The 229,385-nt window shown below is 38.3% G+C and overlaps 3 protein-coding genes across 11 annotated transcripts in view; 1 reads left to right on the top strand and 2 right to left on the bottom strand.

Annotated features, from left to right (window-relative positions):
* Nucleotides 1-56,523, top strand: part of CA12 (carbonic anhydrase 12) — a 250,157-nt gene extending 193,634 nt beyond the window's left edge. For 3 of the 8 annotated variants that reach the window (XM_072613395.1, XM_072613347.1, XM_072613406.1), the window contains 9 exons: nt 28,623-28,799; nt 30,757-30,899; nt 36,212-36,307; nt 37,109-37,172; nt 38,234-38,391; nt 40,549-40,675; nt 51,897-51,929; nt 52,654-52,741; nt 53,390-56,523. In XM_072613395.1, coding sequence (XP_072469496.1) covers nt 28,670-28,799; nt 30,757-30,899; nt 36,212-36,307; nt 37,109-37,172; nt 38,234-38,391; nt 40,549-40,675; nt 51,897-51,929; nt 52,654-52,741; nt 53,390-53,462 — 912 coding nt within the window. In that variant the 5' untranslated portion in view covers nt 28,623-28,669 and the 3' untranslated portion in view covers nt 53,463-56,523. The other 5 variants (XM_072613388.1, XM_072613358.1, XM_072613379.1 and 2 more) reach the window with 5 other exon arrangements.
* Nucleotides 56,524-69,675: 13,152 nt separating this feature from the next.
* APH1B (aph-1 homolog B, gamma-secretase subunit) lies at nt 69,676-108,351 on the bottom strand. 2 transcript variants are annotated; one of them, XM_072613337.1, is made up of 6 exons: nt 108,158-108,348; nt 107,241-107,411; nt 99,623-99,696; nt 95,240-95,362; nt 74,962-75,089; nt 69,676-72,750 (listed from the first exon to the last, which is right to left on the bottom strand). In XM_072613337.1, exons 1-6 carry the CDS (start codon nt 108,268-108,270, stop codon nt 72,583-72,585), a joined length of 777 nt encoding a protein of 258 aa, XP_072469438.1. In that variant the 5' UTR covers nt 108,271-108,348; the 3' UTR covers nt 69,676-72,582. The 2 variants fall into 2 exon arrangements, with proteins under 2 accessions (XP_072469438.1, XP_072469446.1); XM_072613345.1 differs by lacking the exon at nt 95,240-95,362 and having other exon boundaries at nt 108,158-108,351.
* Nucleotides 108,352-122,926: 14,575 nt separating this feature from the next.
* RAB8B (RAB8B, member RAS oncogene family) lies at nt 122,927-205,583 on the bottom strand. The gene is made up of 8 exons (XM_072613274.1): nt 205,360-205,583; nt 142,402-142,462; nt 139,533-139,593; nt 137,175-137,252; nt 134,766-134,855; nt 133,310-133,375; nt 124,329-124,379; nt 122,927-123,521 (listed from the first exon to the last, which is right to left on the bottom strand). Exons 1-8 carry the CDS (start codon nt 205,481-205,483, stop codon nt 123,429-123,431), a joined length of 624 nt encoding a protein of 207 aa, XP_072469375.1. The 5' UTR covers nt 205,484-205,583; the 3' UTR covers nt 122,927-123,428.
* Between the last annotated feature and the right edge of the window lie 23,802 nt (nt 205,584-229,385).

Raw genomic sequence — 229,385 nt, 5'->3', positions numbered from 1 at the left:
ATTAAGCAGCTTGCCCAAGGCCATCCAGCTAGTAAGTCTCTTGAGACAGAATTGGAACCCAAGCTTTCTGACTCCAAGTATGTTTACCAGATATTCTCTTTCCACCATGCCACATCCATAATAGAACTGAAACGATACTCAGAAAGGGAAGATTATAGCTTGATGGAGACATTCATTCCTTACTCCTTCCCTTCCCTTCTCCCTCTCTAACCCCCACTTATAAACATGTCTATTACTGATGAATTCACTGTTTGAAAAATTTCCTATGGGAATCCTGATTCACTATGAAACCAAATCACATTTTTGGTCTCCCAGGTTTCCCATGCTCTCCAACTTGGCACCTCCCCTTCACATACATGCACACAGTGGACTTGCATCTGCTAGATAATAAGCTATAATATTCACACCTCTGCCATCATCCCCTACCCTCCCTCCCTGCCCCCCAAAAAAGACTCTTACCAAGTACCATAACTGAAACACATGAGAGAAAATATTAGAAAACTGAGAAGAAAAAACCCCACTTTCCTTACCCCCACTCTATTTGCTACCTTTTCTTCTCTGGCAATAAAGCACGTATGTCTTCAAACAGAAACCACAATATTAAAGGAAGGATTTTGTTAGGAATTAAAATGAGTTTAAAATGGCAGTTACCCTACACCCCAGTTCCACATCAGTTAGGGAACTAGAGCAATTATATAGGGCTGATTTAATTAAGGATAACTCTTGTCTTCACATAAGGTACAGAGTTATAAGAGCTGAAAAAGAACACAGCAGCCTTTATGCTTGGTTCTGCCTGTGTCCCAGAGGAGGAGGGCAGTCTCTGATATTCATTGAAAGAGGTCAGCAAAGATCTTTTAGGAAAGAGAGACCAAAATAGTCATGGCGTGCTTTCTCCCGTGTAAATATACCCCTATTCCTGTGCTCTGGGGATTTCCCTTAAGGACAGTAATCTGACCCATTATCATTAATTGAATTTGCCCTATAATTTCAGTTACTGTCTAATTGAAATTCTAGCCTATTATTCTGGGCTCTGTCACACCAGTCTTATGTGAGATGCCCAGTTGTAATTATTTCTTAACTTTTCTGAAAGCACTTAGATTGTAGCATCTACTGGAGAGATCTTCACTTATTATGGTGACGTTCCTGCTGAACTTGCCTCTACTGACCAAAGATCCGTATTTGAGCTACCAACCCTGGTTCTGGACCTGCAGGTGTTATCTCTGCAACCCCCAGAGCACTGTGGGTATTAGTCAATCTCCCTGTTTCTCTTAGTTGAGAATCTCAGGGCACTTAGTTATCATGCACTGGTAGGGCTCCCTATGTTAAACTGGACTAGGTTCGGACTTCAGTTTAGAGGTGTGTGTATGTGTGTGTGTATAATCTCTGGCCTTATACCCTCACCTACTTAGCAGTTTCCCTTCCTCCCCATCTCTTGAATGTGCTTTACCAGGTCACTTCTGTGAAGGTCACACAGTGTTTAATTACTGTGATAAGAGAAAACGAGCACATCAGAACCAGACATATCCCATCTTAGACAAGAACTTTCGTTTAGTCTCAGTAGCAGCCAGAGAAGGCAAGAGCCCAGAAATTACAATTTTGGTGCCTCCCGACTTCTGGCCTACAAGGCAGAAAGTACACTGTCTCTGAAATCTGAAGACCTTGGTTCAAAGTGCTTTTGTAGCTTCAGGCAAGTCACTTAATCCCTGCACACCTCAGCATTCTCATCTATGAAATGAAGGAATTGTACTGGAAGGCCTCTCCAGTTCCTTTCAGTTCTAAGCCTAGGAACCTATTACCTTCATCTATGATAATCCTCTCAGAGCTAATGGAAAGCAGTGAACTCATCAGTATGCTCTGGTGCACTGAGAATGGGAACTACAGTACACCTAATGTCACGTCATGCCTGCAGGTAGCCAGCCAGAACAACAGGCGTCGGTGTCCTCAGCATCCATTTCAACACAGTTCCATACAAATGCACGTATCTCTCTGTCCCTGCAGTGCAGGAACACAGATTGTTTGGGTAAGCTGAAAGGAAATAACACTGCCCAACTACTCAAGACCTGGCAAAGGCCGATGCCTGGAGGACAAGCCGCTCAGTCCTGATGAACATTCTGTCCCTCTCTCTTTCAGTTCACCCATCTCTGCTTCTATTGCTACTCCTCTAGGGCTTGCTCTCATCCTGGGCATGCTGGGGACCAGGCTGGGTAGCAGTCTCTCCACTACTATTTTTCTTTTGTTGTTGTTGTCTTTAAAACAGGGAATTTAGAATTAGCTATTGGAAAAAAGATACTATGGTATGGTATGGTGTGGGAGTGGAAGTAGGATAGGGATGTGGTAAAGACTGGGAATTTGAAAAAAGAATCTGGTGGAAATGAGAATGAGAGAGTCTTAAGCTCTTTCAGCCTTTCTCTTCAAACTGGAGTGAATATGGATTCCAGTTTCCTGATCAAGACAATCTTCCTTTTGATACTAACTTTCAGATAGCCAATTCCATGAGTCTTTCCTTTCTCCCATCGGTAGCACACGTGTTTGTGCCCCAGGCCTGCATCTGATGGTCACAAAGGAACTGTGATTTCCAGTTTTGTAGACAAAGCACCAGTGGCACAAGGAAGTTAAACACTTTCAGATGACCCAGTACTATAGCTACCACTGACTGGCTCATCTAGCAGAGCTCAGAACTCCATTTCCCTAACCCCTTGCTATGTTCTAAAATCAGCCAATTTTTTTTTTCAAAAAAGATAATCCTGAGTAAAAATAGTTCAGCACAAATAGGGAAGTAATAAGAACTATGTTGCCTTGTCAGTTATCTGCTTGTTTATTTGCCATTTTTTTCTGCTTTGAGGAAATTGTAAAGGGCCAGATTTGGGGGCAAAGGCAGTAGAACACAGTAATGTAATCCCAGGCCCCAGACACTAGCCTGTCACAAGCAGTCAGAGGGTTAAAAGGACCCCCAATATTTTCTAGTGAAGAATTTCAGAAGAGAAGAGGGGAAGCAAAACAAATTTGTGACAGAAGGTTCAGATTTGGGAGGCAAGATTAGTTTAAAATGAAGAAAGGAATGGATTTTGCTGATTTCAGAGAGATCCCTTTGAAATCACTCGGGTGATATCTATGGGGCTGAGTTCCCAATTTAATACCAGTTATTCAATATCTTTTCTCCTGACCGCAAACATTGTTCTTTTCCCATTTTAGGAAGGCTGACTTTTTGGGGGGCCTTTCCATCTGTAGTTTTTATCTGGTTTTTGCTTTGCTTTTTGCTTTGTTTCTGTACTGAGGCAGCTTGGTGATGCAGTGGATAACATATTTGACTTCGAGTCAGGAGGACCTAAGTTCAGATTTTGCCTCAGACACTGGCTATGGGACTCTGGACAAGTCACTCAATGTTTTCAGCCTCACTTTCCTTATTTGTAAAAATAGGATTGTTGTGCAGATCAAATGAGATGTGTGCGTAAAGTGCTTTACAAACGTCAGAGCGCTGCTTAAATGCTTCTCATCGGTGGTGGTGCTGTTACAGCAGTATGAAGATCAAAGAAAACAAGAATGATATTATTGTTCTGAAAGATAAATCTGGGGATTACTGAAAAACAGTTTTAAAAATTTAATATTTAATTCCTTGCTACAATTCCTTTATATTACATGCTCACATTTCATTTTAAATACTCAACTTACAAAAACTTGATATGTGCACAGGGACAGTTTTGTTATATAAAACAACATTCAGGTGTACTAATATTCATTACTTGTCACTTCACTTCTGGCATACTGGAAAGGTTAGCCCAGTACAAATCTAGAGCTAAATAAAACTGACTTAACATGTTTTAATTTTTTAAAGTTTTCCATCAAGCTGCTGTATGTACCTTGTACCTTTTTCAGGATACAGAACAGAAACAGATACCTACCCACCACACAACGCCAATAGAAATATGGCGAAGTGTCTTGTGATGCTCTCTCCAGTGACTCAGGAAGCTCCTTAGTTTTTGACAAATGTGGGGTTTGATTTTACCTGCTGTAAAAGGTCACAATGAAGTTGGCCAGGATGAGTTGCTGTCTAGGGAGGAGGATGCTTTCTTGAAGCTTCTGGCTGTTAGCTCCTAAGAGAACACCCTAAAGCCTAGGAGAAACTGGAGAGATGGGGTTGGTTTTGTGAGAGTTATTGACTATGGATGTTGTGTAAGTAACTCTTAGGCTGCTGAGTTGTTGTTTTTTCTGATCACTGGACTTTTAAGTAAACTTAGGTGTGCAGGAAAGGTAAAGATTTACACTTACTGTTGGGTGGAAGCAAGTGAAAAATCGAAGACTATCACGAGTGAAAGTGAAGGTTTTTTGAGTCATCTAAAGATTTAGGGCTGAAAGGACAAGTCAAGTCAACTGCTTACTCTCTGCCAGGCACTGTGCTAAGGGCTTAAAAGTCATTTTGAACAAAATCTTTACTTTACTCTGGAGAAACCTGAAGCCCAAAGAGATGGCATGAGTGACTCAGTAGAACATGGCTCTCACAAATGGCACACCATGAAATGTTGCTCTTTGCATATCCATTTAAAACTTCATAAATTATAAACCAACTCTTTTGGCCTCCACTATGAATCTGGGTCCTTTTGAATTTGCAACTCAAGTTATGAACCATCAGAGCCCAAACAAAACAAAGTGCCATTCACTGCATATTCTTCTCCACAAGGATGGCACGGAGATGGTCATTACAGAAGGGGCACCAATCTGCCTACCTGCTCACCTACAAGTCTCAAAAGTGGAGAGGGGGTAAGAGGAGAGGAATCCCAAGGCTTCACTGATGAATTTGATTTAAAAGAAAAACACAGAAGAAAACCGAAGTACCAGTATTAAAAATGAAAAGGGAGAATTTACCATCAATAAGAGGAAATTAAAACAATTATTAGGAACTCTTTTGCTCAATTGTAGGCCAACAAATCTGAGCAAAATGGATGAATATTTACAAAAATATAAATTGCCCAGGTTAAGCGGAAACAGAATATGTAAATAACCCAGCCCATCTTAGAAAAAGAAATTGAAAAAGTCATTCATGAATTCTCTAAGAAAAAATCCCCAGGGCCAGATGGGTTCTCAAGGGAACTCTATAAAACATTTAAAGAACAATTAATTCCAATACTATATAACCTATTCAGGAATCCCAAGTTCTGGGTAATGAATGAATCTGGAGTCCTAATTGTCACAAAGCCCTTCTCTGTTTCCAGCTTCATGATTCCCCATAAAGAGTATTGCATCATTAATAAACAAACAAAAAAAGTTTAAGAAACATTGCAGTAGAATGTAAGTTCCTCAAAGGCAGAAAGGTTCATTTTTGTCTTTGTAGCCCAGGACATAGCACATTATCTTTTTTACTTTAAATGTCTAAAAAATGTTTGTTGTGTTGAACTGCCTATAATTACACAACTAGCTAGTGGAAGATATCTCTGAAATCCTAGCCTCCTGCTATTTCCAACACACTACGTACATGACTAATTTTTAAATGTTTTTAGGGAAACATAAAATAGTAAAAAATTCAATAAATAATATCACTTGGTCAAAAATAAATCAGTTGAGGTAGTGTGTTATAACAGATGGAGAGCTGGCCAGTTACCCTGACAGTAAGACAGGGTTCAAGTTCAGGGCACAGCTGACTGTGTGACATGAGGTGAGTAATTTAATATTTCAGTGCCTGGTGTACTCTGGAAGTTACAGAGGAAGTGCCAGCCTGCCGGGGTAGAGGGAGTTCTTCACCAGACATCATATCTATGAATTCACAGGTCTAGTTTTGAAACAAATCCAGCAAACAAAAAAACCACATCATGACAAGTTAGCTTGATTTTTCAAAATCAAGATAAAAAGCTTAAAGGATCAAGGAAACACAATAAACGGTGTCTGTTGACATAAATAAAGCATTTGACATAGTTTAGTGTGACATAATCCTGGGAATATGTGGGTCAAAGAAGATATGTGGCTGCTGAAAAAGTCAATCAGATCACTCCATATTATGTTTCCTTCCCCAGCTCATTTTATAGATGAAGAATCTGACGCAAACAGGGTTAAGTGACTAGCCCAGGATCACATAGTTTGTTTCCAAGGCCAGATTTGAACTCCGCAAGACTCAACACCCTATCCATGATACCACCTATCTGCCTCCATATTATAAGTATCAGCCCACAATTGGGAAGACATATCAAGGAGGTTCCTATTTTGACAATGCTGGGTCAGTGCTGTACTTGAGACAGAACCACTGAGGGGCTGATCAGATCAATAATCTGATTCAATCCATCGTATTTATCAAGTGCCTGTGTGCCAAGCCATGTGTTTAGCTAATCAAGGCTGGGAACAATAGGTTTGGAGTGGAGGGCATGGAGAGACGGCTGTGCTGTGGTTTAAGGGCTGGAGTGATAAGATCTTGAGTGAGAAATGGAAGGATAGCGATCCCTTAAATAGCCAGAGTAGTGAGTGAAGGAACAAATGAGCTTTTATTAAACACTTGCTATGTTTCAGGCACCGTGCTGGCACTGGGGCCACAAATGCAAAAAACAAGACTGTCCTTTGCCTCCAAGGGCCTTACATACTAGTAGAACATAATACACATAGAGGAGTAGTGGCCAGGAAGGGGTATTTTGATCAGCAAAGTCAAAGGGAATAGCGATAGGAGTCCTAGGGCCATGATTGCCAATAAATAATAATTATATTTGGATTGGATAGAGATGTATCTTTCCTTTTTGAAAGAGGAGAGAGGCAGCCTTGTGTAGTGGATAGAGCCAGGAAGACCTGAGTTTGACTCCTGACTGACACCCTGATTGTGTGACTCTGGGTGAGTCACTTCCTGCTCCAGAGCACCCTTTGAGACTAAGTTTCAGAGAAGGCACTGATCAGTATCAACACAGGAAATTCCTCACTGGAGGTCCCAAGCACTGAAGAAACGGAAGCATTTCCCAAGAGATCACTGTCAGCCCTTAGAATCTTTGAATGAAAGAAAATCTGAAAAGAAAAAATACTGAATCAGTTCTCTTTCCACATGATGTGACTTCAAGGTTCTCCTCTGAGGGTCTTTGGGTATTACCCGGAGTTGTCTGTTGCCAACATGCCTCTGCCTGCATCAAAGAAGACACCGCTCTTTGAGCAAAGGGGGATTGCAGTAGCTCAAAAGCATAGGAAATGCACCGATTTAGAACCATCTCCACTCTAAATGTTCAAAAGGACTGTTTGGACCCACCTTGTGGCAGAGCCTTCTGAGCTTGTAGTACTCTATCAGCTGCAGTTGGACACATGGCAACAGTGTTGTCATTTTCGTCTTTTTGGAGTACTAAGGACAACAACCTTAGATACTGTATCAGCCTTTGCTCAGAAAGAATGCTATTTCTGATATACTACGAGAGTCAAACTGTCAGTTTTTTCCTCATGGCGTGAGGCTTTATTCTCTGAATTCTTAAGGTAGTTCTTTGCCCCTGGCTTGTTCTTACTCTTCTTCATCTGGTTCAGAACTACAGCTTTTCAGGACTCCTGCTATCCTCCAGTCTTAAAAAAAACAACCAAGCAGAAGTGGCTTGTGATGAATAGCGCCTGCTTTGGGATTTGTTTAGGTTTTATATATCCCTATAAGATGTGAGAGAGTATTATTGCTTTACAGACCTTTAGTTTGGTTTGAAGTTTCTACTACATAGAGGTGGTGAAGTGGAGGAAGGGCTGGACTTGGAGTCAAAAAGGCCCGAGTAGATACCATAAGCAAATTAGGAGAGCATGGCAATAAAGGCCTCATTTCTTAAACATATAGAGAACTGAGTCAAATTTATAAAAATATAAGTCATTCCCCAATTGATAAATGGTCAAAGGATATGAACAGGCAATTTTTAGACAGTCATGTTAAGAAAATGTTCTAAAGCACTATTGAATAGAGAAATGCAAATAAAGCAAGTCTTAGGTACCACTTCACACCTATAAGATTGGTTAATATGACAAAAAAAGGAAAATGTTGAATGTTGGAGGGGATGTGGGAAAACTGGGACACTAATGCACTGTTGGTGGAGTTGTGGACTGATCCAGTCATTCTGGAGAATTTGGAACTATGCCCAAAGGGCCATAAAACTGTGCATACCTTTGATCCAGCTGGTTCTGGATTCTGATTCTGCTGAATATCTATCCCAAGGACATTGAAAAAAGGGGAAAAGGACCTATTTGTACAAAAGTGTTTATAGCAGCTCTTTTTGTGGTGGCTAAGAATTGGAAATCAAAGGGATACCCATCAATTGGGGAATGGCTAAACAAGTTGTGGTATATGATTGTAATGGAATATTATTGTGCTGTAAGAAATGCCCTGCAGGATGATTTCAGAAAAACCTAGAAAGATTTATATGGACCTCTGCACAGTGATCTGAGTAGAACCAGGAGAACATTGTACACAGTAACAGCAACATTGTGTGATAAAGAACTGTGAATGGCTTAGCTATTCTCAGCAATAAAACGATTCAAGACAATCCTAAAAGACTCATGACGAAGCACGCTATTCGCCTCCAGAGAAAGAACTGATATGGTTTGATTACAGACTGAAGCATGCTATTTTTCACTTTCTTTCTTGCATCTTTTCTCTTATTCAAGTCTTCTAGCACAAAATGGCTAATATTGTTTTACATAATTGCAAAAAAAACCACCAAAAAACAAAACCCAAACAAACCTGGGTTGAAATCCTGCCTCTTACATGTATTAGCTGTGTGACCTGGGCAAGCCACTTAACCTCACTTTGCCTCATTTTCCTCAACTGTAAAAGGGGGATAAAAATAGCACCTACCTCCTCAGTTCATTGTGAGAATAAAGTCAGATAATATTTGTAAAGCACTTTGAAAACCTTGAAATTGTATGTTAATGCTAGCTAGTGTCAGTCTCTTAAAGGGAAAGGCAGCTTTCTTGTAACATCCACTAGCAAAGAAAGAAAATGGACGTTAGAATCATTGATACTAAGACTGTACAGAAGGAGTTCTTAACCTGGGGTCTGTAAACTTGTTAATGTTTTGATAACTGTATCTCAACTTCAGTGGCGTCCTTTGTAATCCTATTTTTTTATTCCACTAATTCAAAAACATGATTCTGAGGAGTCCCTAGGCTTGGCCAATCTAACATATGCACAAAAAAGGGCTAAGAATCTCTGCTGAATGGGCACTTTATGAGGATTATTCATTTGAAAAAATCTTGAACCTGGCACAGTTGTTTGCCTGTAGATGTGTGCTGAATTGAGAGAAAAAAAAAAGCCTTGGAGGTATTGTGGTATTGTAGAAAAAACATGGGCTCTTGTAATCAGAAAACCTGGATTAAAATCTCACCTTTGAAACTTACTACGTTTGTGACCTTGAACAAGTCACTTAATCTCAATGGGCCTCAGTTTCTTCATTTGTAAATTAGAGCAGTTGGATTTAGAGTTGCAGTTTCCAGGAACAGAAAGGGAATAGAGAGTGCACTATGTTCTGTCCTCATCAGACCTCATCTGAGTTTCTGGTTCTGTGCAGCATGCCATGATTTAAAACAGCATCGATGAGCTGGTTTGCATCTAGGATACTGAGGGGTCTTGAGTCTACGTCATGTGAGGATCAGTTGGAGGAACTGAGGATGTTTGATCTAGAGAAGACTTAGACAGATGTGATGGTTGTGGTTCAGGTATATGAAGAGCTGTCATATGGAAGAGCGATTGGGTTTGTTCTGTCTGGTCCCTGAGGACAGAACCAGGAGCAATGGGTGGAAGTGGCCAAGGGACAAATATAGATGCCACGTCAGGAAGAACTTCCAAAGTACACTGCCTCAAGAGGTCATGGGCTCCCCCTTCTTGAAGATCTTCCAGCAGAGGCCAGACAACTGCTTGTCAGCTATATTATGTGCAGAGTCTTGTCATGGGTGGGTTGAGCTAGAATGACTTTCAGATCCCATCCAGCTCAAGAACTATGGTGCAATGTGAAATTGTGAAATAATTTAGTGACCTTTTGTAAACTGCCTTGCAGTCTAAAGAATAATTCTAGGATGGAAACTGCTTGAGAAAAGACACTATTTTTTATTTTTGTCTTTTATCCAGTGGAAGGATGTTTAAAAAAGACAAAAAACTTTTTAGTTTCTCTGTCAATATTAAGAAATAAATATGTCTCTAGTTTAAAAGCACTTTTCAGTCTTTCCCTTTAGGAAAGTGGGTAGAACAAAAGGTCTTTCTTAGGGGGATGGATGAAGGGTGGAAACCAAATCAGGAACAAAGAGGAGCTCTGGCTATTTTCTCATCTCCAGAAGGAGTTGGGCTATGACCCAACTAAGGGAAATACTATCATTTTCACTCTGAGGGAAAGTGCCCTCTTCTGTTACTCAGAGAGCATTGCCATATAGATATTGATTTCAGGGAGGAGGCTTGTTCAGTCCTTGAGGGAAAGGGTCAAGACAGAAATTCCATACTTGAAGGTTAAGTAACCATTGTTCTGGAATGTTAACCCTAAACTGTATTTTATCAGATTACAACTTCTTCCGTCTTCAAGATTGTTATAAGTGCTAGGTCAAATTTTCTTAGAGTAGAGTTATATCTAGGATGGTGGGTGAGGTGGGATAGGACAGACCTATTCCTGTATAGATATTTCTTTCTCTAAGATAGAAATACTTGGATGTTAGGTCGAATTAATGAAAATTGTTTCTGGCAGACTTGTGCCTAAAACAGTACTGTATTAATATTTTTTCTTTGACAATCCCTAGTACCTAGCAAAGTAACTGGCACATACTGGGCACTTAATAAATCTTTATGAATGAATAAATAAATTACATCTCAGGGACTCCTTCTGTGCCCAGGATTATTTGTTAAATTAGAAAATATACATCTTTTGTCTTTAGAGAAAAACCTCCATTCATTCATTCAAAAAATATTTATCGATTGCCTACTGTATATTAGGCAATGAAAAGGAATACAAAGATGTTCTTATCTTCAAACTTATGATTTACTTGTGGGTTTAAAACACATGGATAAATAGCTACAAAACCAGGCAGAATGTGATAGGCGCTATAAAAATGTGTGCTGTGTACAGCTGAGGGCTGTGGTATTGTGAAGCAGAGATGTCTAACTTTTAGATGAGATGATAAGAGGGAGCACCAGAACGAGGTCTTAGGTAAGAATATGATTTTGATAAGCAAAATCAGTTTCAAGTTAAAAGGTAGTATCACTTACACCCCCATTAGAAGCAAAAAAGATACATATAAAGAATGCTAGAGTTCATTTTCTAGAGGAGTAAAAAGGAAAATTTGGCCAAAAGACTAGAAAATAGTGCTTTTGAGAGAAGGTGAAGGTATTGGGATTAATTAAAAAAAATTACTGAAAGTGAATTTAATAATAGGATTCAGGTATAAGGGTTATTAAGGATGAAATAAATATTGGCTCTTTTCCCATGGTAGGAAAGACTGAGCAGATGGGCTTAAATGAAGGAAAGAGGGGTATAGGGTAGATATCAGAAAACTTTCTATTAGGATTATTAATAATATAGTGGCTGACCTTATTTTGCACTTGCTGTAACTCATAGTAACTCAGTATTCACACTACTCTTATTATTATAAAAGCTTAAAAACAAAGATGTTCTGTTAAAGTGTTACTCCAGGGCCTCACCTGGGTGTGTAGGGGACCCTCAAAGACTATAAGAGCCAGGGGAACGCAAGTTCTGGCAGGTACTGCCAAGTTAGACAGGCTTCTTGTATAGCCCTGGAGGCAAACTGTTGGACAAGAACCTGCCTAAGTTTGGAGAGATTCGTGCTGTATCCTTTCACCTTAGTAACTACCACAGACTGTCTACTAAGTCATTAAGGGGTTGAACTCTCCTTTGGAGCGAGGGACCCACACTGACAAAATCATAAAGCTCTTTAAAAGCTGAAGAAAAATGAAGCACACAATTAAATGTCTAAATTGAATAGGGTATGGCATTAAAGAAATTAAAGTTTTCCCCTAGCAATTCAATTCTAGTGACTCAGCTAGAGCTTCTCATCCCCCAAGTTCATGCTCTGGGGGTGGACAGGTAGAGTGGAAGAAACAAGCAACTTCTTGTCAGAAGAGATGGACGTATTGTTCCAAGAATGTACTAATAATTAAAATCACTCTTTATGTTTGTATTTATATATATTTATATTCTCTTTATAATAAAAGAAGCAAGTCCTAAAGTCATCTTCTGGATGCCATGCTTGTTTTCAGGCAAATGTATTTTGAGTTGCATCTCATTCGGAAGATGCCTTTATTTTTGCTACTTGAAAGTTTCTATTTTCATTTAGGAACTAGGTGCAAATAATCATTTCTTTCACCCGTTTCCCCTATTCTCTTGTTTCCAGGAAGTAGGACTGTATTTTGTTATTCTTTTTTTCTACAAAAAAAAAAATTACAATATACTTCCTAAACTCCAAACAGGAGAAAAACTTATATTTAAATGAAATCAATTTTGACCTTTTGGTAAAAAATAAATTTAATTACAGTCTGACCATGTTTAGATATTTAAACTATAATTTTAAAAATTCAGCCACAAAATTGGTTAATGAGGACTACCCAAGGGTTTCAGTCTGGTGCTGAATTCTATTAAACTAAGAATTTTCACTAAATTAAATAAGTTGTGGACTTTGATATATTTTTATTGACCCATGTTTTATAGGAATTCAGAAATGTGAGCTGCATTCAGATTTATAGTGAGTTAGAGTCATTTGTAGACAGACTAACTGCTACTTCCTCTCATACAACATTCCATTTTCCCTTTCCTGCCTTGCCTTTAACCCGACTGGACCTATGCATGGAATGCTCTCCCTATACACCTCCACCTCCTTCAAATTTCAGCTCAAGCTCTACCTTCTATATCAGATCTTTCCTCACTCCCCCATCACCCCCAACCACTAGGACCTCTCCTTACCCTCTCCCCCAACCGTAGAATTCAAAACTAGAGGTCAGGGATGGTTGATTTTTGTCTTTGTGTACACTGTACCTGGAAGATATTAGGGTACCTAATAAATGTTGATTGTGTAAGAGAGTTAAATAGAAGGATCCTAGTCAGTAAATCAAAAAACATTTATTAAGGGCCTACTATGTGCCAGGTCCTGCATTCAACATTGAGGATACAAAGAGACAAAAGATAGTTCCTGGTGTCAAGGAGCTCACTATCTAATGGAGGAGACAATAAACCGATAATTATGTATAAACAAGCTACATAAAGGATAAATAGGAAATTATTAAAAGAAGGGAATGTGTAGAACTAAGAGGGCTTGGTAGATGCTCCCTGTAGAAGATGAGATTTTAATGGGGACTTAAAGGAAGATGGGAAACCAGTAGGCAGAGATGATGGGAGAGAACATTTCAGAGAAAATGCCTGGAGCTGGATTAAAGAGCAGTGCATGGAGAAGAGTAAATCAGGAGAAGCCTGGAAAGGTAGGACAGGATTAGTTTATGGAGGTCTTTGAACATCAGAAGATTTCTTATTTGATCCTGTAGGTGATGGGGGAGTCTGTGGAGTTGCTTGAGTAGAAGAGTGATATGGTCGAACCAGTGCTTTAGGAAAGTCCTTTAAGAACAGCTTTGGAAAATAAGGTTAGACAATGAGGCTTTGAAGAGCTCTCTCCTGAGAGAAGTGGATTCCCCATTTGGGACTTTGTTTGACATGACTTGACTTTGGGACATAAAGAGGCCCCATCTCTTTGGGCAGTCTTGCATTATCTAGCATTATCTAGTCATGGCGTTCGAGAATGCTTGAGTTAAATGCATCTGAGTAAAATGGCCTGAGACAGGGTTGATATGTGTTTGAGCCACATCTATAGATTTTGCTTCTAAAGAGGTGATAATAAGAAATCAGAGCTGAGAGAAAGGATGTAAACAAAGAATGAACTTGGGTTGATTCAGTATTATAGTGGAGATTCCTTTTGTTTGTGGGCTGGATGAGAAGGCTTTTGAGATCCTTTCTAATGCTCGTATTTTATGATTCCATAATCCAGCAGTTATTTAGTAAGTGTCTTTTTTTATGTGAAAGACAGTGTGTCAGACACTAGGGTTATAATTTAAACAAGGAAATATTCCTTGGCTCCAAGGAGCTTATCTTCTATCAAAGGAGGTAACGTACATAAATACAAAGGAGAGAGAAAGAGTAGGACAGAGGTCCAGGGAGGAGAGGGAAGACTAGGTGAATCAGCAAAGTGCCCATATAGGAGGCAATGACATTTACTTTGAAAAAAGCAGGTAGTACTGGTGCCAAGATGGCAGAGTGAGGAAGTAACCCTCTGAAGCCCTCCCCCTCCAAATTCCCTCCAAACAACTAGAAACTCACCTCAGAATTGATCTAGGAACATGGAAGCATTTTACCAGCCCCGCTGGAAAGGTCTGTCTCACTGCTGGGAGGGGAATGAGGTCCATGAGCAGCAGAGCAGCAGTCAACCTCATAGAAGGGGGCCTGCAGCAAGGCTCCAAACCTGGAACAATCCATCGCTGAAGTCCCACCCTCCTGCAATCCAGCAGCTCCCTAGGCAAGTGAACAATCTGTGCAGGGCAGCAAGGTCCTACCCCAGTGACCACACTCCTAGCACAAGCTATCAGCCAACAAATTAGACAAGTAGAAGACAATTTGGTTAAAGAAATGAGAGTAATGCAAGAGAATCATGAAAAAGAGGCAATAGCATAGGAAAAGATATACAAAAATTTACTGAGTAAAATAGCTCCCTAAAAAATAGGATTGGCCAAATGGAAAAGGAAGTCCAAACTCTCACTGAAGAAAATAATTCCTTAAAAACTAGAATTGAACAAATGGAAACTAATGACTTTATGAGACATCAAGATATGAAACAAAATCAAAAAAGAAAAAAGAAGAAAATGTGAAATTATTCATTGGAAAAACAACTGCTCTAGAAAACAGATCCAGGAGAGATAATATAAGAATCATTGGACTATGTGAAAGCCATGATTGAAAAAAAGACCTGGAAACATTTTTCAAGAAATTACTAAAGAAAACTGCCCTGATATATTAGAATCAGAAGGCAAAATAGAAATTGAAATAATCCACCAATAACTCTCTGAAAGAGATCCCAAAATGAAAACTCCCAGGAACATCATAGTCATATCCCAGAGATCACAGATCAAGGAGAAAGTATTGCAAACAACCAAAAAAAAAAAACAACCCAACAATTCAGATACTGTGGAACTAGAGTCAGGATTATATAGGATTTGGCACCTTCCCCATTAAAGAAGCAGAGGGCTTGGAATATTATATACTGGAAGGCAAAAGAATTAGGATTACAACCAAAAATCATCTACCCCACAAAATTGAATATTATCTTTCAAGGGGGAAAATGGATGTTTAATGAAATGGAGGACTTTGAAGCATTTCTAATTAAAAGACCAGAGCTGAATAAAAAATTTTGCCTTCCAAATACAAGACTGGAGCAAAACATAAAATGGTAAAAAAAGAAACAAGAGAAAACACAAAAAAATTCAATAAGGTTAAACTTCATATTTCTATATGCTAATATTTGTAACTCTTAACTTTATTACTATAAGAGCAATTAGAAGGAGTATGTGTAAACAGAGAGTATAGATATAAAGTGACATTGATGGGATCATACTCCAAAAAGCAAAATAAAGGGATGAGAAAGAAAATTGCACTGGAAGAAAGATGAAGGAGATTGAATGGGGTAAATTATCCTACATAAAAGAGCCACAAAAGAGCTTTTATAATACAGGGGAAGGGAGATAGTGGTGGTAGGTAAAGCTTAAACCTTACTCTCATCAAAATTGGCTCAAAGAGGGAATAACATACACACTCAGTTGGATATAGAAATGTATCTTACCCTATAAGGAAGTAAAAAGGGAAAGGGATAATAGAAGTGGGAGAGGGGACTGATAAAAGGGAGGGTATATTGGGGAAAGTCGTGACCCAAAGTAAAACACTTGTGAAGAGGAAAAAGATGGAATAAAAGAGAGAAGGGGATAAAAGTGAAAAATAGCATGGAGGGAAATATAAAATTAGTTATGATAACTATAAATGTGAATGGAATGAACTCAACAATAAAACAGAAAACAGCAGAATGGATTCCCAGAATCCTACAGTAAGCTATTTATAAGTAACACATTTGAAGCAGAAAGACACATACAGGGTAAAGGAAAAGGACATATTTGTACAAAAATATTTTCAGCAGTTTTTTTTGTGGTGACAAAGAGTTTGAAGTTGGAATCCTATCAGTTGAGGAATGGATGAACAACTCGTAGTATATGATTGTAATGGAATATTATTGTGCTATAAGAAATGACAAGCAGGATAATTCCAGAAAAACCTAGACTTACATGAATTGATGCTAAGTGGGGTGAACAGAACCAGGAGAACCAGTTGTATCCAACAACAGCAATATTATTTGATGAAGAATCATGAATGATTTAGCTCTTCTCAGCCATGCAATGATCCAAGATAATTCCAAAGAACTAATGATGAGCATACTATCCACCTCCAGAGAAAGAACTGATATTGAAGGAATACAGACTGAAGCATGCTATTTTTCACTTTCATTTTTTTCTTTTATTTGAGTCTTCTTGTGCAAAATAACTAATACGGAAATGTTTTACATAGTTACACATGTATAACTTATATCTGATTACTTATCATCTCAGGAAGGTGGAATGGGAAGGGAGGAAGGAGGGATTTTAAATAAAAAATTTTTTTTAAATTGGAGAAAAATAAAAGAAGGCTAGTGATTCTGTGAGGCAGAGGCAAATAGGAGTGCATTCCAGACATGGGGGACCTCTTGTTTAAAGTAGTAATAAGAAATGTCATATAAAGAGAGCAGCTAGCAGGCCAGCATGACTGGAATGGAGAGCAAATGAAAAGGAGTTCTGTGAGGAAAGAAGGGAAAGATAAGTGGGAAATCGATTGTGGAAGTCTTCATAAAAGTCAGACTAATGATCTTGTATTTTATCTGAGAAGCAGCAGGAAGCCATTGGAGATTGTTGATTGGAGGGTAAGAGGTCAGGGTGGTGTGAGTGTGTGTGTGTCATAGCTCTGTGTTGTAAAATTATCGGTTTAGAAGCTGATTAACTTTACAGGAATCATCTTTGGAGGTTGATGTGCCTTGGCTTTGGAACGGATAGATTTTTATCAAGAAATCAGCTCTGCTCTAGCTGAGACTTTGGTCTGCATTTCATTTCCCAAGAAAACCCCAGCTTGGTCCCTCCTGAAGAAGCTTGCTTCCCCATTCTGCTCTCCCAGTATACTTTGGAAAGGCAGGCCACTCCAGAGGGTACGGAAGTTTCAACAGTAGTACATGGAGTGGACAGAAGTTGAAACAGAATTAAGGGAGAATTGCTCTTGTGATTTTGGTAACAGTCACATACTCTAAACACAGCCTTTTCCAGAGCTGAAGTATATACAGGAAATGAGAAAGACATGTATTCATTTTTCAGGTGTTCGCGAGGGGGAAAGAAGGACAGCATGGCTTTATTTCTAATACCAGTTTTATTTCCTGCCTTTGATTTGTAAGCGATAAAATCTCATCCACAAATAATGAACCCACATTCCAGTGACTACTATTTTTTCCTGGGCAGGATCCTGGCCTTGATGGTTTATAGCTTTGAAGCTTAATGCCAGAAAAGGAACTACACAGTTTAGCTTAGCTTGCATGTCCTGGATAGGTCAAGACTTAGCTGAGATGTATACTACAAAAACTTGGGACTGCTAACTGGCTAAACTTTTTGGATTTTTGTGAGAAACAGCCTACTTTTTTATTTATCTTCCAAAACAGACTGCAAGAGCCATAATCTGTGCTTCTTCGAATGCTAGTGCCTCTAGGTTTCCTCTAGTAATAACTCAACAGGACTGCTGCGTAACATGATCACATCTGATACTCACAACCACCCTGTGAGATAGATGCTATTATATCCCCATTTTGTAGGTGAGTAAACTGAGACTCAACAAACTTGTTACTTCCTCAGGGTCACACATTTAGTAAGTGTCCAAGGTAAGATTCGAATCCATATCTTCTTAATTCTAAGCCTAACGTTATAGCGTATTTTGTGGGAAAAGAACTGTTTTGTCTTCCATGTGTCTATTACTGGTGCCTTTAAAGTAGCATGTGTTGAATAGTTGTTTGTTCAGTTCCATGTTAAACGTTCAGAGATGTTAACCAGATGGGAGCCTAGCCTAGATGGAATGGAGATTTGAGGAGTAGGGGTGGATAAAGTTTGAAATTTGGTTGCAAGAGGCTAATTTATGGAGGGCTTTCAGAACCACCACAAGTTTGGAATATACCTTAGAACACAGAGGAGTCCCACCCAGAGGTGGCTGACAGGATGAAGGTCGTGCCTTACAGAGATCGTTCTGATGGTGATCAAGAGAGACTTGAGGGAGTGGGTACTGATTAGAACAACACTGCTTTGATACTGTTCTGAACTGGGAAAGTGGCAGTGGCCATGAACAGGAATAGACGGGCAGAAAAGAGAATTTAAAGGTGGAATCTAGAGTGCTCAGTCCCAAAAGGAGAGGGAGGACATAAAAATAGATCCAAGGTTTGGAGAGAGGGAGAATGGCAGAATCAGTGGGTCTCTTTTTTGAGGAGGTGTTATACTGCCAAATTCAAGTTAAAAGCACAGATCACCCTTTTCACTGAACCTCACGAGGAAACTAAAAATGGAGGAAGGGGGGAAAGGAATAAGCATTTATGAAGTAACTATTTGTGCCAGATGCTGAACTACATGCATTTTACAAATATTACTTCTTTAGATCATCATAACAACCCTTCTAGGTAGATGTTGGGTTTTTTATCCTCATTTCACAGGTGAGGAAATAGATGCAAACAGATGTTAAATGACTTGCCCACGGTCACACAGCTACTACATATGTGTCTGTGTCTAGGTTTGAACTCATCTTCCTGACTTCAACCCCAGTGCTCTATCCATTGCTACCCCTAGCTGCCTTGCACTGAGGAATTACCTTGCTTATTTAATAATATGCTGCAGAATAATGAGCTCTTTCAACTTTTAATAAAGTCATAAAAACTCTGACTTTGGGTTTTATCTGGAAAAAAGAACTATGACTTCTTTAATACCATGGAAGAATTGATTTGTAGGGTGGGGCCTGAGCTTGGTGGGAAAAATTCTTTAAAATAATAGCTGGTCCATTCAACAGGTCCATTCCAACATAAGGTTTCTGGCATGAGTATGCTATACTTATAGGATAGAATTTAGAGGTCCTGTGGTAGAGTTTAGGAAACTCTTAACAAAGTATTAGTTTCTGTTCAATGGGTGATGTATTTCTTAGGCAAAGAAATGAGAGAAAGATGTTACCAACTTTCATTTAAAAGTCTCTCTGGGGAAGTACACCATACCTTTCCCATTACTCCTCCCCAATTCTTTCTACCATTATCTCATACTTTTCTCCAAAAAACTGAAAAGGAGGGTTATATGTACTGTGATTATTATGTAAAGATTGGGGTTTTTCCTTAATATATATTCATGGGATCAGACAGTTAGAGGATCTTAGAGATTGTCAAGGTCAACTCCCTCAGATACAAATGAAGAAACTGAGCCCAGTTCCATTTGACATGCTAGTTCCAATGCTGCATTAATTTCTGTGATCACTCACTGAAATTCCTTCGGCTCTCTGCTGCAGAGCATTTTACTGTTTCATTAAAGAGCTAGCCAATCTTATGATCAGTGCCATTAGGATGCTGCTTCCATGCTATATGGCACACTGATCATTTTACATGAACAAATCTGGAATCTCTGCTCTCTTCTTATACTTTCTGAAATGCCTTTCATGGTTTTTGGTACTTCTGTTCCCGTGGTTTGCTTAACACCATTCCAGAGGGTGGACTTCCTCTTCCTAAACACCCAAGTGCACTTCTGTAAGAATCTACCCTTTAAACAACTCCAAAAAGAGGCAGCCAGAAAATGTTCTTGCCAGGAATTTCCTGTCTCAGGAAAGCAAGACACTTTTTATCTTTATATCATTGAGATAGTTAAAAAAGAAAAAATGCAGTTATCAACTCCAGGGCCATAAACAGAAGCTCAGTTGTTGGCAACAACAGTCATACCCTCAACAACTCCACCTTCAAGCCAACATCAGGAGGTAGAGAGAATAAATTTGAACCTGAGCAAGTAGCTTCTCTCCTTTCCACAAAAGGAATTATCTTCATCATGACTTGGGACCTTAAAATTGACCATATGCTTTAGACATGACAGTCATTTGAGGTAGGTTCAATGGCTGTCGCCATCCTGAGGCTCAGAGATGTGACTTGCCTCTATGACTTCTGACTGTGTGACTGTGTGACTTGCCCATGATCACACAAGTGTTAAAATCAGTTTTGCTGACTCCAAATGCAGTGATCTTTCTCTTAGGCTGTAAAACCAGCTTTGGAGGAACTCCCCTGGGAGGAAACAGCACTACTCTAAGAGTTGGAATAAGACCTAATATGATAATAAAAACAAAACAAATTCTGTGGAGTTTTTTGTTGGGGAGGTAGTGGCAGTGGCCTGGTAAATCTTGAGGTCAATTGTCTTTGCTCTAGATACCCTCCTCCCTATAGCTCTGCCCTTTTTCTGAACTCTCTCTTCCCTGTACTAGAATCTTCCATGCCCCACAATGGGCTTCATGGACCAATCCACAATTAAATGCTTGTTGACTGACTGACAATCCCTAAGGCATCCCTGCGTGGGACATTAGAAGTAGAAAATCAAATCACAAGGGACCCTGCCTTCTACTGACCTATCTGGATGCATGAAATGACAACACGTATAGAATAACTAGGAATGGCGAGAACTCAACCTACCAAGTCTTCTTACAGGACTTCTTTCTTTCTGCTACCATGATCTTATACCAGACTTTATTGCAACATCCCTAGTTTTGTCCCTTCCCCTGCCCTGCTTTGGAGATGCCAGAAGATGCCCTGGCTTGGGGGTGGGGGTGGGGGCGCTGATGAATCCCTAGCTGTATCTCTCTTGCTATCTCTGCATCCCCCTCTTTGCTCCCACCTTTGGGTGTCTCCCAATTCACATACAAGTTGACATCACCCCATGATGTCATTAGTCCTCTTTAAAATGAAGGACAAACACTGGGTGCCCTGCCACAACCCTCAGATTTTCCCTTCTGTGAGTTACAACAGACCCAATAAAGCCTAATTGCTTTTAACATCACAACTGGTCTAACTCTCCTGCCAAAGCCTTCTGAATTCCAAGAGCTGCTGTAACAGATGAGGACCCCTGTGCCACATAGTTCTCAATATCCCTTTCTCACTGTGTTATTTTCAGCAAGTTTTTTTTTTAACCTTTTAGTGCCTTGATTTTGTCATCTGTAAAATGGGAATCATAACATCTGCTCTTTCTACTTTCCAGGGTTATTTCATAGCTTTGAGCTGGACAGGACCTCAAAGGTCACATAATCTAAACCCTCTTTTACACACGTGGAAAGAAAAGTCAGAAACGCTAAGTGACTTCTCTAAAACCTCGCCGTTAGTAAGTGGCTGCTCAGCGCGCCTCTGACTGCAGCACAGGATCGATGAAGTTGTCCTTATTCCCTCAACTCTGGACAAAGAGCAGAGACAGTTTTAGAGCTGATTTGGAGGTAATCTTGGAGGAAAGGTGTCTGCCAAAAAGTAGAGTTTGAGCTGAATCTTGAAGGAAGCCAGGACACAGGCATGAGAAGGGAGAACATTCCAGGTACGGCAGACAGTATTTGAAGAAAGTAAGACTAAACCAGACTTTTTTTTTTTAATTTAACTTTTAACATTTATTTTCACAAAATTTTGGGTTACAAATTTTCTCCCCTTTTATCCCCTCCCCCCCCCAAACCCAAGCATTCTAGTTGCCCCGTGACCAATCTGCTCTCTCCTCTATCCTCTCTCCCTGTCCATGTCTCCGTCTTCTCTTTTGTCCTGTAGGGCCAGATAGCTTTCTTGACCCCTTAACCTGTATTTCTTGTTACCCAGTGGTAAGAACATTACATTTGGTCCTAACACTTTGAGTTCCAACTTCTTTACCTCCCTCCCTCTCCACCCCTTCTCCTTGGAAGACAAGCAATTCAATATAGGCCAAATCTGTTTAGTTTTGCAAATGATTTCCATACTAGTTGTGTTGTATAGGACTAACTATATTTCCCTCCCATCCTATCTTGTCCCCCATTACTTCTATTTTCTTATGGTCCTTTCCCTCCCTATGAGTGTCGACCTCGTATTGCATTCTCCTCCCCATGCCCTCCCCTCCATCCTCCCCCCCCACCCTGCTTGTGCCCCTGTCCCCCACTCTCCTGTATTATGAGATAGGTTTTCCTATCAAAATGAGTGTGCATTATATTCTTTCCTTTAGTGGAATGTGATGAGAGTAGACCTCATGTTTTTCTCTTGCCTCCCCTCTTTATCCCACCACTAATAAGTCTTTTGCTTGCCTCTTTTATGAGAGATAATTTGCCCCATATAACTTCTCCCTTTCTCCTCCCAATATTTCTCTCTCACTGTTTGATTTCATTTTTTTTTTAAGATATGATCCCATCCTCTTCAATTCACTCTGTGCACTCTGTCTCTATGTATGTGTGCGTGTGTGCATGTGTGTGTGTGTGTACTCCCACCCAGTACCCAGATACTGAAATGTTTCAAGAGTTACAAATATTGTCTTTCCATGTAGGAATGTAAACAGTTCAACTTTAGTAAGTCCCTTATGACTTCTCTTTGCTGTTCACCTTTTCATGGTTCTCTTCATTCTTGTGTTAGAAAGTCAAATTTTCTTTCTAGCTCTGGTCTTTTCATCAGGAAAATTTGAAAATCCTCTATTTCATTGAAAGACCATTTTTTCTCCTGAAGTATTATACTCAGTTTTGCTGGGTAGGTGATTCTTGGTTTTAGTCCTAGTTCCTTTGACTTCTGGAATATCCTATTCCATTCCCTTCGATCCCTTAATGTAGAGGGAGCTAGATCTTGTGTTATCCTGATTGTATTTCCACAATACTTGAATTGTTTCTTTCTAGCTGCTTGCAATATTTTCTCTTTCACCTGGGAATTCTGTAATTTGGCCACAATGCTCCTAGGAGTTTCTATTTTTGGATCTCTTTCATGCGGTGTTCTGCGGATTCCTTGAATATTTATTTTGCCCTCTGGTTCTAGAATCTCAGGGCAGTTTTCCTTGATAATTTCATGGAAGATGATGTCTAGGCTCTTCTTTTGATCATGGTTTTCAGGTAGTCCCAGAATTTTTACATTGTCTCTCCTGATTCTATTTTCCAGGTCAGTTGTTTTTCCAATAAGATATTTCACATTATCTTCCATTTTTCGAATCTGCACGCTATGTTCTGTAATATCTGTCTTTCTCATAAAGTCCTTAGCATCCATCTGTACCATTCCAGTTTTGAAAGATCTATTTTCTTCAGTGAGCTTTTGCATCTCCTTTTCCATTTGGCTAATTCTGCTTTTGAAAGCATTCTTCTCCTCTTTGGCCCCTTGCACCTCCCTTGCCAACTGAGTTAGGCTAGTTCTCAAGGTGCCAATTTCTTCAAGATTTTTTTGGTTCTCCTTTAGCAGGGAGCTGATCTGCTTTTCATGCTTCTCCTTCATCCCTCTCATTTCTCTTCCCAGTCTTTCCTCCACCTCTCTAACTTGATTTTCAAAATTCCTCTTGAGCTCTTCCATGGCCCGAGCCCATTGGGTGGGCTGGGACACAGAATCCTCGATTTCTGTGTCTTTGCCTGATGGCAAGCATTGTTCCTCCCCATCAGAAAGGAAGGGAGGAAGTGTCTTTTCTCCTAGAAAGTACCCTTCAATAGTTTTATCTCTTTTCCCTTTTCTTGGCATTCTCCCCAGCCAGTGGCTTGACCTTTGAATATTCTCCTCACACCCACCTCGCCTCCTGGTCCTTCCAGCCAGCGTTTGGGAACTGAGATTCAAATGCTGCTTCCCGCCTTAGGATTTTTGGCGGGGGCAGGGCTGCTATTCAGTGTGAGAATTAAGTTCAGGTGGTCAGGGGCAGGGCCACCTCTCTGGCTCAGTTCCCTCTGGGGGTTTATGCACAGACCTTCCACAAATGATCCAGGCTCCCGCCCGTTTGGGGAGCCCCTGTCTGCAGCCGCCTCTCAGCTTCTATCTCCTGGGGGGGCCTGAGCCATGGGGGCACCCCACTCCCCTCTCGACCCGCCAAAGACACTCTCTCACCAACCCTCGTCAGTCACCTGTTGGTGGGGGGGCTTGTGCCGCCGCTGGAGATCCCGTCTCTGGAGCCTTCTCGGATCTGTACCTCTTGGAGCCGCGGCCACCGTCGCCGCCGCAGGTCCGGGCTGGGCTCCGAATCTGCAGCGTGACAGACCTTTTGCGAGAGGTTGCAGGTCCCTCTGTGGGTGGAGGGACCCGCGTGGCCGCTGGAGATCCCGTCCCTGTAGCCCGCTCAGATCTTTTCCTCACAGTGTCGCTGCCGCGGCAGGGCTGCCCTCTGCTCCCCGTCCCGGTGCCCAGTCCACGGCTTGAAGGAACCCCCGCGAGTGGTTTGGAGGTCTCTCTGGAACAGAAATCTCCCTCGCTCCAATATTCCGTGGTCTCTGGGTGCAGAATTCGCCCTGGGTTGGTCCCCTCTAGCCATTCTGTGGTTTGTGGGTTCGGAGCTGTGTGTATGTGTGTCTTTCCACTTCGCCATCTTGGCTCTGCCCCTAAACCAGACTTTTTTAGAGAATGGATCAAGATAAAAAGTAGGGAGGAGTTTCAGAGGATATCTAGTTCAATCCCTTCATAACGTGTGTGAGGAAAGTGTCTCCTAGGAAGACTGAATGATGTATTGGAGGTCACACAAGTAGTCAATGTCAGAGACAGGATTCGAACCCAGTTCCTCTAGATCCATTCCTCTTTTTTTTTAAAATTTGTCACTTTAAAAAATTATTGTATTTTAAATTTGTGGAATAAAGCAAGCATTTCTATAACAGTATAATTTGTAAAGGATAATAGCACATGAAATTGCAAATCTATTATTATGTGCAACTTTCTATTCCTTTTAAATTTAATAAAGTTATCATGTAAATTTCTCTCTCCCTCCCCCCTCTTTCTACTATATCATACTATCTCCCTTCTTGTAATAATATTTTTGTCCCCTTCAAATCGTTTCTCCATTTGAGCCACGAGGATACCTAAGATTGGTGTGGTCTTTTAAAAAATTGGGGGAAAGGATAAGAATTAGACATAATGAAGCAAATGAAATATTTTTAAAACTCTTCTGTATCCTTTACTACATGCTAGCAATGAATGATTTGCTACAGTTTATTAAGTGAGCCTTTCATTCATGCTTGAGTTACAGCCTCTGTCACCTTAGCTGTGTGCCCAATTTATCCTTTATGAATAGTTTTCTTCTCTGCTTTTATAAAATAAAGACCTCATAGCCTACAAGACCTATCAGTTTTGCTTAAGTCTCCGGGCTTCCTGGTCTACCTGATGTTTGTTTGAGGTTTTCTTTTTTTTTCATTCCATTGATTCCCAGTTGTAAATCTGTCCCTCAAACTCTGTTTCCTTTTATCTCTGAAATCCTGTTCCTCTGCACACACACACACACACACACACACACACACACACACACACACACACACACACACACACACACACCCCACTCTCTCCCCCATAATTACCTTGCTTCAGGCCACAAGAGTATGACAATTTTAATGTCTGAGGGCCACCCACCCTCAGGATGTGTTGGGTCTGATACAATGGAGCTGCTATGAGCTTAGGGCTTTGAACACTTCGGAAAAGAGACAGTGTGGGTATAATGAAAAGGAATCTTGAACTAACTCAGATTCTAGCCCCGACAAACTAGATGTTTAATCTCGGACATATCACTTTATATTTCCTGACTTGTTTCCTTACCTATAGAATGAGAGGACTGACCTAGTGAACATTAAGGTCTCTTCCAGTTCTAAAATCCTGTGAATAGGTGATCACCTCTCTAGAAATTGTGAATTTGGATGAACAACACTGACATTCTGTCTATTGAATATGCTATGTTCTATTTCACATCATCCCCTTTTCTGCAATCCTAAGGAGACCCCAGATCATAAAGGCCTACTCCCAGCTCTAATAAAGCCTACCATGCATCCGTGTCTACAACCCAACAAGCTATAACATGCCAATTACTTGATACTCTGGAAATGCCACAAACCAAAAATCAGCTGCAATTTAATTACCATGGAAGATAATCTTTTAAATATATGCTTTAAATTCCATAAAGACTTTTCCCTGCAGGAATGAGAAAGTTTATATGAACTTGGGGGCAGTTTGTTTTCAGTTCCAGAGGATAGAATGTTATCTAATAAACAGCCTAAGAGCCCAGGCCCCAAAGAGCTTTTTAAAGTTTCTTCCTGCCCAGGTGTTACTTGTAATCGATTAACTGCAGATATATTGCTTCAATGAGTTTTTCGTATTTTTCTTTCTCTTCTTGGCTCAAACAGAGCACTTAATCTTGTAATGCTAACATTATAATTATTTTGTATTCTTCAAGCATCCACACAGTAAGGGATTCTGTATGTAATCCAAATGGCATATCTAAGGATTTCTATTCAATGAAAAACAGCATAAAACTATATCAACCCGCAAAGACTTTGAGGTCAGAGTCAAAATTATCCAGGCTTTATAATGCACAAGTCAGGCAGCCTAACCGGACCTAGCAAATCAATCCATTCACAAGTATGTGCCAGGCTCTGTGCTAGATGCTGAAGATTCAAAAATGAAAGAGACAGAGACTGCCCTTAATAAACTTATATTCAGTCAAAGGAGACATATTAAGTATACAAAATACAGGTGTCACCAAAGTCTAAGACCGCATTAAGACACCCTGTCCATACAAAATTAATTCAAGGTAATTTGGGAAAGGAAGCAACTGGGGAGAGGGATCAGGAAGGGCTTTAAGCAGAAGGTATCTGAGCTAAGTTTTGATAGAAACTAGGGAATCTAAGGAAGCAGAGGTGAAGAGAATGAATTCTAGGGAGCAGGGGAGGAGGCTGTACAAGGAAACAGAGATGGGAGATGGAGTGAGAAACAGCAAGTTTGGTTAGAATACAGAGGGCATGAAGGGAAGAACTGTATGATAAGGTTGGAGCCAAGTTGTGAAAGGCTTAACGATGCCAAGCCCAGGAGTTTGCACTGTATCCCAGGGGCGATAGGGGACCACTGATATTGCTTGAAGAGCAGGCTTATGCTTTAAAAAATCACTTTGGCAGCTATGTGGAGGGTGGATGGGAGAGGGGAGAGACTCGAGGCAAGAAGATCTTAACAGCAGTCCAGAAGACAGTTGACCAGTGTCTGAAGTAGAATGCATGTATGGTGAGCAGAGAGAAGGAGTATGGATGTGGACTGTGACAAGACTTGACAATTGATTAGATATGGATGGTGAGTGAGAGTGAAGAGCCAAGGATGACTCTGAGGCTGTGAACGTTCATGAGCAGAAGGACAATGGAGATGAAAGTTCATCATTAACTGGAGCTCCTATGAGACCATTTCACTTTTGTCTCAGTATCTCCAGCAAGGAGCACAGGACTTGGCACACAGTACAGGGAAGGAATGGGAATAAGTTTCTTCTCTTCCTTCCTTCTCTACCTTTCTCCCTTCTTTTCCTTTCTTTCTCCTCTGCCTTTTTTTCTCTTCCATCCTTCCTTCTCTTTTTTTTCCTTCTTTCCTTTCTTTCCCCCCCCCCTCTTTTCTCATGGTACACACCTCAAATGGTAGTTGTGAGAATTAAATGAGATAATAATTGTAAAACATTTAGCATAATGCCTCGCACATAGTTAATGATACATGGGTGTCAGTTATCGTTATCCTCATCACTGTTATTATCATACAGCATCTGCTACGTGACAGGCATTGTGCTAAGTACTTTACAATCAAATACTTCATTTGATCCTTACAACAACCCTTCAAGGTAGGTGCTATTATTATCCCCACTTTATATGTGGGGAAATTGAGATAGAGAAATTAAGTGACTTATCCAGGATCACATAATTATTAAGTATCTGAGGCTGGATTTGAACTCAAGTCTTTCTGACTCCAAATTCAGCACTCTATGCCTTGTGCTACCTAGCTGCCTCTAGGAGATCGATTATTATAGTAGATATTTTATTATGGAGGTAGCACACAGTTATCTCAGAAAGAATATTAGACTTAGCATCAGATGACCTGGACTCATTTCTTTTCTCTGCCTTTTATCGCCTGTGTGACCTTGGGAAATTCAATTAAATTTTATGAGCTTTAGTTCCTCATCTGTAAAATGGGGACAGTACACAGGGTTATAGAGAGGACGGAATGAAATAATGTGTGTAAAGTGCACTGTAATCGTAAAGTACATGTCAATGTCAGTTGTCAGTAGTGACTGGGGAGATTTCTGCATATTCTGCCCTTGAATAAACAACATTAAAAAACAATATAAAAAGTCAGCAGCTCTGGTTTTCGAATGAGCAGGTATCAGAGTCTATGTGACCAAGGTTCCCTAGGTGTTTCTGGCTTCCTCCTGTGCCCATCCTGCTAAACGCGAACAGTAAGTGGATATCGCCTAATAGAAAGGTAAGAGGTTGAGAGCCGTTGTTTTTTGAAGAATTTTCTCACTGCTTTCTTGTTGCAGATGAGAAAAGAGCAGTCCTCTTGAAAGAAAAACTGGAAGATAGTGATCAAAGTATGTCTGCTTTAATTCTTCTTCCTAGGCGAAGGAGAGAAAGCCTGGTCAAAGTCCTTCCCCTCCTGCGGAGGAATGCTGCAGTCTCCCATAGATTTTGACAGTGACAACCTTCAATATGATTCTTCCCTCTCACCATTAGTATTAGAGGGTTACAACATGTCTTCTAACGAGCAGTTTATTCTGACTAATAATGGACATTCAGGTAAGTTGGAAACCTGAGGAAAAGTTCATTCTCCTCATTTGGTAATATGGTAGGCTCTGCTATAGGAACTGATTTAGCAAAGACCTATGTGGACTCTCTGCCCAAGAAAGAATGATTTATCATCATGGGCATTTCCTCAAGGACATGCTGGCCTCTTCCTTGCCCTTCCAACACACACACACACACACACATACACACACACACACACACACACACACACACACACACACACACACACACACACAAACAAAGTGGAACTTTCCAGAACCAGTTCTACCATGGAGTCACACAGTCTAGGACTGGTTGAACTTCTAGCAATGAGGGGAAGAACACAGAGTAAGACAAACTGAAATACTTTAAGAGTAAAAATTATCTAACAGTATATGCTCCTTCAGTGGTAGAGTGCCCAGCCTGAAGTTAGGAAGACTCATGTTTCTGAGTTCAAATCTGACCTCAGACACTACTGGCTGTGTGACCCTAGGCAAGTCACTAAAGCCTGCTTGCTTTAGTTTCCTCCTCTGTAAAATGAGCTAGAAAAGGAAATGGCAAACCTCTCTCTGCCAAGAAAACCCAAATGGGGTCATGAAGAGTTAGACACGCCCGAAAGGGCCAAGCCACAACAACCATACATACTAGGATCTTAAAGGCTGAAAACCAAGTCCTATGGCAAAGTTGTCCCCTCAACAGACCACAGCTTCAGAATCTAATCTCCTAGTACTGTCAGCAAAGTAACATGGTTTCTCCTTGGCCATAAGGTTTTTTTAAAAAAAAATTAACTATCAGTGTATCATTGGGTAGTGGGTAGGGTTAGGGTTTTGTATGGAAGCAGTGGTTGGCATGTATAGGTTAAAGGTTGGCAGTTCTGCACTTATTTTGCCTTTTATCCTCATCTTATACACAGAGTTGGAGGTGTAACATAAAGAGTTGGACCCTGGGGCAGATGGCTACCAATCACTGAGCGCTCAGCCCTTACTTTGGGTTGGATCATGTGATCTCTCAATGTCTCTTCTGATTCTAGATCTATGATCCTTTGAAATCCCAGGGGTCCATAAAACTTATCCAGTACAGTTAGGACCTAGCAATTCAAATCTGGGAGCTATGCTGTCATTCTAAGCCCAGAACCACAACCCTATTTCTTTTTATTTTTTAGCACATAGGGCTCAAATGATGTGCTCAGGGTTCCATCTTCCCCAGAACCTCAGTCGTTAGTCTAATCAGTCAAAGTATGTTGGGATTTGTTGTAACTGACTTCCATGTAGTTGCCACCACCCCTCCCCATTCTTCCCTCCTTCCCTCCTCCTTCAAGTGCTCCTCCCGGATGTCCATGTTGTTGTATTTGTGGTGACTTTGTTTTGTTCAACAGAGGTGTGACTGTCCCACATCTCTACCAGCTTTGTTGCTTTTAACAAATGGTGTTTAAAAGATGAGCATGGGTCTCCTACTGCTTTCAGTTAGAATCTCACCAAGAACTACGCTTTTATTGCAGAATGTCTTTGGGAAAATGCCTAGTGTAGAGCATTCTTACGCCCTGGTTATACCGGTAACAGCAGCAGTAACAAGAGAGAGGCTTCTACATCTCAGCCACCCAGCTTAGATGGCTTACTGACACCAGGTCTTGGCTCCTACTGACAACCTGAGATGCTTAATGATACTAATGGTTAATTAACCAGATACCTAATTGAGTGTATATTATTTTACCGAGGTGCTAAACACATAGAATAATAAACCTTTTCGAATTCTCCTGTGAAGTAGGTTCATCACCATTACATGCATTTTACAAATGAGAAAATTCAGATCCTGAGGGTTCAACAGAGTTTGGCAATCCTACAGAGTAAGAAGCAGCCAAGGACTCTGATTCCCAATCACTTCTATCTCTGCTTATCTGGATCTCTGAGTTTTCTCATCTCGTTAGTTCCCTGCATTGATACTAATGAATTTGCTGCTTTTTTTCTCACAGTGAAATTAGGTCTGCCTCCAAATATGTACATTAAAGGCCTGGGTCCCAGATATACAGCTACACAGCTTCACCTGCACTGGGGCAATCAGAACAATCCCCATGGCTCTGAGCACACGGTTGATGGGAAACATTTTGCGGCTGAGGTAAGTGGAGTGGGGGGCAAGGCTGAGGCCATCGCTCAGGTTGTCGCTGATGCTGGTCTGGAGCTTCATCTGGCCTCTGATGGGCACATGCTTAAGTGGCTAAGTCACTTCCAATGTTAGTCATTGAGCCCTGTACTGCCTATTTATGTGAATGATAAGTGGAAGGTCCTGAGCCCCAGCAATCTCGCTACAGCTGACGGGCTGGAAGTAGATGGAAATTCATGCCATTTCTCCCTTCCCCATCCCCAGTGAAGCTAAAATACCCTAGTGAATATGCTGGAAGCCTGTCCTGATTCCTTCATATGACTAATTAAAAATCAGGTTAGGATGAAAGGAGAATACACTATCATACAGATAAAGCATTAGTTTCTCTTCATTTTAATTACTTTGAGCTACATTTACTAGTTAAATAAATTATTCAGGGTGAATGCTTCGTGGAGGTTTGTGATTTGCCCATTTCCAGCAGGACAATAGAGACATGCTACAGCCTTTCAAGATGCCCAGATAGGGTGGGACTACTTCAGAGAATGTGGAGGCAGGTCATCCACATTTTATTATCTCCATCTCAAAGATGAGGATATAGCGGGCAGAGAGATAGAGCAACTTGATCACGGGCACCACATCTAGTAATTATTAGATCCCACTATCCAGGGTCAACTAGCATTTACTAAGCACCTACTATGTGCAGGGCACTGTGCAAAGAAAGGCAAAAAAACCAAACCAAAACAGTCCCTGCCCTCGAGGAACTTATAATCTAATGAGGTGCTCTTTCTACCACTTCCTACTGTCCCTCCAAACTCAGAAGCCCTGAATTCAAATCTCACCTTTGCCACTTACTACTTGTGTTGTCTTGAGCAGTCTCCTTGAGTCTCAGTATCCTTATGTAAAATAAGGGACTTGGAACCAGATGACTTCTACGGGACCTTCCAGTTCAAATCTATAATGATCCATTGAAAATGGCAATGAACTCCTTCTGATATCATCACATTAGACACTAATAAGTCCCCATAACCTCTACATTCCACAATTCGATAGCATCCTGAAAATTAGCCTCCCTTCCCAGCAAGAGCCCGTTATAATTATACCAGCCCTGCTCAGGAGTGTGCTGTCACCCGTTATTTTTTGGAGCCTTTAAGTGAGGTACAATGGGAAAATGGGATGAGGTGAGCCCCACCTCTGTTTTTCTCTCTAATTCCTACTTTATCACCACAGACTCTTAGAAGATAATAATGAACAGTATTAGAATATCGAAGGGAAAAACACAAAACTCCCTTAAATTTTGGTAGAGGGTGTCATGTTTTCTGCTTACAGATCTGCTGAGAGCTGGCTTCGAGTTCTAACATCCCACCCTGTGTTATGTCATGCTGTGTAACCCTGGTGTGCAAATCCACAATGTCAACTGAGAATGGAAGGAGGGGCAGAGTATTATTCTTTTAGCGACAACTGTGTAATTTTTGGCTTTTGACTCCACTTTTTAGTTCCTTCCAGGCAGAACACAGAGCAACGGTTGTGAATGTTTATAGTGCAATACAAGGGATAAATACCACAGATCAGGCAATGGATTCTACAGTGAATAATTACATGTCGATTCTCCACTATGCATAACCGCGAAATGGTTTCATGTCTCAGGCTAATTATAGGTCTACTTACAAGGAAGGTGGGGTATAATTCTGGACCTGATATATGACGGTACTATTAGAAGCTCCCACATTTTCATGCCCCTTTCTGAATCTCATACACTGCAATTATTGCCGGCTAATTGTTGAGTGGAGACTTCCCTTCCTCAGGGGAGTATAAGGAAGCTAGGGTATAGGGAGGAATTAGGATTTAGGCATTTGCAGATCATTTTAGTTGCTTTTCTTTCTGCTATGAAGGCTCAAGTTATATCTATCTTATATCTATGTGTGTATATATGTGCTTGCATGTGTGTGCGCGCACTTGTGTGTGTGTGTGCGTGTGTGTGTGTACACACGATAGGAACATTACTGGCTTTGGAGTCAGGAGAACTAGGCTCAAATCCTGGATGGGACACTCACTAGCCAAGTGCCAAGTGACCCCGAGCAGTTATTTTCTCCATGGTGAAGTTTTCCTTATATGTAAAATGAAGGTAATGATTCATATGCTACCTTCCCTTATAAGTTTGTTGTAAGACACTACTTAAAAAAATTTTTTTTAAGTAAAAAATTTAATTGGGTTTAGAGCTGAGACCTTGTGACAGCTTAGCATAACAAACACAGGGATTCTTAGTCAGCTTTCCAAGTGGAAAACAAGTCTCAAAAATACTTAATTTTAACTAAATTAAATGCCAAGTTGTCTTTCATGACAAGGATTATCTTTTTAAAAATTTCTTTAAAAAGGCTCAAAAATCAAACTTGATAAAATGTGGCTAGAGAACCTCAAGTGTCCTTGTAATTCCGACATCTTAAGGCACAGAAGGGGTTAAGTTATGCTCTATTTCATCCCTTTGTCCCTCAATTGTTGTTTCAGGAAAGGTCATTTTGATGATATGGAATTAAAGAGTATATTTTATCCCTGAGATGATTTAGAAAACTACCTCGGTCCAGAAATTAGGTAGCTTTTTGTGTGACCAAAAAATGACAAGTAAACCACTAAGTAAGGATTGCAAGATTTTATTCTGTGTTAACCAGAAAGACAGATTTATATCGAAACAGGAACTTAACAGAATAAAAGCCTGCTCTGTTTAACTTGCCCAGTTATAAGCTTTATTTTTTTTGGAAGCTTATGATTAGATTAATAAAACTGAGTATTGGGAAAGACACCATAGGAACACCACCACTAGGACACTGGGAGATGGGCAAATGGTGTAAATGATATATATCACCTAGAACATTTTCTGGAAGAAGCTCTTGGGTCATGACCCACAGCTTAAGAAGTACTGAAGGGGTCAAGAATGGAAAAATTGTAAGAAGACCTGCTCTAAAGTATTAGATATAATCTGCATTGTACAGTACCAAATATGCTTCCTGTTTTATATGTATGTGTGTATGTATACTTTTATATGGTATATGCTTTATCCATATGTACACACGTGTATATGTTTTGTATATCTATATGCATACATACACACATATGTATGTATACACATACATATATATTATTATGTGGACAGTTATTTGCGTTTTGCGTCCCCCATCAGACAGTGTGCTCCTTAAGAACAGGAACTCTTTCTGACTTTCTTTGTGTTTCTAGCACCTAGCACAGGACCTGGCACAGAGTAGAGGCTTAATAGTATTTGCTGAATTGGCTGACTAACCTTAAAGGACTCTACAAATGTGAGTTTTTCTTTATGGCAATTCCTTAAGAGAAAACCTAATCTTCACGATTAAATTCAAATGAAGATTATTTCTAAAATTAAAAACTCTTGATGCCTGTAGCAGATTTGCACATAAGCTATAGATCTTATCTAAATACCATTAATATTAAATTGTAGGCTTGCTAAGCCTCCTGTGAAAGGACATAGAACCCAAGACGAACCAGAGCAGAATCTCAATTAAAAAAAAATCAGGAAGTAAGCCTAATGAAGGAATCAAACCCACATAAATTTAATATTATTTGTTTACCTTTTCTTTTTAGTTTTAACAAGATTTTCTTGTCTTATTTTATTTTCATGGACCTCTGTAGTAATATTCAACCCAGCGTGTAGTTTGCCGCAGACAGAAGCTTGTGTCTCTTAGCCCAGTGAACCAAAGCAGTCAGAATTCTGTTTTGTCAAATCAAGAGAAAACAGGGCTGAGCTGGTCGGGCTTTGCCACAGGCTCGGTCCTTCCCAGGGAGGTAGTTGGGGTGAAAAACTCCTAGGCCAAGCAGAAAACCACTTTTCTCTTGAGTAGTTGAACGCATAGAGAAAAGTTAATTCAGGCCATATAGATATAGATATATACATATATATGTATGTGTATATATATATATATGTATATACAAACATACACATTAAATTTAGGGAAGATGAGGCCAAATGTTCTCAAAGACCTATAGACTATTAGAGCTAGAAGGTATCTGAGGGATCTTTTACTCCAACCTTTTTCTAATAATAATAATAGCCAACACTTATAGAGCACCTTAAAGTTTGCAAAGCGCTTTACATATGCTATCTCATTTAATCTTCAACACAATTTTGTGAGATGAGTGCTATGATTACAGCTATCTTATTATATAGGTATGTATATTATATTAATTAGATAGCAACATATTTTGTTAACGTAGCTATTAATACATGTTATGTAACTATATTATCACTATATCATTACGGCCATTTAACAGATGAGGAAACCGAGGTCAGTCCGTCAAGAAGCATTAATTAAACAGTTACATGCTATAGGCCAGGCACTGTGCTAAATGCTTAAGACACACAGAAAGGCAAGACACTGGCTGCTCTCAAGGGGCTCCTCATCTAGTGGGAGAGACAAACATGTAAACAACTCGGTGCAAAGAAGATATATAAGCATAAACTAGAGGAAATGTGGGAATTAAAGGGAATTGTTAATGGAGAGGATCACATAGCTAATAAGTGGTAGGATTCAGACTCAGGTCTTCCTGACTCCAACAATGATATTCACTATACCACCTAGCTCTTTCATGTTCTATTTATCCAGTTTTAAAATTTAAAACAAGAAACATTATATTTACTGAATATAACCTTTACATACACGTTAAATTAGAGTCAGTTATGGTGAGAAACAGAGGAGAAAGGGTGGTAGGGAAATAAAGAGATAAACACTTTCAGTGTTTATCAAAACCTCAACAGACAAATATCTAAATAAATTTACTAATAGTAATTTTTGTGGAAAATCATCATGATAATTATGAATAAAATACAGCCACAAAAAGGGTAAAATTCTTAGAATATGTTATTAAAAATATCTTTTGCTCATTTTGTAAGGAAAATATTTTTCTCCACTGGAAATTACAGCATGTTATATTTCATTTTATAGAGAAAAAATACCTTCCTCATGGACTAATGTTCTGTTTCTGTGGTATTTTAGAATATTGTTGATAAAGACTTTCAATTTCTTTTAAAACTATGTTTTCATAGCTTACAGGCAAAATACTGGCTTTGTAGGTTAAATGAAAATAAGCTGGTGGTTGGAGACTTCTCATCTCAGCCCTTGAGCATTTCTAAGGGGACTACATAATAACTAGGACCTTGCCAAGGGATCAAGAATCCCTGGTTGTAGCCTGAAGAAAGAAATGGAATTTCTTTAAAATAGTTTAGCTTTTCCTTGACTTCTTACAGGAATGAGAGTTGTGTATTCCTTTGACACTGATATGGGGGCCTTTTGTCTCTGCTGTAGTTACATATTGTCCACTATAACTCGGACAGATACCCCGATGCGTCCACAGCCAGGGACAAATCAGAAGGACTGGCTGTTCTGGGTGTTCTTCTTGAGGTAAGCAGGTCACTGGTCCACCTCCCCCTTCATCTTTTGGTTTAAAGGGTTTCCAAATATGATTTCAAATATGTACCAGAGTTGCAATTTGGCAGTTTTGACCCTGAACTCATACCTCAAAGGTTCCGTTGGCTGTGTTCTGTGTTCTTCACATAAAAATAAGGCTTGTGTCTCTCGGTCTGGAAGCAGCTGGACAAAAAGATGAACTTTTGTTCTTAACACAGCCCTTCACATTCTGGATTAGATTTTCCTTTTGTACAACAACATAAAGCAGTATAATTTAGCACTGAAAACAGTGCTTTAAAAACTCGAGGGGCAGTGGCTTGTGACGGGATGCAGAATAGCAGTTACTCAGTGGCAACTCTCTAATAATAGAAAAATCTCTGAAGATGATCCTCCTAGTTGTGCAATCAAAGTGGATCTTTCAGGAGATCAAGGTTGGTGAGAAAAAGCTAAGTGGATATTGCCTACTAATGACTGAGAGCCTCCTCTAACCCAGGAGTAATTAACCTTTGGTCCATGAACACACACACACACACACACACACACACACACACACACACCACATATATGAATAACTGCATTTCAACACATTTTGTTTTATGTGTGATCTTTAATGTTTTATGATGCATTTGAAAACTTTATTCTGAAAAGGGGTCTTCAGGGGCTTTGCCAGATGCCAAAAAGTTGCATGATACAAAAAAAGGTTAAGAAAACCCTACTCTAATATGATAACTCAAATTACCACAGTTGGAATCCCCCCTTAGTACAAGTAACTCAACTGTGTTGCATGTATTGCAGATGGGTTCCTTCAGTCCTTCCTATGACAACATTTTCAGCCACCTTCAAGATGTTAAGTACAAAGGTAAGTGGTCAAAGAGACCCTTGTTTGAGCCTTCCATAACTTCTGGGGGCAGAATGCAACAACCTCTGTCTGACAAAGAGAAATACAGATGGTGGCGTCCATGTTCAGAAGCTTGTGGATGACAGGCAGTTGAATACAGTTTGAGAGACAGAGCCGGTCCCTGCCTACCCTCAAAGGGCTCACATTCTAAGGAGAGAAGACAAGGCATAAAGGGGATCTGGAAAGAGGATGGGGATGCAGCAGTTGGAAGTAGAGCTGGTCAGAGAGGGACATAGACACCTAGTTCCTGACAAGATAAGGTAAAAGCTCGCCTTTCGGGACCTGGCAAGAAAAAGCTCACCTGGCACAAGTAGGGACAGAGTCCCACATTGTGGTGAGGAGGCTGGGCAGCGAGACAGTGGGGAGTTTGTGAGATATTGTGAATGGAGGATGCAGCACGGGTGTCAGACTCAAATGGTAATAGGGACCTGCAGGCCACATAATGACATTATCTATTTTATTATAGTTATTATGTTTATTTATTTGAATGAACAAAATAAAAGTATTTTATTTGCTTTTAAATAAATAAAATAAAAATATTTTATTTAATTTTATTATATTTACTTTGCTAAATATTTCCCAATTACATATTAATCTGGTTTGGGCCAAACTGGGGAATGTTGAGGCTGCTCGTGACCTTTCTGGCCTTGGTGTTGGACACCTCTGTGCTAAAATCAGAAACACCTGGGTTTAAATCCTACCTGAGAAATTATCAGCTGCATGACCCTGGGCAAGTCACCTAACCTCCATGAACCTCAGTTTCCCCTTCTGTAAAATGGGATAATAATAGCACCTATTTCACAGGGCTATTGTAAGGCTCAAACGATATAATTTCCAAGTGCTAGATAAATATCAGCTAATGTTATGAAGTCAGGGGTAAATCTGTGGGGGGATCAGCAGTGATAGAGTAGGGTTAGCGTGCTGGAGACAGAAATATGCTTAGGGTTCTTATCAGAAGAACATTTCTATTTGTTGCAGAGATGCTAACATCACCTCCTCCCCTCCCATTGTGTATCTTTCAGATCAGAAAATTCAGATTCCAGGTTTTAACATCCTAGACCTTCTTCCTCAGAACCTGGATGAGTACTACCGCTACCAAGGCTCTCTGACCACTCCTCCTTGTTTCCCTAGCGTGCTCTGGACAGTTTTCCGAAACCCTGTCCAAATCTCCCAGGACCAGGTAACTCAGGAGCTCCTCATGAGTCTATGTTACCCTTCAATTTTTACCAGACGAAGATATCGCATCATTTGTGTAAGTTTAGGAAAACCATGGGAAAATCGGAGGCAAAAACACTCCGTGCCCCTCCTTTCCTACACAAAAGTAGTGTTGGAAGGGGAGATACCAAGAAGAAGGAGAATCACAAATATTAACCATCAGAGGTCTTAAAAAAATGATCATAAAGAAGTGGGAAAGAAAATAGAACAGAGAATGCCCTGGCAGTCCTTATCCTCCAAGGGTCCTGCCTTGCCTCTTTATTTAACTAGACATTCCTCAATGCATAGCTCATGTCAGTGGAGTGAATGGTGACTTATTTCACAGGAGAAAGTAAAAGTCTAGCCCTTCCTGTAGGCAGGTTTTGGATTAAAGGAAAGGACCAGGTTAGTTTAGGTTAACCATTGCCTTCATGAACAAAAGAAAGGGAGTATAGCCCAGGAAAATAAGCAGACTCCTCTTCATCAGGGAGTTTCATGGTCTAGAAGATAGAAGACTGGCCTTAGCATCTGAAAGAGCCAAGTTCACATCCTGCTTCAGACACTTACTAGCTCTGTGACCTGTGAGAAAGTCGTTTCACCTTTCTCAGACTTGGTTTCCTCATCTGTAAGATGGGAATGATAATATCATACCTCGCAGAGTTGTGGTGACAGCCAAATGAGGTAACTTACATAAAACACTTTGCCTGCCTTCAAGCACTATGGAAATGCTAGTTTTCATTATTTGCAAAGATATTATTAGGTCATCTTTTGCATATTTTTGAATATGAAAATTTTCTCCTGGCTCACTGCCTCTACTCAGCTGTAGGCTTCTGGTAAAAGTGGTCTCTGTTGATATGTAATAATTGTTCATTGAATTAACTTGGTTGGCAGGAAGGAATAAGGAAAAAAATAAGTGATTTATATGGTGAAATAGTAATTTAGCAACTCAAAAACTGATTTGAAAGAGGCTGCATAATTTTCATGGATTCATGAAATCATATATAAATAATAGGCAAAAAAACTCTTGTGCCCAGCGGTATGCTAGTAAATGTTTAATTGGTTCTCAAAAAAAAATGCAGGACATACTTTTAAGTTTAATCTGCATTTTTTCCATTTTTCCATTACTTTTTCAGGTCTAGACACCTAACAAAACAGAAAATCAAGCCTTGATTTGTAGCATTTGCCATTTTCCAAGTTGTGAATGCCCACACTGAAAATTAAACACTGGTTCTCAGTTTGAGCTGGCTCCAGCACACAAGCTGCTTGAGCCCCTCCTAATTATTTCATATATTTTAATGTGGTATTGCAGAAAACCTACTGGGAACATCTCATCTAGGGCTTTTTGTTACATTTTTGGGTTTTTTGCCCTTTATGTAGGTAAAGTAGAAGACCTAAATTTCCATTCTGCCTTAGACATTTATCAGTTGTGTGACCCTGGGAAAATCAATTAATCTTTTTGGTTCTCAGTTTCCTTATCTGTAAAATGAGGATGTTGGACTTGGTGACCTCCAATGTCCCTGCTAGATCTAAATCCATGAACCTCAGTGACCTATGACCCTATAACTAGAGTATATTCCTCCACGTCATCTAAAGCTATCCATAGTCAGGTCTGATTTTAACTATAATAGGGAACTATTAAAAAAAATCAATATTTCTTGGGAAGTACAGTGGAGATGAGAAAACAAGTAGAATACCAAATCAATAATTATTTTTGGTAAGATGGAGGGGCTGCCAAATGTCGTGGGACAGAAATGGCTCTTTGATTTCCCAGAGTAAAAATGCTTGTTTTGACTCGATCTTCCACAATATCTTAGATAGCAAGTTGTTTTCCTGAGTCTTTTGGGGGCTAAGAACTACCACCCTTCTGAATGAAATCTAAGGTCCAAGACTGGTGAATTTGCATACCAGTGCATTTCCTCGTTGGTAGAAAGAATGATTACTCAGAGGACTCCATGTCTATGGACAGGGAAGAGTCGGCAAGAGTTTGGGAGAGTAGCTATCCTTCTTGTTTCTGGTTTCCAGCTTTGAAAGAGGACACTGGTATCACACACTTCACCCAACAGAAGAAAAGCCTGAGTTATTTTGCTTCTTGATCTTATAGTAGCAGCAGAAGTTGAGAATGCATGTCTCTACTTCCCCACAGCTGCTGGCTCTGGAGACAGCTCTGTATTGTACCCATATAGATGACCCCTCACCTCTGGAAATGGTTGACAACTTCCGAAAAGTCCAAAAGTTTGATGAAAGGCTTGTACGTGTCTCCTTCCAGAAAGGTAAGGGGATGCAGCCCTTTTTCTGTGGGGGAGGGAAGGGAGAATGATGAAGAGACTTCTATGAACCCAGGAAGGCAAAGAATGTATTGTTTCCACAGGTATATGGTCTCATTAGAAGTTTAGCTAAGAAAACTGGCTGGGGGGTGGGGGGCGGGGTGCTGTGCTTCAGAAGATTTCTGTACAATGACAAACAATTTTGTGAGGTCCTACAAGTCTTTGATATCTCCCTTTCATTTCTCTGGATTGCTCACCTTCCAGCTGGTGTTAATAGAACATAAATCAGAAATTCCAAGTAAATGACCCAGGACCCCAGGTCCTTATTAAGTCATAAAGACTTTTGTGGGTAAATCAGAAAGGAACCTTCTAGGTTTGCCCCTCATCTCAAGGGCTGACCTTGAAGTCATCATTCTGCCATGGAAAGCCAAGGAATTCTTTTAATTTCTGAGATATTCAATGAAATAAAGGTTGACTTTTTAATTGAGATACTTTCTTTCTGCTCCACATGCCCTGCTGTTACCATTAGCTGACATTCACCACCATCTTTTCCACAATGTGTGTTCATGTGCTCACAGTGTACTGGGTGCTAGATTATTGACAGAAAGCAAAGATGTTAATATTAATTTGGTCTTCCAAACCAACAAGGTCCATCATTTGCTGTTCTCTTACCAAATTTTCTTTGAGTTCCTTCACAAGTGTATACGTACTTAACCATATATATCTAAACTCAAAGAAGCTTACTGGTTTTTACTTCTGATGCTATACTGAAGGGGAGTTGGTTTTTCCTTTTAAGCATTCAACTATGGTGTCCAAGCTTGATGAAAAAAAATCTAAAACTAAGAGTTCTTGGTGTCCTGGACCCCTTAGGCAGTCTGGGAAAACCGTTTTCAGAATGATGATTTTTCAGTTGCATAAAATAAAAATCCACAAAATGACAAAGGAAAGCAATTCTTTTGAAATATGGTGATCAAAATATTAAGAAAAATATAAGTTCATGGACCCCAGGTTAAGAATCCCTGCCCTTTCTGGAACTACTCTTCCTAACACACATCCCTGCAGCTTCTGAGAGAACACTGATGGTGTAGAACTGAAGTTCTACAGCAGAGGAATGTATTTTTTGAAGGATGTTGTTCATGCTACCTCAGATTTTAAAGGCAATTTTTGTCAGAATCTATTTTCCATTTGTCTGTTAGAGACAAGGTCTCTGTTTCTGCTCCTAAGTGTCACTCCAGCTATTCTTTCTAGCTGGATCTGTCTCATGTAAAGTGACACACCCACATAGAAGATTACACATTGTCTCTTAAAATGGAGTTTACCATTTATAACCATCTCCCCTCCTCCAGTGCCTAAAGCTATATGGGGTTAGGATCTGTCTTGGGCTAACATGGCTTTTTGCCTTCTCTAATTGAAGATATTTAGAACTAAACTTCCTACTTTTGGAATCACTAGTAGGACAATTCTCATGGATAATTCTCATCTTCTGTCCAACTCCCCTTGTGGAATAGTGGAGCTTTCCTGAATACACAAAGAAGACACTATCCATCCTTTTTCAGAAAACAGTCCCCTCTTTTCAGATTTAAAGTATTTCTCACTTGGCAGTGGTCTTTTCTTTGACACTAGGATGATAACATTTGCCTATTGGGTTTAATTGAACAGATGAGGGTTTTTTCAAAAAGCACTTTCTGGAAAATGTTCTAAAATAAGAGCTTTGGGATCTATCTAAATAGGTGCTATTTAATCAATTATATTTCTGTTCCATTTAAGGTATATTAAGAAAATCTATTCTGGTTTCTTAAGAGGCAGGCAGAGTGCCTGTGTGCTGGTTTCCTAAATTCTCATCTCTGTAACCTCAGGCAATTATATTCTCTCTTTCATCCTCCATTGGAAAACTCCATCTACCAACATAAATGGTTCCTCAGAAAGTGAGTCTGCATTATAATGACTGAGTTTAGGTCCTTTGGGAAATTGAAAGGACTTTATTTGCCTGGCATTAGCCCCTGCCAGGATATGACGTTTTTTCCATTTAAAAAAAAAAATGAATGACACTTCATTAAGTGTCTTTAAGACTTACAACTTAAATTATTCCCTTTTTAATTAAGTAAAAACTAAAATTCTCCCTTGAGATAGGGGAATGTACCAAGCTAGATGAAATAGGCCCCCGACTTTTTCTTTGAACCAGCAGTAGATAACTGAACCAACAAAAAGGACTTTGTCTTCCTTGCCCCATCAGGAAACTTCCCTCCCTGAGATGTCTTCCATGTTGAACTGCATGTGGGTAGGCAAAGTGGATATTTATGAACCCAAACCTGATTTTACATTGCAGGGACACTCTCTGAGGGCAAATACAGAGGATCAGAAGAAAGCTTGCAGGACTTTGGGTTTGCCATCTAAAAGTAACCATTGCTCTGTAATGCTGAATTGATGTATTGAGAAAAATTAGCCATCTTCTTAGACCTGACCCAGGTCTAAGGTCACTGCTTCAAATGCAGGCAGATGGGTGAGGCTTGCTAGAGAGAGCTTTAGTATCCTATTCTGTTCTGCTAGGTGACTCTATTGCAGAAGTGGGAGCCCTTGGGGCACTAAGCCCAAGGAGTCAGTTTTGCTCTTGAAAACAGCAGCAAAATGAAGGACCCGATGCAGCTTTGCCAGTTTTGCTAACGCATAGCTCAGCTGTGAATGCCGCTCCAGAAAACCCAGGCTGGGTCCAGGCTCTCTTTGGATGGAAACTGACCATCCCGGAGAGTGGAAGATGGTTTATAGAAACTTGGCCAGACACTTCATTCTGCAAGTATTCCACTTTTTAAAGATAGAATTAGAAGGGTTGTTTTTTCAATATTTGTTAGGAAGCGGTATCAGAAATATGAAATCCAAGACCTTTTGGAAGCTGCTTATATTCAGGAATTTCCCTATCATTCAATACTGTTAAATCCAACATCGTCAACAAACCCCTGTGCAATTTTAGGTTGATGGTACAAATTTACTTATATAAATAGATTACAAACTATCAGAGTTCAGCAGCCTGAACAACGAAGTCAAGAACTATTTCCAGGTTATAATTAGATTCATTTAAATTACTAAGAGTTCTAGGCCCCAGAAAAAGCTAGAGTGAGAGTTATCAGTCATTAAGGGCAGTCCCTAGAAGGGGAAGAATTAGTTTTTTAAATTTGTTTTTTCTTAATTCTTTAATTTGTTTTTCTTAACTCACATAAGGAGAAAGTACTAGTGTACTAGTATTGAAGTGCTAGTGTAGAAATGAATTAATCCACAAAGGCCTACAAGGTTCCCAGCTCTGTTCTTGGTTCTACTGAGGATAACAGAAGTACAAGACATGTTAAACTTGTCCTCTAGAACAACCTAGCTGTGTTTAATTTGGGGGTTGTTCATAAACTGGCTTCCTAGAACTCATTTTTAGAAATTTTCAGCTATAAGGAGCCAATCATATATCACACAAGAAATCTAGAATTTTCCATGATATGCCCAGATACTTAATGTTTCTGTGGCATGAAATCAAGAATCTGGTAATATTTACCATTTAGTCAATCAACAAGCATTTCTCAAGTGCCTGCTATCTGTCATATACCGTGCTAGGTGATGAAAACAATGAGAAAGACTGAAGACATTTTTTAAAATGTAATTGGAGAGGAGTGTGGAGATAAAGATGTAGTAAGAAGAAATCTAGTTCACAGAACCTTACAACAAATGGGTAACAGAGAAACAGCATGGTATGCAGGATAGAGGGCTAGCTTTTGAGATCAAGGAGACCTGGCTTCAATTTCTGCCTCTGACTCATACTGGTTATATGAACATAAGTGCCCTAGGCAAACCTCTAAGGCTATAAATAATATTATAGCCATATGTGTATATATGTATATATATAAAATATATGTATATATATGGCCAGACTAATTGACTATCTACATCAATGGAGGAAGTTCCTCTACTGAGAGTTCTTCATAATAAGGAATTCTCTGGTTTGGATCAATAATAGTGATAATGATAATTCTAAAAGCACAGAACCCAGTTTCAGAGGATTTAAAACCGCCTATTTTTCTAACTAATTTCCCTTCTCATTCTTATTCTTTATATCTTTTCTACCAAATTCTTTCCTGCTTACAGATAATACCTTTTTGGAGGTAAGAATCATGCTAGTGTTTTCTTTGACCTGGAAAAATATTCCTTTCCCAAGGCATTAGTAGGATGTAGGGTTTGAAAAAAAGATTTGTGTTTGTCAAGGTAGGGTCCATAAAAAGGTGTATGCTTTGACTTCCTTGTCTCTCATTTAGAGCCGGGTTCTGTAAGTTAAAAACCCTTATTATACTGTGTGGAAATGAGAAAGATGGCAGGGACTGAATATGCAGCTTGCTTCTTCATTGGGAACCCAGCGTTCAGTGTTCTGGTCAAATTCCAATGGAGATTCTTTAGACCAAGGACCACCATATCGGGTCTAAATGAAAAAAGGTAAACAAAGCAAAATAACTATCTGCTTTAAAAGATTGTAATATCATGCTTTGTTTTCATATTTCAGGAGCAGGCAAAATATTAAGTAGATAAGTTAATGTGGCTGAGTGGACCCACTCATTTCTATAACCATGTTCCTAAGCTTGCTTACTGGGTACTGTTGGTAAATGCACACTACAGCTGAGGCTAGAGCCCAGCTCCGTCACACTCACAATCAGCCTTGCAGCGGCAGTTGAACCCATTTCCTCCCCAAAACAAATCTATGAAACAACAGAACATTAATGCCCAAATAACCCAGTGGACTTTGGCCAGCCATTTTATACTCAGTACTCTGGAAGTCATAAAACTTTACTAAAAGAGGAATTCATTTTCAATACAGTTCTCAGGGATGAAACCTTTATGGAGAAGGAGAATGAGGTGAGGAGATGGTTTCAGAGTGAACTAGTTTGCAGCTTGGCCTAGTAAAAGTTAGTTAAGTATAGTCTTGCTTAGCTCTAACCAATCTTGCAGTTCCTTAGAAACCTAACAGCAAAAAACTCCCTAGAGAACCTAAAAAAGCTAAGATGGCTGATTTTTGAATTATCAGGGAACTTAACCACTTTAATTGATGTTATTGTATTTTGTCTGTGGAGTTTTATATATACATATATATATATATATATATATATATATATATATATATATATATATATATATATATTTTTTTTTTTTTGAAGCTGGGTATCTTGAAGCTTCAACATTTGTAAATAAAGAACAGTTGATGGTAATTAGTGCATCACAATTTTTTTTCTGAATTACTTCAAATTAGAGAGTCGTTGTGGCATGGTCCATTCAAACTATATATAACTTTAACTTTGCCCAGAATAAGAAAGACCTGGACTCCAGTCCCATCTCTGATACTAGCTGTGTCTGTGTCCATGGATAAAGCACCTAAGCCTCAGGTGGCTCCCTAAGATTACAAATCAGGCAGAGGTTAGGATCTGCTTCAAAGCCCTTGCTATTATCCCTGTAGTTTAAGTCACCACAGTACAGATACTTAAACCAGGAAATAAGATGTCCAAAAGTCAGGGAGCATTGGACAAATGCTCCCAGAGGCAAAGGAATTTAATTCCATTTAAATGAATGCTCCATTTACTTCCTGAGCACCTATTGTGCATACTAGCTCTGCCAGGGAAATGAAGTTCACTGAGTAGAGACAATGCCCTGAGAAGGCCATTCAGTTGTTGGCCATCTTGCTCTGGACTGCCACAGTAGGTATTGAATGGCAGAGATGGGTGGATAAACAGTACAGACTAAATTCCAAAAGCCACCCAACTCCCTAATCTGTATCCCTGATTAAAATTGATCTTAAATGCAAATTTTTTTCAATATTCAAACTTTAGTCTTTGCACAAATGTTGTTTTGTAGGAGTATTAACTTGCTAATGGTGTTAAAATGACTCATTCATTTAGAAAAATTAAAGACCTGAATTGGTGGAAATTCCATAAGGCTCTTACATTTACATGATCCTCTTTTATTGGATTTACAGATTTGAGAAATTTTCCTACCGACCTTATAATGTTTTACTGTTACTTTGACTTGGAAAGAGGGGGAAAAAAGGACTCTAATGCTGTCATCCATCAATCCTCCCATCACAAACATCCTTAGTGTCTAGAGAGATCATTGATCAAAGACCCAAGCTTGCTCAGAATTCTAAAGTGCTTCCAGATTGAACTAAAACCCAAAGAATATCGTAGCGTTCATTTTCTTTTTTTAAAAAAATTCCTATGGGGAGAATTTTTTAGATGTTTCAGTCCCATTCTGATCTATCTTCCTAAAATCTGGAAGCAAATGAATTACTCTGGGACTGAGTTAGTTACCTTCTTGATGTAGCGTGGTATAGAATGGTGACATATTCAATATGTCACTACTTCAAGGATCTCTCATTCTTCATGAATTCCTGCAGCTGAGGAAAAATTCAGCAGGTGGCCTGTCTTATGATGGTGAGCCTCTCCTAACTTAGCAAACCTGGTTCTATAATAGCGTAGTACAATCCATTATTGGTGATATTTTCAAAGTGTTGCCAATTTGGTAAAGATTTTATAGAGGTTGAATTCTGTTCACATGGCCTTCAAGAGGCCAGGGTCAAATAGGGGATCACAGCAGCATTATGGTGAAGGAGCAGCACATGACTAAGGAAGACCTTACAGCTCCCCAATATGAATTCTAATGTCATTTCTGTTCTGTGTGTTCTGTATTCACCCAGTCTAATTTTCCCTGAGATGAATTTAGCTCTTTGGCAAAAATTCATCCAAAGAGAGAACCAATATTTTAGGTATTTGATAGCTATGGCTTATATTTGGTGTATTTCTCCAAAGGTTTTACAGACTAAGTTGGCAAAAGGTATGTTTGAAATCTCAGACTTCAGTTCATTCAATTCTGTGATATATCTGGAAGTCACTGAGAATTATCCTGTTGTTTTCATCATATGCCATCATCATTATATCACACATTATCTGCAGAAGGGTCTTATGACATTTCTCTGAAAGGAAAAGGACCATGCTTTGCCTTTAAATCAAATACAAGATCTTCTTAGAGAATGCCAGATTGATCCAGGAACCACAAGCTGTGTAAGTGAGGTGCATGTCCCTCATTTTGGATTTTTCTGTGTTTGCACTTGGGAGCTGTAGAAAATCCTTAAAAACCAATTAACCAGTTTCTCTTGGTCCAGCAAGATGCCAGCAGAAGAATTCAGCCCTTGTAACCATGGAGCAGTGAGCAGTGTGCTCTTGTGGCAAGTGGTAGGCCCATTCAACCTTCTAAAAGTGTCCTACTTGAGAATGCAACTTTTCTGAATTTGGTCATGTATTTTTCAGTGTATAGCTTTCCTTTTTTGTGTATTGTATGGTCCTGTCTATGTTGTACCCTGTACTCTTTAAGGATGCTCAACCTCAGCTCTTCCATCCTACTGCATCTTCAAGTCATTGATGCTTTGCCCAACCAACTCTATCATGCCCTTTTGTTGGGTTAAGAGCATTTTTGCTTTCCAAGCTCCCTAATTTCATAGGTCATATAAGTGAATCAGCTCTTGAACCAGCTTTTTTCTTCTTCTAGCTATTCTATTGTCCTCCAAGAAAAATGCTTGTCTCCTCTTCTTGCTTCTTGGAATCTCAGAAGGAGCCAAAGTCTTAGAATCACAGATTGTTCTTCTATCTTAAGGTTTTTGACAGGAAATGATCTGGCATCATTCCTGAATCCAGATTCCTGCTATTAATGCTTAGCTTTGAGCTTGGGGAGGGAGAAAATGCTGCAAAAATGTGAAAATTTATGATTTTTGTTCTGTCTCTCTATTGGTATTCCTTGTCTCTTCTCTGGGACTTCACATTCTAAATTCTTCTTGTCGACTAAGGTCGGGCAACTTTGTCAGGGATTTATACAAGTGCTGCCTATTAGTAGTTGTAATAGTTAGTAATGGTGGTGGTGACAGTGGTAGTAGTAGTAGTAGTAGTAGTAGTAGTGGTAGTAGTAGTAGTAGTAGTAGTAGTAGTAGTAGTAGCAGCAGCAGTAGTAGTAATACTATCAATAATAATAGCTTGCTTTTATATAGTATTCTAGGTTTGCAAAATGCCTTACAAATATTATCTCATTGGATCCTCAAAACAACTCTGGGAAGTAATTGCCATTACTATCTCCATTTTACAGATGGGAAAATGGGGACAGAGGATATAAGTAACTTGCCCAGGATTACACAGCTAATAAGTATTTGAGGCAGGATTTGAACTCAGATTTTCTTGACTCCAAACCCAGCACTATCCACTGTATCATCTGGCTGATTATAACTCTTGAGGGTAAAGATCTCCTTATGGAGGATGAATAAAGCTGGATTCTTCTTCTTGATAAGCCATGGAGTAGTGACTGTGCGTTCGTAAAGGAAATCCCTTCATCTTCCAGTAGCTCAGTTTCTTCACATAGGAAAAAAAAAAAGCTTGATTCTCATTGCAAAGGGATTATTAAATGCGCCCGTGGTGACAGGATAGAAAGCATGCTGTTCAGCCAAGGCTGGGATTTCTCAGCTGTTTGCTCTACTTTTTGTGGTATTTGAGGTGATCATTAGAGTGACGGCTTTAGAAATTCTCTAGTTCGGAAGACTTGGCCAGACGGTCGGATTTGCCTATAATAATCTTATGTGGAGAGAAAAGGGTTGGCAGTAATAGGAATCTTGGGATTGAGGAACAAAGAACAAGGGCTATTTCATCAAAGAAATGGGAAATTTAAACCACAAGTAAGGTTTTCCCCCCCCAGAATGCCCTATGGCTAGAAACCTCTGGATACCTTAAAGGAAATCTAAAACCCAAATTACACTATGTCAAGGCCACAAGCCACAAAGGATCAGAGCACAGGTGATAGAAATAGCATAAAACCCTCCCATAAGGAACAGTATCTTCTGAAGCCATAGTGAGGTCCTTGTGTCCAGGGGTGGGAAGAACTCTCAGGGGCAGAGGATCTGGGCAAGGGAGCCCACTGTCTCTGTGGCAGATGTGGGCTGAATGTTAAATGAGGCAGGCTGTCCCTTAGATTGGTGGGTAATACACATCCCTGCCATCTCTCTCCAGTATCTCTGCTTATCATAATGAAAAGCCAGACACTAGGCTAGAGGAACACAAACCAGCCAGAAGACCACGTAGAATAAAGGGAGAATATGTAGGTTAAAGGGGATACCACTCTGAGAAGACGCTATAGCAAAGACTTAGGACAGTCAGACTCCAGTGTTGGGAAGAGAAAGGAGGAAGCCCCTCTCTTTAGTGCCTGTCTTGCAGTAGACAGAACTGATACCCAGTTGGACGAATGAATCAGTCGACTTCAGGGATCCTCACTAAAGGGATCCATGCTGTTTTGAGTGTTATGATATTCATCTTAATAACTTGGTTTCAGGGAGAAGAGGAATGTGGCTTCTTGGGGTTTTTCAGCCCCACAGCAAAACGTTCTCAGGGAAAAGTTACAATCTGCAGAGGTTTGGTTAGGCCAAGCAAAAGAGCAAAGTATTTATGTACATAATTGAATCCAAAGTCAATAACACCTCTCAGATTTCTCTAGAGGAGGAAAAGTGTATCTCCAGTTTGTTTGAGAATGAATATTGTTTTATCTTGAGGCCGTACTGCACAGATCACTGGCCCTTGAGTCAAAGAAAGCTGAGTTCTAATTTGACTTCAGACACTAGCTGTGTGTCTCTGGGGCAAGTCCTTCAACCTCCGTCTGCTTTAGTTCTCTCAGCTATAAAATTGGGACAAGAATAGGATTGTTTTGAGGATCAAATGAAATAATGTTTGTAAAATACTTACCGCAGTGATTAGAACAAGGCAGGTGCTTAATAAATGCTTGTTCCTTCTTTCTTTCCTTCATGGTTAGGAGGTTTATGGTGTGTATAACAAGGCTGCAGCATATTACTAACAATGCCTTGCATGAAGAAGTGGCATAAAAGATACAATCCAGAAGATGTATACAAAGGAAATGAGATGGGCTGGTCATAGATGGATAATGGATAGATAATTCAAATGCTGCACTATACGTATGCAATGTTAAAAAAAAGACTGAGAGAAAAGCCTCCAAGTGTTAGGTAATCCTCATGGAGGATTTATGAGAGGATACAGGGGAGAGTCAGTCAGAGGATGAGCAGGAATGGATTTCAGTCTTCACCCCTGACCTAATGACATCACAAATCCATTGAATTATTGAAGTAAGACTAAGAAAGGAAATCAGGAAAGGAAATAAAGGCAGGGAAATGATACTGAAACAAGACATTTGTCTTTCTTGGAAATTCAGTTCATTCAAGTCAAGTCAACAAGCAATCAGTAAGTGATCACTATGTGCCAAGCACTGTACTAAGCACCAGGCATACAGATATAAGAAGAAAAATACACCTTGCCCTTCAGGTTACACAGAGGGTAAACATCTGAAGTAGGATTCGAAACCAGGTCCTCTGTTGAGGCAGTGCTCTTTCCATTGGTTTGAGGAAAGAGATGAGTTTAGTTTGGAGACATTTTGAGTTTGAGGTGCTAAAAGAATATCAGGTAGAAATGCCATGAGTCTTCACTGATCATAGGACAGATTATCTGTTTAGAACTGGAAGGGCCCTTCAGGATCACTGAGTTAAGACTTCTTCAACTTACAGACAAGGAAACAGCTCCCCAGAGATTTTTGCTTAGAGTCACAGTCTGACCTTTCTGACTCTATCTACTTAGTTTTCTAATCAGGAACTGAGGGGAAGGTTAAGGGTTGCAGATCTTGTGATCATCTACCTAAAAATGATCTCTGAGGCCTTAGGAGTGGATCAGATTGTCAAGGGAGAGAGTGTAAAGATCTCTAGAGAGCAGAGAATAAAAGCCTTGGGGTTTAGTCTTCCCAAGTTGGCCTGCTTCCTAACTTCCCCCTTCCTAGATCTCAAGCAAGCATCTCTCTTTCCTTCTTCAACAGCACTGTTTATGACAGTAGCAGGGAGCTTCCTCCAAAGAATAGTTCTAACAAGGTAATACTGCAATTTCTCAATAGAAGGGATTGCTTGTTGGAGTCTCTAAGAAGAATGACAATCTCTCTTCCCTTCCTGGAAGAGGATTTATCCCCACCAGTGGTAAAACTCTCTCTAAGTTTGAAACATTCCTAGGAGATCTGCATAACCTCGAGACCTCCCCACAAATAAGGTGGGACAGAGGACATGGAGTCAACACATGGAGTCCAATCAAGAAAGATTTAACTCTGGGTTAATTTCCACTTTTTTCCCTCCTTTTTTAAGAGGAAGACTTTTCCTCCGCAGGACTCAGTATGGGTATGTGGCTGGCTGGCCAGCTGTGCATGTTCCAGCAGAGTGATCTTTGTGATTCTGTTTGTGATTTGTGCCTGTGGTAACTTTGATCTTTTCTAGCTGCTTTTTTGTGCTGTCGCTATGGGTACTTTCCATGTCTTTGCAATGGGTCTCATGTGTGGAGTAACTCTCACTTTAAATCGAAACGATCTTACCAATCAGACATTCACCAAATGAAAGTTTTAATCAGTAGTGTATTTCTAAAGAATCTCTCTCCTAGGCTCACTATTGGCTGGGATGTGAAGCCATCTCCTAAAGATGTGCTGGTGATGGTTGGGTGAGCCAAAGATAAACTGTTGATTGGGTGCATAACTTTGGAAATGGCCTGCTTGTTGTTCTGTGGATGCTTGAAATTCTGCTTTGTAATTTTTACTAATAATCAGACATGAAGTTGCAGAATACTATTTAATCTGGCAAATATGCCAAAGTAAAAAAAAAAAAGATATGATATGTAATTCTGTAGCATTATTAAGTTTGTAGCTGCCTCCTTTGAAATGCCTCACTAGAAGATATCTAAGTGTGTCCTGCTAAGACAAGGCACTAGAATCTGAGGTTATTTTCCTAATTTATTTCTCTGCGAGTGATTTTACAATTGTGATTCATCTTTACATCTATTTACAATAAGATTAAGTGGAGGGGAGGGGAAGGACAAGGTTTAAACACTGTGTGTTGATTCTCTCATCACCAGGAATCATCCTCTCTGTGGCAATAGCTGGTGTCTTAGGAGTTTCTGTCATCCTTGCTCTATCAATTTGGCTTCTCCGACGGAAGAAGAGGTGAGCTGCTTTGGTGTCCTCATGCTCTGATACTATGAAAAGGCTAAAACAGATTCCATTTCTCCACAGATGTTACTTTCAACACAAAGCCTAGTTTATCTTGGCACTAGAATATATGGCAGAAATCCTAGGGAGTCCAGTGAAGGTTAGGTACAGGGGGGGATAAAGGAAACTTCTTCATAAACAAATGCAGATTTCTTATGAGATGATAAATATAGGTCTGGAAAGAAATCCAGTTCAACCCCTCATTCTTCAGGGGAGGAACTAAGAGCCCAAGGTTTAGTGATACGTCCAGTGTCACAGAGGTAGTTGGCAGCAGAGTCGGGATCTGAGTCCATGTCCTCTGACTTCACTCTTCTTTCCACTGTGTTCTTTCAGGTGAAAATGAGCCAAGACCTCTGTCTACAAAACTGACCCACTTCATACTGTCTCACGAGAATGATAGTGCCTGTAAAAAGTAATGAGTGGGCTTGACCAGACCTGTTTTGGGGCATCCTATGCCAAGCTTAACCATTCCAGTCGTTAATGGGACAAAGCCTGAGAGAGGGCATTGCCTCCCCCAGAATGCTAGCATCATTCTCACATCAGCCTACTTTGCTTACGGCTCTCCTCTTAACTGACTTGACTTGTGTGTTTTCCTTGTTCCAGCAGCAAGAAAGAAGAAAACAAAGGAGTTATTTACAAACCTGCTGTCAAGAAGGAGGCTGATATCAATCCTTGAGAACCTTCGACTCCTCTGAGGCCCTCATCCAAGGGAAGATCCTTTGCCTTGGACACTTTGAGGCCACTAGGCATTCTCCAGAGCAGATCAACCAAACACTCCCATTGGTCTTGTTATCTTGATGTGATTTAAGTACTGAGTTAGGTGTAAAAAGTCATCGCCTTAAGCTTTCACTCTTGGAAGAGTTTTCCTATGAGGAAGCATGAATGCTGAGCCATTGGGCAAATCTGGGCAAAACATTGAAATGATCTGGATTCTGGAGCATCCTGGTGCCCCAAGCAGAGCTTTCACCATTCTGGCTAAATGAGCCCAGCCACGTTCTGCTAAGGAACCTCTACAATACCTTAAGCATAACTATATAGGGTCACTAGACCACATTATCAGGGACTTACATATCATGCTATGCCCTTGCCACCTACTTTTAAAAATAGAGCATAATTAGATTCTGTTTTATTTTTTTTTACTACCTTTTCCTTTAATTACATGCATAGCATTAAAGAGTATTAAAATTAAAGCCCTATGAGAGGCAGAGGGTAGACCTCCAATTTGAATCACAGACTTGACATTTTCACTAACAACTCTCGTTTTCATAATCTTCTAAATCTCACGACAAAGAATGTAAATGTTAGGGAATGCATTTGTCCCTTAAACCTCACTTGAAAGGTCTAATTTCCTCTTGTTGTCAAAGGTTTATAAAGCACAAAGGCCATCTAGTTCCACCCTCTAATTTTATAGGTGAGGAAACTGAGGCCCAGGAAGATGAAGTGATATGGAAAGTTACCCAGGTAGTAATAGTTCTAGGCAGGATTTGAGCCCAGGTCCCCTGACTCAAGAGCCAATTCTCTTTCTCCTGTATTCCTGTTAGGCTAAAATGAATAGTCACTTTTCAAGGTTTGGTTCATGGAAATCATTTCCTCTCTGATTAGGAGAGTTGTCCTCCATTCTACTCCTTTTGAACAGTGGCAAAATATTCACACATATCATAGCAAAGAGAAGGAGAGGGGCAAGAAAAGTTATGCTCTCTTGTGCAAAAGGTAAATTAGGGTTGACCTTGGATATTAATGTCTACAAATGAATTGTAGACTTTTCAGAGGAGAAGCACTGAGTCAGGGATGCTGATCCTGGGTTTTGACCACGATGTGGCTGGGATCTCAGTGTTTTTACATGTGGGAGGGGGTAGATGAACTTGTGATATAGTGGTACTCAGCATAGAAATTTTAGGTTGCATGCAAATTTTCATGTAAGTTCTGAATACTCAGTTATTCTAAGGCATTTTCCAAGCGTCTGAAAACTGAAGATTAGCTACTTTCTGATAAGACAATGATGTTTTGTGTTTTTCAGACTTAAAAAATAGATATATACTTTAGACTCTAGAAAGATAGGCTGGAATAGTAGAGGGGTGTTATCAGGCAGGATGACTAGAGTTCCTATTCTGCATCTGTTACAGATGAGCTGTTGGAGCTGGAGGAGTAAGTACACCAGTCAACTCTCTAAGACTTCATAGTGCTTGCTATCTGCATTGGGAGAGGATTTCCTCACTAGGAGTTCCTTACACTGATGAATCAAAGGTCCTGAGCAAAAACAAAAATCAATCAACCAAAAATATTTGTTCTAGCATCAGAATGGGGTGGGGTTGCGATTTCCCACTGCTGTTTTCCATACTAGAGCAGAAATGAGAAAAAGGCAAAAGCAGAGAGTTGGTAGATTTTTATGACCAGTGCCAGATGTCATGTGGCATTCTGCTTCACTGGGAGATAAATGCATCCACAAGAAATATGAATCTCCTTTAGTTGTGTTCTTGGACTGCAGTCAGTTAATACATCTGTGGGCATTTTCTTGAGAGCACCAACCAAATACAGCTATTGCACTTGTCCAGTTCACAAGGTTCTTTCTGAAGGAGTCGTCCCCTCTCTCATTTTTTGCCTTCAGAGTAGTGACAGTGACAGCGTGTGACAGGAATTCAGTCACAGAAGCCTACATTTAGGCTAAATCTTTACCTCTTCATGGGCCACCAACACCAGTGACTCCTGAGACTTCCTTTCTCCTGTTTTCTCCTCACTTGACTGCCTGCTCAAAGCTGAAGGGGCTCTTGTTGACCGGTAGGACTTCTCAGATAGCTCAGTCTTGCTAGAAAGACTTGGGAATAACCTGGCATTCTCTATAGGGCTTAGATACCTAGCTGCTTTGAACACCACCACATTCTTAATGAGGCTCGTAGTGTAAGAACCATCCAGGAACTGAGGAAGCTACAGGGATCCAAGGATTGCTATTTAGCAGTTCAGTAGACTCTTAATCTTGCCATTTGACCCTTTTTACCCTGTTCTGGAGGAAGAGCAGTTAGTCTTTTTTAATGAGCAGTATGAAACTGATGAAATGTGCTTGCCTTGTTCCAAGGTGGGCCCATCAGAAGTGAGCACAAGTATTCCATAGCAGAGTGAGGGCCATTTAAAATATTTTTTATACACTTGACAGATGGGTTTTATGCCAGGGAACAGAAAATCAATCATTGTATCTGGCACAAGAGCTAATCATAAAATAGAAAACTTACTATTTGGTGGAGACATAGCAGCATTTTTCTTCTTTCTTTTCTTTCTAAAAACTCCGAATGCATGGCCCCAAAAGAGAGCTAACCCCACAGCAAGGATAAACCAAAGGAAATGGAAATTGGGTTGTAAAAAGTCAAAAGCTCCCTTCTTATCCATCAGATCCCTCCTGCAGGTAGGCAACAAACTTAGGAATTTTTTTCTTAAAAATACCAATTTCTTTAGCTCCAAGGAAAGAAATATGATGATGAATGAAGATGACATATTTTACATTTGCCCTGACACTATCACTGGGGTTTAGTGTGTCTAAAGCAGTTTCCCAAGATTTCATCCCCTCTATGCTTCCTGCTGAAGGATCTAGGTCTCTCTTCCCAGTTTCTCCAATGATGTCTGGTTGAAATTATGAAGAACTCATTATTTCCATTGTTAGATACTTACTACCTTTGTATTATGAGTAATTTTAATGAAAATGTACATTGTAAATACAAAAGATTGCAAATAAAATGTTTTCCATTTCAGCCTTTGGAGTCTGAAAACTTCAGCATCTACCAAGTGTGAGGGACAGTGATATTCTGATATTCAGACAGTATTCTGGTGATAGTAACCCAATACAGAATTCATCCCTGCCTTGGAGGACAGTCTGCAAGGGGAGGGGGGGGAATCCTAGAGGGATATATAGATATATTCAGGCAAATATATATACACACATACATATATACTATATATAATATCATATTCATATATACCAGATAATTTGAGAAAGGAGAAACTATGAACTGGGGGCTGAGACCAACATTAGGCAAAGTTTGAAAGAGGATGTGTTAAATAGTTAGGTAGTCAGGATGACTAGATTTTCAGGTCTGCCTTGTTGCCCACTGTTATCAACACTAAGGTCCTGCATATTGGCTCAAAAGAGATAATTACAGATGTACTTTGCTTTGTCCAATAGGATAGCTCATATTTTTGGAGACCTTCTCTGTGCTCAGTGCTGTCATTTTACCCAATCCAACAACAACAACATCTAATTACTGGTAAATGGACTGTCTTTGAGAATCACAGAATCTGAGAGTTGGAAGGAATAGGAGTTACTTCTGCATGAGCTCTAAGGTTTGCTTTGCAATTTACAGACTTGATTTCACTGACCTTCTGTTTTACAATGGAGGTGTCAAACACTGGCCTACAACACTACCAAGCTGGAACTAGATTAAAATGTAATTGGGAAATATTTAACTAACTAAATAAAAATACAATAGCATATGTAGAATGTTAACATGTGGTTTTCTAGGGGCAGTTAGGTGGTGCAGTGGATAGAGGCTCCTTTACCCCGCCTTCCCCAGCCTGATGTTGGGAAGACTGATCTTCTTGAGTTCAAATCTGGCCTCAGACACTTACTGTGGAACCCTAGGCAAGTCACTTAACTCTATTTGCCTCAGTTTTCTCATCTGTAAAATGAGCTGGAAAAGGAAATGCCAAACTACTCCAGTATCTCTGCCAAGAAAACCCCAGATGGGGTCACGAAGAGTCAAATACAACTGAACAACAACTCATGGTTTTCTAAGTCAACCTGCAGCTCACCGGGATTCTCACATTTGGTTTGGTAGCCCCCATTTCTGTTTGAATTTGACACCGTTGCTCTATGGCATCCCCAACAAGTGGTCATTTAGCCTTCACTTGAAAACCTCTAGTGTTTCTCCTGAGGCTGCCCATGCCGCTTTTGGATAGGAAGCTTATTCTTGCATCATTCCTAAATCTGCCTCTCTTGGACTTCCTCCCATAGTTCCTAGTTCTGTCCTCTGGGTCCAAGAAGTACAGATTTAACCACTCTTCCACATGACAGCCCTCAGTATTTGAAAATACCTGTCACAACCTCCATAAATTTTTAGCTAAATAGCTTCCTTTCCTCCAATCAATTCTCATATCGATTAATGAGGAGGTCCTTCACCATCTTCTTCATTCTCTGGCTTATCAATGTCCTTCCTAAAATGAACACAGTAGTCTTTATGTGGTCTGACTTGGGAAAAGTACAGTGGGATTATCACCTCCTTTTTTATTGACCCTAATCTCTCACTGTAGTTTAAGATCATGTTAACTTCTTTGTACTATTGGACTCGTATTCAAGAAAAGGGGCATTTTTCAACCATTTCATTTTTCTGAATGGAAGGGTAGGCTTCTCTCAGTATCCTGATGATGTTTGGGGGATTGATACAATCAGCACAAAATCATTTGCAAGTGGAGGTGCTTAACATTTTGGTGTCCTACACCCCTTTGGCAGGTTAGTGAAATCTGTGAACCCTGCAACAGGAAAATTATATGAAATGCATAAAAGAAAATTTATAGGATTACAAAGGAAACCAATTATTTTGAAATACAGCTATTATCGTTTAAAAGTAAGTTTATGGACCCCTCTAGAGGATGTTCCTTGTCAATAAGAAATCCTTCCAACTGGACACTGAGTAGGACGTGGTATACATGTTGGTGAGCATGAATCTCCCCAGTCGGTGCCTCCCTTGATGTTAATAAACATGCAGTCATTGGAAAGAGTTATGTCTATAGGCAATTCATCAAGGAATCTTTAATAAGCCAAACATATGTATCAGAGACTACTTGTAGGATAAAAATTTTAAGCCACCTTTTATTCTAATAAGTCAAATTTTTTTTGTAATAACAAGCAGAAAACACCACCAAATTTTGTACTCCAGGAACTTTTCAGTCAATAGTGTGATGAAGGAAATTTGATCCTCAGAAAAAAAAAAACTATTCATAAGAGTCTGCCTGTTCTTTTCTCACATTTTAATCAAGGACATTCTGAAGAGAGGCTGCTAGGTGGTACAGTGGATAGAGTGCCAGGCCTGGAGTCAGGAAGATGCATCTCGAGTTCAAATCTGGCCTCAGACACTTACTGCAACCCTGGGCAAGTTACTTAACCCTGTTTGCCTTAGGAAAGTTACTTAACTTTCCTAATCTGTCAAATGAGTTGGAGAAGGACATGGCCAACCACTTGCCAAGAAAACCCCAAATGGGGTCACAAAGAGTTGGACATGACTGAAATGAATGAACAGCCACAGATCTCCTGAAGAAGTTACACAGGTTACTTTCAGAAAGGCTTTATGTGGAGGAGGAAATAGGCTGATAGGCCCGGAGTATTTGTTCTCTCCATCGCCTTTTGGGGAACATTAATACTATCTGTGATTGTTTTCATTCTACTGCAATCTTCTCTTAGGAAAGGAAAGGAGAGGAGAGGAGAGCAGAGGAGAGGAGAGGAGAGGAGAGGAGAGGAGAAGAGAGGAGAGGAAAGGAAAGGAGCTGAGGATTTTTATTCGGTAGGAAGAAAGAAACCTTAACCTACTGCACTCTGAAGTTGGGATGCCACTGGGAGCCTGCCCAAGGGCTCCTCTGGAGCCTCCTGGCTTCAGAGTCATTATCAGTAGTAAATGTTGCTGTTTCCCTCCCAGCCTGATGTCTTTCTGTTTCTTGATCTCATTAAAGGGGCCATGCCCTGGCTACTTCTTAAACAGGCCTATTCAGTGAATGGGTGTTACCTCACCCGAAGTGAGTACCTGCAAAGACCTTGGCCTAAAGGGCCCAAGGTCTCCCAGTGCATCCTGGGTCATCTCCAGTCATCTTGATGAATATCTGGTCACTGGATTCAGATGGCTCTGGAGGAGAAGTGAGGCTGGTGACCTGCACAGCCCTCCCTCACTCAAAACAAAGTCAAGTGCAAGTCATGTCATTATTTCTCTAATGGCATGGTCTTCTTCGGCAACAAAGGATGAACGCAATGACAACAAAATGATGCTTCAGTGCTTTCAGGATGATGCTGTCTCCAACACGGATTCCTTCACATGTGGGCCAGGTCCAGCTACTCCTTCTAACTTCACCCTTTTTACTTTGTTTGTATAACACATCAGGAACTGAGGTGTAAGGGCCCAAATCTGGTGGTCCCTTCCCTTACTGCAGACAATGAAAAGTTATTCCATTCTACTTCTATTTTTTTTGCTCCTGCTGGTTTCACTTTTGGATATCCTTGGGATGATTTGGCTCATGTAGGTCTCTTGCTAAGCCTTCTATAAATCTGTTTTTAATTTCACTCTTTTTTTTTTTTTTTTTTTTGCTGTTTCAGAAGGTGCTATTCCATCATCCTTCTCTGTAGTAGTTGACAAATGAGTTGTCAGTTTTGCCATTGGCTGCCATGTCTTTTTAATTGGTGAAAAGACTAAGGGTTTGATGGTAACCATCAAAAGAGTGATTTCTAGGCTCTTTTGACTTGTTCATTGCAGTTACTGCTCTATATTGGTTATGTTTATTGCAGGAAACTGTAATAATCAAGGTAAATACTTTTACCTTCACCATTTTTTCATGCTGATGACTTTAAGATATCAGTGCAAACGTATGTCTATGAGATTGTGTTCATCCTTTGTTGCTGAAGAAGACCATGCCATCAGAGAAATGATGACATGGCTTGCACTTGACTTTGTTTTGAGTGAGGGAGGGCTGTGCAGGTCACCAGTCTCACTTCTCCTCCAGAGCCACCTGAATCCTGTCTGTCTCCCCTACCCTTCCTTCTCTTCTTCAAAGGAAGGTAAATTTGGATGGTCAGCTAGGTGGTACGGTAGATAGAGCACCAGTGCAGGAGTCAGGAGGACCTGAGTTCAAATCTCACCGCAGACAGTTGGTACTCACTAGCTGTGTGACGTTGGGCAAGTCACTTAACCCCAATTGCCTCATCCTGGGTCATCTCCAGTCATCCTGATGAATATCTGGTCTCCTCAGAATTCTAGGGGTATACCTGAGAAGTTATGAGTTTTTCTAAAGTTATCAGCTTGGGGTCCATTCTAGTGAGTTCTCCCTAATATCAATCATCAGATATCTCTTTGATATCCTTGCTACTATTGATTACTAACTCATTATCAAATAGCTTTTACCAAGAGATAATTACTGAGCAGACATAGCAAAAAACAAAGTATAAGAATATCCCCCTGAGCCGGGAGCACACTCTCCATTTTACTACCTCAGTCTGTAGGGATTGTTGTTGTTCATTCATTTCAATTATATCCAACTCTTTGTGGCCCCATTCAGAGTTTTCTGAGCAAAGATACTGGAGTGGTTTGTCATTTCCTTCTCCAGTTCATTTTGTACTTTAATTTTTCCCCAATTACATGTTAAAACGATTTTTAATGTATTTTTTAAGTTCTGAACTCCAAATTCTTTCCCTCTGTCCTTTCCCTTTCCCCTCTCTGAGACAGTAAATAATCTAATTCAAATAGGGCTAAGTGATTTGCCCAGGATCACACAGCTAATAAGTATATGAGGCTGGATTTGGACTGAGGTCTTCCTGACTCCATGTCTGGTGCTCTATCTTCTCGGGGATAGTGAGCTCAAACTTAACATAGCTACTACAAGGCATCGCCCCATCAGGTTAACTTCTGAACGTAGCATAGCCACTGGACAAGGTGCTCCCTTGCTGCAGGACATGGTGTCCTGGCTACCAGGTTGATCCAATGATGATCTAAGTAAGTCAGGCAATTCACTCTTCTAGGCTATGCTGATGCACTAGGCTCAGCCTATCCCTGGACCTCTACTTCTCCAACCTTTTGAACCTCACAAGTCCCTAAAGATAAGAAAGGAAGTGGCCCTATCCCCAGCATAAATTAACCTGGGAGGCCAAACACTCATAGGGTGGTCTAGTGGGAGTAAGGGACCTCCCCACTCCCACCCTAGTTGGTCCTCTAGAGGTCAGGTTGTTGTCCTTATGCCTTAGGGCCAGCAAGAAGGGAAGAGAGGAAGTTTTTCTATTGAAGCCTTTTGAATGCACTCTCAATTCTAGCTCAGATGCTTTTTTGCCTTTCATTTATTACACAGTAAACTGACTGGAAACAGTCACAGAACACCTCTGCATGCTTTGAAATGGAGAGCCAAGTCCCACCAATCCACATCATTATAGATTTCTGAAAGCAGGCTCCTCAAGCTACAAAGGACTGGATGCTCATTGACAGGTTTCCCTTTTACATTACTGTAAGATGTAATGGTATTTTTGTCTCCCTAGCCTATAGCATGGCTTTGCACATCCTAGGCATTTAGTAAATGTTTGCTGAATGGATGAGGGGGTTGCATCATATGATGTCTAAAGTTCCTTCCAGTCCTAATATCCTAAATCTGCACAAAAGTACTAGTTAAACCTTGCCAACTGACGAAGTCTCCAAGGGAAAAAGAAGAGAGAGAAGAGTAACACAGGTTCTGAGAGTTGCTAGCAGATAGAAAATGAATCTAATACATGTTCAGTGATGGACTGTATGATTGTCCTCCCAGGACCTGCCTGCTTAAGCACAGAGAAGCTCAGTGCCATGTTGACTGCCAGCAAATGGATTATTCAGCTTACATTAATTCTTGTAGAGCTTAGTTGTAGAGAGGCTGTGATCTGTACCTGCCCATTGAAGTAACAGAGTACAGTTAAAAACAGGCTCTTGGTCCTTTGGTTGTTACACTAATTAAAGTTTCATTTAGGTAAGGGTTCATTTTTTTTTTTTTAGAATGTAAGAAGGACTTGGATAAGGTGGAGAGTGTCCAGAGGATGGTAGTCAAGATGGTGAGGAAATTTGAGCCCATGTCCTGTAGGAATCAGTTGAAGAGCCTGGGCAAGTTTAGTCTAGAGAGGACTCAGAGAAGACACGAGGACTGTCTTAAAGCATTTGAAGGGTTGTCACTTGGAAGAGGTTCTGGATTTGTTCTGTCTGGTTCCAAAGGGCAAAACTAGGAGCAACGGGTAGAGGTTGTAAATGGGCCATTTTAAGCTTGATGTCAGAAAAAAACTTCTTAACAATTAGAACTGTCCAAAAGTGGACTGAGCTGCCTTGAGAAGAAGTGAGTTCTACTTTCTTGGATGTCTTCAAACAGAAGCTAGACAGACACTTATGGAACATAGGGATTTCCTTCATGGATGAGTTGAATTAGATGGTCACTGAGGTCCCTTCCAGCTCTCAAATGCTATGATTCTAGAAAGGCTAAGGTACTGGAGCTCAGACTATATCCAACTAGATAAGAACAGCCTCAGTGAATGATAGGCCTGGGGTTTTTCTTGTCTGTTTTTATTTTTGAGTGTGAAGAGGAAAAGAGAGAGAGAGAGAGAGAGAGAGAGACAGAGACAGAGACAGACAGAGAGACAGAGAGAGACAGAGACAGAGAGACACAGAGAGACACAGAGACAGAGAGAGACAGAGAGAGAAGAGATATAGAAGGAATACAGTGTGGGGGATGGAATTAGAACTGAGTCACAAAATAGAATCAGTGTGGTTCACTCATTTCCCACAATTCCCTCCATAGCCAGCGTAGTCAGATTTTTCCACTACGGGAACATTTTTTTGGTTCTCCCCCAATTCCTCCTCTCTACCATTTTTTTATAGACTCTCAAGGATTCCTCCACTCTAGGACATCCACAACCATTTCCCTTCCTCCTTGATTTAAAAGCTGTACTTGGAAGCAGTTCAGCTTTCATAAAAAGGAAAAAACAGAGTAATGACTTTGGATCATGTAGGAAGTTCACTTTTCATTAAAAAGTCCTTTTATTATTAATTAGGAGATTATGCTACAAAAGGTTAATCCAAACTTGGATGACCATTGCAGATTGCTGCTGACTGCTTAAAAGGTACAAAGGTGTCGACAGTATTCTTCTTGTTAACTCATCCCACATCCTGTAAAATTTTCCACATGTGGGGCATTAATTCCTCCATTTGCTGAGGTCAGAAAGGTGCTCAACAAACACCCAGTTGTGACTATAACACCTGGGTCTTTTCTCCCCCTTCTCCCACTCCCATAAAGTATGCAAGGATCTGTACAAGTTTAAATGCTACTAAAAATTTAGTGTTCTTTTGAGGCACGGCCACTAGAAGTCATGAGTCATGCTTAAAAGTCAGAAAACGTGAACAGCTGGAGCCATCTATAGGGAAGTCTGGGAGTCACAATACTTGTTTAGAGCAGCTAGCCAGATTATCTCAGGCAGAGCTGCTATGACTTTATTTGCTCCAAGGCTTTGACTACCCATGAATACCTCTAGCAGTGATTTGGCAACTGAAAAGGATTAGTCTGAACATTAAGACACAGAAATCTTGCATTCATTCTTAATTCCTGGTTTCTCCCTAGAAAGAATTAGAACAGGAGCTCAGGAGAGAATCTGGAGCAGAAGACCCAGATTTGAATTCTGACTTTGACTAGGACCTTGGGTAAGACACTTAGGATCATCGATTTTAGAGCTAGAAAAGATTCTAGAGGCTATCTAATTCAACCCCTTATTTCACAAATAGAAAAACAGATCCAGAGAAGTTAACTGATTTATCCAAGACGACATAGGTAATAGAGAAGCTAGGTGCTGTAATGGTTAGAGCATTGAACTTGGAATCAGGAAGATTCATCTTTTGGAGTTCAAATCTGGCCTCAGACACTTACTAGTGTGACCCAGGGAAAGTCACTTAACTCTGTTTGCCTCTGTTTCCTTATCTATAAAATGATCTGGAGAAGGAGATGGCAAGCCACTCCAGTATCTTTGCCAAGAAAACCCCAAATGGGGTCATGAAGAGTTGGACATGAATGAAACTAGATAAGTAACACGTCAGGGAACAGATATGAACACAAATCACTTGATTCCAAATCAATTTCTCTTTCCATTGCAGCACACTGCCTCCCTTATAAAACAGGGATGACGACAGTTGTTCAATTCACAGAACTACTGTCAGTTAATAATAGAAAACTTTTTCAAACTTTAAAGTGTCATTAGCCAAAGTGCATGCTATCCCATCCTAGCAAACTCACTGACAGCATATCTCTGGTCTAGCCCATTGGGAAGAATGGTTTCTATTCACAACTCAGAACTGGCATGACATTTCTCACCTGTGTGCTCTAAATATGAAAGCAAAGGGGAAAGTGTGATCTCCATTCACTTGGCAGAGAATGACCTCAGCGTTGTTAGTCAAAGTCATTCCTTGTGCTGTTATTCATTCATTTCAAACATTAACTTTTTAATTACCTGCAGTGCATGCCAAAACTGGGCACTTACTGATCCCAAGGACAAAGACCTCTGGTGGGGCACAGTACAGTGGACAAAGTCCAGTCAACAAGTATGTGATGTTATAGAAGTTTAGCCTTCTTGATTAGGGAGCTAACCTAAGCAATATAATCAATGAGTTCATCTATAGAAATCAGCTTCCTAAGTTACCTATTTCAAGTCCTTCACCACAACTGTAACCTGTGGTTAAGATTCTCAACTGACCTGGAAGGCAAAGCATGAGGCCAAATGGAGTAAGATGAAATTCAGTAGGATTAAGTGTAAAGTTTTACATTTGGGTTTGGGGAAATCAGTTTTACAAGTATAGGATAGAGGAGCTGTGGTTAGTTACTAGTTTATCAGGAAAAGAACTCAATAGCAGTTCATGGTGTGACTAACTTCAAAAAGCTAATGAGATCTTGGAATAAGAAGGTGAGAGGCCCTCTGCAGGCAGATAAGCGGTGCGACAGAGCCAGGCCTGGAGTCAGAAGGACTTATCTTCCTGAGTTCCAATTCGGCTTTAGACATTTAGTAACTGTGCAGCCCTGAGTAGGGCACTTAACTCTACTTCAGTTTCCTCATCTGTAAAATGAGCTGGAGAAGGAAATGGCAAAGCACTCCTGTATCTTTGCCAAGAAAAGCCCAAATGGGGTCACGAGCCCTAGTCAGCCTTGGTTAGCCCACATCTCCAGTGTTATGGTCAGTACTGAATCCCACAGCTTAGGAGGGAAACTGACAACGTAGAGAGCATTGGGAGAGGCAGCGAGGACGGTACCATCTCATGAGGATAGCTGAAGGAACTGAGGATTTTTATTCTGGAAGAAAAAATAAAAGATAGATGTCTTCCAGCATTTGAAAGGCTAATATTTGGAAGGCTGAGAACAGCTCTATTCAAACTCAGGGGGCAGAAGTAGAATCAAAAGACAGAAGATATAAAAGATGAATTTGTGCTTGATGTCAAGAAAAACTCCTGTACAATCAGAGATTCCCCCAGAAGCAGAAAGGGCTGCCTTCACTGGAAGCTAAGGAGACGTTGCTAGATATATTATAGTGGGGCTTCCTTTTTGGGATGGCTTAGATTTTGAGGTCCTTTTCACCTCTAAAATTTGTCAATTCTGTCGCTTAGAAAATAATATGTATACCCACCCACCCACATATACAGGCCCCATTACTTCTTTCTCAAGAACTAGCTGCTCTTACCTACTGGATCGCATTCACTCTCATGTGTGTATGATTCAAAACTTCTAAACGGCTGACAAAGCTCATCCTGCCACTAAACAGGTGCTCACTTCCAGTAAACACCATCAGCCTGCTACTCCCCATTCCCAAATGACTATGTCCTGTCTTCATACTTCAAACTCATGCCCTTCTATCCCACAGGATTGCTGTGAGGAAAGTGCTTTGCAAACCTTCAAAGACTATTTAAATGTTTTTTTACTCTTCCAGTCCACATACCATTATCCAAACCCAAATCAAATTCATTTTCCTCCACTGAAACCTTCCTAGTTAAACTCACCCATTCTCTAATCATGCCTACACTGGCAATTTCTACAATAACAACATCGTGAAGAAAAACAACTTTGAAAGACCTGGTTAATGCCATGACTAACCGTGATTCCAAAGGGCAGAAGATGAAGCAAGCTCCCTGTCTTCGCAGAGAGAGGTGATGGATTCAAGCTGCAGAATAAGACATACCTCAGACATGACCAAGGTGGGAATTTTTGCTCAACTAGGCATATCCATTAAAAAGGATTGGCTTTTTGGGACGTGTGTGTGTGTGTTTCATGGGGAGGGAGCTGAGGTGTTAGGAGGAGTTGTGAGGCAGAAGAGAATGTACTTATGCCTTCCATCTGTACTTCCGTCTACGTTATTTTGAACATCCTGTTGTGCTTTGTCATTTTTAAGTTGTATTTCTTAATCTCTCCAATTACAGTATTCCTGAGGGCATGAACTATGTATGTTTTCTATTAGACTGTCTCCTATGTTTCCTTAAGCAATGGCTTCAGTACAGCTTGCACATAAGTCCCTATTACTTTGAATAATGAATTCCTTGAAGTGGTTGCATGTATTTGGATTCACACAATTTGAAATTATAACTACATAAAATATGGTGGTTGTTTCCAACCCAATGGAAATACACTGTGCAAATTCAAATGATTCCGCCACTTTGGAGTGAATCATTCATAACTAGTGGGAATCTAGCTCTACTCCATATAGCAATGGCTCACGTGAATACTTGACAAATTAAATTTACTTCTTTTCTCTGACACTAAAGTATTCAAGCTTCTCATCAGTCACTAGAAGGTGGCTATCACTTGTAAGTAAAACTGTGGTGTTCATCATGTTAGCTAAAAAATCATAGCCTGGTTTGCCTGGTAATGCCTCAAACTCTGCTTCCACACTGAAGCTGGGAAGGAGGAAAGGGCAGTTGTAACATTACATATTCCCATGAGAGCATTGTTTTATGAATAAACACATAACACAAGTTTGTCAGATGTTTGGGGCTGGTAATTGGCAAAGGCTTTGTGCAAAATCTGAATCAAATCAGAAGGGTCAATGCAAAACCACAGATTCACTGAAAGCACAACACATTGAGGCTGCTTAGAAAAAGACTGGGTCGTTTGCTTAATAGTTGGTAGTATTTGTGCACAGTTAACTCCAGAGGATATTTCATTAAATACAGTAAATGGAAACCTAAAACAGACTCATTTCATATGCTAAGGAGAAGGCATTCTACACTTTTAAAGCCCTGACAATTAAAAAAAAAAAATAGGAAGGAAGATTCTCAATTTTTTTTTCCATTTTCCCTGGAGTAACCTAATTATGAGACCTTGGGCAAGTCACTCATACTGTCCGGGTTTGAGTTTTCTCATGCATAAGATGAGAGAATTAGACTAGACAATGTTTAGGGGCCTTTCCAGCTAACATTTTGATTCAGAGAGTGACTAGATGGGATGAAGTTGAGTGAGCAGAATATTTGCAGTAAGTTAATGCTTAAATCAAACTCTTGGCTGCAACTGTGTGCGGCTTTGTTAAAGGCAAAATGTTGCAGCAGAAAGAACACTGGACCTAGATATAGGAGATCTTATCTTAAATCCTATCTTTGACACTTATCTACACAAACACTGGCTTAGTCTCACTAGGCCTTTAAGGTAATATTTGCATTCTTTATCTCATGGGGTACTTACAAGCAAAGTATTTTTAAATTTTTAGAATTTTAATATATCAGGATTTTTAAAAAATTTATTTTGGAAGACAGCACTCAGATTCAATCAAAAAGCATTTAAATGCCTACTACCATACATGCCTGGCACTGTATGAGGTGCTGGAGATAAGGAAAAGTGCAACAATTGCTACCAAGAAATTTACTGTTGAAATCTACCAGATAATTGTTCTGGCGATGCACACCCTCACCAGAGCCACTACCTTCATATCAGAATTTTCAAAGTGTTATATAACATTATGACATTTTCACCCTTGCCTAAGAGATGAAACAAGCTGTTGAAGGTCACACAGTGACACTGGTCTTCCCATACCTTTAAGTCACAATTTTGTTGCATAAGTGTCTTCCATGAATTGGTTATCCCCCTATCTTGCTGTGGAACCAACCTACCTTTTTCAGTAGATTTCTCTTCCCTTTCCTCATTCATAGTTTGATGTATTGCAGCCTGTACCCCTGTTCTCTATATACTTGTCCACTGCCTTCTACTTCTTAAAGATAATCCAACCCACTCTCCCCGTTTAATTCTAGGAACAACTCTTTGTTCATTTGTACCACTCTGGACACAGTAAAAAAAAGAAATAGGACTTATGGCTGTTAGAGAGATCCTACTGAATGCAAAGTCAAAGTTCATAATGCTAAAAAATGTGACATGAAGGAGGAAACACTTTCAGAGATACTGGATCCAGAGACAGAAGATGCTGAAAAATAAGAACTGAAAATGTCAAACACAATCTTCTTTTTAATTTTCACTGATAAATACTGATGCTTGAAAGATGCTGCTACATTTATATATTGAAACCAGGGTCTGATAGTGTAATTAAATATTAAATAATCGTACAACCAACATAGAAATTTACACTTTTTTTACATCAAGACAGCATCATCTGCTCTAAAAGCCTAAAATTTAAAAGACAATTCCTGTCTTTTAATTATGAAAAAATGGAATAGAGTATTAAATAGGAAATACAGAAGCAGGAGTTATGAGGAAAACATAGCACTAAAACTGATAAGAAAAGCAATTCTGACACATATCCTAACTCAGGCTAGGAATGGAAAGAGAAAACAAAAAAAAAGTTGTAGAGGCAATAGTGAGAAAAAAATTATCTTCTGGATATTTACCTGATGATAGGAAATATCAACTACCAAGACAAAAGTATAGGGTAGTTCTGCCCAGACGGCAGAAACTACTATTGCATCCTAAAAACTGGCACTCATATTGGCTATCTTCAGTAATGATGAATTTGCTTAGAGTGAAGCAATTTCTTCACCTTTGACTTAGGACCTCCAAGTAAGGGCTCAGGCATGGTGGAAGGGCTGTGGAAAGAGGGAAGCTTATTCTGGTAATGCTTGCTTATGCTTATCACTTACTTGATAGTTAAGAGGACCTAGGAAAGATTTTAGATACGAATCAATGACTCAGCAAGGACAACATTTACTTTAAAAATACAAAAAGCCATTTTCTATACAATTTATAGACTTCATAATTTATTTCTTTTGGCAAATTTATAATTTTCAATTACCTGAAAAGACATTCACTCTATCTCCATCACCAGGACCACAAATGGTCATCACAAACTCCCCATTTAAAACATGCTATAATATCAAAGGCATTAAGGATTTAAATACAGCTTCTTACATGCCAATGTATCCAAGCACTGAAACACCGTGCTCACAATATCAAGGTCATGTTAACTGCATTTCTTTGCATGCTACAAAGATCCAGCTTGGGGGACAAAATCCCCATAAGCACCATCTCCTCCCTCAAGTTCCTTGAGGGCTAATAAGGCTTTTTATAAATAACAAAGGCAAAAAGCATCTTAATATATACACAGTACAAAGGAAGAATATAATCTTCCCTTTGTGTCTTCCTTAGAATCAGGCTGAGCAGCATTATTTAAAATAATCAAATAACAGATCCCAACTCTTCAGTTTATCATGGCAAAACTGAGAGGGAAAAAGAACTTGAAAGGGTCCTTTACTAACAGCTATTCTAGGACACCAGATAATGAAAAATCTTCTAAATGAAATCAACAGTCTCAAAGTAAAGGATAATTTTCTTCTGACTCATGGTGTAGTTTTTGCAATGAGGATTTTAAAAATATTCTAGATCCTTATATATCACTAGAGTAGTATCTCTAGGGTACTTCTCATAATCCTGGTCTATGTAAAGATTTCAATTCCACAGATACAAATTTTGTCTTGAACTCTCCTAGTCTGAGAATTTTTAAAGGCAAGAAAATGAAAAACTCAAGCTGTACTACTCTTTGCCCAAAGTAAAAACCAGAGCTGAACCAAAGTAAAGGAAAATAGATAATTTTAAAGTGAACAGCTATAGCTCCTTGCATGTCTGTCTGAAGCATATTAGGAATTCAGTCCCGTCTTCATTCAACAAAATGAAATGTGCAATTTAGACATCTTGGGCAAAATTTAATTTACAAAAAAAGGTCAAGTTCACACACAAGGTTTAACTCTGGAATTTCATTTGTAACTAGCTCAGGACACTGGTTACAGTCTTTTTAAAAGTCTTCATTGACATACTACTTCCCTAAAGTTTAGCCAGAATGTGATCAGGCTCTGATCTAAGTATTTCTCCCTTCTCTTTTTGCTAAAAGTTCTACTGCACCCAAAGGATTTGTTGATTTATCAGCTTAATGAGCATATCATTTCCATTCCACATTCCAACCTGTCCTAAAATAATTGCTAGTTATAACCAGCATGATTTACTGTTTTTTTTTTTCTGAAAAAAAAAAAATGAAAGTAAAAGGAGGTTTAAAAGTTGAATTAACATTGGGAATATTGCATCTACTACTCAAAACAAAAAAAAATCACCAGTTTTGAAACTTATACATATCACATAAAGTAGGAATTTGTTAATTTCCGATATATTCCAATTTTACGTTACTCCATGACTAAAGAGATTATACTATTTTGGGGAAGAAAATACCATTCACCATTTAATAGCACATGAACAAAGTAAAACAGTCGATACTTTCCTGGTTTGTTTTTCTCATGTTTAAACTTCTACCCACTCTGTTGAGTTTTATTCAAGTGCTCAGGGACATTCAGAGATATAATACAGTGCTGCCATGTAAACTGAGCACAAAGTACAACAGTTTAAGCTGAAAGTCACAAGAAACCTCAAAATGAGAAAAGTCTCAAAAATGCTGATAAAACAAAAGAATCCCCCAAATTCAAATGCATTCCTAGGTATCTAACATTAGGACAGACTCTTGATTATAGAGAATGTCACCTCTGTTAGTTTCTAACCCTATCTGGGTTATGTTGAGCATGCTTTATGTAGCAGATCCGTGGTAAAGTTGCTAATATCCCTAAAATTTTTTGTTCTACATTGCACGCAGTAACACCAATATTGTATGATGATCAACCGTGAATCCCAACTATTCTCTGCCACACAATGATCCCAGACAATTCCAAAGGACCTAGGATACAAATGCTGTCCATCTCCAGAGCAAGAACTAATGGAGCCTGAATGCAGACTGAAGGAAACTCTTTTTGTAACTTTATTTCTCTTGTTTTTCTTATGGTCTATGGTTTCCTTCATAACAGGACTCATGTGGAAATATGGTTTGCATGTATGGCCTATACCAAATTGCTTACCTTCTCAATTTGAGGGAGGGAAAGGAAGAAGGGAGAGAATTTTAACTCAAAATTTTAAAAAACAAATGTTAAAAATTGTTTTTACATGTGATCAGGACAAAATAAACTATGAAATTTTAAAAAAAGGATTGGTGTTCTAATTACAAATACAGGTTATTTTCCTACACTTCAAAAATAATTTTTAAATGCCCAAAGTCAATTCTGGATGGGGAAAAACCCTTCAAAAATATAGCTATTAATAAACATCTTATTTTGAGTAAAGAACATTTAGAACCAGAGCCTATTCTGTCTCATAAGCTCCTAATTACCTTAATTAATCTTACCCTAAAAGGGATGTGCTTTAATATCATACACAAAAAGGACTACAGAAATTACAGCCCTTTAACTTTTTGTGGATCTATAACTTTAAAAGATGTAGGTTCAGCAAGCAGTATATCCTTGATGTATTAATTTAACCATACTGAATGTATAAAGACACAGCTACACATTCCTTTCATATATTCTTGGACTTGCCCCAGGGAGTTATCATTCATGTATGCATTTCAGACAGCTGCTGGATAGAAGCCTTATTAGATGAGAATCACGTATCTAGTTAGTATTTTTTTCTTTCTAAATTCAAACAGAAAAAGAATTTTAGAAAAAGGCACAGTTGTGCTTCCTCTAAAAACACAGAAAGCTGTTCAGGGAGGTCCCAATTCTCAGATGTTATCTGGCACGCTGGTTGGAAAGAAGGAAGTCCTTGTCTTGGCATAACAGGCATCGTTTCAAATTTCTACAAGAGCCACCAGCAGTGAAGAATGCCCAGATACCCATGAGCAGCATGATAACATATGATGCTGCTAAACTTGCTTTATAATAGGGATTCAGGAAGGTCTGTAGGGAAAGAAAAGTAAATTAGCTGGGGTGATATAAGATTTTATAATAGACAGCTGAAAAGATCAAAGACAAATGAAGGTAAACACAGAATGTATTCAATAGCTCAGGCTTATTTCACCAAATGTTTAATTTATGTGATGTACAATAAGCACTAAATAATGAGACTAAAATTTTAAAAAGAAAAACAACTGAAAAGGCAAGAAACTGGTTTAACAAATACAGAGGGAGCTTTGTCTACTGTAGACTGACAGATTCAAATGGAGCGGAGGAATAGCTCATGAGAAATGTATAGGTTGAGGAACTGAGGGGTTACTGTGTTTGAAGGATAGTCAATACACACACACTGAAATCTGCTATATGAAGGCATGATTTGGGGAGCAGAGAAAAACTGAGTCATGTACTGAACTCATTGAGGAAATAAGGGGAGTGACCTAGAGGCTGTAGGCAACTGTAGGCAACAACTACCAGGATTTTGATTCAATGGTAGATATGGATTTCACGAACCTCAAAGGGCAAGAGGTAACTGAGTGATGATGGTAGGGAGAGAACCTAGAACTAGCAATAGGGAGCAAGGAGTGTTCCAATTCTCCTGCCATAATCAGTGATCCAAGGGAAATGAGTGAAGGTGTACCCAAAAACTGAGCAGGGTAGGTGGGAAGGCTGTGCCATTGTGGTGGAGCCAGGTTGTCAGTGACTGTTGGAATTATTGGAAGAGGAAAAATTTAGGATGAAGGAATGCTTGTTGTCAGTGGTAAAGTGGAAAGGTAGGTATTGTCTGGTTAGGACTTTAGAGTGGGAGGGTTGAGATGAATGGGCAATGGGGTTCAAAAATCACTGAAATGCATAAGGTATGCCTAGGTTTAAGTATGGAAGGTGCCACTTTTCTTCCCAGAGGAGGATGGAGATCAGGTATGAGGCAAGTGTAGCATAATGCAGAATGCCTCCAGTCAGATAAGAGGCCCCTTTTCACTTCTCTTCTATCTAAAGGCTGAAGACTAAGCCAGAGACAAGTGCAACAGGAGAAGCTGAACATGCACAGCAGGGCGCTGAAATCTCTCTCCCTACCAGCTTTCCCCTTTCCCTCAGGGGACAGGTACAGCAGAAGATGGAAGGCACAAGATACATTTGGAGGTCAGCCTTGATACTTTCCTTCAGGAAGTGCTGAAGGATGAGAATGACAGAGAAAACAGCTGGCACTGGGAAGAAGGTTTGTTTTTCCAGAAGTTAGGGTAAAGGGGGTGGGAATAAGCTAATGAATGAAGAGTAAGTCCAGGAAAAAAAATCAGCAGATGGTAGAATTCCAATGATAAAGACAGGCGATCAGAAAGTGCGAGGTCTCATCCCAACCACCAACTGACCGGTCTTGTGGAGAGAGACACCACTGAATCTCAGTAGGGGACAGGGAAGACCCAAGCAGGGGCTCTGCCTCAAGGCTAGTGCAGCAGAGTCTGGCAGTGCCATGGCCCAAGGGCTTCTGGAAGCCAAATAGTGTTGCTTCCATAACTGTGAGTGTCTTAAACAGGTTTCCTGCCCACTCACTTGCTTTTCCCCTTTGATGTTAAAAACAGTGATTGGCCCTGGGTTGGTTTGTGTTTATTTTTAAGATTTTCTTATTGTTTTTGAAGTTTATCACTGTTCTCTGTTGTTGCTGTTTCTCAGTATTTCAAATGTTTCTATTGGGAAAGGAGGTGAGCAAAGATGGGACATCTTAGGCTATTATTCCATTATCTTCTCAGGAGTCTTTTGTTATCACTATTATTAACAGTTGTTGGTAATAATAATATTCAACAGAATAAAGTTATTTAAAAGACCCAATTTACTTTCTGTTCCCACTTTAAACAAGAACAAATGAATGGTAATTCTCATTTAAAGATAAAATAGTATTCACAAGAAGTGAATGGTGTTTTTAAAAGGAAATTTTCTAGAATAAAGCACAGACAAATGAGAGTCCTTTAATTCTAAGAGAAACCAACTAAGTACAGATGAATGGAACTTAAAGAAAACTACAGGTTCTAAAAGGACAGCCTAAGACACTACAAAATGGGTTCTAATAATTTTCCGAGTTAAAAAAAAATTGTGAAAAGGCAGGAAGTTTTCTCATATTTTTTTAAAAGTCATATTCCTAAATGGCATTTCCTTCTTTAGGCATATGAAGAAATGTATAATTCCACACAGTGGCTATAGTACAAACACATAAACTGGACTCACCAGACCTGACACCAGCAGATGACTCACGATGACCACGATTAGTGCCCACCAATTTTTAGTCTCACATGCATCGAAAAACACAACTCCCCAGAAGACATGCAGCAAAACCATCACTAGAGTCATGAAAGCTGAAAGACAGTGAACTGTTAGCGTACAGTCATATAAAGGAAAGTAAAATTAGGATATAAATATACAGATGTGTTGTCTTGGGGTATCATCTTGCTTCTTATTACTCACAACAGAAATATGTAAGCATTATACATCAGTGAATACCATAAACATTATATATGTGTGTGTGTATAGCATTGAATGTATTTTTTACCTTCTTGTAATTATGCTTAGATAAATGCACCAAACAGTATTACATCTTCACATCTAGCTTGTGTGTGTCATTAAATAAAATGACAGATTCCAAATGAAAACTTCAAGAGTTTCAAGCAATTTCCTTAAATGGTTCAAGAATACTGTTCGTTCTTGGATCCAACTATACCTTTCTCTATTAACTCTGTCTACAATAAATAAAAAGATTTTCCTGACCTAAAAAGAATAATTGTAAACATCTTATACCATATACCCCAATAGCCTCAAAATTGATATATGGTTCAAAGTAATACCATAAAAAATTAGGAAAAAACAGTTATGTTGAAGAGGTGGATTCTTAACCAAATAAGATAGTGGTTTGATAAGCATAAAAGAAATAATTTTGATTACATGAAACTGAAAAACTTTTTTGAGAATAAAATTAATGTGAGTAGGATAAGACAAGTGAATTACTAGGGAGAACACGTATTAAATATATCTAATAAGGGTCTGATGTCCAAGATACATAAGGATTTAATAAAAAAATAGAAAGTTAATGCCATTCCCTAATAAAGAAGTGGTCAAAGGATATGAACAACTAATTTTTTAAAGAATTGTAAATAACTAACCATATGAAAGTATTCTCCAAATCACTAATGTTAAAGAGAAACGTAAATCAAAACAAAACCTCACACCAAAAAGAATTGTCAAAGATAACAAAAAAAGAGGAAAGAGTTAAATTTAGATGGGTTATAGAAAGAGAAGTACACTAATGCATAGCTGACAGAGTTGTGAGTTGATAAAAGCATCCTGGAAAACAATTTGGAATTAAAAATGCTTATATCCTATGATACGTAAATATCTCCAAGGAAATCAATGAAAACTAAAGGCCACACATGCACCAAAATATTTGTAGCAGCACTTATTGTAGCCGCAAAGAACTAGAAACAAAGTTGATGCTCATCAGCTGAGGACTGGCTAAAACAAGTTGTGGTACACAAATGTAATGGAATATTATTGTGCTTTAAGAAAGGACAAATATAAAGAGAATCATAGGATGATACATATGTAGGATGCAAAGTAAGCAGAAGGAGAAAAACAGCATACACACAATGACTACATTAATGGAAACAGAAAGAGTAATGATAGAAAACGGACGCCATGGAATTATAATGACCAAGACTGGCCCCAAAGAAGAGATGTAAGAATGTTCTTATCTCTCTATTGAAAGAGTTGGAAAGCTCTGGGTATAGAACAATCCATATAATATTAGCCTTGGATGGTGTTTTTCCTTTTAGTTTTTGTTATAAGGTGCCAGGCCTAGAGGCCTGTGTGGGCTACCCGAGTCTTCTTACCTCACCTCCGAGGTCTTCGGTTGGCCAAAACCGGATGCTCATATGAGAGAAAGAACGTTCCAGAGTCGAACAAGGGTTGAGCTTTATTTCAGGGTCTACTTACAAGTGCAGGGAGATCTTCCTTAGGAGGAAGAGGGGGAGATTTCCTAAGGAGGCTAGGATCTTAAGGGATTGGAAGTAGAAGTACAAGCGGGGAGAGAGGGGGAGGGGAGAGAGGAAAGAGGGAAGCGGAGCCTACTGTCCTCTTGGCTCCTCACGTGCTAAGAGAGCTTTCAGGCTTCCTCAATCCTACTTAACCTTCAGCCACACAGTTTGCATCTGAATACCGTGCTGTTAGATAACAATAGTGTGCCCAGATCCGGGACGACCTCGAGGGCAGGGAGACTCCACCCATCACGTATCTCCCAGGGAGAGGCGGAAATACCCAAGCTAGCCGAGCTAGCTCAGTCTGACCTTCTCGAATCCCCGCTGTTCATGGAGGGCCTCGTAAGATTTGAACGGATTTGAACTTCCAATCCCAACAATAAGGAATTGACTTCCAGGATGGGGAGAGCTGGAGAATAAAATACTACTAAAGGTGGATAATGTAACATGTATGTGTGTGTATGTGTATAATGTAAAATGTAAAAATAAAATAAATCATTGTGATTTTCAATGAACAACATCACTAAGCTGAAATTTCTCCACTAAGCTTTTGAAGACAGAAATGAGAGAATAATAAAATAAAGATAGATAATGATCACTGAGGAGCACATCCTAGCCCTGCCACCATGAATGCAAAAGGTATATGAGGGCCGTAGCAGCTGAGAAGGAAGGCTAAGTTGCTAACAAGGATGCCTCTCTTCCAGCAGCATCCATCAGTCCAGGCTGGAGCAGGAGTACGCCTCTACACACAGCCCTTTTAGTTGCTGCTACTGAAAGCCACACCCACCCTCTCTGTCACCATGTCCTATCCCTACTGTCATGAAAGAAAAACTGAGCCTTCAGTTTTGAGCCACAGCAAGTCGCAAAGGAAGATAGATGGGGATTGTTATTAATAAGAGAGAAGTTACTATTACTCTGTTCAGCGCCAGAGCCCCAGACCCTCAGTAGGACTGTGACAATGAAGTGGACACATGCTGCCAAAGACTAAATACCACCCTCAGCAGATAATCTTTGATATCATTACTGTCCTCTGCTCCAGCCCCTCTCAAACACTGTCACAGAGACAGGACTGGTTGCTTCCTTTTTATCATATGATTTTCCTAAATGACTTTACACTGAACTTCCTCTCTCTTTTTCATCTCTATCAACTTAACACATAATCAAGTGATCCTCTCCCTATGGAAAACAAATTTCCACCTCCTACTTTCTTGGTCCCTGTGATTTATCATTATTTGCTAAAATGAAAACTTATTTTCTCTGTATCTCACCACACTCATCTCTATCTCACCCCCATTTCTATCCTCCTCCGCCTTCCTTGCATGGTACCATTGTTAATAAATTCCCTTTCATCCTCTATCTCCTTCTCCCAATCTTTCATTGCTCTTTTGATTGTGAAAACCTAGCTCTCTTTGGATGACGTTCCATCACTGGCCACTCTCATATTGTTGGTTACTCCTCTGAGAAGCCACAACACACCAGGCCCAGAGGAGGAAGCAGCATACATCTTGTTTATCAATGCCACTTACATACCCCGCTGCTTATAGACACCACTCAGGAACTTCTCCTCTTTTGAGCTACTCTCAGTTGACAAGATCCTTCCCAGATCATTGATTCCTGTCATCTATAAGTTTCAAGGTCATTCTCCTTTCTTAGAGTTGAATCATTAACTGAAAATCTTTTTCTCTTTACCCACTGCGAGTTTCCTCATCTCTCTTACTCCACATCTCTTATTTCCTCTATGTTTTCATCCATTCTGTTCTCCACTGTTGTAGTCTCTGAAGGAAAGATTGCTTGTCCTCCCTGCCAAAGCTCACCATTTCTACTTGCATCCTAGATCCACTCTCCTCTCATGAGCTCTGGGGCTTGTCCAACTGATCACTCCATTTCTCTCCACCTCATCTTTAATTTTGCCCTATAAATTTGTTCTTTCTCTGTTTTTTACAAACATACTAAGGTCACAGGATCACACAACTACAAATTTAGAGCTCGAAAGGTCCTTATATGACTTTTAATTCAACTCTCTTATTTTATAGATGAGGAAACTGAAGCCCTAGGAGGTTAAGTGACTAACCCAAGAACATATACGTAGAAAGCAGCAATCTCTGCTTACCCTTGGAAATTTTTCACTTGACCTTGACATTCCCTCAGGCTATTGTTCTAAATCTCTTTCCTTTTCACTGAAAAACTACTTTAATGGATCACCAACACTTATTTCCTCCACTTCTTCATGTCACACATTTTACTATTTAGTTTACACCAGTGATCCTGATGGTTAAATTTATAGGTCCAACCAACATGCTGGAGACATTCCAAATCTCTCATAGTTTATACGTGGCTCCTCATCTCACGTCACTCTGATGATGCCTTCCCCCCATTTTCTCCTCTTTCACTTCTGTCTCACACAAAGAGGTAACCCTTCTCCTTGCTAAAGTCAACCCTTCTATATGCCAAGTGATCCCATTTCATTCTTCCTTCTCTAGCACACTAACCCCTCTATCAATCCTACTTCTCATCAATCTTCAGTCTCTCCCTCTCTACCAAGCTGCTTTCCTATTACCTACGACTGTCCTGGGCCATCTTTCTCTCTACTATTTCAAGTAGTAATCTCACCAGCTTCCACAGATTCAATTATTATCTCTATGCTGATGACTTCCAAATTTACTTACCCAGCTCTAACTTCCCTCTTGATTTTCAGTCTCACATTCCAACTGCCTATAGGACTTATCCAACTGGATCCCTGGTATATATCTTCAACTCAATATGTCCAAAGGTGAATTCATTACCTTTCTCCCAAAACCCTCCTCTTTTTAACATCCCTGTTATTATCCAGGGCACAAACATCCTCTCAGTACACAAGGCTCACAACCTAGATGTCATCGTTGGCTTTTTACTCTCTCACTCATCCACCCCCACATATACAACTGTTGCAAAATCCTGTTCGTTACACCTTTGTAATCTCTCGTGTATGTGCTCCCCTTTTCTCCTCTGACACTGCCATCACCATCATGGTTCAGGCTCTCCTTACTTTCCTCCTGGACTACTGCAACAGCCTGCTGGTTTGTCTCCCTGCCTCAGGTCTCTCTCTAATTAGGTCAGTCTCCACTCAGCTGTCAAATTGATCTTCCTAAAGCACAGGTCTGATCATGTCATGCCTCTATTCAATAAACTAGTGACTCCCTATTACTTCCAGAATCAAATCTAAAATCCTCTGTTTGGCTTTTAAAGCCACTCACAACCTCACCCTTTCCAGACTTTTTTCACCTGTCTCCCCTCCATGTCCTCTGTGATTCTGTCAATACTGGCTTTTTTGTTGTACCCTTCATGCTTTGAATTCTCTCCTTCCTCATCTCTGTCTCTTTGATTCCCTTATTCCTTCAAGGCTCAGTCAAAGAAAAAGAAACAGAGCAGTGCCCTCCCTTATAAAGCCTATATTCTACTGGGAATAATGTGTATGAGTAGATTAAAAATACATGCAAGACAATTTCAAGGAGGAAGAAACACTTGCAGCTGGTGGGGAAGAGAGGGAAGGAATCAGGTCTCCTAGGAGGTGGTACTTAAACTGAGCTTTGAAAGGAATTACGAATTCTAAAAGGCATAAATGAGAAGGAAATTTATTCATGGAAGTCAACCTGTGCAAAGGCACAGAGGTGGGAGATGGAATGCCAAGTGTGAGGGACAGCAAGTACAACATTTTGGCTGGAATGCAGTGCGTGAAAGGAAGTAATGCAGAATAAATCTTAAAAGGTAGGCTGGAGCCAGATTGTGCAGGGATTAAAATGCCTACTAGAAGAGTTTGTATTTGATCCTAGAGAGACACTAGAGAGCTTATTAAGAAGAGGAACAATGTGGTGATAAAGCCTCCGTTTGAACATTATGGATGGCAAGGAATTCACTATTTTATGAGCTAGTTATTGTTCACTATCACAAAGCTCTCAATTGTTATAAAATCATTTCTTATTTTAAGTCAAAATTTGCCTTTTTGTAGCTTCTCTCAATAGTTTTGCTCCCATCAGCAATAATGAACAAATCTGTTTCTTCCTCCACGTAGCAGTCTTTTAAACAAAGGGCATTCAAAAGTCTCCAGGCAGTTTTCAGCTATTAAAGCAAGTAGCTTAACACTGCAACAAGACTTGTGGAAAATCCTATATATGAAGACAGCTACCAAGTTTCCGTTTAGTCTTCTCTTTTCTAAGCTAAATAGCCTTAACTCCTTCAGTTATTCCAAATCCTTTACCATCCTCCTAATTTTCTCTGGATGTGTTCTAATTTGTCACAGTCCCTTTTATGTTCTGTTACTTCAAACTAGAAGTAACAGTACAGACATCTGAGTAACTTGGGGTTAGATGATTACAGCTTCCTAAAGTTGTATTCACAGGATCACAGATTTACAGCTGGAAGAAACCTTAAAGGACAGCTAGTCTAATCTAACTTCAGATAAGAGAAAATGATCCCCTCAGACAAGGTGTGACTTGCCCAAGGTCACGTAGGTAGTGAAAAGGCAGAGTACGGATTTGAAGCCAGGTGTTCTGACACCAAATCCAGAACTCTTGCTATTATTCTACTCTGTACATTCCCTCATATAAATCTTTCTCTGATGCCTCATAATGTTGCAGAGATGACATTGTTTTCTCAAGGACTATGAAGACAGAGCTAAAGTTATGGAAGGTTCTGTCAAACTGCACAGGCTTTGACAATGATCCCAAGGACATACTTTGTTTTCTGGTCAAGGACCAACTAATTAAACAGTGAAGCTTATCAACAGTAGGTTGGCTTCTAGGTGATAAAACAAAAATACAAAATGATCTTCAGACTTGTGTAGTAACAGCAAGGGAAGGAAAGAACCATGCAACGATAGATTTATAGGCATAAAAGACCTTAGAGTACATCTAATCTAGCCTTTTAATCTTAGAAATGAAGAACCTGAGTTTCAGTGAGGCTAAGGAAGTTAAAAAGGTAGTTGGTTAAATGGTAGAGCTGGGATTTAAACTGATTAAGCTTAGGGCAATAAATGATGATACATGGGTATACAGAGGTTGCAACATATTACTAACCATAACTTGCATGTAAAAAGTAGTGTAAAGGCAAGAGGAGATCAGGCAAAATAAACGACCCAAAAAGATCATCATGTAGCAAGAGAGAGAACTGAAAACCAAAATGCTAAACTGCTATGCACTTCACATTTTTAAAAAAGACTTCCTTCTAGCATGTTAAACAGATTTTTCCGTAGTAGGGCTTATTAGAAGCACATGAACAAGAATTATATGGGATAAAAAGGTACGAATGGATTGTAATCTGGGCCACTGGAGAAAGAATACACATGTTCATGAGAACATGGATCCACTGAAGTTTAAGACTGCGCTGCCCTGGGGCAGCTAGGTGGCACAGTACATGCAATGCCAGCCCTGGAGTCAGAGGATCTGGGTTCAAATACAGCCTCAGACACTGGTTGTGCGTTCCTAGGCAAGTCACTTAATCCCCATTGTCTCCCCAAAAAAAGAAAAAAGAAAAGGTTTCACTGACCCCCACTTGTTCCTGTATAATTTATTGGTGCTAAATTTCACACTGTTGCTTTCTGTCTAGCAGTTTCTTGGAACAAAATCATTCTAAACCTTTTTCCGAAAAAAAAAAGAACAAAATTTGGGGGCAAGATGTACTATTTTCATTACCCTCACAAGTCAGTTTTATGAACAGAAAGTAGCAACTCCATATTGGTCAGAACACATTTGGCATTTTACGTTCATCCACATTAGGAAGGATAATAATGAATTAGAGAGAACATGCAAAAGAGGGCAAGCAGTATGAGTGGTCTGGAAATTATTTCTTAAGAAGAAAGTCTGAAGGAACTGGAAATGCATAGTTGGCAAAGAGAAGACTTAGCAAGGATGTAATGACTGTCCTCAATTATCTGGGTGCCATGGGCATGAGTTATTCTGAACTGTCCAAGAGGGTAGAATTAGGTAAAAGATAAAAGTTATAGAGAAGCAGATTTTTATTGAATATAAGAGGAAACTGTCACAATTAAGAGTTGTTCAACAATGGAATGAGCTTTTTTACAAAACAGTAAGTTTCTTATGAGCAGACATATTCAGAAGTATAATCCAGATAAACATCTGTCAACAAGTTTGTAGAGAGGATTCCTGGATGGGATAACAGGGTTTGTAGTTCTAACTTCCAAGGCTGCCCAAGCAAAATGTAACAGAAGAACCGCTATGTAAATCCAGACTCCAAATCTGTTTTTTTCCATTAAACTGTGTTACTCTTCAAGCTAGAATGGAAAAAGATTAAACTGAGATGAACTCCAAGGTACATTTCAACTCTAAGACTGCACACATAGTGCTCATTCTTGCTCAGCACTATACTAGTACCTTTGAAAAAATACAAAAGAAAAAAAATTTAGATCAGAAAATATAGTTGGATCAATATTCTACTACAGTTGTTGCATGGTTGCTAGCAGAACACACCAGATCTCTGAAGAATTACAAATAAGTATCATCCAGAAAGCAAAAGAGGGGATCATGATGGGTGTGAACAGGATGTGATACATTACAAAAAAGTAATTAATTATGAAGGCATAAAAGACGCCAAAGAAATGTTTGAAACAAAAAGATGACAGGCTGGTGACAGAGCTAGAAAAAGGGCTAACTAATGGAAAGCCCATGAATTTCATTGATAGCTTTGTGGTATTAGAATAAAGTGAGGGAGATATTTAGCATATTGGATGAAAATACTGTATTGAACTCACAGGAAGATCTGGAAAAGGGTTAGTTACAAAGGACGGGCAGGCATAAAGGGATGAGACTGGCAGCGATGTAGAAAATGTAAGTATTACATAGTTGGACATCCTTGCCTAATGAAGGGCCAAAACCTAACAAGTTTTACTGAGCAATTACTCAGTAAATTACATTTATATATTATGTGGATATTTTTGCTGATGATAATCAGAATATCTATTCTACTAAAATTTGCTACAAAAAGTTAACTAATATTATAACACACATCTATTAGAAAATAATTTGGTAGAATTTCCATTTAGGATTGGCATAAAACTTACAAAACAAAAACGCAGAACTAAAAGGGAATCTGCAAAGTCTCTAGTCCAAACTCACATTCTGTATATGAAGAAACTGAGAACTAGAAGCCCTTCCACCTTACTTCTGGTCAAGTTCTCTTCCCACTATATATTTCCCTACTGATTGTTTCAATATTTTAATCATTTTGAACTTTGGTTCTATCATATTTCTCATTAACTTTCCCTTCCCGTCTGACAAAGTTCAAAATTGTCACAACTGAGAGTCAATCAACAAATGCCAAAAATCTTACTGATCAAACCATTAAACCTACAATATGAGTATTCTCGAGTGCATGCCTTCATCACTTCATTACTGGACTATTGCAATAGCATATTGGTGGGTCTGCTTGCCTTAAGTCCTTCTCCACTCCAATCTACCCTCCTTTAGGATATCAAAGGGACTATCTTAAAATGCAGGTCAGACCATGTCTATGTCTGTCTTGTCTGTCTGACACAGACAGACAGACAGACAGACAGACAGACACACACACACACACACACACACACACACACACACACACACACACACTAAAGTCTAGTAGGTCCCTACTGTTTCCGGGATCAAATACAAAATCTTGTTTCATGATCAAAGCCCTTTGTAACCCAGTCCTCTCCTACTTTTCTGTCTTCTTACTCCTCACTACACATTCTTCAATACAATGAAGATGGCCTCCTGGCTGTTTCAAGAATAATACATTCCATGTCTAGGTTCTGATTGTCACCCATGTGTGAAATGTTCTTATTCCTCAACTCCACCTCATGACTTCCCTGACTTCCTTAAAATCCCAATTAAAATCCCATCTTCTATAGGAAGCCTTTTCCAAACTCTCCTAATTCTAAATTATTTTAAAACTTAAATCCCTTAAATGATTTCCTCTTTATTCTGTACACAGCTTGCTCTGTATAGATTAGTTTGCATGTAGCCTCGCTCACCAGCTTGTAAGCTGTTTGGAGGCAGTGGCTTCGGCACTTAGCGCAGTGCCTGGCACATGGGAGGTGCTTTAATAAATGTTTACTGACTGTTACCCGTGATCAGGAGTTCTTAACCTGGAGTTCATTAGTTCCAAGGTGTCCATGAGCTTAGGTGGGAAAAAATAAATCTTTATTTCAAAATAATCAGTTGATATTATGCATTCAAAAACATTGTTTGCTGTGAAGGCACCCAAACGTTTCCCTAGGCTGCCAAAGAGGTCCACAACACAAAAAAGGTTAAGAACCCCTGTTCTAAACATAGTCATTTTACAAAGAGCTTATAAACATTGTGGCTAAAATTGATACTATCTTCATAAATAACAATTAAATCAAACTTTAAAATAGACATAGATTAATGAATCCTCTTTACATTGAATACAAAAAATAAACACAATAAATATGCTGCATACAATAAAAAATCATTTTAAAGTTTGACTCCAGGAATACTCACAGTTTCAAAAAAAATCTAATATTATAAATTAAATGAGGCTCTATGCTTATTTTGTAAAATTCTAGCTACAATGTCTTTCTACAGAATATGATTCAGATACATGACCAATAAAATGGGGAAGAAATTCAAAGTGACAGACTCCTTTCCTTTATAATTTTGAATAAACTATTAGGAACATTCTTCTGACCTTAAAACCCAAAAAATATATTGTAGTATTTGTTTAGTCCAAGGAACATTTCCAACAAATCTAACTGGAACTATCGTGTTATTCTACCAAGGCTTCAAGAAGAATTAGCTAGCTTGTATTTGTAGATTTGTGAGATTTTAAAATTATTTTTCAAAGCTTAACACTCCTGGGGGTGGAGTCAAGATGGTAGAGTAGAAGGATAGACCTACAGAAGCTCTCCGCCCATAGCCCATAAAATACCTGTAAAAAATGACTCTAAACAAATTTGAGAGCAGCAAAAGCCACAAAACAACAGAGGGAAAGAGATCTCCAGCCCAAGACAGTCTGGAAGGCTGACAGGAAAGGTTTATAGCACCTGGCTTGGAGTGGAGCACAACACAGACATGGACAGGACCAGAGAAGGCTTCAGCATGCAGAATCATGGGTAGCAGCAGCAGTTCTCAGATTTCTCAACCCACAAATGCCAAAGACAGCTTCAAAGGTCAGTGAGAAAGCTCTTTCATCTGAGTGAGAAGGGAATGCAGTCTGGCCCTAGTTCCAGCTCCCAGCAGCCACTGCAGCATCCAATTTTTGGAGCTCTTGGGCTAAAGACCCTAGGGGAATCGAGCAGTTGATCTGGGTCTCAGGCCTGAGTGGCAGTCCTGGGGTGAGGAGGAGCACTAGCCTGGTGGAGCTGCTGGAGGCTCTGGAGAGGGAATTTTACTTGTGGTTGCTCTCAGACCAGAGTACTCTTGATTGTGCCACCTTGGAGGAACTGCGAACTTACAGGTCTCTAGAGTATGCCCTCCACTTGAAAATAGACTCAGAAATTCAAGTAACTGGCTGGGAGAACAGCCAAAAAAGGGAAAAAAAATAAGACTACAGAAGGTTACTTTCTTGATGAACAGGTATTTTCTTAGAGGACATAAAAGTCAAGGCTTTTGCATCCAAAACATCCAAAATAAATATGCAATGGTTTCAGGTCATGGAAGAGTTCAAAAAGGATTTTCAAAATCAAGTAAGAGAGGCGGAGGAAAAATTGGGAAAAGAAATGGGAGCAATATAAGAAAATCATGAAAGAGTGAGTCAACAGCTTGCTAAAGGAGACCCAAAAAATGCTGAAGAAAATAACACCGTTAAAAATAGACTAAGCCAAGTGGCAAAAGAGGTCCAAAAAGTCAATGAGGAGAAGAATGCTTTAAAAAGCAGAATGGGTCAGATGGAAAAGGAGGTTCAAAAGCTCACTGAAGAAAATAGTTCTCTAAAAATTAGAATGGAGCAGATGGAAGCTAATAGCTTTATGAGAAACCAAGAAATTGCAAAACAAAACTAAAAGAAAGAAAAGATAGAAGACAATGTGAAACATCTCACTGGAAAAACAGATCCAGGAGAGACAATAGATCCAGGAAAGACAATAGATCCAGGAAATAGATCCAGGAGAGACAATTTAAAAATTATGGGACTACCTGAAAGCCATGATCAAAAAAAAAAGAGTCTAGACATCATTTCTCATGAAATTATCAAGGAAAACTGCCCTGATATTCTAGAACCAGAGGGTAAAATAAATATTGAAAAAATCCACAGATCATCACCTGAAAGAGATCCAAAAAGAAAAACTCCTAGGAATATTGTAGTCAAATTCCAGAGTTCCCAGGTCAAGGAGAAAATATTGCAAACAGCCAGAAAGAAACATTTTAAGTATTGTAGAAATACAATCAGGGTAACACAAGAAAGAGCAGCTTCTACATTAAGGGACTGAAGGGCTTGGAATATGATATTCCAGAAGTCAAAAGAACTAGGATTAAAACCAAGAATCACCTACCCAGCAAAACTGAGTACAGGGGAAAAAATAGTCATTCAATGAAATAGAGGACTTTCAAGCATTCTTGACGAAAAAACCAGAGCTGAATAGAAAATGTGACTTTCAAACACAACAAACAAGAGAAGCATGAAAAGGTAAACAGGAAAGAGAATCATAAGAGACTTACTAAAGTTGAACTGTTTACATTCCTACACGGAAAGATAACATTTGTAACTCTTGAAACTTTTCTTAGTATTTGGGTAGTTGGAGGGTTTATACACATACACACATGGTGCACACATACATAGACAGAGGGCACAGGGTGAGTTGAATAAGAAGGAATGATATCTAAAAAAATAAAATTAAGGGGTGAGAGAAGAATATATTGGGAGGAGAAAGGGAGAAATGGAATGGGACAAATTATCCCTCATAAAAGAGGCAAGAAAAAGTTTTTTCAATGGAAGGGAAAAGCGGGGAGGTAAGAGGGAAAAAGTGAAGCTTACTCTCATCACATTTGGCTTAAAGAGGGAATAACATGCACACTCAATTTGGTATGACAATCTGTCTTTACACTACAGGAAAGTAGGGGAGAAAGGGATAAGTAGGGGGGATGATAGGAGAGAGGGCAAATAGGAGGAGGGAGTAATTAGAAGTCAGCGCTTTTGGGGAGAGACAAGGTCAAAAGAGAGGACAGACTAAATGAGGGCAGGGCAGGATGGAAGGAAATACAGGTAGTCTTTCACAACATGACTACTATGGAAGTCTTTAGCAAAAGTACACATATATAGCCTATATCGAATTGTGTGCCTTCTCAGTAGGGATGGGTGGGGAGGGAGGAAGGGAGAGAAGTTGGAACTCAAAGGTTTAGGAATGAATGTTAAGAATTGTTTTTGCATGCAACTGGGAAATAAGAAATACAAGTAATGAAGTATAGACATCTATCTTGCCTTACAGAAAAGAGACAAGATGGGGATAAGGGAAGGAAGAGGTGTGATAGAAGGGATAGCAGATTGGGGAAAGGGGTAATCAGAATGCATGGTGTTTTGGGGTGGGGGGAGAGGAGAGATGGGGAGAAAATTTGGAACTCCAAATCTTGTGGAAATGAATGTTGAAAACTAAAAATAAATAAACTAATTTAAAAAAAAAGAAAGCTTAACACTCCCCACTCCCATTTTTTTTTTAAGATGATCTAACAGCTAAATTTAGCAAACTATTAAGAAACTGTTGTGGCACTTTCGTTCTTTGTAGATACACTTTCAATAACACAAGATGAAAAATACATTGTTTATTCATGATCTATTAATCAAAAATATTTTATTTAAAATGCTGGCCTTAAATTTTACGCAGATTAAAAATAAGTTCTAAAAATATCATGAGCTGTATATTTTAAAAACACTTTTACTGTTTTTCAAGAGCAAGATTTAAAATGACAAAAAATGCCTGACTTTCTAAAGTAAGTCAGCACCATCTAGTGAAAGAAGATGGCATTAGAAAATGTTGTTTCATTAAGAAAGTATCATTTAGCAGCAAAAAATAAAATTTAAAGAAAAAAGTTAGATAGAATAACCACTGATTATAACTACCAAGGTAAAAAATTGGAAGTAACCACCAAAGATGATATTTAATTTATAAGTTGGGACAAATGAACCAAACTCTAATTATTTATTACTATTACACGTAAGTAAAATACAAGTATATGTACGTTATATGTGAACCTTGATTAAAAAAGAAACAAAATCTCCAACATCAAATTAGAATTTTTTAAAATCCCTAATTTTTGTTAATACTTAGTTATGGATTGTTGGGAAGATAATTTCTTGTATAGTGCCACCAGGAACTACCACAAACATAACAAAGCATGACAGCATGGATCACTAGCTCAACTGACTACTGTTATAGCAAAATTTTTCCATTCATGGGAAAATTGCTGAATAGTCCTGTCTGGTTATCTATTAAGTTATCTATTAGGCCAAGAGCAAGTACAGCTATATTAAAAATTACATACATGGGGCGGAGCCAAGATGGCAGAGTAGAAAGACGCACATACACATAGCTCCAAACCCACAACCCATAGAACATCAGTAAAAAGGAACTCACGGTGAATTCTGGAGTAGTAGAGGCCACAGCACAGTGGAGCAAAGGAGATTTCTGTTCCAGAGGGACCTGCAAACCTCTCACAAAAGGTCCTTCGCGCTGCAGACGCGGAGCCCAGCCCAGCCCTGCCGCGGCCATGGCACGGAGAGGAGCAGATCTGAGCGGGCTTCAGGGACGGGATCTCCAGTGGCCACGCGGGTCCCTCCACCCACAGGTGACGAGGGTCGGAGAGAGGGTCTCTTTGGCGGGTCAAGAGGGGAGTGGGGTGCCCCCATAACTCAGGCCCCCTCAGGAGGCAGCAGCTGAGGCAGCGGCAGACCAGTGCTCCCCAAGCAGGCAGGAGCCTGGATCCATTGTTGCAGGTCTCTGCATAAAGCCCAGGAGGGAACTGAGCCCGAGAGGCGGCCCTGCCCCTACCTGAGCACCTGAACTTAATCTCACACTGAATAGCAGCCCTGCCCCCACCAAAAGCCCTGAGGCTGGGAAGCAGCATTTGAATCTCAGACCCCAAGCGGTGGCTGGGAGGATCAGGAGGCGAGGTGGGTGTGAGGAGAATATTCAGAGGTCAAGTCACTGGCTGGGAAAATGCCCAGAAAAGGGAAAAGAAATAAGACTATAGAAGGTTACTTTCTTGGTGAACAGGCATTTCCTCCCTTCCTTTCTGATGAGGAAGAACAATGCTTACCATCAGGCAAAGACACAGAAATCAAGGCTTCTGTACCCCAGCCCACTCAATGGGCTCAGGCCATGGAAGAGCTCAAAAAGGATTTTGAAAATCAAGTTAGAGAGGTGGAGGAAAAGCTGGGAATAGAAATGAGAGACATGCAGTCAAAGCATGAACAGCAGGTCAGCACTCTGCTAAAGGAGACCCAAAAAAATGCTGAAGAAAATAACACCTTGTAAAATAGGCTAACTCAATTGGCAAAAGAGGTTCAAAAAGCCAATGAGGAGAAGAATGCTTTCAAAAGCAGAATTAGCCAAATGGAAAAGGAGATTCAAAAGCTCACTGAAGAAAATAGTTCTTTCAAAATTAGAATGGAACAGATGGAGGCTAATGACTTTATGAGAAACCAATCACAAAACAAAACCAAAAGAATGAAAAAAATGGAAGACAATGTGAAATATCTCATTGGAAAAACAACTGACCTGGAAAATAGATCCAGGAGAGACAATTTAAAAATTATGGGCCTACCTGAAAGCCATGATGAGAAAAAGAGCCTAGACATCATCTTTCATGAAATTATCAAGGAAAACTGCCCTGAGATTCTAGAACCAGAGGGCAAAATAAATATTCAAGGAATTCACAGAACACCACCTGAAAGAGATCCAAAAAGAGAAACTCCTAGGAACATTGTGCCCAAATTCCAGAGTTCCCAGGTCAAGGAGAAAATATTGCAAGCAGCTAGAAAGAAACAATTCAAGTATTGTGGAAATACAATCAGGATAACACAAGATCTAGCAGCTTCTACATTAAGGGATCGAAGGGCATGGAATAGGATATTCCAGAAGTCAAAGGAACTAGGACTAAAACCAAGAATCACCTACCCAGCAAAACTGAGCATAATACTTCAGGGGAAAAATTGGTCTTTCAATGAAATACAGGACTTTCAAGCACTCTTGATGAAAAGACCAGAGCTGAAAAGAAAATTTGACTTTCAAACACAAGAATGAAGAGAAGCATGAAAAGGTGAACAGCAAAGAGAAGTCATAAGGGACTTACTAAAGTTGAACTGTTTACATTCCCACATGGAAAGACAATATTTGTAACTCCTGAAACTTTTCAGTATCTGGGTACTGGGTGGGATTACACACACACACACATGCACACACGCACACACACATAGAGACAGAGTGCACAGAGTGAATTGAAGAGGATGGGATCATATCTTAAAAAAATGAAATCAAGCTGTGAGAGAGAAATATATTGGGAGGAGAAAGGGAGAAATGGAACGGGGCAAATTATCTCTCATAAAAGAGGCAAGCAAAAGACTTATTAGTGGAGGGATAAAGAGGGGAGGGGAGAGAAAAACATGAAGTCTACTCTCATCACATTCCACTAAAGGAAGGAATAAAATGCACACTCATTTTGGTATGAAAACCTATCTTACAATACAGGAAAGTGGGGGATAAGGGGATAAGCACGGTGGGGGGGGATGATGGAAGGGAGGGCATGGGGAGGAGAGAGCAATTTGAGGTCGACACTCATGGGGAGGGACAGGATCAAAAGAGAATGGAAGTAGTGGGGGACAGGATAGGATGGAGGGAAATATAGTTAGTCTTATACAGCACAGCTATTGTGGAGGTCATTTGCAAAACTACACAGATTTGGCCTATATTGAATTGCTTGCCTTCCAAGGGGAAGGGGTGGGGAGGGAGGGAGGTAAAGAAGTTGAAACTCAAAGTGTTAGGAACAACTGTTGAGTAATGTTCTTGCCAGTAGGAAATAAGAAATACAGGTAAAGGGGTATAGAAAGTTATCTGGCCCTACAGGACAAAAGAGAAGATGGAGACAAGGGCAGAGAGGGATGATAGAAGAGAGAGCAGATTGGTCATAGGGGCAATTAGAATGCTCGGTGTTTGGGGGGGAGGGGACAAAAGGGGAGAAAATTTGGAACTCAAAATTGTTAAAATGAATGTCAAATAAATAAATTTAAAAAAAAATTACATACATCAAAAACTAAAAGAAATGGATTGAAGTGGTTCAACAATTTCATGTCCTCTAGAAGAAAGAAGCTTATTTTAGTCAAGAGGCTATGATTAATACTTTTATAGAACTTTCTCCTTCTATATATTTGTTTCAAATGACATTTGGCATGTAGAAGAGTTGACCTTGGTAAGGAGAAAGGTCACTTCTTCATGTGAGATGAGAAGCTGGGCATAAGAGGAAGATTTCCCTGAATTGCCTGAATTTTTTCTGTGAAATATGAGGCAAGGTTCTCATCTGAATATTCAATATGAGAAGAGAAGACATGGGAGGTTTGAGCAGGGATGAAAAGTTGGTTAATTAATTGCCTGAGTCAAAGTTTTTCCAAATTAGTTACTCATAATTCCAAGGGAAAAAAACACCTTTATGGACTTGGCTATGTCCTCCAGGAAACTGCAGGCATCTAACAAGGAGAAAACAATTTTTCCTTTCAATCTACCTTGCTATTAAAAAACAAGTGACCAAAAAGAACTATAAATATAAGCAAGTGGCTAGGAGGAAATATACTATCTCTGAAAATATACACTATCATAACAGCAAAAGAGGATTCATTAACTGAATATACATTTTTAAAAGCAGAAAATCAACAGATTTTATTTGTCAAAATAAACATGAAAGAGAAAATCCTAAAGTCAGAGGAGAAATACATAAATGGGAGAAAAAAGACTACAGAACTAATAAACAAAACTAAAACTTCATTCTTCAAAAACATTAACAAAAGCAGTAAGCCTTCAGCTAATCTGCTCAAAAAGACAAGGAAGGAAAGTCAAATTATCAAAATAAAAGATAAATAAATTGAAATCACAACAAATGAACTACCAGATGGGATAAAAAGCTGGTCCTGATAGATATGGGAATGAATTCCAGCATGTATAAAGAGCAATTACACTTAAGCTATACAAATTATTCTCAAAAATTGAATAACAAAATACTCTATCAAACTCCTTTTATAAGACAATTCCAGTCCTAATACCTAACCCATGGAAAGACAAAAGAAAGAGAATTATAGTCCAGTGTCACTAATGATACAGATACAAAAATTTTAAACAAAATTCTAACAAATTGACTGTGGCAATGTATACAAAGAAACTATTCACTATATTAAGTTAGATTTACACCAGGGATGCAATGATGAATCAACATGAAGAAAACAATTAACAGAATCATGTCAAAACATGAACATCTAAAACCACAAAATTATACCAAGATGTCTTTGAAAAAATATTACATTCATTTATGCTAAAAACTCTACAAGGCAAAAGCACAGAAGGTCCATTTGTATTAATACAGTACATACTTAAAACCTAATGCTAATATTATTTGCAATGCTTAAACTCTATAGCTTTCTCAATGAATACAAGAGTATTTTCTTTCTCTAGTTACTTGACATTATTCTAGAAATCCCAGTGATAGCTAAAAGATTAGAAAAAGAAATTAAAAGCATAAACTTTAGTAAAGAAGAGACAAACTTGTCTCTATTTGCTAATGTCATGAACGTTCACTTAAAAAACTCCAGTGAATGAGCAAAGAAACTTAATGAAAACAAGTAAAGCAGAAAGATAAAAAATAATCTACAGTCAACAGTGTTACCTTGTAGCAATAACAAAATCAAGAAGGAAATAATAGGCAAAATCCTATTCAAAATAACTACAAGATATTTTGGATTTAATTTATCAAGACAGTGTAGACATACAATTAGAATACCAAAATATTCTCTAAAGGAATGAAGAATGGCAAATAATTGAAGTGATATTCATTGCTCATAATTTGGTTTTATCAATGTAATTAAAATGACAATACTTTCTATATTCATTTATAAATTTAGTACTATACCAATCAAGCTACCAAGGTACTTTTTGGAGCCAAACAAAGTAATCACAAGATTAATTTGGAGGAACAAAAGATTCAATTTCAAGGGAAATTTTTCAAAAAAAAAGAATGAAAGCAATTATATAGCAATTATAGCCCACAAATAACATTTTAAAGCGTGTGACACTGAAAATATAATTGCCAAGTGTGACTCTGGAAAAGAGTTGAGAGATGTACCTCCACCCTGTCTTTGCAGAGATGGGGCAGGAGGGTATCGGATATCTACCATCAGATGCAGTCAAGGTCTTGCTGATCTGGTTTTTTTTTCAGCTTTTCTTTTAAATCTTTGTTACAAGGTATGGCTTGTTGGAAAAGAAATGGGTAAAGTTTATTTATAAATGAAACTGATATGAAAATAAAATACACTAATAAAAATAGATTAAGAAAAAGAAAGTTAAAATACAATTCATTCCATAATCCTCCTCTATTTCATTTTAACACATAGGAACACAGAACAGAGAATGGGAAGGTTCATCTCACAAAGGTTCATCACTTTATAGATGAGAAAAATGAGGCTCAAAGAGGGAAAATGATTTGTCCAAGGTCAAGCACAGACAGTTAATAAGAGAGCTAGAATGTAAATCTATGTCTTCTACTATTTTGCAATGTTTCATGTCCGTAAGTCTTTCGTCTTCCAATATTGTAAGTGTAGGGAGAGAAGTCTGACTGCTACTCAACACTATGTACCTCAGAAAAAAGTTGAAAACACCAAGTAATTAAAGCCCAGGAAAATATTTTGAAGATAAAGAGAAACTACTGAAAACCAAGGAAGTATAACGCCTATCAATATTCACTTCCAAAATTAAAAACATAGCAAAGCTGTGAGTATGGCGTAATAAAAAAAACCTCTTCTCTATACAGTTCTTTAAAATTTTATAAAAGCCTTGCTCACAATGGCCCTCTGCAGGAGACAAGAACATCATCATCACTATTTTTAGATGCTAAAGTTCAGAGACTTTAAATTATTTGCCCAAGGACAAAGAAGAAGCACCTTGCCTGGCACAAAAAACTCTCTTTCTCTTTTTACATATAGAAGCCCTTACTTGCTATTATTCCACAGCTACATCCCCTACCTATAGCAGACTAAGTGCATGCAAGCCATTTGAGACCAGAGAATCCTAAAGCACTTAAAATAAAGTTACCATTTAGTTACTAAGCCACTGGGGAAAAAAGATGTCTTGGATTCTTATCCCAGATCTAGCATTAACTCACTCTAAGAGCAAGTCACTAATTTTCCTTTTTTTGTATGAGACTGAAATGCCTTAAAGAAAAGATGTGGGATTTAAACAGCTAAAACCTATGTTTGAAGATAGAGACAGAAAGTCTCCAGTATCAACAGCTAGAACCACATACCTGATGCAAGGAAGAACTGAGGAGGATCTCCATGTATACCCACTATTCCTGGTCCCAAGGAATCAGACAGGATATTAACAAGGGAAAATACTCCACTCATGATTCCAAAACCTAAGCCAGACACTGAAAGAAAACAATTTAGGCAGTTAACTGTTGATGAAAGGTACAAGGGTACAGAGGAAAGATGACAACATCTGGAGCAGAGGGCCTGATTTCAATTTTCAGGCCTGCCACTTACTACCCTACTGATACTGGACAAGTCACTTCACCTCTCTGGGCATCAGTTTCCTCAAATAAAAAACAAGGAGGCTAGATGAGATCGAAGGAGTCAAATACCTACACGAGGACACGTGGTCCACAACACTTCTGAGTGCAGCCCAAGTGAGATTAAATGTAAATGGGAAATATTTAAAGTAAATAAAAATACAACACAGATAATATATGGTTTTCTGAGTCAAAATGAAACCCATAAGGATCCTTGGTTTAATGGCCCTGATACTACAGGTCTCGGTGACCTTTATGGTCTAGCTCTAAATCTATAATCCTATATTTTCATAACCCTGCAAGATATCTAAATTTTAGTGGACACAATATAAGCTGGGGAGCAAAGCTTTGTTGAGAAGGAAAAGGGTAAAAAAGGACAGGGTCAGAAAGTACATTTTTGAGAGGCACATGCTTGACTAAATGATAGAAGGCAGAGAAGAGAAAGAAAAGAACTGAATAGAAAAACTGATGAGAGGGAAAAGATAAGAAAAATGGAGGAATAAGAAAGTAAGGAGAAAAAGCAGGAAAGACAAACTTCTGTTGGTTTTAACTTTTTAAAACAGGTTTCTACATAAACACTTTGACAGTTTAGGGTTGGAAATGAAGGACAGATGTGCCTAGATTTAAGGAATGGCCCCTAAAGAAAGGTTGATACTATAACTTAGTTGTTTCTTCAAATTGATTCAATCAGGATTATCTTCAGCATGAGCCCCACAGAAACTCACATCAATATGAAACCAGACTAAATCTTTTCAACATAATTATAAAGGAACAGTTTATCAAAGGGGAAAAGTACATTTAATAATATACACCTTCCTCAAGTGCAGACATGACCAAGACCCCTCCCTACCTCCACTCAATAAACTCTAGTGACTTGCTATTACCTCTACGACCAAATGTAAAATCTTCCATCTGGCTTTTTAAGTCTTTACTAACCTGGCCCCTTCCTATCTTTCTAACCTTCTTATATTTTACTTCCCTCTATGTGATCCCTCTATTCTGGAATCCAGTGATACTGTGACTTCCTTGTTATTCCTCATAATTTCCCAAGTGTGCAATTTCACTGGCTATTCCCATGGCTGCAATTCCCTTTTTCCGTATCTCTATCTCCTGGCTTCCTTCACTTCCTTTAGAACCCACCTAAAATACCACCTGCAAGAAGCCTTTCCCAAATCACCCTAATTCTAGGGCTTTCCTTGTGAGATTATCTCCAGTTTATCCTGTCTATACCTTGTTAGTACACAGTTGTTTGCATGTTGTCTTCCTCATTAGATTATGAGCTCCTTGACTGCAGGGATTGTTCTTCTCTCTTTTTTTTGTGTCCCCCAACATAATGCCTGGTACATAGCAGGTGATTAATAAATGCTTATTCACTTGACACATATACTCTTCTCTTGTGGTGCCCCAAATATGAAAAATGAAATTCCTACTTTTTCAATCCTAAGGGTACTGAAAAAAAAAAAAAAGCCCTAGGAATGCCTGTATTCTCATTGACCCTTAGAGATCATGGACTTCTGAAGGAACAAAAACTGTTTCTCTCTTTAAGGATATATTTGATCACTATTTAGACCTTTTAAATTATTCAAACATATTTACCTTTCTAGGACTCTCACCTCCTGCAATTTTGCTTAAAAGATTACATTTTCTGGTTATGAGACTAAGATCTATTTTTTCCTCTTTAGAATTAAGTTCAACTTGGCAGGATAAGTTATTCGAGTGCAAAACTCTTTTGTGTTGAGATATTATATTGTATTGTTTTCTTATATTTGTTGAGTAGTCCTATGTAATTCTGACTAGGATATCTTAGTACATACGATCTGGCTCTTCTTGGCTGCTTGTAGTACTTTTTGACTGGATAATCCTGATATTTCTGGATGTGTTAACTCTAAGGGTTTTTCAGGGTAGATTCTCTTTAGTACTGGGCAATTTTATTTTGATTTCTTGTTCAAGTTTTTGGTTTTAGAGAAGCCCAATCATGAAGTGCTCTCACTCCTGTTTTCCAAGTCACTTCTTTATGACAGTCCACATAAACACTAATGAGGATCTGAACCAGAATAGTTGGGAGTAGTGAGAAGATACATCCAAGATATTTTGGATGTACAATAATAAAAATATTGAGGAATAAATCTAATGAGTGACACATTACACTTAAGAATTAAAAAATGCTGATGACAGAAATAGAGAAAGGTTTGATCAAAGTGAAGGTACTTTGAGTCTGAAAACCTTGGGTTCCAGGACTAGCTTTGACACTGCTTTTGTGATCTTGGGCAAGTCACTTAACCTCTCTGAAACTGAGTTTCCTTATCTATAAATTGGAGATAAGAAGAACTGCACTATCTAGCCCACAGGGTTTTCTGAGGCAAGTGTTTTATATGTCTTGAAGCACTATACACATGTGAGCAATCATCATCATTACTGTTATAATACTCCCTCTTCTCAGAATCCTTAGCTTCTTTCAAGGGTCACCTCAGATATTAAAGCCTATGGGAAGCCTTTTCTGAGTCATCTGTTTGTTAATGATCTCTCCTGCCTCAAGTTATCTTGTATTTACTAAATCTGTGTAATATGTAGTATCCCTTCAACAGCATCTAAGATCCTTGAGGTAAAAGATTACTTTTATTTTGTCTTTGTATCTGCAGAGCCTAGCACAGTGCCTTCCACATATTAGTTACTTAGTAAATGTTTATTGAACTGGTTACTTGTAAAATAAGTAAAAATCATAGTTTTGCAGTTCTGCTTTTTTACTTTAGTGGATGATTTATAATTAACTGCGACTGACAAAAATGATTTCTAGAATTTATAGGAAAATGGTTCAACTATATAATGGCAGTATTACATATCCAGTGGACATATAATCAAATAAATGAACAGGGAATCCTCAAAAGAATAGATAATAATAATAAATTTAGAAAATTTTTCAACCCCCAATACTTTTTAAAATGCAAATTAAAAGAAATAAATAATACTTCATACCTGCTAAACAAATAAAAATAAAAAGTGCAAAACTCAATTTAAACAGGGTCACCTGTTTCATTCATCTCCAATGCAAATTAGCAAAAATAATTTTAAGACCAATCTGGCAAAAAACAAGAAAAGCTATAAAACTGATCATACCATGTGAGGAATCTTACTACTTAAAATAAATATTAAGGAAATTTTTTTAAAGAATTATGTATTTTTTGCACAGTTACACCATATCAAAGAATCAGACTTTAAGAGTTAGAAAAGACTTGAGAGGTCATTTAGTCAAGTCTCTGTGCTACTTTTAGGTAAAGGAATATTTTATTATCATAAAGAATGACAACCAAAAGGATTATATAAAAACATGGAAAGGTTTATATAAAATAATGACTATATTAAAATGTAATCAAGAAGACTGAGAAAGAGTATAGTTTTTATCTGCTATTTGCATTTAAACATGCCTTTTATTGTAGTTATTGAATGTAATTTTAAAAATTACATGCCTTCTACTGGAACTTTGCAAATAAAGTGACTAAAACATCTACACTCTTTGACCCAGAGATTCAACCGTTAGGTCAATGACCAAAAGCAAGGCCCTATATACACCAAAATATTTGTTGCAGTATTTTCTGTAGAAGCAAAGAACTGAAAACAAAGTAAATATCTATGGAGAAAGGCAATAAACAAGTTGTGATAAATGAATGTAATGAAATGTTACTGTGCTGTAGAAACAATGGACAAGATAAATACAGAGAAGTAGGAGAAGATTTATATGAAGAGATACATGGTGAAGTAACCAGATCCAGAAAAATAATACACACAAATACTATAGAAATGAAGAGAACAAAACAACTGAAACTGAATACTAAAAAATTATGCCTGGTCCCAAAGGAGAGACATGAGAATGAATTTCCCCTGATTTTTTGCAGAAGTTGGGAACTTTAAATGGGGAACGCTGCATATATTACTTCACTTTTCAAGTAGGTTAGTTTTTACTGAACTGTTTCTCCCCCCTTTTTAATTCTTTGTTATAAAGAATTGCTGTCTGGGGAAGGCAGAATGAAGGAAGAAAGAATAAAACCGAAAGGTATCAGTTAAGATTTATTTTTTAAAAATAAAATTATACACTCATAAGTTTGTGATTGAATTCTAACTTACCATAGGCCAGCTGTCTTATAGAAATGGGTGATGTCTCCTCCTGGCTTATAGTCATCAGACCCTTGTTTGCTTTTCTGAAATATATATATACACACATATATGTATCATTTTCAAAAAATGAAAACATCAGAAAAATCTGAAATACATTTCACATTCAGGTTTACAAACTTATGCGTTCTGGGTCATGAATTACAATATTTAATTGGATATATAGTAAACACACCAATTAATTATAACCCAACTGACTAGAATTTTCAATTTCTTTTATGCTTTACTTACAATACATTAAAGAACAAGAAAAGAAGCTATCAATTAGGAATGAATTCAGAACATGCATTTCAATCTAAGTTTAAATTCAGCCCAATCTCTTAAGACTGCTATATACAGCCCATTGCCTCTGAAACATACCATACTCCTATGATTTTAATCATGCTCTACAGTCTCTCGTTGGACTGTCCTCCCCTTAACATTTTACCTTTCTAATTCTATGCCCTTCAAAATCCATCTAATGGAATTGTGTCTCTTCCAGCAAGTCTTTCCAGACTTCTGGAGTAAATACTGATCTTTTCCTTGCCTAAATGTTATACAGTATCATTATGCAAAAGTGTGTCCTGTCTCCTCAACTGTTTTGGAAGGCACTTTAGTGCAGAAACTCTTATGCTTCCTTTCTATTCAGCATAGTAACAGTTTTTGGATTTCAATACAAACAGAATGCAAGTTTCTTGAGGGTCAGGACTTTTCATCTTCAGTGCTTGGTACTTAGTGTTTATTGAACATCTGAATGAAAAAAACAATTTTATAAGTACATGACTACACAGCTGTTCACTTGAAAAAGATCTGTTTTAGTGGGTAGGAGGTTCAATGAGTTATAACAGTATGATACAACAGCCAATAAAAGTAATATATGCTGAAGGTACGTTAAGAAAGGTATATGTCCGGGTCTAAAGAAGTTAACAGTTCCACTGTACTCTGCCTTGGTCAGATTATATGCAGTCTTGTGTTCTATTCTGAGCATCACATTTTATGAAAGACAATGACGACCTGAAGAGCATGTAAAGAAGGATGATCAGGTGAGTGAAAAGTCTTGATTTCATGACATATGAATACAGATTGAAGGGAGAAGATTCTAGGGGATGGGAAAATGACAGCATTTTTTATTATTTAAAGGGCTGTCACATGGAAGGATAAAACCTGTTCTGTTTGGCAATAAAAGCAGCATTAGGAACCACAGGCAGAAACCGCAAAGAGGTAAATTTAGACGTAAAAGAAAAAAGAACTTTAACACTCAAGAGTCACCCAAAAATAGAAGGTACTGTCTCAGGAGGCCTAATGGGATCCCCCTCACTGGGAGTCTTCAAGCAATGCCTGGAAGAGCACGTTATTACCTATGCTGCAGAAGGGACTCTTGATCAGGTATGCGCTGACTATCTGTAATGATTCACTCACAGAACATTCATTCAGTACATATAATTAAAATGGGTACTCACAACAATGACCTCAAGTTCAGCAGTCTTTGAAACAAAGAAGTTTCCATTTACAGTCACCATCACTGATACATGGAACTCCCAGTAAATAAAATCTTTCTAACGTAGATTAGTGTCTACTGTGCAGTTCACAGCCTTTTCAAAGAATTCTCAAATGCTATGCTAGCAGAGGGCAAGCTCTAACAGGTGCTACCAAATGTAAAGGCTTCACCCAGAAGGTGGTGATACACAATGCTAAATTCTGTCATTAACAGACTACATAACAGAAGATTGAATGCTAGATTTCCAGTATTTTTGGCCACATTGATTTATGAAAATTACCTACTAAAGAATGGAAAAGTTGAATCCTGAATTGCTGAAGAAAACTGCAAGGATGAAATAATGAATCTTTTGAAGTTGAATATAAATCCATGTTAAATCCCGAAATTTGAGAGCACTTGTTGCAAAAGGTATAAATTCCTTCCTTAAATGTATCCCAAATTACTACATACAGGAGAGTATAGGCAATAACTAGTTTTCAGGATCAATTAGGTCTCTACCATAGCTGTAGGTTCCTTTTGATGAATGTCAAGAGTGTCTCCCAAGTTACCAAGAGATTTTCAATGAGAAGGGGATGAAAGAGAAAAAGATTCATTTCTAGAGCGAGGTGGTGTGGTGGATAGAGCACGGGGACCGGAGTCAGGAAACCTCAGACTCTTATGGCCAGTGTGACTCCAAGTCACATAACCATTCACCTCAGTTTCCTTATCTGTAAAACAGCACTACTTCGCAGAGTTGCTGTGAGGATAAACATGAGGTATTATTAGTAAAAGCACATAGTATAGTTCCCTACCACCTTGTAAGCACTATATAACTCAACTATAATGGCAACAAAAAAAGGAAAAGAATGATTTCCTATTATAATTAACAGAGAAAATTTGGTAGCAGATATATAAGAAACAACTAAAAATTTCTCAAAGGACTTCTCCATAACCATGAACAAATAAATACCCAATTTTCTATCCAAGCATATTTAGTTATTGCAGAAAGTCCATTGAAGACTTCTTAGCTAATACAAAATATTTATTAAATGCTGAATGCTACATGAACAATAATGAAATCTCCAATACCTACATGCATATACATAACTAGTGCTGCCTCCTTTGTCTAAATTCTTAATGAATCTATTTAATGTAGCAAAATGTACTAATCAAAAAAAAAAAAATCACATCATGTGAATAACTACTATAGCCAGAAAATGCATACTTAAAGTTTTCTTCTGGAGAAAAAATACTAAAATATATCCTGTCAAAAGGTGCTTTGTTTTGTTTTTTAACTCAGATCTTACAAATTACTCAGAAAAAGTTATTAACATGTTTGTAGTGCCTAATAGTCAAATAAAGAAGTGAAAAAGGACAAAGATTCGTTTCTATACTTCTGATGATACAAATAAAAGGATGTTTAAAATGTCAGTGTTTTCAATCTGACCATTTTCTATACTAGAAAGTTCTTTAAATCTGTCCTTATAGTTCCAAGGGCACTGTATTATTATGTTCCTAGGACAATGAATAAATAAGCAAAACAGTGTAGGAACTTGATTTAAAGGTCTTTATGGAAAGAAAAATCAATCATGTTCCTTTTTTGCTTTTATTCTTTTTGCACTGTAATATTCCTTGCTCTTTAAATTTAAGATTTCTTATACACTTAACACTGATGACAGTAGCACTGCTGAAATTTACTGTTCCTGTCAATCTAAAAGGTTTATCATATGACAAAAATGACTCATATTATGAACATCTCTGCCACACCAGATAAAAAATCCATTATCTATTTTGGGCTGTCTCTGCTGACATATTTCAAGATTAATAATCAGATACATAGGAATGTCAATCCTGGCCAACAAGTCAAATGAATTCTCATCATATAACACTGTCAGTCCTGAAGTTACTATTCATTTTTTAAATATGCAAAGTGACTGTATCTTCAAGTCTGACCCATGAATAAACCTTCTAACTGACTGCACAATGAAGATTTTTATTTGGTTCTCAATCTGTAATAAACTAGATATAAACCTTTCACATTTTAATCTTGCTGAATGAAATCCAAACCCTTTGGTTTGGCATTCAAAGATCCCCATGATCTGGTGCCAGACTACCTTTCCAGGCTTACTTCATATTACTTCCCTCCAGTCAAAGTGGATTCCTTGCTCTCATATATATACAAACCATGCTCTACCACTTTTAAGTCTTTACTAGTGCTCTTCTTTAAGCATGGAAGACTATCTTCCCTCCCACACCCACCCCCTCCAGAATCTGTTAACCCAGTTCAAATGCTACCTCTCCTTTATGAAACCTTCTTAAACCTCTCCCCTTAAAACATTTTTTTCTCTCAGGACTTCATAGTACCTTTTACTTCTCTGTACACTTGCCATACTCTACTTAATATCTTAATTATTTGTGAACATTGTATTCTTACTAACATTTAAATTATATGAAGGCAGGGGCTAATGTTTTACTCATCTTTGTATTTATTCCCTAGTACAATCATTTGCATAGAGTAGCTACTATTGAAATGGTTGCTTCCTGAACAGAAATACCATGAATTCACAAATAATCTCTCACACCGAGGAAGGAAATATCTACTTTAGAAAGGAATAAAATAAAACTTTTAAAATTAAAGTCCTTATTTCTACATAGTATAAACAGCAAAAATGAAATTGTTGTAAGTTACAGTTACGCAGGATAAACAGCAAAATGGAAATTGTTGCTGTAAGTTACAGTCCTAAAACAGTCATTGTTATAATTCAAATGACTTCATCACACAATTACGACACATCTGACATTTCTGAAAAGGCCTTTCTTCACCATGCATTCTGTAAGACATTTCCTAAATTCATCAGATTTTACAAATGCAAAAATAAAACTATTTGTATCTAACTTCCTCCCACATCTCCACAGCCCAACAAATATGCAAAATTTTCTCCAAATCTAAAAGCCTTCCCTCAAAATTTCTATCCCATCCAGCTACACTTCACGGCCAAAAGTCTTGAAAAATGAAAAAGATCCTTCAGCTTCCTCAACACATCTCCCCATCCTTTGTAATCTGTACTGAAATTGCTCTCTCCAAGGTCAATTAATCAGCAAACATCTTTCAAGCATCTACTCTGTGCTAGGTGTTCAGCTAAGATCTGGGGATACAAAGAGGCAAAAGATATTTTCCAGCCCTCAAGGAGCTCTCTAAAAATGGCCTTTTTTTCAGTCCTTATCTTTCTTGGTCCCTATATTGTATTTTATACTGCTCTTTTTGACATCCTGTCCTTTTGAAGCCTTTTCTTTCCTGGCTTCGAAAATACTCACTATTCTCAGTTTTCTCCTACCTCTAACTTTTTTGGTCTCTGTCACTAGCTTCCCTGACTTCCTTCCTCTACACTCTCCCATGGCAATACATTTACTTCCCCATCTTCAATGACCACTTCTACACAGAAGACTGCAAATCTGTCTGTAACTCTGACCTCTATCCTAAGATCAACTTGTAGAGTGAACTGCCTACAAGATGTCTTATCCAGTATCTCTGACTAAATCTCTCCAAACAGAGCTTACCCTGCCCCCAATAATCTATTCATCCTCCTGACTTATCTTCTCTGAAGACTTCCACACCCTCTCCCCCTAAACTTTTAGCTGAAATCTTACAACTTATGTTTTGTTTTGTTTTTTTTTACCAAAAACAGAGCCCTTTTCAAGAGCTCCCTCTTTTTCTGTCCTAATCTTTCAACTCTATCCTCCTCAACTATTTCCTCCCATTACTCTAATCTCTCTGATGAAGAGATGGCTCTACTCCTCACTAAAAACAGTCCTCAACCTGTATCTCTGATCCCAATCCCACTTATATAACCCAATCATTTCCTCATACTCAAATCTTTAATCCCTAAACTATAGGTTCCTTTCCCTGATGCCTAAAAATCTGCTTCTCTCCCCCCAAAAATGAAAACTCTTATTTTGTCTATTAAAAATAACCAAATTAACTATAAAGGACATAAAAAGGCATTATCATCATCCAGAAAAAAGAACTGATAAACAGATGTATAGAATAATTTTACATATATACACCTGTTTATGTCTAATGGTAGCATCTCTGGGAAGGAGGGAAAATAAAGGAAAAAAAGAAATTTACATAATTTGGTTGTTAATTTAAAAGGAATAGCAAGTTATGTCTTTTTGATTTGCAGTTTCATATACAGTCATCTTTTTTACTGTACTGTGTTATGGGAGTGCTTGTTTTATTCCATGAATTAAAGTAAGAAAATCTCACAAAATCTTTAATTACATCTCACCATCCTTGTTATCATCCTACACCTCTCTTCTTTCTTATTAGTCAAATTCTTTGGAAAAGCCATCTTCACTCAATGCCTCTGCTTTCCCTCCCCTCACTCTTCTAAGCCCTTTAAAATCTCATCACTCAATTGAAACTGCCCTCAGCAAATTTATCAAGGACCTCTGAACTGCCAAATCAAAAGCCTTATTCTAAATCCTTATCTTCTTTCATCTCTCCACAGCATAGACGATCACCCTCTATTTCTGAATAACCTTTCCTCTCCGGGTTTTCACAATACTTTCCCCTGGTTCTCTTCTTATACCTCTCTGACACTGCTTCTTACATCCTTCACTTGTTCATCCACTATGCATCAAAGACCTCATTAGCTCCAATGGATTCAATACATATTCATAGCCCTAGTCTCTTTCCTGAGCTCTAGCACTGTATCACCAACTACTTTACAGGACATTTCAAACTGGATACACCATAGGATCATCCCCAAACTGAACTCATTATCTCTTCCTCTCAAACCTATGCACCATCCAAATCTCCCTATTACTGTCAAGGGCAATGTGATCTTTTTAGTCACTAAAGTTCACAACCTCAGCCTCATTCTCACCCAACACATACAATCAGTATACCAAATCTTTTCATATTGATCTCTACCATATATATTTTCTTTCTATTCACACAACCAACACTCTAGTTAAAGCCTTCAGCATCTCTTGCCTGGAATACTGCAATATCCTTCTATTTTGTTTCCCTAACTTAAAGTCTCTCACCACACTAATCCATCTTCCACATGCCACCAAAGTGATTTTCCCAAAGCACCGGTCTGACATGTCATGCCATTACCCCAGTGAACTCCAGTGGCTCCTCCCTTACCTCTAGGATCAAAAATAAACTGCTTTATTTGGTAATTAAAGTTATTCAAAACCTTGACCCTTCCTGCCTTTCCAGGGTTATTACACTCTACAACCCTGCACATATTATACACTCTAGCCATACTGGTGTACTCACTGTTTTTCACTTATGATGCTTCATTTTCCAGTCTCTTTCGAATGTCTTTGTACTGGCTACTCAGAATGCTTGGCATACATTCCTTTCTTACTTAGGATCCCTGACTTCCTTGAGGACTCAGTATAGGTTTTGCCTTCTACCAGAAGCCTTTCCTGAACCCTCTTTCCTACTCAACTACTAGTATTACACCCACACCCACCCACTGACCCACCCACTGCCTATCCTATTAGACTATAAATTCGCTGAGTGCAGGGGCTGCTTTACTTCTGTTTTTGTATTTGTAGGATTTAGCACAGTGACTGGCACATAGTAGGGGGTCTAATAAATATTTGACTGATTACTTGAAGTATTTCTGTCAGTGGCACCACCCAATTTCTAATGTTAAAAACTCTGAAGCCAGCTTTACAATCAATTACAAGTACTATTACTTCCAAAATCCATACCAAGTCCATTCTACTTCCAAAATAGCGATTGCCTTCAGTACCCTTGACATCCACCTAATACAGATTCTCATTATCACCCAGTTAAACTACTGTGAAAACCTCCTAAAAAAGATTTTCCCACTTCTACTCCATTTGCCCTTCAAGGAATCCTTCACACCAGCAAGCTACCGCCCAAGGGCTAAATTCAGCCAGCTGCCGGCTTTTGTAAGGTTTACAAGCTGAAAACAATTTTTACATTTTCTGAATACAATAAAACTTTATTTAAACATATAAAAACCATTCTTAGCTTGTACTGGTGGGCAGAAGGTACGAATTCCCAAGAGCAACACAGTGAGAATTCAAAACCATCTGCTCAAAAACCAAGGCCAAATAGTAACTTACTTTAGAAGTCTATAATACGCAAAGCGGAAGACCTCCTGGATTATGACCGAGCACAGCACTCCGAAGATGAGCAAACCTCTCTGCACCGACTCATCCTTGGTGCTGCTGAGGGTCACTGCCACGAACCAGATGAGGGAGGACAGCAGCAGAGACACCAGCCAGAAGAACGCCCTGAAAATGTCAGAAAGTCACAAACGTGGTTTAAATGTCCACAATCATAAAATGCACCATTAAAAAAAAAAACACCTTTATTCTAACCGCGAAGCCCGGGATTTAAAAAAGACCTTTTTTAAGGAAAATGATGCTCTAGAGGATTTACTTCCATCCTTTAATTTTAAAACGCCCCAGGTTTTCTTCACTTACTCTAAGGAATACTGTAAAACTTTATCCCTCCAAAATTATTTTTAAATTTTAATTCACCTTCATTTACAAAACAAACCAAAATAAACGAGTTGGAGAAGTAATCTGCAGGTCACGGTCCCAGGATCGCCCCCGCCGCCCTCGCATCGGGACATATACACATACATATATGCAGATACACGTAAATAAAATCGACACGCGTGTATGTGACACGGGGGAAGAGGGTTCTGAAAGCCCGAAAGGGCCTCGGAATCTTTCTGAGCGGGTCTCAGCGCTGCCCCCCGCGGGGGTACGAATCGGGGACGTCCCCGGAGGCGGGATAACGGTGTGTTTACAGAAGGCATCTGGGGGTAGGGGGGGTGGGAGCAGGCCTCCGGGCAGGCTAAGAGCCCGGCGCCGCCTCTCGGGGGGCACCCAGCAGGAGGGGGCTCGCCTCTCCTCTCCCGCCCCCCGCCCCCCACAAAGGCCGGCCGCTCGGGCTCCTCCGAGGCCCTGGCCCCGGCTTGGCTCGGGCCGGGTCGGGTCGGGTCGGGCCCGCTGGGCCGCCTCGGCCTCACCCGGCGATGAGGAAGATGATGCGCAGAGGGTCAGACGCGATGGTGAAGACGTAGAGGGCGAGGGCCGGCCCGAAGGCGATGCAGGTGCAGCCGAAGAACACGGCGGCCGTCATGGCGGCCCGGGGCGGCGGGGGCCCAGGCGGAGGAGGGGGCGGCCAGGGGCGGCTCGGGGGGGGGGGGGGGGGGCCGGCTCGGGGAGGCCCAGGCTGCGCCGCGCAGACCTGCCCAGCCCTCGGCCGGAGCGGGACGGGGGCGGGGGCGGGGGCGGGGGCGGAGGAGGGGGCGGTGTCCGGCGGGGCCCAGGTGAGCGGGCGGCCAACCGCACCCCCCTCACCCCACCTCCCGACAGGCAGCGGGGCTTCCAGAGACCGCCGGCTACCGCGCGCCCTCCCCCCAGCCGCGGCCGGCATGTGACCCCGGCCCCGCCCCCGCCCCGCCCCCCACCGAGGCACTTCCGCCCCACCCCCAGCCCTACATCCCAGGCCAGGGGCGGGAAATACCCCTAGCGAAGCGCTGCAAGAAGCGAGAAACGTCACGAGGAAAGAGGGGAGGGGGGAAAAGGAGGAGGGGAAGGCGGGAGGGAGGGGAGAAGAGAAGGGGGGGGGGGAAGGAGGGAAGGGGAAGGAGGGAGGGGCGAGAGGGGGAAGGAGAAGGAGAAGGAGAGAGGGGGAAGAGAAGGAGGGAGGGAGGAAAGGAGGGAGGGGGCCTCAGGCCGGTACGGTCCCCACTCTCACCTCTGCACAGCCTTAGTCTCCATGGAGAAGGGAGGAGGGAGGGGAGGTTCGCTCCTGAAACATAGTTGCGCTGACGGAGCCGAGCTCCAGCAAAGCAGAAACAGTTTCCCATCCTGGGGTCGGTGAAGTTACTGTTGCATAAAAACATTCTGCTAACGATCTCGATGGAGCCGCTTTCCTTTGTAACTCTGCTGCCTTTAGAAATACCATTTTGAGAACAGGGTCCTGGCCCCCAGAGCAGCAGACGGGATGGGGACCCCCCACACCCCCTGCCGGCCAGGGTCCTCATTTCTGTGGAAACCAAAGGAGGAAGCAGGCAGGTCTGAAGAAACAGCCAAGTTGTCGTAGCGGAGTGCGCTTCTGTTCTGCTTTTCTCTTTGTAGTTAGGTTTGAAAATGATGGCCCATTGGGGATGCACGTGCTTGGGGGCCCGTCCCATACCCTCCAAGTCTCCGTCTTACCCTTAGGAATGGTTTGAGCCTGAAAATAGTAAATACATTTGACCATGGATCCGAGCAGTTTGGGGCTTTTGAACTCCTCCGGCAGGACAGAAGGGTGGTCTTTCTGGAGCCCCCGCACTCATTCCTTTGCAGTCGCCAACATACACAAAATAGCAATCTTGTCCTTTAAATCCAGCGCTCCTTCCATTATATGAAGCAAGAGAGCCGTTCTGAAAAATGTTAACTACAAAATTTCCCATTTTTTGAAAGGTACAAGCCAGTATCCAATGGAAGACTTAAGAGGGGGGAGGGCTTCGGAGTAAGGAAGAAACACTGCAAAGTTTAGAAATGTCTAAATATAGAAAACGTATCAGAAACTTATTTTCACCATGTGAACGCATGAGTGAAGTGATTTTTTTAGGGGGGTGGGAGTAGGAAAGAGAGGGAACAAACATTTATTAAATACCTACTAAGGACGGCTAAGTGCTTTACAAATGTTATCTTATTTGTGTTCTGAAATTAAGATCCTAAATATTCACATTTGTAAAGTCTTCTGAGTCATTATCTATAAAATAATCATCATCCTCAGCTTGAACCAAGAGAGTAACTGCAATTTGTAAATTCAAATTTCTGAGTACTTAAAAGTAGAACCTCAAAATTTCAATGACAACATGAGGTATTTTTTTAAATCATCGTTTATAACTAATGAAAAACAAAGCTGTTTTGCAAACTAAGAAGCAGTTATTAAAAATAAATCATGACATTCTAAAAAAATATGCATTGCTGAAAATGTACAATGAAGTGCAAGAAATAGGTTTAAATGGCACTTAAAGCTAACCAACTAGTTTACTCCCCAAAAAGTTAGCAATAGGGAAGTTATAAACAAATAGGACTAAGTCTTGGCTTAAGGGTATCAATGCTGTTCGTTGTTTTGTTTCGTCCCATTATTTGTGACTCCATTTTCTTGGTAAAGATGCTGAAGTGATTTGCCATTTCTTTCTCCAGTGGATTAAAGCAAACGGAGGTTAAGTGACTTATCCAGGGTCACATAACTAGTGAGTGTCTGAGGTCAAATTTGAACATAGGTCTGGCCCAGTACTCACTACTGAGCCTCCCAGAGTACTCAAGAAGATCTTTAAAAACATTGTTAGGAGAATTTAGTTTCCCTACCATCTTTCTCTTCTTACAATTAAATCTTCATTGTAGCAGTAAAGTTGGGAAAAATTAGGCAAAAATATGTGAGTGCGTTCCAGCTTTACTTTCTTTTAATTCAACAAACATTAAAAGCCAACTATGTTCAACACAGTGCTAGATAATGGGAATGTAATAATAGACATGGGCATGCCATTAAGAAGCCTACAATGGAATCACAAGAGATAAGAGGTACACAAATAAATACAAGTTAAAACATAGTAAGTGCACATTAACTTAGGGGTTACTGTAAGCAAAACACTTTTTTTCTTTTAAATTGTAAAACACTGTACTGTATGAATATTTGCCATCATCACTTGAAGGTGATGTTACTGATCAAGGCATCAGTCACTGGTCTGTTTATGAGAAGATACCGTTTACTACCTTAAAGGCTTGAGATCGCTAGCAAGGGGCAAGAGCCATGAGGATGGTGAAGTCCGTACGTAGAAGAGGGTTGCAGATGCCATCGGCCTGTGCAGACTCAGCTAGGAATCTCATTTTCAGCAAAGTTGGGGTAGAAAGATGGGAGGAGGAAACTTGGTAGTTGGGGTGAGAGTCAACTAAGATTGCCAATTGTCATCAGCTGGAGACAGTTGTTAAAAATTGACCTTCTCAGTTGTCTCCCTAATCGTGGTAATATCTTTGCATGATTTCATAGATTCTTATCAAGTTTCCCTAATAAAAAGGACAGATTGAAGTTAACTGGATTCATTTGGGAATTAACTTTAGGACCTTAGTCTCGTTAGTCATCCTGTGTACTTTAGTGGATGGTACAAGAGATTCTTTAAAAAAAGAAATCAGTCCAACACAAATAGAAAATGATAAGTTGTCGCTAAATACTCTTAGAATTAAACTAAATCTTTTACCCTGACAGCAATACAGGATTACAGAAAAGTACAATGCAAGAGGAAAAGGGAATATAATGGATATAAAAGAGAAAAAGTAGGTCATGAGGAAGGATAAACTCTTATTTAATTTCCTAGGAAAGTAGCCATGTTAATTCCTTGTTTGTTTCCTATATACGTAGATAGGAAAACAGGAACTATTGCCATGAAGCTGTATTTATAATCAAAATATATAAATATATGTATTTTTAAAACATATAACACCAAATACAAAAATGATAGTTTAACTTCACTATCTCAGGAGCAATAAATGAACACAGGATATTACAAGCTTTATTAGGTAAACCAAAGTGCTGTTTCATATGATTACAGAATATTGAAGATGATAAGATCTTTGGAAATCATCAAGTTCATCTCTCTTATTTTGCAGGTAAGGGGACTGAGACTCAGGGAGGAGGTGACTTGACTTGCCTAATCACATGAAGGCAAAACCAGGTTTAAACACTGATATGCTGCACTATAGACTGGCTCAGAGATGACCTGAAACATTTTAGATGGTTGATAGGACATCTGTTTTAAATATCTGCTTTCTCTAAAATTCTAAACATAAATGCAGTAGTTGCTATGCTTACCATGTTTGAAATTCCTTAGTTTTTTTTTTTTCTATGACCATTACTCTGTTTGACAATTAAAAAAGGAAAGGAAAACTCAATCAGGGTCTCTTAATGATTGTATACTTTCTAAATAAGATGATTTATTTTTTCATTCTACAATCATTTGTGTAGTTACTACTTGTTGCTAGGCATTGAGGATGGTAGAGGACATAGCAGTCCCAGCTTTCAAGGAGCTTACAAGTTAGTAGAGGTAAAGATATAAGTCAAATGCAAAGTTTTTTAAGTGCATAAATGAGGCGAATGTGTTTATGAAAATTCGGAGGAAAGATTCCTCAGTGGAGGATTAGGAAAGGCCTCAAGGAAGGGCTGGTTATTTTAGCTGGGTCGTGGATATTAGCAGGTGAAGATGAAGGCAAGGGTGTTATTCTGTTTATGGTGGTATGGATGGACACGATTTTGACAGCAAACTATGGTCTGGCTCAATGGTAGAGACCTTGAGTGCAAAGAGTGTGAAATAAGGCAGTAGAAAGGAGTTGTAAACAGGTTATGGGGAGGCTTGAAGGCCAGGATAGCTAAGGAGTTCAAAGTTTGAAACAGGAAACCCTTGTTTTTGTGACTTAATGGAGCAGTGATATGGTCAGACTATGCATTCAGAAGCTAAGTCTTCTGGGCAATAAAGAATGCAATGGGAGACTGAGAAGCAATGTGATACAGTGAGCACAAAGAGCAAGTTTGGATGACCTATGATTGAATCCTAGTTTAATATCTTAATTGAGCTTAATATACTTAATACCTGTGGGACCTCTGGCAGGTCACTTACTCTCTCTGTGTCTCAGTTTCCTCATCTGCAAAAAGAGGGCACTTGGATGAGATGACTGCTAACTCCCAATGTATGATCCTATGTGGCCAATTAGGAACATGTTGCAGTAGTTCAGGCAAGAGTTGATGAGAATTTGAACCTAAATAGTCGCAGTGAAAACAAAAGTGGGGTGGCAGTGGATATGAGAGATTAGAGAGTTGAAATCATCATATTTTAGTGATTGGTTACAGGGGGCAGAGCCAAAATGTTGAGTAAGAGGAAGAATTACAGCAAGTTTCCTTCCTCCTCAAAAGTCCAAACATCTAGAAAATGCACCAGACAAAATCCTGTTGGAGAAATTTAAGAAAAAGTCATAGTGACTTATTTTTCCAGGCCAAACTGGCATTGGGAGACAAAGAGGTTTGTGAACACTGGGGACTGGGTCTGGCCAGGAGCTCACTCAGCAGATTTGTTCAGCCTCCAGTGACTGATGGAAAAAGGACTGAGGTTGTGCACCAGGGCAAGACCCATCTGGGGTGCCATGATGGCATACAGGGTGGGGGGAAAGGTGCCAATTGGCAACTCTGTCACTCACCTACTTCTGGGTCATAGATTCAGGACAGACTAAGGAGGCAACTTGCCCTAGCATCATGTGCCACCAAAAGCCTAAGGAGGAGCAAGGCTTTTCAAAGATGGCTGAATTTCGTAACTAGGAAGCCTATTTCATTTGATTGGTGTGAAGAGAAGGCAGGTTGAAAAGGATGAAGGAATGAGTGGTGAAGTAGAGGCAATGGATATAGGATACACTTGTAAAATGTCTGGGTAGGCGATTTCTCAGGGGCAGGGGCAGGTTTTTCAAACAGAGAAGACTTGAGTTTATTGAACAATGGAGAAGCAAGCAGCAGAAACAGAGAAGTTGGGGATGATTAATGGAACCCAATGTGGAGGAAGCATAAAGAGATGGAGAAGGGCACAGGGATGTTAGGGATGTTAACATTGGTCAGGATGAAGACCAAGGTGTCCTCTCAGGCAAGGAGAAAGGAGAGAAGGAGTAAAGATCAGTTTGAAGATGTGGAAGAAGGGATTGGGGGAAGCTCACAGGAGATGTCTCAGATGTCTTGTTTGATAGCTTTTCATGCCCTATGGATTAATAAATAGTGATGGGAGGAAATGAAGCCTTTTTCAGATTTAGGCTTCTAGATGCTTTGTATTTATAAAAGGCAGTGCTTGTGCACTAATTATGTACTGTATGAGAAAGGTAAATGTACGTATTAATTGCTGCCACAACTAGGTAGTACGGTGGCTAAAGTGTTTGACCTGAAGTTAAGAAGACTCATCTTCTGGAGTTCAAATCTGGCCTCAGACACTTACTAGCTGGGTGACCCCTGGGCAAGCCACTTAACCCTGTTTGCCTCAGTTTCCTCATCTGTCAATTAAGCTAGAGAAGGAAATGGCAGCATCTCTAGTATCTTTGCCAAGAAAACCCCAAATAGGGGCACAAAGAGTCGGGCACTGAAAATGACTAAAACAACGGTTCTCACCGACTGCAGAGCTATCTTCTTGTTGAGTTCCTTAAAGGAAGACACTTTCTTAGAGGGGAAGATAGCATATGTAAGGAATATGTTAAAGCTATTATTTTTCTTTCTGTTTCATGTTGTATATATATATATATATATATATATATATTCTCAGAAAAAGTTTGCCATTTAATTAAAGGGTGGCCTACTACAAAGTGTTCTTAAAATACATTTATGTTTCATGGAGTACTACACATATTTCTAAGCTGGATATGGGTCAAACTACTTTTTAGTATTTTCTAAAATGCATATGGATTTACTCCAAAATGTTAAACTGAAAGATAAATTAGGTTGCCTGTTATCATGTTAAATGTTATGACTTGGATTTAATAAATACTATAACTGAGTTTTTGTAGAGCCAAAATTATGTTATGCTTGAATGAAAACAATGTTGAATTTGCCATTCTTCCTGAATTGGATTTTATTGTTGTTTTCTTGTATATGGAGGTGGCACAGTAGATAGATCACTGACTCCTGGGTCAGGTAGGCTTGAATTTGAGTCTAGTCTTAGTCATTAGTTGTGTGACCCTGGTCAAGTTACTGTGTCTGTTTCCTCAACTGGAAAATGGGAATAATAATAGCAGCGAGTATATAGCACTTACTTTCCATGGTTGTTGTGAGGATCCAGTGAGATATCTGTAAAGTGCTCGGTACAGTACCTGACACTTAACAAATGCTTATTTCCTTTCTTCTGTGGGGAAGTGGGTGGGAGAGAGTGTGTGTTCATCCTTCATTGCCACAGAAGACCACGCCATCAGTGAAATGATGACATGACTTGCACTTGACTTTGCTTTGAGTGAGGGAGGGCTGTGCAGGTCACCAGCTTCACTTCTCCTCCAGAGCCATCAAGGGAGAGAGTAAGGAAGGAGGGTGGAACTGAGACATAAAGATAAGCAAGACATGCAGAGCCAAGAGGGTAGAGTGGTAGGAAGCAGTAATGGAGAGGTCCCCACAAGTTTTCCAAACAGAACCAGACTGAATCCTGATGGAGAAACCCAAAGTCACAATCAATCATTTGTCCAGTCCAGGTCAGTGTATGGCAACAGATAGGTTTGTGACAGCTGGGGGTGGGATCAAGCACATTGTGCTTGAAGCACTCTAATGCCTAGAGAAAGGTTGTGTACCAGGTGAAGAGGAGGTTCTAGACTTATACCAGGGCGCTACCAGACCCATAATGGAGTGCTAGGAAGGGAAAAAGGGTAAATTGGTAGTTTTGTTGCCCACCACCAGGTCATAAATCCAGGGCACTGGAACCACTTAGAAGGGTACCTACCTACTGTGGGAGCAGGAATTTTTCAGGTAAGGCGGTCTTGTACCAGAAGTAAGGAAGTTCAGAAGCCCGCAGTAGAGGTGTGGCTCAGACCCCAGAAACAAAGCAAGGTCTCATTTCCAGCATCTAGCCCAGCCTGCAGAGAAATCACCAGGAAAAGAATACCCAACCATTGGGGAGCTTATAATTTTTCCAATGAACCAACAGGGCTTTCTAGCTGGCTGATAAGGGCTCAGTCCAGCAGCATACCCTTGCTCAGACTCAAACCAAGAGCAGCAATTTGTATTTAAAAGGTGGTGAAACAAACGCATTTTTCCCTTGATCAGTCCACTTCAAGAGTACTGAAAGCTTGTAGGGATACAGCCTGTCCCTGAGATCCTAGGCACAGTACTCCATACCTTAAGAAATCAGCAACAAAACCCCGGGCCAGAAGTACACAGAGGCAGGCCCTAACCTTAAATCTGAAGTCAAGAAGTAGGCTGGAATGACCAAAAAAAAAAAGAATCCCACCAGAAAAAGGTAGTGTGGTAATCAGGAAACCTAATGGTGACAGGGAACCTAACGACACAAACCCAGACGAAGAAAATGACCACCAAATATTTACAGACAAAGCCTCAGAGAAACACATAGCCTGAGAAAAATTCAACTAAAATTCCTGGATGAGATGATCTGAGCATTTAAAAAAGGAGATAAAAATATTTGTAATAAAAAAATTTGAAAGCATTTGAGGAAAAAAAGGAAAGAAATAAGAGCTATGAAAGAAAGAATTAGAAAAGGAATTAATAGCTTGGCACAAGAAGTACAAACCCTTGCCCAAGCAACTAATTTCCTTAAAATTATAATGGGCCAAATAGAAGGCAGTGACTCCACGAAGCAACAAGGAATATTAACATAAAGCCAAAAGACTGAAAATACAGGAAGAAAATTAAGGTATCTCATAGCAAAAACAACTGACCCACAAAACAAATCCAGAAGAAAACATTTGAGCACCACTGAACTATCTGAACAGCATGACCAAATAAAGAGCCTAACCATCCTATTTTAAGAAATTTTGAAAGAAAATCATGCAGATCTCTTAGAACAGAGGGTAAAGTAGAAATAGAATCCGCTAGTCAGTCAACTCTTTAAACAAACTCCAAAATGAAAACTCCCAGGAACATCACAGCCAAATATCAGAATTTCCAGGTAAAAGAAAAAATATTGTAAGAAGCCAAAAAGCAAAGAATTCATGCACCAAGGAGCCAGTCAGGATCACACATGATTAGCAGTCACCATTAAAAAGAAGCAGAGAACTTGGAATACGTCACAGAAGGCAAAGGATATGCTTTCACAGCCAAGACTAACTTACTCTACAAAACTGAGTGTAATGCTACAGTAATGGAAATAGATCTTTAATTAACAAGGTCTCCAAACATTCCTGATGAAAAGACCAGACCTGAACAGAAACTTTGAAGTTCAAACACAGGAGCAAAAAGAATATAAAAAGGAAAATATCAACTAAGGACTAAAGAAGGATAAACAGCTTATTTTTAAATGTGAAGATATTATACACATCTCCTCTGAATTATATCACCATTAGGAGGTCAAAAAAAGGTGTCTAATTAGACAGAAGGCCTAGGAGTGGTTCTGTTATGTCTTGATAATCTTAAAAGAAGGATGGAAAAGGAAAGGAAGAGAAATACACTGATGAGGAAAGGGAAAGGAAGATTAGAGAAATTATTTCATATAATCAATATATGTAAGTTGACTTCTGTACAAACAAAGAGGAAATCAAGGGAATAGCTGACATTTGAACCCCACCCTCTTCTGAACTGGTCAAAAGAACTTACACACACACAGCTGGGTACAGAAATACATTACACTTAACAGGGAAAGAGGAGAAGGGGAGAGGGAGAACAAGAGGGAGGCAGATTAAGGGAGAGATTAGTCCTAAACAGAATAGACTAAAGATAAACCAAAATATTTATAGCTCTTTTTGAGGTGGCAAAGAATTTAAGGGGGTCCCCATAGACAAGTTATAGTCTCTAAATGTGATGGAATCCTGTTGTGCTCAATTCTCATCGGTGCAACCATTAGCCATGGTTCCAGAGTAGTAATAATGAAACATACTCCCCACTTCCTGACAGAGAGGTAGACACAAAATGAAGAATGAGACCAATTTTTTTTGGACATAGCCAATATGGAAATGTGTTTGGGTGGACTCTATGTGATTATCATGGATTTTGTTTTGCTTGGGTCCTCACTTGGGAGATGGACTGGAGTGGAAGGACGAGAAGGCAGATCTTGGCTGATTGAAAACATTTTTCTAAAAATTACGATAGGCAATAGCCATGAAAGTATACAATTTCAGAGTTATTTGTGTTGCAAATGAAGAGCATTAAAGTTCAGAAATGAAGTGTCAGTGTGATATCAATTTAGAGTTTTGTCCTCTCTTTGGGGACAGCTAGGTGATGCGTGCCAGGCATGGAGTCAGGTAGACTTATCCTCCTGAGTTCAAATCTGCTCCCCGATCAAGTCACTTAACCCTGTTTCCTCAGGTTCCTCATCTGCAAAATGAGGAGAAGGAAATGGCAAACCACGCCAGTGTCTGTGTCAAGAAAACCCTCAATGAGGTCATGAAGAGTTGGACACAACTAAAAAATGACTGAACGACAACCTCTATATAGATCAGAATTATCTTCTAATCAGTACATATGAATTAGAGAACTATTCAAATGGAAATGACACTGAATAATCCAAGTTTGGAGGTAAATTTCATGAATTAATCATATAGAAGGAATAACCTCTTCTCCCTCATTTTTTAAAATTTTTATTTACAATTTTTTGGTCAACTTTCCCAGACTTTATACCTGCCATCTTGATTCTTTTCCCATGTAATCTAAAACTTGCATATCCAAGCATGTGTTTTTTTATTTCACTCATATAACATGCCCTATCCATAAAAAAAGCATTCTTTAGATAACCATCCCATTACTTAAACCTTGCCTTTCAAAAGAAAAAAAAAGTTATAACTCACATGTAAGAAAATTTTACTTTATTCTGTCCAGACTAAAAATAAAATCCGTTTTCCTTACTGCTTCCCTGTTGGTCTTTATAGGCTTCAAGCATTTGGTTCTCTGTGTCGTTGCATGAAGCACTCACCTTTCTGACTTTGCTACTTCAAAACAGTCAGAAATCTGGTTAGGAGATGACTGTATTGCAATGATCAGTTTGTCTATTGTGTTTCTTCATTTTTGTGGAGAATGCTGGGTCACATGTCAGCAAAATTTTTTTCCATTCTTGGTAGATTGAAGGAAATTTCAAACAACATTATGAAATGGAATGTATTTCATAATTATGTAGTCTTTATTTTAGACACATTATTGTAAAAAAAAGTTGACATGGAATAAAATCCATTGTTTTTCTTTTGAACACAGCATCAATAGCAGTACACAGTTAATGATTAGATTCAAACAAATTTAACCACATAATCTGCAGGAGCTTTTCACATTAAGCTTTTGGAGCAGAGATAAAATGTGCTTAAACACACAAAGGTAGGGCAAACTTATTGAAAAACCATGCCTTTTCTGTTCGGGTTTTGTTTTTTAGTTAGATACTTCAACTATATATTGCATTAAAGACGCTGGAGTCCTACTTCAGCAGTGTCAGTTGCAAATGAACAAAAAACACCCATTTGTAAGGCCATAGGAATGCACTGAAATAATTAAATTCAGTGGAAACTAAGAAAATGAAATGGAAATTATGTTATTTCTTGGCATAATTAAATGTAATCAAATGTGGCACAAGAATAAAAGATGAAGTGATCTGAAAATAACTACAAATAATTATTTCTTAGCTTCATATCTGCACATTTCACTAAATGAAAGTCAGATGAAAGATAAAGTTTTAGTAGTGAACAAGAAGCATCAATTTTATTAGCCTAAAAACATTTTACTTATACTGTAAAACATTGAAGAATGTTATTTTCACTAACATCCTGTTCCTGTAGGTCATATGTTAAGGCATCCCTTTTCTTTCAGATGGTGCAAAAAAGAAGAGGAAATGCACTTCCTAAAAAGAGACTTTTGCAAAGTCAACTAGAAATAAATGCCCTAAATTTTACATAAGTAAACCAAACGTAGCTTTAACTTTAAGTATGAAAGATCATTTTCAAAGGTTAAGTACTAAATTTATATAAAACAGTCTTGCTCATGGAAAAAGAAAATCTGAAGAAAAAAGGAAAAAAATCTGAATAAATGCTTCATTTGTTGATCCACAGTTCAAAGCTTTATTAGCCATAATAGAGATGATTACCATTGAAGACCTAAAAATTTAAGCTGTAGTCTTGGAGGAACTTTTGCAGAAATTTACCTATATTGTACAGCTACACTTTTAAAAAAGAGCTGGAATAACTTTTTTTTTTGCATTATTGGACATAACATAACAGGTTCTAGTCTAAACTTGAAATGTCCACTTTTACCTAAAGACTAATGACACCTTTAAATCAAGACAAAACATAAATCTACAATTTTGTAAAATGTAAAACAGCTGGCTCACCTTTGTTCTACTAGATATTAGAATACTAGTTTTCAAACTGAGGTATAGTTTTAAAAAGTCCTTCAAAGTAAAGATAATAGTCCTCTGAAAGCTTACAAAGACTGCACAAAATGTTCGTATGGATAGTAAGAAAACCTGCAGCACCCAGGAACTGATGCACAGGCAAAACATACCATTTATTGTTATCTGTTTTTCTAAAGTAAAATAGAGCTAAAATAGGTTCCCAGCAAAATGGTACAATCAGTGATTTACATGCTACTTAGATACAGCACATTTTTCATTGTCTGACACTCTCAGACTATGTTTGAAAAGGTCTACACCAACCGTTATAAAAAAATTAGCACATTGATAATAAAGTGCAGCCACTGAATCACTTAATACTGCTGCAAATATCTGTATTTTACTTTATTTATAAGACCAAAAAATGTTCACGTGAAACTAGAATTCTTCAGTTTCAGCAGGGAACAGACAAAATTGTCTGTTATTAAATCCTTCTACAAATAGAAAAAAATAATGTATTATATGAACATTGTTAAGCAAAATGAAATATTTACTGGATCATTTTTACCATGCATAAAGTGAAATTTCCTACAGTCTCACCTCAAATTTATATACAGTTTAGCATGGCTAAATGTAAGAAAATAGCAAAGACATCTTGTTTTTATACAACAGAGCAAATACCCCCAATGGCTGCTACTTCAAAAAGCTAAAAGTTTAGACTCATAACTTTCACAGGCTCTTTCAAAGGGAAATTCATGGAGACTAGGTAGGCATTAACATATACAGGACAAAACCAGAGAGAAAATGGAACAGAGGCAAAGCATTCCATTAAAAACAAGCCAACAACATGTGAACCACAGAATGTGTCAGTTTTGGTTTGCAGACAACCCCTGAGATAAAAATCAGTATTAAGACACCAGATAGGCAGAGGGAAATCACTGAAAGATAATTACATTCATAAATGGTGTCATAACACTTGCCTTGATAGAAAGCACTTTACTGCCTTACAGAAAACTTAACTACTTGACCCTTTTCTAAAAAACGGTAAGTACACGCAAAATGATCAGGGATGTTTTTAAACATGATTTTTTCCTTTTAAAAAAATTCATCTGAATAACAGTGATTTATAGCTAAGTTATAAGGAAACATTATTTTATGGGAAATAGCAACAGGGAGTATCTATAAACACCTCAACCATCAAACCTATAAAGGTGACTATAAAGTCTTAGGAAATTGACAGTTTTTAGTAGTAAGACCTTAACACCTTAATCAGAAATAGCTCTTGGCATGTTTACTGCTGATGAAATGTGTTTAAGTTTTGTCACATGGAGACAGGTAAATCTGTGAAAGCAGCCTAATGACAAATTTTATTTCAAACAAAATTCTCAGCAGTGACAGCCAACTCATTTTTTCCTATTACCTAATAATTATGATAGTGACTGTAGTAAAACAGAGCAAGAATTCAAAGAAAAAAATTCCTAACAAGGATATATTTCACCTCTTCATCCTTTTGTCATTCCTTTCTATGTTACAACACTCATGCTAAAACACATTGTTGCATTTGCATGTTACCTAAATTTGGCACTTTAATAACCACTAATTTCTTTTATTTCTGCTCCATGAACATTTTTTTCTCTTTAAAAAAAAAAATCTGCAGAGTACACCAGAGATCAGCGTTCAGTGAGAAAGGTTGGAAACTTCTGTTTGGCTTTGCCCTAAATAACACCATCAGCATTTATACTCGGTAACTTAGAATGTGACAAGATGGAACTAGGTTTTACTAATTCAGTAACAGCCGTTGTGAAACTAAAAACATGTTCATGTTTTCTTTATTGAGAGGGCATTATTTACTAGAGGCTTCACTAAGTCCAGTTATGCATATATGTGTTTTTAAAATCCAACTCCCTAAAATTTCCCCAAGTTACATTATCTACTCAGGTTGCTCTCTTTATACAGGTAAGCTTTCTGCAAGCTAAAAGACTAACTCCTGCCAACCCTGGTCAGAGTTTATGCTAGAAATAGTTAGTATAAAGGAGATACCAAAAAGCAAAGTGGCTGTAAATCCAAGAAGAAAATTTTCAGTATTGTCTTATGGAGGAGCTACCATAAGCAACTAAAAACAAAATTTCCAGCCATGCCACTGTATGTATAAAAAACTTCAAGGTCTCAATTTTTAAAAAGTCACATTTGAAAGTTAGAGTATTGGACAGAAAGTGAGGAGCTAAGACAAGGGAGAAGGGGAAAGGAGGCTAAGAAAAAAAATTGGGGGAAGAGGAAAGTGTAGTGGGGTGGAGTCAGATGTAGTCACCTTTAGAGAATTCCCTTGAAGAAACTCTCCCCAGTAATAAGAATTAGCAACTTGTCTATAACTTGGAGTACTAACTAGGGGGTAAAGTGATTGCTTGGGGATGCACAGACCTATGTAAATCTCATAGGACTCAAGCTTAGGTCTGCCTGACTCTGAGGCTGAACCTTCAAACATTATACCACACTGTATCAAATATTTTTAGAATAGTCAAGTAAAAGTGATTTAAAGCAGTTTTTATAAACTAAGAAGAAAGGACATAAATTTGGAAAATTATAGTCTTAGCTACTCTCAATACTTATGGGGCCAAATAGACAAGAAGGAAGCAAAGCCCTACGTTCTGAAGAGAGGAAGAAGTAGTAGCCTTGGTACGGACCAGTGCATTTTCTTGAATTAAAAAAAAAGCCTCATTAGCATTTAGCTTTTCTTTTCAAGAAATTGACATAAGACTAGAGCCCTTCAAAGCACATACCACAAATTATATTTGTCCCTATGAACCAGATGAAGTCTCTGAATTTGTGGAAATTTAAAAATTTCTCTTTTGTAAACTTCCCTGAAAATGCACAAATCTGTTAAGAACTTCACAAGACAAAACTGTGCAAATACAAGTGTATGATTGTGCTGTAACAGGCAAGGATAACATTGATGTGCAAAGTTAAAAGAAAGATAGCAGCTTCTGCAACAGGCAAGAAAACAAACACAAAGTTAACTCCTGCGTGTCTCCACTTCACTGCTTCCACGTTTGAGAAAAGGAGCCTGACCTGCTGAAAGGCCACATGGCCAGAATCCAGGTTGTATTCTGTTTAAAGAAGTCTGAGTTCCTCTGTTTAAAGTCTGAGTTCCATGGAGCTCTCAGTGGCAGCTTGGTGGTATTATGTCTCTGGGGCTATGCAACCCTGTGCTTTCGGAAAAGCAGGAAAGGTTCTTCTAGGTGTGCGGCAGTCCATTATTAAGAGTTTATCAAAGGAGTGTACAGCGGAAGAAACTGCTCTTCTTTGATCTGTTTTCTGTTATTTTCACTGGTCCTCCTGCCCCTGGTGAATGGCTGTCATTCTAAAGAGACAAAAAGAGAATAAAATTAATCAAAAGATAATGTCATAGTTTGCCCCAACACCCTACAAAAAAATTAAACTATCATATTAAAAAGGTATTTGGCAAAAGCTAATAAGAAAGTAATTTTCAAAACCCTTCAGACTTTTTTTGGGGGGGGAGGGAGACACACAAAGGGAAGAAAAGGCTGTGCTATAAAACATTTAGATTAATAATCTAAATAATAAAAAGGAAGATCTTGTTCCCATATTTAAAGAAATAATAAGCAATGGAACATAGAGCTTATGCCTAATGATAATAGCACTGCTTGTATATCCTGGCATTCTAAGATAAGTATCAATAGCATTATATTCAAAGATTTTATTCAGTGCTCAAGCTAAAATATACTGCCAAAATTATGTATCGTATGTCACTGAGATATTTTTATGATCGAGTATACTTTAAGACCAGAACTATACATAAATGCCCATCACATAATAAAGTATTTCATTTAATCAATTAAAAATTCAGTAGTTCTGGATTTTTATCACTGAATCTCTTTGCATTACCAAGGATATTTTGGTAATATTGTCAAGAGAAGGAATAGATAAGAATCAATGTTCAGAGAGATTATTTCTTTCCCTATCACCCTATCACATTCACTTGGATGTCCACGTCCTTAAAACACCTTTTCTGACTGTTTTTGCTTTTCTTTACATCCACAGGTCTTGGGACAGTGTTGACACATAGTAGTAAACTCTTAATAAATGCTTATTGAGTAATACAATAAAAGACTTACAAAAAAATTAAAAATTGTAAAAAGATACAAACCATTTTTCTGTTGAGTTTTGTCATTATATCCCGTGCAAGTGTAAAAAATGCCTGTAAATTAAAAAAAAAATTATTACATACTCATTTTTACACTAATAAAAACATTTTTATTAAAGGTTTTACTAAAACTTAGGCTCTTGTTCTTTAACCATCTATTTCTGCCAAACAAGAAGCCAAGAAAATAAGCAGACAGTATACTATTTCAGAAAAAAGGAGCCCAGATTTTTTTTAGTATTAAAATTTGTTTTCTAAAAGTGTATTGTAGATAAAATGATCTTGAAAAAATAGCGCTTAAACTTTTTCATTCAAAATTTCATCTTGTCTTCATATTTATTTTTAATTTTCCCTGTTAAGTATTTAGTATGTCTGGTTCTGGAGATAAATTAATTTTAATATTTTATCATTTGGTTATTAATAATAATGTAATATTCCCTTCACTATCAAAAGGCTAACTTAAATAGAAACCTTCCACAAAAAAGAATGTCAAAAACATTCCAACTCTTTTCAAGGCATCGGGGTTGGGTCCCACCCAACTGGGAACCTGATTACTATCTGCCAAATAAACAAGTTATGTCCTTTTTGAGGCAAAGGGGGGTGCAGGTGGCGGGGAGGACAACAGTGGAGCTCCTCTCCTTACTCTCCTTCATTAGAGTTTAGGGTAACCTAACTCATGAAGCAGAAACCAAACCAGAGAGAACTTGACTGGGGTACCCAGATGAAGGGGGCTCATACTTCCTGACTAGGCCACATTCTCAGTGGACCTCCTTCCCTTAGGATGAAACAATTGGGAGGGGCTGAGGGCTCTTAGCCTACTGCTTCATTAAATGTCCACCAATCAAGGTCAAGTTTCACTTGTCAGGGGAGTTCCCTGTCAAATGCAATACATTTGATATAAGGTCTTTTGGAGTAAAAGTGTTTCCAAAGATAATTAGAGAAAAAGGAAAAGAACCTATATGCTCTAAAATTTTAATAGCAGATCTCTTTGTGGTGGCAAAAAAGTGGAAATTGTGAGGATGTTCGTCATTTGGGGAATGACTGAACAAGTTGTGGTGTATGATTGTGATGGAATACTGTTATGCTACAAGAAATAATGAGCTTGATGATCTTAGAAAAACATGGAGAGATTTGCACAAAATAATGAAGAGCTAAATGGGAACTAAGAGAATATTGTGTACAGTAACAGCGTACTGTTTTAAGAACAACTTTGAGCAGCTAAATAATTTTGACTATTATAAATGCCCAAATTAACTACAAAGGACCTATGAAGGAAGATGCTATCTGCATCCAGAGAAATAGCTGATAAATAAAAGTACGTATAGAATGATTTTTACATAAAAATACATATTTGTGTCTAATGGTAGCCATCTCTAGGGTGGGGAGGGAAGAAAAAATTACATTATTCCTTTTAAATATACATTAAAGTTATCAAGTTGTATATAATAGATTTGCAGTTCCATGTGCAATCACCTTCTCCCTCCCCTTCTCCGTAATGGAAATGCTTGTTTTATTTCTTAAGTTCAGAGGAAAACAAAAAAATAGAATGTTTTATGTGAGTCTGCTTTCTTTTGTCACAGGGAATCACAACTATTCCAGGCTCTGTAACAGATGTAACTAGGATCCTAAGGCCCTCACCTTCGTGAGTTATTGCCTTCCTTTTTCATAATCTCTCTCACTTTCATCTTTAACTGTTCATTTTTATTTTTATTATCTAACACTGGAAAACCGAAAGAGGAACTATCCAGGAGAATGTGATTGATAGTGTCAAGTATAGCAGAAGTCAAGCAGGATGAGGATGGAGAAAAGGCCCATTACATTTGGCAGTTAAAAGATAATTTGTAACTTTGGAGAGGACAGTTTCAGCTGAAAGATGAAGACATATTGCAGAATATTTAGAAGAGAGTAAGAAATTAGGAAAAATAGGTACCTAGGATAGATGGTTTTCTTAAGGACTTTAGCCATGAAGGGGAGAAGACATATAAAATGATAAATATCAGAATTGTGGAATCAAATGAGGATGATTTTATGGATGAGAGATATGTGGCATGTTTGTAAGTAGCAGAGAAGGAGCCGGTAGATAGGGAGAAATTGAAGGTAAGAGTGAGGGTGATAGTAGGGGCACAAGGGGATGGGACCAAAGTTATACATGAAGGGCAAAGAGAAAAGCTGCCTCTTCATCTTGAAAGAGGAAATAGTGGAGAATGAGAGAAAAGATTATTTCTCTTTTGTATTTAATAACTAATTATTGAATAAGGACCAAGATTTTTCTCCTTTTCTTCTTCCTTATCTAGGAATCAGCCAGTGTGGGAAATCTTACTCAAAGGCTTACCCAGCCATGAAAGCTTAGATATAATCAAAGACAGTAAAGCAACTCCAAATTTAGGCCAGGGGTGTGGCCTTTTGACTGAGTCCAAACTTCACAGAACAAATCCCCTTAATAAAAGGATTTGTTCCGTAAAACCTGACTTAGTCAAAGGCTATACCCAAGAACCTAGAAGACCACAGGTGGCTTTGTGGGCCACAGGTTCCCCACTTCTGGTTTAGGAGAATGGGTTGATTCCTGCTCATTGTGTTTACTCAGACAGGTTTGGGAAACTGGATTTTCCCTTTTGGCAGATGGGTAATATGGAAATTGATAAGTTTCTGACCAAGATTTGGGTGCTCAGTGTCATGTGCCCCAAGATCCTTATTGGAATAGGTCCACCTCTCATTATAATGTACATTCTTTCCTTACTTGTTAACCAAACAAAGTCTATTCCCACACTCAGGAACACCCACCCTTCCAAGGACATATAAGTACTGAGTGGGTTCCATGAAGGGTCTTTGGCATTCAAGAGTATCACTGACCCTTTTATTAATTAAAAATGCTAGCATTATGAACAAAATGATTAATTACCTGGAAACTATATCTCTTGGACCTTCTAAATGTCACAAGGAAGATGTCTGGGTGGCACAAGATGAGAAGGATGGGGGAAAAGGGAAGTCTAGGATCCCTTATTTTCAGTGAAGTTATGAGACCAGATCTTTAGCTGAGAGGATGCTGGAGAGGGTGCAATAGAAAGCTCGAAAAGAGACAAGGTAGTTTGGCACAGCCTTTATGGAGACAGTAATAGCAAACCAACTGGGAAGGACTAGAACGTTTGCTTGCTGCATCAAGGGCCCAGTTGAGATTAGATAGTGTAAGTTTATATGGACAATGTTGGCACCATTTCAGTTTCCTCCAGTCCAACTTACTAACTATGTGAATAGAAGCTAAGGAGATGGGTAGTAGGAATAATTCACTTTCTGTTACTGCACCATTTCCCTCCATTTATTTCACCGTTAAGCTCCTTTAGAGAGGTATTTTTCTGAACCCCATGTAAACTTCCTGTCAGTTACTTTGTTCCTGGACCCACTGATTTCTGCTACCTGCACTTAACAGAATCTGCACTTAATATAATTACTGGCTACCGTCTTGTTAACAAGTTTGAAAAACCATCCTTACCCTCGTCAACTCTAGTACTCCTTTTGTAACTGTGGATTAGGACCTACTCTTCAATATAGTTTGTGATCTGAGCTTCTAAGAAGCAGTCCTTACCTAGTTTAGCTCTTATCTCTGTGGCCTCACTTATTTTCACCTCAAACTAATAACAATTTAACAGTAGTACTCTGGGCAAAGCAACGTTTTCCTATAGATTCAATAACTATCAATTAAAAAACTACACACAAATCTATTTCTCTATTCCTAAGTTCTTTCATCTTCTTTCAGTACTTGCCTGCATAGTACTCTGTCTAGAAGATATCTTAGATATTCTCACTGACTCAAGATGAAAATGGTCAAGATTATTTCTTGATCCTATCCTGTACCCAGCTCCCACATCACAGTGGACAATACAACCATCTCTAACAATATGCCAAGTAAAGAATCTATGACACATCTTTGGTTCAACCTTATGACAATTTTCTCTCTGCACCTCCCATATCCATGCAGTCTATGATCCTAAAGTTTTTTTATGCATCTTTTCTCCAAGAGCAATGAATAGGAATCGTGTGCTTTTTTTTAGTGTTCTAGCATTTGATTTTTTTCTTCTAGACTGTCCTTTATTTCAGTATATTTGCATTATGGTATATGGCTGTTTTCTCATTCACTTCTTTGGAGAGATTCACCACCGTGCATTCAAGTTTTTCTATTCTAATGATTATTTCAGCTGCAGAGGCCACATTCTACCATTTGTTCCCCCTTACCTGCTTTTTAAGATTGTGATTTCTCTCTTGAACCATTCAGGAATATCTTGCTTCAGTTTTCTGCTTTCTTGAAAATCCATAGGCTTTTGTGTTTCATCAGATACTGACTTAATTTCTTTTGTCTTGCAATATTTATTTAGATTTGTGATCTTTTAAATATCTTAGTAACCAGCTTCCTTTCTGATTTTAATATCTTTCCTAGAAAATTACCTGCTTATGTTCTAGGTATTTAACTGTCTTCCCCTCTTTCTTCTTAGTCCCTTGGTGATTTTATTTTTTTCCTCTTATATTCCCTATCACTCACTTTATTATTCCCTCTTTGAGGGTGAATTTACTTCTGAATGGACCTCAAAGTTGTCTCAGCTTCACTTCAGGGAGTTGACTTTCCAACAGCCTCAGTCACAATCCCAGGTGACTTCTGGGAAGACAGGGCTAGCAATAGTTGGATGACAATCCTTGATTTTTCAGGCCTAGTACAGCTCCACAAGCTGGTATTCTGCTTTCATTCCTACTATTCTTTAGTTCTCTGGCTAAATGTATTCATCCTAGGCAGAGAAGGTTGAGTTCCAGACCTCATTTACCTCTCATTTTACCACAAACGTTTGGATGGAGTTGAGGTCTAATGTTTCACAGAATAGTAGGGTAAGGAAAGGGGGACAGTATTCCAGTTGAGACTGCAGCAGTGGCAGTAAAGTTGCTAAGTGAGTCCTGGAGCACAAGTTGGTGTCTATGGTTTGCATCCTGCTGCATGGAACATGGAAGCTGATGGGGGGAGATAAGTGCTAAGTGAGCAGCTTACGGATTAGTTAATCAAGTGGTCAAGGGAGGTTGTTACTTTATCAGACTTCTTGGTTTCTTAGTCTGTGGAGACAGCTGTAATTATTTTATCTCTGGCATATAATTCTTCCTTTGGAGGTTTCTGACAGTGAGAACTCATACTAACAAACTTCAAGAATGCATATCATACTCACAATCAGTTCTCCTCAATCTACTCAATTAACAAGACCTATATTTCCTCTACCCTCAGATATGGTCATACCTTTGATCTTGTCATCACCCACAAGTGTTTTTCCATTTTTATTAACTTCAAAATTCCTTTATCTGATCATAACCTTATAACATTCCCTCTTTCCCTCTGCCTTGTAAGCTTGAACCCATTTTTCATCCTTGCCATAACCTCCAGTCCCTCTATCCCACAGTTCCCTTTCAGGCCATCACACCAAAAGTGGCCTCCACCCTTCCCTGTCTTGTGAATCAATTAAATTCTACCTTATCCTTTACACTCAAATCCCTTGTCTCCTTTATCCTATTACTGACCATGCTTTGTCAAACCTCAACCATGGATTTCTTCCATCGTTACTCCTAGGAGCCTTTACCATATTGAATGAAGCTGGAGAAAATGAAGAAACACACTTGTTACATAATCTTACTTGAGCACTGCAATCAGGCAATCCTTGTACAATTCCCTAGTTGATTCACTCCCACTCATCACCACACCTTCATTCTTCTTCAGACCTCCCAAGCAATCCCTTTCCCCACCCTCTTAGCTAAGGAACCTACCTCCTACTTCACTCCCCCCCACCAAAATTGAGGCCATTTGTTGAAAATTTCCTCTTTTCCCTTCTTCATCTCCCATCACTCAGATATTTGCACCACTAGTCTTCCTTCACCTCGTCTTACGTGAAGAGGCAACTCTCCTCCTTATCAAGACAAAGCCTTCTACAGTATCTTGAATTCCATTCCATCTTCTCCAAAAGATTTCTCCCTCCAACATGCCCACTTTTCCCTATCTCCTCGTTGCTTCTCTGATGCTTACAAAAGCACTTATGTCTCTCCTATCCTTAAAAAAATCCCCACTATCCTATCTATAGTCTACTTTAGCCAATACCTAAGTATCTTCAATACCTCTCCTCCTAGCTGACTAAACCACACTTGTTGACTTGACTTGTTTACTTGAGAAAGGCACCTAAACTGGTGCCTCCAATTCCTCTCCTTTGACTCTTCTAAACCATCTGTAGTTTGGCTTCCAGCTTCTCCAACCTTACCAATGACCTCTTATCCATCAAATCTACTGGCCTGTTTTGGTCCTCATCATTCTTGACTATCTGCTAATTGCTCTTTTCTGGATATTCTAGAATGGGACTTCCTAAACATTTTCCACTCGTGAGCACTTTTTGAAAGTGTAGGTCGTGAATGAAACACTGTGCCTGATACTATGTCTCACTCTAAATTTTCACTGGCTGTATCTCATGCCCGGAACTGTCCTTCCTCACTTTTTCCTCTTGGATTCCCTGGCTTCTTTTATGATTTAACTCAAATTCAGCCTTCTGCAAGAAGCCTTCCCCCTCATTTTCTCCCCCACAGCTAGTACCCCCTCTGGCATCATCTCCAATTTATACTGCATATAACTTATGTATATGTAAGATTGTTTTGTGGTCTCCTCAATTAGAATTTAAGACCTTTGAAGGCAAAGACTTCATTTTTTACTTTTTTTGTATTCCTGGTGCTCAGCACAACGCCTGGCAAATGGGAAATTGTAATAGAATTACTACTTACCAAGGTTAGATTTTTTTCCCTTAAAGGTGAGAAAGCTGTCCTTGTCACTTGAGCGTCTCAGGTTACTGAGGTTAAAGTCAAGCATCCCTCTCACACAGCTTCTTGGTGGCCTCAGGCCAGACAGACACAGATTTCTAGTCACCCAAGACCCTTATGACTTGATGTTAGGCTGCTCAAGTCACCTTTCCCTATTTTATTGATCAGACAGTTTTCCATAAGGAGGGGAGAGGGGCCATATCTCCTCAGGCTGAGTACCACTTTATCCCAGTTGAATGTAGTTCTTCTATGTTAAAGCTAAGGAAAGCTCAGTTCTGTTAACTGATGAAGGATCTATGAGAGCTGTATTCATTTTATTCCAACATCATCTGGACACTGGTGGAATCAGGTCTGTCCCTAGCATAACTATTTAATAAATGATTATTTACTGACTGAGGAAATGTCTACTCCTCCATCTTGTTGGTCACATGATTCACTGCTTTGGTTTTTATAGCACTTTATAACCTGGCCCTAACCTACTTTCTGGTTTCATTGCAGACTATTCAGCCAGCCCTAAAAATTGTATTCCTCTGTGCCTTTGTTCAGACTGCATCACTCCTGAAATGCACTTATCTCATCCCCTACTTCATCTCCATCTCAGGAAATCGTTCTCATCCTCCAAAGCTCAACTTGAATACTACTGTCTCTTTCATGAAGTCTTCTCTGATGTCTTCAGTCAGAAGTGAATTCTCAAAGTCACTTAATTTGTAGTTCTCTAAGGCATTTTCTCATATTTTAAATAGTATAATATAAAAGCACCATGGTATAGTAAGTTGAGAACTGACCTTGGAACAAAATGATCTGGGTTCAAGTACTGCCTCTGATACCTACTGGTTATGTGTTCCTGGGCAAGTAAATGAATTTCTCAGTGTGGTAGGAAACTCTCTAAGACTAGAAATTGCAGAGAAGTTGCCAAGCTGCATTATGGGTAGAAAATGTAGTTCCCTATGTAGTCCAGTAGTTCCCTATACTAATGAAATCAAAAGTCCAATAACTATCCTTTTAACAGAGAGAGAATAACATGAATTTGGAGGTCAGAAGACATGGGTTCCAATCCCAGTTCTGCCATTTAGTAGCTATGCAACCTTTGGAAAGTCACTTAGCTCTATGAGCCTCAGTTTCCTCTTTTATAAAATGGAGGTGATAATAATAATCACAGTTGTACTCACTTCTTACAGGGTTGTTATGAATGAGATGACACAAGTAAAGTGCTTTACAAATTTTACATATGCACATATACGTGTGCACGCACATAAAACTGACGTTTACATAGCATTTTTAATTTTACAAAGCACTTTATGTTTTAAAAAAGTTTTTACCCTCACAGCAAACTCGTGAGAAAGGTACTATAGACATTATTATTCCCATTTACAGTTTAGGAAAATGAGACTCACAGAGGTTAAGTGACTCACCCATGGTCATGTATCCATGAAGTTTTAGAAATGGGATTTGAACTTGGATGTTTCCTGATTCCAAGTAAAATGCTTTTCACTACACCACTCTTAATTCATTCAAGTCTAAATTGTAAATCAAGTGCCCTAAGAAACTAAATGTTTGACACTACCAATTATTCTTTCTTTTAAAAAACTGCTGAATTTATAGGGGTTTCTCTGTGTGTATTTTAACACTCCAATTTATTATTATTTAATTAAAGATATTTTCTGATAAATCATACATTGTTGTCAAATGCCATTGTGTCATAGTACAAGATACTTTATATACTCCAAATGCGTATAAGAAAGAAATCTGTTCAGTTAAACTAACGGTTCAGTCCTCTTGAGAGAGTTCTAAGGCACAAACTTGAAAGCAATTAATCTTTCTGCTTTGGGCTTTTCTGAAATTATATAAATAGTTATAAATAGTTAAGAAAAAACTACTATATCTGCTACTACAAGACTTCTAACTTTTCAGATGAATGAAAAAATAAAATTATCCTTCCATCTTTAATTCAATAGAACTTAATTCTCTATGGAGCAACAGCAATCCATGTGAAAGGTGAACACTAGCAATGCAACAGTCAGTTGTAAAAAGTCAGTTACAAAAAAAAATGTAGAATATAGGTTGTCAATATAAGTTATTTACTAGGTTAAGTGGCAAAATGGTTAAGGAATTTGTTCTGTCACAAGCTTCTAAGTACTAGAAAAGTTAATTGGCCAAGAGTCTCTTACCTCTTCTACATTTATGCTGGATTTTGCGCTTGTCTCAAGGAATTTAATTCCATAATCAATTGCTAACTGTAAAACAAATGGAAAACATTTTCATAACATACAAAGCTATTCACATACTCAAAATATATATGTACTTATACATACACACATACACACGTCCATATGTGCTTGTTTTTTAATAGATTGCAAGCTGATATGATAACCTCCTGTTTTTTCCTGGTCCTTCCCCACAGTGAAATCAGTCAAAGGATGCCCATAAACAGTCCCTAAGATTTACATTTCAAGAGCAAGAAGCAAGCTGTCTATTCTGGAAGTCTGGAGTTATGTAGGCTTTTTATTCAGACGACATTATAATCATAAATATAGTCATTTGACTTAGGTATAAGAGGTAGGTAATAAAGTTACAACTTTTGTTTTTCAGAATACCTATGATATCTTCTGTTTACAGAGCAACAAGATAAAGAACATTCTTTTGTCTTTTAGCTCTAAAAGAGAAACTCTTGTCATTAACTTGGGGTTTGCCTAAGTCCATCTATCCAAAGGCCTAAATTAGCCCTTTTTGTACAATTTTTCAATAGTCATTGTAATAGTGATAGAATAGATTCTCTGCTGTAACAGAATCCTGTGGCATAGAAACACTAAGTACTAAAGATGTGTGCCTTTATGTTTTCCTGATTAATGAAATATTCATTTACTCTTTCACTTACTCTCAAATAGTATATAAGTAATCTATACTACTGAAGGCGACTAATGGTAAACGTTGTAAGAGGAAAAAATATTCTTCAGTCCTATTTGAAACACATGAACTATATCTTGAAGATGTCATTTAAGTCAAGTATAAAACTAAATTATAAGAGTTAAAAATTATGTACTACTAACAATGGAAACCAATTTAAAAGATATGTAAAAAAAAAACCTTTAAAACTGAATTCCAAGTACTTGAGTTAAGCAGACATGAAATTATGAAAATTCTAAAAAACAGCATAAAAAGTTTAATCCACAGCATGAAGAACTAGAAGGTTTCCTTGTATAGAGTGATATGTGACTACTGTGCAGTAAAAAACTCTTATAAAAATTATGAAGAGAGTACTAGCTGCTATTAAAACTTCACTGATATTCTGATCCACCCTCCCACCCAAAATTTTTGGGTATATTTACATAACAAACTTAGAGATAAGACCTTTAGTACTGTAAGGAGTTTAAAAAGCCTCTTTTCATAAACAGCATGTGACACACAGCTAGGCAATGAGTTATTAGCTCAGAAGCTTCAGATGTCAATACTAATTTACACTTTTCTGATGTGGATTATCTCTTAGGTGAATATTTATTTTCAAAGAACTATAAAACAGATACACGCTCAAGATGGTGAATACAAACTGTCTTTTTTTAATGCTGCAGATGATATTTGCTTATCTTGGATAAATTTCAACTATTTGGGTATTCAGTCAAAATTTACCTTTTCTCCTCTTTCTTTTGATACTTGTCGTTTGTCATTCATATCGCTTTTGTTGCCCAAGATCATTCTTTCAACATCTGAAGAGGCGTGCTGCAGAGGGAAAAGAAAACCTTGTAGAGAGATCTTGAGGAAAATAAGTTATTCAACAAGTTCTAAATTTTGTCAGAAATATATACATATTTTACAATAAATAAAACTAAATAATTTATTTTATATAAAACTTTATCCTTAAAAAGAAAAAAGCAAACAAGACAGAGGAAGCTAGTTTCATTTGGCTACTTTATGCATGAACAAGTTGAAATGAAACTTATCTATCCACAGAAAGTTCACTTTCTGAAAGATTACTACCAATAACACAATTTGTAAAGAAATAGTAGGAAAGATTTCTTAGACCCAGAAATATTGTATGATTACATTCTTTGGAGGTTGATATGGATATTCCTAAAAATCATTTCATGTTGATAGTTCCTTTTTATAAAAGTCTAAGAGAAAAAAATTCTCAAATTTAAAAAATGTGTAATGAAGACTAAATTAAACTATAGCTCCTAGACCTTCAAATCTAAGGTTTCCCAAGAAGGAAAAAAAAAGTCATAAGGACAAAAACATAATAAAATAACAAGAGCTAGTGAGGAAAGAACATTATATTGAGAATCAGTGAACTTGAATTCTAGTTACAGTTGCTATTAATTAGCTATACAATGAGTGATGACAATCTCTTGGGGTCTTAGTGTCACTAGGCTCAAGATGTGTTTTTCTTTGATGCTTTGCTTGTAGATATTTTGGAGACATTCTCTCGTTTTGGGTTTGTATCTTAAGTATCCCTGTTACCATAACAGAATTTTATGGTGGAATTCTTTGTTTCTTTATTCTTCCAGCCTACTTCCTGACTTTAGGAATGTTAGGGCTGGGCTCTGTGCACTTCAGAAGATAGTGCCTAGGTTGGTCCTGATGTAATGGGTTATTCTAGGATCTCAGGAACAGTTCAGGCTGGATACTTGAAAATGTTCAGTGCTCCCCAAATGGACTGACCCAGGGCAAAGGCTGAATGCTGTCATCCCACCCCCATTTGAGCTCTGTGAGTTACCAGTCTGGGTTTTGAGCTTACCTCCTTTGTAGTTTCAGTAGAAAGTTGTTAGCCTCACCTCAGTCACCTGAAATGTGCTGCTATTATAGAGTGAATTCTCTGGTTTGGGATTCTTGCCCTGGCTATTCCTTTGAAGGCTTCAGACTGTGCTAGAAGTTGGAACCGAGACCCTACTTTGCCCCAGGGGTCTGAACCACACAATTTCTGTTTGCCTCTGAATTTCATCCTTGCTTGGTATATAGCCTAAGGCTCTTACCCTGGAATGTTCCCTGCTCAGTCTTCCCTGGATCTCTGACCCCCAACTGGGTAGTTAGCAACAGAGCAACCAGATGGCACCTGTACCCCTACCCTACATAAATTTAGGCCTCTTTATGTTTGATAGGGGAGTTCTGGCCCTGACACATAGTCTTTTCTTGGCTGCAATGCTTCACACAGTGTGCTCCTGGCCAGACTTCTCTAGTTTTCTCTCTTTGATGGAAAAAATGACTCACTGGTTTTTTTTTTTTCTTGAATTTCCCAATCAGAACTGAGTTAGGCACATATTCTAGATCTGTTTGGAAGGGATTTTTTGGGGGGGAGGAGCAGAAATAGGAGGTGAAGCTTACTGTACTTCTTCCTGCAACTCCTTGGACTAGATCTTTTAAGGTTTCTTTCAGCTCTAAAATTTCATGAAATCCTCTCATTTCAATTTTTTGTTGTAAGAATGTGAATAACTTGCATCCATACAGTGTTCCAGAAATCTTAATGCAATGTTGAGCTGCTGAAGCTTTAATAATTAATGTTAATAATTTAATAATGAAAGACTTAATAGCTTAACCCTACATGAAGATTTCTAAGGCACTAGGTAGTATCTCTTCTCCCAGCAAGGTTAAGTACTACAAATATCAACCTGTCCATTTCACAAATGTGGATACTGAAATTCAGAGAAGTAAACTAACTTTCCCATGATTACACAGCCAGTAAACAGTCAAGCCAAAACTTAACCCAATCTTCATTCTCAATCCAGTGTTCTCACTCTACCATACTGAGCAATTTTGTTTGGGGTTCCAAATCAAACCAAATCTCCATAGTTCAGTGCCACTTTTGAAAATTCAGTTTCAGTCAAGATTAAGTTTACTGCTAATGAAAAAAGCCAGATTGGTTACACTAGAAATTCAAATTTTCTATAATTTTATAGAAACTTCCCACATCTCAGCAAACTGATCTAACTCCTAGATAGACAAAAGGAAGCCTCATTAGTCCATGAGGAAAAATTAGCTTCAAAGACCGCCATTCATTTTGCTTCTCCTCTATTTTCCCACTAAACAAAAATTTTCCTCAAATACCTCTTCAATGTTTCTTATCCAGTTTTTAATATTTTCAAAAGATTTTTCATTAGTGATGTCATATACCAGCATAATTCCCTAGAAGAGAAAAAACATATTTGGTTATTTTTTATATTATACATCATTATTACTTATGAATCTTTCCCAAAAGCACCTTACAAAGATGCTACGAAACTCTGATCATAATTAACCTCTAATTAATGATTAAAATGAATCACATTAGTTTTAAGTGAAATAACCACTCCATTTTTTCCTGTGATACAAATCAGAATTAGCTAGCACTGAAAAGTATTTTTTAATTCAGTTTTATTTTATTTTCAGGTCCTAATTCTTTCTCTCCTCCTTCTTCCTCTTTCCCCTTTGAGAAATCAAGAAAAACAAAACTTCTAACAAACATGTATAATCAAGGAAAACAAATTATCATGCAGGTTATATTAAAAAACCAAAACAAAACAAAATCCTTAAATCTCAGTGTGAATTCTAAATCCATCACTGCTCTATCTAGAAATGGGTAACATGTTTTATCATGAGTCCTCTGGAATTGTGATTGCTCACCGTGTTGATCCTAGTTCCAAAATCTCTGAAAGTTGTTTGTCTTTACAATAGTATGGTTTCTGTATAAACTCTTCTCTTGGTTCATTTTGCATCAGTTCATACAAATTTTTCCAGGGTCAATAATTTCTTATAGCACAATAGTATTAAATCACATTCATATGCCATAACTTATTTAGCCATTCTCCCAAATAATGTACGTCCCCTCGGTTTCCAATTCTTTGCCACCACAAAAAGGATTGTTAAATATTTTTATACATTATGGATCCTTTTCCTCTTTCTTTGATATCTTTGGGGTAGGGAACTAGTAGTGAAGTGACTGAATAAAAAGCTATGTACAGTTTACTAGCTTTAGGCATACAGTTTCAAACTGCTTCCTAGGATGGCTAGACTAGTATTGAAGAAGTATCTAATGTTAAAAACAGCAATAACATTTACCATAGATTATCAACACACAATTTAGGCTTCTCTCAAAGGAAGAGGGAAACCATGCTACTTTTAAATGATTTCTTCTGAAGTAGGCTGGTCAAAATTTCAGGAATAACATAGGTAAGCCATACATATTTAAAATACAGTATATTTGTTGTACAAATCTATCCAAGTGTACGGTCCAGAATGTGAGCTTACTGAGGGCAGAGGGTGCATTTCTCATTATTCTTTGTATCCCCAGAGCCTAATGTAGCACCTCACCTGCCCTTAGAAGACACTTAGTAAATGTTCTTTGAAATGAAGCTGTATACTCCATTTTCAGTATTTCTAAAGCACTTACCACCATAATGAAAAGGTCTTTGAATTTAAAGGTCAACAAACGAGCAAAAACATTATACTTCATTTTAATATTATGTATTTCAAGCTGAAGACAACGGGAAATTTAACACCTGGCTCCAAAATCTAAACTATCTTTGTTCTAAAACATTAAGATCTTAATTTAACAAAAAATGAATTAAAGGAATGGAAGTTTAAGCAATTTGTCTAAACCTGAAGAGTTATGATAACAATTAGACATTAGTACTTCTCATCTTGCCAGCAAGCTGTTTAAACTTTGACTTCTATTTATGGGGGATGTACCTTAAAACATTCCAGGTCTAGTTGGTTCTAAAGCCCCAAAGTGCCTTTGAACACATTTAAAATTGTATATTATCATGGTTTTAATGTGAGTCTTCCTGAACATAGGTCTGAGAGTCTGAGATAAGCCATGGTGACTAAAACTGAGCTTATACTTTGGGCCAGCCTTTCTCCCAACCTACCAGGGAAACAATAACCAAAAGGTAAGAGATCAAAGAGAGGCTGGATCAAGAAGTAATAAAGAAGGACCTGGTGGGCAAGATTTATGTGGACAATATTTATCTCCACTAGGATTCCAGTCTTCATAGAGCTATAAACATTTCAGTCACTTATTTCCTCACCCATTAAAAGGCTACTAAAGAAACCCAGCAGAGGTGAGCCAGGAAAGGAATAATGTTGGGGTGGACACTGAGAAAGATAAGACGAGACTTAGTGACAGAAGGCTGTGTCTAAAGGAGGCACAAGAAGAATGTGATAATAGTGAACAGTTATAAGGCCAGTGATATGTTAAAGTGTGAGACAATCTCAGAATTTGTAACCATGTGATTATCACTAAAATCTGACAATAGCAAAGGACATGGCAAAAAAAAAACATTTTTAGTTCTAGTTTTCTTCTTTATCAAAAAAGGTCGCATGACGACTATAATTTAGAATCTAACTTCAATCCTATAATCTTGAAAAAAGGAGTAACTAATGTTTTCTTTTCACCTGAATCGTTAGAAAACCTTAACACATACTCACCATGGCTCCTCTGTAATATGCGGTTGTGATTGTTCGGAATCTTTCCTGGCCAGCTGTGTCCCTAAAGTTCAAAAGAAAGAAAACAATAATATTAAAAGTCATCATTACTGAAGAAAAACTATAAATTAGGGGTGACATTATTCAGGGCAATAAGTGTAGTATTTTCTAAAGAAAGAAGAAAAGGAACCCAAGGAACCCCTGTAACTTGGAGGTGGTAGCAGTTATAGCACCTGACAGGAAATCACAAAGATATCTGTAAAAATCTTGGATCTCAGAGATCCACAGAGCAAGAGAAAAATAGATGAACTCTCCTGGAAACCGAAATATAATGCCATTCCAAACTCATGGGAAGGTACAATAGTTTCACATTTTCTGACTCCAAGAGGGACTATTAAAATAATTTTTTATAAAGACTTAAAAAAGAAATTTCCTTTTAATATAGATTTCTTCACAAAATAATCAAGTGAGCAGAAATAATGCAGAAATGGCTCAGTAAAGCATGTGAAATGGAGTTTGTTGAATAATTTTGTGAGCAATAGATTACTAAACAGATTATTAAACTGAGATATCAGAGTTTAACATATATCCTCTGGTAATCCTAAAGATTTTCAAACAAAAACCCCAAGCTACTTAAACTGGAGTTATCATTTGTTTTTAGGTAGCTGATATACCATAAACACTAGGCTCTGTGTAATGAACAGGCTCCAAATTTGTTATATTTATCAGGAAATATCTAGTGAGAAGTCAGATTTTTTTGACATTTGGGAAAGTCAACGTCCCAAAATTTGCTACTTGTATCTAGAAAAAACTAACTCCCTGAAACTAAGTAGCATTAAAAGGCACTTGCAAACTGGTAGGTAAGACAGCACACAAAAGAAGCCTGGTGCAGACCAAAGGTCAAACACCTCAGGCGAAACTGGGGAAATCTGTTAGAAAGTTGAAAATTTTTGATACATGGAAAAACGAATAGATATAAGGGGGAGGGCCAAGGAATGAAAGTCAGTGAGAAGAAGAGAGAACAAATATTTTGGAACGGCCTCATCAGATTTGCTGGTCATGAGAAGGGAGAGCCTGGAGGTTTAAATGTAGAACTGGTTCCTAGTGGAGGTAATAATGGACAAAATCACAAAAAGCTTGCTCATTTTAAGTACATCAGCAGAAAGCAATCCTGGAAATATAATCCAACTCTCTCTTTAACCTGTAAGTATCTGCTCATCAAAAAGTTCTTAAAAATCACTGCACCCATGTTTCCTTGTTCCCATACCCAAAATTATAAGGACATGGGATCAGGAATTCCTTCTCTCCCAAAGCACACAGGAAATAGCATTAGGATAAAACATAAAGGAAAGAGAACTCATTATGTTAAAGTCAAGAATTACATGTTTGAATGTTCAAAGGATGACTAGTGATACACTTAGAGCTTTTATGCCAGACAGAGTATGTGTGCAGCAGTAACACTGGGTACTAAATTATTAAAGGACAAACCTACCTATGTTGTCAATGTTGTGTTCCAGTGATGGTTCCAGAGCACAGTCTGATGGAAAAAGCCTTGGCCTGGGAATCAGGAAACCTGACTCTGTCACTAGCTGGATATGTGACCTTGAGCAACATAGCCTTTCTGGAATCAATTTTCTTTATGTGCAAATTAAACTACCTATCTCTAAGGTCTCTTTCAGCTCTGATATTTATGATTCTATGAAGACAGGAACAATTGGTTTTTCCCCTCAAGAGAAAACCATTTAATTTGTCAATTTATAAGAACCATCTTAGTTAACTGTATAGATGAATCCATAGATGTCAGTGCAACAGTGCCGATTGCAACCCATCCATACTTTCTCATGCTTCAAGATTCTTATACACATTCTCCTCACATTTTCTACAGAAAGTTCCATCTAAAAAATGAGGATTCTTTCTCTAGATTTATTTACATTGCATGGTACCAATATAGTACTCAGACCATCCATTTATTTGGCTCTCTTTTTCATTAACATTACTGGCCTATTCCATGTTTCAAAGTCATATAGAATCATTGGATCACTAACAGAATATTGGTGTTCCAAGAAGAAGCTTGGGATCATTAAATGCAGACTCTGCAACTTCCCAAATTCATTCCAGACTGTCCTCCTTTCCCTATTCAGTTCTGGGCCCTTAGTTAACTAAGTGTTGATAAATTCCTCAAGCATTTAAAGTTGTTCAGTTATTCGATCATGTCCAACTCTTCATGACCCCACGTACTGTACTTGGGGTTTTCTTGGCAAAGATACTGGAGTATCTTGCCATTTCCTTCTCCAGTGAATTAAGGCACACAGAGGTTAAGTGACTTGGCCAGGGTCACACAGTAGTGTGTATCTGAGGCTGGAGTTAAACTCAGGTCTCCCTGACTCTATCCAATGAGCCCCCTAGCTACAGACATTTAACTAGCTAAACGTAAAAGTAAAAGATAAATAATCACGATAGAGAAGCATTTAGATAAAACTAACGATGTGCCTCTTTCCTTTTCCCTTACTGTGGGAACAGAGATGGGAGATGGCACTAGGCTTTTCCTCATCTCCCATGCCAATGTTCACCTCTATTCAGGTTCAAAAGTGAAGAGAGGTATTTTCATCATAAAATTATCTAGTCTCATTGCTACAGTGACTTAGCACTTGCTATGTGGGTGGGATGTGTAGATATCTAGAAAGATTAAAAAAAGAAAAAGAATTCTTCTCCATATCTGAAGGCCTTTGTTTTAACTGAAGTCAGAATACAGTGTTCAGTACTTTCCTAGTTTTCTCTAACAGTATCTGATAAAATAAAGATGCTTTTGTCGTTATGGGAAATTATTCATAATCCTGATGAAGCTGAAGGGGAGTTCTTGTGCATGACTTACCAGATCTGCAGTTTGATTTTCTTTCCATCCAGCTCTATTGTTCTTATTTTAAAGTCAATTCCTGTTAAAATATATATATATATATTTGTAGTTAAGTTTCAATAAAAAACAAAGATTTCCATTGAATTTAATATTCTCCAACGCACTAGAAAATGTGCACACAAAGAGGGTGTGAATGGTATGTTTTCTTTGAATAATATTAACTCATGCTGAAGGAAGAATGTCAACCATTGTGTAAAGAATTCCAACACGTGAAATATGGCATATTACAAACTTTAGTAATGTTAGATGCAATACATGTGTAAAGATCCCATCATTTGGTAAGACTAGGTAACATGTTCTGCTTCTGAAATAGATGTCAACGCTAGCTTAAATTCTTGAAGTTTCGTTTTCTCCTGGTACAAGGAGTAGAACTCTTCAAGACTTTCCCTTTCTCTTCTCTGCTCTCACCACTAAAGCTCTATAACTAGAGCATAAGCTCCTTAAAGGCAAGAGCCAAGTGTTTTTAATCTTTCTGTTTCTTTTATCCCCTAGCACTAATGCACTGTGCATAATTTTTAAAAAATGAATTCTGAATGAGTAAGTCCAAAAAGCTATTAAAAAATTAAAGTTTTTCACATTAATAAAGAGCTAGCATATATTGTACTGATATTTCTATGTACCACCACAGCAGCCTTCATACTAGAATCTTAACTATCTAGCTTTTAGACCTAAAGATAATCAGCAGGGCTGACAGACACTACAGGAAAGCTATTTGGGACTTAGGCCATTTAACCTTCCTTTTTCAGCTATTAATGCAACACTTAAAGAGTTTATTTTAACCAAGAGCTGCAAACGGTTCACAAATATCAGCTTATTACCTTAAACTACTACTGATTTATTATAAGCAAAGTAAGCTTTTAGGGCACCTGTTAGTAAATATGAATGAGCAGTAATTTACTAAATCTTTGCCATCTCTCTACAGGATGGTATTGTGATAAGTGTGCATTGCTACATCACGTTCTTTAAACTGGTTCTAGTGGTGATTCCACTTCCACATTTGGCCACACACACAAGACTACATTAATAACTTGAAAAAATGAAAGAATGGAAACTCCAGTCAATATAGTCACCAACCCCAAATCCAGAGGACTCATAATGAACCATACTATCCATCTCCTGACAGACAGCTGATAGACTCAGAGAACAAACTGAAGCCTATTTTTTTCTTTTACAGCATAGTTAATGTGGGGATATGTTATGACTCTGTGTGTATATGTGTGTGTGTGTATGTGTAATAACTTTTGCTTATTTTGCCTTCTCAATTGGTGAGGAAGGGGAGGAGAGAGGGAGAGGAGAGAATTCATAACAGAAAATAAACTAAATTTAATTTTTTAAAAAATGAAGCAAGGATTAAAAATATTAAATAAAAGCTCAAGAGGAACGAATTATAAGCAGAATAAATAGGTTAGAAGTGAAAGTCGCAAACCTCCTAAGTAACAGCCTCCAAGAAAAGTGGAATGTGTCAAATAGAAATCAATGACACCATTACACAGCAAGAAATATTGGAACAAAGTCAAATAATTGAGCAAATAGAAGAAAATGTAAATGTAAAATATGTGATATAAAAAAAGGGACTTAGGAAAAAAAAAAGGTCAGGGTAAGAAAAATTAAGAACCAACAGACTCCCTGAAAACCACAAGTCAATAAGCACTTATTAAATACTGCCCAAGAGGCTGCTAGAGACAGCTAGGTGGATCAGTGGATAGGGCACGGGGCCTGGAGTCAGGAAGACCTGAATTCAAGTCTAGCCTCAGACACTTGATAGCTGTTTGACACTGGGCAAGTCACTTGATCTCTGTTTGCCTTAATGCATTGCAGAAGGAAATGGCAAACCATTCCAGTATCTGTGCCAAGAAAACCCTATGGACATTGTGGTCCACAGGGTCACAAAGACTCAGACATGACCAAACAACAACAATGAGGCTGCTAGGTGGCACAATGTTTTGAGTATTGGGCCTGGAATCAGGAAGCTCTGCATCCAGATCTGGACTCAGAATTTACTACATGTGACCCCCTAGGCAAATCACTTAACTGTTGCCTGCCTCAGTTTCCTTATCTATAAAAATGGGGATAATAATGGCAACTACTTCCCAAGGTTAGATTTGATACAGAGTAGGTGCTTAATGACCCTACCCTTTCCTCCTATGTTCCAGACTCCGTTAAGCAAGACCTCTGCTCTCAAGGAGCTCATAGTCTAGTTGGGGAGACAATATATAAACATCCTGTGTAAATAAGATACATGCAAGATAAATTGGAGATAATCCAAGAGAAGACCCTATCATTACGAGGATCAGAAAAGGCTTTTTATAGAAGGTAGGATTTTAGCTGGGACTTGAGGGAAGCCAGAAGACAGAGATGAAGAGGGAGAGAATTATAGGCATGGGTGACGGTCAGTGAAAATGCGGAGTTGGGAGATGGGGTGTCATGTCTTTTGATCTTGGATCTTGGAGTACATGGAAAGAAGTAAAGTGTAAGAAGACTAACTAGAAAGAAAAGGAGAGACCAGTTTATGAAGGACTTTAAAAAACAGTGGGTTTTATATTTGATCCTGGAGGTAAAAGAAAGCCATTGGAGTTTTTAAAATGGGGGTTAAGGATGGTGACGTGGTCAAAACTGTCCTTTAGGAAGATCAGTCTGACAGATGGAGGAAGATGGATTGGAAGACGGAGAGACTTGAGGGAGGGAGACCAATTAGCAGGCTACTGGAATAGTATTATGAGTGAGGTGATAAGTTCAGCACCAGGGTGATGACAGTGTCAGGAAAGGAATGCATATAAGAGAGATGTTATGAAGGACTTGGCAACAGATTGGATATGCAGGTGGGGGTAGTGGGGAGAGGGAGGGTAGGAGAAAGTAAAGAGTTGAGGGTGATGTCAAGGTTGCAAGTTTGAGTGATTGGGAGGATTGTGGTGCTCCTGAAAGTAATAGTGAAGTTAGGAAAGGGGGGGAGGGCTTGGGAGAAAAGATACTGAGATAAATTTTAGAGTTTAAATGTTGAGTTTCAGATATCTTGAAGACATCCATTTTGAGATGTCTAATAGACAGCTGGAGATGAAAGACTGAAGGTCAGAGGAGAGGTTAGGGATGGATAAACAAATCTGAGAATGCTCTGCATACAGATAATTGAATCCAAGTTAGCAGAAGAGATCACTAAAGGAAATCCTATAGAGAACTAACAGGGCCCAGGACAGAGAACTCCATGGTTAGTGGGTGTGACCTGAATAAAGATTCAGCAAAGGAGACTAAGCACAGACAGACAGCACAAGCAAGAGAGAGCAGTATCATGAAAACCTAGAGAATAAAAAATAAACCTAGATAGAGTGAAAAAAGAAGAGGGTGACTGACAGTGTCAAAGGCTGAAGAGAGGCCAAGAGTAAGGACTGAGACAAGAACATGAGATATGGTAAGTAAGAGATATGGTAAGTAATGTGGATTGCAGAGTCATCTGCAGAATGCTGACAATTAAAAGCAAGGGAGCTGAAGAGAAGAGACAAAGAACTTGGGGTCACCCACGCACAAATATGCCCAAGGAGCCAGCAAAGTGGCCTAAATCCCAGGACAAGGAGGCTCCTGACTCACAAACCAGAGTGCAATGCATGGCTTCCCTTGGGTGATGCTGGGCCAGCCACTTAGCTTTTCGGAGCCTCAGTTTCCTTACCTATAAAGTGAAGGAAATGGACTAGAGAAGTGGTGTCAAACTCAAACAGAAATGGATCCCAGAGGCTGTATACAGACTTAGAAAGCCACAAATTAACATTATCTCTATTGTACTATATTTGTATTCATTTCTGTCAAACATTTCCCAACTACATTTTAATCTGATTCTGACCACACTGGGGAGTTTTTTAGTTTGGTTGATCTCTGTACTAGATCACTTCTAAGATCCTTTCAAGTTCTAAGTATATGAATGAATGCATTCAACATTTTTTATAAACCAAAAACTATTGCAAAATTACCTTTGGTATTATTATTTATGGCTATGATCCAGTGGAATTTAGGTAAATACAGTTTTGTCTGTTGGATTTCAGAGTCTCCAAGAAGCAGAGAAAGCTGTTTACCAGTCATTACCATAATATACACTGAAGGGCTAAAATGTTATACTTCCTTACTAAAGATTTTTATTAAAGTTGGTGAAAATTCACAGCAGCCTTTGGTAATCTTTAGGTTACAGATCTCAAATTTTAATAATTTTGCCAACAGATACATTTTATTTTATTCTTATAAAGAAATTTAAAAACATTTTTAAATACCTGAAACTCTTTATTTGGAACAAATGTGAGGTAAAATGTATGAGATGAGTAATGGATTGAATTTTTATTTTTCCCTTGAGAAAGAATTTTAATAATCTTTTGCGTGGAAAAAATAGAACTCAGAATTTTATTTACACTACATAATTATTAATGGAACCATTCTTTGTAAAAATATAGTCGATGACTTCATAATAGTCTATTTTCACAATATTCATCTTTGTTAAATCACTCAACATTTTTCTGAGAAAAAACACTTGAGACTCCCAAGTTTCTATTAGGACTCTCAAAAAAGAAAACTTGGCTGAATTTTTAGAATATATTTTAGTATTAACTTGGAATAAACATGAACAAACTAATCATTTCCAAATGAGTCTAATCTGACCACAACAGAGAAAAAGGTTTATAAATAAACTAACTTAAGTATCCAGCAAATATTTTGAACTTGAAAGAAAATACTGAATAAATATTGAATACCAAACATAATCAGAAGACTAAAGAAAATCAAGTGAACCAAAAATTTTAATTTCTCTGCCCATCTATTTTGTGAATAGGAAATGGCAAGCTGAACTGTGTTTACAACATAAATTGACAGTGATATATACTACCACTTCCTGTGGAACAGATTACATATCTGTTCATTTCACTAGTGGTTTTCTACTTAGTACGAAATTAAGTGCAACATTAGGCATTGCGGATGGGGAGGTTGCAACAACAAATTCACAGCATGCTGGCAAGAGGCAAAAATGAATACTTTCTCCTCCCCTCCCTCCCAAATTTTCTAATAGGAGATAAATCACATGACAAAAATAAAAACGCAAGTACACACCCAGTTGCATATAAAGGGTTTCTAAAACACTAAAAGCATCAAAATGTCAAAGGGGAAAACATGAACAGAAAATAAAATGCAATCGTATTGCTGTGAAAATTCTGATGAGAATGCTGAAACATCTAGCAAAGTTTTTTTTTTTTAAACCTGCATATGCAGTCAGCAAAATGTATTTGGCATTCCTATTATCATTTGAGAATGACAAAACTGATGCAGCCCAAGCCTCTCACAACATTTATACATTCAAAATGAAATGTGTAACTCACTGCTCCTCAGTCTGGAAGTAATAATATGCATGTCAACATCAAACTATTAGCTTTAGAGCTGATCGTTAAACAGATATTTCACTTTTGTAAAATTTCTTGAAAAGCATTTACATTTTGTCAAATACCCCAATTCTGATCTAAAATTCATCACAGAAAAAAGGCTTTAAATATTCCTAAGACTTCAGTTTCTTTCCCTACCATAAATTCATGACAACCTATAACAAAGAAATCCAAAAACAAGACTACTGAAGTTTGCTATTCTTCTTCTCAATTCATCATTTCTTAGACAATGTACCTACCTTAAAAACTAGAAAACTACTGGAGTCTATTAATTTTCTAAACAGGGGATTTCCTTGTTTATACTTTCTGCATAAGGGCCAGCTATGAGTTTCATTTAAGCTGAGTCCCTTCAAAACTAAAAGATGAAGTAAAATCACTGTCTTTATGATCTATTGCTATAAGAAAGCCCAACTGGTAAGTCACTGAAATTATCACTGGAAAAAATAACACATCAATGACATTTCTTCCAAAATATACTGAAACTAATTCTTTGGACCCAAGCATTGAATATGTATTGCACTTTCCATTAATTCTGAAACAAAATTTTTTAAATTGCAAAAATATTCCACATAAAGAATAACAAAGCTAAACACAACTCTATTGAATCAGATTTTACCAAAAAGCAAACTGTTAAAAGAATAGATGCTAGTATATATATTTTAAAAATTAGATAACAATTGGGTCTGAAATAATTACTACCTGTTTCATTATTTTCCGCGAAGTCCCAAAGTCACTCTACCCCTGTAAGTATTAATTTTATACTCTTCCAGAAGATATAAAATCAAATAATCTGCTTTGCCTAGTCAGTATGATTCAGCTATTGAGAAAAGGAACATTCTTTTAAGAATGCATAAACTAATGTCTGGAGTGGAAAAAAATGAAGTCATTCTACCACCAAATCCAAAAAGAAAGCAGTGCCAGATGTGCAGCTCACAATGCTAAGGATCCTGTTAGCCTCTTGATACAAGCCAGTATTACAGTCACTAAACTGCTGCAAAGTTAAGTGGTTCTTAAAAACCTACCATGTCTAGTATAACAGATGGGGAATTGTAACAATCTATTACTGACTGACAAGGTTAAAACAAACAGATGGAACACAGGCAAGTGAAAGGATGAGAGAAAAACTAACATAAGTGCATAAAAGAAAGATATTTTCCAATTAGGCAACAAAAATAATTCCTCTTTACATCTTTCCTTCCTTTGCGCCTTCCTTTCTTCCTCCTCCTGCTACCACTATAAATAATGAGAATAATATTAACATTTGTATAGCACTAATTTCATGTTGGCAAAACACTTTGCATATATAAGTTCATTTTAAAATTCAAATTTCTACTACTCTAAAACTTCTAATTATTCTGATATAAATAAAATACCCTATAAAACAAGATTTCAAAGTGTATTATATATATATATATATATCCTAAAATACATGCATCGTGTAATAAACTTATACAAGCCAATTAGATACATACAAAGAGAGAGAGAAACAGAGAGACAGAGAAAAAGAGAGAGAGAGAGAAAGAGAGAGAGAGAGAGCCCAAGCATAACATGTCCCAAAATAATTTTAAAAGCATTGTTTCCTCATCCTTGGAATGATAAAGAATTCTTCAGCACAATAGGATCATAGGAACTGTACAACCCTGTTTGGCTCTGTGAAACAGACCAGTAATATTACATGACTGGATAGATGCAAAGGAAAAGTCTTTGCTTTAGTCTAAAACATTAGTTTTTAGCTATCATTGATGGATTACACCACTAAAGTTTGAACCAAATGGTAAAAAGCTCCATCAACTACTTTCCCTCCATATCCCAGAGCTAATTTAAAACAATGCATTCCCATGAACACCCATATATAAAATATATTTGCAAAAATTATAAAAATGAATGCAGTGCCAAAAATATTCTTTAGGGGCCTTTACATTCTTTACTGACATCCATATAACACCAGGTCAAATTACATTCACAGGAGCCCATTTTAATAAAGGCATTCTGTTGCACTGACAAACACTTTTCATTCAATTGAGAGCACTATGTAGAAGTCAATTATTTCTAGAGGGGCAAGAAGAGAAAGTCCGTTTTTGTAAAAACCATATGTCAACAAAGCAGGATCCTTCAGGTTTTTTCTTTGCTTAAAACACTGAAGTATTGTCAGCATTTATAAGAGACGTTATGTATCCTGTTTCTTCCAGCTCCCCCTGAAATCTTAGTTAAGAATATATTCATACACTTACTTCCTTTTACTGATATATTTCAAAATGTGTTGTTATTTCCAAATAACTGGGCATTAGTATAGGATCACTAATTATGTTTTAACACTCTAAGCCTCTTGGGCAAAAAGAAACAGTTTCTTTTTAAAAGAAAGTTTTTTAAAAAGTATAGTATGTAGCTTAAAAAAAAATCAAATACAAGGAGTCTCCAACTTAAAAATATTTATGAATGATACCTATATATGAACCAGTTTCTTGTCCACTCTGGGATCAACTGCTTTTAATTTCCTTGTTCAGAACATCTGGAAAATAACTTACCTAGAGAGATGCCATCTCTCATCCAAACACAGTGAGGTGACTTTTTCTCATGCAGACATAGGACAAAAAAATGTTATTGGTGCCCAGGGGTATCTGTCCCTACAGCCCTATCCAACAGAATCAATGTATCTGGGTATCTAGAAGTGGAACTTAGATGTACATTCCATTATAAAAATAATGTTATACACAATGATTAAGTATATTTGTGATGTTATTATAATATATTTCAGGTATATTATCAGTCAGGCTTTTGTGGACTGGCCTAATACTCTATCGTGTAACACATTATACCTATTAGAAAATGTATTTCAAGTGTCAAACCACTAACTTACAAAAGAACGTGAGGAAGAACATAAACTCCTCCTCAGACGGGGCCTTAAGTATCCACTAACCCGATAATTCATACTTTGCTTTTCTGAATCCATTTGTCTTACCTCACTGTTTTGTTTTGTTTGCTAGTGCTGGCCAAAGGGACTAAAAGGGGTTTACAAAGGTAATTAAAATTCAGTTGATGAGATGCTACTTACTCATAATTCAAGTCAAGTCAGCAAACATTTAGGAAGCCCCTACTCTGTGTCAGGCAGTATTGGGCTTGGAGTCAGGAAGACTCATCTTCTTGAGTCTCAAATCTGGTCACAGACCCTTCCAAGCTGTGTGATCCTGAACTAGTCATGTATCCCTGTTTGCCTCGGTTCCTTATCTATAAAATAACTGGAGGAGGAAATGGCAAACCACTCCAGGATCTTTCCTAGGAAAATCTCCAAAAAAAGGAGTCAGACAGAAACAGAAACAACTGAACAACAACAAAAACCAAAGCACTGTGCGAAAGTATCAGAGATACAAAGAAAGGCAAAAACATAGGCCCTGCTCTTAAGGAACTCACTTGGGAACAACAGGCAAACAAGTTTGTACAAACTATAGACAAGATAAATTGGAGACAACCTTAGGGGAAAGGCATTAGCATTAAGAAAGACTGGGAAATTTTTCTTGAAGAAAGGGGAAGCCACACAAAAGATGAGGGGGGAGAGAAGTATAATTTCAGTTAAAGATATGGGAGGAGGCAAAAGCTTGAAAATAAGGATTTCCATAATTAAGTTACACTACAATTTATTAATCATCTGCAACGAATACAATTATTATAGAAAATAAAAGGATAGCTGAGTCCTCCTTATTAAACTGACTCCAGAGTTTCAAAGCAGCTCGGTTGAATTCCACGTTGGATACCCTATCACACCCACAAAGGTCCGGAATGATTGTGCTTTGCAGATTTTCCATTTCCTCCTCATTTGGTAAGAAAAGATCTAATTCTCAGGACTCCTGTTTATAACCATGTTGTTGAGGAGTTTTGTTGTTCATGTTTTCAAAGAATAGAGTGCAATGGGAAAAAAATAAATCTAATTTCTGGGGTAGGGGTGAGGGCGAGTTGTCTCAGCTCATTCCAAGGGCAATGAGTATCTACACACATGCACCCACACACACACAGACAAAAAAACTGTCATATTTTAACGCTGTATGCTTAAATATACTTATTTACACAGATCTCTACTTAACAAGAATTTCACTGAATTGACTTAGCAATATCCTAGTTGCAACGGCAAGTTAAAAACATAATGAAAAACAAACAAAATTACCCATGCATGTGATTACTGTATTGGACAAGAGTAATTTTAACAAGATTGCCACAATGAGTAGTCACAATGTCTGGGTGCAGAGGTTGGGCGGAGGATAGTCATTGTGCCAGGAAGTGCATCAATCAGTGATGCAAAGAAGTTAAGAAATAGTGGCAACGAGGATGTAAATTTTTCACCCTGAACAGTCCCTGGGCATATTCAGCAGGAGACCGTTTGCAGAGAGACACATCATAATGAGCATCAGGAACTGGAAAAAACACAACAAAATGACAAACCCACAACTACCAAGTACTACTTTAGAACAGAATTTCTGAGCTAACAAGAGGAAAGTAGTAGAAGGTCAGTGTATCAGAAGGCCATTTGAAGTGGTCAGTCCAATTCTGATAAGCCAGACTTCTGCAGTACTCAGCACAGAAATCTCTATTAGTCTTTAAAACACAGGTGGTTTCTCATATAGAGATTACAGAGCAGAAAATGGGGCCCTTTCTGTTTTCATTTCAGTTAGATAGCAGGATGTACTTTTTTTTTAGAGTAAAAACTGATACAAGTTGCTCAAAGAGGATAAATAAACTAAGTGAAGGTTATTATATCTTAGTTAACTGTCCAAAGGGGATCCTTGAAGAAAATCAAGTTGACTGATGAAAAGATTTAAAGATGACATTTTATGTTTCACTGTTCTAAGTAGGTAATAATAATGGATGATATATTGGGGGACGATTTCAAAATAACTTTCTTTGATACAAAATTCCTTGCAGTAATTCTACCATATCAACACATAAGCATATAATTATCTCTCCCAACACTTGGGGTAAACAAGTAGCTTTTGTCTGTCACAAATAAGAAAAATGGTGGCTGTGATTTTTCACTGTTCTGTTTAGAAAGCCTGATTTAGCTCTTTGAAATTGAGATGCCACATTAAAAAAAACCATACACAGGAACAAATACCAAAACACCCTCCTCTACCCCTGCCATATGCCCTTCTAAGTTCTCAATAAATAAATCACAATCTTGGCAAATTTCAAATTAATTCTGAATCCCATATTATTAGAATATTGCATTACAGAGTAGATAATATAAAAATTAATTTTCAAGGACTGGGATATTGAATCTGAGGTTATGAAATCCACTAGAGATAAATGAAAAGTCTCACATTTTAGTAAAATCAACTTCACAAGGGAGAAGGCACAGAAAAGGCATCATTAGGGAGAAGCTGGTCTGGAGAAGGGAAGGGGAGTTTTAGTGGACGACAGGCTCAATGTAAGTCAGCAATGTGATGTGGCAGCCAAAAAAACCAAATATGATCCTGGTCTGCACTGAGAGAGATATTAACTCCTAGGAATCATAAAACACCTCAGTGATAAAAGGTCTTGAGACCATGTGTTATGAAGATAGGATCAAATAACAGGTATGCTTAACCTAGAGAAGACAAGACAATTGTCATGTGATAGGGTGTCGGGGACGCAGCATAGTGTAAGCCAACAGGGTTCCAGAATTAAAGAGTCTGGATGATATGGGCTCAAATATTGCCTCATACCCTTAGGAACTGTGGAACCCTCAGCAAATCACTTAACCTTTCTGTGCTGCAGTTTCATCAGTTGTAGAATGAGGGAGGTGGAATCAATGGCCATTAAGGTCCCCTTCAGTTTTGGTCCTATTTTAGTAGGTTCTCTCTTAATAGATTACATCTGTTCCATCTGGTTCCTTGGACAGAACCAGGGCAGTGGATGGGAAGCTGGAAAGAGGCAAAAAGAGTTAGGCTTGATGAAAAGAGCTTCCTAACAATTAAAGCTATCCAATAACTGAATGGACTGCTTCATTAGGTACTGGATCCCACCTCATGGGAGATCTTCAAGGAGGGGCTGGTTAAGTACTATTTGGAAATATTATAGTAGGAATCCTTTCAAGTACTAGTTGAACTAGATGGCTGCTGTTAATGTTCCTTCCAGCTCTAAAAATCTGTGATATACAAAAGTTATATGCAATATACTTTTTTACTTTTTGTTTAAAGAAAAAGCTATGGCTAGATACCAGGTACATTGTGGTTGCTTTTCAAAATGTTTAACATAGTTATCTATATTCCCTAACCTAAAAATTCATTGGATAATGTGGATAAAACATCACCAAAGAGGCCTCAGGGAGCCCAAATGGCAGTCACTGGTAAACTTTGCAAACATTATTTCAGCTTCCAAGACAAAATTAGAACTGTGGATGGAGATTACAAAGGCCTTGGTAAGAAAAGGGCTGTTTTCTTATGAAGAGTTTCAGAATGTCATGTTTAGCTCCAGGTGATTTCTATGATTAGTTTAAGCACTCAATAAAACCAGAGGTTTGGGTCCACTCTAGGTTATAGCTAGAGATATAGTTTTATTCCTAATCCATGAGGTTTCCCTAGGTTTAACCAAAAGTGAATTAAAATATCTGGATTAGGTCTGGAACTGAGCTGGTTTCCCTGGAGGGTAGGTACCGTGAAGCACAGAGATGATTTTAAAAACGTTGGGGCTGCTCTCAGAGTCATTTGTCCTTTCTAAAACTTGATATTCCATGGTATCAGATGCTTTATTTTTAGACCCTGCTACACACAGAAGAGATAGTTGAGATTTTGTAAGATAACAGAACAAAATTCTTCTATAAATCACAGTGCTCTATTACAGAACCGATAACAGAACTGTGAAATAGAAAAATAATAAATGTAATTATATTCACTGTTTTTAATAGCTTCTTATGTTAAATATATTTTCTCTTTATTTAATTTGCAAACCTGACATAGTATGGTCTAATACATACCTATATCCATGCCTGGGTTTCAAAAGTGGCCCATCATCTACCATCAGACCCCCTTCACCATCAACTTGCAGCTTTTCATTCAATTATAAGTTTCAGGGCAAGATGACTTAATGGACTGGAAGTGGGTTTATGCTGACACACTAGTGAGCCAGGTCTTCCAAATCAGAAGCTGGGCTCTGAGTCAGCAGTATTTTCAAGCTGTGAGCCAGAACAGAGCCACCACCATCACAGCTCGTGAGCTGAATCTGACTGTGGGCCTGTTGGCACTCCTCTCTAATCCACAGGTTGCCAGTGCTGTAGTAGACAGTGTCATGGTGACCTGAAGAGTTTATGTGCGATCATAATTAGCTACTTTAAGCACCAAGTTCCCATTCTACTTATCCAACTGCTATTCTCTAACACAGTCAGGGAATATCCACTTCTTAAGCTCTTTCTATGTTTCAGGTACTCCTGCTCTTGAGAAACTTATATACTAATGAAGAAGCCTACATGTAAGTAACTAGGTACATTCAAGAACAAGCATTTGAGGGGATTGGAAAAAGGCTCCTGCAGAGGGTAGCCTTTAAGTGGAATCTTGAAGGATTCTAAGAGATAGCAGTGAGGACAGAGACCACTCTAGGACTGAAAGGGACACTCTAGGACTGAAAGCTCCAGGTCAGGGGATAGGGTGTATGTGAGGAAAAGCAAATAAAAAAGTATGGCTATATCATAGAATACAGGAAGCTGAGTAAAGTATAGACAGGAAAGGGTGGAAGGGCGTTAGTTTGTGCACAGTTTTAAATGTCAGTAAATCAGTCAAAATATATTAAGTCCCAGATACTGGAGATACAAAGGAAGGTAAGTCCTTGCCTTGGAGGAGCTCACAATCTAAAAGGGGATGCCCCCCATTAAAAAGCTAAACAAACATTTGATCCTGCGGTGATAGGGAGCCATTGTTGTTATTGAGTTTTAGAGAAATAGTCCTAGGCTTTATGAAACTTTAGGAAACTCCTCTTGGCAGTTGTCTGCACAATTGATAGGAGTGAAGACAGACTTAACAAAGGAACCCATTTAGAAAGCTTATATAACCATCTGTGCAAGAGGTGGTAAGGGCTTGAACTAGGGTGGTTGATGTGTAAGTGGAGGGGGGGGGAACATACCATAAAAATAAAAATGTGAAAATCCGGCAACTGATAGAATATGTGGGTAAATGTAAATTAGCAGTTGAGGAGAACCTAGGTTCTGAATCTGGGTATCTGGAAGGATGGTGGTACCCTTGACAGTCATAGGGAAGTTAAGAAGAAGAATGAGTTTTAGGGGAGAAATGAGTTCTCTTTTGAGTCTCCTAAGTTTGAGATGCCTCCAGAACAACCATTTGACATTGTCTATTAGACATTCAAAATGTCTGATAGGAACTTTATGATGCAGGACTGGAGCTTAGGTGAGAGATTATGGCTGGATACATAGATATGAAAATCATCTGCATAGAGATAACTGAACTCATGGGATCAATAAAGGAGACTGCATAGAAAGAAAAGAGACGAGTCCCCAGGGTAGAACTGAGGGAAACCCACAGTTAGTGTGAGTGACATGGACAACAGAACTAGATGGTAGGAAGAGAATCAAGAGAAATAGTGGCCAGAAAGACGGGCTGACCAAGTCTGAAATGCTGCAGAAAGCTCAAGGATGAGGAGAAGGCCAAAAACAGAACGTGAGATCTGACAATTTGGTAACTTTGAATGGAGCAGTGGTAGCTGAATAATGCCATGTCATGGAAGGGTTAGGAGAGGCACTAAACTTCTTCAGAGTTTAGCTGAGAAGGAAAGCAGGCAGAGGATGATAACTGGTAGGGATGGTAGGATCAAATGTGTTTCTAGACAGCTAAGAAGCCAGCAGATAGGAAAGGCTACAGAATATAGAAAGAAGGGGATGATATTGAGTGCAATCTATGAGAAAAGACAGGAAGGGACAAGGCAGTAGAGGTGCTGACCTTGGCAAGGAGAAGGGCCACCTTTTCAACACAGTTGCAGATTCTCAGTTCTCATCTGGCAGATTTTCTTCACGGTCTACCCCTTCACATATCTCTCCCCCAACATATACCAATCATACTTGTTTCTGCCTCAGGGCTTTATTTACATGTCTTTCTTTGCAAGGATAACTCTCCTGCCTCTTTCCATTACAATCCTAACTAGGGGCAGTAAGGTGGTGCAGTGGACAGAGTATTGGCCCTGAGTTCAAACATGGTCTTGCACACTTACTGGCTCCTTAATCCCACTGCCTTCCCCCCAAATCATATCTGTTCTTCACAGTCTAATCACCATCTGTCCCAGACCAGACTGATCTCTCAATTCTTTGAACTCTAAGATCATTTAAAGAATCACACAATTTAACTCAATTATTCTCCTATTGTTTCAATTATTAATGTTTCATTTTTCTCTCTCCAAGTAAATCATGGCATAATGCAGGGGTGGGGAACCTGGTTTCAGTCAGAGGGTCACACTTGAGGACCTAGAGGGCCACATGTGGCCTCGCGAACACAGGCTCCCTACCCCCAGCATAACGCATTAGCCACAGAAAAGATACTTAACAACTACGTGGAAAGCATGAATCAGCTATGAAGTTTCTTGAAGGTGAGAAAGTTGATTCACTGAGGATCCCTACTCTAATTAATCAGCTTGATATGACAGGGGGTGGTGATTATAAGTACTATGTATTTAGCCCCAGAGATGTGAGCTGCAAATGGCAAGATCACTTGTGTGATCATAGGAAGATAGTTAGAGACCCTCCCTCCATCCTTGATTTTCCTTTTCATGATGACCAAACTCAGAGGGGATGGAGGTGACTCACGTACATGGAAAGTCCCCCAATTATTTCTGTACCTCCATACCATTCTCTCTTGTCCAGCATGAGCAGGTATCCATCTTATAACTACCGAGTTAGTGGAAATATTCCTTGCTTCCCCTAACTTGTGACCCCACCGACAGATCATTTTTGCTTATTTTATCCTATGTAACATATGTCAACCAATAAAATTATTCTCTATTTGGTATAGCTATTCTGGCCCTGGAAGAAGGGGGCATTTCAGATTGTGAAGAAGATCTGAGGTCCACTTCATTACAGGGGACAATGGACCTTTAATAAAGTTCCATTGGCTCAGAGCTCTGCCTCAGTTTCTCTTATTGTAGGTGGGATAATTTGAATTCCCACAAAGATATTTATGAATACTTATTCATTTAATCATTAATTTATTTTCCAAAACTCAGATCATTTACATCTACACAACAATACTGTTATATTTTAGTGACTGATAACTTAAAATCAAATATCTGAGTCCCTTTATGATTTAAAACTTGATATTAAAAATTACATTTAAAAATTAAATACTATAAAAATCAAATTTTTAGGGGAAACCAAAGTTATAAAAATAAGAGAACTATGCATAGAAGTTGTCTTGAACTCCCAAAATGAGCATCTCAAATGAAAATGTAGTCTTGTAAGATAGAGTGAAAAGCACTCTGCACTTGGGAGTCAGTTGATCTTGATTCAAGCTAGCTGATTCATCATAGACAAGTCACTTAATCTTTTTTGAGCATGTTTCCTCATCTGGGAAATCAGAATGATAACCTTTTCCACTACTTACATCACATATTTTTGTTGAGAAAATGCTTTGCAAAACTTAACATGAAACAGAAACTGAAACTGTGATTTCCTAGGGAGATGAAATTGAATTTAAAACTAGGTTATTATTATCTCATCTTTGTTCCTCAACACTTTCTGAGTGACTTTAGATAGTGTAAGAAAGGGAGTAAGGCATTAAATATGACGACAACATATAGGATACCACCATAACTAGACACCAGACATTCATGTGTGTTTAGCCCAAGGAATAAAAGCATTTTTATATAGTGCATGTTGGTAAGAGAAAAAAAATTAAGCCAGAAGCAAAAGTCAAAAATAAAGTGTCCTTAGTGGGCAACTATCAAACTTGTAAATTCCATAAAGGTAGCAATCATCCAAACCAGAGGTTCTTAAACTTTTTTGTGTCATGGACTCCTTCAGCAGGCTGGTGAAGCCTATGGATTTAGTCAAGTGTCAGTTGACAAGGATTTATTACATAGGCATTGTGCTAAATACTAGAAATACAAATACAAGCAGAAAAAAGCCAGTTTCCACCACCCTCAAGGACTTTACATTCTAATGGAGAAAGTAACACATAAAAGAAAGATCAAATGGGAGAGGATAAAGCAAATCTAGAGTGCAACCAGAAGAATGAGACATGACTGGCTTGGATGCCCTCCTAAAATGGAGGTTCCAAGAAGAGTCATCCAAGTAGCAGAAGAGAAAAAAGGCATGAATTCCAGGGCTGGAATGAGTTTTGTTTTCTCAGAATAATGCTTTATAAATGCATAAAAATAAAACACAGAAACTTACAAAGGCAACTAATCATATTACCAAAATGTTTTTTAAACAAATACCTGGCCCCCAGGTTAAGATCTCATGAATAAACTTTCTATCTCTTCCAACCTTGAATAGTGATACAGCACACATGCCAGATTACAATAAATGTTCAAATGTCAAATTGAACTTAGTCTTTCGAACGTAAACTAAAGCATAAGACAGGTCATTATATTTCAGTATTTAACTGAATATTTATGTTGGATGATTCTTTTTTACAGAAAAGAATTTTCTATTGGGATAGAGATGAGATCTAAGGAAAAAATAAAACCTTTTTCTATTTGAAACAATTGAGATGTTTCTTAAGTTTGGAACCTTAATTTCTGTATCTAAAAAACTACCTGATTTGTGATGACTTTTAGGGGTATGATGGAAACTCATTTATTACTGAAGTCACTGAATAGCTTCTCTGGTTGAAAATAGAATTAAAAGCAAGCCATCAAGAAACAGCTAGCAGATTCATGACTCTTTTGGTCCTCATCAAAACAGATAATCAAACCAGTAAACAAGTCTTAGGTCACTAAACGCTGACCTACTACACTAAAAAGTCAAATATCATTTTTTGGGGAAGAATGGATTTTTCCTTATAAATGGAGTTAGTTTGTAAAGAACAAGACTCCAGCTGGCAGATCACTGCATAGAGAATATTCAAGAAGTCAACCAAAGGTCATGTTTTTTTTAAAAATTCCACTGGTAAAAATAACACTCTCTAGTTTCTCTTGCAATGGGTGCAAAGAACAGTAAGCAATTTCATCTTATTTAATAGGTCATTTAAAGTGGTATAATGCTAAGTTTAGGACAGGTTTTACAGGATTTTTTTCCACTGGGAAGAAAGATGATAGTGGTTAAAAAATAAAAAAGAAGAAAACTCACCCTCTTCACGTTGTCCCTAGATCCATGAAGGGAGAATTAGCTAGCCATCCAATATGTGCAAGAGAGTTAGAGTGAGAAACGTTATACCAGAAGTGTTAGCAAAACAAAAACACAACATGAAGGAAAATTAACAGAGACAAGAAACAACTTGTTCCACAGAAACGAATTCTAAGTCTCAGAGAAATTATATGACTAATGGAAGACTGAGTCAAGATGATAGAGTAAGGCAGGAACTCACCTGAATACTTCCAAATTCCCCCCTAACAACTTTAAAATAACACCTCAAAAAGAATTCTGGAACACGTGAATCAACAAAAGGATGAGGTGAAATAATTTTCCATCTCAACACAACTTAGAAGGTCAACAGAAAAGATCTGTCTCACTGAGGTGAGAGGGCACTGAAGTCCAGTGTAGGTGGCCCAAGTGAGCCAGTAGCAGCAAGACACCCTGTCCAGCATAAGCCAGAAGCCAGACATTCCTTCCCTGCCCCTGGCCAGCCCTGGTGGAGCTAGCAGTAAGGCCCCACATCTCTGGATCCCTGATTTAAGCCAGTAGTAAGGCCCATATCTCCACTACAAGCCACTGCAGGCCATAGAGACAACTAAAACATCATCAGCAACTCTTGGAGCTCTTCGTGCAGCCCATAGACTGTAAAAGAGTGGAATAACTGCTCAGCACATTACAGTGAATACTATGCTGGCAGTGGGTGAGGAACTCTGTTGTATTGCCCAAACGGGGATCCAGGTCACAGACTCGCCAGTAACAGTCTCAAAGTGAGGAGGAGAACCAGCACACAAGAGCATGTAGCCACAGGGGAACAGTGACCCTAATCACAGATCCAGGGGGAAAAGAGTGTTTGTGGTCACTCACAGACCAGAGCACAGGCCAGGAGAGCAGTGACCACATCTCTCCTTAGATCATACCATGTTGGAATAGCCAAAAACTCAGAGATTTCCACAATTAACTTAGAAAAAAAAAACAAAACAACACAGCACCAAAAAACTGAAGCTTGGGACATTGCCTCCTCTCCTGCAGAAGCAGAGTCCAACTCTAACATATAATTAGAAATTAAGAAATAGGCTGGAGAAATAGGCTGGCAAAAACACTACCCTCAAATAAAAGAACCTGCTCATAGAAAGTTACTATGGTGAGAGAGAAGATCAAAACACAAACTCACAAGAGGATGACAATGTCAAAATACCTACATGCGAAGTCTCAAAAAAACAAAACAAAACAAAACAAAACCCAACCAATTGGCTCAGGCCCAAAAAGAATTCCTAGAAGAACTAAAAAAGGATTTTTAAAATCAAATAAGAGGGGTAGAATAAAAATTGGGAAAAGAGAGTGATGCAAGAGAATCATGAAAAAAGAGTCAATAGCTTGGTAAAGGAAGCACAAAAAATGGAAAAGATTCACAAAAATTCCCTGAGGAAAACAACTCCATAAAAAAGTAGATTTGGCCAAATGGAAAAGCAGGTACAAAAGCTCACTGAAGAAAATAATTTCTTAAAAATTAAAGTTGGGGAAGTGGAAGCTAATGACTCCAAGAGTCATCAAGAAACAATAAAACAAAATCAAAAGAATAGAAAAAAATAAAAGAAAACATCAACTATCTCATTGGAAAAACAAATGACCTAGAAAATACATCTCAGAGAGATAATTTAAGAATTAATAAGAATACTTAAAAACCATAATTAAAAAATGAACCTAGACATCAAATTTCAAGAAATTACAAAGGGAAACTGCCTTGATAGTCTAGAATTAGAAAGTAAAAGAGAAATTTAAAGAATCTGCAGATCACCTCGTGAAAGAGATCCCAAAATGAAAACTCTCAGGAATATTATAACCAAATTCCAGAGCTCCCTAATTAAGGAGAAAATATTGCAAGCAGCCAGAAAGAAACAGTTCACATATCATGGAACCACAGCGAAGATTACACAAGATTTAATAGCTTCTACATTAAAGGATGAGAGGGCTTGAAATAAAATATTCCAGAGGACAAGAGAGCTAGGTTTACAACCAAGAATCAACTACCCAGAAAAACTGAGTATAATCCTTCAGGGGGAAAAGGGATATTTAATGAAATAGAGGTTTTTCAAGAATTCCCGATGAAAAGACCAGAGCTGAACAGAAAGACTGATTTTCAAATAGAAGACTCAAGAGAAGTACAAAAAGGTAATTAGGAAAGAGAAAATATGAGGGAATCAATAAGGTTAAATTGTTCACAGTCTGATATGGGAAGATGATACTTGTAACTTAAGATACTTATAACTTTATCATTATTAGGACAGTTAAAAAGAGTATATATAATCCTATATGTACTCAGAGGACATGGGTTTGAATTGGCTGTGATAGGAAAAAACCCCACAACAAAACTAAGGGGTGAGAAAGAGAGATGCACTGGGAGAAGGGGGAAGGGAGAGGTAGAATGGGATAAATTATCTCATAAAATGATAAAGGGAAATAATACAGCATTCATCACTGTAAATGTGAATAGGATGAACTTGCCCATAAAACAGAAATGGATAGCATAGTGGATTAAAAACCAGAATCTTATAATATGTTGTTTACAAGAAAGACATTTGAAGAAGAGAAACACAGACAAACTAAAGGTAAGGAGCTGGAGCAGAATTTATTATGTTTCAGTTAAAAAAAAAAAAAGCAGGGAGAGCAATTATTACCTCAGACAAAGCAAAATTAAAAATAGATCTAATCCAAAGAGATAAAAAGGAAACGACACCTTGCTAAAAAGGTATCATGGGGGGGGCAAGATGGAGGAGTAGAAGGATGGACCTGTAGAAACTCCCCCCTACAGCCCATAAAATACCTGTAAAAAATGACTCTAAACAAATTTCAGAGCAACAGAAGAAACAAAACGACAGAGTGAAAGAGATTTCCAGCCTAAGACAGCCTGGAAGGCTGACAGGAAAGGTCTATTGCACCGGGTGCAAAGTGGAGCACAGCCCAGCCTTGGTCACATGGCCAGGGGGGACAGGATCAGAGCAGGTGCCACCAGAAGCAGCAGTTCCCAGATTGCTCAACCCACAAATGCCAAGGACAGCTTCAAAGGTATTTTCTTGCATCCTTTCAGGTGAGGAAGAACAATGCATACCATCAGAGGAAGACCTAATGGTCAAGGCTTCTGCACTGAAAACCTCTAAAATAAATATGCAATGGTCTCAGGCAATGGAAGAGCTCAAAAAGAATTTTGAAAATCAAGTAAGAGATGGAAGAAAAATTGGGAAGAGAAATAACAGCCATGCAAGAAAATCATGAAAAGCAAGTCTACAGCTTGTAAAAGGACACCCAAAAAAATACTGAAGAAAATAACACCTTTAAATATAGGATAACGCAATTGACAAAAGAGGTCCAAAAAACCAATGAGGAGAAGAAGGTTTTATAAAGCAGAATTAACCCAATGGAAAAGGAGATTCAAAAGCTCACTGAAGAAAATAGTTCATTAAAAATGAGAATGGAGCAGATCGAAGCTAATGACTTTTTGAGAAACCAAGAAAATACAAAACAAAACCAAAAGAATGAAAAATAGAAGACAATGTGAAGTATCTCATTGGAAAAACAACTGATCTGGAAAACAAATCCAGGAGAAACAATTAAAAATTATGGGACTACCTGAAAGTCATGACCAAAAAAAGAGCCTAGACATCATCTTTCATGAAATTATCAAGGAAAACTGCCCTGATATTCTAGAACCAGAGGGTAAAATCAATACTGAAAGAAGCCAGAGATCATCTCCTGAAAGAGATCAAAAAAGAAAAACTCCTAGGAATATTGTAGTCAAATTCCAGAGTTCCCAGGTCAATGAGAAAACACTGTGATCAGCTAGAAAGAAACAATTCAGTATTGTGGAAATATAATCAGGATAACACAAGATCCAGCAGCTTCTACATTAAGGGATTGAAGGGCTTGGAATATGATATTCCAGAAGTCAAGGGAACTAGGATTAAAACCAAGAATGAACTACCCAGCAAAACTGAGTATAATACTTCAGGGGCAAAAATGGTCATTCAATAAAATAGAAGACTTTCAAGCATTCTTGATGAAAGATCAGAGGTGAATAGAAAATCTGACTTTCAAACACAAGAATCAAGAGAAGCATGAAAAGGTAAACAGGAAAGAGAAATCACAAGGGACTTACTAAAGTTGAACTGTTTACCTTGCTACATGGAAAGATAATATTTGTAACTCTTGAAATTTTTCACAGTATTTGAGTAGTTGGAGGGATTATACAGAGCGCACAGGATGAGTTGAATAGGAAAGGGATGATAGTTAAAAAAATAAAATTAAGGGATGAGAGAGGAATATATTGGGAGGAGAAAGGGAGAAATGGAATGGGGCAAATTATCTCATAAAAGAGGCAAGAAACAGAGGGAAAAAGTAAAGCTTACTCTCATCACAGTTCATTAAGGAGGAAATAACATGCACACTAAATTGGAGGGGGGAGGATAAAAGGGAGGGCAAATGGGAGGAGGGAGTAATTAGAAGTAAACACTTTAGGGGAGAGAAAAGGTCAAAAGAGAGAAAAGAATAAATGGGGTGCAGGACAGGATGGAGGGAAATATAGGTAGCCTTTTAAAACATGACTATTATGAAAGTCTTTTGCAAAACTACACATGTATAGCCTATATTGAATTGCTTGCCTTCTCAGTGGGGATGGGTAGGGAGGGAGGAAGGGAGAGAAGTTGGCTCTCAAAGTTTTAGGAACGAATGTTGAGAATTGTTTTTGCATGTAACAGGGAAATAAGAAATACAGGTAATGGGCTATAGAAATCTATCTTGCCCTACAAGAAAAGAGACAAGATGGGGATAAGAGAAGAGAGGGGTGTGATAGAAGGGATAGCAGATTGGGGGAAGGGGTAATCAGAATGCATGGTGTTTTGGGATGGGGGAGGGAGGGATGGGGAAAAAATTTGGAACTCAAAATTTTGTGGAATGTTGAAAACTAAAAATAAATAAATAAACACAAAAAAGATTATTAAGCCAAAAAATAAAAATAAAAAGGTATCATAGATAGTGACATTTTTATCAATACTAAACATATATGTTTCAAATGGTACAGCACCCCAATATTTTTTAAAAATTAGTATTTTATTTTCCCCCAACTACACATAAAAACAACTTTTAACATTTGTTTTTACAACTTTGAGTTTCAAATTCTCTCCCTCACTCTCCACCGACTTCAGTGAGAAGGCAAGTTATTCCATATAAGTTATACATGTGCAGTCATGTGAAATGTATTTCCATATTAGTCATGTTGTAAAAGAAAACATATACCAAAAAAGCAAGGAAACAAACAAACCTCAAGAAAAATAAAGAGAGTAAAAAAAAAAGTATGCTTCAGTCTGTATTCAGATACTATCAGTTCTTTCTCTGCAGATGGATAGAACTTTTCATCTTAAGTCCTTCATATTGCTGAGAATATCTAAGTCATTCGCAGCAGATCATTTTCAACTACTGCTGTTACTTTGTACAGAGTTCATTTTACTTTAGCATCCAAATTTTTAAAGAAGTTAAATGAGGTACAGGAGGAAACAGAAAATAAAACTATACTAGTGGGAGACCTCAATTGTCCCCTCTCAGAACTAGATAAATCTAACCAAAAAATAAAGAAGTTAAGGAGATAAATACAATTTTAGAAATATTAGATATGATAGATCTCTAGAGAAAAATGAATGGAAATAGAAAGGAAAATATTTTTTTTTCTCAGTGGTACATGGCACCTACACAAAAATTAACCATGTATTAGGGCATAAAAACCTCACAAGGAAATGCAGAAAAGAAGAGATATTAAATTGCACCCTTTTCAGATCAAAATACATTAAAATTACATCCAATAAAGGGCCATGGAAAAATGGATGAAAAATTAATTGGAAATTAAATAATCCTAAAATAGAAAAGAAACTGAAAGTTAGAATAGGCAATGAGGAAACAATCTTTGCAGATGATATGATGGTACACTGAAAGAATCCTAGAGAATTAACTAAAAAGGGGGGCGGAGCCAAGATGGCGGAGTAGAAAGACACACATACACATAGCTCCAAACCCACAACCCATAGAATATCTGTAAAAAGGAACTTACGGCGAATTCTGGAGCAGTAGAGGCCACACAACAGTGGAGCAAATGAGATTTCTGTTCCAGAGGGACCTGCAAACTTCTCGCAAAACGTCCTTCGCGCCACGAACTGAGCGCCGGGACTGGGAGCCGAGTACAGCCCTGCCCGCCCGCGGCACCGAGAGAAGCATATCCGAGCGGGCTTCAGGGATGGGATCTCCAGTGGCCGCGCGGGTCCCTCCACCCACAGGTGACGGGGGTCGGAGAGAGGGTCTCTTTGGCGGGTCGAGAGGGGAGTGGGGTGCCCTCATAACTCAGGCCCCCTCGGGAGGCAGCAGCTGAGGCAGCGGCAGACCAGTGCTCCCCAAGCAGGCAGGAGCCTGGATCCATTGTTGAAGGTCTCTGCATAAAGCCCAGGAGGGAACTGAGCCCGAGAGGCGGCCCTGCCCCCACCTGAGCACCTGAACTTAATCTCACACTGAATAGCAGCCCTGCCCCCACCAAAAGCCCTGAGGCTGGGAAGCAGCATTTGAATCTCAGACCCCAAGCGGTGGCTGGGAGGATCAGGAGGCGAGGTGGGTGTGAGGAGAATATTCAGAGGTCAAGTCACTGGCTGGGAAAATGCCCAGAAAAGGGAAAAGAAATAAGACTATAGAAGGTTACTTTCTTGGTGAACAGGCATTTCCTCCCTTCCTTTCTGATGAGGAAGAACAATTCTTACCATCAGGCAAAGACACAGAAATCAAGGCTTCTGTACCCCAGCCCACTCAATGGGCTCAGGCCATGGAAGAGCTCAAAAAGGATTTTGAAAATCAAGTTAGAGAGGTGGAGGAAAAGCTGGGAATAGAAATGAGAGACATGCAGTCAAAGCATGAACAGCAGGTCAGCACTCTGCTAAAGGAGACCCAAAAAAATGCTGAAGAAAATAACACCTTGTAAAATAGGCTAACTCAATTGGCAAAAGAGGTTCAAAAAGCCAATGAGGAGAAGAATGCTTTCAAAAGCAGAATTAGCCAAATGGAAAAGGAGATTCAAAAGCTCACTGAAGAAAATAGTTCTTTCAAAATTAGAATGGAACAGATGGAGGCTAATGACTTTATGAGAAACCAATCACAAAACAAAACCAAAAGAATGAAAAAAATGGAAGACAATGTGAAATATCTCATTGGAAAAACAACTGACCTGGAAAATAGATCCAGGAGAGACAATTTAAAAATTATGGGCCTACCTGAAAGCCATGATGAGAAAAAGAGCCTAGACATCATCTTTCATGAAATTATCAAGGAAAACTGCCCTGAGATTCTAGAACCAGAGGGCAAAATAAATATTCAAGGAATTCACAGAACACCACCTGAAAGAGATCCAAAAAGAGAAACTCCTAGGAACATTGTGGCCAAATTCCAGAGTTCCCAGGTCAAGGAGAAAATATTGCAAGCAGCTAGAAAGAAACAATTCAAGTATTGTGGAAATACAATCAGGATAACACAAGATCTAGCAGCTTCTACATTAAGGGATCGAAGGGCATGGAATAGGATATTCCAGAAGTCAAAGGAACTAGGACTAAAACCAAGAATCACCTACCCAGCAAAACTGAGCATAATACTTCAGGGGAAAAATTGGTCTTTCAATGAAATACAGGACTTTCAAGCACTCTTGATGAAAAGACCAGAGCTGAAAAGAAAATTTGACTTTCAAACACAAGAATGAAGAGAAGCATGAAAAGGTGAACAGCAAAGAGAAGTCATAAGGGACTTACTAAAGTTGAACTGTTTACATTCCCACATGGAAAGACAATATTTGTAACTCCTGAAACTTTTCAGTATCTGGGTACTGGGTGGGATTACACACACACACACATGCACACACGCACACACACATAGAGACAGAGTGCACAGAGTGAATTGAAGAGGATGGGATCATATCTTAAAAAAATGAAATCAAGCTGTGAGAGAGAAATATATTGGGAGGAGAAAGGGAGAAATGGAACGGGGCAAATTATCTCTCATAAAAGAGGCAAGCAAAAGACTTATTAGTGGAGGGATAAAGAGGGGAGGGGAGAGAAAAACATGAAGTCTACTCTCATCACATTCCACTAAAGGAAGGAATAAAATGCACACTCATTTTGGTATGAAAACCTATCTTACAATACAGGAAAGTGGGGGATAAGGGGATAAGCACGGTGGGGGGGGATGATGGAAGGGAGGGCATGGGGAGGAGAGAGCAATTTGAGGTCGACACTCATGGGGAGGGACAGGATCAAAAGAGAATGGAAGTAGTGGGGGACAGGATAGGATGGAGGGAAATATAGTTAGTCTTATACAGCACAGCTATTGTGGAGGTCATTTGCAAAACTACACAGATTTGGCCTATATTGAATTGCTTGCCTTCCAAGGGGAAGGGGTGGGGAGGGAGGGAGGTAAAGAAGTTGGAACTCAAAGTGTTAAGAACAACTGTTGAGTAATGTTCTTGCCAGTAGGAAATAAGAAATACAGGTAAAGGGGTATAGAAAGTTATCTGGCCCTACAGGACAAAAGAGAAGATGGAGACAAGGGCAGAGAGGGATGATAGAAGAGAGAGCAGATTGGTCATAGGGGCAATTAGAATGCTCGGTGTTTGGGGGGGGAGGGGACAAAAGGGGAGAAAATTTGGAACCCAAAATTTTGTTAAAATGAATGTTAAATAAAGAAAGAAAGGAAGAAAGAAAGAAAGAAAGAAAGAAAGAAAGAAAGAAAGAAAGAAAGAAAGAGAGAAAGAAAGAAAAAAGGGGAAAAAAAGAATTAACTAAAAAAACTACTTGAAATAATTAATAACTTCAGCACAATTGCAAGATATAAAATAAACCCATATAAATCATCAGCATTTCTATATATTACCAAAGTCCAGCAGCAAGAGATAGAAAGAAAAATTCCTTTTAAAATAACTGTAAACAATATAAAATATTTGGGAGTCTACCTGTCAAGAGAAACCCAGATATGAACACAATTACAAAACACTTTTCACACAAAAATCATATCTAAACAATTGAAAAAATATTAATTGCTCATGAGTAGACCAAGCCAATATAATAAATTCTTCATAAATTTATTTACTTATTCAGTGTCATAAAAATCAAATTGCCAAAAATTTATCTGGAAGAACAAAAGATCAAGAATTCAAGGAAATTAATGAAAAAAAAATGTGAAGGAAGGTGGCCGAACTGTACCAGATCTCAAACTTTATTATAAATAATCAGTCATCAAAACAATCTGGTACTGGTTAAGAAACAGAGTGGTAGATCAGTGGAATAGATTATATAGTATTAGTGTTTGATAAACCGAAAGATCCACGTTTTGGGGACAAGAACTCACTATTTGATTAAAAACTGCTGGGAAAACTGAGAAACAATTTGCAGAAACTAAGTCTAGAACAACATATCCCATCATATACCAAAATAAGGTCAAAATGATTTAGACATAAAGGATAATACCGTGGGCAAATTAGGAGAACATGGAACAGTTTACCTGTCAAATGTATGGATAAGGAAAGAGTTTATGACCAAACAAGAAATAGACAACATCATGAGGTATAAAATGAATAATTTTAATTATAATAAGTTAACAAGATTTCGCACAAACAAAACCAATGCAGCCAAAATTAGAAGGAAAGCAGAAATCTGGGAAATAATTTTTACAACAAGTATCTCTGTTAAGGGCCTCATTTCTCAAATATATAGAAAACTTAGTCAAATTTATAAAAATATAACATTCCCCAATTGATAAATGGTCAGAGGATATCGACAGGCAGCTTTCAAGTAAAGAAATCAAAGCTATCTATAGTCATATGAAAAAATGCTCTATATCACTATTGATTATAGAAATACAAATTAAAACAATTCTGAGGTATCATCCTACATTAAACAGACTGGCTAAAATGACAAAAAATAAAAATGATAAATGCTGGAGAAGATGTGGGAAAATTGGGTCACTGATGCACTGTTGGCAATGAACTGATCCAAACAATCTGGAAAGCAATTTGAAACTATTCCAAAGGACTATGAAACTGTATATACCTTTTGATCTAACAATACCACCACTAGGTCTATATCCCAAAGAGATTTTTTAAAAAGGGAAAAGGACCTATATGTACAAAAATATTTATAGTAGCTTTTTTGTGGTGGCAAAGAATTAGAAATTGAGGGGATGTCCACTAATTGGGGAATGGGTAAACAAGTTGTGGCACGTGATTGTAATGGAATACTATTGTGCTATAAGAAATGAAAAGCAGGATATTTTCAGAAAAATCTGGAAAGGCTTAACATGAATTGATAACAGACTAAAGTGAGCAGAACCAGGAGAATACTGTACACAGTAACACTAATATTGTATGATGATCAACTGTGAATGACTTAGCTATTCTCAGCAATATAATGATCCAAGACAATCCCAAAGAACTCATGATGAAACAGTTATCCACTTCCAGAGAAAGAACAGCTGGAATCTGAATGCAGATCAAAGCACATTATTTTTCATTTCCCCATTTTTGTGGTCTGTATTTTCTTTTACAATGTGACTAATATAGGCATATGTTTTACATGATTACACATGTATAACCTATGTCAAACTGCTTACTGCCTCAAGAAGAGGGGAAAGGACGGAGAAAGAGCAGGGGATTTGGAATTTAAAAATTTTTAAAATAAATGTTGAAAATTATTTCTACAAGTAATTGACAAAAAACAAATTATTATTTTTTAAAAAGTACAGGAATAAAACCTTGGCTCAGTAACATGTCCTATTTTAGGGATATGACATTTATATCAATTCTGCTGAGTTTTCAGAACTAACTCACATGATATCCTTAGTTTAAAGCTAGTATAAGAGTGTGTTTCGTACTCCTAACCTCAATTAATGAATCTAAAAAGATGATATACCCTGATATTTATCTGGTAAGAATGTCTTTTACTGAATCACAGAATCAGAGAAGGTATAAACTAGGTTCAAGGAAAAGCAGCTTCAGGACTGTGCACAGATCTGAATGTGGGTATCCAACATAAGGCTCCACACAACTTCTGAAGACTTCCTAAAGGAAAAAAAAAGGCTTCCACTCAAACAGGAGCTATTAGTTACCCCTCTGCCACATTCTAAGCTTGAGCCCATGTTCCTTTGGACTATGAATGTACTTGAGGGAGAGGGTATCCTAGACTTCTGGGAGATGCTTTTTGTATGAACTGCTCTTGCCATACATACTTAGTCAATATCTATTTCTAAAAGCTAAATGAAGTTTAGCTTACTAATTGTTAACACTAGATAGGGGCTCATAAGTCCCTGGCTGGGGGTAGAGGGTCTCTAAGGAGAGAAGTGATCAGTTGTCTCATGAATCCAGTGGAATTAGAAGTGAAGAAAGTCAGCCCAGAGGGGGTGTAACACTGGAAAGAATAAAAGGTCATGGCATTAAGGGGAAGGACTTAATAGGGATAAGAAACTAAACTCATTCCACACAAACAAAATAAGACCATACTATCAGGGAAATAATGGTAATTCTTCAAAATAAAGGGATTTTAGAAAATAATATAACTATGCAAGATAGCTTTGAATGTTACATGATGAATTTATTATATACTTAAAATGAAAAAGCAAGCTGTATATAGATTCAGTTTCATGTAAAGCCCCTTTTTTCTGCTTTGTACATTGAAATGCTTGTTTTGTTAAGTTTTTTTTTTAAAGATGCCTCACACCTTCACCTCACACCCACCAAACTGGGAAAGACCATAAAAATGAGAATAGTAGATGTTGGGAGCTTCAGCTATGGAAAGTCAGGCAATGTTGGTAGAGCTATAAATGGATCTGACCATTCTGGAAAGAAATTTGAAATTACAGTATGTTTTTTTAAAAAGTATCTAAAAGGTCCACATCAGGACTTTCTGTTAGGCAAGCAAAAGCTGAAAGGTCTCTTATACATTAAAATACTAATTACAGCCTTTTGGAGGCAGGATGAGAATAGTAATAGAACTAGAAGAAGTAAGTGTAGTAGTTGACGTAGTAACAAATTGAAACAAAGTAGATTGCTATTGGGCCTGAAATGGCTAAATGGTAAAATGACTAAGTGGTAAATAAAAGTAAAGAGACTGACATACTTTAAAAGATGATGAACTGATGTAAAGCAAAGTAATCAATTATATAATTATAATCAATTATAATTACAACAATGTAAATGGAAAAACATAAACAGTTTGTAATTAAAATGACTGAGATTGGCTCTGAGGAATAGGTTAGAAAATGCATTTCCTTTTCTACTTTGCAGAGGAGAGGAACGATGCATATTTTATCAGATTCAATGTGTTGCCTGCTTTTGTTGAACAGATCCTCCTCCCCGTTTCTGCTCTATTCTGTATTATGAGGTACTCTGGCCAACCCTGACTCAGATGGGTTTGGTGGTTTAGATTTAGGATGAGACACCTGAAATCCACATAACCTTTAACAAAAATAAATTTAATCAACAAACAATGTGGGAAAGTATTCAGCAAAGATATAGCATTGGTTGATTAAGTACAGCTCCTCTTGCTATCACATTTGATGGTTTGTGTTGATTTACAAAGAGTGGAAAGTCCAGGACTTTATAAAAGTCTTTGGTGACTGGGAAGATATGAATGGTTTAAGTCTTAGTCCCCTGGACTAATTAAATCTCAAGGAGAATTTTAGTAATTTTTGAGGGAAAACTAGTCTGGATGGCAGGGAATTTCCAGTCTTAGGGCACATATGGTCAATTTCTAGCTATGCAATAAGGACTATTACCACAAGTTTCAATCAGAGATACTGCTCCTATCACAAAAGATGCAGTTCAGTGTGTAGGGAAGTGAGCAAAGACATGTTTGACATCAAAGTGATATAAAAACTGGAAGTATCAATAACAATTTTTAAAATAATAAGATAAAATGACTTTACTTAAATAATATAGAATGGATACAATAGTCTACTCTGAAGAGTAAAAAACAGTTAGGCAAATAAAATATTAGTTTGTCCTATGTAATGAGACAGAAAATTAGAATCTTTACCACATTTTTTAAAAATCTCTCTGGCTTAGTATATATAGATACAAATTAAATGAATTAGACCATTCCTGTAAATGCTTGATTTTATAACATTCTAAATCTCCATGTTCTAGAAGTATACTCTTTTGCCAGTAAAATGAATGTGAATAAAGTAGATAAGAAAATTAATATTCAAAAGTTATTTAGAAGAATTTTTTTAACATGTTATACTTGAATCTCAGCATACATTGGATAGTTACTCAAAAATAGTTTTCCATTATCTTGATGTACATCTTACTAGTTTTTAATTCTAATGATCTTTTGTTACCTTCCTCTCCCAATATATGCTATTCCCCTTTCAAAACCAGAGTAATTCCTTATGACAATGAGTAAAAAAGAGGAAGGATAAGTAGTTCAGCAAAAGTAACCAACAAACCAATCAAATTCAGGCATCAATTTGAGTTAAATTTTTTTGCTATTATAAAAAGTGATGCTATAAATATAAGGTATGTATTGGACCTTTCCTTTTATCATTAGCCTCCTTGGAAAATATGCTCAGCAGTGTTATCTCTGGGGCAAAGCACATGGACATTTTATTCACTTTCTGAGCGTGATTCCATATTTCTTTCCTAAAGAGTTAGACCAATTCACAGTTCTACCAAGAGTATATTTAGTGTGCCTGTATTTCTACAACCTTTCCAATAGAAACTATTCCCATCTTTTGTCAACTTTGGCAATTTAATAAAGGGTGAGAGATCTCAGGGTTATTTTTATTTGCATTAGTGATTTGGAGCAAGTTTTCAAATGGTTATTTGTCCTGAATTTCTAATAGCATATTAAAATCAAGAAATATACTGTTGCACTAGGGTACTGGATCTTGAAAAAAAAAAGTCTAATTTTCAACTGCATATTTTTGCTTCTGATTCAAAGATGAAACAAAAGCAATAAGGCACTTTCTTTTTCCTCAGTGTATTAAGCAACTTGTTTTAAACTGATCCATAACTCTTAATTCTCTAAAACATTACATGCCAAATGAGAACAGAAACATTACTAAAACTCTGGCTTTAAGAAAGGCAGCACAGTGGTAGAAAACAGGCTTTGCGTCAGAAGACTGATTTCATAACCAGCCTCAGGCAGAAGCAAGCTAAGAAACCTTGGGCAAGTACCTCATTTCACTTCTTAATGTCTCCAGACTGAAGTTCTCCCAAGACTAAAAGTCTCAGGGAATATGTTGATCTGTAGGAAGTTCTGGTTAAATCGCAGGTCCCATCAAACAAATTTCTTACTTTAACTACTCTTGTGGGAAATCTGTTTATGGGCAGGCTGAGTATCTGACTGGTCAAATCAAGCCTGAAGGAACCATTTTAGAACCATTCAAAACTACTAATCATGAGCTTGGACTAGAGCAGGGCAAAAGAAACAAGCTTTAGCCCAAGGTGGAATTCAAGTTTAACTTCCCTTCTGATGAACTAAAATGAAGTTTTCCAAGGTCCAAAGGCCCTAAGATGCCTTCTAAAAGCTTCAATGATTTTTTGGTTTATCTTAATCAAAGCCAATCTGAAGATTCATTAGTAATGGTCTTCTCTCAAACCTGCATTCATTTTATTTGATTTTGAATAGCCAGAAATGAGCCTCCACATGAAGCCAATGGGCTTAATTAATACCATGGGCCATAATACAATAATACACAGTGGGATTTTAATACCAAAGAGTTTTAGTTGGCATATTCTTCTTAATGTAAGAATGTGGTGTTGCATATGCATTAATTTATTTACACTATCAGACATGAAGGATTTGTCAAGTGTTATGAACTAAGAACATTCACTTCCAAAGAAATCAGCACCCTAGCAAAACTAATTTTATCTATAATAATATTAAGTTTTATGATCAATATTATTCTATTTTATATCTAAACTGGAGTACTCTGAAAAGAAAAAAAGGTTTAAAACCTGAAATACTAGAAACTCCTATGTTTTTACAAAGTTGATGAAGACAGTATGCTGGTATATCTCACACAATTCTTGTTCTTGAGAGCAAGAAACAAATGAAAATGCACGGTGTTTTGAGATGAAAACTAGTCCATCCTAATGTTATACTCACTCAGGAAGAGAAGACAATCAGCTGAAAGAACTCCTCTAAAAACCTCCTTTTAAGATGGTTTATCAGCAGCCTTACAGCTGTTAAATTTACAACATAAGCTTTTATGTTTCTTAAAATTAACGATGCTAGAAGACAACCTGCAATACGAAGAGCCAGAGTTACAAAACTGGTGTCCATATCACTTAAATGAGATGAAAGATTACAGTCTTGAGCATAGACACACTACAGTAACTCTATTAGACTTGAATAATGCAGACATCTTAGGAGGGCATGATAATTTTCCAGGACACTGACAAGGCTGTGACCCAAGCGTTATTCACTCAATAATATTACACTTGAAGGGAATGAATCTTGGAAGAAGTTGGACCAAATGTGAATTAAAACAAACTAGAATTTTCTTCATAGGTACAACTAAATTAAAACAACAATGATCAACTTATATATTGACAAAAATATTTTTAAAAAAATTAAAAATGTAAGAAAGCACAAATTCCCGTGCACATATTACAAGTTCTGATTAGTGAAAATAATCTCATATAGTGTTCATATGCATTAAAATTTGCACTATTCAAAGTTATAATTATGTAAAATATGGCAGTTGGTTCCGGTCCAAGGATGCAATATAAATTCAAATAGCATAACTGCTTCATAAAGGAATTCCTATTTTGCTGTTTGCACTAATTGGATACCTGGCTGTAGGCAGATCATGAAAGCATAAACTTAGCAACAGAACAGGGACTGAAATTCTTTTATTCCCTTTTATTTTTAATAAAAATCCTTTTATTTTTGAAAGAGATACAAAAAATTAATATAGTTAAAACTGAAAAATCTCTACTAATGAAGCAAAATCTACCAGTAGTCTGAATTTACCCATGGTCATGCAAGCAGGATAAACGTAAGGCAGAATAATCACAGTACAGTGAGATCAGTTCTGCAGATTCCAAAAAAAGCTTTTCTTAAACAAACAAAGAAAAATTTAGACGATTTAGACCCTATGACATGCTTCAGGCTCCTGCCAAAGTCTAACAAAAATGTAAGTGAACATCATAGTAAACTATTGCCAATGACATGTGCTTTTAATTATATCCTGAAAATATGCAAGCAAGCAAAGCTAAATTATATCATGCTTCACCATGGGAGTATGTAACAACATGCACACATCTGTGAATGATTATATATGAGGAAAGGCCTTTGGGGATCTAGTTTAAAAGGTCTAGTATTTTCTGATCATGCTCCAAATACTGGACAATTCACTAAAGTGATTCTCTAAGTGACCAAACAGTTAGGGAACCCCAATAGCTGGCCATTTCCCCATTAAACATAGATATTTTATATTACTTATTCTAATTCATTATTCCTGAAGCTGAGAGGTGTCATTTCTTTTCTCCCACCCAATTAAAAAAACATTTTGCATCTTAAAATATTTTTCATTTTATATTTTTTAAATTGAAAACAATTACATCAAATTACAACCACTAATTTTGAAGTTTGTTGAATAGAGACTGGACCATTTCCTTCTTCTTCAATAAAATGGAATACTTTCTAATATGAATTCACTCCGATCATAATTGAGTTGAACCAACACCAACCTTAATTCAGAGTTGAACATGAACTGAAACAAGAAAGTATACTAATTATATTCCTGCGTTAAAGGGATCATATTATTAACTTGTACTACCTAGAATGTTTATAAGATGGCCCTGCATTTTCTGCTTCTAAATCAAATAAGAAGAAAGAATGAACTGGAAAAACTATTTGCTAAATTAGCAGCAAATTAAAAGCATTCATGCTTTTAAGAGACTGCAGTAAAAGAAAGATGAGTAATATTTCACTTTTATTTAAAATTTATATTAAATGTACTGGCCAGTCAACTCATGGTAACATAAGAAAATTTTGGTGCAGACCAAATATAAAGCAAAAAAAAAATTGCTGCTTTAGGTTTCAGGTGAGGCAGGCTTTTGGACAATTACGTCATTTCACATTAGCATGTGTTTTAAGAAAATTCAACTTTGTTAAGTTCTTATAAAAGCTAGAAAGCACACAAAATTTCAAATGAAAGTTTTCTCTCAATTTCTCTTTTTACATTTTCTCATTAGACTGACCACTAGAACTAAGCATATAGGGTTAATAAGTAAGTCAGCTAAGTGAAAAGTCTGCTGAGTATGTACAGATTAAGATGGAGACACATTTGTGCCACATAGAACTACTTTCCCAACCACCCAACAAGCTAAAGAGGAAAGAATTTACTCAATTTGGATTTAGTTTTAAGAACATCTGTAAAATATTTTCTGATAATGTTATTTCTATACTTGTGATCTACAAAATGTATCCTTTCAGCATTTTTCTCCTCACTAAAAAAAAAAAAAAAGATTAATGAATTAATAGGTAAAATTAAAATCCAGGAATTTTAATATCAAGGCAAATTTGGAAGAAGAGTTAGTCTTTCATTCTTTTTTTCCCCTAAATGTGACATATTTTAAATAAAACAAAGAAATCTTACTTATGACCATGGTCTTCCTTCTATTGCTGTATAAAAAGAGGTTCCATAAAATATAGACTATAAAAACCATTTAAAAGACAAAAGCTTAATTGAAGATAAGGCAATACTATATGTACCTTAAAGCAGAGGTATCAAATTCATAAGCCCCCCAATACTCCTGAGTGGTGCCAGAAACAGATTAAAATGAAATTGGGAAACATTTAACAAAACAAATAAAAATACAATACAACATAGATAGTGTTCATTTGTGGTTTTCTAAGCCTGCAAGATTCATTTCTATTTGAGTTTGACACCACTACCTTAAAGTACTCATTATCACCTGATAAAAAATTACTTTGGTACAACTCTAGTTATTTGGACTTTTAAAGAATGCATTAAATTTCTGACCTTCTATTTTTATGTGAGACAAGGCACTAATTATATGGAAGGAAAAAGGTAAGCATCTCTAATGTGAAAATTAGGCTTTGAAAGTCCTACCTGTGATAACTCCAAGTTAACTATCATTTACCACGTGTCCTTCCTTCTTTGCTACATATCCCAGCCAAAAAAGACTGGGGATCCCTGAAGTAGCGATTACCGAACACTGTTATTAACAATAGTGCCCAAGTGGGAAAAGACACTTCAACAGAATTATCTAAGTTATCACCTACCTAAATTTGCATTTTTAAAAATTTTTTTAAAAATTATTTTATTTGTTTTCAGTGTTCTACAATCACTTCCATATATCTTAGATTTTCCCCCCTCTCTCCCCTTTCCTTCTCCTTCCCTCTCCACTCAAGACAGTGTGCCATCTTATACAGGTTCTACACATATGCTCCTATTAAATACATTTCCACCTTAGTCATGTTGAATAGAAGAATTAAAATGAATGGGAGAAACCATAAAACAAAACATAATACAAAAGTAAACGGTCTGCTTCATTCTGGATCCAATTTCATAGTTCTTTCTCTGGATGTGGAAGGCATTTTGCCTCGAGTCCATTGGAAATTTTTTAGATCCTTGCTTTGCTAAGAAGGACTAAGTCTACCAGAAAAATTCCTCGCACACTGTGGTTGTTGCTGTGTACAAAGTTTTCCTAATTCTTCTCCTATCCCTCAGCATCAGTTCATATAAGTCTTTCCAGGCCTCTCTGAAGTCTTCCTGCTCATCATTTCTTATAGCACAACAGTATTCCATTACTTTCATATGTCATAACTTGTTCAGTCATTCCCCGATTGATGGGCATCTCCTTGATTTTTAGTTTTTGGCCACCACAAAGAGAGCTGCTATAAATATTTTTGTACATGTGGGACCCTTTCCCATTTTTATGATCTCTTTGAGATACAGTTCTAGAAGCAATATTGCTGGGTCAAAGGATATGCACATTTTTATAGCCCTTTGGGCATACTTCCAAATTGCTCTTTGGAATGGTTGGATCAGCTCACAGCTCCACCAACAACAAATTAGTGTTCCAACTCTCCCACATCTTCTCCAACATTTATCATCATTCTCTTTTGTCATATTAGCTAATCTGATAGAAGTGATGTGGTACCTCAGAGTTGTTTTGATTTGCATCTCTCTAATCAATAGTGATTTAGAGCATTTTTTTTAATATGACTATAGATAGCTTCAATTTCTTCCTCTGAAAACTGCTTGTTCATATCCTTTGATCATTTATCAATTGGAGAATGACTTGGATTCTTGTACATTTTATTCAGTTCTCTATATATTTTAGAAATGAGACATTACCACAGACACTAGCTGGAAAATTTTTTCCCCATTTTCTACTTGCCTCCTAATCTTGGTTGCACTGGGTTTGTTTGTGCAAAAACTTCTCAATTTAATGTAATCAAAATTATCCATTTTGCACTTCATAATGTTCTCTATCTCTTGTTTGGTCAAAAATTTCTCCATTCTCCATAAATTTGACAAATATACTATTCCTTGCTTCCCTAATTTGTTTATAGTATCAATCTTTATACCTAGATCATGTATCCATTTGGACTTTATTCTTGTGTGCGGTGTCAGGCATTGGTCTATTCCCAGTTTCCGCCTAAGTTTGCATTTTAAAGAAACAAAAAGCTGAAAAATTGGGTTAAGCAAAGCAAGACGAGTAACTGATACCTAATAGTGAATGTTTAAGTAAGAGTAAAAAAATAAGTGACAGGGTTGTAAAAAAGGACAAAGATTGCTTTCTTCTAAGTATATTTAAGAGATGTGGTAGGTGGACCTGTTCTAATTCCCTCAGAGATTCATTATATACATCAGGCTAATGTTGCCATGCTTTCTATTCCAGACAAAGTCAGAGACAGCCCTTTAATAGTAGACAAGGATGTGGTAACTAAGCCTGGAGGAAGAAAAGAATTTCAGTAAGTATTCTGGCAAAACTTAAGTAAATCAACTTTAAGTACAAATTTCATGGCAAAGTGTCAGGTGATGTATAAAAAGTTTCTTACTAAACCACATATTCATAGAAGAATATGACTAAGGTAAAAATGTATTTAATAGGAACGTATGTGTAGAACCTATGTAAGATTGCATGCCATCTCAGGAAGGGAGTGGGAAGGGAGGGGGGAATGAGCGGAAGGGAGGAAAAAAAATCTAAGATATATGGAAGTGATTGTAGAACACTGAAAACTGAAATAATTTTTAAAAAATAAAGAAGAATAAAAAAATAAAGAAATAGTTTTTAAAACAACAGAAATACACCCTTCCAAAATCCATCAACAAGAATCAATTAAAAATAATGTACTGGGCATATAAATACAAAAAAAAAAGTGAGATAGTCACTGCTCTTTTGGAACTTATCTTCTGCTGGAGGGATACATGTTCACAGATAAGTAAATACTGGATACATATAAAACCCATACAAAGAATTTGCTGGGGTAGGGTAACAACTGGGGGAATCAGAAAAGGCTTCTGAAAGTAGTGTCTGAGTCAAGCCTTGAAAGAAATGAGAACTTAGAAGAGATAGAAGTAAAAAGGAAGAACATTCCAATCATGGAGCACCACCTATACAAAGAATGAACAGAGAGGTATGACATGGAATGCCACATAGAGGGAGTAGTAAATCTGGTGCACAACAGTGTACAGGAAGTAATGTGTAATAAGCCTTGAATGACAGGTTGCCTCCAGATTGGGAAAAGTTTAAAATGCCAGAGTAGTTTGCATTTTTTGTTAGAGGCAATGGGAAACCACATGGTCAGACCTGCACCTTAGATATATCAATTTGGCAGTTTTGTGGAAGATGGAATAGAGAAGGAAGAGACTGGAGGCAATTCGCAGACTATTACAAGACCAGAACAGAGGTGATGAAGGTGCTAGTAACGTTGCAAGTTATCTTAAGGAGGTAGAAATGAAGATGCGGCAACCAAGTAGATATTGGTGGAGTAGACGGAAGTCAAAAGCCAAGGATAATTCCTACCTTGTAATTCTGGGTGACAGGAAGAATGGTGATATCCCCGTTCTTAGCACCGTGCCTTAGCACAATGTTTACTAATTGATTAGACCCTTGACAGAAATAGGGAAATTAGGAGAAGTAGTAGGTTTAGAGGGAAAGCTGTGAATTGAGATTTGGACATGTTAAGTTTGAGATGCCTGTGACATCCAGGTGGTAATGTCCACCAGGTAGTGTGTTAAAAGTATTTCAAAGTATGTCTGGCTGTCCCCTCCTCACCTCACCTATCATTGGTTATAAAGTCACTGTCATTCTGCTCTGGAAAATAACTCCTCCCTATTTGGTCAAAATTTAGTCCAGAACTGCAGTTCCCTTCAGCACGTATTCCAACTTTTGAAAAATGAGTTTCTCGTGTTTTTATCAGAAAGCACTCCTGAAGACATTCAGGTAGCTGTGAAACTCTATTGTGATGACATAATGTCTGTATGATTTCCTCACTTTCTTTAAGAAACTTTTTCCCAATTGCCCTTAATAGCAGTGCCTTCCCTCTGCATTATCCTGTATGTGCCTTATTTGTACACAGTTGTTTGCATATTGTTGCCCCCCATTCAAGGAACTTCAGACGTTGCTGGGAGGCAGGATTCTGTGTCTTTGCTGTTTTTTGCATCCCCAATACTTTAGCACAGTGCCTGGCACACAGTAGGCACTTAATAAATGCTTTTTGGCTCAATTTGTTTCCTGAATACTTAGCACATTTTTGTGTGTGGGAACAGGGTTTTTTGTTTGTCTTTTTTGTTTTGTGGTTAAACATTATACTCCCAATGCAACTTTGCTTCTCTTTCTCCCTCCATGATTCTTCAATCCAATGGTCTCTACCTTGTTGTACTATTTCATAGATTTCCTATCACGAATATAAAGTGTTAATATCCAAGGTTGCTACTCTACTGCTTTATTTATCTAAATCTATTCTTTTTGAAATAAAGTTTACACTTCTACTGCCATATTTCACATGAGATATCCCACCAAGTCTTAGTAATATCTATGATTTCAAATCACTTCCTTGCATTAAGATCTCTAGTTCATTTTATTACCATTAGATATTACCAAAAGTGACTTATGAACAAGCAGCACCATAAAAGCCACCAAGGAGAAATATGACCAAAAAAGAAGTTTGTTAGTCATGAAATAAAAGTGTGTGTGTGTGTGTGTGTGTACGTGTGTGTGTGAGGTACACACACACATGCAGTGAACAACTTAATTAAAGATAGACTGTAATCTTTATAAGTGAAGGGAATACACTCTAAAGTCACGAAAGGGGATACTATGATCTCTAGCATATGCACTTATACTCTGGATATTTGTATATGGATATCTAATGATAATAATAATAGCTACCATTTACACAGTAATTACTAAGTGCCAATATTATCTCATTTGATCCTCACAACAACCCAGTTAGGTAGGTTCTGGTATTATCCCCATTTTACAGTTGAGGGAAACAGATGGTGAGTGACTTGTCTCAGGTCACAAAGCTGGTAATCGTTGGAGGCAGAATTCAAACTGAGGTCTTCCTGACTCTAGGTCCAGCACTCTATCTACTGCATTACTAACTACCTTGAAAGTCATGTGTTTGATTACTGCCCCCCTTTAGTGGGTACTGTCTTCTGTGAGTTCCTGAACCGCTTAACTGCTTTTCTTCTTCATATTTATACATGACTCTCTGTGGTATCTGAGTTAGTGGATATAAAAAGGTAATTTTCTCCCTTCCTCTTCAATTTGATTTTAAAGACCTTTTTATTTGATCTATAAGCCTCTAGAGAAATATAATTTAATGAGATAATCTTCATTAAATTTATTCCCATCACTAACCAAGAGGCTATCATTTCTACACTTTAAACCCTCATCCAGAAATCAAAATCCCATTTTCAAATAACAGTACCATAAACTACTATTCCTTTTTTTCCCTTCAAATTCACCTTTCTCTTCCAAAGCCCCTACCTTCAATTGGCAGCAGTAAGGAAAACAGCATCTAGGCCCCTAAGGTCTTTAGTTTGCAAGCCCAGGACTTCCTAATCCTTAGCAGTGATTTCTAAATTCATTTGTGCCCATTTACATTACCAAAAATGGGGGGGGTTCTCAGGTCTAAGAGTCTCAGAAAGGACTCTGTCACATTCCACATTCACATCCACCTCCAAAATATTCATTTCATGTGGCTATATGGCCACTCAGGACTTCTTACAACATGGGACTGCCAAGTATTATAACACCTTAGGTTTTTCCTCTGAGCACACAATCATGGACGTTGAGAAATGGAAAGGAACTCAGAGACCATCTAGTCCAACTCATGGCTAAATGGATTTTGTTCTATAATATACCTGAGAAATGGTGATTTTTGGCTTATAAAATCTGGTAAGAGAAAATCAACTACAATCCAAGTAATTCATTCTACTTTTTGGATAGTTCTCATTGTTAGGAATTTTTTCCTTATTCTAAACTTAAATTTGTCTTTGTCCAGCTTCACCTAGTTTGAAATATGTTCCAGTGTTTTCAATGAACAGTTCACAGATTGTAAGCTCCTTGAGGGCAGGAATTGTCTTTTGCCTTTTTTTGTATCCCCAGTGCCAAGTGCCTGGAACACAGTTGTTATTGTCAGTCATGTCCAACTCATCATGACCCCATTTGGGGTTTTATTGAAAAGATATTGGAGTGGTTGTCATTTTCTTTTACAGCTCATTTTATAGATGAGGAAAGGGTAAGTGACTTGTCCGAGGTCAAAGAGCTAGTCAGAGTCTGAGGCCACATTTGAACTCAGAAAGATGAGTCTTCCTGACTCTAGGCCTGCCACTCTATCTATGGAACCACCTAATTGCCCTTGGCACATACTAGGCACTTAAATGTTTGCTGATTGATTGATTCTCCCTGGTAAACCAAAGAGGAGGGAGTCATTCCTCTAATCTTTCATTTTCTCTTGTAGTAGCGGAACCAATCTGCACATAATACTTGTTACTTTGTACTAGCACTAGCGGAAACATATTTTGTGACCAAAGTTATTCTCACACTTTTTTCCCAAACCAGCTGAGGCAAGTAGAGACGGCAACAAACTCTATCCCAGGAACAGGTTGAAAGAATTTTTTTCCTAAATTAATATTTTTCATCAATAGCCGAAAGGACAGTTCTATAAGATAATGCATGGAAAAGCATTTAAGCATCTTGTGCAAAACACTATAACTAGCTGCCCCCTCATGGAGCTTACAGTCTAGTGAAACAGTGCAACTTCTGTAGCTCAATAAAATATTTCCCTTGGGAATGGATGAACAAGTTGTGATATATGATTATAATAGAATACTATTGTGCTATAGAGAATACTATTGTGACCAGGATGCTTAAAAAAAAAAAAACTGGAAAGATTTACATGAACTGAAGTAGAGTGAAGTGAGTGGAACCAGGAGAACATTGTACACAGTAATAGCAATGTTGGAATGATTTTCAATTGTGAAAGACTTAGCTGTTTTCAACAATACAAAGACCTAAGACAATTCCAAAGAACTTAGGATGAAAAATGCTATCCACCTTCAGAGAAAGAACTGATAGAGTGTGAATGCAGATTGAAGCATATTATTTTTCACTTTATTTGTTTTTCATGATTTCTTTCTTGGTCCATATTTTCTTTTAAAACATGATTAATATGGAAATGTTTTGCATGATTGTTGTACAGGTCTAACATATAAAATTGCTTACTGCTTTGGGGGAAGGGAACAAGAAAGGGAGGGAGAAAACTTGGTACTCCATATTTAAAAAAAGAATGCTAAAAATTGTTTTTACATATAATTGGGAAAAAATTAAATATAATTTGATAAATAAATAAATGTAGAGGGGGAGGGAAGAAGTATTTCCCTTGATCTTCAAACTGTTGGCCTGAACTTTCTATCTTCTGCTAACCGCTCACTGCCCTGGGAGATCTGTTGCCAGATGTTCCTGAATAAGGATATGACACCCCTTGCACAGATGTATCTAATCTAAAATGAGCAGATTCCTGCCAATGCACCATAAGCTGCAAGAGAATCTTAGGTTCAGCTGGCAAACCCTTCTTTCCCCATTCTCTCTCCTACCACCAGGACACCTCCCGGTTTCTGTTTGTGCCTCTTTGTCACTGTCTCTACTGTTTTTGAGATACCAACCAGTAACATCAAGGATGACCTGAAAGTTCCTTAACAGTCACAGCTGTCTAAAGACTATGACTGTTGCAACACAACCATTTTCCCATCTAGATGACACTCACTGTAAACTATTTAGTTCAGGACTAACTAGGGCCTAAAGCAGTGGCTCTCAAGGGTTTGGGTTTTTTTGTTTTTTTCTGATAGTGGTGCAGTAGAATGCTGGCACACTGAATGTTGAAGAAGACAGCATCATGGGAGAGCTAGAAGAACCACTAGGCTAAGGAGTACAAAAATGATGAACACTGCAAGGTCTCTGCTCTCACAGAGCTAACACATCTTAGGGTATCGGACATTTTCAGGGCACAATAGGACTTGAGGTCATGTCATATCTTTCCAGGCTACTACACTTGACCCCCAGTGCCCTCTTTCAAAGCTGTCATGTCAACCTGGTGTTGAATTTGTGTAAATATGCTATAAACCCAATGAGTACCATCAAAACTCAACAACTAGATTCTAAGGTATAAGATTGTTATAATATTGTAAAAGGATGACCTATATGATACTACTTAGAAAGCACATTATTTTTAATGAATTTCCAAATGTAGGTTTGAGAATAAAGAAAGTTGTGTAGTTTGGATATAAATTCAATTTGAAAAATAAGAAGAGGAGTAGAGCTTTTCTACAAACAGTCCTTGGGGACAGACCTGAAGGTCTTTCCTTCCAGTTTGATTTTTTTTATTAAAAGGGGTCATCCCTTGAGTAACTGCTTTAAAAGGCCTAATTATTGAATGGATGAATCTCACTCAAAGTGAGAATATGATAAGACCTTAGCCAAAAATGGCCAGGATCTCCCATTGCATCCTGGGCCATCTCTAGTTATCCTGGTAAATATCAGGCCACTGGACCCAGATGGCTCTAGAGGAGAAAGTGAGGCTGGTGACCTTGTACAACCCTCCCTCACTCATATCAAAGTCAAGTGCAAGTCATGCCATCATCTTGATGTCATAATCCTCTTCAAGAAGGAAGGACAAATACAACCTTTGGGATAAGTCTACTAAAAGACAGCAGGATGGTTTCAGGCCCTTCTAAAGTAGGATAGTATTCTATCTCATCCTCAAATCTGAATTTGAGTAAAATACAAATTGAGTAGAGTACAAAATTCAATCTAAACCAGCCTTTATACATATTTTGTAAATATACTCATTATCTGGATTGCACATCAAAGAAAAAAATGAAATGGGAAAATGGTGTTGTTATATGCTTGTGCATTTTATCTAGATAAATCTTTTGACCAGGAAGTTGACCTTTAAAAGAAATTAATAGCTTTTATCTACACTGTGGAAAATGATTTTGCATCTACATTTTATCTACATGGTGAAAAATTATTTATATTATCCCATTTTAAGAAATTATTATCAATGCTAGGAAAAGAAAGAACGTATTAACTAATATTCAAGTTTGGTGCTTTTCTGCACAAAACTTAGCTTGGATGTTTCAAAGATTTAAAGTATTGTTCCTATTCATGAATGAAAACAAACTCATTAAAATTCATAAGGCCTCCAAAAAGAAAGAATCCTATTTCATCAGCGCTTAAAATTCACAAGCTGAACATAGGAAATTGAGCTGGAATTTTCAAAGTGAAATATTTCCCTCCTCCAGAAGAGATCATTGTCTACAGTTTTTCCCCCTTTATCCACAAGATTCCAAAATGCCCTAGGTGCATGCCCAGTCTTGGACCATGAAAATCTTAACTTCTTGAATTCACACTGATATTTTGTACCCAAAGTTACTCTCACACTGTTTTCTCAAACCAGCTGAGGCAAGTAGAGATGGCAACAAACTTCACCCCAAGAATAGATTGAAAGAATTTTTTTCTTAAATTAATATTTTTCCTCAACAACTGAAAGGACAGTTCTAGAGGATAATGCAGTGAAAAGCATTTAAGCATCTTGTGCAAAACACTATAATTAGCTGCCCCCTCATGGAGCTCACAGTCTAGTGAAAGGGAAAATCATAAACATAGATCACAATATTACATTATAGTATATAGCAATTAAGTACATTGGAGAGCTGAAAAACAAAGGGCTGAGGTAAAAGGGGGGAAGACCCCTGGAAGACAGAACATTTGAGCTGGACCTCAAGCTAAGAGCAGGAAATGAATAAGTCAAATGGGGAAAAGAGCACATTTTAAACATAGAGACCAATAGCCATAAAGACCCAGAGAGAGGAGAACTTAGTGCACTTTGAAAAGACATTTGAGTTGGAACATACAGTGGATGGAAGAGAAAAATGAGGTAAGACTGAAAAGGCAGAATTACAGTCGACTGTGGAGCATTGAAATGGCAGGCAAAGGAACCAGAATGTTGAAAAGCTCTGGGTCACCTCCAAGATATATGCCCAGGGAGGCCACAGCAGCTGTCTCTTATTTCTCCTTAGCAGGAAGTCACAAACCACAATCACTTGTCTCTTCTTCCTCTGACTGGTACTGGATGGTCTATTGCACAACAAAAACCACCTCCTCATCCCACCAAACAAATTCTACTACCCATCCTTCCACTTTTGGTCATAATTCTATAACCTAAAACCATCACACTAAATAGATCTCATTTCTGCTGTCTGCTCTCCAACCACCAACCTCATTCTTCACCTCCACTTCACCTGTGGATGCTGAGCTCTCACCTTAGCTAGGCTGAAAACTGAGCATTCCCCTTCTTCCCCTACCCTGCTTTTATGTGTTGTCTTCCTCCATTAGATCATAAGCTCCTTGAGTGCAGGGACTGTCCTGTCAGCTTGTATGTATAATCTTTGCATTTAAGCACAGTGCCTGGCACACTATAAGAACCTGATAAATGCTTTAACTATCTTTTTTTCTGGTATTATTAGGGAATTAGCTATTTCACAAAAATAAAGTTTCCAGCTAGAATTTAATTCAAACATTCATTAAGTGCCTGTCATATTAAAAGCATTGTGCCAGGACTGGAGGACACAAAGATGATCTAGACCATGGAGGAATATCTATAAGGCAGAATCCAAGAAATACAAAGGTAAAATCAAAACAAAAAACTCTAAGAAACATCAGGGGGGAGACTTTAGTTTTAGCTAGAAGGATTAAGGAAGGCTTAATGGAGGTGGCAGTACCTGAACTATCCTAAAGGAAGAGATTCCAACAGGCAAAGATGCATCCCCATTCTAGGGATGAAGACAACACAAACAGACATGGAGCCAGGAAAGGGGCAGGATGAGAAGGACACAATATGACTGGAATACAGGAGTACAGTGAGATAAAGATAGAACAACAGGAAGAAACCAACCTGAATGCTGGGATTAGGATTTGATATTTTGGTAAGCAATGGGGAATTACTAAAGGTCTTTGAGAAGAATGACATGATCCAATTATTTGAGCAATAGGCTAACAGATGACACAGCAGATAGAGCAGAGGTAGGAAGACTGCCTAGGAGACCCTTCTGACAGTCAAGACACAGATAAGGTGTGTTGGTAAATGTCAAACAACTGGCTTTTGGACAAACTTTTAAATTTAACCTGCACTATTAACATTTTCTCATCACTTTCTCAAACCTAGACATCCACAAACAAACAAAACAATAGACCAAGCCTTGATTTGTAGGATTTGCTGATTTCCTAGGTATAAACACACACACACACACACACACACACACACACACACACACACACACACACACACACTGAAAATTCAAGCAATATGCACAGGCTGTAGCATACTTCCAGCCACAGATGATGGGACTTCAATTGAGGTGTTCCCAATGAGAACAAAGAGAGAATGAAAGGGAAAGATACTGTGAGCACTCCGCTACAGTACTAGAATATAAACCCACTCATGGAAGGGAGTCATTTGTTTTTTATCTTTGTATCCACAACACAGCAAAGTGTTTTGTATTCAGTAAGAATTTAGTAAGTGTGTAATTGAATTAACTAATTTGATCCTTATAATAAACCTGTGAAATAAATAGAAACATTTGCAGGTACTATCTTCATTTTATAGATGAGGAAACAGAGCATCCGAGAGTTTTAAAAATTGAACCATGGTGACACAGTGTCAGAATCAGAAGCTGACTTCCAGTATTCTTACCATTAAAGCAAGATTGCCTCTCAAAGACATGAAAGTGGAAATATTCATCAGGTAGTGGAAATAAAGAACAAAACCTATAAAGGAAGTTCAACCTGAAGATGTGGATTGTGGAGATTTCCACCTGGAAATGATAACAAGCACTGAGGCAAATGAGACCAATAAAAGGAAAGGTAGAACAGAGGTCTGTGGATAGTACCTTGGGGGATAGCTACATTTAGGAGAAAGGAAGAAGATGAGGAACCAAGGAAGAAGGTATAAAGTTGTCAGAGAATCAGAACCATAAGAATGCAGCACTAGAAAATCCAAGGGACAAAAGAGTGCCAAGAACAACTGGCAGTTTATACTTAAAACCTATTTAATTATAATCCTTTTCCATGGTATCATTTCTGAAATGTGTTATATACTTTCCTGCCTTCTTAAGTACTATAATAAACATAAATTGACCTTTTTTTGATAGTTCAAGTTCATTGAACTGTATTATATTATGCTGTAAAAGAGTGATAATCTTGGTGTCTACTGTGGTATGTAGGGTCTCAATTAAATGACTTCAGACCAAAAGAGTTATTGTACTTCCTTAATACTTAGGCTATTTGATAGCTAGTTGTCAAAGTACCTATCTCTCCCATGCTCCCATTTTCTTTACTCTGCTAATTCTAACATCCAATAGGCTATGAAGTTAGTCAAACTTAGAACTTTATGTACCATGAGCCATTCAGAGATTTCATACTCTTATGCGTAAAGTACATTCAGTTTAGTTAGTTTGTGACATCACCTTTAGCTACTCTGATGACTTCTTTTTTTTCTTCCTGGTTCTCAACTGTGTTCCAAAGAGTTGAGGTTGCTAGAGAAATTAGGTGTTACTATATATTAAAACTGAATCTGATGAGAAAGTTAGGAAATAAAAAGTTGCATAAACTAAAATATACATTTTTATCCTAAAAAGAAAGATCAAACTAACATGAAAGTTTTTAACTGAGTATACCAAAGGAAGGAAGTTCACAGTTAGTGTTCCAACCACATTCTATCTAGGCCCCACAATTACTAAAATATATTGTAAGTTCAATGTGAAGAAAGAGCGATAAGGTTTAAGCTATAATTATGTTTCCTTCTATTTGTGAGTGTGCAACCCTCTACCTTAAGCATTCAGTGTTACTTCCCTAAAGCAATGTCAAACCTGAAAGTTATAGCCACTGGAAGGAAGCCCTCAAACACAAATTTCCTAGTCCTGTCTCCTACACAGTGTTTATAGATGATCTATTATTTTAGTTTATAGAAAAGGTGCAGCTTTGTTGTGATGTAAAAAAAAAAATATTATTTTCCTCTAACATGCTTCTTGAAAAGTTGGTCCTTATAAGAAACTTATAAGCCACTGAAAGTCATTTCTAACAAATAAGACCCTAAAATATGATTCCCAGAGAAAGGGTTCTAGATTCACTCAGTGGAGACAGAAACTGCAAGTTCAATCACAAAATTCTGTGATTCCTTTAGTACAATGTTCTCACTTAAGGAAAATTATAATTTTCTAGACGTCATCATAATCACTTAATCATGACCACACAGTGAACACTGCAGCCTTCTTAAGGGTAATTCCATGAAACGTAGACTCCATCCATTTCACAGCCCCTTATAGTAGAAAAAATGCTGGATCTGCAATCAACCAGCCATGGGTTAGAAACTTATCTCTGACAAATGCCAGCTGTGTGACTGTGGGCAAGTTACTTATCCGTTGTCTTAGCTTCCTTATATTTAAGTGGTAATGATACCTACAGGGCCTAATTCCGAGATGCCGGTAAATGGTACTTTGCAAACCTTCAAAAACTATATAAATGTTTGCTCTAATTATTATTATATATATGAACTGTAAGCCTGCCTACAATCATCTTGCTTTGAGGAGTAAACAAGAAACTGCTTCTATTAAATGTTTTGTTGACATCTCTTCCTCATTTAAACATTTGAGCTGAATACAAGTACAGGAATTCCTAGTTGTTTTAATGAATTTGTATTACGATAGAATGCATAGGGATAATGCATTTTCTTAAAAGTGTCTGTGTGTATGTGCATACATATGGATGTTCTAGTATTTTTTTCTAGAGCTTTTGGTGACAAAATAGGTATTCAGACCTGGTAAACCCAAGTGCCATAAAGACAGGTGCTAATACTTTGATATGGTTGATACTGTAGCATTGGCTTCCCACGAAGCAGTGTGCTGGTAAAAGAGACACAGATTCAGAGGCAGAACACCGTGACTTGGTTCCTAGGCTGACTACTTGGTTACAGTGGGACCTCAGGAAAGTTACATCATCTTACTAGGGCCTCAGTTTCTGGGTTTGTAAAATGAGCAGGCTGTTCTCAATCAGAGGCAGTGCGTCACAGTGTGCAGAGTGCTGGACTATGAGTTAGGAATACCTGAGTTCTAATTCTGCCTATGACACTTCCAAGTTATGTGATTAGTGACACAATGTCTCCTTTCTATTTTTCATATTACTAGGGATTAAAATATGAGCATTTCTATATGAAACAATACTTAATCATAGATACAAATTCCTATTACAACCTAAGAAAACAACTGCTAGAAGCAGTATTTATTAAACTTCTTTTAGATAAGAACTTATTTTCTTTAGATATTCTTTGGGTATACTGATAGCCTTTGTTAGAAACATGCTTGACACATAAAAAGGTATCAAGGAAAATTTATTACAGCAGAATTCAGAGGAATTGAACACTTCAGCCAAAGTGGACCCCACTCCTCTTTTCCGGAGGAGGGAGTGCATCCTATGTTCATTTCCCCTGAATGAACAAGTAGGTCCTAAGTAAGGCTACAGGAAGACTACAGTTTGTTCAGACCAGTGCAAACCCTTTATACTATTCCAAATTTCGGACTTCCTGCCACACTATCCATTGGTCACATCACTTCATGTTCTCCTCTCTGATAGGCTTTCCCTCAAACAGCTCAAGAAGCCTGTGCACAAGCACCTGACCCTCCTAGGTCACAACTCTGATCACTTAAAGTTGGGACGAGTTTTAGCTCTGTGGAAACAGAACTTCTTCCTTGTTTCCCATACCTTTACTCATAGTTTACTTTTTTCAGGGGATAGATGTTAACCTGCATACCTAACTGGAAAACCACAATCACCTTTTAATGATCTTTGGTAAAAGGGGACCAAAGCAACTGACTGAAAATCATTAGTAATGCCCAGATTCCATTTTAGGTAAGAGTTTTCAATTCCTCCCTCATCAAATCTATTAACCTAGCTTTCACCAAGTAGCAAAGCAGACTGCAAATGAGAAGCGTAATAAAGTTTGGATTTTAGTGGATTTTCTAATTTTCTCCCCTCCAACTATGGTACAAGAAGTGCTATCAGGCAGTAAAAGGACCAAAAAGCAGTCAGCTTGAGGGTAACTGGATGGTAAGTGACATGAATCATCTTCAAGTTGAGACAATGAACTCTCCACCAAGAGTAAGTTACCCTTCTTTAATGTTCTAGTTCAAGAGCTCTCTGCAAAGATAAAAGTTAAACCTCTTACTCTCTGAGGAATGTGAACTACTTTGTCTTTCCAAAATTCATAGATTTGTTATGGAAGGATTACCTATAAACACTTTGTAACTTGCATCTACAATGAAAAACAAAATATGTTTTATGGATTCAACCCCTATGCTAAATAAGCAAATGCTCTACAGAACAAAAAATGATCATGCTTCAACTGTTAGACTGGTCCCTGTATCAGAATGGTTTTCCCCAAAACTTTATTCTAACACATCACAGACCTGCTTCCTTCAACTTTATCTTTTAAAAAATTTAAATAGATGGAATGATTCAGACAGAATAGATCCAGATTTTTAAAACAGTTTCTGCAAAGCACTTTGCTAAAAAATGCAGTTATCTCACTAGGATTGTGGCAACATTTCTAGGTTTAGGTTCCAGTGCCGCTGAACAGCTTTGTGATATGGCAAATTTGGTCAACCCTAACCCTAACCTCTTTGTAGCCTTATTTTTCCCAAAAGGAGTGGAAATTAGTGGAATGGAAATCAATGTTATCCAGACTTTTGAAAAGTGCTTTGAGATTCTATAATGATACTGTAGGACTACAAAAGGGAGTACCATAAATATATTAAATGTTTGTTGACTGACAGATGATGATGTGTTTGAGATTAACAATACTCATACTTCAATTAATACATAAAAAATTAAGAGCTTTAAAGCTGTCACCAGGGAGCTTAGAATTACTAAGCTTAGAATAACTGAGTGTGAGGAGACAAAGAGCTGCCCAGAAAATCTCCAAAGGTTTAGTAGTAGTTAAGTTCTGAGGAGCCAAAGAGTAATTTTGCTGAATGCTATGGGTAGTAAGGAAAGAAAACATTAACTACAGCAAGGAAAACAAGTCATTGTACCATAAGTTTTTGAAAGCTCAGATTTTAATGTTATACAAAGTAATCCTAAGAGTTTAGCTGCGCAAAGAATATGCATAGGGTGTTTCTTTCTCTTTCACTAGTAACAATGTAACAATGAGCTAAAGAAGAGAGAGTGCTAGAGTCAGAACCCAGGTTCAAATCCTGCCCCTGTCATTTTCTGGCCAGTCAATTAACTATTCCAATGCTTCACTTTTCTCACCTAGACAGTAAAAGGGTCTTTAAGGTCCCTGCTAGATCTACATTTAGTATCCTGCGAAGCATGAAGACAGTTTTGTAAATCATTTAACACATATGAAGCACCCATGTATGAAACAAAGCCCTGGAAGTCTCTATCTGCCTGCCCTCATAAAGCTTCCTGTCTAACAGGAGTATAATTACAAAGATAACTCTAATACACCACAATCCATTAGTCATTCATTACTGAGGTTCAAAACAAAATGCTACCTGAAATCCCATGGCGAAAAAAAATTCTCACAAAGACAGGATCAGGGAAGGTTTTGTGGAGGAATTAGCGTTTGAGTTGGGTAAGAGGGTTAAAAAAAAAAACTTATTAGGTACCACATCACACCTATAAGAATGGCAAACATGACAGAACAGGAAAATGATAAATGTTAGAGAGGATGTGGGAGAGTTGGAACACTAATTCATTGTTGGTGGAGCTGTGAGCTCATCCAACCATTCTGGAGAGCAATTTGGAACTATGCCCAAAGGGCTACAAAAATGTGCATACCCTTTGACCCAGTAATATCACCACTAGGACTGTATCTCCAAGAGATCATAAAAATGGGAAAGGTTCCCACATGTACAAAAATATTTATAGCAGCACTCTTTGTAGTTGCCAAAAACTGGAAATCAAGGGGATGCCCATCAATTGGGGAATGGCTGAATAAGCTGTGGTATATGAATGTAATGGAGTACTATTGCACCATAAGAAATGATGAACAAGAAGACTTCAGAGAGGCCTTGAAGGATTTATATGATCTGATGCTGAGTGAAAGGAGCAGAACCAGGAGAACTTTGTGCACAGCAACGACCACAGTGTGTGAGAGTTTTTTCTGGTAGACTTGGAACTTCGTAATAACACAAGAACTTGAAAAAAAAATAATTCCCAATGGTTTTCTAAGGCAAAATGCCTTCCACAGTCAGAGAAAGAACTATGGAATTCATCTGCAGAGTGTAGCAGATCATGTTTGTATATGTGTGTGTGTGTGTATTATGTTTTGATTTGTTATATGATTTCTTCCATTTATTTTAGTTCGTCTATACAGCAGGACTATAGTGAAAATGTATTCAATAGGAAAGTATATGTAGATCCTATGTAGGATTGTATGGCGTCTTGGGGAGGGAGGGGGGTGGTGGGGGAGTAAAAATCTAAGTTTTTTGGTAGCGATTGTAGAACATTAAAAAAATAAATAAACAAACAAATAAATAAATAAAGCTTATTTTTTTTTATTTAAAAGATGGGTAGGAAATGCAACAGCTGAAAAAGGAGAGAAAACATACTTAGCAAGGGGAATGGTATAAGGAAAAAGAAAAAAAGGAAAGCATAGAGTAATTCAAGGAACAGAAAATATTCCAATTTGACTCTAGACTGATGCTAGCTTGACTTCTATAGGCTTTGAATACCAAGTCATTTCATTTTTATCTGGTAAGCAATAGGAAGTCCTGGATGAATTGATCAATGAAGCGATTGGGTTAGAACCAGATCTACACATTAAGATTAGTCTAAGAGTGGCATGATGGGTAGAAGACTTTCATTTTCCAAAGCTCATTCTTATCCTGCAAAACTTTTTTTGGCAGGAAGAAAAAGAAAGGAGGGGAAAAGAGAAAGGAAAGCACAGGGTTAGTGTCTGACATCCACCCCACATACACTTGTAAGTGTTCACAAAGTGCTTATTAAAGGTTAACATTCCTCCCCTTCCACACAACTATAAGTTTTAACTTATCCACTTCTCCAATTTTTTCCAGTTTCATCTTTCTTGTCCTCCCAAAAATGTCCTTTTAAAAGGCCAAAAAAACCCCCAGAATCCAAAAACCCCACCAAAAACCAGAACGTAGAAAAAGGAAGAAAAACTTGAATCAGTACAACTAAGCAGGATCAAAGCTGCACTGATTTGGAGTAGCTAGGTGGCACCATGGTTTGCAGAGCACTAAGCCTGGAGTCAGAAACCCATGAGTTCAAAGCCTGCTTCAGAGGCTTACTAGCTGTGTGGCTCTGGTCAAGTCACTTCATCTTTGTCTACGTCAGTTTCCTCAACTGCAAAATGGGGATAATAATATCACTTAACTCCCAGGGTTGTTGTGAGGATCCAATGAAGTAATATAGTCAGTGTTCAACCTTATAGGACAATGTTCCTAGAAAATGGTGCTTAAGTCAAAAAAGTGAATGTTGATACATTGAACCCACAAGAAAAAGGAAATTAGGTCCTCTAGACCACCAAAAACGCCAATCTTTTGCTAGAGATTGCTGAAAATACAGTTTTTTGGATTCAGTTCTTTACAACAAAACATTAGTTCTGACACGTACTTCTCCTAACACAGTAACAATGACATAACCCATAAAATGCAGGGGAGAGGAGAGGCAACCCAGGGAGGGATAGGGTCTGCTAGGCCAGAAGAACCCCTCTTTCCAGGTTAAAAAAGAGAAAGATGCAAACTGCCATCTCTAATCTTCTTGCTGAACTGTTACCTGAAGCCTTGGAGTGAATCTCTGCCCCTTCCAAGCTTGTAAGTTCCACGGCAGGGGAGATTCAGCCATGCTCTATACCAGCCAGACTCGGTAGGGGCAACGCTGCTCCATGCTGCACCAGGCTGGACAGTTGGGACCCCCGCACAAGCAGTAGGGGAGGCAGGACAATCAGTCTACCGGGGAGGCATCTGTCAGAACTAGAGGGCACACTGTGCCTCTCTTTTTTCTCTCTACTGCATATAGCCATGAATGTGTATAAAGGTGAAAATGAGGTTACTAAAAAAAAATCACATGAATGTTTGAAGTCACAAAAATTAAACGTGCAAAGGTTGAGGATTGACTGTAATTGTGAAGTGATTAGCACAGCGTTTGGCACATAGTATGTGCTATATAAATATTAGCTTTTATTGTGCTGGCACCAATGAAAGATATAGCATCTTACTGTTTTTTACCAGAAAACTTTAGAAAAAATAAAAACTACATTTCAAATTTCAATCTACTTAATATTACCTACTAAATAACATTCCAGGAACCAAAATCCATAGATAACTTTAAAAGACAGATGATAGTAGACAGCGTGTGGTACTTAAATAGGAAGACCTGTGTTCAAAAATCGCACTTTGGACATTCATCAGCTGAGTGACCACTGACAAATCACATCCAAATCTGTTTCCTCATTTGGAAAATGATGATATTAACACCTGAAGTATCTATCCCTTCATGGGTTTGTGGTAAGGATCAAGTAAGATAATTTACGTAAGTTGCTTTAAAAACTTTTTAAGGACTATGTAAGCATCAGTTATTTTAAGGACAGGGAAGTACCTCTTTTTAAAATTCTAATTAATGTAAAAATTAGGGAAAAAACAACAGAAAGGTCATAGAACAAGAGGATCAAAGAGCTAGAGCTAAAATTTAAATACATACAGAAACATCACAATTTTAGAAGCTGCCCACATGCACAATATTTCCAATCAATAACATTTTAATCTTTAAGTCTATAATTAACATATAATACAAAGCAATGTTATTTTAAGAGTACCCTGAATCTGTTCTTTGATGTAATGGTGATATGTTAGAATTTTTTTTTTTGATGCAATTGGGATTAAGTGACTACTCCAGAGTAACACAGCTAGTAAGTGTCTGAGGCTGGATTTGAACTCAGGTCCTCCTGACTCAAGGGCCGGTGGTCTATCCATTGGTTGGAATTTTTAAAAATGGTGATAGCTGCCAATCTGTAATACGTTTTAGTCTTAAATTTTTTTGCTGCTTTGCTAAGCAGAAATCTTAATAACTAAACATTAGCTTTGCTCTAGACAATAGGCTGTGCAAATATATAACTAAATCTATACAGTAAGTGTTAATATGCACATTCTCTTTTACAAAAGGATTTGATTTAGTCAGCTCAAACTCTTAACAACTCTAACCCACTTCCCTATATGGGGCAGAGAACAGAAACAAACACAGCTCCATCTGCCAATTAAAAATAAGGAAGAAACTGTTAATGGGCATCTGTTGCATTGTTTCAGGCTAATGAGCAAAGACAAAGAAGAAATAGCTCTTCTACTGCAAACCAAGTGATTTCACCCATTTTTGATTTGGTATTCTTTAGTTCTTTGATTTAAAGGAAAGAAATCAGAGTATTAAATCTACCACAGGTTAACAATTTAGAAAGGTCAATAAATAAATAAAATAACCTCATTTTAAGATATCCCTTTAAAAACTGAGGCTTTACTGTGCATGTCCTTTGACTCAGCAATATCACTATTAGAGTTGAATCCCAAAGAGATTTTTTAAAATAGGAAAAGGCTCATATTTACAAAAACATTTATAGCAGCTTTTAGTGGTGGCAAAGAATTCAAAACTGAAGGGATGCCCATCAACTGGGGAATGGATAAACAAATATATGACTGTGATGGACTGTTACTGTGCTAGAAAAAATAATGAGCAGGATGGTTTCAGAAAAACCTAAAAAGACTCACAAGAACTGATGCAAAGTGAAATGAGCAAAACCAGAAGAACATGATACACAGTAATAGCAATATTGTACAATGTACAAAGTAAATTCTCAGTAATACAATGATCTATGTCAATTATGAAGGACTTATGATGAAAAGTGCCATCCACCTCCAGAGAAATAACTGATGGAATTGAATGCAGATGGAAGCATAATTTTTTAACTTTAATTTTATTTTTTTTCTTTTTGGTCTGTGTTTTCTTTCACTATATAACTAATGTGGATATGTTTTGCAAGACTGCCCATTGATAACCTTTATCAAATGGCTCTCTCTCTGGGTGGGGAGGGGCAGGCGAAAAAGAGTGAGAGAGAAAAACAAAGGTTAAAAATTGTTTTACATGTAATTGGAAAAAATAAAATATTTTTTAAAAATTGAGGCTTTAAAAAAATGCATCAAATAAATTCAGGGAGGATTGTGAGAGGGATGCAGGAGTGGATATGTGAATGTTTCTTAGTGTTCAAGTACAATTACTCCCACTCATCTTCATTTTTATTCAGATTTAATCTAGTAACCTGAAATGTCACAAGGGCTAACTTCAATCAAAGTAATTTTATACGAGAGAGTGCATGGACACCTGAGAGAGCAGTAGGGATCAAGAAAGGCCTTGAACAGTAGTTTAAAAATCTTACCATGCCTGGAAGGAAGTTAGGGATTCCAAGAACTGTTCAGTCCTAAAAGTTCCAGTTACAGTCTTTTGGGCAGTTAGGTGGTACAGTGGATAGAGTACTCGCCCTGGAGTGAGGAGGACCTGAGTTCAAATATGGCCTCAAACACATAATGGATGTGTTATTTCTGGATAAGTCACTTAACTGTGTTTGCCTTAGTTTTCTCATCTGTAAAAATGAGCTGGACAAGAAAATGGCAAACCATTCCAGCATCTTTACCAAGAAAACCGTAAATGGGGTTACAAAGTGTCAGACACAACTGAAAAGGACTGAACAACAACATACACTTTTTATCAGATTCATTTTAACATCTAATTCAAAACCAATTTCTAATTTTCACTTATATTCAACTCACTACCTTATCATTCATCAAAATGATACATATTTAGTTATTTTTACTTTTCTTGGTTAATCTCTCCTGACAAGGAGCTTCCCTTTAAATTGTTACTGTGTATCAAACTCAAATAGTAATGGACTCTTGCAAGCTACATACTGACTTAGAGAACCACAAATTAATATTAATTATATTGTATTTGCATTTATTTTATTAAACATTTTTCAGACATTTTAATTTGGTTCAGGCTGTAAGCCACACTACAAGGAGCTGACCCCCCACAGTGAATTATACCTCGGGGGTAAAGACACTGTAATTCTTCCGGAGTCTATTTATTCTTAAGCTACAGCTATAGGTTTTATCCAGAATTTTCATATTCCACACCCTAGCCTTAATATCCAGCAGCTAGATGGTTAAATGGTCAAAGTACTCATTGGAACCTGAACAAAAACCCTTCCTCAGATACCTATTCCAAGGTGACCTTGGCCAAGTTACTTAATCTCTTGGTGCCTCAGTTTCTTCATCTGGAAAACAAGGATGTCAGATTCAAAGGTCTTTCAGGTCTGTTTTAGCTTGAGATCCAGCACAGTGCCTGGCACAAAGTAAGCATTTAACGTATACTTGTTCTATCAATCATTCGGTGAAATCTGTAATTCTACGATGCACTCAATTTTTTAGTTCATTGTAACATTCACACTACTATTTTGGTGGTACTACTTTTACCCCGTATCACCTATTATTAAGAACTATTTTTTTCTGGAAAGTAATCAGTATAAAAGATACTATATAATGTCAGAGTAAACAATGCGTAGGTGGCATGTCTGTTGATGCAAAAAGAGTAAGCAAAGTCCAGGTATGTGGTAGGCTAACTCTGTTAAACTAACATTAATTATTTCCCTGAACAAATTGAATCAATTGATGCAAACAGGAATATTTTAAATTTCCAAATATAAGATTCATCTAAATTCTAACTTCCTAATTGGAACAACTTAGCAGCCTGACCTAGAGTGTTGTTTTCCCTGTCCTATGAAGAGAAGTCCTGAATGACCATGAATGCTCAGGTAAAAGTTCTGGATGGTGAGTGGAGACACCCAGGTTCTTGATTTCCAGCTGGGCCAGATGGGTTACTTAGACAAGTCACTTTACTCTCATTCTATGTTTTCTCATCTATAAAATGAAGAGGTTGCACTAAATGTTGTCTCAGGCTCCTTCCAACTAGAAAAATCTATATTGTGTTTCTAAGCAGAGATAGATTTCAATTACGAAGTAAATCTAGAAACATAAATAAATAAAAATGTGGGGTGAGGAGTTCAAGAAAGGAAAATTACACTTATCTATGCTGTCTTCAAAACTATAGTCGACTACAAGAGGGGAGGGATCATTTTTCGTTTCTCTTTTTGTTTCTCCCACATGATTATGGGCACACACTCAGCATTTAATAAGTGCCTGTTGGTTGAAGCATGTACTAAAAACTAAGTCACTCCCTGGTGTAAAGAAGTCTGAGAGGAAGAGATGATTCTTTCCAAAGAATGACAGTAGTTTGGATCTTCCTCAATTTTTTCAGGAAACCTATGGCAGTCCTCCTCAGGACTTTGAATGAAAACCTCCACAAATTGCACATAAGTTTTTAGGAAAATAGCAATGACTCAGGAGGTAGAAGGGGTCTCCTTTATCTGTGCTAATATAAACCTTCTGCCCAGCCTTAGTGACAGTACTGTTGCTAAAAATTGCATCAACTCCCCTCTTATACCTGTGGTTACAGAAGACTTGGTGTGGTACTTTCAACCTGAAGGTTTAGAATCTTAATCCCTCTCCCCCCTTGTCTAATACACCTATTTTATAAGGTTGCATGGACTCTAAATTTATCTGCTGCTTCAAAAGAATATTATTTGTTACTTTCTGTCAAGTCACCTCTTCTTACCTATACATTCCAAGCATAACATGAGATCTAAAATCCAATGAGAACAGATTCAACTGTATTCCTGTTTCTCACACTAATCTATTACATGGAACTGCTATCAGTCATTTAAAAAATATTTTTTTTCAGAAACAAATATTAAAATTCTTGACATTGAAAAGTGTTTTATGAAACTTATTTTAAAGGGAAATAAATAAAAAGCAACTCATAGACATCCTTAGCATATGAAACCTAATGAAAATAAAAATAACATAACAAAAAAGGAATGAATAAAAAACAAACAAATGTAGTCTGAGAAATTTTTCTGAAACAGTGCTGAAGGATTCTGTTCCCTTCAGCCCTAAAGGAGATGAGGAAACCATATGATACTCAACTTCTTTGTAAATTCCCTATAGTATCTATGAGCAATAGCATACTCTCAACACAGAGAAAAAGGACTGTTTTGCAGTTTTGAAATTAGTAACATTTTAAGACATTAACTCCTTTTACTTTATATATCAGTTCCTACAAAACTCTTATGAAAACACGTAAAGGATAGCATTTAAAATTTGCTTCCTCAGGAAAGAAAAAGCCCCACTGAAGACTGTACCTTTGTCACACACATCAAGAATCAGCAGCCCAAACTTCCCTAAACTAAACTCCCCTATGAGTTTAGATAGTCAAGGTCACAAGTCAAGGCTTTGGGGTCATAGGTTCCTCACTCCTGCTCAAGTCCATATGAAAATTAGGAGGCGAATGAGCTAATTTAAAAAAAAAATAATATCTGGCTTATAAAATATGACAAAATAGTTATTTTTAAACATACATGTAGAGATATGTAGAGATAAAAACCATAAAGGTGGATGACTCAAATATACCCTCGCCAAAAGTACCTCTTTTGGTAGTTCCTAGTTCAGCAATTCATAATGAAACAAATTATAAGTACTATCTATATTCATATATGCAAGAATGACATACTAATAAGGCTTTGAAGTTCATAGGTTAATTGGCTAGGATAACCATAGTAGTTTCTTACTCAGGTAATAAGAAGATATGATAAAAAAAAAATGAAAGCAACGCCAACTCTGAACCCAGCATAAAATCAGCTTTAATTCTAACATGAAACTTGCAGTAAGGTTGCTACAGATATTGCTACATACCTGAAAACACAATGGCTACCAGTAACAAAGTTACAAGGTCATTTGCCAGCAAAACCAAAAAAAACCTTGTCAAATCAATTAGAAGTCACCAACTGAGGTAATACATTTATCAAGTAATTAGGAAAACCACAGAAAGATATAGAGCAAAGCTAAGGAGGAAAGACAATGAGATAACATTCTCCGGCTAGGAAGTGAATGAACACTGAAATTTTTAAAAGCAAACAATAATAAAAGCCTGAAGATTTAGCTTTAGAAAAAGGAAAGTCACAAATTCCTTCAGTTACAACAACTTAATACTTATTATCAATCAAAAATTAAGTCATTCCACTGTCACTCACTTATATCTTTATCTCTTACATTTGATCCAAAAGAAGTAAAAGCATAGGAAAGTAGAAGCTACTATGGAAAGAGTACAGTGCCCCTCTTCCTTTCCATTTCTTCTACAAATCTCTCATTTTCTCCCCCAGGTTCCTCCTCTGCTCACATCACATTTACTATATTCTACCCTTTTTTGTTTTTATTGTCTCTTTTTCCTATTAACCCATTCCTTATCCTCATTTCTTTACTTCACCACTTGTTCTGACTCTATTCCCCCCCCCCCCATTTTGTCTCCTCCAGTGATCCCTCTCTCCAGGACTCTCAAAGCCCCATTCCTCCCTTGTCACTCCATTCCCCTATTCTTATCTTTCATGCTCTCTACTCCCCCAACACTTAGCTAGATTCAGACTCTTCAACATCCCCCTTTCCCATTTTCATCCCTTTTCCTATCCCATCACTGCTCTTTTCTTTCCAGTTTCCCTCTAACTTGGCTCTCTTAATTATCTTCAGTAAGTCCCATCTCTTCCAGCCTCCTATTTGTGTTCTCTACAATTCTCCAGTCACCCAATTTTCCCCTCTACTTTCCTCTTCCTGTACTGCCTCATTCTCTCCTTTCCTCTTGTATCTTCTCCTAATCTCTTGCTCCCTTTTCACTCCCTCTTTCCTTTCTCCTTAATTTAACCTTCTTCCCATACCCACAAAGTTCCCTTCTTTCCTGTTCTGTTCTTCTCTCATGTTCCCTTCTTCAAGATCTACCCTTCTCATGTTTCTAGTTTCCTTTTCCTCTCCCTCCTCTACCCTCCACTTACTCCACTATGTTTTCCTCCTGTCCTCTCAAGTCCCTCTTTTAGCTTCCTCTCATTGCCTCCTATCTCCATGTACCCCTCCCTCTTCTGTCTCCTGGTCTCCTCCCATAATATCTCCAAGCTCTACTCCCTCCTGTCCACCACATTCCCTTCTCTCATCCCTCCTTCCCCTTTCTTATCCTACTCCCTCTCTTGTCCCCGTTTTCCTCTTGTTCACTCTACGTCCTTCCTCTTCCTCCATGTACCCTTCTTATGTCCCTACCGGTGCCTTACTTTCTTCTGTCCCCCTCTTTCTCCTTTTCCCCCCATTTTCCCCTCTTTCCCTAATCATATCCCCCTCTTTCCCATTCCCCCATGCTCCATTTCTTCCTATCCCCTTCAACATTCCCTTTTGTCTTCTCTACACCCCATTCTTTCCTCCTTCATGTTCTCCTCTCTTCTGTTCTTCCTCCCTCTCATCCCCTTGTCCCTCAAGTCTCTTCACTATTCCTCTCTTCTCCCCCCACATTCCTTTTCTTCCTGTACTCCTTCATGTGTCCCTTGCCTTGCACTTCTACCCTGATGTTCCTTCCTTTCACCCATGTCCCCTCATATTCCTCCCCTCTTCTCTCCCTCCCTCCTGTTTCAAACTTCCTTCTCTTTCTTCCCTCTTGACTCCTCCATGGCCCCTCTTTTTTCCCTCCTCTCTCCTCAAGCTTCCCTCTCTTTTCTCCCTCCTGTCTCCTTCATGCTCCTTCTCTTTCCTGCCTCCTTTTCTTCTGTACTCTCCCCCTTCTAGTCTTCTCTTTCTTCCCTTCTGTCTCCTCATCTCTCTTCTCTCTACTTCCCCCAGTCCCCACCCTGGTCTCTTCCCTCCTGTCCACCCATAGTGTCCCCCATATCCCCTTTCTCTCCTCTCTCCTGTCTCATGGTCTCCTCCCTTGAGCCATGTCCCTTGTCTCTCCTTCCTCCTGTTCTCCCCCATGGTCTCGCCCCTTGTCCCCCCCCTCACCTTTCTTTTATCTCCTCTGGTTTCCTCTCTTGTACCCGTTGTCCCCCTGTACCCCTCTCTGCTCCCTCCAGGCTTCACCCTCCTCCATGATCTCTTCTCTTATTCCCTCTCTCCTCGTCTCTGGCCCCCAGGATCTCTCCCTGTCCCCTCTCTCTCCTCCTCCCTGTCCCCCAGGATCTCTCCCTGTCCCCTCTCTCTCCTCCTCCCTGTCCCCCAGGGTCTCTCCCTGGCCCCTCTCTCTCCTCCTCCCTGTCCTCCAGGGTCTCTCCCTGGCCCCTCTCTCTCCTCCTCCCTGTCCCCCAGGGTCTCCTCTGTGTTTCTCTCTTTCCCCCTGTCATCCAGGGGCTCCCCCCGTCCCCTCTCTCTCCTCCCCTCCTACATCCCCTCTCCTCTCCCCTTGTCCTTTCTATCTCCTCCCGCCCTCCCCCAGGATCTCCCCACTTGTCCCCCTCCCCCTATCCCCTCTCTCTGCTGACCCCTCCATCCCCTCTCTTCTCTTTCCCCGTCCCCTGAGGTCTCCCCTTGTCTCCTCTCTCCCTCTTTCCTCCTGCCCCCTCTTTCTCTTCTCTCTCCCCGCCAGTCCCCAGGGTCTCCCCCCGCCTCTCTAGTTGCTGTCCCCCCTTTCTCCCCCCCCCCATCCCTTCCCCAGCCCCTGCGGCCCCTCACCGATGGTGGAGATGAAGGTGGTGTTGAAGGCGTCCTCGGAGAAGCGGAACAGGAGGCAGGTCTTGCCCACCCCCGAGTCTCCGATCAGCAACAGCTTGAAGAGATAATCGTACGTCTTCGCCATCTTCTCGCTCTGTCCCTCTGACCGGGGAGGGAGCGCAGGGGGGGGAAACGGAGGGCGGGGGTGCGGCCTCAAGGGGGCCGCTCGCCCCACCCCCGCCCCCGCCCCCGCCAGCCCGCGCGCCCCGCCCCGCTCGGCCAATCCTGGGGGTCTTCGTCATCACCCCCCGCGCCCCGGGGGCCCACGGGACTTGTAGTCCCCTCCGCTATCTTCGGGCGTTCCCTGCTCAGAGATGCGCAAGCCTTTGGCGTGGATGCACTGAACTGAGTGGGAGTCGCGAGAGCTGCTGCGGACCGCGGACTTGGGGATCTCGTGTTAAGCCGGGCGGGGACCGAAGAAGAGAGACTGAAATGCTGTTAGCCTCGCTCCCCGGGGGGGAACCGGCTCCCTCTGATTCTTTGTGTGTGAGGCGCCTTCAGTCCTGGACGCCTCCTAATAGAGAAGTGCACCCCAGAATTCTCAGGCCACAAGTGGACCTGCCCTGCCGGCCCGGGTTCAGGACTGTGGGTCCGGTCGGTTCCGCTGCCTGCAGATGGGGCGCCAGAACAGCCCCCCTGCAGATGTCTAGCACCGCTTCCAGGCCCTCCGGCCAGCGGTTAGTCAGATGTCAACAAGTGTGTGTTGGACGCCCCCCGGTGCCGAGCTCGGTGCTGAGGGCTGGGGACGTAAAGGCAGAAGTGAACAGTCCCCATCCTCTAGAAGCTTGCGTGCTGTAAGAGGAGGCCACGTGGAGGGAGAGGGAGAGAGGGAGGGAAGGAAGGAGAGAGAGAGAGAGAGAAAGAGAGAGAGAGAGAGAGGGAGGGAGGGAGGGACGGAGGGAGGGAGGGAGAGAGAGAGAGAAGGAAAGAGGAGAGGGAGACAGAGACTTCAGTGGGAAGCGGCACTTCCCCTGGGTTTTCAATGAAACTCGGAATTCTGAGCAGCAGGGCCACATTCCAGCCGTAAAGAGGATAGAAGGAACGTCGAGCGTGAGGGGGAAAGTGAGGCCGGTTTGACTGGACATTTCTGGAAGGGGAATACCGTGTACGAAGCTTGGCCATAGAGGGTGGCAACAGGTTAAGAAGGGCTTTAAAAATGCCAAACAGAGAAGTTTGCGCTTGATCCTAAAGGTAATAAGAAGCCACTGGAGCTTATTTGAGCAGGAGAGTGACATTATTGGACCGATTCTTTAGGAAAAGCACCTGGCAGCTGTTGGAACGATGGATGGAGCAGGGAAAAGGTGAAATAGGCAGATCTGTTAAGAGGATATTGCGAGTGGTCCAGACTAGCGGTGGTGTTGGTTTGAATGAGAATGATGCCCATATAAGCGACAGTCTGATAGGTATGATCCCCCAGAATGAAGACGTTGGCATTAGCCCGAGCAGAACATTTAGGCAAGTAATTCTGTGGTCTTCTAGCTCCCACTCCCACCACTACCTTTTTGTCTCATCTCCCTTACCACTCCTATCCCATCATGCATTGCAAAGCTTTGAATGAGTAGTACGTTATTCTAGACTGTGCTACTATTCTCTTTCATTCTCGTGAATATTATATATAGCATGACTGGTCTTATTAGGTGGACGCCATGTATTTTGGCATTTCATTGAATTCGGTTGAATATTGTGTCACTGTCTTTATACTGGTCTCTAACTGGTCCACACATTTCATGACTGCTTCCAACTAGATCATAATCCTCTTGTGAGTGTTATATATTAAGTCGAGTCCTCATTGCTGCATTTGGAGACCAAAAAAATCTTAGATAGTTATACTAGCTCCAATTTACATTGAGTTTGCAAAACCCTTTGTATCCATTTTCTCATTCGATCTTCACAATAACCCAGTGTAATAGGTACTTTTATTACCCCATTTTATAAATAAAGAAGCTAAGGCTGAGGAAGGTAAATGATTTGCTTAAAGTCACACAGCTAATAAAAAGTTTGAAACAAAATTTAAATCCAGATCATTCTAGGTCCAGCATTCCAGCGGTGTCTTTGGCTAAGATAGGTCACCTGTCTGGGTCTCAGTTTCTTCATCTGTAAAGTGATGATGTTGAATTAGATGATCCCTAAGAGCCTTTCCAGCTGTTAGAATGGATCATTCTGTGATGGACATCTTGTCCTATTTCTTCACTCCCTTCCCCCTGGTTACAATCATAGGATCCTAGACAGAGCTGGCAAAGACCTTCAAGGTTGTCTCATTCAGTCTCCTCATTTTGTAAATGAAGCCCAGAGGTGGAAACCTCTAAGTTCGACTGTTATGATGATCCACAGCCTCACTTACTTGTTTTTATCCTGTTTCTCCCATTTTGACCTCCTTCAAGTTCTCTACCTCCTTCCTATCTAGATTAGGACTCCTCTTGCCCCTCTGATTCCCCATGGTCACACAAGTAGGGAGTTACAGATCCAGGATTCATAAATCCTCTAACTCTAAATCCAGTGCACCCTCTACAACACCATACTACCTTTGTAGGTACCCTATAAGTATTTTTTGAATTGAATTTCATCTAGAGGTCTACTATATAGATCAAAGTACTTGATCTTTTACAAGGTAAAACTGCTGTGGAAAAGTGCTGTTATTTCCTTGATCACACAGTAAAATGCATTAAAAAGAGGATGAAAAGAGCAGCCTGGAAAGTTGTCCCATGTCAGCTCAGGTTCTTCTTACATGCAACTCCCTTTCACACAAAGCTCCCTTAGAGGGCTTAGTTTCAAATTCTCTAAGATTCCACAAGCAATTAGTGTCTGATCTTAAATGGATACATTTGCTATATTTATATAGAAGATGGATATTGATAACACAACAAGAAGGAATGAGCTGCCCTTAGCCCTCACCCAGCAGCAGCACGCAGAAACACCATGCTAGGAAGTACCAACATTACATGTGACAGAAGAGAAAAATCCAAGAAATGAAAACAAATGCTGAAATATTTTAAAAACTCCCACTACAAAGCAGAATTCCCCCAGGGAAATTTAGGGGATTTAAATTTTCTGATTCCTCTCCCTTTTCTTTTCTTTTTACCTCCTTAACTCATTTTGTAACAGAGAAATGTTTTCTTTCTTATAGAAAGAGGATACTGATGACCTTTAAGCTGTCTTTCCTGTAATGATGAGGTTTGCACTAAGCTGTTTACTGCCTCGCTCCAGTCCTGACTAAAACAGATATTTGCAAGGATGCTAGCTGGGTTTGAGAAATTCAGCTGAAGGCTATGAGCCACTGTTTTTGCTCATTTGAATCCCCAAATGGGATTGACCTTGTGACCTTGACCTTATTAGGACTACATCCTAACTGAGTGGACAAACTGAATCAGACACTAGAGTGAGTAGCAGCCTCTGGGCACTGTATGAATCAATAAATGTTAGTTGATGATGCAAATGCAGATTTCCCATCCACATAAGCTGTTATAGAATCCCTACTAGAGTCAATAGAGCCTACTGCCACAAGGTTAAAAATGGATAACTGTTCTGTTTTCCGTAAAAACCGCAACATAAGAAGGGTGTTCAAGAGGTCTTTTGGGGTTTTTTAATAAAAAAAATTAATAAGCATTTTTCCTCCCTCCTACCTTCCCCATGCCACTGGGAAAAAAAGAAAAACATCATAACAAATAAGCATCGATAAGCAAAATAAATTCCTGTATTGACCAAGTCCAAAAATGTGTCACAAGAGGTCTTTTTGGAGGACTCTGCTGCTTTAATCAGATAATTAGCCCATTTTCCAAAATCTCCACTGAACTTAATTCCATACCTGTTTTAACTATTCATAGCATTTCCTTCTCTTATTTAAAGAGCTTTTCTTTCTGTAATTTAAATCAGCTTTGAGTCTCCTAATAAATAGCAAATACTTTCTGAGTGTTTCCTAACTTCCTAGATGGAAAACCGATGGTTTTAAAGAGCATGCTTTCTTTTCCTCAAATGGTATATTATTTATTTATTGGTATATTTTTTTATTTATCCACCTAAATGTTGCATCTCTCAGCAGAATATAAGCACCTTGAAGTCAGAGACTGTTTCAGTTTGTGTCTCTAATCCCAGTGCTTACTACCATGTCCTGCACATAGTAGGCTTACTGCCTTAAATGCTTGCGGAATTGAATTCCTCATATAACATTTCACAGACTTAAAGACAGTTAGTAGGTCAGCTATAGCTTCCTTCTTTATAGGACAAACCATACCATCATATGAAAATTTAATTTGTTGTCTTACCTAATTAAAATCCCTCTTAAAATATGTATAACAAAACTAGATGCTGGCTAAGAGCCTAATAGCATAGTGGAAAGACAGCTTTATAATTCATACATGCTCTGTTCCTAATAATACTTTGGAATACAATTCTAACTTTTAAAATGCTATAAAAATTTACCCTTATTTACTGTGCTTCCAAAGGATGATAATACCACCTTCAAAAATCCAGTCTATGCTCTAAATATTATTCTCTTCTGGTATCTATCTAGTTCTTCCAACTGCTTCCTATTTGTGTATGTGTTTGGAGGAGAGGGAAGATGCTTCTAAGTAAATAATTCTTGTATATATATATATGAATATATACATGCATATACAAACATATATACATAAATATACACATATATATGTATATATACATATAAAAACACTATAGCTTCCTAACTGGTCTCCTTGTCTCTAATCCATCCTCCACACAGCTACCAAAACAATCATGTTAAAATATTCTACATCTCTAGAATTTTCCGAGGTTGCCTATTTCCTCTAGAATAAAACCCAAACTTCTCTGGTTGGCATTAAAGCCTGCACAATCTGATATCAGCCTTCCTTTTTATACTTATTTCCCATTGCTCCCCTTCACATATTCTCTGGCTCAGCTAACTTGGCCCATTTGCTTTTTCCTATATATGACATTCCATCTCCCTTTTCAAATCTTTTCCAAAGTCTCTTCTATTCCTAGAATGATCCCTCTTCTCGCTTTTGCTTCTTAGAATCCCCAATTTAGTCCAAGACTTAGCTCAGGTGCTACTTATTCATGAGGCCTTTCTTGACCCTCCCAGCTGTTAGTGCTTTCTCCATCCTGAAATTATTTGGTATTTTTTTTTTGTATTTACCATTTAGAGCCAGTGAGGTGGTACAGTAGGTAGAGAGCTGTGCCTGGAGTCAAGAAAACCTGAGTTGAAATGTGGGCTCAGCACTTGCTGGCTATGCATCTCTGGGCTTATGTCTGTCTCAGATTCCTCAGCTGTAAAAAGGACATGTAAATAGCCTCTACCTCTCAGGGTTGTCACGAGAATCCAATGAGATGACATTTGTACAGTGCTTGGTATCTCATAGGTTCTTAACAAATGCTTGTTCCCTCCTTACCCTTGTTACTTAGTGCACACATTGTATCACCCTGACCCTATCCTCTGAGTACAGTGTCTTTTTTTTGTAGCCACAATCCAGCAGAACTTGGGTAGGTGATTAATATTTGTTGAATTATTGCCAGTTATTACCAATCACTGCTCTAATTGGTCAAATCACTTTGAATTCCAAATCCTATAAAACACTTGGTATCTCTCAGTACTTTATCCCCACTGTGAGCTGATGCAACCATTCTGGAGAGCCATTTGTAGCTATGCCCAAAGGGCCCCTTTGGCCCAGCAATACCACCTCTAGGTCTGTATCCCAAAGAGATCACAAAAATGGGAAAAGGACCCACATGCACAAAATGTTTATAGCTCTTTTTGGGGTGGCCCAGAACGGGAAACTGAGGGTCTACGCATCATCAACAAGTAGTGGTATATGAGTGTAATGGAATACTATTGTGCTATAAGCAACGATGAGCAGGTGGACTTCAGAAAAACCTGGAAAGACTTGTATGAACTGACGCTGAGTGAGGTGAGCAGAACCAGGAGAACATGGTACACAGTAGCAACCACAGGGTGCAATGACTGATTTTGATGGACTTAGCCCTTCTCAGCAATGTAAGGACCTAGAACAATTCCAAAGGACTCATGATGGAGGATGCCATTCACACCCACAGAAAGAACTCTGGAGTGTGAATGCAGAGTGAAGCAGACTACATTCTTTTTGATTTGGTTTTGTTTTCTTATTGTTTCTCCCATTCATTGTAATTCTTCTATGCGTATGACTAGTGTGAAAATGTGTTTAATAGGAATGGATTGTAGAGCTTATATCAGATTGCATGCTGTCTTGGGGAGGGAGGGGGGAGAATAGGGGAGAAAATTTAAAACTTACAGAAGTGAATGTTGAAAACAAAAATAAACGAATTAATTTTGAAAAGGACTTTATCACCATAAACATGCTATTTCCTTTATGTTCCTTCAACAGGATAATATTCTAATGGTTACTCAGGAGGGGACAAATTACATATCCTCTTTCATTCAATAAAATTTATCATTCATTTATTAAATAAATATTCACTGAAACTTTACTATGTAAATAGCGTTGTAAAGAGTATAGATTATAAAGAAGTTTAAAACATGACTTCTGTCTCCAAGGAGTTAACAACTAGTAAAGATGAAAAGAAACATACAACCATGCAGTTAAGTACAGCTAAGTAGCACAGTAGATAGAATGTCAGCCTTGGAGTCAGGAAGACCTGAGTTCAAATCTGACCTCAGACAATTATTAGCTATGTGATCCTTGGCAAGTCCCTTAATCCTGTTTACCTCAGTTTCCTCATCTGTAAAATGAACTGGAGGAGGAAATGGCAAACTACTCCAGTATCTTTGCCAATAAAACCCTAAATGAGGTCAGATGTGACCGAACAATAAACAACAGAGTTAAATTACAAGACAACGTTACAAGATAGTACATGGCAATATAGTATCCCCTAAATTAACAAACATCTGAGATCAAAGTTTTAAAAAAATATAGCATTAGCTATATATATCATTATATATTTATATATCATTTATAAAAAATATAGCATTAGCTATATATATCATTATATATTTATATATCATTTATATATATATTTATATATCATTAGAATGATATGGGATAGATGATAATTGAGTCGCAGGGAGTTACATATGGAACTGGCTGAATGATAGACCAAAAGAATAATTATTCTTGTTTGTTGTTCTTCATTTCCATTCTGTTTGACTCTTTGGGACCCCATTTGGAGTTTTCTTGGCAAGTGGTTTGTCATTTCCTTCCCCGGTTCATTTTACAGATGAGGAAACTGAAGCAAACAAGCTTAAGTGACTTGCTCAGGGTCACACAGCTACTAAGTGTCTGAGGCCAGATTTGAATTCAGGAAGATGAGTCTTCCTGATCCAGGCCCAGTGATCTATCCACTGTACCACAGAGCTACTAAAAATAATCATTAGCAGGTTATTATCTACTTAAAGGAAGGTCTATAGTAGAATTCCTCAGGGATCTATGTTCTTGGCTCGGCATTATGTAACATTTTTACCAATGGTATGTGTAAAGGCATAGACTGCATACCTACCAAACTTGTAAACAACATAAAGCTAGGAGAAATACTTAACACAGTGGATAACAATTAGAATACAGGAAGATACCAACAAACTAGAACATTGGGCATAATCTAATAAAGAGGAAAATCAGTATGAATAAATGTAAAGACTAACACTTAGATTCAAAGTATTAACATGACAGAGGTAGGATGGGGAAGTTATGTTTCAGCAGTGGTTCACCTGAAAAAGGTTTGGAGTAATGGACTACAAGTTTAGGAAGAGCTAATAGTGGGATAAGGTAGTCAGAAAATGTAATCTAAAATTACCTTAGGAAAGGTAGGTTATTTTTTTAAAAAACATAGTGGTCTATTCTGGTGAGACCACATTTGAGCATTGTATTCAGTTCTGGGTACTTCATTTTAAGGACGTTAATAAGCTGGTGGATATCCAGATAAGAGCTATTGTGATGGTGAAAGTCTTGACTTCATGTCATGAAGATGAGCTGAGGCAAAAGAGAATACTTAGTCTAAATACGAGAAAACTAAGAGGAAACAAAACAGCTATCTTCAAGTATTTGGAGAGCTCTGTGAGTGGGTAGACTTGTGCTTCTTGAACCCAGAAGGCAGAATTAAATGTAGTAAGTAGAAGTTCCAAAAAGAAAATTTAGGTTTGCTGTAAGGAAAAACTTTCTTACAATTCAGACTATCTAGAAGTGAAATGGATCACTTTGGGAAATAGTAGGTTCCTCCTTAATAGACATCTTTGGGCAAAGGCTGTACAAGAACTTGTTAGGAATGTTGTAGGAGGAATTCTTCTGTAAGTATTGATTATTAATAGGTAGTTTTTGAGGTCCTTTCTCATTCTGAGATTCTGTGATTCTGAGAGCAGAATGGGAAATTTCCAGTCTCACTCATCCTGCCTTAGCAGTGAGGTAGCTGGGGAGAATGAGGCTGTTTTGGTTACTAGCCTCTCAAGGATTGAGGCAAGGCTCGATGACAGGAAAGGCAATATTCTTGGAAGCTGCTGTGTTTTAAATTCCTCATCTGTAAAATGGGGGTAATAGTATGTTCCTTACCTATTTCACTGGTTTGTGAGGAAAATATTCAATAAACCTTAAAGTATTGTGTAATATATGAGTTATTATTACCACCCAGTTCATGGTCATATGTGGTCTTTGTATCTGTAAGAGAAATGAGAGATCAGCTAAGGAGCTGTCTAAATGGACTATCAAGGAAGGTGGAAGTGTTACATTCCAGGAGGGTATAGCAGTTAGGGAATTTATATCTTGTAATGAATCCCAGTACTTCCAAATCATTTCTAACTCTGGTAACAGGGTTTCTCACGATAAAGTGTATTATTGGAATCTAGCCAATCCATTAACAGAGGTATTACTGATTATTAAATTCAAAATGAGTGGTATAGAGAATTCAAATTATGAATTCAGACTTAAGGGCTAAAATGGTTAAGAAAAGCTATGTGGAAGAGGAAGGACTTGAGATGATCCTTTAATCCACAGCCAGGGTAACATATAGTTTTATAGAGATTTTTAGGGTATGTATGAAGTGTATGACTTCTTCCATGAAATCTACTCTGATCATCCCGCCTTCCCCTTACCACTCCAACCCATTCAGCAAAAAGTTAACTTTCCATGATCAAATTTTTGTTGAGCAATGTGTCTGGAGGTATTGTCTGGAGGTATCTCCTTTCTCCCTATCTCCTTATCACATTCTACTTATTTTATATGTGTGTGTGTGTGTGTGTGTGTGTGTGTGTGTGTAATGCTTGTATTATACTTATTGAATTATACTTGTATATATCCTTGTCTGTATTATATTTATCTATATTATACTTATCTGAATAAATATAATGTATTATACTTGTATTATATTATATTATAATGTATTATACTGAATAAATATATGTATATGTTATTTCCTTACTCCTCTCTAAGTAACCTGTCAACCATCAATAATAACATTTTAAATTTTATCATTTATTTTCAGCAATTTAAAAAAAATTATTTTGAGTTCATAATTTTCTCCCTCCATCCAGCCCACACTCACCCACTGAGAAGGCAAGCAATATGGCATTAATTATACCTGTGAAATAATGCAAAACATTTCCATGTTAGCCATTCAATGAGTATTTATTAAGTACTGAGCACTTACCAATCAATGGGTTTACAAAGAAAGACAAAAAATAGCTCCTGCCCTCAAAGAGCATACATTCTAAGGGGGGAGACAACAGGCAAATAAGTAGTTCATACAAAATATATGTAGAAGAGATGACGACAATCTGAAAGGAGAAGGCTTTGGTAGTCCCAGGAATCAGGAAAAACATCCTACAGAATGTATGATGTGAACTTAAAGAAGCCAAAGAAACTAAGAGGTGGATGTGAGAGAGCAGAACACTCCAAATGGTACAAAGGTATGGAGATGAGAGATTTCTTGTTTTGAGAAAGTGAAAGTAGACTAGAGAGCCAGATTATAGAGTGTGTAGGGGGTGGGGTTTTATGTTTGTCCTTCATTGCAGAAGAAGACCATACCATCAGAGAAATGATGACATGACTTGCACTTGACTTTGTTTTGAGTGAGGGGGGGCTGTGCAGGTCACCAGCCTCACTTCTCCTCCTGAGCCATCTGAATCCAGTGACCAGATATTCATCAGGATGACTAGAGGCCATGTCCTGACTGCTTCTTAAACAGGCCTATTCAATGAATGGGTGTTGTGTCACCCTAAGTGAGTACCTGCAAAGACCTTGGCCTAAAGGATCCAAGGTCTCCCTTTGCATCCTGGGTCACCTCCAGTCATCCTGATGAATATCTGATCACTGGATCTAGATGGCTCAGGAGGAGAAAGTACAGCTTTTATATATATATATATATAAAATAAAATAAAATGGATTGACTACATGGAAGACACTGAGGTTGCATATTTGGGTGACTGAGGATGGTGGTAGCCTAGACAGGGATAGAGAAATTCAGAAGGAGAAGTTTTAGGGAAGGGGACAGAATGAATCCTGTTTTGGATGTGTTGAATTTGAAATGTCTACGACCAAGATATCTACAAGGCAGCTGATGATGCAGAAGTGGAGCTCAGGAAAGAGACTAGAGCCAAAGATAAGGACCTAGGACCCTTTGCCCAAAGATGGCGATTAGATCCATAAGAACTGTTGAGCTCAACAAACAAAATGATGTAGAGCGAAAGAGAAAGCCATGCAGGACAAAGACTTGGGGATAATTCATGGTTAGTAGACTTGACCTGGAGAAAGATCCAACAAATAATGCAGGAGCAGAGAGAAGCATCACAAGAACAGAGAGGAGAGAATATCCAGAAGAAGGGGCTCAACTATGTCAAGTGTGACAGAGAGGTCGAGGAAAATCCGAATGAAGAAAGGCCATTAGATCTGACAATGAAAAGATCACTGATGCTTTAGAAAAGGTACTTTCAGCTGAATGATGAGTTTGGAAGTCATATCGCAGAGGGCAGAAGTGGAAGTGCTGATTGTCAATGGCTTTCTTCAGGAATGGAACCAATGGAGGAGGGCAATGGTAGAGAAATGTGGCTGTCATAGATGGATAAATCAAGGAAGGTTGGGCTGGTTTTTTATTTCTTTTTTTTTTTATAGATAGTAGAGATAAGATAATGTTTATAGGCAGTAGGTAAATAGGGAACAAATTATAAACAAATTATAACTTCTTCAAGGGTAGAAATTGTGTCATTTTTCATCTTTGGATTCCTAGTAATTAATATAATTAGGTGTTTCTTCTCTCTCTAATTCATCCTTTACACAAATGCCAAAATAATCTTCTTGAAATGCAGGTGTGACCGTGTCACTTCTCTCTTCCCCACTTCCTCTAAGATAAAATACAAACTCACTACCCTGGCATCTTGGCTTCAGTCAGCATTTTGAGATTTATTTCATATTAATCCCTTTTGTTGACTCACATTTAGCCAAACGAGACTACTAGTTGATTTCCAAACCCAATTTCCCTTTCCCACCTTCACGCATTAGCACAAGTTATTCCGAGTGTTACATATATCACAGAGGAGGAGTCAATTTTTAAGCAGTTATTTTGTTCTTTCAGCTTGTACTAATGTTACACTTATGACAATGGCCTTGAAGTGAAGTATTTTTAGCAGTTATCAGAGAGATCTTCCTGGAGGAAATGGATATTGTTGGTGTAGGACAAAATTTGAGGGGCCAGGTCTCCAATCTGGAGGAGCTAGCTTCAATTTGAATACTTTCCTAAACAAAAATTCTATGCTCAGTTCATTGAGAGATTTACTTTCTTTCTAAATGTGTTTCCAATGAAAAAATAAGAGTCTCTTCACAGACTGTTGTTTTACCTTCAATGGTAACAGGGATACAGATATCTCTCAATATGTTTCAAAAGTTCACTTGGAAATCAGTTATTTGGAACTAAAAATGGACTTTTCATAGAAATTATGTTATTTACCCAGTGACTACCATTTTAGATCAGGTCACAAAAATTTATTTATTCCATGGTGTATCTGCCAGAGATTTGAGTTTCAGCTTCTTCACCTGTAAAATGGGGTAATACAATCATATGATCACAGATTTGGAAGTGAAAGAGACCTCAAAGATCACCCTATTCAACTGCCTCATTATGTAGAAGAGCCAAGTAAGGCCCAGCGAAGCCTAGTGACCTGCCCCAAAGAAACGGAAAGGCAGAAAAGAGAAAAAAGCACCTACTCTCTATAAAGTACCGAGCCAGGAAATGGGTGAAGTGCTCCTTTGTAAATATTGCCTCATTTAATCTTCACAATAATACTTCATGATAGGTACTATTATTAATCCTCGTTTTATAGATATGGAAACTGGGGCAGACAGAGGTTAAGTGACTTACCCAGGGTTCCATAGCTAGTAAGTATCTGAGGCCAAATTTGAACAGAAATCTTTCTGACTCATTCCATCCACTGCACCACCAGTTACCCCGTTAATGTACAAGTAATAAGTAGTAGAGTTAAAATTTGAACCCAGATTCTCTGACTCCAAGTCTAAGACATTGGACCTACTTCACTAGCCTTTCGTGAGGATGAAATAAGATGATGTATATAAAGTACTTAGAAAATCTATATGTTCATTATTATTGCAGCATCTGGTTTACATCCCTCTTCTGCCCCACCAACTCATATGATGGGATTTTGTGGTTGCTGAGTTACATCTGACTCTTCATGATCCCATTTGGGGTTTTCTTGGCAAAGATATTGGAGTGGCTTGTCATTTCCTTCTTCAGCTTATTTTACAGGTGAAGAAACTGAGGCAAACAGGGTGAAGTGACTTGCCCAGGATCACACAGCTAGCAAGTGTCTGAGACTGGATTTGAACTCAGGAAGATGAATCTTCCTGACTACAGGCCTGGCACTCTATCCATTGCACCACCTAGCCGCTCCAAAGATGGTTACGCTAGGCTTAAGTTTATGGTACTCTGTGAGTCTACCTTAATTTATAACCACAAGTCACAAATCCCCACTGATGTATTTAGCTTTAATCTTCAGCCAGAAGATAAAGTAGTTCAAAGCGAAAATATTTAATGAAATAGTATAAGAAAAGTAGTGATAAAACATCTCCCATTTTGTTTGTTGTTAGGTTCTGTCTCCCTATTTCACCCAAGCTAGAAGGGCAGCAGCTACTCACAACTGATCCCAATAGTGATCAACGTTGAAACTTTAATCTATTGTGTTTTTCCATCCTGGGTTAGTTTGTCCCTCCAGCAGCTTGATGGTCACTGTTCTTGGGGCTCACTATATTAGTCCTGGATTTAGTGTGGACACCTGATTGACTTTAGCCCAATTAAAGCTCAGAACTCCAAACTCAAGCAATCCACTAGTCTCAGGCTCCCCAGCATTGGAGAATACAGGGTTGTACTACTATGCCAAGGTACAATAAAACATTTTCCCTGTAAACTTTGACATACTCTCTCTCTCTCTCTCTCTCTCTCTCTCTCTCTCTCTCTCTCTCTCTGTCTCTGTCACTGTCTCTCTCTCTCTCTCTCTCTCTCTCTCTCTCTCTCTCTCTCTCTCTCTCACACACACACACACACACACACACACATCAGTAGGAAAAAGGCACATACAGGTACAGTGTATGGCCAGGGAATACAACTAAATTACACGTGAGAAGAATGAATATGTGGAGGAACAACTCATACTGCCAAACTACAGGGCCACTGAATTCTGATGATGGCATCACACTGAACTTTTTTTGCCTCTGCCAGACAACACTCCGCTAGACTCAATAGTTTCCACTGGATTCTGACCTTGCGGCACTCGAGTTTTCCCTTGTTCCCAGCTTTTGGCTTCAGCTGAAGTTCTTGGCCAAAGTGATATTTATTACTCATAAGCTGAATGGGCTCTGCCACACTCTTTCAGTTTAAATACCTAAGCGTTATTTATCATTCTTGGAAAAAAGCAACAGCCTTTGCCTTAACCATGAGGCCAACAAAGAACCCCCCTTAAAAAAGTAAATTGAACTTTTCTTGCCTTCCTTCCCTTCCTTTTTCCCTCTCTCTCCTTTTTCCTTTTCTTAGCTCCTTCCCTCCTTCCTCCCTTTCCTTTTCTCCTTTCTTCCCTCCCACCCTCTCTTCTTCCCCTTCCTTCCATCACCCTTTTTCCTTCCTTCCCTCCCTCTTCTCTTTCTTCCCATCCTCTCTTCTTCCCTCCTTCTTTCTCACTTTATTCCCTTTTTCCTTCCTTCCCCCTTCTCTCCCTCCCTTTTTTCTTTTCTTCTATCCTTCCTTCCTTCTTTTTCTTTCTCTTCCTTCCAATATTTTAGTAGTAGTAGTAGTAGTAGTAGTAGTAGTAATTGTAGTAGTAGTAGTAGTGTTATTTTTTTCCCCTTCTTTCTCTACTCTCAGGATGGGGAATTAGATAGAGCACCAGTGCAGGAGTCAGGAGGACCTGAGTTCAAATCTCACCTCAGACACTTGACACTCTCTAGCTATGTGACCTTGGGCAAGTCACTTAACCGTAATTGCCTCATCCTGGGTCATCTCCAGTCATCCTGATGAATATGTGGTCACTGGATTCAGATGACTCTGGAGGAGAAATGAGGCTGGTGACTGCGCAGTCCTCCCTCACTCAAAACAAAGTCAAGTGCGAGTCATGTCATTATTTCTTTGATGGCATGGTCTTCTTCGGCAACAAAGGACGAACACACTCTCAGGATAGATAAGGATAGATGAGGAGTAAGAGACTTTCCTGATCTAGTCCTCCTGGACGAGACAAGGAAGCATCCCCAAGTAAATTGAATAACCCTACCAATTTGCACTTGGGAAGGCTTGAAGGAATTTCAAAGATAATTGGAAAGAAATTGGGATACCTTTTCAGGCTTCTCACTGTGTCTCAACCTATTTTCAGCTAAAGATAAGAGTAAAATGTTTTCCTAACTCCTAGGTGGCCTAGAGATTAGTGGAAACCACAATGCAAGTAAGAGCCTTCAGAGTCAAGGTCTCCCTGTCTGCCACTATATTTGAACTATAAATAAGGGGAAAGATAAGACAAGGAAATTCCTGCACTTTTCCCCTTGTAGTACCAATGAGGAGTTTATAAAAGGGAAGAATTTTTCACAAAAGAAAAAAGCTGGCAATACCAGAAGTACAAAACTCCTTTATGGGTCACGCTGTTTTCCGTGAGTTTTACTTGTTTTCTTTGACTTGGAGAAGGCTCTGAGACAGAGGACAAAGATGGGAAGCAACACTGACATCATCTTCTGAGAGTATTAGAAAAATACAGGGGTGTCATGGGAAGTGGCACTAACACCACCTAATGGGTGGGAGCTATGGAGACTTCAGGGGGAGCAACTCACTGAGAATCTAAGAGAAACAATATCTGCTTGCAATAATAACAAACACCGTAAATAACTGAGGCCGTACAGGTCTCTAGAGATGGGTTGCTCCTTAGTGGGCATCATTATTTCCCATGAGTTCTATCTGCTTTCTCTAGCCCACAAATAAAACTTTTCTTGAGTTTTATGAACTATGTGCTTGCAAGGGGAACTATGATAACACACTGAGTAGTAACAGTGAGTTTCCCAAATTTTCTGACCCAGAACAATCTACTGGAGAAGTGAGAAATCCTCCAAAGTACACTTAGAACCGTTGAGTCATAGGAGGGTCACAGTGGTCATATTATGTATCTGATATTAGTGAGTCTATTGGCATAAAAATGATTGAAAAAATTCATCTTAAAAATGTTTGTTGAATTAAACAAAAACCTGCAGGTTATTAAGTATCCTATTGTAAACAGCTAGAGGGTAACAAGTTATCTGTTGATAACTTCTAAAGATAGTTAAGTCAGCAAACTCCGTACAAGAAATATATAAGTTGAGAGTATTCAGGAGTGTAGTGGTACTACTTGATGGGGGTGGTAGTGGCAGGATGTATATATGATACACTTTTCTGTTTATTCTGCATTCTTAACTATTTCTCCATCACTTTCAAATGCTCACAGTGAACATTTAACAATCGGTTCTAAAGAACCAGTCCAAAATGGCGCCAGCCCACCCCTGGGTGCCTAAGTTGGATGGCTTATATTCCATAAAGCAAAAGATGCCTACCCTTATGGCATTTATATTTTGAAATAGCTAATGCAGTGCAAAAGGACAAAAATAGAAAGAAAATTAGATGTGTAATACTGAGAATGATCATATTATTAGTTTTGTGTGTATGATACATAAAATGTTATGTGTATATGGGCACATATACATATATGTGTGTACATATGTGTATACATGTATGTAATACATGCATATAATGGCAGCAGAAAGTATTAGACTAGGAAGGGACCTGGAAAGTCATCTAATTCAATTCCTTCATTTTACATGGGAGGAATCTATGACCCATACAGGGAATTGTCTTGCCCAAGATCATTAGCATAGCTCAGATCTAGTGGCAGATCCAAGGCTAAAATCCAAATATCTTGATTTCTAATCCAGTAGACTTCCCTGCTATATCACAAAGTTTCACAAGTTTCAACACTGAATATATTCTAGTGTTACTTATGGTCAAGCAAGGAAAACTCTTTTACGTTAGGGTTTTTCATGTGATCCTCCAAGGAAGTCCGAAGAAATCTAATCCCACAATGTTTGGTCCACTGACCCAGGGATTCTGTTGTGCTCTATCCACAGGCCCTGCCTTGGTGCTCTCTACTTCGTCCTTAGCTGGCATTTTCTTTTAATCTGCGTTCTCTCTTGACAATTCAAGGTAATCACTTCTCCCTCTGGGTACCAGTAGAACAAAGCTTAAGGCTTACTCTCAGCTCTAAAAATGAGGTACCAGTCTAGATATTTCCTCTTACTTAGGTTTATCCCTTAAGCTCATTGACTACTACTACCACCACCACCACCACCACCACCACCACCGCTCCTCCTCCTCTTTCTCCTCCTACTGCTGTACATACATGCGTACATATACACACACTCATCTAGGGGTAGGGATCTAAACTGAAACCTTTACAATAATAGTCACTCTTTCTCCTTCAAAGTTTACTTCTGTGATCCTCCATGTATCTTCTCCCAACCCTCTCTCTACCCCTAGATATGCGTGAGAGCCAGTAATAATTCAATTTATTTGCAGGTAAGTGACTGCATCCTTGCTGCAACTTTGTCATCCTGCAGATTTCTTGACCCTTCCCCCAGTGAACTATTCCCTACTGATCTACTGGCTAACACATCCCTATTTCACCCAATTTAATTCCATTAGGCACTGGGTGGAATTGTTCTATACATAGTACTCCACAATTTGTCTATGACCTTCAAACTCATCTGTGATATTTTCTAGGGCATCTGTCCATCCAGTGTGGATTATCAGAACCCAGCGGTACAGCAAACTCCCAGATATTTGCTCCCCTTGCCAGTACTTCAGTAACTTAGGAAGTTTAAAAGGTCCTGGTAACAATTTTCCCATGACCCCAAACTATTTAACTGTTTTACCAAGTTCTGCCATGAAGATCTCAAAGTCATTTTGAGCCTCAGACTCCATTCTGCTCCTTTGAATCCACCTTCCTTTTTCTGGGTTCCTAATCATTTTTGGCATGTTCTCAGTACAGGGAGAGGGAGAAGGCCAACTGTCAGGAGTATGCTGGCTTCTGACTTATCTCCTCCAGCTTCCCTGCACTCTTGCAAGGTAGAACAACGTATCAGACTTTCTCAGAGGCATTCAGTGACTCACTCAAGGCTATACAGAGTACTGCTGGGAAAGGAGCCCAGGACACCTAGTTCCTTGTTCTAAATAGCACTGAATACTCCCTTATGACTAAAACTGCACTTCACTCTTCCTACAAAGTACAAAGTTTTAGTCTTCTGGGAGAAGCATAATTTGCAATTTATACATAGTAGGTTATAAGGAAAATAATTGTGTCTTACATTTGAATCCAAGTACAATCAGATCATGATGCTGGTGAAGAGCAACAGCTTCTGTTCATGTAAGAGCATAAATGTAGAGGGAACTGTGAGGTCACCTGGTGCAGCTCTCTCATTTGATGAAGAAACTGAGTTTCATAGAAGTGAAGTGACTTCCCTCAAATGATGGAGACCTAGTAAAGGTCAGAGTGAAAACCCTTGTCTATCTTGACTCCCAAGTTTAGCGATCTTTTCACCATATCACTGTCTTTTTACATATGAATATGAAAAAAATCCAATATTAACTCACCTTAGGCCATGTGTTTTACTAGATAAACATTAGAAAGATCTTAGATAGGGTTCAGAGCACCTAGACCATGCAATGGATAGAATAACAGGCCTAAAACAGTTAGGAAGACTCATCTTCCTGAGTTCAAATCTGGATTCAGACATTTACTAAGTTATGTTACCCTAAGCAAGACATTTAATCCTGTTTGCCTCAGTTTCCTCATCTGTAAAAATGATCTGAAGGAAATGGCAGACCACTCCAGTATCTTTGCCAAGAAAACCCCAAAAGGGGACACAAAGAATCAGACACAGTTGAAATGACTGAATAAGAAGAAGAAGACGGGGTTAAACATGGTTATTTTCCCCAACCTTTGTCAAAACAAGCTTATCCGTTCTCTATTCTCATTACTGTTCTTTCTGCTGAATGGAAGGGGTGCTGAATTACAAGGTGTGTAATTAAGAAGTTGTATTGGTTTATTCACTTTAAGATCTAAAATTATAAATGATGGTGACAATTTAATCAGGCCCTGAAGCTTCACAACTAAATAGGTTAATTATTTTGGACTAGTGTGAATAATCTGATTAAGAGAAACTGTTAATGAAATATCAGTCATAATTATTTTCAGACATCATTTTTCTGAGGCTTCAGCAGTTGTGTCGCTGTATTAGGACCATTTTAAAGATGACCGTACCACGGTACTTCCGCAGTGAAGAACATTGATTGGGGGATAATATTCATTGAGGCTGTTTTAGAATTACAAGGTTTCCATATGTCTCTAGAGCAAAACATGTGTGCTTGCCATCTGCTACTCAGGAATAGTTATATAGGAAAATAATGCAAATCACTTCTTTCTTTAATTACTTTGGTGTTGTACAATCCTGTACTTGGAATTGGGAAATGGCCAATTCGCTGCCATCAAAAGACAGTTATTTATTTAGCCACTAACAAATATTTCTTTATGAAACAAAAAGGCAGGAAAACAAATTCAAGCCTAAAATTATTTTCTTCTTTTGAATTTGTGGCAGTTATTTTTGTAAAATGAAGGGCTTTGTAGTGTCTTTTAAGAACCTGCAAGTTAAAGCTACAAGGAAATATATTTGTGATTTCACTGGGAGAGGGAACTAATTGCTAGTGAAGAAACTCCCTCTACCAATATAGATCAGCAACTGTGATACAATTTGTGGTCTTAAAAAGTTATGTGGGATCCCTGACTAATTAAGTGATTTATTTACCAGTATATATCAGAGGCAAGTCTCGAACCCAGGTCTTCTTGACTACAAGTCCAGCCAACCACTCCCCTGCACTTCCCCATGTCAAAATTCAATTAAATTCAAGTGAACCAATATTAACTATGTACTTATTGCATGTGTATGATCATGTGAAGATACAAAGATGAAGAAAGATGCAGTCTTTGAATTTACAGTCAATAAAGAATTCATTATATTTTCTCCCAACTCTCCCTTTTTAAAAAAATTGACCTATTATTGTCAAGGATACTATAATCATCCCAGTCATCTAAACATATATATATATACATATATATATATATGTATGTCCATATATAGGTATGATACAAGGTAGAATATGATGAGAGGAAAGTGAAGTGTGTACAAAATGCTCTCAGCAAATTGGAGAGAGAGACAATTTTTAGCTTCAGAGTAAGGTGGGATGGGAGTTGCCTTCATGGAGACGATAGTACCTAAGCTGAGCTTAAATAAAGAGGTTTTTCAGTAGTCAGAGATGAGGAGGGAGTAAGAACTGAGTTGAGTGACTGTGGGTATCCCCAAGATTCTATTTTAGACAGCTTTCTCTTTTTCCTCACTTTCCCACTTAGTGATCTCATCAACTCCCATGGATTCAATGATCATCTCTATGGTTTCCAGGCATGAGGAATGACCTGTCCAAATGTATATGAATATAGTTTGCTATCGGAGAACAACTTATACAGTTTGGTTTAATCAATGAAGCAAGTCATAACTATTGGCTAAAATAAAATACTGGAATTATGTGCGCATATTCTCTTTTTCAATAAAACTTCATTAATTTGGATTTGTAGAATCAATCAATCAATCAGCATTTATTAATGCCTGCGATGTGCCAAGCCTTGTGTTAAATCACAAGGACACAAAAAGAAACGAAAGACCACCCTTGCCCTCTGGGAACTTAGAATCTAATGGGGTACACAGCTGAGACTTACAGGAAGTCAGAAAAGTTTGTAGGTGAACTGGATGAGGGAGAGCATTCCAGGCACGGGGGCAGCTGGAGAAAAGTATCAGAGCAAAGAGTTGGGGAGTCTTGTTTGTGAAACAGCCAGGAGGCCGGGGGGGGGGAAAAGGTGGAAGAGGAATGGAAAGGAAGGAGGGGGCAGGATGACATCATTACATTTTAGACCTAGGAAGAAAGAACAATTACCTCCCTTTTTGAGATGAGGAAAATAAGGCCTGGAGAGTTTTAAGTGACATTACCAAGATTGAGGGTTCAACTCAATTCAACAAACATAGGACACCTACTGTATGCAGGGTACTATGCTAGGGACTAAAAATTTGTTGCTTCTGTCCTTATGGAACTTACAGTTTAGTAAGGATAACAAGATATATATATATATATATATACAAATAATTGTCATACAAAACAGAATATAATAAATATCAACAAGAACTGAGTTGAGTGACTGTGGGTATCTCCAAAATTCTATTCTAGACCATCTTCTCTTTTCCCTCTATACTTTTCCACTTGGTGATCTCATCAACTCCCATGGATTCAATTATCATCTTTATGCAAATGATTCTCAGCTCTATTTATTCACCTCTAACCTCTCTCCTGACCTGCAGGCTCACATCATCAACTACTAGAACATGTTCTTCTATAGCAGATGAGAAAAAAAAACCTAGCTGTTAAACTAGATACCTTAAACTCAACATATCTAAAACAGAATTCATTATATTTTCTCCCAACTCTTTCTCTTTTTTTTTTTTAAATTTACCTATTATTGTCAAGGACACTATAATCCTCCCAGTTACCTAGATTTATAACTTTTGTATCATTCTGAACTTTTCACTTGTGCTCACCCCACATATAAAATCTGCTGTTGTCTAATTATTTCTACCTTCAAAACATCTGTCCTCTATTCTTTATTTCACTTCTATCTCTGAGAAAGTAGATTAAAAATTTAATTCAGTTCCTTCATAACATTGGTCCCACTGAGGTCATGTCCTAATATGATATAAGTGCTGGCTGAGCCTACATCTCAGCTATGTGGGACCCCACTAGGCTGGAATCCTAAAGGTCACTCCCAATAGCCACTCTTTGGGGCATTGATACTGGCTGAACCCCATGTTGCCACCATAGCTAAAGAGATTCATCTTCAACATGTGGTTAGCTGACTGGAATATCTCCATTGTCTCTCCAAAACACTTTCCTTAAATGTCATTATGATTCTCTCAGAGGCAAGACTTTCTGGGTTTTCCATGTGGAAAGATGTTGTCCCAGGCACTCTGAGTATGCCTCAGATCCCACGAGGACACCAAGGCTCAGAATTGTTAAGGTTGGGATTTAAACCAGATTCTTTGACTTTAAGTCTAATATATCATGTTGCCTCAAATACAAATAATATTGTCTTATGTTTTTTCACTATATAGAACTATAATAAATTGGTTCTATAACAAAACCTTTCTGCAAAGCCCCTATTTATAAAGATTTCCAGTTTAACTTTTAGGTTGTATTCAGGATTTCATTTCCCCTATGACATTTACCCAATTTCTTCTTCAAGAAGTTTTGAGCAGCTAATCCTTTGAAATATGTCATTGAAAGGTTATATTAAAAATGTATATATGGAGTCCTGTTTTCAGTCAGTTTGATTCAATTGAATTGAATTCAACATTTTTTCCTTATTTTAAAGTTTATTGATACTTTTTGCTTTTCTATCATACTCATATACCTCTGATTCCCTCTGGGTCCATCCTTTATCTTTTCCCAAGTGAGTCTTCTCTTGTAACAAAGAAGAACAATTAAGCAAGACCAAGTAAAACATCAGCCATGAATGACAATGAATGTAACATTCCACACCCATAATACTCCACCTCTCCAAAGAAAAGCATGTACTGTTATAGGTTCTGGGGACACAAAGACAAAATGGAAAATAATTCTGTCCTTGAAGTTGCATTCTACAGGGAGATACAAACAGCTGTAACAGACCCACTGACCCAGGAGACAAGGGCATCGTCCCAAACTAAAAGGGTCCAACTCTGGGCTCATTTGACCTGGGTTCAGCTCTGGGAATATCTGGCCTCTGGGAGTCAGGCTTTTTCACATGACCTCTGGCTTATTACCCTCCCTACTCCAGAATAGAATTCTGGGGGCAATTGCTGAAAGTGAGGATTTTATTAATGGACTACTTCCTTATACATGTTGGGTCTCTGCAAAAGTGATTAATAGGGTCACTTCTAGAAAGAAATTCAATGTACAAATTAGGTCAGGTATAGAAGATATATCCTCCACCCCCTCTCTCCCCTGTGGATGGGTTTTAGTCCCACCTCAAACATCCTGTTATATAGAAAGAGAAACACATATTGGCTGATCTTTTGCTAGATACTTAAACAATGTGGGTAAAGGAACTTGTTAGCCTTTCTTCTCCATGTCTATATGGCTGATTCTGTTAGAGCTGAAGATTTGCTATTAAATTTCAGCCATCACTGGAATAAAGATGGGTCATATCATATATCTTAGAACCAGATTAAATCACCAAAAATTAGGCAGTAAGGTGGCACACTGAATGGAGTGTGCTAGGCTTGAAGTGAGTATGAGCAAAATGAGTTCAAATCCTGTCTCAGATACTTACTAGCTGGGAAAGTCACTTAATCTCCTCTGGGCCTCAGTTTGCTCATCTGTAAAATAAGAGGGTTGGACATGATGACTGTAAAGGACCTTTACAGATCTAAATCTATGGTCCTGTGAAATCTGTTTTTATTTAAACTTGAAAGTGTAGATTTAAAGTGATAGGACCTAAAAACCTAAATAAAAATATATAAACAGAGTTTATATATCCAAATGAGTTTTATGGTCTTCAGAGTTAGTAGGTTACCCCCACATTCCTATGATACCATCATTATTCAGATTGTTTTTGGGGGGGGAACACTTTTTGTGGTTTTGCCTTCAAAACAAAAAAAGAAAAAGGATCAGGCCAACTACCCATTTTCAACATTGCCCATTTAACTGAATTATTCTTGGTATTATGTCTTTAAGGAATAAAATTATTCCCTTATCCTGGTGGGAAAAGTCTGTGGAAAATTCAGGGAACAACAAATGCCCCATGCCATTGTGTGGCAGGTATGGCAGATGTGAGAATTCGATGACACAGTACCTGTCCTCAAGGGGTTTATAAATGAAGTAAGAGGTGGCATAGGGAAAGGTTGATGGATATAGAGTCTGAAAACTAGAGTTCGGATTTCAGCTCTGACCTCTAGATTCTTTGTGAGATCAGGCAGGTCACTTAAAATTAACTGGGCCTCAGTTTCCTTATCTGGTCAATAAGGGTACTACTAGACTAGATGACCTATGAAAGGTCCTTTTCAACTCCAAAATCCAGCAGCATACCAATCCCCTCATAAAGAGATTCAGTAAAGGCAAAGGTCAGTGGTAGAAAACATGTCTTTCAAATATTCTTGTCTTGAATTAACATTGCCCAATTACTGGGAATTGTGAGGTGAAAATGAGATTATATCATCGAATCTCCATACAATTTTCATTTGTAGACTATACAAGCTTATAGTCTTCAGGTTTCATGTGCAGGCACGAAGGTATAAGCACGACTTGTTACCCTAAAATGAGGAGATGTTTCAATCTTTTAGATGAAAACACCAACTGAAAAAAAAAGGCTGTCAGTTCAGCTC

Source organism: Notamacropus eugenii, chromosome 1, assembly GCF_028372415.1.
Source record: "Notamacropus eugenii isolate mMacEug1 chromosome 1, mMacEug1.pri_v2, whole genome shotgun sequence".
Taxonomy (NCBI): domain Eukaryota; kingdom Metazoa; phylum Chordata; class Mammalia; order Diprotodontia; family Macropodidae; genus Notamacropus; species Notamacropus eugenii.
Note: the sequence above shows the minus strand (reverse complement) of the source record. Positions and strands in the feature narration are given on the sequence as shown.

Excerpts from the sequence above, each read along its gene's own strand:
- APH1B (XM_072613337.1), bottom strand. The coding sequence starts at position 108,270 with ATGACGGCCGCCGTGTTCTTCGGCTGCACCTGCATCGCCTTCGGGCCG. Across the intron at positions 75,090-95,239 it reads TCAGTTCTTCCTTGCATCAG|CTTTCATGACTCTAGTGATG; the intron begins GTATGTGGTTCT and ends ACTGTCTTTCAG. Across the intron at positions 72,751-74,961 it reads ATCTGCTGGTGTCAGGTCTG|ACCTTCCTGAATCCCTATTA; the intron begins GTGAGTCCAGTT and ends CTTTCCCTACAG.
- RAB8B (XM_072613274.1), bottom strand. The coding sequence starts at position 205,483 with ATGGCGAAGACGTACGATTATCTCTTCAAGCTGTTGCTGATCGGAGAC. Across the intron at positions 137,253-139,532 it reads CATATTACAGAGGAGCCATG|GGAATTATGCTGGTATATGA; the intron begins GTGAGTATGTGT and ends TTTCTCTTCTAG. Across the intron at positions 134,856-137,174 it reads GGATAAGAAACATTGAAGAG|CACGCCTCTTCAGATGTTGA; the intron begins GTATTTGAGGAA and ends TTCCCTCTGCAG.